The sequence below is a fragment of the Ammospiza caudacuta genome, chromosome 8 (genome assembly GCF_027887145.1).
Source record: "Ammospiza caudacuta isolate bAmmCau1 chromosome 8, bAmmCau1.pri, whole genome shotgun sequence".
Lineage (NCBI taxonomy): Eukaryota > Metazoa > Chordata > Aves > Passeriformes > Passerellidae > Ammospiza > Ammospiza caudacuta.
In genome coordinates this window covers 19,588,444-19,843,974 of record NC_080600.1, presented here as the reverse complement: position 1 = coordinate 19,843,974, position 255,531 = coordinate 19,588,444, and the positions used below count along the sequence as shown (strand labels likewise).

General features: G+C 40.6%; 4 protein-coding genes across 18 annotated transcripts in view; 3 read left to right on the top strand and 1 right to left on the bottom strand.

Annotated features, from left to right (window-relative positions):
* The first annotated feature begins 12,336 nt into the window (after positions 1 to 12,336).
* ABI2 (abl interactor 2) lies at positions 12,337 to 77,406 on the top strand. Of its 15 annotated transcripts, none has more exons than XM_058809610.1 (12): positions 12,337 to 12,525; positions 38,241 to 38,408; positions 46,240 to 46,416; positions 50,074 to 50,091; positions 56,977 to 57,074; positions 57,809 to 57,955; positions 58,962 to 59,083; positions 59,990 to 60,175; positions 62,663 to 62,821; positions 67,219 to 67,305; positions 67,631 to 67,804; positions 71,382 to 77,406. In XM_058809610.1, the coding sequence occupies exons 1-12, from the start codon at positions 12,409 to 12,411 to the stop codon at positions 71,555 to 71,557; spliced, it is 1,629 nt and encodes a 542-aa protein (XP_058665593.1). In that variant the 5' UTR covers positions 12,337 to 12,408; the 3' UTR covers positions 71,558 to 77,406. The 15 variants fall into 15 exon arrangements, with proteins under 15 accessions (XP_058665593.1, XP_058665592.1, XP_058665594.1 ...); XM_058809609.1 differs by having other exon boundaries at positions 58,959 to 59,083; XM_058809611.1 differs by lacking the exon at positions 50,074 to 50,091 and having other exon boundaries at positions 58,959 to 59,083.
* A 672-nt stretch (positions 77,407 to 78,078) lies between these two features.
* RAPH1 (Ras association (RalGDS/AF-6) and pleckstrin homology domains 1) lies at positions 78,079 to 157,000 on the bottom strand. The gene is made up of 14 exons (XM_058809634.1): positions 156,759 to 157,000; positions 123,582 to 123,701; positions 121,872 to 121,977; positions 120,547 to 121,058; positions 103,061 to 103,138; positions 101,588 to 101,747; positions 100,414 to 100,535; positions 98,736 to 98,801; positions 97,123 to 97,266; positions 95,814 to 95,924; positions 92,993 to 93,091; positions 92,254 to 92,374; positions 90,555 to 90,697; positions 78,079 to 86,074 (listed from the first exon to the last, which is right to left on the bottom strand). The coding sequence occupies exons 2-14, from the start codon at positions 123,699 to 123,701 to the stop codon at positions 84,104 to 84,106; spliced, it is 3,753 nt and encodes a 1,250-aa protein (XP_058665617.1). The 5' UTR covers positions 156,759 to 157,000; the 3' UTR covers positions 78,079 to 84,103.
* A 55,834-nt stretch (positions 157,001 to 212,834) lies between these two features.
* CD28 (CD28 molecule) lies at positions 212,835 to 222,664 on the top strand. The gene is made up of 4 exons (XM_058809894.1): positions 212,835 to 212,899; positions 219,030 to 219,383; positions 219,637 to 219,755; positions 222,448 to 222,664. The coding sequence occupies exons 1-4, from the start codon at positions 212,845 to 212,847 to the stop codon at positions 222,583 to 222,585; spliced, it is 666 nt and encodes a 221-aa protein (XP_058665877.1). The 5' UTR covers positions 212,835 to 212,844; the 3' UTR covers positions 222,586 to 222,664.
* A 32,577-nt stretch (positions 222,665 to 255,241) lies between these two features.
* Positions 255,242 to 255,531, top strand: part of CTLA4 (cytotoxic T-lymphocyte associated protein 4) — a 3,303-nt gene continuing 3,013 nt past the window's right edge. Inside the window, exon 1 of the mRNA XM_058809893.1 lies at positions 255,242 to 255,299. Coding sequence (XP_058665876.1) covers positions 255,242 to 255,299 — 58 coding nt within the window. The remainder of the gene's footprint in view (positions 255,300 to 255,531) is intronic.

The following is a 255,531-nucleotide window of genomic DNA, read 5'->3' as shown; positions in this document are numbered from 1 at the left end:
ACTGCAAGAAAGCTCTTGCTAATCTGACCTTCACTTCACTAAAGCTTGGTCATATCCCCACATGGCAATTCATGTTAGGCTTTGCTTCACTGCTTATGCAAAAAGGCCCATTTTTCTTGAAGGTTGCAGATGTTTCCTAAACCTTCTGGAGAAATCAGCATGGTAAAGAATTTTCATTTTAAAACATCCCTGGATGTGCAGAGGAGGCAAAATGGAGGTTAAGTTATTGCCTTCTTTAGAAAATAGGGTAGGATAGCACTGTCCCTGCTAGAAACTGAACAAGGAATATAACTGGGTGATGAAGATCTGCTTTAGGAGTGAAGCTTTCAAACTTCCCAAGTGTAATTTCTCTGCCTTCCTAGAGCTGATCAAACTGCCTTGCAACAGCCCCTTCCCCAGTTACAGGAATCAAAAATAGGAGTGATTCCATGTAATTTGTTACGAATTTTCCATTAGCCTGCACCCATAGGCTGTACTCAGTCCAGGCCAGTGATCAAGCCTGCTTCAGGAGTCCATGACTGATATGGGAGAGGAATGTGGCTCATTGGGCTGGAGAGAGCCAGTGATAGTTTGTGTTTGCTCAAAACTGCTGTCAAAAAAACCACCCTGACTCATCAGTTAAGGAAATGTGTTGAGCTTGGAGGGAAAGGAGGGTGAGGCACTCTGAGGCATTTGTAATGCACTGCTGGGAGTGACACTGAGGTCACAGCCACAATGTTTGCTGAAGTCTGTAGGTTTCCATTCCTTGCTCTGTGTGTGTCTGTCACTTCAGACAGCCCAGCTATGGCAATTTAGTGCAACACTCATCAGCCCAGCTGTGGATCCTTGTGCAGCAAACTCCTTTTTTAGTATGGGGATGTTCATGGAATAGAGCTTTCTTAGGAAGTTTTAATCTATTTTGATTTGAAGATGGAAATTAAGTTTTCTCCCATTTCTGTCCTCTCCCCTTGTCTGGTATGCACTGTCACTGGTTCTTGTTTGGCTGGTTTCCTAAGGAAGACTTGTGTTCATAGGGTGTGCACCTCTCCCATTTACTTTTGGCCATTTTTCCCTTTCTCTTACAAGAACTGACTTCTGAGCCCTTGGGCCAAATCAGCTGCATTTGACAGGGATTTGAATTCTCTGCACTCTTGTGTTCCTGCAGATTTTGTGAGGAGCAGATGACAAAGACAGGGAGTGTGTGCTGGCCGTGCCCAAGGTCACAGTCACAGCCGCAGCCCTGTCCCTGCCAGCCCGGGGGGAGCTGAGCCAGCGCCTGCCCTGTGCAGGTCACCAGTCTCAGGGGCTTGTCAGTGCTGCTCAACCCACACACTGAGGACATGCATAAAGTCCAGAGATGCCTTCTGCCTCTTACATGGGGATATGGGCAAGCGTTGCAACCTGTGGAAAAAAATCTCTTAGTCTAGGAAGAAAGCCAAGAGGGGGAGGTTACTATAATATGGGGAATTGTTGCTTTTTATGCTTCATATTCCTGCTCTGCACCAGCAAGCTGCTTTACAAATTTGACAGGATGGTTTTGAAAAGCACACAGAAAAGCTGTCATTTCATTCCTTATGCTCTTACTGTAGGACAAGTTTCTACTGGGAGCTGCAACCTCAGGAAAGGTAAGAGGCCAGGTGTATCTCTGTGCCTATGCAACCTGCTGCCCTCAGGAGCAGGCAGCCAGCACAGGTGGTGGGAGCAGCCAGGCCATTGCTAATGCTCTTCTCTTGATGGCTGTCAAAGCCTTTTACTTTTGCCCCTTGTCCTGGTGGCAACTGGTGAGGCAGTTGTTAACAGCTTAGAGCAGAGGAGACAGTTTACTGATCTAGCCTCCCATTACCTCCAAAACATCCATGAATGCTGGTATCTCTCCATTTTAATTAATATGAGCTACATACAGAAGCACTATTGCACATTAATATCCTATTAATAATAGTAATATCCTTCTGTTCCCAGCAGTTAAGGACTCACTGGCAGTGGCTGTGGCATGCACCACAGAGTTTAGAGCTGCATGTTTTATTTTCAGTTGTAACATGGAAAGGATGGTCTTGGCAATTTCTGTCCTACTTGCTGCAAAATTAAATGTTGGTTATTGTGCAGGGTGGATGTTTACTGATTAGAAGTCCCTTGGGCAGCTGTTGTGCCAGCTCCCCCAATAGCTGTGCAGTTACATGAATTTGGGCTTGTTGGCAGTCCAATTTAGGAAAACTCTCTCCCCTGCAAAGTCAATTATTGACTTCCTTTTTGTGCCCAGATCCTCTTCTGGCTTTGGGGCTAAAGGAATGGGGTAGAGCAGTACTTTCAGGAAAGCATAAAGGAAAATCTTCATCACTTGTGGGTTATGCTGCCAGGAAGTGAAACTGTTTTAATGTCCATGGCAGCTCCTGTTGCTTCTTTACACTTGTCCAAAGCAAGAACTGCTAGAATATATTCCAGGCATTTTTTTGGAGCCTCAGAGTATGAACCCATCTTGACACCTCTTTGTAGTTCAGCTCAGGAGTGGGTTTTAGCAATGACTTTTCAATTAAACAAAAGGCCTGTTTGACATCTCTTAGAATTCAATGCCAGGGTTTTGGTGGTAGCAGACAGAGAAGAGGAACTACCACATGCAGGAAAAAAAAGATGAAGAAAATGTTCTTCACATATGGAGGGTGGGGAAGGAGACACGGTAAAGGTTTCCATGGCAACATTCCTTGAGGAGAAGTATTTTTAAATCTGTGAATTTTAGCATCAAAAACACAGTTGTGTTTCCCACAAAAAGATTTGGGGGAGGGCTAGAGTGGAAAGAATTTTTCCCCCTACTTTTCAGGTCATTCCAGTTTCTTTTAGAGAGGAGCCTGCTCCCAAGATAAATGAAGTATGTGTGAGTTCTATGATCTTAATGCTCCTGTAAAGAAAACCTTGCTTCCAAGAGGCAGGAAGCATCAGTCATAGTTCTATATCTGCTCCAACATCTTTGGCACAAGGACTTGATCATCTCTTTAATGGAAAAAGTAGTTCAAATAAATCAATGCTAGACCAGTTAAAAGTCACAAGGACAAATCTTGCAGGATTTTACATTAAAACTAGTGTAACTTGGCACAAAAATCTTAATTTTAATTGATGTACAATTAAGTGATAGTAGTAGTGATGAGGTAGCTGAGGCCTTTTGCCTTGACCAAAGAGGAGAGGATGCAGAACCGAAAGGGCAGAAAACCAGGTAAAAGATGTCCCTGGTGAGTGTCTTGGTTACTTTGATGACAGTGAAACATCCCTGAAGGTAGACAAGTGATGCTCCAGTGACACTTACACAGAAAATATTTGCTCTTGATATGGGGTATCAGTGTTGGCACCACCTCTGACCCTCTCTGAAGCTTCCTTGCTCCAGTCTCTGCAGTGCAGAGCCACTCATGGGCACTGGCAGGCTCTGCTCCCACCTCCCTGCTGGCATCCAGGCAGGTCAGCTCTGTCACGAGCCTGGCACAGCCAGTGCTGTGCCTGCTTGGCTGCCAACTTTGAAGTCTCACCAAAAAAGGCTTTTTTTTTTTTTTCAGTTGCTTCCAATTCAGTGGTGACTCAGATACTGCAGCAAGGATAAAGTGATCATCTTCCCCTTCAGAGCTTTACAGCACAAGGCCCTGAGTATCCTCTCTAAAAGAGAGCTTGGTAAGCCCAGCCATCAACTGGATTCAGTTCTTTAATTTAACTGATGGAAAAAGAGAGTCCAGCAGTGCTGTGTCCCTGCTAGCTCAGGGCCTGTGTTTCAGCAATAGACTAAATGATTCCTAAAGTACTTTGTATCCAGAAAGCCTGGGGAGGGGAGGCTGGGAGGGAATAGTCAGGCAGAAAACAAAGGGTCGATTCACCCATTAAAGCTTTTTTCCTGACCAAACTTCCCTTGGCCATGAATCCAGGAAAGGAACAAAAATCTCTTGCAATAATAAGAGAAAAAGGTGAGTCATATTTGGCCATTTATCTTTTTTGGGGAGGGATAGGGTGTTTAAGAAAGCAAAATTCATACTTCAAACATAATATGAATTCATAACTCATACATGTCAAAAGTGTGGAAATTGGCACTTGGCAGTCATTGTTTCACATTGGCCAAGACCTGATACAGAATAAGCAGGGCTCAGGTCTAAGAGACTAAGAGGGCTTGTCAACTTCCCTTCATCTTCACTGATAAAACCTACCAGCAGTAGGTGCTTTGGGAGGAGGGGAGTGAGCCATGTGAGTCAACAGGAGCTGACAGGGATGCCTGCTAGAATACACCACTGCATATCATGGGAAACCAATGGTTGCAGCCATCCCACATTCATTGGTAAGCAAGATATTTGGGAGCAGAGAGAGCACTTTGTTCTGCTGCTGTGCAGAATTCATACTGAATTTGACAGACCCTGCACCTGGATTTGATGTACCGTTCTAAAGGAAGGAGCAGATTGATTGCTTGTTAACAGAATGTTTTAAATTAACCTCAGCCATGGGCCTGGTCCTGCAGTCCTTTGCATGAGTATTATTTATGCTGTACAATTGCATTGAATACCATTGAGCATCCAGTATATTGGTCTGGCACAGCTGCACTGAAATTCTAGTTGTGGCTTTCACTTGTTGGAACCCAGATTTTTGGATCTGCTCAGATGTTTGGATTTTGAATACTCCCAAACAGTCAAGCACCTACTTGACTATTTAAACACCTAGATGGCTTTTAAGTCCAGTATTGCCATAATGCAAAGGATAAGGAAATTACATGGAAGTTGCCTGGCCTCTGGTTTCATATTGCAGCAGTGCTAAGTAGGTAGAGCCTGATGCTGTATATACCCAGTAGTTCACAGAGAATGTCTTTTCTGCTTGAGGAAGCTTGAGGGTGATTCTTACATAGTAAAGATGAAAATACTGCAAACATACATCATGCATTAGCCTTTATACATTTTATAGCTGTACTGTTCCAGTGTGGCAAACTCAGCTGAGCAATCACATTTTCACAATTACCTTCAAGAACTGGAAATCCTTATCACCTCTGTGTTTCTTTCTCCCATTACTGCTGCACTGGTCTTGAAATTGTCACCAGAGCTAAAAATCCTCATTCTGTAAATGAAACTGTGATTTCAAAACATTTTACAGTACAGTCTCCTCATAAAACTCCACAAGTCTTGCTGATGTGACTCACTCAATTACTCATGTGGGCAGACGTTCAGATAATAAAAGTGGTTAATGGAAAGCTGTGAGAAAAACTGCTGGTTCCTGAGGAGGCAGCCAGGGGGAATGTACTGTGGGTATTTTATCCTAAGAGCTGCTGAATTCACTGAGCTCCCAGGCACTTTTTTAAGATAAGGATTTCTCCATTCTACTTTTTCCTTTGTATAAAAACAGCTTGAAATATCAGATTGGCAACAGAGAAGCAAAAAAGCACACCAGCTGTATCTGTTTGCTCTTCTGCTCCTCTTCCTACATATTAGAGATGATAGCAAGTCTGTGCCCTGAAATAATCCCTTTATCCTTGTGATGTACATACCTAAACAACAGCATTCTAGTGAGCTCTGGGTTTCTGAATCAAGGAGCACAACTAACAAGTGGCTAAACAATCTCTTTCACTGGAAGTGTCACATACACTGACAAGGATCAGATTTTTCTGGAATTAATAAAATTAAGAGATTTGGCCTTGAGATTTGGTTTGCCATAGGTCAGGAAATAACATCTAGAAAACAGGTTTCAATGACATTTCAGTGAATGCACAGTAGAGGAATATGGCACCTTTTGAAGTTCATGAGGCAGAAAAGTGTGGAAGAGTAGTAAGGTACCACTTGGATGTGAGAACTGCACTATCTAATGAAGTTATACATGTGTGGTGGCTTCAAAGAGACTTAGAATTAAGCCAAAACTGAACTAGTGTAAGTGGATGAACTGATTAGAGCTAAGGGCTAGCTGGCATTTGCAGAAATTAACTCTTGGTTGTGTGGCTCTGAGGCTGGTAGATTTTTGGGGGGATGTGCTACTGCAGTTGTTGTGTGAGCCCATTCCAACAACAGTGCTGGATATAGAAAGAGAGAGGATGTGAAGATATGCTCGTTTTTGATACAAGATGAGCTGGGACGGAGACTATGGTTTGACTTGTAAAATAGAGCTTCTGGCACAGAGAAGCAGTGCATGCATGTTGAGGCTCTGGACCAGAGAAAGTAAGCTGTCAGGTTATATTTAGCCACTACATGCTGCAGGAAAGCACAGAGAGAGAAGGAGGGGAATGATTGCATAGCTGAGCCCCATGGGTGGTGAGCACACAGAGCAGGGAATGAGGCTGTTAGGAGAGGATGAATTGCCTTGGTGTTCCTGATTGAAATAAATCTATGTGAGCCCAGGCATCTGCACAGACTTGTATGCTTACTTTGATTACCAGAGCTCAGCTTTATTTATCCATCAACAATACCTTAGACTCCCATTAGGTGAAGAGTGACCAACCTGTGGCCTTCCAGCCATTCCCCTCTGCTCTCACCCTAGGGATGTCTCCTGCAGCAATCCCATTCCCAGCTGGGGAAGCACTAGTCTGAGAGGGGCTGTTAAACCAATGTCCTAAGCTGCTGTACAGCCCAGCTGCACACCCAGCTCAGTCCTAACCCACTGGAATCTTGTTAGCTGAGGCTGGCATCTGCAAAATAGGTTAGGCTACCCTGCTGCATTTGAATTCAGGAGTGTGAATCCTCCATTGTGTTTTCTGGAAAGCTCAATCCTAAATAGATGAAGATGGAAAAAAAATTCCTTATACCTGTATGAGGCAGATCAAACCTTGCATGCTGATGTTTGGCAGTCAGTCATTTGGGTTCTATCATATACTCAGGGGTGCAGAGATTGTAACTTTGACTAGTTTACAGCAGGATGGGTACAGCTTAGGTTCTTAACTCTTTCCTGCTAAAAGCTCACTTGTATGATTCAGAGATGCTTTTGCCTTTGCAATAAATAAGGCCTTTCAGCTCCCTCTCCGAGGAGACGTGTGGAGAGGCCTGGCTGCCTTCTGTGCATTAATATTTCTGTCAAACTGGATTCAGACTCAGGTGGGTGAAACAACTGTGCCCATGGGGAGCCATCAGCCTCCACCTCCTGCATCACTGAGATTTGTCTTGTTGCCATACTGTCAAAATTAGCTGTGGGTGAGAGAAAGGGCTGAAATGCTCCTGTATGTTCACCAGGCAGGACAACAGAGCAGTTGGGGGAAGGAGGGAGCTGCAGACTGTAATAGTGAAGAGAAGCTGTGCAAGGAGAAGCTGCCTTCACAGCCTTGAGAAAGGGGTTACTTGTCCAGATGTGTGATAGAAGGAGGAAAGATGACTTCAAAGGTGTGATTAATTATTCCCTTCCTATGCAAGGAAGTTATGCTAGTTACAGAAACATCACACATTGGGTTTGGTGGCTCCAGAGAATATGCAAGATCATAAAATATTTTTTTAAATGGTTTATGTGGTAAAAGCAGGATTACAAACAGAACAGGATTAGAAATGCTCCAAGGGACGACTTCCTGGAGTTATGCAAGTACCTAAAAATCTGAACTTTAATTTCAGGAAGAAACAAAGACCTCAAAGAATGGTTCTGACTGCTGCAGCTGCTGCAGACCAAATTTGAAAATGTGAAAAAAGCATCAGTAAGTCAGTAATAGTGAGCCAGAATCAATAGTTCAGAGAGGATGAATTTTTGTATGTGCTGTATTGGAGCATTAACTACCCTTCAGTGGCTCAGTGACCATATCAGACCTTACCTGGGGGATGCCACAGGGTCAGGACAGAGTGGAAAAGGACTGGCAGTTGGTCTGGGTTAGTGTCTTAGAGAAGGAATACCAGCAGGATAAACAAATTAGAGCTGTTCTTTTCTCCCCTGTTCTCTGAATGCTTGTCGTTTGATCTCTTGGAAGGAAACTGATGAGCAGCTATACTTTGTGCTGGCCTCTCTTTGAGACCATTTGTTGCTTGTTTTCTTTTAATGTCTGAAATGTTAGATAATTTTTCCTGTTTGGCCTGACCTCTTCCTTCCTGGGAGCGTACCTCCCCTTGTACTGGCTCTGTCCTCACACAGTGCTCTGCTGAAAGAAAGTTCAGCAGAAAACTAGAAAAAAGCTTGGGATTTGGAATAAGACGTGCCCTCAAACAGATGGTCTGAATCTCTGCAGCATGTCCTGCTCCTGTCTGGAGGTGCTGTGAGGTATGAGATGTCAGCTGTGCACTAGGTGGTTCTGGAATAGCAATTTTGGGCCAACACTTCCATGAGATGGAAGCTACTCTCCTACCTTTGTGCAGCTGGCCTTTTACCCAGCAGCAGTTTCTCATAAACAGAGAGGTTATCTGTGGTTATAATCTTGATTGCCCAGCAAATTGCTGAATGCCTGAGGAAGCAGGAGGAGAATGTGCAGCTTCAGGGTGTGTGGGTTTTTCAGTCTGGTTTACAGTGAGCACTGGAGGTTGAGTGTTTAAGATGCCTTGAGATCCTGACATCATTTGTTGCAGAATTAGACGGCTGCATTCTGTGCTGGGAGGCCACCCCAGCACTCTGGAATAGCCATGGGAGTTCAATAAACTGCTGTTTGCTTCAGAAGCTTTGGATTATGAGGCTGGCAAAGAGTGGCTATCCAGGCAGAGGCAGACCCAAACACCACGTGAAGCAAGCATGAAGACTGTGTGTCTGCTGGGGCAGTGAAGGTGCTTACTTCAGTTACAGACTATTTGCTTCAATTGCCCAATTCTCCTTCCCTCCCTCACCCCTCCAGTAAATGCTACCTTCCCCCTAAAGCCATGGGCCTATATATATCATCGGTACACATGACCAAAACTTTGGTACCAGAGTCCTTTGTCCTTTATCCAGCTGCAGATCTGCTCAGCTCCATGTGACGCAGCAGCACAGGGATTTTCAGCTTTTGTTCTGCTGTTTACAAAGAGTGAAAAGATAAAAGGAAAAATGTTCATAAAACTAGAGCACAGTTGTATAAAGAAGTGAACTGAAAACCTGCAGCAGGATCTGTCCAAGATCTGACCTGGTCATCTGTCCAAAGAAGATCTTTGGACTTGCACCCCTTATGTGATGTGTGTTCAGTTCTCTGTAAAGGAACAAAAATGGAAGAGACTTTGATTGTGATTTCTTAGTATGTGCAAAACATAGGTGGCCTTTGAGGTACCCCATTATTACTTTTCTCCAACAAGGAATTGATGATTCAAACTGTACGTGTGGGACACCCATGCAGAGTGCTCAGCTGCAGCATTGCATGTGACCAAGGGGTTGTAAATTTTTGTGAGGAGGGGACTCCCTTGGGTGATTGGCTGGGCTAAAACCCTGACATGTGAGAGAAGTTGGAAGAATAGTGGTTTCCCTGTGCCTTTGGATCTTGGATCTCCAATTTAAAGTCTCTAGACTGCTTGCCTTTCTATTTTTTGGTGACTGTTTGAACAGCACCTTTAGGTGAAAAATATGTTTGCTCCTCAGTCTTGAAGATATTGATATAAGGGAAAATCTTGCACAATAGGATTGAAAAAAAATGGAGAAGTTACAGTGTGTAATAAATTAGGGCTGAGGGAATGTAAAAACTTAAAATTAGTTTAGCACATCACTTGACAGATGGGAAGTAATTTATGTAAATTTAGGGAAGTGGTAGTTGGATTCAGTTGATCTAATTTAAACACTATTTCTAATTATTTTTTGTATGTATACAGAGGATTATAGAATGGTCATTATTCTGACAGAAGGGCTCTTCATGTTTAAATTTAAATCCATAAATGAGTACCCTATTAAAATGTAAACATGCTGTGATAACAAGCACCTGATTATGCAGGCAGGTTAGTCCAGCTACTCTGGTGAACAGCTGTGTGCATGTATTTCAGACAAGGCTTTTTCTTACACCCTAAGAACCACAGGCAGAGCCCTTGAGAGGTCAAGTGGTGCCTGACCCACAGGTGGGAGCTGATGTTGAGTGCAGATCTGAGAGCAGATGGGCTCTCACAGGTTTCCACTGAAAGCAGGCCCTGGTGGCACCCAAGGTCACAGAGGGAAGATGACACAATTAAACAATTCCCCCTCCCTGCACTCTGGTGCTGCTAATCCAAGTTTAAACTCCTAACAGCATCTTTGGAGAACTTTCTCCTTTACATTTTGACAGCTTTCTCTTTTTGCCAAGAGAAAGATCATGTAGGTTTACTGGGGAGCTGCCAAATGACAGCTTGACTTCACACCTGAGAAGCAAATGAATGAGGAGAGAAGGAAAGCCTCAGCCTGCCTCCAGCCTGGCACAAACACAAAGAGTCTTGGAAGCATGGAACCCCTGGAGCTGCAGCAGCAGCAGCAGATGTGACACGAGCAGAATCCAGACTGAAGCTGCAGTGGAGGAGGGAACGTGGGGCCTGTTACCAAACTGCAAAAGCATTATTCATCAGCTGCACACCCTGGGGGAGGTGGAGGCCTGGCCATGGATGATTCTTGGAGGTGTGGGATATGGCTTGGAGCTCCACACTGTGCAGCATCCTTCTTGAGTTGATTTGGCTGGCTTGAGCCATTGCAGAAGAGCAATGGCTTTTCTGGAGGTGTGGGATAAGGCTTGGAGCTCCATCCACACTGTACAGCAGCCTTCTTGAGTTGATTTGGCTGGCTTTCCTTCCTTGAGCCATTGCAGATAAGATTGCTCTCAAGACATGCATTAACAATCAGCAGGGCAGCTGACAGCCATGATTCATTCTTTAACTACCCCAAACCCAGTATTTTTGGATGTGTAACTCGTGGTTTATAAACTCTGTGGGTAGAGGGCACTAAGAGACACCTCTTGGCTCCTTGTGGGTTTAGGGCAGAATGCCAGACTGTTGTGGAGAACTGCAGGCAGCCTGACTCCACGGGTGTTCAGGCACCCCATGGGTGTTCAGTGACAGCACAGGTGCTCATGAGCAGTCAGTCACCTCTCTCCTCCCACAAGCATCATGGTGAGGTGTCTCTGGCAGGGTATTCTGTGGTTCATAAGCCTTTTTGTGAGAGTAAGTCTATTACAGCTACAAATTGCCCTTGGCTCTCTAACTGCTTGTAGAAAAGTAGTAGAAGTTGTGAATTTCAGACCACATTTTAAAATGGGAGAAAAATTATTTGCATATCAGAGTTTTTTCACCAGTATGATGAACACTGTGCCTGACTCATCCTTCATATGGGAGAATTAAGCAAGCTAAGAAGAAATGACCTTCAGGGCAGGGATTTCTTTCTTACTTTTCTTTTAAGGCAAGAAATTTCCAAGGATTGGCCCCAAAGACTACTAGTTTGTTGCCTGACCCCGCCAGGTGTTTGCAATTCTAGAAGTCAGGCGTATCTAGCTGGATGCCTTTGCAACAGCAAGCAAAGGCAGAGAACAGCGGTTCCTGTAGGAGCAGGCTGCTGCCAGGTCTGCAGCGCGGGATGTTCTCTGCCCAGCTACCTGGAGTCCGTAACCTGAGCGCTGGGGAGCGCCAGCCTGGGCTGCACCGCACGGGCAGCGGGAGCTCTGTGCAGCCCCGCGGGAACAGCAGCGAGTGATCACAGCTGCAGCGCGTTCCAAAGGGACACATGAGCCCCCTGCAGAAAGCTGGGACACTTCTGCCCAGAGGGCTGGTTGGTTGGGGTGTTTCTGTGGGAGAAGGGCTACTTCTAGGTTCAGGTGGAGGAATTGAGTGGGAAAACCTTGCACGCTCCTCGAAGGGTGGGCATTTTCATCACAATCCTGGAGGGACTTCCCTGGGACATAAAGGAAATCAGTGTTGAAGCCGGGAACTGACCGATCAGGCCTGACTAATGGCCCCAGTGCAGCCTCGGCCATGAGGCTGTCCATCCTGTTTCTGCTGACCCTTCATTATGCGCTTTTTTGGCACGGCTGGGAGTTCACCATTCCTCACGCCCCTGTAGAACAGCGGCTTTTCAGAGAGGATCCCCACAGAGGACACGTTTTGCTCTTCCTGCGGCGATCCCAGGAGCCGCTCAGCGGCCGCCCAGGAGCAGGAGGGTCACACAGCGCTCGGAGCCCCCAGGGCTATTGGGGAGAGGCGGCCGCAGCCCCGTGCTCTGCAGGGCGAGTGAATGAAGGCAGAACGATTTCGAAGGAAACCAAGCCTGGCCGAAAGGCGCACTCCCGTAGTTATTTGTTGTTTCCCGGACAGCGGCACCGGGGCCGCCCGCGGGCCGCGCGCCCTGCCCCCGCTCCCGCCGGAAACGCCCCCCGCGCGCGGCCGGCGCGGAAGTGGGCGCGCGGGGGGCCGCGCGGAGCGGCGCATGCGCAGGAGGCGGCGCGCGGCCGCGCCCCGCCCCCGCCGCGGTGGGGGTCTGGCGCGCGCTCCGTGCGCGCGGCGCGAGGCCGGGCCCGGGCGGCGGGCGCGGAGCCCGGGGGGGCGGGGGGAGCGCGCGGAGCGGGCGGGGGTGAGGGACGCACGGTCGGTCTGTCTGTCCGTCGGTGAGTCGGTCGGTCGGTGAGAGGATGTGAAGATGGCGGAGCTGCAGATGCTGCTGGAGGAGGAGATCCCGGGGGGGCGCCGGGCCCTGTTCGACAGCTACACGAACCTGGAGCGGGTGGCCGAGTACTGCGAGACCAACTACATCCAGGTGCGCCGGGGCGGGCAGGGCGCGCCCTCACGGCCGGGCCCGCGGGGCTGCCCCGCTCGCCGGGCCCGCGGCGGCGGCGGGCAGCGCCGGCTGCTGCAGCCCGGGCTGGGGGGGGAAGGCTGCTTCACCTCCAGCGTGAGCTACCCCGGCGTGACGAGGCGCTTAAATGTGGAATTGATTCCTAAATTGAATTCCTTCCACTTTGTGAGTGAATGTTTATTCCGATCGTGTCCCTGTTCCCCCTTTTCGTCCCCTCCGCAGATTCTGATCTGCTTTGCTGCCGAGGTGATGTGATAAACCGAGGGCACGGCTGACTCCTGCAAATACAGTGTTGGTGCCTGTTAATTTAGAGCAGAATGACACAGGCTTCAGTAGAGTTATGTCTGCCCGTTTGTATTTCCCTGCTCGAGCAGGACTGTGGAATTCCATAGGAAGGGCAGCACCAAGGGGTAGGTGCAGGATGGAAGCGTGATGTAGTAGAGCTGGTACAGAATTAGGGAGATGAAGTGCAAGTGCTACCGCATAGTGTGGTTTTTGCGGTGGTTGCTCTAAAGCCAGGCTGGTGTTAGGGCTCTGCTTTTTTCATTTCTCTTTCTAGTGGAAAGAAGGGCAAAATATTCTCAGTTTAGTTTGATAGTGATAATAGGGCCAAATGAAAACTTTGCCCTCAAACACAAGAAGATACCCTACGACATGTCCGAGTATGCGGGAGAGAAAGGTAGGGGGGATGATGTGGATCTGTGGTGTCAGTATTGCGAGAATTCCAAAGTGTCCCAGAATTGTTTTTGAATTCAGTCCCCGAAGGGCAGAGTGCTTGTGTGCTTCCAGAGGGCAGCTAGCGATGAGATCTGTGCTGAGACTGTTCTGTCAGTGAAAATGGGAGAGACTATTTAACCAGAGGCAGAGAATACTTAGAATGTCCCTGTAAAAAAGCTCTCACTGTTTCTTTTGAATTGCTGAATGACCAGCTGTCCTTTAGAGAGAAGACTTTGCATATTTTGGGTCATTTACAAAACAGGTCAATTACAGTAAAATGATATAGATGTATTTTATTATGTAATGACACTTCTGATGTCGAATTAGCATGACTTGGGGTTTTTAAGAGACGTGTTGAAATCTTACAGTTATGACCTGACATGTGTGTGTTTAAATTTCTGCTTTTTTGAGAAGTGATTTTTCTGGAATATGGGAGAGGAGTACTGGAAAGCAGAACTAGATAGGAAGAACTGCATGTAGTTGTTTTTTTTTCTTTGACTTTTTTTTTTATTCCTTGTATAAATCAAAGTTTGCAAATCTCTACAGAGCAGATCCACTTTTAGTGTCTTAATGAAAACTGCAGAAGGGGACTCCCTGCTGTTTTGTGCAAATAGAGAACGAAAAAAAGATGGTTATTGCCCCAGACAGCAGAGAGTCCATAAGGACAGTCTGGGATCACAGGAGATGGATACAGACAGATGGTGAATGCAGGAAAAGAATGAGGCACTCTTGGTCAGCCTGATGGATTCTGACCACCACACAGCAATATCCAGACTGGCAATTTATCCAGGCATCATGGCAGCACAGAGCTTTAGGGGGGAGGTGAGAATGAAAGAACGAAGTTGTGTTGTGAGCATTGACTGTGAGGTGCAGTATGGGTCACACCATCAACATGCTTAAATTTTTAAGGAAGTGGGGAATGGAGACATCAGCCAGGCAGAAGGCTCTGGTTTGTGGAATGCTCTGAGACGGGACAGGGTGGCTTTGCTGTGGAGAAGAGGTTCAGGGTGAGGGCATTCTGGGTTTGGTGGTGTGAGTGTCCTGGTAACAAATCTGTCAGCCAGATCGCCCCGCCCTCACCGTGCCACAGCCATGTAAACTGCTGCACCAGATCTCTGTAAAGAGCTGACTTTTTCTGCTCTGCAGGAAGGGAATAGATTAATGGGAGCAACTGTTGGTTAATTGGATATTTGTGGTTTTGCTTCTAATAATATTTATTATTCCAAAGTCGTTATGTCTGAATGAAGTCCAAATTACTTTCAAAATAGTAGCCTTGAATTTTTGGGGGAAGATGGGTTTGTAAATGCTATGAAGAGTAAGGAAGAGTAATCATCCAGAAAGTCATGTAATGAAGATGAACTAATTCTACTGTAATCCTGTAGTATTTCACTGCTGACAGAAGATTTGTTGTGGATAATCTTGAGATCTAGGGGAGGCTCAGAATGTGGCTGAGACCTGAAGTTTATCTGCAGGATGGTAGGTGCTGTGGTGATGGGACATTGAAGGCCCTTCGTTGGCCTGTCTTATCTATTTCAGTAGCCAGGCCACTCCCTTTCTGTGCCAGTTGCTGCTTTGAAGTTTGATTGTCCAGTGCAAAAACTGTTGCAAAAGGCAGTGAAGCACAGGCCAGTGTATCGGAATTTGAAATGCAGCGCTAAAGCAAATGGGTTTTTTCTCTTCCCCCTCACCCAGCAACATAATTGCAGCTTCAAAATAATTAAAATGTAATCTCATACATGAGGAAATTGCTAGTTCATAGTAGTAGAGCTGTGGCAATTGCAACTCATTTGACTTCTGCTTATGAAATGAAAAATCTATTCTTAAAAATTTTGTCAGTGTTTATCCAAATTATGATTGATATGTAGCTCGATGACTTTAGCAACAGGGAATGTTACATAAAATGTTATCCTTCCCTTGAGTCTGTGATATGGTAGTGTATCAGAAAACATCAGCTTTAAATTTTGTGAAAATTATAGGAAATACAGCAAATACATAGTAAGTGGGCCTGCAGCAGTGAAAGAAAAGTGCTTTTGGGGGGAAAAAAGTTTCTTTGTGTCAAAAACATCTTATTCTTCTAATGACTTGGAGAAATCATACAGGTTTTTTATGTCATGCTGCTTCTTAAAGAGAAGGGGAAGAAAAGCTTTTTGTTTAGGAGGGTGTTTGTGTGGTATCTGACACAATGTCAATCACAGGTTAAATTTTATATGGACTGTTCAATGCTTTGTGTACTAGTGCTGTGTCCCCTGTTGCAGTCTAAGCATGCAACAGAGTAATTCTATAAAATTTGGTTTTTGATGGACTTGGTATTTGCAGTCTACAGTGATTTATCTGTTTCTGTAAAATCAGATAATATTTATATTGGGCAGTGTTGTGTTTACAAAGTTTTCCTATTCCTGCTTAATTTTGTTCAGGAGTATCATAAAGAAAATTTCTACTTATGGTAGTACAAGTAACAAGACCATACAGTTATGTGACTTGCACATCTTGTTACTGACATAAATTCCAACACTGGCTTGCCCTGTTAAGTTTCTTTGAGCTTGTCCTGTATAAGTCTATTCTGAAATAATATTTTGTTTGTTTCTCATTATCACTGATCTTTTCAAAAATCAGCTTTTTGTTTTGTGCAGTGCATGGAGCTTCCTAGAGTAACTGAATGCTTGTGTCTGTAACTCTTTGTTGAAAGGGTCAGAAAAAATTCCCAGGTGGAGACATTTCAACCTCTAAGTGTCCGGTGTGCAGGGATTTGAGGTGGGGGGAGGTGCCTCCACCACAGCATGCAGAACTGAGTGAAAAGCCAAGCCTGTCCTCTGCCCAGCCTTCAGAAGGAACCTCTGATTTCTCTGATCCAGCTGTGTTGGCTGGGTTCTTCTAAAAGGCTCAGTATTTTTTAGTTATTCAATATTATTATGCTTTACTTGTCAGCTCTAGAGACTGAAAAGGAAGAGGGAGCTTCTGATTTTCCTCCCTTTCATAGTCTTCATGTTGCCATCACTGTTGACATTTTATATACAGTCTTCTGGTGTATGTGAGGGGTAGTGTAGAAAGAATATTTTTATTCTTGTTCTTAGTAATCAATCCATCCTGCTGATTACTAGAAATAACCTGCTTTCATTCCTGCAGAAAGCTTTATTTAATTAGACATAAAGGTGAAAACTACTTGTTTCTTGGTAATTTTACTACAGTCCATAGATCAGTGAATTTCATAGGTGCTTTCCACATTTCTGTTGTTTTTACTTAGATCTCATAAGCAAACCCAAGTGGCTGTAGATTTGGAAGCATCTTCAGTAGGCTGGACAAGAGAATGAGGCATCTCTTATCATATTAGTTTTTAATGACAGGAATGGTGGTCCTTACAAACAGCCACTTAATGGTTACAGCTTTAGTAATGGCAGATTTCCATGGAGTTGCTTTTAATGGCTGGTACCAGTATATAACTTGTGTAATTGTACAGGGAATTGCAGGAAATATGGTTTGTAAACAAGTTCAAGAATGATCACTCTTCAATTTAATGAAGATGTTTATCACCTTAACAGAGGTGACTGAGTTAGATTTGTAAAATCTATTTAGTTTTCAGAAGTGTGAGTGTCAGAGGAAAGTTGGTTTTGCTCTTTCTGTTCCCTAAGCTTGTTTATTCTATAATCCAGCTTCAGTGAAGGGGTGATTAATCTTAGGTCTGATGGAACACTTGTTCTGCAGGCATGAAAGTGGATATTGATTAGCTCCAGTGAGTATTAGTCCAGAAGTTCAGGAAGATGATAACAAGTTGAAACTCTACAAAACCTGTGAAAGAGTAGTAATGGCTACGTGGGCAATGTGCTGTAATGTCTCACTCCTAAGTTCAGTGAATATTGCATGGGTATATCCATGGCTGTATCTTGTCCATCAGCCTATGGTAGGACTTCATGAAAACCATGGGATTTTAAATTTGAATGTGCACTGGTGGATTAAGCTTGAAAGTCAGCCAGGTGCCCACCAAGCTGTTCTCTTACTCTCAGTCCTCAGCTGAGCAACAGGAGAAAGTAAGGAAAAAAAATAATTCCCAGTTCATGGGTTGAGTTAAGGACAGGGGGGTCACTGACAAATTACTGTCATGGGCAAACCACTCTCAGCTCGGGGAGTATTAATTTAATTTACTGCCAATTAAAAATAGAGTAGGACAGTGAGAAATAGAGTCAAAACTAAACCCACCTTCCCCCAGCCCTCCCTTCCCAGGTTCAATTTTACTCCTTTTCTAACTCTCGCACTTCCTCCTTCTCCAGCGATGCAGGGGAACAGGGAATGGGGGATGCTTTAGTTCATTCCTATCACTTGTCTCTGCTGCTCTTTCCTCCTCACAGTCTTCCTCCTGCTCCAACATGGCCATCCTCCAGTGGGGTACAGTCCTTCACAAAGTGCTCCAAAACACTTTGGAACACAAATCCCACGTCCTTCCCATGGACTGCAGTTCTTCATGCATTGCTCCAGCGTGGGTTCTTCCCAAGAGCATCCGGTCCTGCAGACACAGACTGCTCCTGTGGGTGCCCACAGGCACTGTTCTGCCCAAAGCCTGCTCCTGCATGGACTTCTCTCCATAGGCTGTGGCTCCTGCCAGAAGCTGCTTCTGAGGGCTCTGCACAGGCTGCAGCTTCTTTCAGAGCATATCCACCTGCCCTGCCATGGGCTGCAGGCAATCTCCAGTGCCTGGAAACCTCCCCTTCCTCCTTCTCTGACCTTGCTGTGTGCAGGGCTGTCTTTCACACGTTTCTCTCTCCTCTCCCAGCTGCCTCACAGTGGTCTTTACCCCTTGGTAGATGCCTTGGCACAGAGGTGCCCCCAGCATGGCTGACTGGCTTTTGCCAGTGCTGGGGCCCTCTTGGAGCTGCCTCTGGTGATGTGGGGGCAGCTCCTGATCTCCTCTCCCAGAGGCTGCTCCTGCAGCCACCTGGCTACCACTGAAGGGGCTCCTTAGCTTTGGGAACTTCAGTGAGGATTAACTAGAACATGTTTCCTCTAAGTGAGTCAGTGAAGCTGGCAAAGCTGTTGAATTCATCACTCAACCAATCTACTTTCCTTTTTCATCACCTGTGCTGTGTTTTGCCAGGAAAGCTAATTTAATGCATTTATTAGTGCCACAAGTTCAACCTGGAGGTCAGGAAGTGCTGGATTGATCCTCTGTTGAGTGGATATGAAAACAGCATGAGCCATTTTATTAGTGGTAATTGGAGTTGCTGGTGGTAATACTGTATGTGTAGGTATGAAAATAAAATTTGTAAATATGCAAGTTGCTAATATAAATGTTGTAACACTAAATGTTGGTTACAAATGGTATTCTAGTTGTTCCCTTCTATAGTTTATTTTCAGACTGTGGTTATTGAATTATATTGATCAAGAATTCTAATTCAGAGTAGAAAGCTTCTGCATCCTACAGTTAATCAGCTCTCTGAAATTTATTGTCCATTGCTTGTGTTTTACTTGAGTTTGTAGTTATTAATCTTTGTGGCTAAGTGCTGAGGCAGGAAGTGGTGCCTATGTAAGGCAAGAGCGTCTCCAGTCAGTGCTTTAAGCCAGTAAAATGTTACCCTATAGTGTTCAGCAGAATATTTTCTTGATGAAAAACATTGATTTAAATACCATATTTGCAGCAGATTTATTCAGTAGAGTCTATGTCTAGAGGCTGCTGGCCTTTTTTCTTTTAAAAAATTTTGTTTCAAATGCTGTTTTCACACTTAATTGCACACCTGAAATTGACCTCTTGCTTACTAATCTAAATTTTGTAAATTTTGTTGGATGTCCCTGTCAGGAACTTCAGTCATTGGGCTGCTTCATGAAGCAGAACTCCATGTCAATAGATGAAACCTCATCACAGCCCACTGAATTTAGGAACATTTCCTCTTCTCAGGGCTCTCACTAGTTAGGTTGGCAATTCTTTCTTGAATTGAATGAGCTAATATGTTTTTGCAAGTGAGTTGTGTATATTTCAGTGAGAAATCTTAATTTTCTGTTTCTCAGGTGCAACAACTAAGTTGCTCTGTCAAATTTAAATTTATGTGCTCTGAAGTGTAGACTCTATATGTGCTACTCCATTTTCCTGTAGCTTATTTCCCAGTAGATGCCATTGTAATATGTATTCTTAATGGTGTTTCAGTTTGAAGTACAATAAGCACTTGCCTTATTATTATTGGTGTAGTGTTGCCTTGATGAAGTTGTTTTATGCTCAGTGAAATGCAGGGTGAGGAACAAATATTACTTGGTCTGGGGTTTTAGTAGCCTGTCTGTGTTGGTTATAACACACAGCCAAAGCTAGCTTTGTGCCAACTCATAAATTTACTATTTTTTTTTTCTTAAAAGCTCTTCTAAGTAAATGCAAATGTTTTTATTAGGATATTCTGTAACTTCGTTGTGAATTTCCTGCTGACAAGAGCAGTGCCATTGCTTTGCTCAGGGATGGGGCGAGTGTCAAGTGAGGGAGGAGGAGGAGGGAATGACTGAGGCAGTGAGCTGTTAGATGGACAGGTTAAGGTGAGAAGTTCATCAAGATCCCAGCTATCAATTGTGGTTATTTTCAATTTGTGCAGCAGCAGTGTTGTGGTGCAAACGTGAGGTGTTGTTGTGTGGCCCCCAGTGAAAGCTGTGAGCAGTGGGGCTGACACCTGTTCAACACCGAGGGTTGGTGCACAACCTGTGGGTGATGTGGGGCCTTCAAAAGCACAATCAGTGCTTGGTTTGCTGCAGTCTGTCTCATGCAACAAAGTCTCTTCTTGACACTGCTGCTTTTGCCAGACAGCAATATACCAGCTTAGCTGAAACAGTATTTCTCATCTCTGTTCAAACACAAACTTTTAGTGTGTCTAACAAACAAAATGTACAAAGCCATTTATTACTGAGTTGTGTATGAATTCAAAGCATACTGATTTGTCTTGATTCACTTTAATAATAATCATTAAATAGTATGTGTTCATTCAATATACAGTGCAGATTCTCAATTATCTTGAAGTGTGTCCTATACTGTAAGTTTGAGCAGTGCTGGCCATTGCAGATTTGTACTTCACTCCAATTTTTTTGACTAGACAGCGACTTTGTAAATTGTTTTGAGAAGTGGAGCTTGTTCACAGCTGTCTATGTAAGGCAGAGTGTTTGCTGCAGGTTGTAGAAGTTTATTGTCTACCTGCTTTTAATTGGGTAAAAACCACAGGTCTGCTGCAGCTTGTGAAAATTGTAAAAATGTTAAATATCCCAAATTAAATGGCTATTTTTGAATCAACTAACATACATTTATCTGTATGGAGGGTCTGTGGACGGACAACTCAAAAATATTTAGCCACAAGGAGATGAGAAATAGTAAAAACAAAAGTCAACCTCTTATCCCCCACATTGCTAACAGAAAAAGAACAGGCTGAGTGGATGACAGGCTTCAGAGATGCTGAAAAATGCCAATATGAGCAGATGCTCAAAAAAGGAGTGGTTAGTTTTGACAGAAAAGTAATGAATTATAGGATTATTCAAATAATATTTTGAAAAGTCTGAACTATGTACACTGGTTTCCCATTTTTCTTGGGTAAAGTACAGGGATACTAAATTAAGTTAGAGAGGTAATGCTACTTAATCTATGAAATTATTGCTATGAGGTAAGGTTTAGGATTTAATAGTATTCTAGAAAGGGTAGACATTTTAAATAAATAATGAGAATATAAGCAGTTCTGTCTTTTCCTTTCATATTCTTTGCCTTGCATTTATTCCATGATGGAGTTTTATGTCTCTTGTATGAAGTATTTTGCACTGTCCACTGTAATTCATTTCACTGGATTATTGGGGATATTGCTTCTATTTAATATTGTAGTTTCTGTATCCTGAATATGATATATCCTGGATCCTTTGAAATGCTTTTTGCACAAATTGGTGTTGGATTTGCCTTTCAAGGAGAGAGAATTAATATGTTGAGTTACTCATGTCAATTTAATAAGATCTAGATAAATTTCATTTGTGGGAAAGAGAGCTAAAGGTTTTTATGTGATGGACTATAGATGTGTGTGCTGAAATGGTGGTAGTAAAATTAATGGGCTTTTTCCACCATGACTAATAACTAGTGAACTGGGAGTGAAAGGAGTTGTAGAGAAGAATGAAACTGTGACAGTGCATTTATTTGTTATTTATGATAAATCAGTCTGCAGTGTTTTCTGATGTACTCAGTTTTCTCACTTTATTCCTCTGTTAGTGATCTCAGGAATTAGCCTCAAAGATTTAGGCCTATTGATGTTTGTGTCCTTAGAGGTGTGCTGTCCATGAAGTGACTCTGTGTCAGAAGGGGCAGAGTGATGACTGAGCGTGCAGAATCTCTGCATCAAAGAGTAGTGTGTAATCAGCCTAAATTAGTGAGGGTGTTGCTTTTGAAGCATTTCTCTCACATTCTGAGTGCACTGTCACAAGAGCAGTCCATTCCTGAAAGAAAGAGGTCATTCTTTGATTATATATGCATCTGTACAAATGAATCAGTTTACATAATAGAAGGTAGATAGTTATCAGTAGACTCTGAATCGCTATTGCATTTGTCTGGTGGTGATAATTAATTCAAATCATCTCCAAACTGAGGACACTTCTATAACCACTTGATGGAATGAGTTAGTAGAACTATTGTAAATCATTCTCATTTTATTATTTGCTTAAAATGTACATCTTGTATTTTCTAAATATATATGCAGTCTTTACATTTATTGGAGTCAGTAATTCAATATGTGCTACAAATACATGCAGTTTTGATGACTGGAGCAAGAGGGAGGGGTAAGCCTCTACTTTTTGTTGTTCTCATTTGTATACTCATCTGTCCACCAAATGCAGGTCCTTGGAAACCGAGCTTGTTAGTGTGATGAGCTTCTTATAGATGTTTGTACCATTTTGAGACCCTTCATTAAAGTATGGTTTATAAGTTGTACTCCTTATGCAAGACAGGCTCTTATGAATTGTCTCATTCAATCACCAGTTGGATAATTAATGCAGAGTTATAGCTCATTTAACCACTTATGCACATATGAAAGAATTTTTTCATTAAAGAACAAGTGGGGAATACATTGCCAATAATCCACTTGTGTCTGTAAAGGCTGTGCTTAAAAGTTCTCCAAAGAGAAGGGGATTTTCCCTTGTTTTCTTATGATGAGCTGAGGTTAATATTTTCCATGTGTTTTACTTTCCCTGAAATTTTATTATATTTTTTTTTACTTGTAGCTTTTGTTGAGGACACAGAAGAATTAGATTTATTTGCTGGTAAAGTCTCAGAGTATTGGATTCTATTACATTTAGCTTCTTTTTTAGCTTGTTTTTCTTTATGTGTGCTAAACAGGTAAGTGCCTCTGCACAGACCAGATCCCACCTTGAGCAGGCAGCTTCTTATACCTAATTCTGTTGGTTTTAAGTAGCACAGCTCTTATGTGATGTCATATCTAGGTCTTGTACTTCACAAATCAGGGTAAGTACAGCTTTTGTGTGCAAACAGTGGAAGGAATTTATTTTGGTCTGGATTCCATATGCCCTTAAGGCTCTGAACACAGTCTTTCAAGAATTGCTTGCATGGTTTTCTGTGACTAATTGTAGGGGGAATATGAGTGGTTTTTCCTGACTTTTAGGGACAAATTGTTCAGTAAAATGGCTGGAAGATGATGAGTGATACAAAAAAAAATCAACTCTTGTGTCTAGGAAGGTGGAGGATTTGAGGTTATGCAGTTGGTAGATCCTTCTTGAAGGAGGAGAGGATTGCTTGTCTGAAAAGCAGCTTGAAAATTTGTGCTTTCTCTGTGCCTCTTTGTCTTAAAACCTAGGATTCATGTTGTGAAACTCTTCAGGATAGTTTTATTTATTGCCATAGCTGGATGGAAGGGTAGAGAGATGATGTTATTTAGGCATGTCTTGTTAAATGAACAGGTCATTCATGCAACACTTTTAATTCATGAAGGTGTAGAGACAGCCCTTCCTTCAGATGGTAGTAGAACTTGCCGAATATATAGTTGTAACAATCTGTTGAGACAACTTGAAAATGAGTTCACATTAAAAAGAAAGATGCAAGGCAAGAGAATCTTTTATGACATGGAAAAAGCATTCGGCAGTTGAAATGTTCTTATTTTTGTCATTTCACTTCTTTGACGTTTCTATTTTTGTGACAACAAATTGCTCAGAGTTGTCAGAAGAATAACATTAAAATTTGGTGAATAAGTGAAGATTGAGACTCAGCCTGTGTCATAATTATGGTGAAAGTAAACACAGTCATGGGGATTCTTCCTATCCTCTATTGGAGCATAAAACTGTATGAGAGGAGTCTGATGTTGTTTCACCAGTCTGCAGTGTCACTTACACCTCCATGCTGGAAGTTCTCATTGCTGCAGTGTGGTGTGCCCAGGTGATGCTGTGTGCCCTGTGTGCTGTGGCAGCTGCTCCAGTGCAGTGCAGTGCAGTGCAGGGGGTGTGTGCTGGCCCTGCAGCGCTGCCTGCAGCACTGCAGCCCTCGGGGGGAGAGCTCTGGCCACTGCGAGAGCTCCAGCGCCCGGAACTCTTGGGGCTGCTCCTGCTCTGGTTAGAGACGATGGAATTGGCCTATGCGGGGAACAGCATGAGAATTCTTAACTGTGGGATTAAAATGACTCCTTCCTGAAATATTTGTCACTGAATTTAGATTGTATAGCAGGAAGGGTTTCCCCTATTTGAGACAACCATAGTCTGTATGTGACTTTTCTTTAAAAATTGTTTGAAAAAAATGACTTTTTAAACTGTTTCATTTTGAAAAAAATCATTATTAGTTATTTTGTTAGCTGACGAGGATAGTGTATTAATTTACTTAATGAAAATCCTCGTCTTAAGTTTTACTGGGCTAGTCTGGATATGTCTCTTGTAGGGTAAAAATTGCAGTACATTTTTATCTTCTGCTGAGATGTCTGTGACTGATGGTGTCTTCTCTGTCCAACATGAATGCTTACCAATCTATACATATTGAAAATAGTCAAAATTCTATAAATATGGGGGAAAAAGGGTGTTTAATTGCTCTTAAAGAAATTCACCCTGTCTGATACAGGATTGTCTAAGGGATCTTTATGAAGATCTTGGGCAGAACAGCACCAGTAAGTGCTGAAATCAGTATATGAACAAACCTTAAAGGGCCTGCTGAAAATCTAGCTCACATTAGATAAACACAGAAAAGAAGAAAAAAATTTCACCTGTTTTGGTAAAATAAGATAGTACCTGCAGATTTTTTTTTTTTTTTTTTTTGTTATTGAAGTGCTTTAGAGGAAGCTGAGGTATGGAACATCATTAATATGTGTGCAGAGGTGGGCAGCTGTGAATTTTGGAGCATTGCAGATGCTCTACTACTCTGAGAGTGTTTGTCTGATTCATTCCTCTGTCCTTTTCTGAAGCTCTTATGGTAACTACCTTTTTCAGGACAGACTTTGTAGAACTTCTTGTACCATTGTATGTGGTGCTTATTTTTCATTTTAGAATTGCTTCCAGGTTTACAGAGCTGTCTTCTGTTGGATCCCAAGTAACTTGATTGATTTTTTGAAGGTGTTCTGATAGAACTACGTCCATAGCTGCTGCCTCTACAACATCCTGCATGGAGATTTTCTCCTGGATGTTCACTGGGATATTGCTGAAGTTTTGTTTTTCAGAATGTCCTCATGTGTAATTTTGTGTGTTTTTCACATGAGCTATAGTTTGTTTTCTTCAGCTGACATCAAAATGTTAGAACAAAGGAACTCAAACATTTTAGAAATAGAAGCTCTTGTTTGGTACTGCAGTCATTCTCATGGGGTTTGTTGTAGTCATTTAAGTTTATTAAATGCTTTCAATTCAAAGAATGTATTTGGTCCATCATCTACTTTCTTTGTGTGGAGGCATAAAAACGACCTACAGAATTTACAGAGCTTCTGCCAGGGGGTCCATGGGCTATTAGGTAGTGCTAGAGCTTTGTTTTAAGACAGCAGATTTAAGCATTTACTGTATGAAAGTCTGACATTGTTCTGAAGGAATTTTCAAAAAAATATGGTCTCTTTAAGCTCATCCTGTTGATGTTCTGAATGATGGGCCATTATAGTTAAGCAAGAAAACCCTTATTCCTGGTTGTTTGTGTTTCAAGTCCTATCCTTTCTTTACCAGACAGAAAACTCTCCATATTGTTAAAGAGAAATTCTGAAATGGCTCAGTGACCTGCATTGCTTTGTTTCAAGTCTGGGGAATCTTAGAAATATTGTATGTGGAGAAAAACTTTGCCAAAGTTGGATTTGGTTATCAAGCATATTGCTCTTGATAACTCAGTGTCATACTTGTTAATTCTTAAAAAAGTAACTTGGTAATTTGCAGAAAGAAGTATTTAAATTGGATGGAGGTTACTGTGTTACAGTTGCAGTATAGTTAACATGGAAAATCAAATGCACATTCCTTTATACATGTAAAATGGCTGTATATTGTTTTTAGAAACTAAGTTACCACTTGCATGAAACAGTCTCTCTTTGGGTCAGAAGTATTGCTCTTGATGGGAATGTAGGTCATGCTTAGAAAATGAGTGTGTAAAATAGAGATCTTGCTGGAAATAATTACAGAACATTTGATGCTGTGCTGTTAAGTTACATACTGCAGGTTGAATATAGCAACTTGGCTTGCTGTTCTTGAGCTACATAGCAATTGACGGAAGGTTTACTTATAATTTTGCAGTAAATGGACCAAAACTGCTTGTTAAGCTAGGAAAGAGAATAATTGCTACTTACAGTGCTTGCAGAAAAGGATTTTCTTCTGCTTATTTTCTGAGATTCTTAAATTGTAACAGCATAGCAAAGCTTGAGTCTAGTCGAAATTAAAAACCTCCCGTAACCTTAAGATTTTTTTATTTGTTGACAACTCTTACAAGCATGAAGAAGAAGTGCTCTGGAAAATTTTGATTTCTAGCAGTTTACCCTTGGGAATCAGATTGGGACTCCTCAGTTGAGGAGGTGACTTTTATATTTCTGAAAAGTTTTCTAGTAAGTGCAGAACGGAGATCTGGGCTTGGCTAACTGTCTCTGCATAAGAAGTCAGAATCCCATTCTCACTCTGCCAATATTGTATTTTGTCCAGTGCTATGGTAACAGGAGCAAAAGGTTGTCAAAACATTCTTTGCCAGAAAAATGAGCAGATGCTTCTCTCAGGACATGTGGGGAACAAATCTACTTAATAAGAAGGCACTGGTTTTGATTTTCAGATTTCAGAGTGAACTTTCACTAACTTTCTTTCACTTCATCGTGGTGGTTTGTTCAGTTAATCTCTATCCTGGGTCAGTTATGACTGGGTATCATTGAGTGTTGCCACCACCTTCAGCAGGTGGGTTGTACGACAGGCCAGCTTTCAGAAGGATGAACATGGATATCAAGAACAAACCAGCCTCTTGGTGCTTGCTTCTGCTCTCCTTCTGGCAGGCATTTACAGTGGCAGCATGGATCTGAAGATAGTTCCATTCTTTCATTATGTCTGAATTGGTGGCAGCTTTTAAAATTGCCAAGTAAGAATAATTTCAAATTTAAGGTTAACTGATCATTGTGAAGCGATCTGTGTAACCCAAATGTCTTTATTTCCTAGAAAATGAAGAGTGACTGTGCAAATTCCTGCCCCCCTTTAGTTTTAACCCTCTATGTGCTGTCTTTGGAAGGCATACTCAGGTTGCCTGATAGCTATGCTTCTTTACTTCTCTTCAAGCTTTTTTAAGCCATAGTTACCAAAGGTAGTCAAAGTATTCCTTCCAGTGTGGTAAAATTTTGGGGCTTGCTCGTGTGAGGAGGTAGAGAAAAGTGAATAGCCACTGAAAGACTTGTATTAGTTAGGGCAGTGATGTGGGAAGAATTCTGAGGATAACAGGGCTGCCTTTGCTGTGGACAGGAGGGAAGGCTTTCCAGCAGCGTGCATTCCTTGAGCTCCTCAGTGTTTTTGAGTGCCTGAGGGAGTGGGACGGTGCCGGAGCTCCGTGTTGCTGTGGTAACTGCTGTGGGTGTGATCTGCACACCTGGCAGCCTCCCTCGGGAGCTGCTGGCCCAACGGGGTGTGCATCTTCCCGCCTGTGCTGCACTTACCCCCTGCCAATTCCAGGTGTCCTGCAGCTCCCTGGCTGCTTGGAGGGGAGCGTTAGGGTGTGAGCTGTGATGGAGGAGGATGTGGCTGTGTGTCCTACTTAGCTTTCCTTGCTAGGAGCTTGTGATGTCTGGCAGTGGACACTTGGAAGCAGAATCTGCTTCTGCTGCCACAGATCACTCTGTTTGTGATTTCTAAATCAAAGCCATTAGTTGACCTCAATCACTGCTATGTAATGAATTGAATTGAGAATTTATAGTGGAAGAAAGAAACTGGCAGGATTGGGAAATAACTCAGTTGTTACATAAACCCCTCTGACTGGATAATATTTTGTAAAGCTGAAATAGATACCCTTTCTAAGAAATGATAGATGTTGTCAGATTTCAAGAGACGGAGATAAAAGTCTGTTAATCTAATATTGATAGTGGAGAAAACAATTTGTGCAAAAGCATTTTTTGTACAGCAGAATGTAATTACTATATGACTGTAGTTTTTACTTGTGGAAGCCGCTTTGCATATGAAGTAATTTTTGCAAATGCTACCACTTGATTTATTTTTATTAAGTAACTGTAAAATTAAATTTGAGTTTATCAATGATTTTGACTCCTAAATTCAGTGAAACCTCTGCATACTAAAGCGTCCTTGGTGAATGAAGAATTGTAGAACAGTAGGTGTATGAGATAATAGAATTAAGCCTGTGGGTCTTTGCTGTTTCTGAGGTTCTTAATTCAGTGCATTTGTATTGGCCTAGCCTCTTATGGCCACAAATGTGTTGATACTGTGTTGCTATTAAAGCCAAAATTGGCCTTGGCTCTGGAACTCCAACAATAATTATGTTGTTGCAGAAGCTGGAAAACGAGCCACTTCTCTCAGCTGTGTTATTGCAGAAGCGCTACCAGAGGGGGCTGAAACCTCCTCTGGTGTCCCAGAATGAGCAGGGGAGTGGGTTCCCCCACTGCTGCCTTCTCTGGAGCAAGAGCAAAGTCTAATGCTGTGCAGCAGTGATGAGTGGCCAGTAACACAGCTACGTATTAACTGTATTTTAGATGTAAATGCCTTGGGATGCTAGCATGCTGTTCTTGTGATACAATTTGGGATGCATCATTTTAAACTGTGGTATTGCTGCCTTGGAAAAGTTTTTTATAACCTTGTCTAGTAGGTTTGTGTGAATACATCATGCCCTGTTATTTTTGCATAAACATGACTTTGGTTCTGTTCTCAAGGAACAGGAACGTGTGAGGTCTGATGAGAGCAGGACATTTGTGTGTGAAAACTGATCTGCTGTGCTTGTGAATGTATGGAAATAAATACAAAGTTTGATTCTGGTGATGGCTAAGGGAAACAGATGAGAGATTTGTTGCAGTGATGCAGGCAGTATGGAAACAGTGGTGCAGGTGATTAGATGTCAGGGAAGCTGTGCTTGTCCACAGCTCCCGTTTGCTGTGTTTTTCTCTTGGGTAGAGTAGACTGATACTGCTGTCATAGATCTCAAACCAGTGAGCTGCTTTTACCCTCACTGGCGGCCTTGATTGCAGTACGTATTTTAGAAGGCTACTTTTCATTTTAGGAGGTTAGGTTCTGTGTGTATTTCTTTGAAAGGTAGCTTTCCTAGCTGTTAATCAAACCTACATTTTGAGGCTCAGCACAGAACTGAAAACATCAAATAAATTTACGGCAGTGAAAACAAAAGACTGCAATTTAATGCAAATGACCTTGTAGAGACTGCAGCAGATTATTGATACTGGGTTTAAGATAGCTTAAAAGTTAGGCAGTTGCACTTGTAATTAAGAAGTTCTAGTGACATTTAGTGAATCATTACAGTTTTTTAATAGTTTGGAAAGCAGAATAACTTGATGTCAGAGGCTTTACTGGAGTATGAATGGTAAGAGTATATTCTTTAGGTAGCATACTTGTTATTAGTATGCAGATAAAGATAAATTATAATTATAAATAATGTGTTAAAAATGGGAATAACTTTATTTATATGATATTAATATTAGTGTAATAAGATGAATGCAAGTAACCTTGTGTTTGGAAAATGCTTTTTTAAATACCACATTTATTACTTGCTCTATGAATGTTGTTTGAATTATAAAATCGAGTGATGGTTTTGATTCATTCTTAATTCTGAACCTGGTATATTCTGTAATGATTGTGTTTGGCCTAAATGCCAGTGTTCCTTACACAGCTTTAGGTTTGTGTGTAATTTTTGTGTAATTTTAATTTTTTTTTGTGTGTAATCAACAGCTTTGTTGGTTACTGTGTGATCTCTGATCAAAAGATGATGTGTTTTACTAAATGTAGGACATACAGAATTCACAGTGCTATGAGAATAGTCCTAATCCCATTATCATCTGTAAAGAGAAGAGTTTACTTCAGTATGTTCACACTTAAAGGTGTTTAAATTTTAAATGCACTTTGTGTGAGCAGTAAGTTAATTGCTTTCATGTAGATGTTGAGCAGAGCCTTTGGATACAGTTGTGGAGAATGGTACTTACCTTTCAGTTTGACAGATACTGATAAAATGGGATGGTTTGGGTGCCTGACTATCCTGTCTTTGCCTGGATGGTCCACCCACAACCAAAGTTCCATTTAGTGCTGATTCTTAGACTGTGTCTTTTCACTTCTGAGAGCAGTTCATTAATAAAAAAAGAGTTGTGTCACTAGGAGACTTGACATGCTCTGCTCCTTTCTTCACGGATGTGACAAAGAGTTTTCAAGCAGATTACTTTAATTATAGTTAATGTTCAGGTAAGGTCATGCTAAAATTATTGTGAAAAAAGATATTCCATCTCCAAACTCTAGAGCTACCATTGGTACTAATTTGTAGACCACATTACCTGTCTCAATGATCTTTTTGCTTCCTGTGCTCATGGTCTCAGTGTGCTTTGCTGCTCATGTTTTCTTTTGAATGCAGAACAACAGAAAGCTGTCAGAATTTACAAGTGGGTTTGTGGCAGGGTATGTGGGGAGAAGTATTTCCCATTTGTGTCCAAAATGTTGTTTGCTTATGTTACCTAACATTTGATTAATTCATAACATTTAGTGTGCAGAGTATGTGTAAATGGGCAGTGACCATGAGCCCTTCTTAATTTTAAAAGGAAAGTGTATACATTTGAGTAGGGTAAACAAGCGATGAAGCCAGCCTTTTGTCTTTCTAAAATAACAACAGAAATAATTATATATGTATATTCATTATATAATCATGAATAAGCAATTACATAGAGACAGATCTTTGCACATGGAGATGAATAGTAGAGAGATGATGCTATAAAAATTGACAGGAACAGAAAAATTCTACTCCCAGCTCCAGGTACTGTGCAATTTTGGTTATGTTAAAGAACAGGTAGACTGAGTTTTCCTGTGTGCTAATAGAACACATGGATTGTTCTGCATCCAGAAGGGAAATCTGAGGTTTTTCTGGTGCCACAGAAATTAGTGCCTTAGAGATCTATGGCCCTTAGTTTTTTCTGAAACTCAGGGAGAGCTCATTTCCTCCTGTTCTAGCATGTCAGTGATTGCATCTGCTTCTTTGTGCCTGTTTCTCCTGTGTGTTAGAGACCAGCTCCATAGGAATTGGTGGGCGCATGTTTTCTGTCCTGGGAATGAGCAGTTCCGGCAGTGAAAGAGGAGTCAGGGATATTCTTTAGCAAGTATTTAATGAGCCAGTTTGTTAAAACAGAAAACTACTGTATTTTTCACTGACAGTTATGTAAGTTTTTGGCATGATTTTGACTTAATTATGGGATTAATGATGCTCAGTTTTCTTCTCAATAATTTTTTGTAGTTCACGGAAGGACCTCAGAAAGCACTTGGATGGGCTGAGCAAATGCCATCTGTGCAGTTGAATAAAAGTGTGCAAAATAGTTAATTATGTATGAGGCTTTCAGTAACTTCAAGGAATTCAGCAACAATTAAAAGGATGATATAAGAGTTCAATCTATTTTTCACAGGAAAACTGAAGTGTGCTTTGTCAGTATCACAGTTGGGCACATTTTGTACTGAATAATGGAAGCTTGTTGAACTCTAGCATGCAGCTTTTGTTCTTGAGTCTTCTTGAAGCTGATGCAACCTCAGCAGAAACCTGAGGGGTTTTGCTGGCTGGTCGTAAGACAAATGCCAGCTTGGGTTTGTCTCAACAGTAATCAAAAGAAATAACTGTTACATCAATTAAATGAAACAAATCTTCTGTCTTCTTTTTAAAATTTTACCATTACTTTTTCATCACATATGTGACTGTGTTTCACTAAATGCTACTGTTTTGAACAATAGCAAGAGATACTCTATATATTGGGGAACCAGTTAGTGTACTCTGGATATATTTTTTGTGTAGTTAGTCTGTTCAACCTCACTTCCTCTCACTTCAACCTCACTCTTCAACCACACTCTTCAACCTCAGCTTCCACCTTTATGCCTAAATATTACTGCATAAATCCTGTGCACAAATCCCTTGAAGAATTAATTTGAGTATGAATTGAGATTTTTTTTTCTATTCAGAACTCTGTTTGCTAAAAGATGTGAATGACAGTAGCCTCAGGAATGAAAAGCTATTTTTTCACCCCCTTTCAATTCAACATTAATTATTAATCTTGGAAGATTTTTTTGTTGTAGTCATATTGATATTAAAGTCAACCACTTGTGTCAGTGTTCTGTAATAAGAATCACAGTTTTTGGCTCATCCAGTAGAATTTGTATAAGTCTTGTTAGCCCAGCTGCAGAATTGTGAACTTCCAAGTTGATCATGACTACTGGATAAAGAACAATTTTTTTTTTTATTGTAGCAGGAAAGAAACCTAGCTACAATAGCCAACTAAAATGTCAGTAGCTTTTAATGTTTCCTTTCATGCACCACTTTCAGACCTGTCTTTATGAGCTCTTTCCAGTTCATAGGATATGTATTTTTCCTAATGTGTTGCTATTTTGAAATCTTTCCTTCTAATTTGGTAGCATTTTGAGCATTTGGTAGCATTTTTTCTTTTATCTAGTTTTACCTAGTTGGATTGATGTTTTGTAAATCTTACTGTAGAGTTCACGTTGCCTCCCATAATTTTTTTTCTTTGTAGAATTTTTCCATCAGTAGCTGTTTTTCTGTACAGAGCTGTTGCAGAATGAGCTATTTGTTGGGGATGAGCTATTTTTCGGGTGCAGGGAAAACTCGGGGCTCAATTTGAGTCATCAGCAAGTTCCGCTTATTGAAGAGAGCATCAGACACTTATACAGCAAGTAATAAGCTCATGAATATTCTGCAGTTTACACTGTCCATTGGCAACACCACAACACCAGCTCTTCTCCATTCTTCAGGGGTTACATCTCCCTTTTCTCATGTCTCTTTCACTATTTGTTATCATACTCCAGCTAGGCCCAAGGACACGCTATCTTGCAGGTGCAGGACTCGGAATTAGCCACGGCCTTGTACTTTTTCAATCTCTAGTCAGCTAAAATCCCAACACAAAATTATTCAGGTTCTTCTTAACAGGGACATAACAGACCTTATCACTAGGATTTGGCTGATCACTCTTCGGGTGGGAGAATGCCTTAAATTCTTTGTTTCTTTCTAGCCCTGCATTATATGCTCTATATACATGTAAGAATTCCTTTTGCCAATCATACAGCCAAATAGTTTTCTCATTTTGGATACCTTACTGCATGTTTTATTTTCTCATCTGCCCCACTCAGTATTTGTTTCTTCTTTGTCATCTGTTTTCTATTGTATAAAATTTGGTGTTTTCTTAGGCAAGAGAATAAACATTGAGACATTTAATTCCTAAAGTAAAAGGATATTTTATAGAGTCAGCAGTCCAGGCTATTTCTTATTCAAATCTGGTAGTGTAATTGTGCAGATAGTGTATATGGAACTTCCAGACTGGGAAGAAGTAGTAATGCCTGGGCTCTGCATCCTGACATGAAAGGTAGTCATATTTACATTTACTGCAGGTTGAATTCCATGCAATTTCTAATGCTGGCAATTTGGTTTATACAATCTAATAAAAAATGAGCAGTATTTTTGAGCAGAACATTTATGATCGTTCCTGAGCTGTTAGATTTAGTGTCCATTGTTGGACTGGCATGTGGAAGTGGAAACTGTTAATAATTCTCCAGTGTCTGAAAGCAAGCTCACACTGTTGCCTTGTGTATGTAAGACATGGCTTTTCTGACTGCCTGTGAAGTCTGTGCATTTGTAGCTGACTTGAGTGACTTTGATCTCCTGCTATCTAAAAGCCCCAGTTTGTACAGTCACTGTAGTGTGTGCTGTAGCTCTCAGGCTGCATTCATCCTGTGAAGCATTTCCGTGTAGCTGATGCTTGTTTTGTTTTCTGGTGGAGACAAAATAACTGTTTCAGTACCGGGTGCCTCCCACAAATGGAAAACGCTCCAGGGGAGAGCTGGGCAGAGCCATGGCTGCTGCTGTGTCCGGGTGCAAGGGGAAACACTTCCTGCTGCAGCTGGGGGAGCAGCTCCCTGTAGGAGCTGACCCTGTCCCCAGTCCATGTGTGGCTGGCAGGAGCATCAGATGAGCTCTGTCGTGAGTCAAAATGGGGCTCTTGCTGCTGAGAGCAGGAGAAAAGGATGCTGCCTTGTGACTCACATGAACACCTGATGTGTGCATTGTGTGGAGAAAAATGATAAGCAGAATAAATGCCAAGCTCTTGCCTGGAAATTCCATAACATGGGCACAGAACACATGATCTAAATATTTCTGTTTAAGGCTGTGAAGATGATCCAGCTGTGAAACTCAAGTATTTTAACATTGTGTGAGAAGTCAAAGCTACAAGTGTGAGGTAGAGACACAGTTCGGGTGAAGAAAAACTATAGGCAGTGGAGGACTGGAAAGACTGCAGTGATGTTCCAGCACTTGTTCCTTTTCTAGCAAGCTCAGCAACTCTGGATAGTTCTTCCCTCCTTATTCTTGATTGTGTCTTTCCTTGCGTTTCTCTGGCTATGCAGTGGTTTGGATGAGTCAAAACTTATAATTTGGTTTATGGATCAGATGATTTTCATTGGGCATGTGCCTCCTGGTCTAATTCACTACAGCAGATGGAGTGTGCACTCGGTGTTGGGGACATTTCCTGTGACAGGTACTGCTGATGGAAGTGGATCCCGAGTCTCCATAGTACCATGACAGTTGCTCAGCCCATAATTCACTGAGTTGCTTTGCTTTTTCTTTGTGGCAACTACATAGTTGTATTACAGGTAGTATTTGCAATTTTGCATGTCAGGGAAGATAATGCAAGTGGCTGGAGTTTAAAACAAGCATTTGTTTCTAAAGTTAGTTAGAACTAGGTCAGGTACGTAGTCTGCCATGTGGCCCTGCATAGACAATGGAATGGGTATGTTAGGTCTAGGAATGAGAGGGTCCCTATGCTGGCAGTGTTTCAGAAGACTTGTCTGTCAAACAATAGCTTTGATTTCTTAACTTAATTATCCATTTAAAAAATACAGATCAAACTGATCTAATGGCTGGAAGGATTGCTTTTCTAAGAATTGTGTGTGGATAGATGTTATGAGCCTGTATTTTTTCATAGGCATGCATAATTTTGTGTGTGAATGCTAAAGATACTTAAAAACCGAAATGGAGAGATACTCAAAGGTCTGCTTCATGCCATTTCATTTAGGTCAGGGCACTGAAAACACTTGCTATCAGTGCTTGATCGTGCTGAACACAATGTTTCTGAGAACTGAAGGGCTTTGAGGAGTCTGGTTAATATACTTAAGTATCCACAGGAAAAAGGTTTTTTGTTATAAAGAACATAGAACATGTTTCTCTTGTTTTTGATATTCCTCACAGAAACAGTATTCCATAGGTTACTGAAATTACTGTAGAGTCTTATCAGTTTGATATTTTTTTTTTTCTCTAGAGAATTTTGATAGGTATGGATGTTGATACAACTTTTTGTGTGCCTTACAGTCTCATGTGAAGCATACTGACTGGTATTTTTGTGTTAGGAAGATCAGGAGTATCAGAACTTAGACTGCTGAGGATTATGTTTGAATTTTGTTTACTGATAACTTGAAACCATTATCTTATTAGCAGAAATCCCTTTATTTACATAGTTACACACTCAGTGAGCATGGCAGCATTTGCAAGCAATGTAATTTGGTGTCCATGTGGAGTTTAAATAGGGATCTTGTTACATAGGAGCATGTGATAAGATACCATCTCTGGAAATCTACTTACCAAATTAAAAGATGGATTTCATACTAAACACTACTTATCATTTCAAGTTACAATTCAACTGACATTTATTGTTATATTTCCACAGGGGAACTTAAGATTTTTCTGTAAGTATTCTAGAGTTTTTACTATTGCTGTGAGTCATTGAAGTTGCCAGCGCTGGAAAGTTTTCAGGGTAAACATGATTTTTTAAAAATGCTGTCACTAATTATTTTTCTTCTTTTGAAATGGATTGACAGTAGTAGGTTCAAATAGTCATTTTAATTTGAACAGATTCTTCACAGGAAGAAAATTCAAACTTTAGTTTTGCTGTGCCAAATGCGAGTGGAGTTTGCCTCAGAGATTTTCAGGTTCTGCAAAAACCAGTTGTGATCAGTTAAATACATGAATTAGACACACCAATCAAATGGGTTTTGGTGCTAATAACAGTTCCAAAGTAGTTTAGAGTATCATTTTGTGAGATCTTTAAAGTGTTTTGCGTTTGAGAAGTCAGTTCCTTGTTGGTTGGAACTGGGGGTGACTTGAATTTAGCTAGTAGGTTACATCCCTGGAAGGACTAGATCTGAACATGGATTCATATTTGTGCTTCTTCATTCTGCATAAGCAGAAAAACCATAGCAGAGGCTCATGATATTTAAAGTTACAGGTAGTTTTCCTTTTGTTCTCAAACACGTAGCCTATTAATGAAAAAGCACCGTGTTTGCTGGATTATGCTCAGCTCCTCTGGATATACAGTGTACTAATGGAAATCAGCATTTTCTGCTTCTATAAATAGATTGGCAGCAGCTGCAGAGCCAAACAGGCCAGCTTCTGGTCATTTTTATTATTGCCATTGAGAAGTGGTTTGAATGGCTGTGGAGTGTGGCTGCTGCAGGGGAGTGTGCAGACTGAGCTGGGGGTGTGAGCAGGGAGAGGGGAGGAAGGTGTATTTACACGGCAGCAATGTGAGAATAGAGGTGAAGAGCTTGGTGTATCTTCATTTGGGAGTCCTTAAGCTGAGTTCAAGCTCTTTTGTGTACAAGACATACTACTCAGCTGGTTAAAAGTCATGAGTTCTTACATGAGATCTGGGGATCTAACTTCTTTATTGTTGAATATAAGGCAGCAGCATTTACAATTATGCTCTGTTGGACAATATCCTCATACTGTGCCCTTAGAAGCTCCTAAAATTTTCAGTTCCTTCTTCTGTTGGTCTTGTTTTGTCTTCTGCATGGGAGAGAAGCAGGGTGAGAAGGCCCAGTCCTGCAGCACTCCTCCTTCCTGCCCCGTTGGGGCAGCTCCTGGATGAACAGCAGCTCTGCTCTGCTCTGCTCCCTCCTAGCAGATGAGGAACTGGTTCTAGTGCAGCCTGCTAACTGGCCAGCTAAGATACCAGTGTTGTTTATGGAACACAGGAAGTTGGCTGGAAATAAAGAAAATATTGGGTGTCTTTCATCTAAACATTCAATTGAAGTCTGTGTCTGTGTTTACATGTGTGGGATTTTTTTCCCCATGAAAGCTAGCAATCTTCTTTTAAGAATCTTACTACAAGGTCTTGGGAAACACAGTGAGCTGTAGGAATTGTTTTCCTGAGATACAGGTATGCTTACATTCTGTCCTTCTCAAAGTCCATATAATGCTATGGATGCTAGGTTCAGCTAGTGCTGAAAGATGTGAAATGACTTTATATTCCCTCTTTAATAACAGCAAATTTCTTGGATCTTGATACCCAGCCTATGTGGATAGTATAAAAAGCCGAGGAAATAATGAAATGCAATACAATAATGACAGGTGGGAGTAGAGAACATTTATCAACCATTGCTTTAGAAACAGCACCATCAGCCTGTGAGATGGCTAAAGATCACCTGAAAGTGAAGTTCACTTTATGCTGAAGCCTTGAAAACTGGAGAGTTTCGTAGCATCTTAGGTGTATATTTTACCAGTGCTTTAATCTGTATTCTTTGTACTGGATCACATCTCAGTGGTATTAACTGTTTTTCAAGGAGAAACACAGAGCTCCAGAAATGAGAATTCTTAGCTTATTGTTTTAATGCTGTTTGAGATGTATGTATGTTTTTAAATTTCTAATGGATATCTTGTCTGTTGATAGCCTAAATACTTTTAGGTACTCTACTACTAGAAAAATGGATCATATTAATTTTTCATAGAAGAAAGTATTCAGAATGTGAAAAAGTACAAAACATGTTCAAGAAGAAAACATGGACTTACTCTTAGTAAAAGGATTCCTCTCACATTGTATTCAGCTACCATCTTACAGGAATAATTATAGTTCATTCTCTGTGAATGACTATTTGTAACAACAATGATTAGGAGACTGAGGATTAAGTGATTAGGAGAGATGAGGAATATGGTATTTGGCAGCTCCTTGTAGGCTGTTAGGAGTTATAAATTAAGTACCAAGTTTAGAAAAATGAAACAGTTCTAAACTGTAGAAAATCTAGGATAGGTGTCTCAGAGTGCTTTTCAATTAAATTGCTAAAATATTGAATGAGAAGTTGAACTTTTTCCAAGAAAAATCCAAGTATATTTCAAGAAGAAAAGGAGCTTAATTCTTCTTAGCAAGTGTAGAAATGCTTTAAATACCAAGGTATCTTCTGTGGAAAAATAGTAACTTTTATTTAGAATTAGTTTGACTTGTATAATTCGTTGTATGTAAAGAGAGGCAAAAAGAGTTCATTCCAAAAATCTTTGTGTGAAAGACTTCATACTAAATAAGGCTTTGCTTTGTGTTTTTCAGTCAGCAGATAAGCAGCGAGCCCTGGAAGAAACCAAAGCCTACACAACGCAGTCCTTAGCAAGCGTAGCCTATCTGATCAACACCTTGGCCAACAATGTTCTCCAAATGCTGGATATCCAGGCATCCCAGCTCCGGCGCATGGAATCTTCCATCAACCACATCTCACAAGTGAGACTTCCTTCTTTTGCCTTTGGTATTTCATAGCAGGTAAAACTCTGAGCTGACATCTTGTGAGCGAGAAGAATTTAAAACAGAAGGATGCATTTCTTCTCACACTCATTCTGGGATTGGGTCTCATCATGTGATTCTATACCAGTGTTAGTATGAGCATTTTACATACCAGAGCAGTTAAATGCATTCTCAGCCAGATTATTGTTTGGAGAGGAGGTCATAAGAAAAAAGCACAGAAAAATAGCTATTGGTAAAATGAGAATATTATGCTAAGAAATATGAAATGGATGATGGAAAACAGTACTCATCATTTTTTTACTTTTTCTGTGGCTGTAATACTGGCATCTAATGACAACAGCATAGATGACAAAAATAGTTTGCTCCTGGCTTTTCTTAATCAAATGTACTTTGCAGTGACATGAACAAGTGCCAAAATTCATGTTTCAATTTGTGTATGGCTGCAGAACTCCTGCCATTGTTTGCAGTTTTTCTGAGCAGCAGTAAACTAAGTTACTATAATCAGGAACCCAGTTTCAATCACCACATTGATGAGAGAATGTTACTGCCAGAATGGGCTGAGAATGAATGATATATAAAAATGGAGATTTCCCAGCTACTGATGGATTAAAAGAGAAATTAAAAGCAATGATACATCTGGTTCTGGTTTTTGTGTCTGTTTACTGAATATTTTGTGTCTTAGTTGACCAGTACATTTTGGCTACTAGGGTTTCTTGATCTCCATGCAAGAATATAAATTAAAATAAAGAATACTGTATTATCTAGAAAAACTTTTGAAAGTAGGGGCTATGTAAGGTAGGAAATAAATGGATGGATTGGATCTATTTGAACCAGCAAAATAAGTGAATAATTTTATGCTGTCTTAGTGGGCTGAATTGCCTCTGATTGGGTCAAGGAATCCCAGGGCAAGTACAAAGAAAGAAGTGGGGAGGATTTTCTTTTGATAGGGCTGTGCTATTAGATTGCTTCAGTTGTCTCATGGATCTGCCTCAAAAGTAAACTGCAAGTTTGATTTCTTCTGCTAGATGCTCCATGTTAATCATTATGTGGACAAGTAAATTAATTTTTTTCCCCCAGAAAATGTTCTGAATTATCCTGTGTATGCCTGTGTGCTGTATCTGTATGCTCTGTGTGTGTATGTGCTTCCTCACAGGCTAGTGCCAGCTCACATGTGTTCAGCTGTTTGAGAGCCTGATGCCAAAGACAGTGTATTTTGCATTTCGTGAATGTGGAAAATTCATTTTGTCAGACAGCTTCTGTGAAGCAGCTTTTGTGGAAAGAGTCATAGCATTTTAAATTTTTTCCTCCTGAGAAGGTGACATTTATGCAGATTGAGAGCTAGGTCAGATTGTCTTTGACCTTTATGCAATACAGCTAGTTATTTAAAATACAGCACTAAATTAGCAGTGCACCAACACTTAATGAAGATATATATGCAAAATTTCATAGATTGAGCTTGAACAACTAAAAAAAAAAATCTGTGTTTTTTTTTTCTTTAAATACTGCTGTAAAATTGAAGATCTAGTTTGTTTGGGGGTATTTTTTATGTGGTTTGTTTCAGGTTTTTTGAGCCTGCATCTGTATGTAGGATGCTCCTCAAATCTTTATGGAAGAAATAGTATCAGAGGGGCAGACAGTATTTAAATTTTAGATATTTCATACATGAAGTGTACTGAGCCAAGGAACTTTACTAAGTTAAGTTAATGTGTCTGGAAATGGCTTTCCCCCTTAATACCAATGTTGTAGATTAGTGTGTTATCTGTTTTAATTTCCAGGGTTATTTTTATTTTAAAAATATTTTACACAGTTTCTCTAGAAAGAAATAATTTATTTTCAAGAAATTTGGTGATACTTCTCCTAAAATTAGCCTAATCTGCAGAAGGTTTCCTTGGAGTTTATGTTGGATGTAAAGTTTGGTGAGCTTTTTCTAACAGGACTGAAAATGTGTTGTGGTGTAATACCTCACTGCCAAATTAGGATTTCAGTCAGACTGACTTGAAATGAAGTCAGTAACATAGAACAGAAAACAAGTTGGTAATTATAGATGGTAAATTAATTTTTGCATTAATGCTTTAGTCAGTAGGTCTTGGTTTTTAAGTTTAGAAAACAGATATGCAAATTGTGGTATCTTGATGGAATCCCACTTTTAATTCTTACTTGGGATTCCACATATGCTCCAAAGAAGGGAGCAGAACCATTTGGTGCTTGGTATGAAAATTTTTCCCAAAGTGCTTGTTTTGTACAAGTAGCTCAGACTGGGAGAGGTGTGATTAACTTTGTAAGATAAAATACTGTGATTCTCTGTTCATTGGTGGAACGCCAATTTAAATCCCTTTTTGTGTTTCCTTCTAAATGCCAGCCTAATCAAAGAGCTGAAAAGGGAGCTGATAATAATTTGTGCTTTTTCAAGTTGTGTATAGATTGTGAATAAGGAAATTGTTACTATTGAAACTATTTTTATGGAAGTGATTAAATCCTATTGGTTTAAAAATTAGAATTACTTTGGTTTGGTCTGAAAGCTGATGAGTCTATTCTTACTTGCCTTCTTGAACCTTGTCCAGAACTAGATGATACACAGTGTTTCATATTTGACTACAAATTTAAATCTTAAATGCAGATCATATGTACAAATATTTATACTTGTTCAAAAAATTATCTTGCAGCTTTCAAGTTAGCAGTCACTGTGAAATGGTACTAATGTCCAAATTCTTTAAATTAATCTGGCAGATTTTCAGGTTTTAATACTTGTATGACAAGAAATGTTTTTTCATGTTTAGCAAGGTCATTTATAAAACTCTGCTACTGACTGTATAAACAAGCATGTTATCACCAAGATGAGCAGCAGTGCTGAGTTTCCTGCAGTGGCACTGTGTTGTGGGGAGCTGTGCTGCATCCTCCCCTCCCAGAGCTGCGTGCCACGCTCTGGGCTGGGAGAGCAGGCACGGGATAGCCTGCAGCCTTGGTTCTCTGCAGGCACAGCTGCTGCTTAGCTGGGCTCCAGCAGCATCTGTGAGCTGCTCAGTCTGCAGGGCAGTCACTTGGGCTTCGCACTGAAAAGTCAGTAAAGGTTTGTGACCTTTCTCACTTGTCTTATTGCTTGCAAGGCACAAGAATAGCAAAACACTTTAAAAATGGTGATGCAAGGCCAGTTTTGCACAGGGCATGTTACCTGTTTATGTAACAAGTAGTTTTTCAGCATTTTTATAGTATTATGATCTCTTTTTTTTGTGTATAAATTGCATACAACTTGACACAATTAATGTCACATTTCCAACATGTCAATATTAGGCAGTTGCTAATTTTAAAGTAATAATCCAGTTTTCAAGGTAATTTACAATTAGTTTGAATTGCGTCCAATTAATAAGTTTAATCAAAAATAAAAGTCCAGCAATACTATATTTAAGCAACATTTTCTTCTAAGATTTCTGAAATGGAATTTTAAAAGCCTAGACTACCAGATTGACAGTTAATTTATAAACTTAAATTAGAATGGTTTGAGAAGAGGAACAAATTAAGGCTTCTGGAGATTTTGTCTCTGAAATTTCACTGTAATTCAGACTTTCAGCATGCTTGTGGTTGTGGTTTAACCTCAGCTGGCAGCTAAACACCACATGGCTGCTCACTCGCTTGCCCCTACCAGGCTATGGGTAGAAAATCAAAAGGGTAAAAGTGAGAAAACTTGTGGGTTGAGATATGTACATATCTCTTTAATGATGATGGTGATAATAACAATATAGAAAATTAATATTTAAGAGAGGAATCAAACCCAAGGAGAAAGGCTGCAGATGAAAGCAATTGCTCAGCAGCAGCAGCTGAGTGCTGCCCAGGCAGTCCCAGGCAGCAGTGCCCAGCCAGGCTCCCCCAGCCCGGGGCTGCAGGCCACCAGGCCGTGTGGAGCATTGTCCCCTGGTCAGCAGGGCCAGTGTCCCAGCTGTGTCCCTGCCCCCCTTCCTGTGCACCCCAGGCTCCCCAGGGTGGGTGGGATGGGGAGCAGAGAAGGCCTGGACTCCGTGCAGTCTCTGCTCAGCAGTGACTAAAACATCCTGGAGTTATCAGCTCTGTTCTCAGCACAAATCCAAAATACTGCCCCATACTGCAAAGAAAATGAATCCTGTCCCAGCCAAAACTAACTTAAGTTAGTTAAATGCTAACTTCATACTTTGAGAAAATTTGTTTATGGGTAGAAGAGAATATTTCTCAAAACTGATGAATTCAGTGGCTTTTAAGTGAACTTATAAGTAGTGCTAACTTTCCCAGAAGTTATTTCATGGAGTTTTTTTGTTTTAATATTTGCAGAGCTTGAAACTGGCTTTTTTGAATTCAGTATGAAAACCTGATGTTTCAAAATGGCCAGAAAATTCCTAACAGAAAAAAAATGTGGTGGTTCATACTTATTTTTCCCCTTAAGCTCTCCCTTGGCTATTGCAGGGATCTTGGAAAACACATGAAAAGATGATAGTAATGAGCCTAACCTCTAATAGTTGCATAAAAGCTTTTGAAAAAGCTAATGAAGATATGTGAAACAATTTTTAAAAGCATAATAATGCTGTCAGGCATCCAAAATTTCTTGTTAGAAGACAGGGGTTTAAGTTGTAGAAGGGCACAGTGTATCCCATCTGCTTTTCCTAGCAGAGTTTTCAAGCCAGGTGTTTTGTTAGTCCAGCTCTAACCCCAAAAACTTTTCATTGTACTTTCTAATGAATAAACATTTTGGTGCATTCTCCTGTCTTGATAAGGGATTTATGTTAGTACTGGAGGTAATAATTACCTGTGTGTTGGGGATAAATGTTTTCATTTTCTTTAGTAGCAGGTTAATCTTTGTTACCTCCTCTACTAATGGAATACTGTAGTGTTCCTTTGTGCTGTTTTATGGGTGTATTATGATCTCATGACTTCCATAGTCTACTAAACAAGAAAATGAAGTGTTTGGAAAACTGCCAACTAATGCTTTTCAATACCATTTTAGGTGTGTGGACCAGAATTAGGTGCAGTTTATATACATTTAGTCATTCTGTAACTATTCAAGTTAAAAGAGATGGTCTGAATCATAGTGCAAGGGAAATCCCGCCAGATGAGCTTCAGGTTTTAATTAGGTTTTATGCACTTCATTGTTTGTTTCTGTAGTCATGTCTCATGATCACAATAGTCCTTAAGGAAGCTGGTTGTACCCGTAGCTCCTATTGAAAACCCACTCTTCATTCATGGAAACAGCTTTGCACAGCACCAAGTTACCATTGCTGCAGTAACATGAGCATTAAATATCTGTACTTGCATTATATTAGTAGATAATTACATCAGAAAGTACTAAAAGAACACATTCAAAGTTGCAGAGTTCTAGCACTTGAAATAGAAAGTGAGAAATCATCTTGCCAACCCTGCACTAATAACTTTCTGTTTGATTTCTGCATTGAAATTAAGGCTCTGAGTGCAATATCCAAGGCATAAAATGGTTTTGAAGGACCAGATTCAGACCCATAAGATTTTGATGTTCCGGTACATCCTGAAGTGCAGCTCTATTGCAGCTGAAGTTTTCTAACATTCTAGCAAATGTTATCAGGGGCCTGTGAGACAAAGAACATACAAAAGTCATGTCTCTGCAGTTCTCCAGTGACATGGCCAGACCACAGATAAAGTCTGCAGTAGAGATTGAACGCATCAGTGGTGCATCAATCATGAGACCGTCCTTCCAGGTTGCTGCCATCACATATATTCAGCTTCCTAGGGCAGTATGTGCCTCTGACTGCTGAGGTGAGGAGTCTGTGGACCATCTTTTCCAGAATGTGTGCTCCTATTCCCTCTGCTGCAAAAGCAAAGGTCTAGCACAGAGAAGGAATAAAAGCCTGAGATGGAAGATGAAATCTGACAACTTACCCTGATGCAGAATGATGTACTTTAGGTACTCTGGCCTGGAAAATGTTGTTGTGCTCTGTTTGCGTTTGTGCTTGTACCACAAATATAGCCCTGTAAGAGCTCAGCTGCACTGCTCTATTGGGGGTTGGTGTATAGTCCTGGTCATCTTGGGGAGCTTCAGAAAGACCTTAGCAAATTCATTGGAGAGTGGTTTAGTTGCTAAGTAGCTGCAGAAATAGATGTGTTTCTGTAACACTTGTTTTGAATTCCTGCAAATTGTGAATTGGCCAAATCTGGGTGGGTTTTTGTGCAGGTGTCTCAGGCAGTTTAACTATCCCTATTAAATTCATTGTGCAACAAACTCGAGCTTTCCAAAGAGAGATTTGCCAATACATTTTCACCTTAAAATCTATTTTTCTGTAGCTTTATTTTAAGAAATAGCTATGCACCTTTAGTGGAAACCTTACATTTCTAGGCAGGTGGAACTAGAGTGGCAGAATGGACATGGCAAAGCTGTAGTCAGTGCCTAATTTTAGCAAAGTTACAAAATTTTGAAAATATGTTGCTGGGAAATACTAGGCAATCTTGATGATAGCATTGTAAGCTCACGTCTAATGTCCCATGTATTTGTGGAAATCCTTCCATGGAAATAATGCAAAGAAACAACTTCTTGGAAGTAGTTGGGGGTTGGTTGGGGTTTCTAAATTTTTTTTTTTTTGTCATTTTAAAGGTTATGATGGTTGTTCAAGGTAGCACAGGTTCCATTAGCTTGTTTTGGTATCAGTAGCACAAACTGCAGGGTAAAAGAGTCTAGCTAACCCCACTGCCCCAGTGCTTACCCACAGAAAAATAAAATAGACAAAAATGTGTGTTATGAAAATGAGTTCTCGTTTGTTCCTGTTCCCCAGTTACTACCAAGTCTGGTTCAAAACTGTGAAAAGTGTTTCTGGTGCCTTTCAAGATCACTGAAGTGGTAACAAGAAATCTCTGACTGTTTGGTGGTGATTCTGGCTGTTTTTACTTTTGTTTTTTATCCTGTAGCTAAAACTTTTGTTCACAGTTTAGCATATTTCCTATAGTGAAAGCTGTTTTGTGAACAAGCAATTATTTTTGGTTTAAATAAGGCAAGGAACTCCATGGCCCATGATTTAAGAGATTATAATTTCCTGGAAGAGATAAGTGGACTTTTTGGTAGCATTTTCTTACTCTTGTTACCTAACAAGAGTCACATACATGTTTTTAGGCAATGAATTTTCCGCAGAGCTTTGTCTTACACCAAAGATTCCCCTGGGGTACTGATTTTAGTATATAAAGTTGGCCCTGAGTGTCCAAAGGGAAGGCAATGGGCTTAACTTCTGGCTTTATTGTGGATACATTAGTATGGAATGTATTTTAAAATTTAATCGTTGCTTTGTGATGAGTGAGTTGTAATGACCAAAATACTTTCTTGATTTGTCTAAGTGAAAGTTTATTCTATCATAGGATTTACCAGTCCTAATTTAGCAAATTTTTGCAGTGCAACAAAACCTGCTCATGATTTGTTTTACAGGTCTTAAAATTAAGGTTTGGGAAGGCATCCTTACACGTCATCTAGTTGAAGCCTATGCCAAAGACAAGCTTAGAGAGCAGTTGTAAAATAAAAAAGAATAAATGAAGGAATCTTACAAAACAGTGTCAGTAAATTGATGCAAACCACTGAGAATGGAAAGGAGATCAATTTTTTGAAACTGAAAGAGCAAGGGTAACAGAAAACCCAAAGAACCCCCAGCTGTTAGCGTGGCTTTAGAGGTGGTAAATTCAGCAGTAAGGTGAGGAAAGATGTTGTAATCAAGTATATGTAGTGATATGTTTAGTACAGTATAGAGATTTTCAAAACATTAGAACTGATTGAATTTTTTTTGATACTGACTCTGTATTCCAATGCATACCACTGTTAGTAAATACACTGCGTCTTTTGTAGACGGTGGACATTCACAAAGAGAAAGTTGCTAGAAGAGAAATTGGTATCTTGACTACAAACAAAAACACCTCAAGAACTCACAAAATCATTGCACCAGCTAACTTGGAGCGACCAGTTCGCTACATCAGGAAACCTATTGATTATACAATTCTAGATGATATTGGACATGGAGTGAAGGTAGGTGATATTGTTAAAACAGCCAAACTGCAAATTCATTGTCTTTGTATATTTTCAAAATAACCTGATGCTTTTCATGGTGATACACCAGTTTCTCCTTGCCTGGACAATGTGTCTATAAGCATGAGAGGAGTCCTGTCCAATTTCCATTGTCCCTTCCCCTTCTCTTGTCCCACTGTTTCTAAATGTTGCAAACTCCCTGAATCTGATTTCTGATTGGGACTGTGAGTCTCACCCTCAGAAATGCTTCTGAATATCAACTTGTGTGATGCTGCTGTTATTGTTTGGGTCAGTTGCCAGGGATATACATGGGGACTGAAGGGCTATTGACCATCACTTTTCTGCTGAATTAGCACCACAGAGTGTGATCCAGCTGTAATTGCCACTGGTTTACTTTGACGCTTGCCTAAAGGAAGGGTTTGCATGAGAAATGTTATGGCCTCCCTTTTCTTCTTTCTGCCAGGGTCAGTTATACACAAACCCTCCGATGTGCTTTGTTAAAGGGAGTGCTCTACAACTTTTGTGCCATGTGGGGTTTTGAGATGGGAGTGTTACTGCCAAGTTTAAAGCCAGCTAGTTTTCCTTTTCAAGATAAGGAAAAAAGAAGGAATTTCAGGGCAGAGGTCAGACTGAGACACAACTTGTGGCTGTTAGATCAATGTACACAGCAGCAGTAATATCGTGTGTGAGGTTAGATATATGTTTTTAAAAGCACATCCTGAATATAAGCACAGTCTTAGCAAGTGTGAGCTCATTGTTAACTTTTGCTGCCAGGAAAACAAGTACGGAAATGACAACACTGACAGTATTAAAGTTCCAGAAAGTGAAAGGTAAATAGCACAAAATGACATCATTTTTACAAGGCAAACTAACAAATCTGTAAACTTGCTAAGTAGCAGTAAGGTAAGATGCTTCTTCCAGTCAAAGTACACCAGAATTTCTTTTGCTTGACTTGTAACTGAGTATCTCTGTTGTCCTGTTTTCTTTGTCTGCTTGAATGGCCATTTGAATAGCAATAGTTTGTTTAACCTAACTTTTAAAATTCAAATTTTGAGCTGTTTGATTTAAGTATCTTTCCCAAGCAATTTTACTTAAGATCTCTTGAACATCCTGTTTGTTAATTGGAAATTCTCCTTCCCTCATTTCTTACCCAAAGAATCAACCTCTGAATAGATTTTTAAAAAGACAAATAAAAAAACATACCTAACTTTAATAACTACAGGTTTGACCAAGAAATTATTACCAGTTGTGCGTTAAAATCTGCTACCAATTTTGAATTTATGCAGGTCAGCAGGTCTCCTTGTGGATATGGATGGAGCATATTAACCTGTAGGATTACTGTTGCTAATATTTTAATCATCACTTTTTGTTTTGGGGAGATCATTTTAGAACTCATTAAAGAATAGTTTTTAATTGCTCTACAGCACAATCTTATTTAGCACTGGCTCTAAATCATTATAATTGGTATCCCACTTACCTCAATGTAGCAGTCATACTAAGATGCAGTGAATTATGTTCTTCTAAAAGAACATAGTTCATCAAATGGATGATGACTTGAATGTGTTTTACATCCATTTGCTATGCTTGTGATAGACTTAAATTTTATTTACCATGTACCATGTTGGTCTAGAAAATGAAGAAATATTGTGTACTTGTGAAACAATAATCAGAGAACTTGAAGTCATGCTATCCTTAAGATTGTAAATATGTTCCAATTAGGTTAATCCTGTGTTTAGGACAGAAGAAGGAACAGCTTTCTTGCTGAAGGGGGAAAAGGTGGCCAGTTGTGCTTATGAACCTCTTTTTGTTCTGCTTGAGTAACTCTAGTGTATTAGATCTCTGGGTTTAGAACAGAGACAAAAAAATTAAGTATGTAGAAGCTTTAAGTTTGTGTATATATAGCTCATTACTCTTTGAGCTGTGATGCTTTTCCCTTCAAGTGAATGTTCAGGAGTTGTTGCATAAACAGTGTTGAAGTTCCAGTTAGCATCAGGGTTCCTCAGTCTGCATTCTTTGTCCTTTTTCTGCTGAAGGGCTTCTGCTCCAGTACTTGGACCTGGAATTATGTATTTTCAGGCCAGGCAAAATGCTGATGCAGCAGACATTCATTGCAACCCCTGAGAAAGATGGCAAGCTGGACAGAATAATGCAGGCATGAAAAGGAGGATTCTTGGCTGAGAAATTCAGTATGCTGTGCAGAGAGAAGTGGTACAGGCCCTTAAGCATCTTTTTCCATTCAGAAATTTGAAGCATAGTGGAGACAATGTTCAGGAGGGGTTGCTCTATAGTATGCTTTCTAAATAGATGTGAGAGAAGTTAAGTGCCTCTCTTATCATCCCAGCAGTCCCTCCTCATCTTCCCTCCCTGAAGCTGCAATGCTGCAAAAATCTAAAGAATCTTGTGTGAAAGAGACTTGCTTACAATTTTTTCAAATGTTTCCCAAGTTACAAAGTCTTCCAACCTATTGTTCCCACGAAAGAGTTCTTTAGTCAAGAGAATGGAAAAAAAACAAATGCTCCCTTCAGAGAGGTGTGTATTTAGGCATTGCAGTTATCAGGCAGTGGTGCTGAGGTCTCTGCAGAGAGACCTTCCAGTGTGACTGACCTCTGTGCCAGAGCAGGGGACCTGGTTTTCCACTATAGCTGGACAAGGCAGAGACCATAGTGGTTAATTGATCCACAGAACTTTAAGACAGGAGATTTTTCTAGTAAATAAGATTACATTTCTTTTTAGTAGAGCAGAGTCTCTCCTAAATTGATGGAACAAATCAGTTACTCTGCATGCTCTACTATTTATCCAAATATTTAAATAATTATTTATTTGAATATTTGCTGTTCAATGCTGCAGAAAGTGTAACAAATTTAATGATACATTTAGATGAATTGAACTAAAACCAGATCATTCAAAGAGAAAGACAAATAATTTTAAAAGAAATTACTTTGGAGAAAGATGAATGATATTGTGCCAGTAAGATGCAGAACTTTGTGTCAAAAAGCTAGCACTTAGGCTTTAAAGTAAGATTTTAATCTGTTGATTAATGTCTTAATTTATACTTTGGGAAATATGGATATGTGATACAGTATCCATAAAAAGTGCTGTACTTCTTACAAGACTGAATGATTTGCTCTTGATCTTTGTTCAAGAGACATCTCATGGCATCAAGTTAACTAACAGCATTCTCTATAAAAGAGCATGCATTAGCTTAATATGTTAGAAGCTTCCATTTCAGCTACTTGTAAATGTGCTAATGCATGTAAACAATTTAAATGAGCTCAGACTCATTGATAAGGCTCAAATAAGGCTTTGACAGCTCAAATAAATTAACCTCTGAAGTTAATCCATCTAGATCTCATGATACGTTTTGAAAGAAGTTGCCTGTTTGTTAGCACTGTAAGAACTTGAGTAAACAGTGTACAAACATTTGAATGCTAATTTTAAAGTGGTCAATGTATATTAAAAGTTTCAGCTTGAAGATCTTTTTTTCATGACATTCTGCTTTAACCACTCTTTCTATGATCTACTGATACATTATTTTGTTAATGCTGAATGCTTAACTTTTTTCTTTCTTTTTCCTTTCTCTTCATATCCTGAAGTTCCAACTAACCTTTCAATGCTTTTTTTCCTTACCTCTTTTATTTGCTCCATTTATGCATTAAGTGGTTGCTTAGATTTAAGGTAAGAAACCCCAGGGCTGGATTTCCATTCCTCTTCTGAGATTATTACACACGGGGAGATGATTGACATCAATGCTACAGATTATTTAAAACAACACCCGCTCTGCCTTCTGTGTCACAGAACTTCTGTTGGGTAGCTCGTTGTGGATAAGCATTTTGTGATATAAATTGCTGTGTATATGAATGGAAGTTAACACAGTTAATTTTAAAAGCTTTGTGGTAAAGTATTAGCTGCCCTCAGCATATCTAGCAGATCATTTATGAGGGAGGGATGTTGTGCTAGCCTTGAGTAGACAAAAATATACACAGACTAGATAGCAGCTGAATATGAGCCTCCCCCTGTGTAATATTCTTTTTATCCTATATACGGTGTAAGCTACAGTTTGATTGGGATTCATGTTTCAGTGTGAGATTGCTCAGATAATGGGCTCCAAAGGTGTGTAACAAATTCAAATCTGTATATTATTTTTTAAAGTTGCAGTATTCTTATTTTTTTTTCAGAAACTGATACTCAGAGGTACTCATCTATAGAAACTTCCAGAAATGTAATAATTTTGTAAAATATGTAATAACTGTTAAACAGCAAGATAAGTGATTTATTTAGTTGAATATTAAATGAATAGTGCATCAAAGAACTCAGGCTGAAGTATGTCAAAGTCTTTAAATGTTAGTAGTCTTAGTGGCTGCAGAAGCAGCAATAAAAAGCATCAAATCGATTAGACAAGCAGTTAAATCAGGTTACATGATATTATGGTGGAGTTCATAGTACATTAATTAGTAGATAGGTTATAGCCTTTATTGAATATGATGATATCCTCCTCCTCCTGAAATGCAGCTGGTTTGGGGGAAGAGGGACTGGAAGATTTTTAGTAGCAGGTGCCATCATTGTAATGAGGGAAGTGTATTTTAGAGCATAGAATGCCAATATGTAGAATGAGTATATTAATTAAAGGAAGTTCCAGGTTGATGTGAAATATTTTAAAGTATTTTCTATGCTTGGAAAAAGCTAAAAGAAAATCCTGCAAATTCCTGACATTGTCTATAAAACCAAGTATTTCTGTAGATATCTCCATGATGTCCCTGTGAAAGAGGGTACTTTTAGTCAGGTATTTAAGTATATGTAGCATCTCTAATAACAATGGAAAACTTGTAATTTATGAGAGAATTCCCACGTGTCATTTGAAATTTATTTTTACAAAGGTGTGTGAGATGTACTGTACTCAGTGTTTACATACTTTTAATTTGAGAATGGCAAAATATGTCTCCTCCCTATTTTTTTACTGCCTGTTTACATAACATGGGTACTTTTGATGCTGAATATGTCTTATTCTGGACACACTTAATATTGGATGATGGTTTTCTCAGTGTTCTTAAAAACCAATTTTCAAACTCAATTTTCTTTGTTGCTCTCTGCAGTTGCAGTTTATAACAAGTAATGATGATCCTAAGAAAAGTTTGAACATTGTGTAATTATAGATTGTACGTGAACTGACATATCTGTGCATTATCTGCAGTGGCAATAAGAGTTTTGTACAGCTTTTCAGAGTAAATATTTTTTTCTGTTTATAGGTTTGGAATGAAAACATTTTTTGTTACAACACCATTTCTTTATTTACTAAAGTGAACCCAGTCAGAAATTTGATTTGAGGAATCAAACATGTCAGTCAGCTTCTCATTGGCAAAACATGAGAGTTTAAAAGAGAAAACAAAAAAAGGCAAAAAGCTGTGCATCATCTCTCAGGAGACCTGAATTATTCTTTGTCTCACTGTAGTCTCTCTGCATCAAGCTGAAAGAAGATTGAAAAGCAGTTAGTAACCCCAGTTCTGTGGGAATGGTTATTTTACTTCACTTAAAAGTGATTGGATATGAAATGTTTGGCCTGCATTTCTTTTTTGTGATTGCAAAAAACCCTTAGCCTTACCTAACACCTATAGTTTTAAACTGACTGACTGTAGCATTGGATTTGTGTCTGAGTAACTTAAGTTTTAAACAGATTTTGAAGAAAATTTCAGTTACAAGGCAGAGGAAAATCAGTTGAAAATGACATTGTTTAAGCCTTTTTGTATTCACCAGACTTGGTTCTTCAATTACTTTGCATGGGTGGATGTGGTAACAACAAGTAAGCTCACTTGCTCAAAGCTTCTACTTGTGGTCATTTGCCAAAACAGGGCTGAAATTTATACATTTCACTTCCCTATAAACTGGTTAATGAGCTGACAAGCAAATGGTTTGATTAGACATGCACAGTAAGTATTTGAGTGGCTGAGCACAGCCTGAAAATAAATTTACTTTGAGGTGGCAGATGATGGGCCAGAAATCTATTCATCATCTCTGCAGCGTTAACAAGATGAAGCAAGGCATGGAAGGGAGTTTTCATTCAGGCTTAGGGTATTTTTTCCCATAATTGGATACCAAATTGCTCAAGAAGGTTGAGGAAATTGCCTGAAGGTTCTGAGTATAGTCCATGAAACATCACTGATGGGACACTTTTTCCTACTAGGTTTTGGTCAAAAAATTCTTCGTTTGACATCCTGAAAGTTCTAGAAAATACAGTTTGAATTTAAAGCACCACTTAAAAGTTTGTGACTTCGTCCAGCTTTAGAAGTAGCTCCTCCTGAGGTTTGATTGTGTTGAATAGCTGGTATTCAGGATTTTGGGGGGAAAAACAACCAACCAACCAAAAATAAACCAACCCCCCAAAAAGCCCAGCTTGCTTGCTTCCTTGCAGGTAAGTGTCTCACATCTGTATAGATACAGGACATTAATGCAAATATTTTTGCAGTCTCTTGACCAGCTTCCATATCTCACCAGCTATAAATTTCTGTACTTCCGGTTTCATTTTTTGTTTTTTTTGCTTGTGAAAATATTCCCAAGAATTAAACTGAATGGACAGCATAATTTATCAGCTTTAGCTGATTTATTTATTTCAGAACAAATTCTTTATACAGTGGAGTGCTAAAGAAATTCAGTATGTTAAATGCTGATAAAAATGTAAGTATGAAGGAAACTCAGTCATATGTAGGACCATAAGATGGTGTTTTGATCATTGCAATCTATGAAGAACTAGATTGGCCAGAAATAGAAATTGGCCAATTAAGTCTTAATTATTTAAAAAATTAAACTTCAGAGGGTAGCTTTTCTGAGTGCTGTAGTCAGTGCCATATTGTGTCTTGAAGTCATCAGATGGTGCCCTTCTAAAACTGTAGCTCAGTAATAGAAAATACTGGATGAAGTATTATTGCACCCTTGTGAAACAGAATGGTCCATAGGGATCCATTTTTACAGTTCATTGTATAGCTGTTACTGTGGGGCTGGATCCCAGAGCATTTTCTAGGGTGTCTTACTCATCAAGGATCTACTTTTTAGGTAGTTTGTGTAGTTTCTTTCTCAGCAAAACTTCCAATTCCAGCTCCAGTGCTGACAAAGTTACAGCTTTGGTAGAAGATATTTTTCTGTGGTGCATGTGCTTGTTAATTCAGCTATAAAAAGCTTCTGCAAGGTATCCAGTTTAAAAAAAAAAAAACAATCAAGATATCTTGGTGTTCCACAACTTCTGTTGGTTATTTTGGTGGGGTTTTTTTTCAGTGAGAGAGGAAAAAGAATCATTTGAAAAATCCCTGCATGCATTTAGGCACTATTGTCTGTTTACAGGGTTGTCTTCCTGCTTTTACATCAGTCATCTATGGTTTTATCCTGAGCTTTGTGCCCAATTCATTACTGCCTCTCTTATTTTTTTTTCCTGTTCTAAACACAGTGATTGGCTGGTTAACTGTGCAGTTGTGAGCAAAGGCACAGACAGATACTCCTTTATCTTTCTGGTTGCAGGCTCTCTTTTGCTATGCATTTTCTTAAATTGATTTCCAAGACTTAAACTAGAAATCAGCCCCAGCCTGTGGGGCTGAAACAAACCACTATCAGACAGATGCATTCCTCTGCTTTCACCCTCTCATTAAATCAGCTGCATCTGGGTAGTTCCAGCTGTGCAGGACCAGGGGAAATGATATCTGAAACAGTGCAAGTTCTGTCAAGTACCAGCTTACTCCAGAAAAACAGTTTTTTAAACTTGACAGCAAATGCAAATATGACCTTGAGTTCTGGTTGTTGCTTCAGATTTTACATGTTTGTAAGAGGGATGTGTGTGGGTGAGAATTTGTGTATGGAAACTGTATTTACAACCATATGTGCAAAATAGAAAAGGCAATACAATAAAGTTTGGAAGAGAGGGGGCATTAATGGCCTTCCTTCCCCCCAGTAGAAATTATTATGGAAGGAGACAGCTGTATATATTGCAGTGCTTTAATCTCAGTTGCAGTTGGTGCAGTTTTAGATTTTTTTTAGCATCTTGCATGCTTTTATTTCCAAGTATCTGTCCATTTTGATCAGAAGTGTTGAAAAAACTGTATCTTTTTAATTTCTCTTCTGTGATTATTTGGCAGTAAGTCAAAGGGGAAGTTGCACAGGGTTGTTTAACTTAGAGTAGCTGATCTTAAAGTCACCAGTCCTGTCAGATTTGAAGACAACCTTGTAAATTCTAATTACTTGCTCTCTGAACAGTTCAATTTCAATGTTCAAAAGTAATTTCCAATACCCTTAAACTAAACCTACTGTCAGGAAATCTCCTTATCTTTTAGGTTGGGTTTTTTTAAGGATGGTTTCTTTTTACTAAGGCTAAAAACGGGTCATTTTTTGTTTGGCCACATTTTCTAAAGCTTTTGTCCCATCCTTTTCAAGGATGTGTATTTGCAGTGTTAATGGAAATATCAAGCACTGGAGCTCTGTGTGGCAAGGCGAGTGTTAGCTCCACTTCTGGCTGCGCCCAGTGTGATGTTCCAGCATCCTCTGCCTCAGCCATCCTGTCTTTTCATGTAGCCATAGCCCTGGGATGCCTAGAAGTTCATTTTTGTTCTTGCAATCATTGTATATAAGCATTGTAAATAACAGTATTTGTATGAAATATATGTAATTTTATGTTAACTGTAAAGTGATAGCCAGTGGTTACATCAGCTCGTCAGAAACAATAGTGTAGCCAGTTAAATCCCCTAAATGGAGTATTCAGGGGCACACAGATTGGTCTGTCATCTAAAGACATCCAAAAGCAGAGGCTGAGTGGCCTCTTTGAAATACAGCAAGTGACAATTCAGTGAGCATTTAATTAAAGTGGATTTTGTTTGTTTGTGGGTTTTTTTTTTTTTGAAAACTCAAATAGGTAGGTGGGTGAAACAGGCATGTTTAATGAAAGAGGAAATACAGGGGGTGCTGCAACTTTAAAAAAAAATTCAGATTTTGCTATTTCTTAAATGTTCCGTGTATAGAATAAAATAAATTTCATTTTACACTTTCCCTTTTCCCTTTAAGTAGTTGTAGTTCAGTGCTTACCTCATCCCTCACTTGAATTAACTTTAGATTTCTTGTTGCTTAGAGTTGGCTTAAAGGACTTTATAATGCTGTGTAACATAATTTTGTCTTAAATTGACATTACAGAGTACTCTTGCACAACTAAATCCAAATATCTGTTTTTGAATCTGACAAAATACCTCTTCCAACACTTGGGTTTTCTTTTCCTCCCTGCAGATTGAAAATGTGGTAGCCCTGGGATTATTTAGAGACAGGGAATCAAGTTTCAGTGGATTAGAATACTGAACGTATTACTCTTTACTCTGTTGTCAATATTTATCAATTCACAAATCTAAACAGTGCCAGGTTTTTAAGTGAGTTGTTAGAGTCCAATTTTGAAGGAGTAATCTGCCTTCAATGATGTTTGCAAACACTCTTGAGTGCCTTGATCACGGTTTCATTTTTCTGTGGGAGATGGGGCAGTAGCCAGGACTCACATTTTAGAAAGAAGAAATGCTGTGAGATGGAGCATGACAGGAAGAGCAGAGAGAGGGATGTAAGCACACTTGTTTAGGTTTGCTGAGTATCTCTGTGCCTAAGCAATGGCTCAGGCAGTCATAAATCCGAGCTGTTTTGTAAGCAGACCATGTACTGATTCCTGTAAGGATGTGTGCATTGAGGGGATTTTGCTTGGCTGACAGAATACAGGGAAGCAAAATGCACATTGCTAACAATTGTTTACAGTTCCTAGATTAATCAATCAGTCAGGAATGCAAATGGGTTTTTGAAAGAAGTTAGAGTAAATTATTTAATGTAAAATTTACTTCATTAGTATTTTAACCTGACAGAGGGGAAGTGGACAACCGCAGTTATATCACATCACTGCTAAATATTTTTCTCCCTTATGCATTTATTTATAAACTCTGAGATTAAATTGCTACAGATTTAATGGGGGGAAAAATACACCTTTGTATTTTTCTCAAAATAGCTTTCTCTGTATGTTTATATGTATGTAACTAATATTTAAAGTAAATATCTTTAAAAGTTCTTATAATCTGTGAAAACATTAAAACATTAATGGATGATATTTATAGATTACTTTGACTTCTCCATATCTGTATAAATCACATGAGATTGTGGCCTATTAGATAAGCCTTAGTATTTTTAAACAGTATTCAAAAATATTTGTGCAAATTTACTATTCAGTAGTGCCATGTGAAATAACTGCCTTTTTCTCAAAAGATGACTGGGAGGTTCAGCCAAGTTCAGGTGCAGTGTCTGTATTCTCAGAGAGTTAACCTTTATGTGATAGCCTGAAGGCAAATTCACTTTTTTGTACAATTTCTAAAAACTATGTAATAAAGAGTCCTTTGAGCACAACTCTTGACTTCTAGCAGAGTGGAAATTGCATATAAAACGCATGGCCTCTCAAGTTTTTTTGTTTGTTGAAACCTTCCCTTCCTTAGAGTTAATTGCTAAAGGCATCTCCGTGTCTCTCCCCTCGACCCTGAGCTCAGTGAAGGCCGTTTTTGTCCCCGTTCTTTCATGCAGGTCAGCACCCAGAACATGAAGATGGGTGGGCTGCCTCGCACAACACCACCCACCCAGAAGCCACCAAGTCCACCCATGTCAGGAAAAGGAACTATTGGGTAAGTGCAGTTACTGAGGGGGTGAACAGAAGGGAAAAGAGGGAAGATTCTTTCTTTTTCTGTAGTGGGAGAGATTTCATGGTTTTATTTTAAGCGTTCACAAAGGTCAAGAGGTGTTATATCCGCATCCTCTCTTACTGCTCATGTCTTTGTATGTTAGTGTGCTGCTGCCAGAAGATAGTGGGCATCATCAGCCTTTCCCAACAGGAGCCTTCTTCTCAGTGCAGAACACTTAAAATTACATACTGTAGAGTAAAATGTCCTTAGCTGTGGTTTTCACAGGTGGTGCTAAACAACTGAAAATGAGTGCATGGCACTGCTCGTTATTTGTGTTGTGCTTGATGAAAGTAATTTCGTGCGAAGTTTATGAACCTGATTTTATAAACCTGAAGTTTATAACCTGATGTGTTATAATGAATATATAATATATAATGAATGCTGTTTGCTGGTGTGTTTTAATGTATATACATACAGAACATGATGCTGCTTTATTTTAATGCAAGAAAATGGCTTACCTTCAAAACAAGAATGGGATGTGGAACACAGAGTTTACCGATAGGAAGACTGAAGTACCCGAAGAACATCCTTAATTGCAAAATAAGTACTGCAAAGTTATAGATGAGGCCCATTTTTAGGCTCACGTTCCCGATCAGTGTGTAGCTGTGTTTCAGAGTGAGAAGTGTGTGTCGTGTGTGTTCCCCTAACGGGCTTGTGGCTGTGCTTGTGCCGTGCAGGCGGCACTCCCCGTACCGCACGCTGGAGCCGGTGCGGCCCCCGGTGGTGCCCAACGATTACGTGCCGAGCCCGACGCGCACCATGGCCCCGGCCCAGCAGAGCCCCGTCAGAACGGCCTCGGTCAACCAGCGCAACCGCACCTACAGGTACCGGCCCGGCCTCCTCCTGCTCGGGGGCACAGCTGCTGTGCCCAGCCGCGAACCCACGTGCGCCTCCCTCGTTCACCCTGTGCACCGGCAGCCTCCGTGGCGTGATGAGAATGAGCGCTAATCAAACTGGAACAGAGAATCGTGTTACGATTATTCACTTAATCCCCTGTTCACCTCCGTTTTAGTACTTAATGAATCGCTAAGATTGTGAAGTCCTTCAAGGAGGTAGATCATGACGCTACTTTACCAAATGATTACTAAACAGGCGGAAGACTTTGTACACAGCTTGCCCTCTACATGTTGAAGGGCTGCTTAGATGCTTATACTTGACATTTGGGAACAGTCTTCGATGTTTATAGATTGAATAGCTGAAATAGTGTTTTGGGGATATTGGCATAGTGTTTTGGGGATATTGATGACTTCAAACATAGAATAAAGCTAAACTGCATTACCAGGGGCTCTGCAGAAGACTAGGTTTTTTCTAGGATAATTAGTTTCATGATGTGATTAGAGCTAAATACTTTCCTTGAAATATTTACTTTTTAAACATTATAAGTTCTTGAGGATGGTTAAACAAGTCGACTTAAAAAGATAACAAATCTGAATTTTACTATCTTACAACCTTTAGGCTTTAGTAGTCTCATATGAAAGCATACGAATCACAGTCTAAGCACTCATAAGTTTTAAAGTTATAGGAAAAAGGTCTTTAATTCCTCTGTAGGGGCTTAACAATCCTGGCATGATGTGCTTTGAACAAGTTTCTGGAAGTGTTTCATTTTTGGCCAAGTTCACTAAGGCTAACTTACTGAAAAAAATCCCTCTTGTGCTGTAGTCAAAGTGGAGAGTTACAGGAATGCCCAGCTTTGTAGAGATTTATATTATCCTTGTTGCTTTTCTCTTGTTCCCTGTTCCCTGATTTGGTAAGATACTCTGTGAGGGATCTTATGTTTCAGCAAGAGCAGCACCATATTCATTCCCTGGTTCCTTTGGCTTCTTACAGCAGCAGCGGCAGTAGTGGGGGAAGCCACCCAAGCAGTCGGAGCAGCAGTCGAGAGAACAGTGGGAGTGGAAGTGTAGGTGTTCCCATTGCTGTTCCCACACCATCTCCTCCTAGTGTCTATCCAGGTAAATGGGAACTTCTTGTTCCTCTTTCTGTCTCATTGTTTACCTTGAGTATTTGCAGTTTCCTAAACTTGAAGGGAAGCCCAGAGTTCATTGCTATTGATAATAGGAGTTTGAATCAAGTAGTGTCTTCTCTGAGAGTGTCTGATGTGCTGTAATGTTCCTTTTATGTATTAATTTGTTTATCAGAATTTTTTGCCTGGCTGCCTGCATGTGACAAGGTAGGACACAGCACCTTTTTTAGTGGGCTGAGGGACACTTCTCCCTTGTCCTTTTAAGCAAATAAATGTCTTTTCATTGGCTGTTTATGCAGACACATAGAAGCATGTTTTTAGAAAATTAGATTGAATGAGAGGCAGGCACAGAGTAAATATTGAGTACATCAATGCAAGCCTGAATTGTCACAAAGAGATACTTGCTCAATGTAATGGCCCCAGACTTTCCAGAAGCAGGAGGTGTTATTAGTACTTCTTTTTCCTTTGCTCAGCCTTTTCAGTGAAGAGGAGCCTGTAGTTGTCTTGCAGAGAAGTACATGATGCTTCTGAAACAAAGAGCTGAAAATTTTTTTGGTTTCTCTTTATATTCTGATTTATGGCTAAAGACAGCCATGCTAGAGATTGGAGCATAAATAACAAAATGCAAAGACATCTTTCAAAAGTAATACTTTTCACTGAAAAGTTTTGGGTTGTGTTCCCTTCAGACCTGGAAAGAAGTCTTTTTGCTTGACCCTCATTTACCATCTACACAGGAATGAGCCTTTCTTTAACAGCTCCATTGTTTTCTCATCTGCTGCATTCTGAAATACTGTGCAGCTAATAAATAGCTAACAATGAATAGTCAGAGGCTTTCTCTAATCCTTGCTAACATACCTCCTTATTAACTCCACCTCTTCCTCCTCTCTTCACTCAGCCCCTGCTGGCTCAGCTGGCACTTCTCCCCTTCCTGCTACCTCTGCTCCTGCCCCCACTGCTCCTGCTCCTCCTGCCCCTTCCTCCGCTGCCCCAGATGCTGCTGCTGCTGCTGCAGGAGCTCAGCCCCTTGCTGATGGCTTCACCTCTCCAACTCCCCCTGCTGTTTCTTCCACACCCTCTGCAGGTGAGTGTCTGCTCCAGCTGCTGGGCAGATGAACCCAGATGTGATCGTGATCCAAGGCTTTGCAAAGTTACTTCAGCAGCAGTGATTCATAATTTTAAAAAAGTTCAATTATAACTAGAAAATATCTGCTAATACCCAGCTATAAGGTCATGGTTACAGTGGACAGTTCAAGGTGTTCTGATTTTTTTAACAGCAATAATTTTATAATTTTATTATTTTTACATTTATGTAATTCACTAAATCATAATTTTATTTCTGTTTGGATTCTGAGAACCTCATAGAATAATTATGTTTCGCAGGAACCAGTACTGATAGTTCTGGGTCTTATTATTCTCTTTCATAAATGCAATTTTTAAAAAGTGCATCTAGCAAAGTGTAATTTATGTAACTGGTTTCTTCAATGTTGTCAAATGACAAGTCTCCCTTTAATGAACTGATGAAAAGGGCAGGGTTTCTGTGTCCAGTATTAGTAAAATACAATTTTTTATTATACAGACTACTACTAAAGCATTTTGTTTTCATATGTGGTACTTAGGGTGTATGTTGCAACTTCCTTTTTTAGTGCTACACTTTTCATTTTCTCATGTGCTGAAGTTGCAGAGTGTAGCACTTACCAACCATAATACTGTCTTGTATCGCCTTTTGATGAGGAGATTGCAGTGTGAAGATCTCCTTCAGACAGCCAAATTCATGTGTAGCTACCTGCATGCTTTGCTGCTTTACATTATGGTGGAGGCTGCTTACAGGGGAGGGAGTTGGTATGTGGGTTTATTAGTGGTCATCTCTTGGTAAAAATTGTACCAGCTTCCAGAAGCACTCCTGAAATTGCATGTAGTTTAAAGGGCTGGTGCTCATATAAAGTTAGAAGATATTTCCACTAGAATCCTTAACTGTGACCAGAAGTTTCTAAAGGGTGATGAATTTTGATCTGAGATGATCATGATGTCTAAACTACTTTCATGAAGATGAGCTGTGACATATGGAGCCCAAATCAATTTTCCATTTTGATGCACTCTTAGTATCCCAGTTCTTAAGCCATGTTGCTCCTATATTTTTAACAAGTCAAAATCAAGCAAAGATTAATATTTTAATGACTGTAAATTCAGAATTTAATAAGAGAAATTTCACCTTAGTTACTATTTCTAAGATCTTTTGTTTCCCTGTTTTATTAGTGAGGTTTGTCTGAAATAAAGTATTTTAAGAGTGATAGGTCACCACTTATGAAGTCATAGCTTTTGGTCCTTAAAAACCTCTTAGCCCTCTCCCTCTCTTCTCTCCAATCACCACCAATTTCTGCAAGTACATTAAGTAACAGAGAGAGAGAGAGACACACACAGTGAAAAGACACATCAGGAAAAATGAGAAAAAGCCTTTATAGAATAGATTCTTTCTTAGCTGTAAAAAGGGCATTTTTTAATATGGTACACCACATTATTGGTACAAAGCAGAGGGAGTGTGACACTGTAGTTCATGCATTTGCTCTTACAAGCAAGTAACAGAGCAAGCAACTTGTATATTTATTTACTGACTTAGTAAGAAGTTGTGTAAAGCAAGCAAAATATAATGAAGAACAGCACAAGTGTTTAAAAATTGTACCTTCTTTTGTTCTGTTTCGCTGTTTACTTCTCAACCACAGTGACCATCCCTTCTTCCCTTGTTTTCTTGCAAACTCTCAAATTTGCTTCTAGGACAAATGGTAGAGGCAGAATAGTTTGTGGGGTGTAATACTGCATATAGGAATAACAAATCCAGCTCACTGTTGTATGCAGTATAAAATCCAGAGAATTTTATGTGAGCACAGAAGATACTTTGCTTCATTTATTGCTTGCTGGGAGTATGATCAGTGTCTTGAATACAGAAAGTAAAGAAAATGCAGAGTAAGTTTCTGAGGAGTTGTTTTAATTGACAGCTCCCTTGAAGAGGGTCTTCTAGTTTGACTTCATTTATTCCATCCTTCAAGCAGTTTCTAACATTCTCATCTCCCCAGATGTTTCTCTGAATATCTTCTAAGTGGCACTAAGATAGGTAGTACTGTGTTTTTCAGTTGCAGAGGGTTAAGAGCTTTGGATCCTGGAAATGGCCTGCAGTTATTATTTACACGTATGTTCCTTAATTGTGGAACTGCAGCATTTTGTGGAGTTTTTTGCAGGTTCAGAAATAACTAAATTCACAAGAAGTTATTGTAATATATTATTTAACATAAATAACCAGATATTATTTTCTTTCCTTTTGAGGATTCATAGCTTAAACACCTTTGTATTTTCCCACTGGCTTTTGTAGGCAGTGCTGAGTGCAGGCAGTTGGGAGAGTTATGTTTTGCATTGCTCTTGAGACATTTGGTGTCCTGCCAGTCTGACAGCTGAAGTGGCTGACTGCCTTAGAATAAAGCAGCAGAAACCTTTTCAAACCTTTGAGATGGACTGCAGGTGGAGAGAAGGCAGGCAGGCACGGTTCTCCTCTTTGCTAACGCAGGTCTGTGTGCCGCAGGTCACCCGGTTCAGTTCTACAGCATGAACAGGCCTGCGGCCCGGCACACGCCCCCCACCATCGGGGGCTCTCTGCCCTACCGGCGCCCGCCTTCCATCACATCACAGAGCAGCCTTCAGAGCCAGATCAACGGGGGCCCCTTCTACAGCCAGAACCCAGGTAAGGACCTTGGGCTGCTCCACTGAACTCTGCCGTCCTGAACACCGTGACCTGCAGCTCCCTGGAGTTTTATGTTCTGTCTCCATTGCAGATCTTGCACTTTCAGTTGCTGGTAGTTGTGCCCAAGCAGCAGTGCAAGTGCACAGTGTTCAGCTTTTATTATGGCAAGCATCTTAAAAAATGCTGGCTTTGTTGCCAAATAATTTACCTTTGATGTCACAGTCCCTATCAGACAAGCTTTAGTCCTTGACTACACCATGTGCCATGGACCTGCTTTGGTGTGGGATGGGTGTTTGATTTTGCACCAGAATGCTGATTCTTCATTAATCAGTCTTTATCTTGTGTGCCTTTTCCTTCTGGGTAATGTACAGTTCAAGCAAGCAGTTGTACTTGTTACACCGGGGTAGGCATTAGATACCGTGGAGACACCAGTGTGTTTGGGTGCTGTGTCATCTGCTGAGGCTACAGGTGATATTATTTTATGGGTGATCTGCCCTACAAAGCAAGGGGAGACCTTACCAGGGAGTGAGTGTCCTGTGTGTCAGCACAGCACAGTAGCCTTTTACCTAAGGAGTCCTTCTTCCTGTGCTTCTGATGGGACCAGGAGGGTTTTATACCAGATCAGGGGACAGTTTCTCTTTTGACAAAGCTACAGAAAGATGCAGGAGACACACTGAAGGTTTCTTGTCAGGAAATGCCCTATTACTAGCAAAACTGAATGTTGACTTGAAAGTACCACAGTATGTTGGTGTTTTGTGGTGGTGGAATTTGAAGGGAGTGTGTGTTGCTTGGTTGGTTGCTTTTGGTTTTTTGGGGGTTTTTTCTTTCATTTTTGTGGGGGTTTTTTGTTTTGTGTTTTGGTTTGGTTTTTGTTTTGGTTGGTTGGTTGGTTTTTGGTTGGTTTGGTTGTTTTTTTTAAATTGAGCATTGAACTTGGAATTAGGTCAAATGCTGCAATCTGCATTTAAGGGGTTTGATCAGGTTTGGCTGTTAGTGTTTGTGAGCTACCCTGCAGGGTGAGCTGAGCTTGAGATGCAAATGAATGGTCCTGCTGGGCACAGGGAAGTGGAGGAAGTTGTGAGGCTAAATTGTAGCCCAGTTGCCTGAAATAGGTCATATTTTCTAAGCACATTATGTGCACATTGAAGGCTGAAGGGGGGAATAGACAAGAGAGAAAGAAAGGGTAATAGCAACAAAAGAAACCTTTCAGGATTACAATGAAGCAATTTTTGCAATAAAGACGATTTTCAGTATATCCAGAGAGTTTTTGACGACTGCTGTGCATTTTTTTGCTTTAGCAAAAGGATAATTCTCTGCAAGTTGCCATTACATTGTTAATAGGTAATCGTAGAAGATGCCAAATAGACTTAAAATAAATTGCATAACCACAGTTGTCTCTGTATCCAGAAAGAAGGTAATGATTATGGTGATTAGTAATTTGAAATGCAAATCACAAACAAAATACTTCAGTTATACTGGCACATCTGAGACAATATAAATAAGCAGTTGTAGTAGGAGACTTTTTTTTTAATATACCAGCAGAATACAGAATTTATTGGCTTTGCAGTTACACTAAACCAAGGTTTTATTGGAGTTCACCTTGAAAGGAGAGGATGCTCAAGCATGCATAATTGATGAGCCCTAAGAACAGAGGCACTGTTGTGTCTGGAAGGAGCAAGTTCAGTAGTGACAGGACAGAGGCCACAATTTTTTCTCAGCATTCCTGAAGAGAAGTGGAAAACAAGAGGGGAAAGAAAGACCTTACAAGAGGCAGAGGAGGGTGCCAGCTATGGCTTTTTTGTTGTTTGTAGGCTGTTTGGCAATAACCCAGTACTGTTATTTCCATTGCCATTTTTTAAAATGGTGGCCTAGTCATGTTTGTTTATTCACTTGACAGGAGCATGAAAGGTACTTGCATTGCCCTGTTAAAAGCTATTTCACGATAATAAAATTTTTCTGCTTTGTGATGAGACCTTTTTAGCAACTGAAAAGAAAATATTAAGAAATGCAGACTGGGGATGATCTCAGCATATGTCTGTCCCAAAGTCACTCTTGCCAGCCAAGCCACTGAACAAGTGCTTTAACATTTCAATTTGGATATCATTATCTAAGCACTATGGAGCTCAGCACAGGCTAAAAACCAGGTGGGACAATCTGGGCAGGTATTGAGATGGTGGTTGCACCCCACCCCATCTGTACAGCTGAGTTCTGACCAGTCTGAAGCAGCCTGGTGGAAGGTGCTCTTGAGCATTTCTCAATTAATTTACAGCAACTGTGTATTAAATCTATTAGTGGTCAGTATGGAAGGAAGATGGGAAAGAACATTTAAGATTATGTTTATACAGCAGAGGTAAAGGTCTTCTGATGCATTTAATTAACAAAAAAAAAGTAATAAAATACTTATTGTATTGCCTCTTAGAGGTCAGAACTAGAGTCATTATATAGCATGTAGAGACAATATTATGATAGCCCCTGCACAGTGCAAGGACTGAAGCACAAATGGAGGGGTTAAGATACTCAGGGAACGATGTCAGCTAGTGTTAGCAGCACCATTGGGATTAAACTACACAACCCAAACTGAACCTGGGAATTTTTTTGGATTTGCTTGGCATGCTTGTCTAGAGTGATTTATTTTTCTCCATGGAAAGCCTTGTTACTTCTTTCAAAGAAATATATATAGCTCATGAACAAAGTACACTGAAGAGACCAAGGAAACTGGAGCTACTCTCCTATGATAGCTATGGATTGTATGAATCCATATGATGTTGAATGGAGGAATCATTTTGAAATGAAACACTTTTCTACTGTATATAATTGAAAAAGGATGCTGAATTGATGAATATTACTGCTTTTCAGTAGGATTTTAAATTTGAGTTCCCTTTTTCTGCTTTGAAAAAGTGCAAGACCAAATCTTTTCACAGCAATCATGGTTACACTTGAAGGAATAAATACTCTGAGATAACATCATTTGAGTCAAAGAAACTGTAATCAGAAATACGTTTCTGTTTTTTCTCAAGAGATATCAGTTAAGTGGTGAGATAATGGAACTTACTTTATATGGAAGTACTTTTGCAACAAAAAGGATGGCTGCTGTTAGTCTTTTCATTCATGCTGTGTGGTTCTGAAAGAAATGTGAATGTGAGTGATAGAAGAAATTTAAAGCACTTAAGATGTTACTGGAATGAGCAAACAGAAGAAATTTTGAGGCACAAGTTGTTAATGCTGGAGAACTCTTTTCTCTTGCTATGATTATGTGAATTAATTCTGAAAAATGCTACATCATGCCCTATCAGTTTTCTTACTACCTCTGGAATTAGCCTGAAATTTCTTTTGTTCTGTCTGGTAGCTAAATAAATGGTACTGGTACATGAGGTATAGACTTCTGTTCCCCTTAATCCCTTTGGACATGATTAAATGTTTTTTGTATGCCACGTACTAACAAGAAATGTATTATTTGTGCTTCTCCTAAGGTGTGCTGTCTGAAAAATCATCTTGCAACTTGCCTAAAGAATTGTGCTGCATTATTCAAAGTGATACTAAAGTCTCGTAAAACTAGTTAGCTGATGTTTTAACTAGATAACTGAAACTAGCATTCCAGGCTTCAACCACAGTTCAGCATTACAGCATTTGCAACTGGCTGAAAGCATCTTCTTTAACTGGGAATTCACATATATTGTACAAAGCAGCTCTTATTGCACAAAGAGAGCCCTTCTGGTACCAGTGAAAGGGCTGTTCAGAGTTCAGTGCAGAGAAGTCAGGTGGGGAGGAAATCAGGCAGCACATCTGGAATAGGCTCTGTGGTTTGGCAGCAGCACAGTGTGCTCTGTTCTGTCAATAAGATCAGAAGTGTTGCATCTTTCAGATGTGCACAGTTCTCAAAAGGCATCTTTTTCTGTTTTGTCTGAAATAGCTGCCTCATTCAATAGGGCTTTTGGCCTACATCTTGGAAAAAAAAGAGGTATATCCATTTTTATTACTAGGGATTCATGGATGCCGTTAGTCACCTCTATAAATATCCATTAGATTTGAGGAGGATTATAGGCAGAGAGTCCTCTTGATACATTTTTTAGGTCTGCCCATAAAGTGCTATATTCTGTAGTAAGAAACTTCATCTTAAGGGAATCTCATAGTCAAATCAGAAAAATGCTTCAGCATGGATTGTTAATGTTATGAAAAAGAGCTGGATTGGAAATTTTAAAAATAGAGAAATATTTTTGAAGAAAGGATTAGGAATATGCTTAAACCACCTGAACCATTTTTCTTTAAATGTCAGTCTTTTTAACTCAGCTTCTTAGTAGCCTGCTGCACTGTCTGAGTGGTGGTGATGTCTACTTTCCTGTTTGCTGCTTTGTTGTGTTTCTAACTGGATGCCTCTCTCTTTTTAATTTCTGTGGCAGCATCCCTTGCTCCTCCTCCCCCCTCCATCCTACAGGTAACTCCACAGTTACCTCTAATGGGATTTGTGGCCAGAGTTCAAGAAAACAGTAAGTTTGCTGCTTCCTTGTGCAATGTTTTATTACTGGATGTGGCTTTTGGATTGAGTTGATGAAAGATTTATCTGTATATAACCAGAATTCTGCATTCTCTATTGCCTCTGCAAGTTTGTCTAAAATTGTAAAGGGTGGGAAAAAGAAATAATCTTATTGGAGGTACCTGGCCATTCCTTCTCTGAATTTTCCTGTCTCTAGTGTATCTTCACAAGTTACAATTGTTGGTCCCCCTTCCATTAATTGGGCTAGAGGGTATTACTTGAAGCAGCTGCCATGGCTGTAGAGACATTTTCATGTTTGTGCTGTTCTTTCTGCTCAGTTTCAGATACTCCTCCCCCGCCACCGCCTGTGGACGAGGCGGTGTTTGATGAGTCTCCACCTCCACCCCCACCTCCCGAGGATTATGAGGAGGAGGAAGCAGCTGTGGTGGAGTACAGCGATCCCTATGCTGAGGAGGACCCTCCCTGGGCACCCAGGACATACTTAGAAAAGGGTAGGTTTGGAGCTGGAAGAGACAGTAGGGTTGTATTTGTAACAACTTTTTGTGTGTGTTCCTGCCCTCCTGCTTTTGCACATGGAGTCTGCCCACACTCCTTCATGCCAGACTTTGGTATTGACAGCATTTTAGTCAATAGCAAAAGCGAAAGAAGAGGCCCTGATGTGTGTTTATAGTGTCTCTCATAGTAATGCAAGGTGGAGTGTGCACATGCCTTGAGAAACACCTTTCTATTTGAGGAAATAATGATGTTTGAATGATAGTTCTGTTCTGCTTTCCCGTGGGAGCTTGGGAACTTAAAATGGTTTATGTAGGGGCATATAGATATGTATCTGTTCCATCTCACATGGGATAGCAAAACTGTAAATGAGAGTCTTTAAAGATAAGCTGGACTAAATTGGCTTTTAGTCAAAAAATGTTTCCTGTGGAGAACAAAAGTATAAGAAGCCAAACATTGTCTCTATTGATGTAGAGACACATGCAAAAACATAATTTTGGTCTGTATTTTTAAAACTAGATGACCAAAACATTGAAAAGGTTGGTGTGTTTTTAGAAGCACTTTTAAAAGTAGTAGAAAATACAATTGCTTTCAGCGTATGAAGAACTATTAAATAGTATTTTTAGGATACCAGATATTGACATAGATGTGGATTCTGTTGTAGTTACATGAATGTCTCTACTTAGCCCATGTCTTGAGATTTGACTGCTTTGCTGGAATTGGGAGAGAAGTGCTTGGCTGTGAGTTTTTTCTAGCAAGCTTTGAAGCTTTAAAATTAATGAGAAACCTTATACTAAAAGAGGACTTTAATACTCAAAAAAATTGTATACTTATACTGCTGGGAATTAAAATGCTTTATTCAGCAAAATAATTTATCCTGTGGCAACTCCTTAAGTTCCTATAAATAGTATTCTGCTGCACATGATTCAAAGTGGACAAAATAGATGAAAGTGTAGCTCTTCCAACACATTTACCCCCAGTAAGTAGAATTCCCAATTCTTAGGATTTGTACTTTTACTTTTGATATGACCATTCTCCTATTTAGGTTCATAAGAGAGCACTTTTACAGGGTTAGGGTAGATGACCTTTGCAACAGAAGCTGGGACACCAAAGAGGTGTCAAATACACCAAAGAGAGTTGCTGTATACTGGAATGGGATTCAATATGACCCCATTCTGTAGAGGGTCAAGCACTGTGGGAGGTTTAACATTTAACCTTTAACATGAAGAGCTGAGGATGGAGCCTGCAGCTGAGCATGGAAGTGAGTAGCAGATGCATTTGGAACAGATGGAGAAATTGTTCAGTAGGCTGTAGTTCCTGGGGATGCTGAACTTGAGAACACTGCCACGTGACTGTAATAGCAACAGCCAACCTGCAGTGTCCATTGAGCTCCATGTCTTGATCTGTGGCAGGAAAAAATAAGAAAATGATCTGGCTCTGCAAATCAGATGAATGGAAATGGGTATCCAGAAGGAAAAATTGCACTTTCACCACTTAGAGAAAGTGTGTGTTCACAGATTCCAGTTGGATAATCAGCCTAGCCTACATTTGTGGTCAGTTGGATGTAACAGAGTTCAGCCAAACTCTGTGATTGTTGAAGAACCAAAGATCACTCATTGGAAGAATATCAACCTAAATGAGTAATTCTGTTTTTTATGACTGCATTGAAACACATTCAGACAGAAACTAAAAGAAGCCCTGGCTTAGGCTGACAGGGCAGGATGCCACCTCCTGAGTCACTGTTGCTGCTTCCTGTCTCATCTGGAGCCTTTCTTGCAATGCTGGCCTGGCCTTCTCATAACTCAGGGCATGTGACAAGCTCACAGCTTGAACTGATGGGACTACAGACTGAGGAATTAAACAGCCTTTTAGAGAGAGGACTGTTGCCAGTACACAAATAACATACTGGAGGAAGCAGTGGTGATGTAAAAGCAAAACCAGGCTTCAGGTAAATTTTATGAGGCTTAACAAGAAGCAAGTTTTCTTCACAAATTTAAGGAAGAGTTTCCTTCTTGAGATTATGAAATATTGAATCAGTATTTCATATTGAATCAAATATTGAATCAGTATTTCAATTCAGTATCCAAAGGAACTAGAGTACACTCAAAAGTTAGAAAGAAAGGAATTGGAAGTTACCATGGTCCTTGAATTATAATGATGATTATTATTGTCAAGAGAATGAAGAAAAATAGCACAGTGACTTGAGGAAGAAATTTCAAAACCCTTAGGAATTTTGAAGGACTTAAATTGAATGGATCAGATGTTCATACACTTGTTTTTCAAGCTAAAATCATACTTGTTTCTCCATTGGTGTTTTGTTTGCTTAAAATGATATGTCTAAAACTGCACAGAATAAGTTATTTAACAACTGCTGGCACAATAGTAGAGCTAACAATATGTGTTTTCAAAGTATGCTCTAGTCACAGGATAAAAAAAATTCTTCGCATACTCTGATTTTCCACAGGGATTGATCTGTCTATTTTATAATCTCTTCTGGATCCAGGTTTCCCTAGTGTTGGTTTGTGTTGATTCCTTTGCTCCCTCAAAAAGGAAATGACCTCTTTTCTTTTGGAAAGAATGATGAGTTTAGTAGGACTCTTGGACAGTGGTTTTATGAACACATGCTGTTAATTTTTAATCCTTGCTTTAGTTTAGAGTATCTTTCCACCTATCCCCAGCACAATATTTTAGGATCCCTATCCAACATACTTTTTTTTTCCTTAGTGGCAGCACTGCATGTGTCATTGCCAAGTTCTCAAAGCAGTGATTGATGCTATTTGGTAAAGTACTCAGAGTCTGGCATAGTTGACTTTCTCTATGAAACACATAATGATAGCACTGAGATGGGAAAAATGTTATCAATTTTATGTCTATTTTCTGGTATTTCAGGACTGTTCTATTTAATATTTCCAAGTGCTTTGTCCAATTTGTTTGCCTTTCCTAACAACTTTTGTGCCGTCACTAAAATATTCTGCAGCTGTAAGAAAAATGTCCTGATACACTATGTGTATATTTCCACCTTCCTTCTTCGTGGCTTCTAACAGGGATTTGCCCACCTTGGTGCTGTGTCCCTGGGAGTGGCTGCTGCATATTGAGATGCACCGTGATGTTTAGAGATTTAAATGTGGAAGTGGCTAAGGTAGATGGAGGTTTGGGATGTCAGCCTTGGCTCACTCATACTGTGACCTGAAGAGAGCTCTTGATGCACTCCCTCTTCCATGTTTTCCTGCTTTCCTGTGCTGACATCTGGTTTAGCACACGTAGCAATAGTTCTGAGTGGTCATAGCCATGGGGATTCACAACCACCTTGCTGTATCGTTCCACACCAAAAGTTTATCATACAGTTGGACACTTCCTCTGGTGGGTCTGGAAATAGTAAGAATAGAGGAGTTAAAGGAGTCCTGGCTCATGTGCTCAACAGCATGAGCTTGTACAAAAGGGGGTGGAAGAAACTGTTTGTCTCAGCAGGTCATTCGGCACACACACAGGTGAGGCAGTGCCTGCCTGAGGGAGGGTGACTGCATTTTCCTCCTCCTCCCCTAGCTCTCCTAACACTCACATTCTGTTCTTTCCTAGTGGTGGCAATCTATGACTACACCAAGGACAAGGAAGATGAGCTCTCATTTCAGGAAGGTGCCATCATTTACGTCATCAAGAAAAATGATGATGGCTGGTATGAGGGGGTCATGAATGGAGTGACGGGGCTGTTCCCAGGGAACTATGTGGAGTCGATCATGCATTACTCAGAGTGAAGACCAGAGGACAGGACACTGCATCTCCTGCTGCAGGAGCTGTCAGGGCTTCCCAGATCTCCACCAGCCTCTGGGGCCCCATCCAGTATAACTGAATGAAGGATAATTGTAACAACCACTCTTTTGGGTTTGGTTTGGTTTTTTTTTTCTTTTTCCCCCTCATGATAAGACAATAGTGATTTGAGTTGTTTGAACAAATGGCTCTTCAGCTGCCAGCAGAGGCTATCCTGAGCTATCTGACTTTGAATTAAGCTGACCCATTCAGATGTAACAAACTTGTTGATTAGCTCATACTTCACTCCAATTCTGACTTCTGACAGGCCTTGGGATTTGTCTCAGGAGTTCTGCGTGCCCTCATGGTACTATACCGTTGGAAGCAGTGCCTGGCACTGGGGATGTCCTGGATGCTTGTGGTGAAGGTTACTGGCCAGTGGACATCCCCTGTTTCTACACTACACTCCTGTGCAGCTGGAAGAACAGTCGTGTGCTAGCAAACACTGGGATTTCTACACAGAGACATTCCTGTAACTGCCTTCCAGATAGCTGGATGCTTCCTTAGCATACACACTTCTGCAGCTGCTCTGCACACGCAGGCTGACCCAGGGCACACAGAGCCGGCTTTCATTCACTCATTCACTCACCTTTCAGTTTAGACAATTCAGATGGCTGCAGCCCAGAGGATCCCCACCCCCATCTCTCATCTTCTGAATGCCACATATTTGTTTTGTGTTCTGCACTGATGTAACTGTGCTCCTCTCCACAGTGAGCTCCTTGCCACGGTTGCTGCCGGTTCAAACAGAACTCACAGATGCCGTTGATGGTAAAGGCAAAACAAAGTTTACAGGTCCTCCTGGGGTCTGAGGATTAACTCCAGGGGGTGTGATCTAAGGTTCAAATCTACTCATGCCTGCTTGCACTAGAGAAACTTGCCCCCAACTTTAGTTTTATGCACAATATAATCTTAAAAATCCAATCAGGTATTGTAAATTGGCTATTTTGTACTTGACAACTAGATTTGCATATGTACTGTGAGAGCCCTGTGCAGAGGCAGGACAAACGGCAATTGTCGTCTTCATGTCTGTTGCCAAAATTTCTTCAGTGGAAGCAAAAAGGGCTGTTGTGTGTACTGGTTTCCCATGGAAATCCAAGCAGTAACTAGTAGTAGTCCTAGCTCTTCCCCTAGCCCTCTCCATTGTTTATTATAATAGGTATTTTGAGCTGTACTGGTGGCTTGGGGGTGGAGTAATACCAGGTGAATGCTCTGTAGCCCCTTGTGATGATACTTGGCTTTCTAATCTAGTCTCAGTTAACAATTCTGCTCAGTGATTGTACACAGCAGATCACTGTAAGTGATGGTTATACTCATCTGCCCTTAGGAACATCTAAATGTTATCTGTGGGTAAATATCATGCATTAACTAATTAAATTTCCTTTTAAGTCTTGTTAGCCTGCAAATTGAGAGCCTCCTGGGCAAGGGCATCTTTAGACTGTCACCTGGCCAAGTTCTGGTGCCAAGCTGGTACCAAGAGTAGCTTGTCCAAGGTGAGACAGTACTGCAGCTGGAGAGGCTGATGTTAAAAAAGAGCAGTGCACAGGAGAGCAGGGCTGGATGTGTGATGGCACTGACACCAGTACCGGTAACTGACCCAGCCCCTTGCTTGGTACTTAGTGCAGTATCAGCATGGAGGTGCAGATTCGGTGCCAGCCTGAGCAGGGGTAGCTGCTCAGAGGGCAAGAGGAACAAACAGGTGTGTTTGTAGGCCATGGAGGAATGTGATGACTTGCTGTGAGCTTGTGGAACTCCTGTGACAGTGCACAAGAAACTGGCTTGGTTAAAGTCTGCAGGAAGGATGACATTGAAGAAACTTGTGTGCAGATAGAAGTCACTTTTTCCCTTGCAAATCCACATGTTGTCTTCTTTCTGGAAGCTGGGAAAGCTTTTCGTTGTTTGGGATGAGTGCCAGAACAGATACCCTTCAAGCCTTTTACTCTGAAAAGTTTTCTTGCAGCAAGAGAAGCAGCCATGTTCAGTTCCATCAGCCCATCATTTCCGTGGAAGCAAGTCCAGAACTGGTTGTGCAGTCACTGGAATAACTAGTGTCATTGGGCAGGTCTGAGCTTTTGGCACAGGGGGTGGTGCTTCTAGCAAAGGTCATTGAACAGCAGCATTCACCAGCCTTTGGCGCTTACAGGGCAGATGTGTTTTCCAGGAGTATCAGAGGTTTCATGGCTTCTCTTGCCTTGGATATGTTTGTGGCAAAAACTGAGCCCACAGTGCTCAACTGAATTGTTAGGGCAGTTTAATGATTTTTTAAGTGAGAGCTGAACCTCTGCCTGTGCACCCAAGCTGCAGCTGGCAGGTCACACTTTAGGGAAACATGTCTTAACCCAGTCTGAGCAAGAGCTGGTGCTTGAACACTTCTGGCAGGTGGGTGGGGTAGTGTGTACTCCCACTGTGTGTGATACTTTCTCTTCAGTCAGCTGGTTTTTCCTCTTGCAAGCTCTCTGTGTTGTGAGAGCAGAGCAGTGTGAGATGAATGCTTGCAGAGCACAGAAGATGAGGCTACAAAACCCTTAGTGATTCCACTTTCAGGCCAGCTGTGTGACAGCTCCTGAAGAACTGGCTTTGGTCTGATGGGCCAGGGGTTAGTTTGGTCCCTGCTAATAGAACATGGAATTGTTTATCCTGCAAGAACTGCTGTGGATGGAATTTCTGGGTCACCTCCTGCTGGTTTTATGCTTTATTATACAGTACTAATGTAAAGAAATTTGTTGAGTTTTATGCATATTTTTATTTTGTACAGATTTTAATTCTGTTGCTTGTTTGGGGATGATGTGATGTAATGGTCATAGACCAAGCCAAGGTAAACAGGCTTTGTATAATTAATGTTACATAGATTGCATGCTAGTAAAGTCAGTGAGGGTTGTGTTTCCAGTTTTGTCCCTTGTACTTCTCCTTGTCCAAAACCTTCTCGTCCCCACCCCTTTTTAATTTACAGGTTTACTTTAAAAGGGGGTGGCAAGTGGGGGGCTGGGGGAGAAACACCTCAGTATTTTAAATAAGGTGCACAACATCTCTTCACTGCTGAGTTTTGCTGCCACAGCTCATGGTGTTCTGCATCACAGGCTGTCGAAGTGGGAGTGTGTACACGTGAGAGGTGGGGGAAGGAGACACTCCAGCATAGCCCAAAGAGTGCTGAATGGCCAAAATGTAGATGTTTCTCCCTTTGTGAGAACTGCCTTAGTCCAGCCAGCTGTTTTCATTGTGCACAGAAATTGTTCAGCATCCTCTAGCGGTGTGTTTTGCCTTGGTTTGCTGTGTATCAAAGGTTTCTTCCTTCCTCTTGGCACCAGGGACAAAGCTATTAACTACAGCTGCCTCTCTGTCATGTGCCTGATGAGAGGAGGTCTGACTGAGTCTGTCCACATCTAGTGCTGAAGCAGGTTCATTTGGTGCCTTCATTCCAGCCAAAGAGAGAGAGCTGAGGTTGCATGTGTCTGACCAGTTCTTTCCTCTCCTTTTCCCCTTCCCCTCAGCTGTTGCAGCAGAGGGCTGAGAGGGGCAGGGGGGGTGACCAGCAAATTCTGTGCCTGAGTGTCCTGAGGGCGTGTCCACGTGCAGTGGCTGGAGTAGGCACCAGAGAGCTGCAGTAATGCTGGATCACTTGATGGTCTGACTGGTTAGACACAGACACACAGGCAGTGAAGAGCCACAGCTCTCACTGGAGGGCAGAGGTGTGGCTTGGCGCTGAGGTGGATGACAGCTTGGTGCGTGTTACCAGGAGGTTGACCATGTTCCTGGAATTCAGCTTATCCTTGCAGATAGTTGAGTTGGATGTCACAAGAGTGTCTGGAGATATCTGCTAGTGTGAACCACAGGTCCTGTGGTGTGTGGCTGGGTGGCTTACCTGTGGGTGCCAGAAAGGCTTAGACCCAGCTAGTTCTTGCTAGAGCAGTTTGTTCTCCTTTCACAGCTGCTGGGCATTTTCTTTTCTTGCTGCTGAGGGTTCTTGGTGACAGCCAAAGTTGACAGTGGCAGTAATGCAGCTTCTGAAAAGTGCCACTTTTACCTGGGGTGTTTCAGTTGATTATGAAAAGAAAGCGAGGAAGCGGCAGGACTGAGGGGCCTTTTCCAACAGAGGGTGTGTGGGCTGCCTGCCTGCTGTGGATGTGCACATTGTTGACTAGAGGTGGAAGAGGACTCTGCACTGATGGTGACTGAATACTGTCCTCTTCCTAGCAACTTCCACCACTTCCTAACAGATGCTGTGAATGCACCTCTCTGCTGGAAACAAGCCTGCTTTTTTATTAGTTATGTCTGTGGGCTCCAGGCATAGAGCAAAATTTCCATGTTTTCTTTTCTGGAAAGGATGGAACTTTATGTGGTTTAGTAAACTGGGAGCTTTTGCAGAGCTTCTCCTCCCAGAGGTGCAATAGGACTTTTTGTAAAACAGGTGACATCTGTATTCTCTGCAGGTCCTTTTTGGAAGCTGCTTAGAGGATGCTGTGGCTTTACTAGGAGCAGTAGTTACATTCAGAGTATGGAGAGCACTGCAGCATTTCAGGCAGTATTACAAACCCCATGCAGAGATTTCAGCACCTGTGTTGGCAACCGTGGCAGTAGAAAAGGTACAACACTGTTGCATTCACTAAGGCAAGTATTTACAACACTAACCTCTAGGGAAGGTGGTGGTGGAAACCGAGAACCAGCAGGATCCTGGGCCACAGCTTTTGGGGTGCCAGTTACAAGAATTTACTGTGCGTACAGGTGTATTCACCTTCCCCAGTTTCTGGCATCTCCCAGTATTTGGCACGGCTGCAGTTTGTGGATAAAATGGTTATTACACAGAGGTCAGAACAGTACAAGAAGGGAACAATGTGTGGTTTGTGTTGGGGATTTTCCCCCACAGTAGCTGAAGTCAATGTGCAGTAACAGTCCTATTTACCTACTTCTGAAGTTAAAACTTCAAGCATAGTGAGACCCCCACCTCACATCCATGGGGACATGCTGAAAGCTTGATGCAGCCACAGTTTCAAAACTGCTGTTAAAAAGAATAATTCACAGATCATGGTGTTCTGCTACTTTGGAAAAAACCCCACGCATGTGTTTTGTGTAATCTTCAGCCAGTGGAGGAAGAGGTTTGGGGTTTTTTTTGGTACTCTAAATGTACTAACTTTATTAGCACCTGTGCTTATTACAAGACATATTACAAGACAGTGATGGCAGCAGGGGCCTGCTGTCCAGAGGTAAGCCTACACCCAGGACCCTCCTGAACAGAGACATGGGGACCCTGCTGAATGAAATGGGTGCAGTTAAGTTTATTCTAGTTTCTCCTTACACCTCTGAAGAATCCTCCCACTACTGACTAATAGGAAGAGCTATGTACAAATTTATTTCCATTACAGCGCCTCAGTAAGTGCTGACATGTCCAAGATTTTTTTGTAAAGAACAAGTGCTTCTTTTCACATTTGAAAAAGTGTCTTTTGCAACTTGCATGGACAAGTAGTTTCTATGAATTCTCTGGAGATGTCAGTGTCTAACATGGATTTTATCCATGCACTTTTTTTCTGAAAGCAGATACCCCCCCCCCCCCCCCCTTTGGTTTGCAGTTGGAGCAGCACACGCTGCTTTTGCTTTTGGCACTGCTGCTGCAGTGGATGGATGCAGAGCCCACTGTAAACGACCAAGCCCACAGGACTCTGGGGAGCTGTATGCCGCCAGTAACGTTTAGTGTGTGTGCCATTTGAACCACCTTCCAGTGAGTGCAAAACCCAATTTTTAAATTTTTTTAATTGTACTTGGAATTAATTGTTGCTGTGTACTAAACCCTCTTGTTATGAGCCCTAAATAAAAAGAACAAAGCACACCTCATGTGTTCTGTGAGCGTGCCACAGCGTTGTCACATTTCTTGTCTTTGGCTCCACACTTCAAAGCACCAGGGCCAGGGATGGTGGGATGGTGGCTTGTGCGTGCAGGAGCCTGTCCCCGAGGCTCTCTGAGCACAGCACTGCCCACAGCAAAGGTACAGCCTTGGCATCTGCTGCCTTCAGCAGCTCCTTGCCCTCTGTGGGACTGCCCCTTGCCTGCACTCACTACTCTACTGCTGAGGGCTGCAGGCTGAGGCTGAGAGCATTTCCCAGGCAGGTTCCCACAGCCCCCAGAGTGGAGCCAGCAGCTGTTCCCTGTGAGCTGAGCTGGCCAGCACTCTGCAAGGCCAAGCAAGGAGCAGATGGGAAAGGGGAGCCTTCCCACGGGGTCCAGTTCAGCCCTGTAACTGGTGTGCAGTGCCTGGCTGCTCCAGCCAGCTCTGAGCCAGCAGAAAGAACCGTGCAAAGAACAGCAGCAGTTTCCTTGGGAGTGAGCACAGGAACGGCACATGGCTGTAGGCCATTACCTACCTGACTCACACCAAGAGGAACCACTGATGACCTGGAAACACAGTGTGGCTCTGAGCTCATGAAAAAGGAAAATTGCAAAACAGAGGATTAAAACAGAGTATTAAATTTAACTACATCTTTATTGAATTGTGCATATTCCATTGTATAATGCTCTATATTGGGTACTCTATAATGTAGTATTTTTGTCTTCTCTCATGCTTAAAAAAGTATATTTATACATATATTTATATATATATTTATAATATGGCAAAGCTCCCCCCAACCTGACACTATCAGTCTAAAAGAGCTTTGATTTTTTTTTTTTTTCTGTTTGGAAAGGGAAGAAGAGGGGAGGCAATCCCATTGAAAGATAAAATGTGCAATCTTCTTTTTAAAGCAGTAAACATGAATGTATTTACAGCACTCAGCACAAGTTTGCTGCACAGACAAATCATCATTGCAATGACACTTCTTACACTTGCATCTCCAGTATTATACAGAATATTCCCAGTGACTGGTAACAATTAGTGTAAGCTATAAACCAAACTGCTGCTCCAGTTCATTTCTGGTCCACTGCAGTCCACTAGGAGGCCTAAGATTTCCAATTAAAACCTATGACAAAACATTTAGTTTTTCTTTTAGAAGTACAAACATTATTGTGCTGCACCAAATCAGCCAGCAGGGTGCCATGGGCACAGCTTTGTTTGCCAAACTGTCCCTTGCAAGTGTGTACCCAGTTCCCAGTGTTGGTTAAAGGCAAGGGACACAACATCTAAGAGTGGCCCCCTGTTGTCTCACCAGACATGTGCTAGAGATCAGCAGTATGAGACCCCTGGCAACAAGAGACTGGTATACACACATCTGCATACCTGGAATTTAGCTCAGAATGCATCTTTGGCATCTTGGGAAAGCTGGAAGGAAACTATTTTCCACTGTAACAACTGGTAGAGTTTCAAAATCTCCTAAAAGACAAGCTGCCTTCAAGCATCTAAATAAGGGGGTGTAGTGTCCACAATCTGTTACTGAAGGTCCTTCTCATTCATTTCTACAGCACTAATTCCTGTTCCTTCAAGTCTTCTACCTTCTCTACCTCCCCTATACCCAAGATCCATCTGCTGAGCAGAGAGCTCACTGAGTCCTTGCCCCACCAACTGCCTCAGAGCACCCAATGATCATCACCCAAGTCACTGTTTTCCCCGGGGTTGGTTAGGAGTAATTAGAGTAATTAGCCTGTGTTCTTAGTGTCTTAAACTTCTCACAATTAGACCAAGCCTGTGTCACAGTATTAGTGAGTGCTGCCCCTGCAACAACAAAACCCTGTTGGTTTTTTTTTTTTTTTTTGCCCCTTCATGGGCATATTTTAATTAATTGAAGGAAAGAAAGTTCAGAAAGGAAAATTACTCTGCTTACACAAACTCAGAATTCCAAAATAATGCTTAAAACCCCATCAGCATATGGCAAAAAAAAAATAAAATCCAAGAGAAACTATCCCTTGTAGTGTTAAAATCCTCTCTGGTCTGGAGTCTGTCCCAGTGGTGCAAGGGAATAAATGCAGAGCTCGACACCAGGTGCCACAAATGGTCCCCAAAGCAGTAAGACTCACCTGCAGCTGAGCAGCACTGTGTGACTGAGTAGGTAATCTACACCTTAGTAATGCTATAAGGAAAAAAAACCCAGCAACCAACCAAACTCCCATGTTCTGGCTTCATCCTCACTACCTTCTGCCAGGAATTCATACTGCTTTTCTGGAGTGCAACTGATTTTAACATGACACTAGTTTAAATAATACTCATATTAGGACCCACTTATAATCTTATTTTGAATAAGAAACAAATTTACCTGCGATAGTACCACTGTAGCAAAACAATTTGGTTCTATGCTGTTTTCTGTAAAAAGCAGAAAATTTCTTTTTGCCCTTCTGCTGTTGAAATGGCACTTTTGGTTCCTTAAACTGTGGAAAAAAAATTTAAGTGAGAGGAAGACTGGCCACACTTTATCTCTGAGCTGATATGATTTATCTGGTTGCCTAAGGACACAGGAAGAAGGAATTAGAAAACCTATAAATGTGCAAGCCCAGAACAGTAAATGTTAAAATGCACTTGTTGAAAAAACTGCTTCCTCTCCCCTCAGACCCGAAACCAAAGAATCCAGGTACCAGCACTTTGTTTCCTTGACGTGTCCCTCACTGTTGCCCTGCAGACAAGTGCAGAGTAAGCTCAGGAGAGGAGCTCTTTGGCTTTGAGGTCATCACCAAGTCAGAGCAGTCAGGGGTGGTTTGCCACAGGAGAAAACCACTGTGCAGGGTGAAGCAGGAAACGTCCTCTTCCACAGAAAATAAGAGAATGATTCAGACACTTGTGCCTAACTTCCTATCCCAGCTTCAGATGTTAAAAGAATAACGGCCCCAAGCATGGCCACCTGAAACATGTTACCTATGGTTTGTTTAGATCCTGTGGTTTCTTTTAGTTTTAAAAGTAATTTCTCATGGAAGCTTAGTGCTGCTAGAAGAGCCTAATTTTCCCTTTCAAAGCAACTCCCCAGCACCTGAATGGTGATGTAAGCATCTGAGAATAGCTCCCTGCTTTCTACACCTGGGCTGTGGGCACAGACACCTGGCTGAGCTGGGCTTTGCTACTCAGAGGTGGATGCTACCTACGCTGCAGAGCAGAGGGGAAATGAAGACTGAACAAGGAAAAGAGTAACGAATACAGCTGAGCCCTCACAGGTGCCCTTGCAGCAGCAGGGTCCCCTGACAGCCACCTTAACAAGTGGCCACCCTGTGCTCTGCCTCATGAAATACAACTCCAGCTGTACACTCTGTGTATTTTGAGATCAAAGCACTTTTGTGTCTGGAGTATGAACACTCAGCCTTCACATGCCCATTTTAAAACTGCCAAAAGTATTACTGCCCATATTTGTAGCAGGAAGCCTCTTCCTGGGTGTCTGAAATCCAGCCCCTTAATTTTCTGATTTAATAAATATTATGGTGCAATTATGAGATGACTGCACATGGGGGAAAACAACTTACTTGCAAAATAAGGTGTAAATATTCACTGTCACAAAATCAGTAAATACACTGGAAAAGCAAGTTACAATGCAGGGTATGTCATAACCTGAAAAGGCAATCGGGTTGTCTGAAGCACACTGTAGGCAAATTTCCATGCTCAGCTCAGAGAAAACAAGCAGCACCACTCACTGGATCACCACTGCCTCAGGAAGGAAACCCTAACTAGAAGCAATACAGGGTGCCACCTTAGCAGACATTCATTCTTTTTGCTGCAGACTTCAGAGTTGCACAACTGTCTCCCAGCACCTGTAGGCAGCCCGCAGCCTGCAAGGATTAATTGTCTAGGGAGAGATACCAGGGAAATAAATGTGGTCACCGGAAAAAGAGAACAAAGCTGAAATGCCTCTGAAGAAACTGCACTCAGAACATTGATGTGCCGAGTCCAAAGCCCAGAGGTACCTGCACTGAATGAGCTACAGTAAAAGGGCTGGAACTGACACACACCAGTGAGGCTGTCTTGGGAAAAGAAAAGCAGATGGGGCAAGTCGAATTCTCTGACTGCTCTCACCTGGGAGCACATGTTGCCAGGAGCAGGAGAATGTGCCCACCTCCCCATCATGGCTATGGGCACAGCAGTTACAGCTGCAGCGAGCACCTTTTGCCTTCTGGTGTGTCTGAGCCCCAGGAGCTGCACACAGGACACAGCAGCAGGAGGAGCAATGTGAAAATTACAGCACCCATGAACTGCAGTATAGCTTAACAACCCTCCTGTGAAGTTAGTCACCAGCTACACTGAGCATGCTTAAAATAACAATGCAAATGCTTTTAAGGACACTTTGTAAGCACAAAAATAGTAGAAACAAAACGTGGTGAACAATTTGAAAGATACAAAAAAGTGCCTTTCCATAGCAGTGCTTTAAAAATGCACATAATGGTATATACTCTTATTGCTCAAAAAATCTAGTCTGAAATATTAAAACAATTTCCAGAGGTGCTGAAACAGATTTTAAAAAAATCATATGAAACAGTTCAGCAGAGACAGCACCACTAATTTTTCTCTTCTCATGATGCACCTATTTAAAACTATATAGTTATAGATGTGTAATTTTCCAGCTCAAATTAGCAAAACTTCTTTTCCTATTCATAAAATATTCACAAAGACAATTATTTCATTATTTGGACTTTAGAAAAAAAAGTCAATAAAAAAAATGGAATGGGGGACACTGTCACAATATTTCTTAAATGTATCATCCTGAATTACTTTAATGAAAGGTTAGTTTATATTGGTTTTACACATGTGAAGATACTGCCAGGTCAAGCTGCTGTCTTTGTTTCATTCTTTGGGAAAAAGAAAGCATTTGAAGTTTGGTTTTGGAGAAAAAGTAGGCAAACAGTGAAATTATTTGCCCTATGAGCCTGTTGATACTACGTATCGACAATATCCCCATGCTGACAAGGGAAGCTGTAAGAGCTGAAGATGGGGGTAGTTACAGTCCAAGTATTTTAGTTGTTTTACAAAGGCTATGTCCCACCACCCGGCAAGGAATGTGCAATGATACATAGGACGACTTACACTGCCTTATCACAAGGTCTGAACATGTGGCTAAGACTGTACAATCAAGCTACTGAAGTAGCTACTGAAGAAAAAGGACTGTCATTCATGCTTGATGTGGTGACCGACTGTGAATCGGTGACTAACAAAAACCAAGCAAACCAACAGTCTACTGTCTAATCATACGGGCCCTTAGATGAAATTCAAATGTTATTGCCTCTTTAAGGTTGTTTTTTTTTCCAGTCTTCTTCCTCGACTGCTAGAAGTGCAACTTTGTAACACAGGTTAATGCACTGGTCACAGTCTCTGGCAGGCCAAAGAAAAGAGAGAGAATTCTTACTCTCCTTGTCCTGAAATTGCTGCTCCCTTCTCTCTTTCCAGAAGGGAAATTTTCCCAACAATTTCCAATCAATGACAACACTTTCTTCACACATTTCCAGACACTTGTTTTTGTGAAGACACTACATCTTACCAGGCCCAGAGCAGGTGAGACTGGACGCTGTGCATGCCTGTGTGAGCACACAGCACATTCTACAGAAACCTACCTGTTCATTCAGGGTAAGAGTTACACGGACAGCTCACGGATCCGCGTGGGTCAGCCTTGGGGGTTGGCAGGATTTTCAACTGCAGGAGTCCTGGCAGCTTTCAGAAGGGGTTAACACAAATATATTCATCTTGAGCCATAGAAACAAATGATGGAGCCTATTATCAGTTAGAATGCATAATGGTTTGGAATAATATATATTTATCCTATTTAACTGCATGGACAAGTAAGTTTGAAATAATTTCTATCAGTGTATATTTTTAAACTATTTGAAAGGAGGGGGAGGCTCTTTATAGTATAAATATATTTCACTCCAGCCCACTATATATAAAATCTATTTCTTTCCTCTGAACATACTCATTTTCAGTAGTATTATGACCAGAATGTTTTGGTATGTTGCATCTGTACTTTTCAATCAATGGACAACATACAGTTACCAGCCGAACACCTCAGCTTTGCAGAATTTACCCACCACAAACTGCTGAGAAGTTTGTGGGTTTGGGTTTTTATTTCCTTTCTTTAAAGTGCCCCCTACATCTCCATCTTTATGGTAAGATTTGACCAGTTAGAGTCCGATTCCAGATAATATACTGACTGAAACAATAAATACGGTTCTACAAAAACATTCTGGTTATCTTCTATAATTGCGACGAATTATATCACAATATATTATATACCTACACTTATTATACATGCACAAACATGTCTCACGTGGACAGACACTACAAAAAAATTATCTCCCTCCCCCTCCCCTAAATGCAGAAAAAGTAAGAAAACGGGGGTTTGGTCCAATCTATAAGAAGGGTAAAAGAAACTGAAAGAATGAAGCCAACACCTCTCTACCCACTTTTCCCAGTAAAGTATCAACACCCCTAAGCCCCCATCTTTCTTATTCTAGCCATGAAAGGGGAATGTCTTTACATTTAGCCACAGCTGCAGTTTGAGATCACCTCTTTTAATGGGGCTATCATCCACATCCCCACATCCTCTCCACATGCACGGGATCATGGGCTGGCCAATCAGAGCAGCCCACAAGTCACGCAGAGCACTGGATCTGGGGACTGACTACCAGTCCCGTGACAGCTTGGTGTTCTGATCCCTTTTGGGGGGCGCGGGGGGCGGCCCCCTCCGTAACGTTGCATAGCCAGATATATGACTGCCCCCAAAGCTGCTGGTCTTCTGCTGGTCAGCCAGCAGCTCTGGCGGGGGCGGAGGCAGGGCCATGTCGTCCATGGTGGCCGTGGGCTCCGTTCTGGACATGCGGGCGGAGGAGAGCGAGCCGTGCCGGGTGATGGATTTCCGCTGCAGCGTCCGGTTGAGGTCTGCCAGGAATCCCGGCTGAACGCTAAGGCTGGACTTGGGTGAGGTGGGCACTTGTGGGCCAGCTGACCCCGGGGGCTCCGCAACCTCCGCCTGTGTCAGTCGGGTGCTGTCGTTCCGCTTGGGCCGTGTGGGTGGTGGCGCTTTTTTCACAGATGGTTTTGACCACGCCTGCGGCTGGGGATTGACAACAGCGACTTTTGGGGAGGTGCTGCCTGAAAACACAGACGGAATTTCTACTGGAGGGGGAGGCAGATCTATTTCAGGGGGTGGTGGTGGGAAGTCTGAATCGGATGGTGGTGAAGGGAATTCAACCACAGGTTCCTTTCCAGACACACTCGGAGCAGAAGCCTTGGCTGGCATTCCCCCTTGTGGAAGGACAATGGGCAGGCTCACACCAGAAAGGTTGAGCTTTCCTGGCTTCGGAGGGGCTGGAGGAGGTGATGACTCCTTGGAAGGAGATCCTGACGGCTCTGGGGAGTGTGCAAATTTGCTGACAAGGCGGTCCACTGAAGGCCTCTTGGACTCATGGTACTCAGCGGAGCTTGTGGACTTGATGCTGGAGTTGCGTTGAGGTGTTGGAGGTGGTTTCTTCCCTCCGGGGCTTGATGTCTTGCCGGCCTTTTTTACTGGAGACCCTGATTTGTCAGGCGGGGGAGAACCTGCAGAGGAAGCTGGGGAAGGAGGTGGAGGAGGAAACACTAAACTGCTCTCTGGTGGAGGAGGGGGGAAATCTGGTGAAGGAGCAGCAGCAGGCTGCCATTTGGGCTTTGCCTTCACTGCTGGAGGCGACTGTGGAGCCACACTCAGCGGAAGGGGTTTCAGAGGCTGGGGCTCAGTGGCAGGTGGCGTGGGAGGAGGGGGGAACTGGCTGACTATCTGCTTCACCACCGATGGCACTGGGGACTGAGGGGACGGAGGAGGCTTTACTGAGAAACTTTGCTGCTTTGGGAATGTTGCAGGGGGAGTGGGGCCAGGAGGGGCCGGGGGCAGAGGAGGCACCTGGGGAGAAGTGATACTTGGTTGTTTCTTTATTGCAAGGGGCAAGGCTGCAGTCACAGGGGGAGTGACATGTGTGACCCCTGGTGATGCTGCCTTCCCGCTAGGCTGAGGGGGCAGAGCTGCCATGACAGGCTTTGGGGGTGCCTGGGGTGGTGGTGGGGCAGGCACAGGAGGAGGCGGCGGTGGCAACGAGGAGGCAACAGCGGCCTGGCTTATATTTGGTTGGACCTGATGTATCTTGGGGGGCGGCGGTGGTGGAGTGAACTGCGGCACGGAGGGGGTACAAGGTGCCGGCTTCAGCTGTGCCATGGCCGAGCCCGGTGTGGGGGGCGGCGGCGGGGGCGGGGGGGGCGGCATGACCCCGTTGGGGGGCACCAGGATCTGAGGCTTTGCCGAGGGCGGGGGCGGCGGCGGAGGCTGCTGTGCAGCAGGGGCTTTGGAAAAAGGGCCGCCGTGCTGGGCCGCGTTCTGCAGCCGCGTGATGGTGCTGTACTTGACGAACATGGTGGCGGGCGAGCCCGCGGATGGGGCGGCCTGGCTGGGCAGGGGCGGGGGCGGTGGGGGCGGCGGCGGCGGGGGCGGAGGGGGCGGCGGCGGGGGCGGTGGCAGCGGCGGGGACGGCTGCGATGCTGTGTAGGGCGTCACCGCTTTCATCTGCGGGGACACGGGGGCTGCGACAGACACGAAGGGCCGGCCTGCAGGCTCCACTCGGGCCTATGGGGAAGGGATTTTTAGTGAAAGTGGAAAGGGAGAAAAAGAAGAGAGAGGGAAGGAGGGAGAGAGAGAAAGAGACAAAGAGATTATAAAGTGAAGGTCTAAATGTGCCCAACATTAAAAATTAAGTGGCAGATTACAGCATGCAAGAATTATTAGCAAAACACTGGAGCAAGAGACAATTCCATACACTGACAAGCCGGGACCATGCAAGGGGATGGGCAGGCCGGGAGGAGAGCCGGCAAAAATCAGCGGAGCCAGTTTTGCTCCAAGCAAAGCTGCTGTCAGAGGGAAAATACACCAGCAGCCTTGTTACTGCCCTGGGGCAGGCAGTGGGACCCAGTGAGAATTACCGGCCTGCTTTGGGCAAGCGTAATGACCCAAACATAGCCCCCCAGAACAGCCCAGGCCGTGACAGAGGCAGAGCCAGAGGCTCTGTAGACATCTCAGCGCAGTATGACTGGAATCAAACCACACACAGTCTCCCAGAGCATGTCAAATCCTTACATCTGTTAGGTCAGGCCTTACACTGTTCAGTGTTACAAACTGCAGAAATCCTGAACTGCTCTAAAACACATTGAGAGCAAGCTCTGCAGGAATAGTACTGAGATTATTTTTCCTTCACATGCTCTACTATCCATGACTGGCAGGGAAAAAATAAGGAAGAAGAAGAACCAAGTTTTCCTAGAAAATTTCCCCAGAAGGAAATGTTTAGACATCTGCAAAACAAAGTAAACTTGGGAAAGTTACACATGCAACTCATACGTTAAACAGAAAAAATAAGGAAAAACAGGGAAAAGCTGACTAATGGAAGGATCAATGGGAAAGCAGCAGGCAGTGTTTTAGTCTACTCGTGTTGTGCTCAAGTTAAGTTGTTTCTCAAAAACTGTAAGCCTACATTCCTCTTAAAAATTAAAACAACAATTGCATTACTCAAATTTATAAACATCCTCCTAATACAAAGTGTTTTGGCTACAAGCCAAGTTGTGAATTTCACAGTGCACAGCAAAGAAACATGCATTAGAAATATACCACCACCATAGTGACTGACCACACTGGGTACCTATACCTTATTAGTAGATACTTTGCAATAAGTAAGCCCAATTATGCTCATCTGCACGGGAAGAGCACATTTGCATATTGCTTTGTTCTAAGCACAGGTGTGCAGTGTCTGCATGTGCAGAACTCCATCAGAAGGATTAGAGTCAGAAGCAATAAACAGTGATTTTACAACAAACATGGGGTGTGCCTCTGCCTGTCACATTAGGTCTGGAACTAAATCAGGGTGTTCACATTACAAAACAGAAATCTTGATCTCTTGCAAGTGTTAGTCTGTAAATTATCATTCTCCCAATCACCCAGGTTAATGAATTTTCAATTAGCACCACCTGACCTTAATTGTGCCCTGTATAAGGCACCATGGGTGTGCTGCCCTTAGTTGTGCTGAGCTTCACTTTTGACACCTGAGACAGCAAAAGGCAACAGGAAAAATAAAGGCGGCATAAAACAGAGAGAGAGGGAGCTGAAGGCATAACAGAATAGCTATTCCTGAATGGCAAGACCTTGGGGAATCTTGAATTTGTCCCTTAAAGCAGACACAGCAGGCATGCATTTGGGTACTTGTAGCATAACATTTGAAATAAGGTGTTCAAAATCTAACAAGCAAATGAGACTCAATGAGCTCTTCACTGCCCAACTGGGAACAAATGAAATAAAGTATTCTTTGGGCAAAGAGGAATCTTTCAAAATATGAAGCAGATGGATTATCTGCATTTTGGGAAAAGTTTTTCTTAATCTTACATATATTTGAAAGACAGTGGTGTATATTTTATACCCATTGAAGACAGTCATCTTCACAGTGAACAAATTAAACACTCCGGACAGAGAAAAGACTATTGGGCATCTCAGGAGGGGGAGCCCCTCCCATCTCCACAGAATCAAATTAATTTCAACATCCAGAAACATAGTCTGTGATACTTTCTTTACAGAAGAACCTTGAGAGAGATTCATTTGTCCTTTTTTTTGTCCTTATAATTATGTGATGTCCTTCTGTGTATCTTGACAAATTACTTGTTGCACACTGGCAATTCCTATTTGTGACATGCATCTTCATGACTATTTGGAACTCTTAAAAAATGCTATAAAAACAGCTCTTTTTATATAAGCTGTGCTTTTTTTAGCTATTTTTTCCTGAGAAAACAAACTTTTGCAATTGAACTGTTTGCCATCTCTTTTCCCATGCTTTTGGCCTGGTTACCAAAATTAGCTCAAATATGACAGATCTCTAGCAATTTCAGTATGTTTTCGACTTAAAGAAATTATTGGGAAGTTACGGGTAAATGAGGGCAAAGTGGGCAGAACTCACCCGTGATTAATTTGCTGAGGCACCAGTACAACACCCTGGCTGGAAAGCACACCAATGCTATCTGCCTGCTGAGACACAGCAGGCTCTGTGTTCTGCCCTGCCTGCCCAGGGGAAGGAGCCAAGGCTGCCAAGGTGGGAGAGAGCTGTTGCACAAGGGGAAGGGACATGCAGGCAAGTTCTGCCACTTGGCAGCAACCTGCCCACATGGACTTCTTAAGCCAGCTTTGACACCAAAGCACTGTAGCAAAGCTGCCTCTGAGGTAAATGGAGACTAAACTGACTAAAAGCACATCTCAGTATCACTGGTAACACCTTCCCATGTAAATTACAATTCTTGAACACTGCTGTTGCCTTTCTTGCCACACAGTTTAACATTTTTCACTGCCAGTCTGATTTCCTGGTTATTCAAGTTCTCTGGGCCAGATTTACACTGTAGTTTCACTGAAATTCCCTCAATTGTTTAAACACAGCTTCTGTAAGTTTACACAGTTCATTTCATTTGGATTCTTTGGAAGTTTTAGGGCAACCCATTTACCTGTGTTATGCATAAGGTGAAGAAATATACCTTTTCTTGGATTTGCAGAAAGGAATTCAAATTGATGAAATATTGATACATGTATAGCTTCCTCAATGCAGGATGCATTCTGAATATTTTATTTTTACCATGGCTTTAACCATGTAGCTTAAAAATTTTTGGGGTTTAAATAAGCAATTGCCAGCAGCACTACACACTTGAAAAAGAACAATAGTAACCCCAAGATAGTGAACTTCAAACCTTTGCTTAAAATCTCACAGCAAGTATATGTAGCAGCAGGATTTACACTGAACCCAAAACTTGAGGAAACAGTAACATTATCATTCTTACAGCAGTACTTTTTCACCACTGTTGAATACCTGCTAGCAAATGCCCCATCTCGTGCAGCTCACTCCTGCAGAAATGATGCATCCTATACCCACACAGAAGCCATCTGCTGATGGACATGCACCATGTGTTGCACTCATGCAGTAGGAAAACTTGGACCACAACTTAGCAAGCTACATCCCTGGACTGAGTACCACATTACTATTAGAATCAGACAACTTCCAAGCCAGCAGGCATTGAACAACAGTTACGAATCCCAAAGGATGCAGCCATGTCAGCTTTCACACCGTCATATGTTTTCTCATTTGAAAAGGAGATGTGTTATCTTATTTTTAGTTATTTATCTGAAGCACCAGTGCCAGGTATATTGGCCTGTGGCTTTGGTTTTAAAAAGCTTCCTTCTCTAGCTTGGAACCTGAGGTCTGGGGAAGATTCAGAACTGACAGAAGTAATGACAGCTTCTCATAGTGCACTTCCACATGTAGCTGCTACAGTTAATGACATCAAGGTTGTTCAGGAACCTGGAGATTCCTTCAAACCTGACAACAAACAGCTTCAGCAGAATTTCTCCCGTGCATGCAAATTTTCCCCAGGAACTACAACAGTTAACCACAGAAAGAACAGAAAACTAACCAACACACAGAAAACTAACCACAACAGACCTGAGCCCCAGCCTCAGTGGGTTAAAGTCTTCTGTAACTCTCTACCAGAAACAGGAGATACTTCATCTGCCTTAATCCACAACTGCTGACAATGTCAGTACTTTTGATTTGACCATATCTGAGGTTACTGGTTCCAGTCCCACCTAACACAACACTTTTGAGTAAAAACTACTGAAGTATTTCAAAACATATATACTTGCTTTCAGGCCCCAGTTATTCACATCTTTACAAAGGAAAGATGTGGCTACTTAACTGGAGAAAGATCTTAGTGAAAGAATTTCATTCAACTTGTTAACAGCTTATCTTTTTATTTTGTCTTCATTCAACATTAGTAAATAGGACTCTGTGAGAGGGGCTGTATAATGCCTTCAAAGAACAAAAAGCTTCTATGCACACAAATAAAAGAAAGAACAGAAAGTTGCAGGGCTTAATTACCTGAAAAAGTGAATCCTAAAAAACAATTATATAGCAGTGTAAATTAACCATGTAAAACAGAGAAGAAATGCCACTCAAGACAGAGGTGGAAGAGGTACAGCACTGTCTCATACATTTTGTTGGGCGCTGGTTCTCAAATTAAAGTCTTCTTGTTACCTTGCTGGATTCCTCCAGTTGAGTGCCTCGTTTCCAGGCCTCAGAGAACATGGAGCTGACAATGCTTTGGGAACGGACATGGCCAGCTGTCTGGGTGTCAGAAACTCCACTATCAGACTGATTAGAATGATTTGATTGAGATTCTGTTCAGAAAAAAAGTTAAGGAACAGTTAGCATATGTTTTTGAATGTAAAAGTAATGTCAATACAATTCAACTTTGTTAAACATGTCCCCAGAGGCCACTGCTCCCAGTAAAAACTGTGTAAGCTCTAGCTCACATCCAGGCCATTACAACAGATGCCTGGTATCAACCAAACCTGAAGCTGCACAAGGATAAGAGTATGTCAGATATTTCAAAGTAAAATCACTGCAGCTGTGTGGGTTCTGAACCATGCCACATCCCTGCACTTTGGGAAAAGCCCCATTTCATGCAGTGCATGCAGCCTGCTCTCTTCAGCACTCCCTCCCAGCACAACCTTAAAATTGTACCCTGGGCACAGGCCGTGGACAGACAAACTGCACCAGCCAAGGCAGAACACTGCTTCCAATGACCCATTCCTCAACACAAGAGAAGGGCTGTGTGTGCATCCTGCAAGTAGCCAACATAAATGATGCTCTGGGTCTACAGGGCGACAAGATAGCAGCAGGCACAGTCAGACCAATTTATTCAGCCTGCCACCTGCTTTCTGTGTAATCCCAAAGTGTCCTGGCGCAGGCTGGAATCCAACTTTGGCAGAACATGCTTGGCTAGTGAGCTGTGGCTCAGCTCCCTACAAGAATTTACACTTTATCAGAAAAATACCCATCTTGGAGATCGAGAAATTATAAGTGACCAAGAATTTACTGCTTTGCCACATAGTTGAAACAACAAGGTACCTTCCCAGTTAGGCTGCATTTGCTTAGCTCATTCTTACAGGCTACTTTCTGAACCTGTCCAATTCAGTAGCATTACTTCCCAATCTGTATCTCTGGCAGACAATACACCTTCACACAACAGCACACTTTCAATGAAGAACATAGCCCCTCTAGGTTCTGAATAATCCACCAAAGCATCAGTTAGCTCTGAACAATGAAATTACACTGTATAAAATATTTATCAATTTTTAAACTGTTACATGCAACAAGAAACCAGCCCCAGTTCTGCAGAGAGATAAATGGGAGCACATGAATGCAGGCATGCACAATTTGACATGGGAACAAACAGTATTTTCAAAGTTTTCTCTAAAGAGATTGGATCTTTGCCTTTGGGCAGGGGATGGTTCTCATTTTCCAATTTCAAATATTTCAGTCCACAAAGCAGTTTAAGAACTACATATATATGTTCTATGCATCATTATGATATAAATCTGATTTTTCAAATAGGTGAACATAGAGGCATCAGGAATTTGAAAAGATGTTTCCTCCTCTCAGTATAAGAAAATCATTAGTTTTTGGAGGTGAACAAGAAACTGGTGCATATTTCAAACACAGACATCACTGCAAGTAATACAGCAAAATGTGTTTTTACCTGTATGCATATATATATAGATATACATATACAGAATGTTATAGATAAAGTCTGTGTTTTAGACTAAACATAGCATAAAAGACTTTGGAGAAACAGTCCATTTCCTGCAACAGTCTCTCTTGAGGCATCCAGACAGCAGATGATAACAAAGGCAATTGATTCTTTGTATTATGAGATAGATCACATTGTTACCTGGCAAACTAGATGAGCTGGAGCCTGACTTGATACTGGAGCTAGACAAGGAGGTCCAGTCATATGCTGACTCTGTTCTCTTCAATGCTTCCTGATAGTTCATGTATAGTTGCTTCCCGTACTAAGCAAAACCACAAACAAGTTTAACAACTCTATACAGGCTGTACACTCTTTTCAGACCGTTGAGCTCCACCTCTGGCTTCTCTATTATGCCGTTCCTCCTGCCAGTCCCCCCAAAGCAACACAGGCTCTATGTTAAGGAATATTAATGCTATTAGTGAATTGCTGAAAGAAAAACAATTTATTTGTGCTAGAAGAGACAGTGTCAAGCAAGAAATGGCCCAATGAATAAACTAAGACAAGCTGAGGATCTTGAAAATTAACTCTATGTTCTAAATTCTCTTTTCCCATAAGCCTTCTTTTCTGAAATCTGAACGGAGCTGGCTAAAATCTATCTATGATTTTCTATATTTCTGACATCTATGATGTCAGAACTGTGTCATGTGACAGGGATGCAGCAGAAACAAGAAGAAAAGGCCCAATTACTGAATTACTATAACAGAGCCTATAATAATTTTGCTGAGGAAAGAAAAATGTCAGAAGATTTTACAGTTCATGTTCAGAATTGTAAACAGAGGGAAGTTAGATTTACCCTGTATTTTGCTAAGTAACTGTAAATGGTTTTAAGCAGATGATGACAACTACTCATGACAGCAGTGTAAGAGTGCCCAGGGGTTACCTTAGCAATGCGGATGCCATTGATCCACTGGTGTAGAGTTCTTACATCATCACAGCAGAGATATTTGATATACTGGGACTTCTTCTGGATCTGAGGATGCTGCAAAAAATTGTGCATTCTCATCAATGTTTTCATAGCTAGGAATGCAAGGAAAGCATTTATTTGTCGATGTCTATACAGATAAACCTAATGCTGGAAGCTCTTCAATAGTAGTGTGTATTTAACTCCACTTAAAAATGTTCCAGAATATTTCAGGAGGTGAATTTCAATGGCGATTGCTTGACACACATTTGAAAGTGTGTCCAGCACAAACTAATTTCAACTGATTTCAAACACTAAGAAAGGGCTAGTCTTTCACTATTCTAGGGCTGTAGTACTTTCTACCCACCAGGAGTCTTCTATACCTACGAACTGACTCACCACTTGTCAGAGACAACTGATATTTCACCTTTCTCTCACATAAAATCCCCCAAACTAGAGGAAAACAAACACACTGGTCTTCTCTGCCTTTGCAGGCTTAAGTGAGACATTCCCCAAGTGACATGCTGTTAAGCGCAATTCTATTTTCACCTTGTAGAAGGCTTCAAGGTTCCCACCTTACTGATACAGGGTTATCATCTAAAAAAATACTTGCTGCTCCCACATATATGTATAAAAAACGTAAAGGCACTGTATTTATCAATTCAGCAGTCAAGAAAGAAACATGTTTTTCAAAAATCAGACACTGGAAATCATTCTGGATGTGCTATCCAGTTGTTTCCTGACCATGCTATAGAAATTACAGGTTTCTCAGCTGTTGGGGTAACTGAACAGCCCAGTTCTTATCATTTCCTCTGTTAGCTTACAGCTCAGTGACACAACAGAGTTTTGCTAGAGGATTGTAGATATTTAAGTTTTACTGAAGACTGTCTGAAACATATATCAAAGAACTTCTAAGCTTTTTCAGAATATTCTATTCTGTTGCCTTCCAACACAATTATTTTAAAATGAACATAAGACGCCTATGTCCATAAAGAGAATATATACAGTGTATTTCCTTATGATAGTAGATAGTTATTTTCATTTTTCACTACCAGCCTCCTACACATACATGTTGTATAACAAAGAAGAGTCTATAGAAGCAAATACAATTACTTTGCTAACAAGCCAGCTTCTTTCTGGACTTGTTCAAAACTTTGCTTATACAGAAATAAAAGAATTTCTCAGTGTATTTAGGACCAAGGAGTTAACTTTATAAATTAGCACACAAATGTTACACTTAACAATAGCACAGCACCTGATGTGAGCACACTAAGTTTTGATATAAAACAAAGGAGTGAAGATAAAGACAAATCCAGTCTGGACATCAGTAGAGAACTGGGCCTTCAGTCTGTACTTGCCATTTACCTGTCCCAAAGGAGATACTTCCTAGCTTTCTTAGTGAGCCTTTGTGGCACAAAACTCTGTTTTTAAAACTGTGTGGTTTCCACACATTAGTACTAATTGAAAATATTGATGTAACATTATAAGAACTGATGAAGGCAGAACTGAATCCTGCTTAATATAATAATTTGGTGATTCATCAGTTCCACATAGAAAACACAGCTTCACTTGGTGTAAGCTACCCAACTAAAGCTACCCCATTAATTTACTTAGGGACAATTTCTACACATTTTTGTGTCTTCAGTAATGTTACCATTAAATCTGATTCTCAGAATGGCAATAATTAAAAAAAAAAATAAATCTACTTTGTGTGGTCAAAAAGTCTGAAAATGAAATTTGCTATAACCTGTCCAAATGATATAGACAAAAGTGACATGTAAGAAGAAAAATCAATTTACTTCAAGGAATTTATATATACCTACAAATACTGACATTTTCGTTTGCATTCAATGACTTATAAGAATATAGAAAATACTTCCAGTTTTAGCCATGAACTTTCTTAACTAATATCCTGTCCCATATTTAATATTACTTGTCTCCTCAGTGGGCTCAAAGACATGTTGCCCTGTCCACTGGAAAATGAAATCCTTTTTCAGGCAGTGGACAGGCAGGCACACACTCCAGGCACAGTAAACAGTCTAATGTACAACACCACATGAGATCTAGAGCAGGGAGGGGAAAAGTGCAACTAAAAACATCTCTTGTTACTGGCACAATTTCAAATCCATGAAGACATGTTATTTGCCTGAACACAGAGTGAAAGCTTGCTTTAAAATAGCTTGGCGCCCAGCTATCTTGCAGGAACTGACACCATTCTGAACACTATGTGGGAGTCAATAGAAACTAGGAGATGTGTTGATTCAATTAAAATAACTTTATGAACTCAAGTCATTAGATGTGTTTAAGATCAGGTCACTGGTTTTATAACAGTTTTTGCTACTGTTCTTTCTACCTGTCATTTATACTCAGAAGATGCCTCCTTTACAACACCCCTTTTCCCTCAGGTTGGTGCATAAAGGGTAGACTTGAATCTTTAATATTTATTTCTCCACTACTCTGGACCTATACTGAGAAGATAACTCCCTGCAATTACCATTTCAAGGGGTATTATCTCTTTGAACCTAAACAGTTGTAAGGTATAGAGCTGCCAAATGGAAAAGCAGACTTCAGTGTATGTTTTAGAGTGTAGTAAACAATTAAATAGACTGGCACTCATAAGTCTGGAAATAAAACAATTCAGGGCAATATGAAAATGTTTATGAAGTCATGACCAGCTCAGAGAACAGGCAACAACTGTTCACACTGTATACAAGAACTAGAGGAAAATTAGATTAAAAGCAGCTGATGGCTGAGAACAAGTAAAGTGTACTCAAGGTATAGCCAAGTGCTGCAGTGTTACCTTTAGCACTAAACAATAGTCTGTGGGTGCCTTGTATTTGTTCCGATAGTCCTGTCCATAGTAAACACTGACATGGTCGAGCTGGAGAAAGCACACGAGTTCCCGTGAGACCTAGTAAATACAAAACCAGTCATGTACAAAGTATCTTCACAAAAATCCACACACATTGGCACAATCAGCCTAATGCTAAGATCCAATACTAATATAAGGTCTAGTTAAGGTCAAATATTAGTTTCAATCTGATTCAAAGACTACCAACACAAGAAGGGGATACAGCTACGCATAAAGTCTTTCATCACACCTGCATTTTAAACCAGATTCAGTCTGGTTTTTGGGTTTTGTCTGCATTTTGTCTTTTGACAACATTTTACACTGGACTACTACTGTTTACTCAGAGCAGGTATCAAGAGAAAGCAAGTATGACTGGTTGATCAGGAAGTTATCAGCTGTTAGTTATATTTCACCTTGGTAATAATCAAGGTGTCCAAATTCCAGTGTGACTGTAAGTAGAATTCTAAAAATGTTTGGCATTGAGTGTAGGGCAAAGAATTTCAACAGGCTACTTGCATACAGATTGTTTTAATGAAGCAAAAGATTGTGGAAAGAACATCTGACATGCATTCAGCTCTAAAGGGAGCTGTTGTGTTGATAGAGATTTCCTCTTCATTCCCAGATGTGTGGGAGGTGGACTTGCTGTACTGGGAATCATCTGATGCTGTCAAGACTGATGGATTCATGGATGACTTAAACTCACAGTAGTTCAGCCTTGAACTACTGCATTTGTAGTGTCTTTCTACTTATTTTGCATTACTGATAGAGAGAACAGCAGTAAGTGATCCTGTAGAAATGGAATTACCTATACCTGTTTTCAAAAAATGTAGCACCAATTGGTCCAAAAAAAAAAATCCAGTTTATATGAACTAACTAAACATAATGAAATTATGCAGACATTGTGGAGTTGGTCTGATACTTCATGATTGACATCTGCAGAGCAATTTGGTCCTCCATCCAAATTCTGCTTCAGCAAAGATCAGCTTCTTAGCTCCACCAAAAGCTTTTTCTCAAGTATTTCTGAACAACTAACCCAAGAAGCAGTTCCCTGTATTCTTGTGTTTTTACACTGGGGTTACACCCTTCACATCAAGTGCTGCCACAAAAATTCATATAGTATTTCCATGATAAAGCCAGCATTTTAATTAAGGTATATGGCACTTGGAAAGGCACAGCTAAGCCAAAACTTAAAGCCAACTCTTGTGTGCACTGTTTACCAGCACTGAACAATTCAGAGCAATTGCTTTAAGTAGCATACCTTGGCCTTCCCTTTAGGGACATAGTAGATTCCAGAAGCCCGGAGAAGGAAGTAACGTTTCTTCCAAGATTTCTTACCATCCTCTTTCAGCCACAAAACTCCCTCAATCTCTGGCACAGTTACAGAACTTCCACAGAAGCATTCCTGCCAATAAACAGAGCAGTTTGGGAAACAGACAGAACAGAGAGCATGCAGTGGTTTGTTTTGAATGACTGAAATTCTTTATCCAAAGAATGCACTTGTAGCAGGAACAGATCTTTTTCACATGAGATATGAACTACAGATAAATTACAGAAGCAATGAGGCAATTCAGACAAGCATGATAGGGTGTCTCAACATTTCCTCAGTGCAACAATGACAGAAAAATCATTAGCAGCTACTGTAAAGATTTTCTGACCATTGTTTCTCAGTAATAGATCCCCCATGGCTTTACTGGCTTTCAGGTCACAAGGTCACCTTATATAGCCTCATATGTATAAGCACACACAAACCTAACTGTGCATCCATCCAACACAGCTGCAATTCATTCCAGGAGTACTTCACTGCTACTAACTGTCCACAACACTGCAACTTTTGCTAACGTTCTATTTATAAAGAACTAGCAGAGAAAAACAAATGCTTTAAACACACACTTTAATATGCAGCAAAGACTTAGGAATAATCTTAGAAGACAGAAAGAGTTAAGCAGAATTACAATTCCCTGCATGTTGTGGCTTCAAACAATTTTTTCATCCACACATACATCCACTTATATATGTATGTATACATACATACACTTATTGAAACCCATATTAATAATACATTACTAATATGCATAGGCTACTTTTAAGACAAACTGTGTTAGGTTTAACTCAAAATTAAATACCCCAAATATTTACCTTTGGGTAACTATGTAAATCATAGTCATTATTCTGGAAATCAAGTGGAACCTATGGCACTTCAGCCATGCCACAGAAGGATTTAGCTTTCAGCTTATGAAGGCTACATTTACTGTGTGCTTTACTTGTTCCACACTTTTATGCCCTTATTTCTGTAAACTGGTTAATGCGTTTGAGAATAATTCCTGTCATGCATTTCTTAAAATTCAACAATTTGGGTTTTTATTTTTTAATTTTAAAACGTAATTGAAAAAAATTTTATTTAAAATTTTACTTAAAATTTGCTTTGCTTATTATCAAAATTTGAAATATTAATTTAAACCAGTCTCCAGACCCAGGCTCTAGAATTTTGTAGAAATGAAAGTTTGGAAAGTGCTAGTAAAAATTCTCTAGCACCACAGGTCAAAAAAAAATGGTCACAAAAGACAGGTCACAGGTCTGCTAATCTCAACTTGAAATTAATGGTTTTAGCCATAGCTAGAGGCAATCTCAATTTGATTATCACTGTGTATGGTATTTCAGATACTAAACTAAGTGCAGAGACTTTTTTAACTGATCACATCTGAAGCAGTGTTACATTAAAACAGCCATTTATCTCAAAGAGAACACATTCCATTCACAGAGTTCCAGAATTCCATTCTGCTCTGTCCATCAATTTCAATCACCACAACCTTTAGCGGTTTGTCTTCATGCTCCAAAATGACTACTTTGTCATTTCCGGTTTGACATTCTTACCTCTAGTAGCACCTCTTTATTTCTGTCTGCCATCTCAGAAGTTTCTTTCTTCCCCAGAAGATAGTTCTGTAACAAAATACAGTTTAATATTTCTTTAGGCATTCTGAAATCAAGCCAAATGGCATTTCTTGTTTACTTTTCTGTAGCAGTAAGAACAAAACTTTGTAGACTAATTGAAACTGTCAGACTGCTAAATAATACACTGAAGTAACTTATAATCACCTTTACCAGAAATATCAATCAGTCCATACTCCTACCTAACAACCTCATAACAACATCATTCTGCTTTTCTAAGGATCAAATGGCTGTTTGTTACAATGCATCCAGATATAAAAACACTATGAACTTGTAAATACCACAATAAAAATATAAAAAACCTCCTGAGATCTGTTACATACTGTCATTATTTCTGCATTCAAAGAAGCACACATTGAAGCCATTAAATAAATAATAATACATTCTAAATAAATTGTCAGCTTCTTAAAAGGAACTTAATTATGCACAGGCACCATATCTTATTTAATAAGTTTTTTACTCTTATTCAGTTTGGAAAAGACTGGGACAATGAAAAACATCTTCCTAACCCCTAGGCTAATACTGGAAAAAACCCAAATATTCATTTGGGTTTTGCCAAAGTTTTGCCAGTTCAATATTTTAAAACAAGGAGAAATATTTGGTTTATGCTGGTACCTCGCTCCTGTGACAGTGCCTACTATAAGTACTGAGAGTAAACCTATAATTTACAAACTTTTAAAAAGAATGTAGAGTTTTGCTGCTTCAGTGCAAAGCACTTGCGTAAGACTGGGTTTCAGATCTTGCGTAAAAAGAAATAAAATCAAGTAAACTGATGTCCCATAGGATGAACATGCAAAAGTGATACCCAGTTGAAATCCAATAAATTAAAATATAGATGCCATACAGGTATAAAAATAATTTATAAACTCAAAATGGAATACATTAGGTAAGAGTTAAAACAGAGATCAAGTGATATTACAGACAAGAGATCAAGTGAATTTTCAATGCAAATTCTTCCAAGAGCCACCTTCTGTTTTTCTGTTTCTTTTCCTCCACTCCCCTACAATACTGCAGTGCTGGCAGATACCAGGTCTGTAGCTACCATTTGAGAGAAGAGAGGTCTCTGAGGCCAATTGAGAGGAAGAGAAGCCTTTGTTTTCCCAGCCAGGAGCAGGAAACACAAGTGAATATAGGCAGGTCCCAACTTGCAGAGAAGGAGCACATGCTGTCTTCTCTACTCTTGTCATTTGACCATGGAGTGGCTGTTCTCTTAAGATTTTGTCTTCCCCTTCTTGCCAGCAATGCAAGAATGCACAGTGGAGAGACATTACTATTAGCAATATCTGTCAACACCTTTCTTGCATGTTTACATAATTGAGCAGCATTAAGCATGGGTGTAAATCTCTGGAAACTGCCTGCCTTCATGTGCATTAAAACTACTCACAAACCCATTAGCAAACAGATTGCTTCGGCTCATGGTTGCCTCTTAAGGATTGACTCTGCGCCAACAACACTGTGGATGTACATAGTGCTGAAGTGTAAAGTTGCCTGGCATTTTAGCACATACACAAGTACCAAAATGAAAGTATGGAAATAAATGCTATCAAAAAAGTAAGAAACTGCCATCAGCCACACACACATTTAGCACAAATCTCAGGCTTACCTGTGGATTCTTGAAAAGTGCATATTTCTCTATACGTTCCACGAACATTAGTTTGTTTTGACTGTCTCTTGTCCAGTTCAAGAGATTTTCAACTAAATTTTCATGATCTTCAAAGATCCGTTCTGGAACAATAACATGTGAGCAAATACATTGGAATCTGTTGCATTTTGTGATAGAAACAAATCTGTAGTCATTTCTAAGAGACAAGGCATATATGCAGAGAAAATAGAGTTCAAGATCTACTACAGTGGAGAAGAAGTTTACGCTAAGAGACTAAAAGAGCTTAGTCCACTTCCAGACATGCCTGGAAGCGGCATTTTTTTACATCCAGTCACTCAGCATAGACTTCTATCTTCAAGTTTATAGTTCCATCAACATATGAAATGTTTTAATTTTTTTTTTTATCTGAGAAGGCCTACCATCCTGCAGGAACACTGCAGACTCAAATGATAACATTTCCAAGTTTATGAGCACAAATAAGGTTATCACATTTATGTGTTCTCTGGTCTACATAATTCCCAGAGGAATGGATCAGGCACCTTTTTTGGCACAATACTTCGTTCTACATCCCCAATGATTATCTCACTCATAAAGTATCAAAAAGTAGTGGGCAATGATCAGAAGGAAAAGAAAATGCTTATGAAATGCAGAATATCCATAGCTAGTATTGTAAAGAAGTCTAAAAACTGACACTTCTACTTCCTATGATCTCTGTCACTCAATAAATGACGTGTCAACAAGACCTCTGAGAACTCTGGTTCTCAGTCAAACCTCTGAGCTTTGACTCTCAAAGCTCTGAGCTTTCAAAAAGTTACCACTAGTGCTAGAACTTCAGAATACTGAAAATAGACAAAAGAGAACAGCATAAAGAAAAAGAGGAAAATTTACTGAAATGGTAGAAAATAGCTGAAAATCCTCATTGCAAAATAAAGAAGCAGAAATCTTTGGGAAACCACTGGACCAACTTTCTCATTCTTTTAAACACCCTGAAGCAGAATTTTCAGATCATTCTGAAACAAGTTCAATCATGAGCTTTATTACATGAATTAGCATTTACTACATTAATGAACACGATGATGAACATTATGAAGACAAGTATTTAAATCATTCTGAGAATGCAGACTACTGCTGCATCTATGAATAAGAATTAGAAATGCTTATAATTATTACTTACCCATTTGCAATTCAGAGATGGTTTCCACTAATGACCAATCTAAACTGTAGCCACAATGTGATTTATCCATCAGATTGTCTAATACTTGTCTCACTGTTTGCCTCTCATCCACCATCATTGTTTTTGAGCTGTCATCAGACATATGGACTCTGATCACCAACTGTTAAGCAGAAAAATAAGAAAACAAAAAGAAGATTAATCTGTCACATTTCAAATAAAAATAAGGTTTCTAAGATCTTGTTTATTCCTCTAAGATTTTCTTACAGTAGCATAAAATTCAATCAAAACACTCCCTGAAAATGTAAGATGTCATAAATGATGGGTAGATATTTTTACCACAGACACTTACCAAGATACTGTTCTCCTACAGCTCAAGTAAATAAATATAAAGGTCTTTCCAACACAATGAGAAAGTCCTTCAGTTGTGTGTTAAGAAAGAAAAAATCCTTCCTGCTGAAGTGTCCTGATAATAGTGTCTTTCAGACAATATCTAGGTGGAACAAACATAGATATAGGGCTCTGCACAAGCTTACAAACAATCAGAATTTTTCAGATCTGCAGTTTAAGCTTTCTGCCTGCTTCCTACACTGTTTTCTAAAAATGGTTATTATGTAAACAATACAGCAATACTAAACCTTACTTTTCTGGGGAATATGAAGCAGTAGTGTGAAAAAAAACTGGTTTTAAAACACAACGGTTTTTCATAGGCAGCTGTTTTTTTAAACCAATCAAAAGACTTAAGACAACAGATTCTTCTTGCCAATCATTATTTTTTCCATTTTTACATCTTGCTCAGCTGGAAAAGATAAACCCTCTAGCTGCAATACATTGGTACAACTGACTTGTTAATTTCCATCTTCCAGCAAAGAGAGTTTTTCAGCTTTTGATCCAGAAACAATCAATGAAAAAGGCATTTTATGCTACTGAAAAACTCCTGTCATAAAACAAAAATGCTAAATTTGCAGGGCATTCTGTATTCTTTGAGAGTACATCAAGTAAGGGCAGCAGGCTTTCTCCATTTGGTAATTTCTGTCTTTAATCTGGAATACTTCTCTTCCATTTAGCACTGGCAAATCCTGCTATGCATAATGAGAAAAGGCTTGTGAAGAAAAGGCTATGAAGAAAACAGGTACAAATTTTAAACATGTGACTGCAGAACATACAAGAACAATCTCAGGAGGCTGGACCTTCATTTCAGTTCTGGGTGGAAGTTGGTAAAATCTTCCCAATGAGCACTAGCTGAAAAACAAGCTATTCCTTAAGAAAAACATCATGTTATTCCATATCCTAGGCTTCTCCTGATTAGGTCCAGTCTAGATGGGAAAGCACATTACCACTAAAGATTAGAACACTATAGTGTTCTGATTTTATAAAGGGCAACTTAAGGCTAATAGATACAAATGAAGTTTGCCTGCATTTTCCAGGTGAAAAAAAATAAAATAAGGGTCTTATAAATGGGTATAACTAACTCACCTTTTTCACTTGTGCTTCTTTAATCTTCTCTAATGCAACCCTAATTTTCTCAGCTTTCAGTTTAGCAGCCTGTTCCTCCTATGGGGACACAACACACAATTCCAGTTAACACAAACTTCAGTCAGGTTTCAGTAGCTTTGAGGCTACTGATTTGCTCATCTATAAATGTCCAACCATTTCCTAGTGATGATGAAAACTATTACTTTTTAAGACAGAAAGTGTTCCTATATTTAGAGATACAACTGCCATTAACTCCAAAGGAACATAGTGGAGGTATATATTTTGTATAGACATTTCTCTGTTCTCCTGTACTGTAAATACCCTTATGCTACTAAATACTTTGGCATATTATATATTTACAGTCATAGCTTGGGATGATACATATTCAGTAAGAGTATACAATGGAGTACAGCCAAGAGAGTTTTGGTTGATCAACATAAAACACAAACAGCATGCCAAAAAGTACCCGAATTTAACAGCACACAGAAAGAAGGGAAACAAATCCTATAACTAGGATTCCATACTACATGCATTAGTTTGAAAGATTTTAAACTGTTAAATCCATTTGCAGAAAGAGGTTTGAATTTACTAAATCCAAGTTGTATTTCTCCTTGTTTTAAGTATTTTAAGACACAGGGTGAATAAGCACCTTTTGCTCTTCTATGTAATAGATTTTTATTACAACCGGAAAAGCATTAAAAATTCAGGTAGCTTAAATCTATTTGCTGATGCTAAAGAAAACTGTGTCTTTCTAAGACTAGCAATAAAGTTTCTTAAATTCTGGAGATTATAGATATTTCTGTTGAAATTGCATTTGAAACATGCAGCTAAAAAGCAACCATTGTTTCAAAAATGACATATGCAATTTTCAGACTTTCAAAATCCTAAACTGTGTATCTTCATGGTAATTAATATCTAAAACCATAATTAAAATCTCTAGCACAAACAAGTCTACTAAAAACCACACAAATCCCTTCCAAAATATCAGTACCCTTAAAAAAGAAAAATTAATATTTTCTCCAGGGCCAAAGTACCACATCTCACCATAACATTCAGCATACTATAAACATTTAGTTCTCTATTGCTTTCTTCTATGGATGTAATTCATAGTTTCTTTACCATGTGTTTAGATAGTTGCTTTTATTGTAAAAGATTCAGCTATTCTGAAATCCAGAGAGCTTAAGTTGGCTTCTCAATAAATTATTAATATTCATATCAACTGCTAAAGGACATTCCCTTGTTATTTACTGCACTCTTAGTAGCTTCTGGTCCTTCACATCTGTGACCATCCTGTGCACCATAAAAAAACATCAGCTGGACAGACCAGTATGCTGCCTTGAAATATAATTCTTTGCAATAAAATGAAGCAGTAAGTTGACATGAGCAGAAATAATGTGAGCCTGAAACCTTATCTGGGCACTGAATTACACTGGAACATTGCGTTTATGAGACTACAGGGAACTTTGGCTTTTTATTCACAATAGCAATGCTGTCCTATAGCTTAGAAAGGCCAAATCACATTAGCATTCTATGAAAAACAAACCATGCCACAATAACAAGAATCTTTTATTCTTCCTATTTCTTACCATTAACAATTTCAATCTGTAGAAATAAATTGTTACTAAAAAGTGAGGCCTGACATCATCAAGCCTGACAGAGCTCTCGAGAAGCACTTGGACAATGCTCTCGGGCACATGGGGGGACTCTTGGGGTTGTCCTATGCAGGGCCAGCAGTTGGACTCAATGACCCTTGGGGGTCCCTTCCAACTGAGTGATTCTATAAAAGACTTTCCAGTTTCTAAAAGTGATGCTATGCACCTGTTCATCATGAAACAAGCAAAAGCAAAAGACTCATTTTATCATGTATTTGGAGAAACTCTAATTCATGGTTTTGAGAAGCTGCTCATTAACCCAATCAGCACAATTTTCCAGCCCATTTCACTGTACACCAGTGCAAAGCACCAGGAGCACCTGCTCGCCACATGCACAGGCAGCAACACCAGGGCAAGCAAAAAGCAGCTGTGACCTCTCATATACCTGTGCCAATACAGCTAAAATATCTTTGGTGACCTTAAAGTTTATAATCCATCATTACCTAAAATGCTTTGGAAAATAGATAAATATGTAGATGAAAGAAGATTTTAAGGACTTACTATTTTAATATGTACCAATTACTTTTAATTTCCTACTGAATTTAATGTGGGTCCAGAGATTATGATTCCTTATACTTTATTAGTTCAACATAATCAGTTTAAATTAAAAAACCCCAAAACAAAACAGAATTACAACTATCAAAATAATAACTGGTTCCAATGAGCAAAAAATTATAAAAAGAAGTCTGAATTCACTAACTGGAAAGCACAGCAAGGAAAAGAAAGCAGAATTCAGAATGTCTGAAAGCATACAGTAGTCAAAGATTTCAAACTATTTTGAGCAGTAATAAACTAAGCTCAAGCCACTGCTGCATCACTGCTGATGTGGCAAACAATGTTTCATGGGAGAAGGATGAAGAACTATGCATTTTGATTCCTTAATAAAATAATTCAATAACTCCCCCAAACTGACAACCAGGCACTCTGCTTCTCTCCTAATGGCCCAAGAAAACAGCCCCCTGCCCATCAAAGTCACCTGAGAACAGCACTTAGACACATACACAGGTCTCTCCTCCCCCCGTACATGAGAACAACACTGCTTCTATCCAGGAGGAAGCACATGTCATCCTTTAGCTTGTACTAATAAGCTAACAACTCTTTTCACTGCACAGGGAGACAGGTGACAGATGGCAAAAACACCTGACTGCAACTGCAAACTATTTAAACTGTTCAGTGCCACCAACCAACAAGGCCAGCACATGCAGTCCAACCACATCTACCTTAGCATTTATTTCCCCTTTGCTAGCAAATGCTGCCAACAGTGATGGAGCTGCTGAAGGATCCCAAAGAGGCAGGTAAAGGGCAGGATGCTGTGCTGTCACAGCCTCACAGGCGGTACAGCCATCAGTCCCTGCCATGGCCACACGCCTGTGTCCCCTGCACTCAGCGCTGCTGGCACACGGCTCTGTCACAGACTGACCTGGAGAACTGGCACAGCAGCCAAGGTTCAGCAGAACCCACTCCCTGCTTGGACTGCCTTACAGGCACAGGCAAGCCTTGGAAACACACCAAGGAGATGCACACACACATTTTGTAAAAACACAAAACATAATGGAGAGTCATTTCCACCTCTGGCAGGAAAAGGATATTCTCTTATACTAGCAATATGCAACATTGTCAAATGGTAACAAATTCCTCACTTAACAGGACCATTCTGGGACTATTGTTACACTTCTATTTTAAAGCTTTCAGCTAAGATTACTTTTGGTTATGGAAAACATTGCACCCGATTTAAGGAATACTTGGCAACATACTGATGTATAGAATCTGTTAATCCAAAATATTCAAACTTATTGGGAACCAAAATGGAAAATGCATATGCCTGCAGTGCAATGGTCTTAAATTAATGATCTTCTTTGCATTTATATACCAGAACCAAGTCTTGTATAATTTTAGCCTACATTGAAATATCAGAACGAAAAACACAAAAAAATATGAAGTTAAGATTTCTGTAATATAATGAAAAACACTGCTTCTTCCCCCAGTTTCCAACTAAATATGCAGTTTTGCTCTGATATTCCAGCTGTGTTTTAATAATAAAGACGCACAAGATGCATTCAATGGCAGAGCTGACCTTGCTCAAAAATTTTTTTCCCTCGAATTTCTAGGTTGAGGTTTTATTTTTTCTTTCATTTTACCTTTTTTTAAGTGTTATTAACTAATCTCTTTTACAGAGATAACAAATGGAATGGAAACAAAATGGGAGGGGGGCATCACTTAACAAAGCTACTTAGAAAAGCCAGTAATTAAATGTAAGAGGTAAGTAACTATGTCCACATTTCATTTAAGTCAGCAAGGTAGACACACCACCTACAAAATGCATAAAATTACGACATTTCTTCTCTGTTTAGTATTTGCTTTTTTTCTCTGAATTTTTTCTTTGGTTGCAGATAAGAAGATAATAAATACACAAGTAGCATTGACTTCTGAAGGACTAAGATCAGGTATCTACTGTTTATTTTCCCAACTACAGTCTAGCCTTGGGTAGAAAGGCAATCATGTCTTGCAAGGAATCTCCTCCTTGCAGAGCTTGTACTGAAACAGAGGTTCCTGCTACCAGAGAACACCATATTAACATCTCCATTTGCACCAAATCACCCAAAACTTCAAGACAGTGTGTGTGCATGGCTGTGATGCAGAAGGGATCTAGTCCATGGCTAGAATTTTTAGAATTAGTTATATTAGCAGAGGACAAAAATGGTTCTAGTCTCAATATAAGATGCAGACACACCAGAGAGGGGGAAGAAACAGAAACAGGTGAAGACAGTAAGAAACAGGTAACACACCAGGGACACCAGCACAGACCTGCAATATGATCCTACAGTCGAATGATCTAACACCTTGGTACAAGAAAATGCCCCATTTCTTGGGATTGCTTCACTCATAGAGAGCCTTATCCAATGTTACAACAAGCTGAAGAGATCTAAGCAGTAATGGGGACTTCCACTTCATCATTTTGCTAAAGGTATTTCTGCTTGCAGGAGGTCAGAAGAGAACCAGTAAGTGCCATGCCAGCCTGTGTGCTCAGGAGCCAGAAGAGGAAGGCACAGCTGTACGGAAACAGTCACAAGCTGACCAACATTACCCTCAGGAAATCAGAAGGCTCACCAAAAGCACCTGAATCAAAGAGCTGTGAAGCCTAATTAGCCAACACAAGGATTTATAAATTCATTTAACTGTGGAGTGTACCAGAATACCTGAGAGGAGCTACTCCATGGTCATATGACACAAAGGGATAATTTAATGTACTTTTTAAAATTACGTTCCTCTATGGTAACTAACACTCATCCCACATATAGACAACCAGAAGGGAGGATCTGCAGACACATGGAGATGAAAGAAAATTGTGGTTTCTTTGTGCCACAGCTGTTGTTAATCTATTTGCAATGAAGCCAATTGCTGTTTTGGTGGCTGTTTGCGTTGTTGGGCAGTGCAGGGGGGCAAGAGCTATTGGGGTCAAGGCAGAGGTATGGACTCAAAATTTAAGCAAAACAATCATGAGAGCAGAAGATTACTTGCTTTTGGCTGTTTGTACTCCTCTGGAAGACAGCCTGAAAATCTCCTGTCAAGATACATGCTGAGCATCTTGAGAAGAATATTAAGATATTTTTTAAAAAGCAGTAAACCAGTACTAAACTTTTATTGCTAAATACAGACTACTTATGCCCAGTGAACATTATCCTCATTGTTTTGAGATCACCAAATTGCATTTTGTTACTTCAGGCTTCCCTGAGGTCTCTCCAATAGAATGTCTGTGAATTAAAAAAAACCCAGACAGATATGGTTTTGGAGTATGTATTAGCATCAGCAACATCTGACACCACAGCTACATGAAACTGTCAGCCCTTCATCCCAGCCTGTATTTTCACCAGAGATTTATAGCTTGCTCCATCCCTTGTCCTCTAGTTTCAAAAGGAAATACATATAAAGGATACAATTTTTAGCAAATTGAATGACAATTTGTGATCACTTAGTACATTAGTGATCTCCTTGCTGTGAAGAAGATTAATTTATAATCAAGATTTGTACATACCTGGCTCATTAGACCGCTGTCTTACTACAATATTCTCCCCACATTATATTCAGTCAACATTCAAAATGTTAAAAAAATATCCCATTCTTACTAGTTCGTCTTCAATACAGCAAGAGAACTTATTTTAAGGCTACTAATGGCTTTTAAAACTACTAAACACTCCCACATTTTTTACTAGGATGTTTTTTTAAACTAGTGAATGGCAATAGGAACAAAAGAACTTTGAGCTCAGTACATTTCCTTTTTAATTAAGGCATTTTACCTGCTAATATGGCTATTAAGTATTTAAGAACTTGAACACTTCGATAAATCTGCAGAAACAAAAAATACAATTCAATCTTTTAAAAGCACCTGGATAATCAGGAAAATCATGTAAGTAAATGCAGAAGTTGCTGGAAAGGGCAGGAGTGGAGAAGCATAGCACACACCAAAAGCATTCCTTCTACACAGCAACAGTCACATACAGTAGAAAGAAGCATCATCACCTTGGTCAGCAAATGAGAAGGCTTTCCTGCAATGTTTCTCAGAAGAAGGGAGGTTTCCCTGTCCAAATAGGAGTGCTTGTGCAGAAAGAAAGAGAACATAAGTCAAAGGAAGTCAGTATAGTAATTTTATGGTGTCTTGATTACAGAAGATAAAGCAGAGTTTAAAAGAAAAAACCCTACATCATCACTTTTTTCCCCTCCCATAAAAACATGAACATTCCCAAATACTGAGCCTGAATCACTGATGTAAAAGCATTTATGCTTTTACACAAGACACTAATAAAAGACACTATTTTAATCTTCTTCTGTACAAAATGTCACACAATAGAATTAAGAGAACTTTTGCTTACCTGCCACTGGTTTCCTTTCTGCAAGAGAAAACTTATTTGTAAAGACATTTAGAACTATGAAAGCAAGAAAACACACTCTTACAATGCTTTTCAAAATCCTGTCCAGTCTTCTAAAACTAAACATTCCACTTTCACTACACAAACATAGAGCCACTATAAATTGGTCATCTTGGAGACATCCTAGTTTTATGCTTTCTATGTGGGTTGCTGTATCATTCTTAAAGAAGAAAGATATTACCACAACAATAAACCAACCTAACTTAAAATTCATGCCCTTTTTTTTTAAATGACTTAAGTCTCTGGTATAGTCCAAATTATAAAATTACAAATCCCCGTGCTTCCCTTGAAATTAACAGAAAATATATTTTCATCTGTTTTCAAAATGGGAAGCAAAATCAGTAAAGGGGAAGCAGCAAGTAGAGAAAGACAGAAATCAGTTAATGACAGATCCCAGTGATTATCTTCTCCAGCACCTGCTACAGGCAACAAAACCATCATCATGCAGTGATTTGCAGAACCACACAGTCCAGTCTGCTAAGGAAATTAGACTAGTACTGTGGCACTTAACAAGAGCATTTAAACAACTTAAAAGAGCATAAAGTAAACCTGTCTACCACCACCATCCTGCAAGTTTTGTCTCATGTGGTTACAATTGTCTCAGCCCTATTTGTTTCAACACTATACAGAACAAGGCATGACAACTATCATGCCTACTATACTCTTGTTTAGTAATTAGCAATACAGAATCTCACCTCTTCTTCAGTGCCACAATAAGGTATAGTATGAAAAAAATGAAGAGCCCATGTCCAAAACTTCCTGCAAGGCAATATCAAATACTTTGGAGAATACAATTCTTGCAGGGAGAGTTTACTTATGTGACTGCCACATGCTGGGATGAGCAATTAGGATCTCAAGGAGGCTTTAAAAGTTACACCTCAGGGAAGACTCTACACAGCATGTGAAATTAAACCCAGGCTCCAGCCAAAGCTCCACCTGGGTGCTTAGCTACTAATATAGACACAGGTTATGTTACAGAGTAAATTATTTTTCTGCTTGCATATTAAGTACTGTCTGTATTTATATCATATATTTTAGACACACAGCAGTGCTGCCTAGCTCAAACCACACTGAGGGTTTGTAGTACCTGGTATAATTATTCTCAGTCATGCTGAATTGTATCCTTTCTTATACAGAGGCTCTAACTTCCCACAGAGTCAGTTTAGGATGGTCTCCTTACAACATACTGATACACGACTTGCAGAATAAAATGGGCTGTCTCAGTCCAAACCCCAAAAGTATACATAAAAACCCAGTGACAAGTTCAAGGAAATTTTTTTAAGAGTTTCTTCATAGAGTTCTTGTCAGTCATCATGAACTGATTAATATGGATCACTTTCTTGGTGAATGGAGCACTGCAGTAGAAGGAATACGACAATGTACACTTGCAGCCTCTTCTTAAAGAATTTAGTAACTTCTGTCTTAGCCTGTAAGTCAACAATAGTGTCAATAAATACAGGATATTGAATCTCTCCTTAAAGGAAATACTATTTGCTGGAGAGTATTTCTCCAACAGGGAAGGTCAAGGTAGACCAATTAACCTTCTTGGTCATCTTGGCTGCTGCTATCTTGTATTTAACAACATTATCTCCACCAAGGAAATTCTACCCAAAAATGGGAATGTCATATCCTTCTTACCACACAATAGCCACTTGACACTTTGATAATGATATTTTACGGGAATAGGGGTTGGCCAGTAAAATGTGGAACACCAGTGTGATGACAACTGCCTACGTGAATTGGAGCTGCAGATCTCACATGCCTAGAAACAGGAAGGCAACAGCTCATTTCCAGACATTTTTTGTGCATGGCTTCTTCCTACCCTATAACAAATTCTGCAGTACTGCACATACCCAAAAGTTAGAATAAGCAGAAGCAGCAAAGCAACAGGAAAGCCCAAGTTCTAGAAATTATAGCCCAGCTAAACAGTAACTACGCACACATAAAAATGTTTAAATATTTGGCATGCACAAACTAGCAGATAAATTAAATTTCATTTTAGAACATCACAATCCAATTTTAAAGCATTTACTCTATTTCAAAGAAAGACTTCAGCTCAAACATCAAGCTTTGAGGCAAACAGATGTTGCTCCTAGAATATTCCATTCTTTGGGGGAAGATAAATATTTTATTATTTTGTTCTAGATGGTACAATCACGATGGTTCACACAGTGGATCCAAATAGCCCACTCTTCCTCTCTATGTAAGGACTTGAAATATGTATTAAACCCCTGACAATATAAATGCCTGATCTTGCCAAACAAATTAACCTACTTCTCTGCCCCAGGTACTTCACTAGACTAAAAAGAACAGCAATCAAATCCGGGAAAACCAAAACATTAATTACTCCTAGGGAGACATTTCTAGTCTTCCACCACGAAAAGCATCTGTTCTTCCACCTGCCTCTGCCACAACAAGAACTCAAGCTCTAACAACAAAGTTGTCTCTACCCCAGTGCCTCACCTAATATTCACCTAGGATATAAAACCAATTCCAGTTCCATAAACTAAACTATCACTGGATTATAGAGCATATTAGATTTATTTTTTTACAGAAAAGAGCTGATGGCTGGATTTTAAGAAACAGCTTTAAGAAGAGGTGATGAGCTAAGCTGCCTAGCTAAGATCTGAAGCGTCAATGCCATGTAGCCCATCCTGCCATGGCAGGAGCCCACTGGTTGACAAGTAAGATGCTGTATATGCATGGCCTCCTTTCTTCAATTCCACTTGCATATTTTTGCAAAATCTGAACACTGATCTATTTTCTTGTAATGTTTGATGATCACTTAGTACAGAAAAGTGGGATCAATTTAGAAAGATTAAATCTCATCGCTAAGAGGCTGAGTTGCATCTAATTCCTCTGATTTTATGGTAAGGGCTGAGAAAATAGGCATCCAGAATTTAAGAACAGTACAATACAGTCTCAAAGGTGTCACATACGTTCTTTATACTGACAGTTTACAAATAATGATCAGCAACTGGGGTGGGAATTATAAGAAAGATGACCTAGTGATCTTCTGAAGTATTTTATCTTCCTGTTCACATGCCTTAAACATGTTAAATAGAAAACTTCCTTTCTTGTTAAACACTATCTTACATTCAAAGACATAATTCACTCAAAGTTTGTACAGCAGAATAACTTACCTTAGTACCAAAAAAAAGGCAATAAGAGCACACTGAGGACTTGTGCATGTAATTATCTTGCTATGTTTCTTACAAAACTCTAAGTTCAATAAATACACGTGTTTAATTAAACCAGCTGGTGGCACTCTTGTGCCACTATTTTGGATTTAATGTCACAGTTGAGAAACAATACAAAATCCTTTTTAAAATGTATTCTCTGTCCCTAAAAAACAAACTAAAAAGCAGGGAAACTGAAGTATACAGTGTTCAATTGAAAGCTATATGCTTGCAAAACTTTGTTGAAAAGGTTACTATAGCTTGCAAGCTTGCATTTCAACTACATCCCTACAGTGAATTCTACTGACTCCAGCTTCAAGAATTAGAATCCACTGTTTCCAAAAGAGAACTAAATAATTAAAGATTTAAAATTATTTTTGTAATTTTGATCCAAGGATGGAGAAGGAGCACTGAAAATGTTTTTCCAATCTCTTTATGATTATGTATTCATCTGGAACTTACTCATATGGACACAATATGATAAGCATCTAGCTAAACATATCCATTTTCTGCTTTCCTTTGCAAAGGGGGTTGTTTAACCTAGCAGAAAAGAGGCTCAGGGGACACCTTATCACTCTCTACAACCACCTAAAAGGAGGTGTGGACAGGTGGGTGACAGTCTCTTCTTGCAAGTAACAAGAGATGAGACAAGATAAAAGGCCTCAAGTAGCACCAGAGCTGGTTTAGATTAGATATTAGAAAAAAACTGTTGCCAAAGGGGTTACAGTTTATTCTTATTAAAACCTCAGAGCAGGAAAATAGGCGCTGAGAAACTGAAGCAGCAGGAAGATAATTCAGGAAAACAACAAATTCTTTCCTCCTGTTAAGAGTTTAATGTTCCATAACTGGTGGCTGTTTTCTTAATTTTTGTCATCTGTCCTAAATTTCTTTTTGGCCATCTGAAACAATGACAAACAAGTAATCTGTTTCTAACTTCCTACAGCTTTATTATTTCAGATCTCTAATCCAATCAAACGTTGCAGAAACAGAATGGTGTATCCACAAGGAAACTGGCTGTTTTAAAAGCTCCATAATTAACCATCACTAGTAGAGTGATACCTTTACTGCAAACTGCAATCAATGCATTCAACTCCCCTGCAGCACACTTTCAGCAAAGTTTGGTAACATCATAAAGCAAGACTTCTGATTTCTCAACCCAAGTCTAGTGGGTATTTCCAAGAGTGTGCTGCCTAGATTTATTTCATCATTCATCTATGGTATTTTTCCTCTTGCAGACAAATCTGGTAAGAGAAAGAACCTCTGAACAACCACTTTCTTGGCTTGTCTGTATTAATGGTACAGTTTTTTCCTCAAAAAAACATCTCATAAACACAAGTATTTTTCTGAAGTGCTATGGAATAGGCCTAAAAACAAAGAGATTCATTTTTAATTGTGTTTATTTACCCAGCATTTGGTATAGTAGAATGAGTCATTCAGTTGCTTGTCCACAGAAGACTCCAACCTCACAGAAAATCCCAAAGAAACAGTGCATTTAGGTGCATTCAGAGCCAATGCCTTTGGTGTTCACATTCACACTAGCAAAGTACACCCTAACTGTAATTTCTGAGTGAACACCAGCTTTGCCAACCAGTGGTGTCAAAGAAGACTCAAGCATACATTACACTGTCTATTTTCCTGTTCCTTCCCAGGAGAGAACTTTAAAGCTTTTTCATCAGTGTGAGGCAAAGCTGACTGAAGAGAAATTATTCTTACATGTTTTGTGGTTTCTGCTACACCTCAGTTAGTTATTTCCTATGTGGAAAAGTTGAAGGATAAATTTTGGGTCCATAGCTATAAAATAAGTCAGATACACTGAGTGGAGAATTAAGATTTACCAATGCAAGGATAATGTTTAAATTCTTGTTTCCCTTTCATGTATTTTAAATCTATTTATCCCAATTTTTGAAACTTACCATTCTACAATGTGCAGTAAACAAAACTTTTAGAATGCTTCCTTTGGATCTCAACTGAAAATACTTAAAAAAAAATTAAAATTATCCCTTCCCATCATTTGCTTTGCAGATTCCATAAGTGTAACATGAAAAAACGTTTATGTGCTGGTTTGCAGGCATTGCAAAGAGTGTATTAGCAATCCTTGAGTTCTAGTGCAATATATGGTGATTATGCATAGCCAAGCACATTTGATTATTTACTTGAAATACATAAATATTGTTTATATTTTATAAAATCATATGTTTATCTCAGAGAATGCTTTGAAAGCTTCCAAAAATCTGGCAAATGAGGAGTCATTTTACATGTATTTCAAAAACATTTGAAAAATGGATGGTTCACACTTCTTATGCCAACAAAACTGGAAGCCAAAGTAATGTTTCAGGACGACAGATAAGCACAATTTTCCCTTGCTTTTGACTTATAAAAGAACACTTTGTGACTAATAATTGGAAAAAAAAGAAAGAGGAAGAAACGGTCTAATTGTGTTTCAAATTAAGTCTTTCCATTGACTATTTTCAGCTTAGGAAAAGCAGAACTGGAAAAGCTCCAGAACAGACTTTGTTTCTAAACTAAGGACATAACACTACTGGCAGAAAATGAATTTTTTTTTTAAGTCTTTAGAAGAAATACAAACCAAACCTCTGCCATGCGTTGTTTGTTGCTTATCTGTGACTACTCTCACAAGTTGGAGTCTAACATCCTTCACATCTGCTAACCACACAACACGTGGGCCACAAGGAAAAGTACTCAAGCTTCAAGCTCCCAAAATACAAAAGCCAATAATGCTCTATTCCTGCAAGAGCTAAAACAGACCACAACTCTTCTTTCAACCATCTACAAATAACAGATGAGATTCAGCAGTCCAACTCTATTTTAAGACACCATTGCCTAACAAAGACCACGTATATCATCAGTTTATTTGTCTGCATACATTAACAGTTAACTGCCTTTTCATACATAGCAACATTTAGCAATCCCACATAAAACAGGACCCTCGATAATTTTAAATGGGTAGCAAAGCTTCTGTGTTAGACTGCTGCACGGGCAAATGAAATGCTAGCATGTCCATGTAAGAACAATAACAAAATTGCTATGAAACACAGACTTTATTATTCCCTTATGTCCATTTCAACTTTTTCATTTTATCCCACAGGATCTTTTAGCCAGTACAGATTTATTTACATGTGCTGAGCTTACATGACAATTGCTACTAACTGTCATGCCTCCAAAGCTCCCTTTTTTACCCTGAAAGAAATATTAATGTTTACTCTACACTGCCTTCTCTGTCAAGTGAAGCAAAAACCACGTGGGGCTTTATTGCACTGGTCGCTCTCTTCACGACTTTTACCCCTCATGCATCAAGTATAAATCTACAATGAGTTTAAGTAAAAGCTAAAAAATAAAATGCAATTAAATCATGTAGTGTTACCAGCTAAATTTTGCATTATCTTTGTATGAGCAGAATCTCTCAGCTGTGCAAACTGGGTTACAGACATAAAGAGGGGTGGGGGTGATGCTGAACTGTGCCAGACCAGATGGCAGACTTCAAACTTATCTGCAACCTCTTCACTGAGTGTGTGCAGGACAGTAACAATGACTGCCCATGAATGGAGCCTTTCACTCTCCAGACACACACAGCTACATAAGCATCATCAACACAGTTCTCTATTCTCTCCCCTCTGCTTTCCTCTCCTTCTATTCCAGCACAGCTCACTGAAAACAGAGACAACTTATTGCTGGCAGAAGGACCAAAGGAAGAAGAAAAAGGTAAAATGGGTGGAGGCAACAAGTTAGTCACAGAGACATCATTTCCCCTACCTTCAACTGATGCATGCTATTCACTAATTTAGTCTACATACAAGCAAAGTAACCCCCCACAGAAGCAACATTTTAAGGTGCATGCCACTCATTACACAAGTAAAAGCAAAGAAAACAAAATGCAATATACCAATTTCAGAAAGAATACTGTTCAAGCAAGGATCTGTGAAGTCATTGTGTCAAAGACAAACTTCAATTTAGCAAAAAATTATGGAGTTAGGGTGGGGTGGAAACAATTTTTTATTCAACAATACTTAAGGGGAGACTGAAGACAAGAACGAAGTGCAGTCAGAAAACACTTAGTACCACCAAGACAGGGTCTTAAGACTACAAAGTGATAGTCTTTGAAAACATCAACACTCACAATGTCTAAAGAGATAGTGCTAAGAAAGGAAAGGAGGAAATGAAGAAAATAAACCATGATGACAAGTAATAAACCCACCACTTCAGACAACTGAGGGAACTCCAGTCAACTCCCCTGAAAGTGATCTAAAGACAAATTCAGAATGAGTACAAGGATGGTCCTGGCCAATATGACCACTGAGAGTTATCATCTGTCATCATGCTGATCTATCTGCATATAGGAGATATATCTGCCCAGGAGTTGCCTAGAACACAGGCTGCTAGGAGGAAGACGAAGACAAGACACTAAGATGTCTGTCCAAATACTCAGGCAAGAAGTTCTGAGTAATCAATTACCACCACCAAGTGAGTTCCTGCTCTCCCTTCCAGCCTCCAGTCCCTGGCTATAACACCTCCCTCATGTGCATCACTCCTCTGAGCCTCTGCAGTTCACCTAAATAACACAGAGTGAGATGCAGAATAGAAGCACAAAGTTTTGGGGTACTAATTACCAGTTAAGTGCCACAGCTGGGACAAGGGAGGAGATGAGAGTGTAAGCAAAGAACTGTGAGGAAGGAAGGATGAGAGGAAAGTGAAGTCATATCCTCCCATTTCTGGCGGCTGTGGAATTGCAGCCTTTTCCTATAATATTGGTCCCTGTTACCAGCCAGAGTATATGAGACTACACACACCTTCAGTGGGCCAGTACATGACTGCTCTTCTACAGGATTTTCCTGCACTGCCAAGTCAGAGAGCTCTTAAATTACACAGCAGAAGTATATTTTAAGATAGAATACTGAAGTTTAATAAGTGCAAAGCCTAATTTCTTTTTTCAGACAAGCATTTCCTCCCATCAGAACTGTCTTCCATTTTACTTAGAGCATAACATGAAGTAGCAGCAGAAAGGATGACTTTTTAAAGTACCTATACTGCCTGGAGAAGACAAAGTATCGGTCAAAAGGGCAGAGCTGCCAAGACACTGACCTCTTTCAGAAGAGCCACAGCAGTAAAGAAAAATTTTAAAGGTCAGCTCACCTACAGGCAGTCTCAAGGAAGACAGGCAAAAGAAAAGAGCTAACTTGAAGCACTACATCAGAATAACAAACCTCAAAACAGATATGCTGTGACCATGAATAAATTGCCTCTCCCACTTTCTGCATAAAAACTGTTGCGGTTTTCCCTATATGGACATTAGGACTTCTTCAAAGGCTATTTTCTCAAAGGGATGTTTTCTATTAGAAACAGCACCATTGAGTCAACTGTGGGGGTGGGAGAGTACAATTCAGCCCTACTAGTAAAGGGTGTTTTGGTTCACAACCTAGCCAAGAGGATTAATAAACCCTTAAACTAGTTTTTGGGCACTAAATGAATGACATAGGAAATAAACAGCTTTGTTGATACCCAATGATTCTTCCAAAGAATCCATTTAAAAGCTAAATTCATTTTAAAAACGCAACCACAAAATCTGTCACAAATGCAAAAAAAAAAGTGATTTCCCTTTCCTTGTTCACCAATGACAAGAAAAGAAACTTCTCTGTAAGAAGTCCCACCCCAACATACAACAAATACTGGATAGCTGAATATCAATTCTGTAAACCTAGGGACAGTTTCTCAGAATTGAACCTTCCTCAGGCTACTGAAATGAAAAAGAAAGGAGCCAAAGCAAACAGCATGGTCAATGAGTGCAGAGGTTTCTGCTCTTGAGAGGAGAGCACAATCTGGATCTCAAATTACTGACACTTTCTGGTTACCTCCTTCAAAGGAATCAATCATTCTTATCAACTTATCTGGGCAGAGAAACAATAGTCACATTCTTATATGAGAAGCAATCACTGCGTTTGTACAAAGGCAGCCCTCACATGTCTGAGAAAAGCTTTTGGGGATGATTTTGAGCCTTGCAGTCAGTGGCCAAGCAGTCAGAAAGCAACTGAGACAGCAACTGCAACACTTGCAGCAATACAGATTAGCTTCCTGCGAAGACAAAGCAACTTCTTGCCCTCTATCCCTTGATTCACCAGTATCAAGGTAATTTAGGGCAGAAGGTGGTTTGTTGATGACTCATGCCACAAAGGATTGAAAAAACTTGGGAGACAAGAAGGGCAATTTTACTGATGCCTCAAGCATATAACTCCCAAAGTAAAAGAGAATTTAGAGGGAGACCTGCAAGATCAACTACAGAAAACATCTTGCATTAAAGAATCAAAAAATGCAATATTCATGCTTCTCTTATGCTATGCAAGCTAGAGCAACTGATTGATAAAAGTCATATTTTCAGCCTGAGAAGAGACAAAAATGCAAGATTACCTAACTTTCTACATTAAACACAGACATATAATTATGAGTAACAGCTGGAGATGCAAAAAAAAAAAACCAAAAAAAAAAAAAAACCCAAAAAACCAAAAAACCTCCACCCAAAAGCAACAATGCAAATATAAGCCTTATCATGCCATAAAAAGAAAATGATTCTCAAACAAACAACAATATAATCAATGACTGTCATAGGCTGGGATTGAACACTCAAGGCCTACAGCAATAATGCAAAGGTTTGCACTTTAACTTTCCAAAGAGCAAAGGGCACATTTCTATCTCTTTTTCTTCACTCAACAGGAAGAAAGTAGACCTAAACTGTCATTAATGTCTCACTATTTAAAATGAAGATTTAAATCAAAGTGTGACCTCAATGAGTTGATCATAAGACTGACAAGCCTGCATCGTACACTTTACATCAGATGAACTTCTGTTGCAGATGTGTAGAACCATGCTTTCAGTACAAGCCCATTCAGAGTAGTTTTAATTATTGATTAGAATAAACTCAGTTTGTTCCAGTTTTCTCTCATGAAAGAGAACATGCATATTAGTACAACTGACATGTTAACAGGTCAAATTTCTGTTTCAGAGAGCATTTCTACGAGAGAACTTCTAAGTTTAAGTTCTCAAAACTGACTGGAACATTTTCCACATTTTCTTTCAAGTCACCAGCACTTGCAATGTTCACCAAACTGGCTGTTCTTACTGAAGTTTCCTCTCTAATTAATCAATCTCAAAGCATCAAAATCTCAAATTAATATCTGCTAATGCCGTATTGCAGCCCAGTTATTTTTCTGCATTGTGTATTGCTTCAAAGAGCTCCTCCTGTCATACATTAAACAAGAGTATTAAACAGCAAATTACGGGTATAGTATAGCTTCAGATAGACACCTGTAGATCGCTCCATGTGTTTCAGGTATTAACTGTACTGTAAGAAGAATAGAATTTTGTCAATTGTGCTTTCTTTTTTCCACAGCTGTGCACTCCTCAGATTTAAATTAAAGGCAATATATGGTATTTACTTGGAATAAAAATATTAACTACAAAAACATTAAAATGCATGATTGGCTTGAGAGGAGGAAGAGATGGGGAAAGCTCCTAAAAATCCCAAAACCTAGACACATTCTTTACAAGAAGTTTCCTTGCAGACAGAACCAAAACCAGAGAAAGAAGTAAATACAACATGGGCAGTTCAACCAACCCCACTGCACTGCAGATGTTTAGCTCTGAGTGTCAGCATGGGGAATGATGTGTGAGTTTGAAGAGAAAGAACCAAAACAAACAAAAATGTTGAATTAGTGACATCCTACCTCGGTGATTGGTTGCCCTTGTGATGTCAAGTCCAGCTCCTGAGGTCTCGTCACCTTATCGATATCCAGGGAGTCCATGCTGGAAGCTGCCGAGGTCACGCTGGAACGGGAGGAGTTACTGATGGAGCGCACCTCAGCATCGCTCACTGTGCCAGCAGATGCTGTCCTCCTGTGCTGGGCAGTAACCACTGGCTTGGTGTCTTCTGCAACAGACTGCTGGGCTGCTTCGTCCATGCTCAAAGAGGCCTTCTCTAACTGTGCAGTGATGTCATCCAGAGACACGTTGGCATGTGATGGTTTAGTCACCTTAGCAGAGGACAATCCTTTCACGCTGCTGTGCTTAGTGGAAGGTCGACTAGCAGGTGGTTTCTGAGTTTTGGGCTCCGTGGCAAGGCGTTTCACTGCAGCATTGTTTGCTGAATGAGAGCCGATGCTGCTGAGCTCCTGCTCTATGGAACAGAGATCAGCCATGAGGGCATCCAGATCCACAGTCTCCCCCTGATTCAGGGCTTCTGCAACAAACAAGAGTAGTCAGTATGTGCAGAGTTATTTGATTTGCAATGTCTCACTTTGTGTTATCAAATCTAATAGCTAAGAGAGCAAAGGAAGCAGCATTTTCTTTTCCTATCTGTAGTGCAAAATATCTGTGCACTGCCGAAACGAATTCATTTGCACTACCCTTGACCACTGCAACTTTCACACTATTTAGGTTAAACTCATTTGTCAGCAAAAAAATTCTATGAATGTTCAGATTACATCTGAAAAGTTTAAACTGCTTTCCTGTGAATGGAATGCAAAAATGCACTTGCGTAATATCATGCCTCGCTTTTTGAAAAACTGTAGATGTTTTGCTAAGCATTTTTTGCCAAAGTATTGCAACAGATTTAAAAAAACAAAATCAAAACAAAAATACTACATACATACTCAAACCTTTAAATTAAGGTTTCCTTCTGTTTATCCTGAAAGCATTCTGTAGCTATATTCCTGCATTCTGTTCCGTAAAGCAAGATGCTCTTTCTTCCTGGTTAACAGATACACATTAAGTCATTCTTTCATGAGATCAGATCCCAGAACAAGTTTTTTATACAAGTACTATGCTAAAGTTCTCAAATACTAAGTGTTGTAAAAGATAATGCTTTAGGAGACTCAAATACTTGGAAAAAAAGGACACCAAAAAGCAATGCCTTCAGCAAACATGTTCTCACCTCAGCTATAAGTGTATTTAAATGTTCTTATATTTTACAATATTTTAATTTATAGTTGGAATAGTTTTTTTCTTAAACTAGTATTTTTTTAAACTATATGCGGTAAATAATTCAACAGACCATTCAAATTGTACATGGAGAAGCGATATGAAAAGTTGGCAAGATTGGTCTCCTGGCGGAGAGGTGACCTCTTCACTGGTGCCACAGGCTTGTCTGCATCCAAACTCTGAAAAAGATCAAAAAAAGGGCAAATATAATTTGACAAAGATTTGCTTGTCCAGTTCCTTAAGATGAATGAGAATTAATTTTCTCTAAGAGAAAATTTTCAGAAGTTACTGGTATATATGAAAGCACCCCTGTTTTTCAGGCTTTAGACTGAAAACAAACATCGTCATACTACAGAGATTTAACTTCAGATATGCAGTAAAAAAAAGTTGTTAAACGCATTCTGCTTTTTTTCAGAATCAAAAGGATAGAAGCATTTTCCAAATGCTTTTTAGAATGGTGTTAGACACTAGCTCATTTTAAAACAGACAGCTGACTTAGCTGTAACTACCCCTCTGCATGAAACTGCGTCACATTCAAACTGGGATAAGAGTCTGAAATACTGTCTAAAATATCCATCATTAGCTCATGAGCATAATCATGGCATAAGTGCTTAAAAACATTCAATGAAGAATTGTATTTTATTAACAGGGATTTAAATTCACTAAATTCAGAATTTTTTTCAATAGTCTTTCCTGTGAATAACATTAAGTTATGAAAACCGACCCTAGCCAGTTTATGTAGGGCACATTTTTATGAAAAACTAGCATAGGTTAAAAAAAGAAACTCTTTCTAACCAATACACTGAGTTGTTATGTTATGATGGCTAATATGGGTATAGTACTGTAATAAATACCAGGATTTTGTAAGTAGCAAGCAGTAGGGCACTGTGATGCAGCTGCTGACCCAAGAAGTACAGGGTCAGGAGCTGCTGGCCCTGGACTGGAATGTGTTACATAGGGAATCCAGCTCTTGCTGTCACTGAAACTCAACAGGCCTGCAGAACATCTGAAATTAGGCAAGGCTTGTACTGATAAAAAGTTCCTGAAGGTATGCTTCAACGGAAAAAAGTTTGTCACCTAAACTTTTTATGTTCATTTTCTACATCTTTACTCAAGCCTTTGTTAAAAAGATCAAATGCGCTACTTTTTCCCTAATGTTTATTCTTCCTGAGCTCCCTTCTCTCCTCAGCTGGCCTGAACAAAAAAAAAAAAAAAAAAAAAAAAAAAACAAACAAAAAAAAAAAAACTATAACCCTAGAGACCATCAGGGAAACTGGAGACAGAAGAGGCAAGTTAGGCCCCATTCCTTCAGACTGAATCCACAGACTGCTACAAAACATGTCCTGTGAAGCAAATATATTCTGGTTAAAAGCACCCCAACCATGCTTTGCGCTGGCTTTATTCAAGTTATTGCAGATCATTGGACACACATGTGATATGCCCTCACCATTATCTGAGCACATTCTCCATAACTGCTAACCCAGCAGTTTGGAGAACTGCTAAAAACTACAACAGCACCAAAATCTTAATTCTAAATAATCATGAGAAGCATGGTAAAATTTTTTCTCATTTAACTTGCATCATATAGAATAACTTAAGCAGAATAAATGTTAAGACACCAGATATTCACAGAGAAAGCCAATTTATAAACCTTTAAATATTACTGAACTGGTCACAGGCTACTGTCTGACTTGCTGCAAGTGTCAAGCAGTTGGTATTCAACTGAAAAGAAATGTAATAACAACAAAAAATTATTCTGTGAGATGACTGAAGCCTCCCTCACCTGTGTGAGTTTGTCCAGTTCACCCAGCCAGGCCCCAAACATCTTGTCGAGATCCTGATCTTCCTTATCACTATCTTCTTCTGCACCATGGTCAAGCTCTTCATCTGACAATTGCTCCATCTGGAAAAAAAAAACAAGAAAAGAAGTTTTGATACTCAAACTTTCTTGTCACTGTCTAAGAAAAATGGTGTCAGCTACCATGTTTCTGAAACTGTTCATAAATCAAAGCAAATGTCCATCCATAAACTCCATAAAAACTCCTGCTTACTAGTAAAGACTTAGTATGGAAGTTGTGATAGATAATTGCAAAGCCATTTTTGCAGCTCACTTTTGTCAGATGATGCAGAAAATGATTAAGAACAAAGTTCACAATATGTAATATACCATCAGAAATTCATGCTAGTCTTGCATGTGCCTTCATTGCCAGCTACTGTTGGCAAAATCTATTGACATTGCATTAGAAAAATTCAACTCCCGTTCCAAGGAATTCAGCTGGCCACAGTTAAGCAACACCATTCAACCACAGGAAGCGCAGCCTCACTGCACTGCAAATAGATCACTACAGATCTGTAAACAGAAATGCCTAAACAGGCCATAGAGAATGTCAGCAATACATCCCCTGAGACAGTTCAAATCTTGGACACTGACCAGATCACTTCAGTGGTACTGCACAAATTTTATTCAACAAAGGAACTTCTCTCTGGAAGTAAAGAGTCACCATAGCATCTCTCAAGATCCTCCTTCATTCAACAAATTTGTGACCAAGATAAAGACAATGTTCTCCAAACTTTATCTGTTATTATCTCAGTGAAAAATAACCTTTTTTAAAAATTTCTTTTCCAAACATATCCTCCAGCCTCTTTTATGGAGCTAAGACACACATGCCTTTCTATGTACACTCATACTGGCAAAGACAGGATCCAGCTCAGGAAGAGAATTCACATACTTGCGGGGACAAAAATCTAGGTAATAATTTGAAAGGAATCAGGCAGTAGTACAGAAGCTAAATTTCAGAGATGTGTCACAGAATGTCCAGAAACACATGAGAACAGATCCCCAACAAGAGCTTCACAAAAAAATCAATGGTGAATTGAACAGCTGGATTTAGGCAAGTCATGGGCTACATAGTTACTTGCTGCATAGCTTTCAGAAATCACCAGTTTACATTTTGTAGATTTAAAAATTAACTAAGTGCTTCTCTTCAGGAAAAGACAAATCTTGGTCTGAAAGACATCAGTGTCCAACATTGCACAGTCAAACTCATAAGGGATGTTAAGAAAAATGACTAAGGTGATCTCAGAGAAAAAAACTGCTCAATCCATTTTTTCTTTTCTATGACAATTTTCATGCAAAAAACCCCTCCAAGATTAAAAAATAGTCTTTTCTTATTACTATATATTGCTTTTATTTAATTTTAACTTGATAAAATAGGTCAGAGGAGACTTCAGAGGTGATCTGTAATTCTGAGGTCAGCAGGAGCCAATGTCTCCCATGGATGCAAGACACTGCCATCCAGTTGCTGTAGGCAAAGCTGCTTCAGTCTACTACCTGAACTTCTACTTTGGTAGGAGAGCAGAATGCATGTGCCTACCTTAAAAGAAGCAGTAACATTAAAGCCAACTTTAATGTCATGGCACACTGCACTGCAAAAACACTGAACACATTAAATTCATCATCTGAATCTCCTTTCTTCCTCCACTTGCTTTGAGTCCTGCACTCTAAGAAATGAAAGGAAGCACTTCCTAAAATCGAAGGGTCACGATGAAATTAAAACAAACCAATATGCTTATGTAATACTGCTGCATCCTTCCACCAAGACTGCAGCAGTTTTTAGAGTCTGTAAGCCAGGCATGCCTTCCCCAGCAAGATTCCTCTCCATGATACCTCCTGAGGCATCATGAAGTCCTCCCACATACAAAACTGGAGACAGCATGGTAGCAGCAACTCATATTCTGCCTGAACTTCTGCAAAGCCAACCTAAGCTGTGTTCCACTTTTATCCCCCTTCAAAGCTTTGTCTTACTATTTCTTAGGCTCTAATATGGACCAGAAATACTGTAAGCTCAAGAGAAAACACATTATACTTAAGGTGACATGGTCAAACTGCTGTAGAAGTGCTCACACAGCATTTCTCAATGTCTAGATACATTTGAAGAAAACAATTTTTCTTTGAAATCTAAAGGAAGCTATTAAAGGGTGCCTTATGAAATATGACTATGAACTAGCAAATCAAATAAATTGAAACTATGATATAAATCCCTCAGAGCACAGTATTTACAGAGACTTCACAATGCTAGCTTTTCCCTCTTGGAGTTGTTTCTAACACTCACTCTAGCTAGATGGACTTGTTTTGCATGCATTCATTATACTCACACTGTTCATAACTCACCCTTTCATTAAGAGAGAAACTTGCTCTTTTTACTAATATTTCTGAAGATCTAAGACGTGGAAAGCATTCTCAATTTCCTATAAAGTGTTACTTTAGCTATTTTAACTTGGCATCAGAGACACTGCTTTGGTTCCAGTTACTCTGAAGACAGAATTAGCAGCCTAAAGAAAACTTTTACAAGTGAAGTACTGTTGTGTCAGCATGTCTGGCACTGAACCCTGGAGTACTTGCCAGCTCCTTGTAGTCCCCACCCAAGCTTCCTAACGTCAGCTGCATTTCCTATGAGCCTGTCAACATTAACTTGCAAAAGGCACACAGAGGTTAGTGTCTTGCTTCAGAAACAGCTAATATTAAGTCACAAGTTCTGTAAAAGGAAAGCTTAGTACAAGTTCCACAACTGGAAGACATCCCAAAGGACACTAATTAAAGAATTAATTCAATAAATGAGGGCAGAGACAAAATGCTCAGAAAGCAGTATATGAACTTATTGGCATAAGAACTCAAAACCTTAGCCATTTCAAAAAAGAGTGCACATTCCAATTATAAACTTCAAATTTTACTTTTTATAGCCATTTTCTTTCTCACTGTTGTTGATCACAGCAAACATGCACTGCACTTTGGCACATTATGATCTAAGTGGGAGTTATCACACCTTTCTAAGGATATAATCTCTTTATTTATAACAAGAAATAAAACCAGCATAAGGGGCGAGGGTTTGTGTGTTTTGTTTAGTTGGGTTGGAGTTTTTTTTTCTTAAAGGAGTCATTTAGAATTGAGTTAGATGTAAAAAATGGGGAAAGGATAATGGGTCTGATGTGATGCCATAAAGTAAGCTGCTTACATTCCTAAAACATTTACAGGGGAACAGATTTTAAATAGCTTTTATTTCTGCCTAGCTCGAACCAGATGATATACCAAAGTAACTTCAGGATTCAAGTTGTTTTTCAACACCTCACCTTCTATTCTCTTAGAGCATATGTCAAAGTGGAACATAAAGAAAAGGAGCAGCATCGTTCTGGGATACCTGGATAAAATCAGTATCAACACAGTGTAGTCTTCTGGACGTGAGGCTTCCTGCACTAAATAGTGGTGTATGTATCATTTCATTATCCACTATGGACTGTGACAGTCTCTTCTGTCTGTCTGAAATGCTGTTCAAACACTGCACACTCATAATCACTGTAAGCCAACAATCTAGTTTCCAAAACAGTTGATGAGATTTTACCTTTAAATGCATGGAGCACAGTATTCTAGTATAAGGTTATGAAAAATTATTAAGGCTTTCATTAGAAGTTACCAGTTGTACCATGTAATCATAACCTACTATCTTAAATTACAGTGTAAAGAAACGAAACTCACCAATACTTTAGGGGAATAAACCAGAAAGATTTACTCTTTCAAGATGATTTTATTTTCTTAGTATGCCAGGAAAAGCGTGAGATATTAAAACACATGAGGAAAGATGGAAAGCCCAAGAGAAATGCTTCAGATATACCATTTCAACATTTTCAAGAAAAGACACCACCACAGAATTCTGAAATGAAGAAACAGTTTTCTTTATATCAACAGCTTTGGGACAGAGTTATCAAAAGTGTAGCTTAAGTATCTTTTACTGAGACCCTGGCATGAAGGAAGTGTCTTTCACTGAGACCCTATCCTGCACACTTAACATGTTCAGACAGTAGTTCCTACCTTAAATTAACCAAGGTGATTGAGACAAATGAATTTTTTATTATATGGTTAATATAATAAAGAAAGAGTCTTTCCTTATAAAGAAAAGACTGCACTGAAAAAAAAAAGCAGTTGTAAAATAATTAAGTTGCAGGTTTTCTCCATAACACAATTCACTGATGATGCAAAGACTAAGAGAAAGAAAAACAGAATTCTGAGTTCAACTGGAAACACTAATGTGCATAAAGGGTTAGCAACAAGAATGTGTTTATTCTCTATAATTTCAGAAGCAGTATAGTAAGGATTTTGAACTATAGATGCTTAAGTATGTTCAAAACCAACTGACAGCATAAAACCCCAAAATGAAAACATACCATCTATCAGCCAACTGATGTTTCTACCTCCAAGCTTTCTTATTATTTAAATACAAGCTTGCACAAGGTTCTGCTTGGTCCTGAAAACAATAATTTGCCTTCTGAAAACAACTACTGAATTTGTTACAAAGCTATTTTAGGGATGCACTAGACAAGACACAAATGTTTCAAACACTATCTCAAGAAATAACTTTTTCTGCATTTTAACATCTAGCCTCAAGAACTACATAGCATGCCCTGGTTTGGGAAACACACTCTCTCTAGACCTCATCTGGACGTGTAAGTTCCTTCATTAGTGATAATTCCTGTGCTATTATGCCAATACCCATTTCTGTTAAAAAGCTGTATATGATATAACACTACACTAATATACCATATGAACACATAAGTGTAGAGTGCACACATAAATATAAGATTCTAGCAGGTTTTCATCTCTAATATTTATTCACCTGACTGCTTAAAGAAACAAGGCTACTTGAACAGAAAAAAAAACCCTAAAATGCTTTCACAAAACCGACAGGCAAAGCCCACATCCCTGTTCCATGTTTCTAGACATTTCCATAATTAAAGTCATGGAAACAATGATAGGTACTTTGAGCACATATATTCATTTGTACAACATTAATACTCCGTCCATGTGACAGGGACCAGTCAGACCTGGCACACTTTTCAGTCACAGATTCTTATGCCATAACTGACACTGACACTCTTCCCTTAAATTTAATACTGCAGCACACTAAGCCAGTGACAGTGCAGATCACTTGCTTTAGTACTTCTGTGTTACTTCTTAATAAGCATAAAGTATTCTGAAAATAATTACTCTTGAAAAAAATATTTGGAGGGGGATTAGAAAGTTATAGGAAGCCCTTTGTGCATTATCCAATGTTCTATAACCCAGTTTATGTTAAAAGTAATCAAAATGAAAACCTGAACAAAAGAACATTTGTTTTCTTTAAGCTTCAAATAGCATACTAATAGCTGAATACCTCCCAAGGCTTCTGCACCACAGACATTCCAATGCCTCTCAAATTCAAAAAGTAAGATACAAATCTGTCAGCCAAAAAATTCAAATTCAGAATATTCCAAATGAAAAAATCTTATTTCAAGTGAAAGTCTGTTTCAATGTGCTATTTTTAGCCAACTTCGAGTTTCATTTTTCTTTTTTTTAAACCATGCTTCAGGCAATAGTTTTCCAGACTTGGCACTAACAAAACAAGGTGAAAACATGCTGAATGTCTGATAAAAGACAAATCTTCAGACACTTCATTAAAAGCAAAGAGACCTTTCACAACCAATACTCTGAAATACTGTGGGTGACCTCTTGAAATCTGTCCAATCTTGGACATCAATACACGTTTCACAAAAAAGCAGTCATATGTCAAGATACTGTAGATATGATTTAGGCATACAAAGCATTCATTATTACTGTGACAACCTTGGATTTAAGTCTACCATCTATTTCATGTCTTTCTTCCCTTACTCTCCAGCTGATGAAGGTGTTTTTCTTCACATCAACACATTATCTGCCACAAATCAACTTATCTGTCCTTTCCAACTCAACTACATTCCAATTATTAAGGAAGAAAGGGACTCAGCATTGCTCTGGAAAATTGTTTTTATTTAATTCCACATTTATTTTTTAAAACAAACTAATTAGTAGCAATTTGGAAATAGCATTGGCAAAAGAGAGAAATGTTAACACATGGGGGTTCTTTAAGCTGTTCTTCAAAATTAAAATAGGTCATTGTACTTCAGCAAAAACTACTATTCTTCAAACAGAGGAAGTCAAGAGCAGAATATGCAACATACAAGATTTATTCAGAGCAACTAGGAGAACAAAGACAATTCCAGAATACACTGAAAGAGTTTAAAAGTGATGTACAGTTTGAGTATATTTCTTTTCAAGTCTTTTACTTTTTCTCAGGCAGTTGGTCTAGACTGCAGAACTCCCTCAAGTCTGAAAACCAGGCATACTCACCTTATGGTCTTATTTTCAGGTTTAACTGAGAGATGCAAAACAGGACAGCCCACAATATTCCCTCCTTTGCCACTGATCCGTGCAACATGCAAGAATGTACCTTGGAAACCACAGAAAAGAAATCTGCTGTCTGAAAATGCACGTTTTGAACTGCACAGGCTACAGTTTTAATAAAAGATCAACTAAGGCTGCTGAAAGTAACAGTTATTCAAACATTCACAGCGTGATTTCTAATGCTCTTCTTAAAATCAGGCACATGCCCGTGCAAGAACTTGCCTTTGCCGCTAGCTGTTTGTATTTCAAGCCCAGTCAAACAACAACCTTTTTCACTAAGCTCATAAAATATTTTTCTTTACATTATTTATGAGTTTGTTATATAAATATTTATAGCACACAAGTGAACACATAACTTACATTTTAACAACTGCTAATGAAACAATTGTTTGAAAAAGCAACTGGAAAAAGAAAAAAATCTTCATCAGATACCAGATCATAACATCAAAGCAAGTTGTCTCACTGCTTCTGGAATCCCCAAAACACATCAATGCTGTATACAGCAAACACAGGTTTTCTGAAACTTGGTGCAGTTCATGACAGCACTCTTATCCCTCTCACATTCTAACAGACTGTTTAACAACCGCCCCCAGAAATTCTAACCAGGAAAGTCACACATATCACAGTTGCTCCCTGGTCTTCCACAGATTTAATACCTAATCTTTAGGAAAAAGCAGACACAGATATGACAACTCAGTATTCTTCACAGACAATATGAAAGAATCGAGCTCTTTTTGGCTAGCAGCATGAAGAAACAGAAAAACAATTTTCATATTCGCATCCTTTGCAGCTCTCTTTGTATTTAAGCAGAATTTGTACACTCACGCTCTAAGTTTAGTTCGCACTAGCACATACAGTTTCCTGAAATAAACACACTGAAGATACCAGAATGTTTACTTCATCATCTTGATTTGGGAAATCATTCTGATGTGCCACAGCAAAACCACCCACACAATACCCACCCATCCACCCCTTCTTTGCCTGAAAGCTTTGAGAGGTAAAATGGAAAGTGCATCAAACAGAACAGTCATAGGATTGGTTTCTGGTTTTAAGCTGCCTTTGCATTATTATTACTTTATATTGACTCTACCTTTCCATAACTGCAACCTGAAATTTTAATTTAGTCTCCAAAGTGTGCCTCCTCGTATACTGGAATACATTTATACGGTCTTCTTTCCTGTAGAAAGGAAGCACCAAATTACAGAAATGCCACTACAAGAATCTAACTGCATTTGAAATTAGCGCTGTTGGGAAGGCACACAGTAAAACCTTTATTCCCTCCAATACATTTCAGTGCCTGACTCACATCTAGCCAAACAGATGCTGCCTTGAAAAAAAGGGGCTTTATCAATAATTGCATCCTATTTCCTGAACCAAGATTCCAGCCAGAGTACCCAAGTGGACATTAAATTAATGTCCATAAAAAGAGCATCCTAGATTACATCATGTCTCACTGAATAATCTTTATGAAGACAACCTGAAGACGACTATAAAAAAAATATTTAGATCATACAAACATAACTTGCCTTAGCTAAAGTATTTTTCAAGTAGAGAGAAAAATAACCCTGCAAAATAACACTCATTAGTTGCAGAAGCCAACATCTTAGATTCACCAGCTGAGACCAGAGAATTTTCAGTGTTTAGCCTGTCTTCAGTAGGCAGATAAATACTTAGAAACTACATTAGTGCCAATTTTCCAGAATCTTCATCATGTGGTTATTGTAATGCAAATACTGCTGCAGCATCTCTTTGTATTCAGTTTTATCTCTGGAATGATGCATAAAAAACAATAATAAATATGAACAAGCAGACTAAGAATAGGTATGAATTTTTTTGTAATATTTAGCCTTATACACAGATCTCAGGGAATACCCAAATATTGCTGTAGCTGTGGCCCAGTAATAACAATCACCAGGCTAACAGCAGCACTTTCAGGATCACCCCGCAGTTGAGAATAAGCATTAGCCAACCAATCACTCAAAATATTCACATCCTTTTACAGACTGGTCTGTTGTGTCTGCAAAGGGTCTCTTTCTACCAGGAATAAATATTGAAAGAAACTAATTTTTACACATACACTAAGCTGTCTTTCAACGATAAGAGAGCAAAATACAGCAAGCAACTGTCCACTACCCATAAAATTGAACATCTCAACAGTGCTTACTGTTATAAATGGTACAAATCAATGATTAAACCAACCAGAAGGGAAACGTAAGAAAATCACTTAGGTCATAGGTCAAATTACAATGCAGGTGAGAGTACTTCCTCCTAAGGCTGAGCTACTCTATGCTTTAGTACAGTTAAAAACTAATTTTTGTTCAAAGGACCCTCTCAAAGGTTGAAAATAAGCATCATGCCAATGCTCACTTAAGATACCATAGCAGACACTGGAAATCTGTATGATGTGGGTACTATCTAGACTCAGAAGTAGTTGCCAAATCCCTTTCCACAAGGACCTAGTGACAGTCTATGAACCATGGCTCAAAAAACAGATGAGTAATGCTTTAGCTATGATAAATAAACAACATTCTTCACAGGTCGCTTTTATGACAGGGTATATATTTTTTATGCTAACCTCAGCTGGAACAGGCTGGAAGACAACTTAGGTTTCCTGGTAAGAATTAAGACTACATTGTGAAGAGATGCATTTCATTATAGCCAGAACTACCGTCTCCAGAAAAAAAGGTGAAAAAAATCCAAACCACAATTGCCTATTTTTCAGAAAACCCACAAATGAATGTTTGATGCCTCCAAAGAACATAGTTATTTCACTGTTAGCATTTATGAATCACCACATTTTGTTGTTTACAGCTAGCCATGACAAAACAGCATGACACTAAGAGACACCACGTAGAAAAATATTTAGAGGATGAACAGGGGAATAATCTTTTGGCTGAAACATTACTTTAAGAAGGAGTAAGTATATTCAATTTATAAGACATGTGATTCACATTAAACCCACCTCTAACAAACTGAGCAGAAGAACACTGCCATAAACCAAAAATAAACACATCTAAACAGGTTACCCCTGCCCAACTAGTTTTATATTTTATGCCACTAATAAGACCAGCTTTAAGTACTGCAATTGGCAGTCAACTTTCATCCTCCAACTTCATAGCAAACTGTAAGGAGAGACATAAAACCTCCCCTCTATCCCCATCACTCTTTTGCATCACCAACCTCTGCACAGGACGTGTTTATTAAAGTGTGAGGTAGATGACAGGGGAAAAAAAAGAGGAAGTACATGCTGTACCATGAAGTTACCATGAGAAATGGAATTACAATGTAAGGAGAGGTTTTTTCCATGCAAGAGCTGCGTTCTTGTGGGAGGCTTGGAAGAACTGCATTGAGGGAGCAGAGGTGAGAGAGAAGGGCTCAAGAGAGCCTTGTACATCTAGAAGAAAGAGTGATGTGGGGCTCTGGACAGAGATGAGTCGCAGCAGTCAAAACTGGAAGAAAAGGCTGGAAGTCAGCAGGAACAGGGCAGCTTTCTGAGAAAGGACAGGGGAGGGGATCACTTGGCAGGAAATCAGCACTGCTCACTAGGCAGAGATGTGAGGCACATAGGCTGAAAGGGTCCCTGCTACACAATGAGACTTGGCAGCAACTATGCGGCATGAAAAGGAGAAACTACAGACACATTCTTCATTATATGGATATAGGTGAAAAAATATGTTTGTGAATGTCAAAACTGAAGCAGAATCACTGCTTCAACAGAGTATTTTATCAGCATCTTCCCTTGAGTCTTGCAGGTGATTAAGCAAAATTTCAGATACTCATAAGACTCATATGCAATAGTAAAGAAATAGAAAGCCAACATCCTGCTGCATGAACATCAATTCACCATTTTCCTTGGTGATATTTCAAGAATCCAAGTTGTATTTTGAGAATTCCACCAGCTGAGAGAAAAAAAAAACAACACCTGAAGGAAGTCCTACACTTGCTCAATTCTTCTTGTTTTTCTCCTCAAAAAGTAAAAGAGAAGCCATTCCAGAAGTGAAGCCAATCCACAAAGCAGTTTTTGAGCGACATCTGGTTGAGCAAGATGCCAAAGCTGGATGCCACCACCACCACCTTTCTCCAGTAAAGCCTGAACAAATTCCTGAAGAGGAGAGTCTTGAGCATATTTAGAAAGACATTCTCATCACTGATAAAAGCTGAACATACAACTTAATTCTTATTTGTCATTTTATCAGATTGTCACTGAAGAAAGAACTCTCTCCAGAGCTTCTGACCGCTCCCCCCAAAACCAAGCCCAGGAGAAGAAAACAAAATAAACAACACTCCACCCTCAAAAATTAAACCAAACAAAAAACCCAGAGAAAATTGACAATAGTTCTCCTGACAGTTTTTTCTTTTTTGTAGTTTCTTCTCTTGCGATTTTTCTTCTACTGTTAATTCAACATCCTTTCTCTCAAGGGTGGTTTAATGATCTTAAATAGCTCACACAATAGCTCAAACCAATAGCTCACACAATAGCTCAAACCAATACTAGTAATTGGAGGTACAGAGCTATGAAATTTGTCACACACTGCCAACAGGAATCTAAACATTGCCTATTAAGCACTGACCTTAATCTCTATCATATAAGCCTTCTGAAACTAATGAAAATTGTTTTAAAATTAATTTTGTCTACTTAAGATATTCTCTAAAGATATATGTTCATACTGAAAGGCTGCATTACTTCAGTTTCTAAATAAATCTTGGCACCAGAAAGTGAGGGAGGGAAGCAGGGAGAAACACTACAGCTGGGTACCACTCCCTGGAAAAAAAATATTTAAAGCAAGAAAGCAGCCTCAACATAAAGGCTATGTCAAAGGTTAGAAAAGTCTAAAAGCCAGTTAACACCAACTGATGCATTGCAAAAGACTTTATCTAGAATTTAATTGCCTCAAGATTAAGACCAAATGTAAATATTTAACACAGAATCAATATTTTAAAGTGCACATTACTGAAAAAGTAAGGAAATTACCTTCCATAAGAAAAAGGAAAAAAATACAGTGTAAGTTCTGCCACTGAGGAAGCAAACATGAAATTTTTATACAGTGAACAAATCATGAAGATGGGGCTGACAGCTGGGTTTTGTTAAAGGAGGACTTTAAACAGAAGTATTTAAACTCATGGGATTAGGCCAGCATTCCTAAGAAATGCAGTTCAGCTCTTAAGCTGCAGAGACCTTGTCTAAGCAGCTCAGCAAATGAGTCACATAAACAACTACTGTAAACTCTGCTGCTACCACACTCGGTAGCTTTGTGAATGAAGCTTTTCTCGCATATGAAAACTAAAGAGAGAGTGTTTTGCTACTGGAACGGGGGGCAGGGGGGAGGAGGAGGAAATAATCAAGTAAATCAGCAGACTCCATACTGCCACTTAAAATCCTAAATTTCAAATTTTCTTCCCAAAAAATTATCTTTCCTCAATCACTTAAACTAATGAGGCACTTAGCATTTGATTATTCATATCTCCTACCCAAGTCTGATGCTGTGGGAAAGATAGGGCAGATTTAGATGAAAAGTAAAACAACAGCATAGGCTGACTAAAATAATCTTAAAGTTTATAAAAAACATTTTTAAAAGTAGCACTTCTTAGATCAGATTGATACAAAGCCATCTTAAAGTAACCACATGAACTTGTTTTATGTGTAACTTTCTTTTTTTTAAATACAACAAAAATGAATGAGCTTTTTTCAACATCTTCTAAGGAAGGTTGAAAAATATTATATATTATTATATACACTGAAAAATATTATATATTATTCTCATTTCCACGCTGAGAGACACAAATTCAGAGGGACAGGAATGAGATACTTCAGTTATCAGTTTGGGGACAGACCCCCTCCTCTCACTGCTGAACCATGAAGCTCAAGGGTCTGCAGCTTCCAAGCATTTAAGGATGGTACTCTGCAGGACAGCTCATGGCCTTCAGCACAGAGCAGCCTCCCACAGAGTGCTCAGCAGCACAAGGCAGGATTATTTCTTTCAATAGCTGCTACTCTGACTGCCATCCTGGCAGCCAGAGAGGCTCTCCTACACCATGCTGGATTTGGAACATGCTACTCATTGAGAAGCCACAGGTGAAGACAACTTACCTATTTCTCAAGACAGACAGGGCAGTAACTTTCAAAATAATTTCCACAGCGCACATTCGTGTTTCCCATAAAAAGCAAAGCTGGGAGCAGGCTCTGTGACATGCAAAGGTAGCAGATCATTTGTGCTTGCCCCTCGAGAAACAAATTCACCTGGAAACACACTCTGGGTTGTGCATACCCAAGAGTTTCAGTCACATAGGAAAGGAGGGGCTGCAGCACATCTTCCTCCTTTTTCCTTCCTGTCCTCCCCTTGGATAAATATACCATCTGTTCAGATGAAGAAGCCGAGCACCAAAATGTTAGAGCACTCCCAGTAGCAAATCCTTGCATTTGCCCTGTTCTCAGAAACGTGCCAATGGCAAAGGGGCAGCCTACCTCCTACCTGCATTGCTCTGCAGGATCAATGCATTCATCAAATATACCCCAAACTATTATCAGCTGACTAAATCTATACATACCTTAGCAAAGCATTTGTGAAATTCAGTCAGTTTCTTATTAGTATCAGCATTTAAGTGCTGCAAAATAGTTTAAAAAAAACCAAACAAAAAAACCCCCACAACACATTTTGGATTGAGGTTTTCTTTGTACTTAGAAAACCCTGACACAACTGGCTCAGAAGCAGTGAAATTGTGAAGTTATCTTTCTCTCTATTCCAGGGTACACTTTCTACACTAGTTTTCAAATGAGTTTTTGGAAAAATGTCTCTACAAACTTTCCTGATATCTTATTCTGTTTTAAGCTCCCACTCCTCCAGTTTAAAACAACAACTTACACATTAAAACTTGAGCCAGGCTAACCTCTCCTTGCTGTTGTGAAAAGGAAGGAATCTCTTTCCATCCATTATCATGTTGCTCCAGAAGATCACTGAGCCTGCTATACCTTCTAAACTATCAGAAAACCCACTCAACACTCCAAACACCCAAAGAGTCTTTCTGCTGAAGTCACAAACAGCAACAGATTGCCCTGTGACTGGACAAATTATTAGAGTCAATACTTTGTTTTAGGTTATACCAGACAGCTGGGAGAAGGGACAGGGAAACAAGTGGGACTTCCCCTTCTGGAAGCAGCAAGTTCACCTGTTATCAGGCTCACTTGTAACCTGCAGCTCCACTTGTAGCTCAGAGTGCACTGTAAGATTCAAGCCTTTGTTTTATGTTCTTAAGCTCATAAGAAACAGAAAAGCCTACCTTTGCCATTAATACAGAGACATTTTCAAATGCTACCTGCTGTACAGCACATGCAATCACATATATATGACACTGAAAAACCAGTATAGTTTTGCAAAATCTGCATTTATGTTAAATTTGGATCAGTTTTACCAAAGGAGTAAAATTACAAGTCTTAATGAATTACTTTCTCTACAGACATGTTTAAAGCTCGTACTTTTTATTACAAGCACTTAATGTTTCAGTACTTTTCAGATATCAAGTTAATCCCCAGAGAAGACCACATTTAAATAGAAGCAGGAACAAGGAAAAAAACCCACAAAGCATTACCATCCATAAATACATTTATAATTCTGAACTCAGGAAACTTCCAGTTTAAACTCTGTAGCACAGAAGCACAAGAAAACACAGAATGCCCATGCCATTAGCTTTCAAATTAGTGGCTAAACACAAAAACAGCATCTTACCCTTTGCACTTTTTCATTTAATGCTTACACAGGTCAGACAGACATTTCTGCAAACTAAAAAATTATCTCACAAGCACAGAACCTTGCTTGTATCTGTGGAATTGTCTCAGAACCAACACAAAGGCAACATGTCTGCTTGAAAATATGTCTGTATAGATACATGTAATTTAAATATATATATTATTTATATAATAAAAGTCCTGTCAATGTAAGCTAATCACTAGGGTAGTCTTTAGGTATTTATAACATCTGAATGTTTGTGCATGAGCAAAGGCATAGCTCTGTTAAAAAGCATCACATTACTGATGACAGGAAGGTACAATTGAATAGCTGCTGCAACACAAATTCCACTAAATAGTACAGTTGGAAGGGGCTTAGTTTACCAGGCCTGTCTTTGTAGCACTGTTTTCCCAAGTTAGCAGAAACAAACAAGGCATCCTTCCCTTGGATGCAAACATTCCTTTGCCACATGAAAAGGTATGAAGTGGCATGAAGCTGCACCAGGGGAAGTTCAGATTAAACATGAGGAAAAGATTCTTCACTGAAAGAGTGGTTGGGCACTGGACCAGGCTCCCCAGGGGCATGGTCACAGCACCAAGCCTGCCAGAGTTCAAGGAGCATCTGGATGATACTCTAAGTCATGTCATATGGTTTTGGTTTAGGTAGTCCTGTGAGGAACAGAGAGTTGGATTTGATCATCCTTACTGGGTCCCTTCCAACTTGAGATAAACTGTGATTCTATGAATATCTACTTTGGATGCAGCTACAACTGTGCAGTTTACTACTAAGTGCATGAAGTTAAAGCCACTTCAATTCCTTGCAGTCTGAACCATACACATTAACCAGCTGACAGAGGCTGCTTCTCCTAGCAGTGTAAGAAATATTCTGCAGCCTTCATACAAAAATGATTACATCGTGATACCTGAGTGCACATTTGTATTAATGTCTGTATGTGGCTTCACTGAGATGAGCATCCCCAATCAGCTGGCAGCACCAGCACCCAGCTGAGCGCCTCTGAGTGCAGTAAGCAATGAGAAACGAGGCGAGCAGCCTCAGGCAGAAGCAGCACAGCACCCATTCTCCTACAGTTCCTCACAGCCCTCCAGACTGCAACAGGTGCTTCTGAACCCCCTACATGCCAGTAAAACTCATCTAGTTTGGGGGGGGAGTGGGGAAGCAGTGGGGGAGAGCATGAAAAGTTAATGCTATACTGTAGTATTTTCAAAAATAGCTAAATTCTAATACTTTCATAAGAATACTAGGATCACTCATAATCCCAGGCAAGGAATAGTAAGGGCTCACAAAATTCTGTGAAATGACCAGAAATTAAAAGTGCCAAACTAAGCCTGGAGTAACTCACACAAAGTAATTTTTTTTTTATTTTTCTCACCACATTGCCAGAGGCAAGACTGCAAAATTCCTTCGGAATGACATTTTCAAAGTATCTTCTGCTACACCTTTACTTGGTGTAAAAAGTACACACAAGAACTCTGCTACTCTGCTGTACTCCCCCTAATACCTTAATTCTAAGTTTTTTAAGAGAACTCTAATTGCAACTACACAAAAGTTTTGTTTTTCAATGTTTGCAATTATTTTTCTCTTACAGAAAGATGAAAAAACAGCCTTATATTCTGCTTTCTGAAAGAGGGAGAATGACTACTTTCCATTGTCCTTTTCCAGCAGAGACATATTCTTCTAGGACACTCTTAAAGTTTTTCTAATGCATAAGGTATCTTAGAAATTTTTGGTTTCAAGAGGTATACAGAGCTCAGTAATCAAAAGTACTCTTGGCTATGGCTGGAGTTCCTTATGATACTCTGCACAGACGTTGCTGTTGAAATCATCTGGCTCTAAATAGCATTGCAAGATATGTATAACAGAATAATAATAAATACAGTATATATGTAAGTCAGAATCCAACACAAATTTCAGAAATTTTCAAGTAAGCAACAGCTTGTCAAGAAAGAAATATTCCTGCTTTTTTTTGCCATTACATCTTAATATCAGATGTCACTGAGGCTGAATCTTTCCTGAACTCAATGGGAAAATGGGAAGTTTGCAGGAAGTCTACATAGATGACTTTTTAACTGGCCAGACATTTTATTCATTTTTCCCTGATAGAAATGTAATAATATTACTAAGATATGGCTTAAACAAAAAAAATTAACAAAACATAATACCTTTTACAGACACTGATACTACAAGACTGTTCAAAAGCCTCAACATTTTTGTAGATGTGTTATATTATTACTAACACAATTTCATTTTTTTCTATAGAACATAAAAATTCATGTCTTCATAGGAATACAATTTCAAGTGTTACAATTGAGTTAGAAAACCAGGGCTAAAAATGAGCTTAATACCGTATTGCATACTGAGTTTGCATCATGCTCCAAGAGCCATGCCCCTTCCTAAAGCAAATACAGCCTCAGTTAACATCATTGGTGCAGCCAGGCTCAGTTCCTTTCCAGAATACTTAAGCCTGTGTCCACAAGGCTGATGGCCAGTGTTGTCATTTCCTTCAGTGTATGCAGCAGGAAACGTGGCTCACAACAAAGGCAGGAATACCGGACACACACAACCGAAACAGAACCTGCCATCCACTCTGAGCCTGTCTGGGACCAAACCTGCAAGTTAACCTCAGTGAACACCTCTCAGGATTAAGGGTATTCTGGTCATGAATTCTCACAGTTGAAGAGTTTTCTGCTATATAAAACCAGGATGAACTCTTATCTAGACATACATTCTTTTGGCAGGACTATGGGAGGAGGTTATATCTAGCTCACAGAAAATTAGGTCACCCATTTTATAAGCAAATATAAACTGCATGTTGAAGTCTGTAAACATTTCATAGATACTCTCACTCAACAGAAATTTGGAAGAGATTTATCACAAATTCTGCATAGAGCTAGAATAATTATAAATGCAGGAGGAAGGAAGTTCATATTTACAATCTTAGTCAAACAAGAAAAACATTATATCATCTTAGCAGCTGTGTAAGAATTTGGCAAGCTTCTGAGTAAAGTTTTTTTCCGAACATCCCAAAAGAACAATTATTTTTGTTTCCTGGAACATATCTTCTTTGGTATAAAGACCTCTCTAAGGATTGAGCCAGATGAATAAACTACAGAATACAACACTGAAAGTGGAATGTGTACCACAATGACTATTTTTACTGCTAAAGCAACTGAGTTGACCACACTGTATAAGGAATGTAATTTGTGACACTAGAAATGCTAATTATTTGGACCACATTCACGTCTTCATAAGGACAAGGGTTGGCAAGAAAGAACTGATCTGGCATTAATTTGATGTAGTCCAAATGAGGCACAAAGCAGCAAGAGTAGCTATTTAAAATGTAGGTGACAGTGATTAGTTAAAAAGCCATGTAACAATTAATCTCTTAATTCAGTACCACCTCAATATTTAAAATGAAAATAATTTCCTAGTTGTGTTTGTCTACCGCTCTATGAAAAAGTTCATGCAGATGCAGAAGTTTGTCGCATATCCCATTAGCCCCCAGTCTCATTTCCTCAATTGCTAACAGTACAGTGTGAAGTGCCTGGAAGATTTTTATAGTTTCATTTCTTGCAGAAAAAATTTTTATGCTTGAATCTGAGATGTCTATCTTGCACTGAATCAAATCAAAGCAGCAGCACCATGAAAGAATTTACAATGAAGCTTAAAAAAGAAGAATTATTTCATGGCTTTTATAATTTTTCTATCTTCCTTCAGACCTTTAAATGCCCATTCAGGTCTAAGTCTTGCTGAGACTTTCTTCCTAATACCTTTCCAAAGGATTTATAAAGTTTTGCTGATAGCAGCTACAGCCTAGCATACTCTGAAGGCCAACTTGTTACAAATCCGAACAGGTTTAAAAGCCAAAAAAGAAAATAAAAAATAATTTTTGTAGAGTTATAAATTTCATTCCACAGGGAGTTCTCTGCATATCCTCCCTTCAACCCAACACATCTATGCAGTAAAAGTAGCTTATGACTCAAACATATAGCTGAATTCTTGTGTATACTTATTTATGAGAAACTTATGCCAGGGTCCAGGTCCAGACTGTAAAGGAATTTTGCATTTGACAGTGCCACACATCTGCTTCCACCAGTGGAAGAGGAACATTGGAAAATACTGGTGAGGGCCTTCATCCATCTTCACCCTTCAGAACTGGAGACAGTACTCCATCACAAAAATGAGGTGTTACTGCTCTTCCTATTAAATCATCACCACCTTCTTCCTGCCTTTCCTGCACAAGAAGCATGCTGAAGTGCATTCATACAGGTCAGAGTATCTTGTGTTGTTCATTTACACCACAGCAAGCAGTTTCCTTACTAACTCTAGAACACAGAAGAGGGATGGGTAGAAAGCATGGTCCAGCTGCCAGAAATGAAGCTCTTTTGCCATATTTGTCATGACATCAATCTCCCCTCTCCTTCTATTCAGTAGCAGAAACAGAATTAAAACTAACAAAATCTTTTGGCTCCCAACTGTAAGAACAAACAAGGATCTTTTAAAAAAGCTGGAAAATTAGGACAAGGTAGAAAGATCTTCAACTGGTATGACACATCAGAGTAAAGCTAACAAACAATGAAATCTAATTTTAAAATGAGTATTATAACTTCAGTAAAACATGATCAGTGCTTCTGATTCTACGTCTGGCATCCAAGAACACTTTCTTCAATGCTTTCCAGGGAGACTTCTAGTAATGTGACAGGAATTGTGCCACATTAGACTTCAGATGTAAATCTTTAATGAGAAAAGATTTTTTTTCAGACCACAGCCTGACAGAAGACAAGTTAGCTGTGTCTAGCATAAAGGAGGGAAGTATGTTTGGGCCTTTAAAGTAATAGATGACCACAAGAGACACCAGAAACAGACAAGACATTTGAATTTCATAGCACATAGGTGTGTTAGGAAACAAGACTAAATCATGTTATTTGTGACTCAGTGGCTAAAATGATTTTACATAAATCAAAGCAACAGCTTTTAAAACAGTTGACATGCTCACAAGCCATTTTATGAAACACAAAAACATCCACATCATCTGAGTTAGGTATCTAGGATCAAAAGCAGAGTGCATGTAGACTCTATATACATTTGTGCAGAATGGAAGATCAAGAAGTTAATTGCCAAATTGATTTTGAAGGCTGCAGTGGGACAAAAATCAGGCTTAAAATCAGATCAAGGACAACCCAAACATTTAATAAAGTACAAAGGGAAAGGTAGGTTTTACGTAGGAAAAAACTCTAAGCTTTTTGATATGACTATGCAAAATATTTCAGATGCTGTATCCAAAAATCCTCAGGGTACAGATAATGAAAACAACAAAACAAAAAATAATTAACAATGTAATGAATAACACAGAAATCATCCAGAAGTTCAGTTCACAGGTCATGCTGTAAAAAAGTAAGATGGAAGATACTAATAAAACAGTTTAAAAATTACTAATTCCAATCCCTTCATTATGGTACTGGAGATTTCTTGATGCAAAGCTCCCACATAAGTATGAATACATCATCACTCCTCTCTCATAATCTAGTACTGAGTGAAGCAGGAAGACCTCTCCTTCCCTGTATAAGAAAAAGGGTAAAACTAAACTACCTGTAGGGCACAGCAGACAACTCAAGCAACTTGTCTATACAAAGTCAGAAAGTCCAAGTTTCTCTACATAGATCTTCTGATTAACTTCAAGTAAGGTCTTTTTCTTTGCAAGAGGGAGTGATAGCAGAAAGAAGAAAGACAGCGTTACAAAGTCAAGAAAGATTAGTGTACTTGGGACTGGACAATGGTACACATACCAAAGACAGCAGATACCATTTAAATAATAATTTTACAAGTCACAGACTGGAAGGAATACCTCAAAGCTTTGTCTTAAAAAAGCCAAGAGGCCACAAACAAACACCAAAAAAAACCCCAACCACGAGACTCTCCACCCCTTTGCAAATAAAGGAAAGCAAATGAGTTAAGTCCACTTTCTTAGGAAAAAGAAATGCTGTCCAAAAATCAGTGGAAGAAAGTTGGGAATGATTTCTACACAGTGCTGCTGTTGCAATGCTAAACACTGCTATACACTGGAGCATGGACCAAGAATGCATTCCCAGTACTCACTGCTATCATTTTCTAGCTGCAAATGTATTAAAAAGTTCAGAAAGTCAGAAAAGAAAAAATCCTTTTATTTACACCAATATACTTTTTGCACACTTGCTCATAAACAGCACTAGTAAAGAGGCACATATTCCATTGCTAGACTTCTCAGATATTTAAGTCCCACTAAAGTCTTTAAGACACAGTTAGATTTTAGGGTTGGTTTGGGCTTTTTTTTACTGAACTATTTATACACAAGGTAGATATTATTGTGCAGGTAAAGCTGAAACGAGTTCTGTTTTCATACAGCTGGATTTGACACCCAACTGAAAATGCTCTTCTGCATTTAACAGAAATCATGCAACACACTTTGAAGGATGATACACAGAAATAGAATAGATAAGGAAGCAACTACCTGGGCAATTTCCCCATAATATTGAAGGAAATCTTAAAAATAATTATGTTTTACTAAACTTACAGAAAGTCAAAGGGATGGATTATGCTGTTTTGTTGTCTTTTTATTGTTTAACAGAATCCTAGAATCTTAACCTCTGACACAGCAGTAGAGCAAAAGCCTGACATAACTGTGACCAGTGACAAGTTAGTGCAATAACCACTCTTTGAAAGCCCGGCCATGAACAAACACGCACTTGGCAAATTTAGTCAAGCAAGTAGCCAAAACTCGTTATTTAATGGGCAGCAGCTAGAACAATCAGCAGCGAATGACTCACCAACGAGGTGCTACTATGCTACAAGTAGCATTTGCTCTGTCAGAGCTGCCAGTGGACTCTCATGCTTATTTAGGAAACTGCCTGGCTGTGGTCCCACGGCAATGCCACTGAGAATGCCTACCAGGAATCCATGCCTGACTGCCCGCATGTTTCAATGGCACCATCTCTTTCTATTCAGTGCAACCACTTACGAGTTCTGGAAATGAAACAGCTCAACCACAAGCCAGAGCACCCCACAACATCACTCAAGAAGCAATACCTGTAAAAACCAAATGGGATGCATCCTAAGACCTTGCTTGTTCCTGGTCTCAACTTGCCATCTGATGTCACAACACTCTCTCAGAAGGAAAGCAGTAAAAGAGCAATACATCTGTGGAATCATTCACAGCCTTTGTGATAAAGCAGTAAGGTCAATTCTAGCAGCACCTCTTTCCAGCTCTATCATTCCTAACAGTTAAAAAACTCTATTTTAAAAAATTCAATCAAGTCACAGAAACCAAGTTCTCAGCCCCTTTTTCAATTCCTCTGCATAATCTAAGAACTCATCCCAGTTGAGGAGAATATGCACAAAGCACAGGACTAACACAGTTCATAAATCCTATCCAACCTCCCACCGTGTGCATTTTGAGGTGGGGAATACCAACAAAAATATCCTGTCCAGTTCTCAGTGGACAAGAGTATCTCCTGTGTGACAGTTCTAGCCAACAACATCTAAGTGCATGCATACAAACATAAGTGCAGGAAGCAATTGGGCAGAGAAAAAAGTTTTTTTCTACCTATCCAGTTTCAAATCAAGAAGTACTTCAGAATGAAACATTCCAAGATCAATTCCAAAAAGAGGACAAGAGAGCTACAGAGAATTTTCAAAACTACTCATTGCTTGCAACTCCACTAAAGAACTGGAAGACTGTATGAAGGGAAAAAAAGATGAATGTAACAAGAGAGCAGAAAATGTGTTTCAAAGATGACAAGGACAGCATTTAATCCATAATATAATGCTTCCTCTGTGGCAGACCTAACTTCCTCTCCTAAAATAATGTCCTGCTCCTCAAGACACTATAAATGCTCAGCAATATAGAGAGGGCACAAATCAATTTTTTACAGAATGCAAAGTCATGGATATTATTTCAGTGATTATTTTGATCACCTTTAAAAAGTGATATATCAGTTATTTACAAACATACTTTCTAAATACAATCTTTAACATATATTGGCAGTACCGTGGCAATAAAAATATGAAAACTCCATAGTTATCTATCTGCATGCCATTCAATATCAGAGTTCTGCATGCGCATCTAATGACAGAAAGATCATCCCTATTTGCTACTGTTGAAATACAAGCCTCAAACTAGTTCCACATAGCTACACAGATGATTCTTGATGTACACAGAACCAGACTGCTGCTACTCTCCCCAGGGAAATGTCACCCATCGCATTATGGATGCAAGCAGAACTTCAGAAATTATGGCAGAAATCTTAAGGAAACTAAGAGTGTCTTTTACTGGACCTTCAATTACCTCACAGAGCAGTGCTCTTCAGTTTAATAGACAATTCCATCACAGTATTACATCTCTCCATAATGAGTCATGTCAGGCAAAATTTTAAGTTTTCTTTTCAAAAAGTGAACTAATTATGTAATATTTTAAATAGTTAACCATCCACATATTCCAAATTCTACTAAAAAACCAAAACAACTTCATATTCTACTTACTACCATTTCAAACAATGGCTATGACTATACTCCAAAAAGTTTGATACTTCACTATGAGTGTCTTGAAATAAACAGACATAATACAAGGCAATGATTTATGATGCACAGTATCCAAATATTTAGTCATACTGCAAAAATAAGAAAGGCCCTACTTTTGTATATATGTTAGTTCAATATTCCTGTCAATAATACTGCCTGAATCATGCTAAAATACCAAGTGTTCACTGCAATCCAGCAGAAGTAATTTTAGGAATGAAGCAGCAGCTGCTGAATCTATCAGTAACTGGCTCTGCCTTCTCAACTCCTACTGGTACTTTGTAATATAGCGAAGGCATGCGCAGTTGTAAACTCAAATATTTAACTCCACGCTGCAAGGCAAAAAGAATGCAGACAACATAAGGCCAGCTGCAATTTTTACACTTTCCTAAGAGAACAACTGATCTTTTATCTTGTTTTTCAACTCACTCTAAAATAGAAAAAAAAAGTGTTTAGGCAGCTTTAACTAGAATAATGTACTACACAAGACACATCTATATCTTGTAGCATTTTATCAGTTTCATCAGATCATGTGTATAGAAATGTTGTTCTCAAATGCTCAAGAGTTGTATAATACAACATGCCAGATTAACCTTATCTCAGAAAGTTAATAATGAGCATTACCATACACCAAAAAAAAAAAAAATAAAAAATTGGTCTCCTAGTTTCTGGTGATACACATTCTAAACAAAAGGAAGACTATGTATCTTCAGGATTAGAAAAATAATGTTGGTAGAATTCAACGTCAGAAGGGGTTACATTAACCTATACAAAAAAAAGACACTAGATAAAGTGTTGGGAAGACATTGCTTTAAAGCACATTCTCCTGTTTTACAAATACAGTTCTGTTTTACTACTGGTTAATGCATCTTTTACACTGAAGTGTAAAAGATGCAAGGCTAGCCCATGGTCACATTATACAAGACAAAATTTACATTGTCATCTTCAAAATTAGAAAGTATACACTTCACAATAATTACTGGAAAACATGACTCATCAGAAGTACTAAATAATGAGGAATAATTTTAAAAGTGAAGAATAACACCATAACTTGCCTTATGTAGTACACTCAGATCAGTCTTTAGACCACAAAGCAAGCAACAATAGGCTCAATTTAAACTCTTTTCCGACAAGGATAGCAAAACAGCACATACATTAAATCAAAGTCATTTGCATCAAGTGAATGTTTTTTTCCATACACTATGTGTATTTTAAATCTAAAGGCCACACAAGGCTAACATACTTTTAAATTATCTGGAAAAATAATAAACACATAAAATCACTTCCTAAGCTTTCAGGCCTCACAGTCTATCAAAGCTAACTTAAATTTATTAACTACCTGATCCTTCAGGAGAATGAAGATTGACACCTCTTTGCAAAAAGAGAGGCATCCAATCATTAAGGTTCAAAAATGAAACACCATTGACGTTGAAAGTGCATAGTTTGAAAATACTTTGTTTACTCTGTGCTGGACTTTCAACTTCAGAATAAGGGCCAGTCATTCCAGAAATATTCCATTCCAGCTGATACAAGTTAATTTAAGATTCGTTATACTGTAGTAATAACTAATCTCAAGGATTTTTTTTAACTTGTTGGTTTTGAGAACTTTCTGAAGTTTTTGTGCACATTCAAGCTGAACAGATATAAACGGTATCAAAATACAAAGTTTCATTCTAATGACACCAATTACAAGGACAGTGCTTTTGGAGGTTTGCTTTCTCTTTTATTTTCAACTAGAACATCTCTGATTTTCACTTACTGGGATAGGAAGCACAAAAGGTTAAGCTGAATGCTGCACTATCAACTGAATAGCTGTTGACAAGAGCATTCTTCATAAAGACAGTATGTGTTTCACTTTAACAACTGTGATTTGGCTAGGTGGTTCCTCTTGAAAATTTCACTCATTTCCCTATTTCTATTTTATGCTCTGCAAGCTGCCAGAAAGGAAAAAACACTCTCACTTTTCTGTGGGACCCTTCTCCTTCCATGCAATTGCTGAAAATGAGACTTCTCAATTTTGCTGTGTTTCTTAGAAAGTATCTCAGGTCTCTAATCCAGAACTGAACATTTATTCATGAAAATAATTCTTTCCTTCTACAATACGCTATAATTTATTTGTGGCAGTCACATCAATCTAACAGCCTTTCAGTTCCAGAGAACGGATCATGCCACTAAGTTACTTATTAATAGACACAACAGGGTAGAGGTGAAAGAAAAAGTGATCTCCTCTTACCCAGCTTCAGTAGAACTGTTCTCCTGACCTGTGACATACTCAGAGATGGATAAATTTTCAGCCAGTATTATTGCTTTGCAAGGTTACTAGTGACTGAAAACTACTGACTTCCCTCCTCCACCCCTAAATGAAATGTCTCCATTTAATAGATAGAAGAACTCTCTATTAGAAGGCACAAATACTACTGACTGAACTCCAGAGTACCAGAAAGGTGCACTGATACACACAACCTGCAGAATGCTTCACCAGGAACACAGCGTGCAACCACCCATGTTTCCGTCACAGCCACTCAGATCTACATGTTCAAGTAAAAGGTCAAGCTCTTGAGTCATGCATTAAAGATCTAAGTGACAACTTCCTTTGAGAACAGAGATTTGTATGGCATTTTTATTTAAAGGCTTAGAACAACCTAATGAGATTTTTCACGATGGGGAGATTTTTTAAAATGCACTATAAACCACATTTGTGCTAAGTCTTTAGTCACCTCTGAAGGAGAATGATTACTGACACCTTGGAAATCCAAACTTGCATTGGTGTATTGAAACAAATTCTAACAATGATTAACTCGATTTTAAGTGGTGAAACAAGTTCACAGTGATCCTTCCAGCAAGGAGCAGAGCAAGAAGCAAAATCAGTAAGGTAAGGACAAGTAGGTGTTTGGCATGTTTGGGGATTTTGTGTGTGTTTTTCTTACATCTAGTCTCCAGTGATCTTTACATACACAAAATCAACTCAAGCACAGTTTAGTGGTGGACTTGGCAGTACTAAGTTATTGGCTGGACTCGATCTTAAAGGTCTTTTCCAACCTAAACGATTCTATAAATAAAGACAGCTTGGAATGCCTGGCTTCTGGCATAGAATCAAAAATCCTATGCAAGATGCCTCATCACTACACAGGCATGAACCAGGCAAGTCAGGATGAAATCAAGAGCCATACACGAGTGAGAAACGAGTGAGGAACAGCCAACAGTGCAATACCAAAGACTGAGGCTTTAAGTCCAGACACAATCCACAAGTATTGTACCTCCCACAAAACAACTGGGAGAAATCTCCCTGGGCAGCAAACACTGTCCTTGCTTCTGCAGGAATCCAGAGTAGATACTGCATTTATTACAATGTTCTTGTAGACACAGATTCTCAAAGTTAACACAGTTTAAGAACTTCAGATCTTATCTTTATGTACTCTCTGGCAACAATATGAGAAAACCTGAGGGAACACTGTCATAGTCATAATGAAATGGTTTCACATTTGTTAGAATACATCTCTTCTTACCTAATTCAATACTTCTTGTTCTAAATTATAAAAGAGTAGCAAGCAATGAGCTCAGACAAAAGTAGAAAAAAATCCCATGGGATTAAAATTAAGACAATTAGTATGCAAGCAGAGTATTTCTGCAAAGCTAATAAGCTTCCCATGCCAATTTCACCTCTGGAAGATCATCATTAGTCTGCAAAAATCAGTCTTGTTCCTAAGATGCTTGAAAGCATGCTGAAAACTTGCTATTTTCAATACTGAGCTAGAACTCATCCCAGTTTTGTAGAGCAGCTCATCTTAGTAAGTATAGATAACATTAGTCATCTAGATATGAAAATGAAACTATTTACAAAATCATGGGGCAAAGTATTTCCTACAACAAATTCTGAAACCCTTGACAGATGCCTTTTCATATCTGTAAGATGCAAAGAGCAACCTGGAAAGGTGTTTCTCCTTATTTTTAAAAAATGACTTTACATCCCAGAAGTAAAATAATAAAATAACCTAGAATTCTGCAAAACAATATATAATCAGGATCTAGGAAGATGTATAGAAGGGTGTAGCTTCTCTTCCTTTAGCAGCTCCCAACACATCACCTCTTCAATTTTATCGTTTTGGCATGCTGTGGATCATGCTGTTAACTGGATCACACAATTTACATGGATTTAATATTGTCCGTCTCTGGTTTTTTTTATGAGTATTTTTAATGCACAATCGGTTAGTGATCTCTAAAGCTACCAAAGGATAATTCTGTCAAGAAAAGTGTAAGGAGGGAAAAAGTTCTCTGGGCTCCACTGCTCTTCTCCTCTTACTAATACCATCTCTTTAAGGGACCTACAAGAAAGGAAAAAAAAAGCCCACTGAGTGAAAGATACAGCTCTTGAGTCTGGGTCAGCTCTGCCAGAGATGCAAACAGGGACTATTCCAGGCTCCGCAAATGCATCTGTACAGAGATTAATGACCTGAACAAGTATATACACAGCACATGGGGAACTTTATTTCTTTCAAAGAATCTGCACAACTGTTTGGCTAATGCTAGCTTCTACAGCAACTCCAAGCCTGTAACGACATCACATCTTTTCAATACTGCTGTACCACAAGATTAATTCAGCAACTTCACAGATAAACATAAGAATACCTCTCCAAATCTATAGGACTTTTGACAAAGAGAAAAATCTGTCAAACATAGTTTCAATATACTTTCCCAGTGATTAAACCAATCAAATCAGCATTTTAGAGATTATTTTACCCTAACAATCAATGGAACTATTTAAAAGAAATCCACAGACATCAAAAAAGCACTAGGCTTTTTTCATCACTGATTGAAACAATACAGTTGAGCAAAACCATCTTAGCATAATGTCTAAATTGCAAGAAGAATAAAATTCCACATAGACAAAAAAAGCCATATTATGAATTTCATGTTATAAAGTTAGCATTTTTCACATTATGCAATGGCTTATTCAACATTTACTGTTGCACTTCACAGGCAATTTAATTACATATATTGAAAGGATTTAACTATAAAGAGGATATAATAGTAAGAATTCAACCATTTGAGATGGGACTATATTATCATCAACGCTTGATACTCATTATTTGCACTTCTAACACTATTCAATGATACAGCCTTTAAAATACAATTTTACAAGCAGGTAATGGACATTTGCCAATTACAGTTTAAGTAAGGTTCGCAATTTAGTCTTTTGGACACTTCCAAAAACATTTTTCCTTTTACCATGACCAACTGGATTTCAGAAAATGAAGTGTAAGTTTGTGCAAAGTAATCCTTGACAAGTTTACAGTACTTCCTCAAATAATCAGCAGAATTTTTCACACATCACTGATACACAACTGCTCAATAGCAGAAGACACTACTAGCTCAACAACAGCTTTAAATGGGGGAGCAATTTTACCAGGCATCTATAACCAAGTTCACACACTAAGACCATGATAAGACAGAATAAACTACCTTTTCTGCACTACAGATGGCTGTTCTTAAAGCAGAAAAGCGGGAACATCGAGATGAAATCGACCCCATGTATCGAGCAACAAGCTCTACTTGGAGCTTTGGGAGTAAACTGTTCCTTCCTATTGGAAGAGCCAAGAAGGCAATGATTAAAGTAACTACAAGAAGTAACTTACTGCACATGCTGACTGTAAGCACAGCACAGTTTCACCCTTTGAAAATTTACTTTAACCAGGACAAAAAGACACCAGGAATACCACAAGTCCTACCAACTCAGCAAACTGCTGCTAAGTCTCTGGGAAAAGGGAAGGACAATGAGACAATCACAGCACTGGCAGCAGCCAAGGACCCTGTGCCAGCAGCAGGCAGTGGACTTCAGCTCCCACTATCATATGAACAAAGGTTTCTGCCAGGCCACTACAACTGCTCCTGAAACTTTCTGAAAGGTGAAGTTTTCAGAGAGGCTGAAGGATGCCAATGAGCTTCCCTCCAGCCTTTTTCCATATGTGTGTTTTAGACAGCATATTTTTCAAATCAGATCTACATTTGAGAACAATGATCAGGAGGTTCTGTACTTCTCCAAGACTTTTCTACATGAAAGTCCAATACTGACACAAGTAATAAAACTCAGTAGTCACAAAACTGGAAAGTGATGTCACTTCTTGCTCCTGTTTCTTTCTAATCCTGATCTGCCAGAAATCAGCTATTCTGTTGTAATAAACAGTGGAAAAGAGTGGAGTGTTTGTATATGAACACAACTTGGCATTCTAAACACTTGACAGTACCCTCACACCGTACATGACCATTTCAGCAGATGTCAAATACAATAATTAGAAGAACACAATGTTAACATTGCAATAAGGGATGATAATTCAGATAATTTTCACAGAAGGTAAGAACAATCTACATGCAGTTTACCATTTATGCTATGCAAGATCAGTGCAATTTTACCAGCAACCCAAGTTCTTGAACACTATAATATTTGCTTAAGTAGATAAAACAGTTTTACTACTGTGGTCAGTAATTGCCTCATCACACTCCCTAGAATATTTCCATGTAAGAACTTTCACCTTACACACTGGTGTCTTGAAAAGACCGGAGGCAAGGAAGATTCAACCACCTTTTTAATAACATTTGTTAAAATTATTTTGATGGATTTTTGAGACTAGAAATTCAGTAATGGGTAAAAATTATGTTCTGTGACTATTTTTGTACCATCCCTTGAAATCCTTCCCCACCTGCAGGCCTCCCTCCCCCAACACCCCCTAAAATCCAACTAATTAAGATATAGGATGGCAACAGATTATTTTCCTAATATTTAACATCAGGACAATTTCAAATCCTTATGTACACCATCTTCCTCCGTACAACAAAAGTACAGAGGTAGCTTGCAGACCAAGACATTTCAAGAGCTCTTCACTAATAGATGGATTTTAAAACACAAGTTCAACAATCAATCTATTTAACATCTTACACGAAACACTTCTGCTAAAGCTGGACATAGAAAATAACTATAACTCCTACTTGGAACAAAACAGAGAAGTGACTTTAATTCACTAAAATGTCAGAAAATATCAGTCAATATATCTGGATCAAGTTGCATACAAATATTCTACAGATACTTTTCTTAGTCTTTATACAATTTTTCTATATGAAGGACTAGAAGGAACCTCTATCATTACTGAATTTCAGTTCTTTCTCAGAGGGACTCATTTGATAAATTAGGTAATTATTTCTAATTTCTAGTATTAACATATAAAAACTAATATGCCATTTTCAATGGACAACTTTCTTTCAATGGACACTTGGGAGATCAACAAGAGAAATTTAAATCCCTTGCTAATCTGAAGAACAGCTATAAAGGGCAATTACAGTGCAAGTTTCCTTATTGGCATTACCTAACCTAGACATTCCTAAAGGTAGAAAACATTCTGTGTGTGTGCTCACTCAAAATCTGTGACTGCCAATTATCAAAGGTATTTTTTGAATTCTTAAGAGGACTTACACAATATGTCAACTTTTGTTTCACAATTTACATTTTTTGAAACAAAATTAACACTCCACATAGAAACCGGTAAAACCTGATTACTCAGCAGTCTGGGGTCATTTCAATGTATTATTAACTCTTAGCAATAAAACAGATCTGGATTGCATCTTTTTATAAGGCTTGTTTATCTGACATTGCCTGATTCCACTGTAAACCAACACATTTTCTTCCAGCAACTGCAGAGAAAGAGTGCGAAATGTGGCAAAATGGCTTATTGTCAGGGCCAGAAACAGAAATTGGACATTTCTGGCTTTGGTAAGTGTTTTAGCAAGTTCTGGATTTAATCAGCAGGATCCTCAGTGTGAACAGATGTTAATGGGAAGTTATGAAGTACATTATTTCAGTTCTACCTGAAAATTCCATAATAAAACTATTGTTTAACCTAATAGAAAAGGCAGAGTGTGATTATTTTGCAACCTTTGGCTTCATTTGAAACACAAGTGATTTGGAGTCTTCTTCTATTAAGAAGGTGATGTAAATTACTTAATGGCTGAAATCTTCAGTACCACTCTTCCTAGTGTTTAGCTAACCGGCTTAGTCACTCAGATTTAACTCTGTCCCAGTTTGATAGGTTTTTACTTCCCTCTCCAGTGGCTGAAAAACATTTGAAGAATGAAGGCAAGTATGACCAGTAAAGATGAGACTAACACAGGATAAAGAGCTACAATTTAAAGCACAAAGAATTAACTGTTTCTAGCTAGAAAAGCCAGTTGATTCTATTGAAAAACTTAATGCTGAAGGAATAGACAGAGGAACAAATTCAAATAAAAAAGTAACTGCTAAAGAAGACTCGTGGTGTAAGGTAAACAAGGCAATACCCATATTCTGAAAGCCGGAACTCTGAGACATCCTTTTGAAAAACAATGCCTCTTAAAACCCACCCGAGAGAACCATTACCTACACAGGGCATCGCAGCAGTTCCACACAATACTTGAAACCAACAGGTGCTCTCTGCACCCAGGCTTACTGCACTAGGACAGGAACAGACTCCAACACACAGAAAGATGCAGTTTATGTCAATACACTACTCCGCTGTGAAAAAACTACTTTAAATTCAAACCTGAAGGCAATAGTCTCAAGATACTGTGCAAGGAAGGCAGATTGAAGATTTTATAAAATTTGTCAGTGTTCTCTTTCACATTTTTTTATACCCTTTCAAGAAATTAATAGCCTGAACACTGCACTGCTTTCCTTAACTGTGGTTTATCTCTTACTAATACTTTTCTCACTGCCACCACATGCTGAGTCAGAGAATCAGTGGTAGAAGAATGCCTCATTGCATATCATCAGACCATAAAAATGAAGCCATTTTAAGGAAATAAATATCTGAAAATGAAAACTGTACGAGGACAATAAATAAATTCCTTGGTGCCACTTACCTTTCTGTTGTATGAAAGCAAAAATCTTCCGTAACACAGATTTCTGTACAGTAATTTGAGTATCATCCAGTGATACGAAAAATCACATATCAACTTAGGTGCAGAAAACCAGTTCTGTGTTCCACTATCCACCACTACCACCAAGCATGATATCAGTGTATTAAATATGGACATGTTTAGATCTTTATAGATCTTAGATGGAAAGTATTCCCTAGATTATGACCAAGACTTTTGTTCTTCAAGATGATTTATCAAGTAATTTTACCATTTCTCTGTTTCAACAGGATACTTCTCAGCAGAGAAAAGCTGATTAAAGACAATAAAACTGGAAGATTTGTTGGTTTAGACATAATGTTTTGATAAACATCCAGAATTAATCAATTAATTCTTCTTCTCTAAGGTATTTAACAAGCTAATGTATCCATGTCTGAAGGGCACTAGGCGGAACAGACAAAAAGAGACAATTTGTTCAAAATGGAGTGGGTGTGATTCTACAGTCTCACAAAACATCCACCCTCACATGAATGGTAATGTAAAGATACTAGCCATATGAAATAGTTTACATTTGCCAAATGGAGTGTACCTGTAATCCACCAGTAAAAAATAAATTGTACTACACAGACCGCTGTTCATCACCTCCTAAACACCTCCAGCCCAGTAAAATACAAAATACTAGTAAAAATTATAAAATCCAGAGACAGCGTTCAAACACGCAGGTGATTATTTTCTGCCCTACAAGATAACAAATCCAAAAGAAACAAAATCTTCCAAAATGAACAGGTAAGTCAGTGGCTTCTTAAGAAAAACAAGTATAGCCATATGAATTTTACAAGGTCATGTGACACTCGTGTATACAGACACTCCTCCTTTCCCTTCCACCATCAATGATTTTCCCCATGCAGAAAAAATAATATACCACACTCCCAGTTTCATTAAAACCAACGCAGGCATCAAGCTTGCTTGGGAGGCTCTTTGCAAACCAGTCTGCCTTCAGTAGGTCGTACGGCTAAAAAGCTTAACAGATCTCAGGTTTGGCGTTGGGTTTTTAACCCACCGTTCCTTCTTGCAGCAGGAACGAGGATTTGAGCGTTTTGTTCCGCGGGTGGCAGCACGCTCCTCAGCGATGCCTGCGCCGGGGACCCGGCTGCCTGCGGCTGCACAGGGTGGAGACTCACCCAAGCTGACATTGTCTGCATGCCACACACTACATCCCTCGCGCATCCCCGGCTGACTGCCCAGCCTCTCCCGAGGCATGCCTCATTCGGGGAAAACCCGGGGGGCACACACATACCAGAATCCTTCACCAGTCACCACAGCCTCTCCAGACAAACACACCCGATGGTGCCTGGGGCGTGGAGGGGCGCAGGGCAGACGCGCGGGCCGGTAAACGCGCGCCCCTCCCGCACCCTGCGCTCCGCGGCTCCCGCCCAGCGCCGGCGGTGGCTCGGGGGCCGAGGGGACGCGGCAGGAAACGCCGCCCGTCGGCTCTGCCACCGCCGCCCCCAGAAAGGAGCGAAACGAAGGCGTCTCCGCCACTCACCTCGCCCCGGCTCCGGGGGAGCCCCGGCGGGCAGCGGCGACGCCCCACAGAACAGAGGGGCGAGGCGCCGGGTTCGCTTCTGCTCGCTGCCGGCGGCGGCACCCGGGTCCGCTCCGCCTGCAGACCCCCTCGGCGGCGGCGGCGGCTGCTGCTCCTCCTGCCTCCACTAATGGTGGCCGCCGATACCGGTTCCTTTCGCCGCTCCCTTCCTTTCCCGTTCCTTGTTTCCGCCGAGCGCGGAACTGCCTCCGCCCGGCAGCCGAGGCGCGTCCCTGCCCAGCAGCGGAGACGCCGCTCCCCACACACCGCTGCCGCCCCAGCACCGCCACCGCTCCGGGCTCCCCCCGCCGCTCACTTCCGGCGCGCGGGCCGCGCCTCGCCCCGCCCTGCCGGGACCGGCGCCAGCCACGGGGGGCGGCGACGGACCCGCAGCGCCGGAGCTGCTGTTGGGCGCGCGAGCGGCCGTTGGGCACGCAGGGGACGGTTGGGCGCGCGAGCGGCCGTTGGGCACGCGGGGGACGGTTGGGCGCGCGGGGGGCCGTTGGGCACGCGGGGGACGGTTGGGCGCGTGGGGGGGCCGTTGGGCGCGCGAGGGGCGGCCGACGCCCGCGGAGCCGATCCCCACGGAGCCGATCGATCCTCGCGGTGCCGATCCCCACGGAGCCCATCGATCCCCGCGGTGCCGATCCCTACGGAGCCCATCGATCCCCGCGGTACCGATCGATCCCTGCGGTGCCATTGCCCGCTGAACGGGTCCGCCCGCGCCGGGCTGTGGCCGGCGCGCTCTCGGCGGGCGCTGCCCGCGCTCCAGGCGGTTTGGGGCTGCGGTTCCGTCCGCCGGTAAAGGAGCTGCGGGACGTTCCCTGTTCCGATCACCGAAGGTGTCTGTTGTCAGCAAATTACCAAATCCTACCGAAATCCTCGCTCGTGTGTTCCGCTGACCATGGGCCAGCCGCGGACCGCGCCGCCTTGGCTACGCTCTGGCCCGGCGGAGAGTTTGCCCCCGTTTCTCATCCTACCACAGCTTCACCATGATTAAAATCACAATTTTTAAAGTTATTTACAAAATGGTATAAACACATTGCTTGCAACTGCAGGTAGTGCTGTAGGAGGCGAGATTCGCTTAAATACAGTTCATTGCCTTGGGGCTCCGGGCTACAGCGCAGGAGAGGTTGCATGCACGCTGCCTTCCGCCGGGAACGCGCTTCTCCCCTGTGCTACCGCCGCTGTCTATTGTGACAGAGCACAGGCGTGTTTTACATCAGCCTTTATCCGTCAGTATTTGACAGGCACAAACTTCAGTCAGTGAAAGTACAGTATTTTCCATAAATGTGAACACTTATGCAAAATGACGCTTGTTCTACTGCTGTAAGTACTAATTTAACAATGAGATTACAAGCTAGGTCAACAGCAACATGAAGATCTGTTTAAAATACAAGCTAGTACATGGAGAAAATTATTTTAATGTGTACATACAATTAAGCAGTTTGAAAAAACAAAGTTCACCCATTTAATTCTAAGATCTAAAATCTTTTGCTATCTAAATTTACCTTAACATGTAATCACTTAAAAATTCTGGACAACATAATAAAATGTTGCAAATTAACAACATCCCAGACAAGTTAAGATCAAAGTTATGGATGCGGAGATATATAAATTATCAATATGGAATAAAATACATGCATTCATCACCAAGAGACTACAGTAGTCTTCTGGAGTTGCAAATAAAATATTTTTAATCCAACTGTTCCAAATTCTAGACTGCTACTGATACATTGCTTCATGGTTTGTGAAGTTCCACAATTAAGAGGTGTCTGGGATCACATTATTTAATGAAAGTGATAAGTTTTCAGTGTTGTTCTGCACTTGCTGCATATCAGCAGTGAGAGTGAGCTGGCAGAGCCTATGAATCTGATGTTATCAGCAGGTTAAACTTTGTCTGGAGGTTGTATTAATCCCACCACGCTTTCCTACTGATCCTTCGTGACCCTGAAGGCATTACAATGACAACACCTCCTCCAGAAGCAGGCTTGAGTTGGCCAGAGGAAGCACGGGGAGTGCACGGGCAATGCAAGGAGCAGCTTGGGCGTGCCATGGCCAGGTTCCTTATGGCAGCTGACCCAGAACAGAAGCGCTGCCAAGTCTCACGTTCTGCACCACTGCAGCTCAGGAACTGCACGGCCATGGAGTGTGCAAAGATTCATACCCTCAGCTATGAAATGCTCTCAAAAGGAAAAGGAGGCTGCATCTGACTCTGCTTTTGGCATGTGGAAATATTGTTCCCTTATATCAAACTTGCTAAGTTGTCCCTGAACCCGAGCAGACAATAGACAGCAGAGTTGATTTAATGCAGGGTAGAGATCAGAGCTAGACCATTTGAAGCTTGAGGACCAGACTGGACCTGTGTGCATCCTACAGAACCACTATCCAACTACAGACCTAAGTTACTAATGTAAAATCATCCCCCAGGCCAAGGAAAGAATGCATACCTGCAGCAGATGTTGGGTAGGGTTTTCAAAGTAGTACAGGAAATTTAGTCATACATCTGCCAATGAAATTAACAGGTAATGAATTAAAAAATAAGTGAAAACTTTTGAGAAGGTTAAAAGGTTGATTTAAATGTATACCTGCATTGAAATAAATAAAGGATAAAAATGGATCATTTTTTTAATTAGGGCAATAATTCCATGGCTATTGACTCTTTCTTCTCCCAAGTGCTGCCTATTGATCTCAATTTTACTTACAGCTAAGAACTGTTGGCAGCTGAGCTTAATTTTGAATCCTTCAAAAGTTTCATTTTCTGTATTTAAATAATCCTGAATAAGAAAACATAAATAAGCAAAGGTTACATAGGCTTCTGGATCATTAGACAGTTGGGAGAATTTCCACAAAGGACACACCAAGCAAGAGCTAGAAATATGAGAGTTCAAAATTAACAAAAACCTCTCATCTTGATTGCTTGGTTGGACCTAAGAAAACTCAATGACTTGTGCAGTAGAAATTTTGTATTTTGGTGAAGACCTTCCGGATCCGACCTAGACAAAACTATATGTGTGCATGTGTAGGTCCATGCAACTATACCATCATGGAACCTCAGGCACCTATGGTGCCTGCCAGCTCTAGCAAGGAGAAGAGCAGTCTGACTCTTTTCACCTGCTTCTTTTGAATTTCTTTTGCCAGCTACAGGGCTCAAGGCACAAAATCCTTAAATAGCCTTTCCTGTTCATCAATAGCTTGCTCAATCTATACTGTATCTATTGCTGCTCCCCTAGCTTTAATGGCATTTCCAAATGGGAATTCTGACAAAGTAGTACAGTATTTCTTAGTAACAGCATAGCACCCATAGCCATTAACATCAATAATTCAGTTCATCCAGACTTCCCTTAAAAATGTCTTCTCTCAGATCTTATCTACTGTTCATAAACAAGGATGTCTTGAAGGGTATGATGACAGCACTAGCCTGTCATAGGAATGCAGACTTGGGCAGGAGCTTCTGGGGTTGCAAGCCAGCCAGCATGATACATAATCCATTGTAGAAACTCCTCATGTTCTAGGTAAAGGCCACTAAGCTTCCTCAGGGCTACTGTTTGGTGGGAAGGCTGCTGCTATTTGCAGGGGGAAAAGGTTCAGAGGAGCACCAGCACAAACACTGGAATGAAAATACCATTTTCTGGACTCATTTAATCAGTGTAAATGAGAAAAAATCTTGGCTATTTCCAGCTGAAGTACTCCTGAATTACAGAGGGATGACAGCTCTGAATCCAAAGCATAGAATGTTTGTGGATGAAAATATAACCACTCTTTTCTTTATGCACTTTCCCTTCATTCCACCTCTAAGAACTAGAGAAGCAGTCATTGTCTTTCTCAGGTGATGAGAGGATAAGCTACTTCCTTAGAGCCAGAAAGAAAGCCTTGTTCATAGCCAAGGTCTGAATCCTGCTCGCATCAATGCCAAATCAGTCCCTTACTTGGGAGGAGACTTCAGGCTTACTATTGATACTCTTTTAATGGAAATGTCAGCATTGCAGACTAGCAAGTAATCTATCTTTAGCATTCATTATCATTATCAGTCCTTTTAATGAAGACTCAAACCACCCCATCACACATTTCAATAAATCAGCATGGCTAACACATGCCAAAAAATCATTTCTTCTCGACCCTCAAAGCAATCAGCTTATGCTGCTGAAGCAGGAAGCTTGTTTGTCCCCTGCATTGTTGTAATCTGGTGCATACAGCTGCAAATGTTGTCTTTGCTCACAAAGCTTCTTAAATCCCTTTTTTAATTCTACTAAACTCTTTGCCTTGATGACTGCCCACAACAATTGGATTCCGTAGACAGAAAATATACTGTGTGAAATCATATTGAAAACGTGTTCTGGAAGGTTTTGCTCTATGAATTGGGGCATAGAGGCTACAATTAGCTGACTTCAGTACACACTTGATGAAATTTCATTTTATGTGAAGCTCCTCTTGCCTCCATGATCTCTGCTACCCTCCATTACTCTTTATTCTGCACAGTTAATTTTCTGGTTCCTTTTCAAGTCCTCTGAGGCAAACCCTGCCCCTCGTGAATGTATCAGAGGACCTGTGCAGCCATGCACATAAAAATAGGGAAGGAACAACACACACACAGATTAGCATCTTCCAACATACAGGGCACCACAGGGACTCTCTGGACTCTCCTCCCGGGCTGAAGTCAGTAATTGATTTTAATGGGAGCAGGGCTGAGCTAATGCTGGCACTTTGGAAAATCCCACCCAAGGGATTCAGTGATATTGAAAGTGCTTGAGGCAGGTTAACTGCAGGCATTTCCACTAATGGGGAATGGCACAGTTGTCTTTATTAATTTTTCTTCTCCAAAGTGCAATTAGAATGTATATATTTTTATATCCTTAGGAACAAAATAATGTAAAATGCTTCTATTTCCAGACACTCTTACTGAAAGGCAAGAAAATGAGTGATTTTCTGCAGCACAGTTACAGGCCTTAATATCTATCACACTCCACAAGGATCTATTAATACTCTCTTGATGCCCTTCTTTTTCCTTCAGCTCACTCAATATGATTACAAGGGAAAATAAAGTCAACATGGGTCCCAGTCACAGCAGATGCACTGGCAATTTGTAAAGCAAGGTTTTTCATCGTCTTCCTGGAGACAGGAGAACCAATACTTTTCTATCTGACTGTGCCTTCAAAACCAAGAGGAAGAAATTTCACTGGTGAGGATGAATTGGAAAATGGCCATTAAAGGGGGAAGAAAAGGTGGCATGAACTGGAACGAGGTGTAAACAACAGGAAGAGGGATGATGCAAACAAATACTAGTGGACATTGTTATGGTCAGTTTTTGGAAAAGTCACTGCAGGGAAAGTGTGGACTAAAAAAAGGAACCAAAGCTATGGCAACCATTTTGCAAACAACTGTACAAATAAATACAGTCTTAACTGTCTCTGAAAACTATGAGGTTACTCATTCATAAAAATGCTGAGGTTCTGGCACATTATTCACTTAAAATACAAATAGGGGTTATTTATTCAAACGATACTAGAATTTTAAGCACAGTGGCAAATATTACCACTTCAAAAGATCCCATTGCTATAGTGTAATGACAGAAGCTTGGTCTTTAACATCACAGTGAAATGACAGCAGAGTATGAAAAGTTTTGCAGTCTTGAGAACAGCTGCTTTACATAAAAGAATCAAGACCACAATATGTTTAAAATACTGAGGGAGGTGAGTGACAGAGTGAGGTGGGAAAAGAAACTCGGTTTGTTTCCTTTTGCTACTTGTCCTTGTTGATTCAGATTTTTCCTGAAAAGTTCTCTTCTTGCAATGACCTTCTCGATATGACTATACTGACTCTTCAGGTATAAAGGCTGTGCTTGATACCGAGCAGGAAGAGCCCCAGGATGACCCAGGGGGCTGCATCAGGCATTTCTCTGGGTCAGGCTGGAAAGTACTTCTCAGATCTTTGGAGCTCATGTTATCTACTTTACAGAGTGAGGCATAAAAAAGCAACAAGTAGTCACTTACCTTTCAGATTATTTTTAACCTATATTTACTTCCTCCATGACAACATTTCTCATTTTACACTGAAAATTCAGCTCATTTCAGAAGTGACATCTTTTGCTTACTGAGACAGAAAAGGGGCATTTTAATGTAAATATTGAAAATGTTGAAATGTCCTTTCACACCTAATACTTTATATGCAGCTAATGCTCATTACAGAATAATTACCTGCTAGATCTGATTTAATAATTCTTAAAGCGTAAATGTTTTCATCAATGTGCAATAAAATAGAATTATTGTTGCCTGAGAGAAAACTGAATTTTGGATCTTCAAAAATGATCACTGTGAAAATCCAAAAGACTACATTTAGTTTCCTTTCTTTACAGAGGGAAATTCAGTCAAACCCATTTGTGCACTGGCCATAATTGCAGGGGGGAGCTTTGTGTGGATGCACTGCACCAACATGACACAGTTTCTGGAGCTGCAGAGATAGAGTGACACATCTCTGTTATACTCACTACTGGCAGTGGTTTGTTTTTCCAGTCACTATTAGCTGTTCTTTCCCAAATATCTTCAGCCACATCTTGTCCTAAGATCTCATCCTGGAAAGTGACTTGCTCAAATAGACTTTTCATTTCAGGAGACCCCTGGCACTAATTTATTTGCAAGACCAGGTAGAAGGTACAGCTTACTCCAGAAGTTCTGTTCTTTATCTGCAGCAAATGTTTACAGAGCAGAACTATTTTTTCCTGTCATTTATGCATATATGAAATATTTGACATATATATTTTAAATTATACATTAAGATTTGCTGGAATTTCTGTCTTGACCGCTTAAGTGATATTGGCTGGACTGTCAACATTTTTTAAAAGAAGTAGTTTAAATTGGTGCAGTTGTTCTTTGAGTGAGTGACTGAAAATAGTTGTGGTAAGTTTCAGATTCTTTTCTTTGAACAGCTGTAGATAACTGGACAGTAGATTTTTGAAGAGTAAATTTCAGCATTTTTATCATTGTACTTTGAAGCATCTGCAATTTATTTTAAAATTCCCATTGTGAATGGAAAAGTGGAAAATAAATATTTTGGCACATTTAATGTGGTTTGCATGACATTTCTGGGCTTATCAGAGAGAGCTCTCATGATTTTTTGAATAATTTTAGTGATGAGGTAGGAAAAATTAAATGATTTAAGAATAACTGAAGATTTGTATTCAAGATTTGATGAGCAAAAATCCAAGTAATTCTCATTAGTAATTCCTTCAGAGAAAATTTCTTTCTTGAATCTTAATGTGTACTTTTGAGATGGAAGACTTGGGAGCATCTGTATAGGAAAATTCAACTGCCTTAGCTATCAGTGGGATTTCTCTTAGTCCAAGACACATGTGCAGTTATATACAGATCACCCATCCATACACAAAATGTATGTTTGCATGTAATTTGTTCTCAAGTACTCAGGGATTACCTTTAACTAAATGAAGAGTGGGATTAAGTGAACATATGGTGTTAAGAAAGCTGAAAATAAAATCCCCCTCCATCGAGCTCTACCACACTTATATTGCTCATTAGGGGATTACTTCTAAGTCTGTGTGGACAAGCTTTCTGAGGAAGCAACTGAAAGGCATAAAGTTTCAAGGATTATGAGACGAATCCTGCAAAATTATACTGCCTAAGTGAAAGGTACCTTGTCTTTTATTCAAATCTTGAAACTCATTTTTCACTTGTACTGTATCAATTTGTTCATATAGAGAAAGAGAAGACCCAGTGGATTCTTTTGACTCATGTTATCTCAGGCAGGTTTTCTCTAAGTCACACTACAATCAGAACTGGATGCTGCCTTCTTGTTAAATATCTTTTTATAAATGCAACTGGAAAGCTCATAAGCCTACACTGAAGTGACAGATTTTCAATCAGAAAAATCTATGCATTTATTTTAAAAAGTTATTTGTGAAATTAGATTCAAACCCCATGATTTTCCAGATTATTTACCTCACAACTAAGCTTAAAACAGATATGAAAAAACTTGCAACATCTATTGTATAAGCCAACTAGTAACAAACTGGATAACACAGTGTGAAAATAACATCAAAGGACAGAGTCCATGGTCCCCCAGCAACTCCATGGTTTTGTATTTAACTAGTGTAGCCCAGTTCCTGCTTACCAACCTCAGTGAGTCCTTCCCCTCACCTTGGAAGCACCTTACTGGCACTTCTTTCTTGAGCTGTGTGTATGTTTGTATGCTAGGTGATTCTGCTAGTCTGTTACTCCCTCCAGAACCTCCAGATCCTCCCAAAGGTCCATTCATGTTAACCAATTTGCCCAGCCCAGGACACCCTCATCACATGAGCTTCAAATTCTTGTAAAACTCATCAAAATCTAACTATCTCTTCCACTTCTACTGATTAGTTGCCCTCCTATAACTGCAAGCTATCTTCTTTGAAGAAGGAATAATAAGTTCTCAAATAAACTCTCTGAAGCAACCTATGAGGCCACTGCTCAGTCCCTTACAAACCTCTCCCATGTGCACTCCATTTGGACATGTGTAAAGTAGACAGCATCACCAAAGCAGCCAGTAGGAATACAAACGTCTTAGAGTAGCAATCTGCCAATGCTTACAGTGCACAAAATCTATGTGTGCAACTGCCTGTTTCTATTTTTGCTATTCTTGTCCTTCCTTTCCCATTTCCTCCACAGGATATTTTTCCACTTTTTTCATTGTGTCAAAACTCATTTCAGCTCTTTAGTTAAACATATGTCCCCTGTCAAATATGTGTGAGTATCTGGCATAAACAAGCACTGGGAGCAGAGGCAGGACCTGGGTTACCACACCCCTACTGCTGCTTGTGCTGTCAATTCTGACTCAGGCAGCAGGCAGCAAATCCCACAGATCCAGGCTGCATCAGCTGTGTGTGAGCAGTACACCTGGTGGGCAGCTGGGCTGGCTGAAGTGGCCAGCCTGGAGACCCTCAGCTACTGAGCTACCTGGCCAGAGTGACAGCCCCTGCAGGGCTGCTTCAGCAGCTCCAAATAGCTCCATCCATCTTACTCCATCAGGACAAATTTTTTGCACAGGATCCTGAGTTCTGTTTCAGTACAATAATAAATGGAACAGAATAATAAAAGAAACCTTTTAGGGGCTTACCCCTGCTGATTTACAAATGCATTGGGGAACATTCAAGGTGACAGGCTGTGCTCAGGTGTCACCAGAAATGGGATGTTGCCTGCAGCTGCAGGCCCATCCCCAGGGCACATTATGTTGTGGTAGCAGTGGGGGTCACAGCTCTGTAAGCTGGGCTGCATGTCTGCTGTAGCATGGCTGCATGTCTCCTCTGCTGGGACTCTGGAGCAGGGGATTGGGGGCAGTGCCAGGCCCCTCAGTCTGCAGGAGGATGTGGAGGGCTCTTAATGCACTGGATGTGGCAAGGTTCTTAATGCTCTGCCTGCTTCCTGGGAAACTCTCCTCTATCACAGCCAAAACCCAGTGGTAATTAGGGTCTGTGCAGCTGGGCCAGGCTGGGGAAGTGAAGATTCAAACTGCATCTGTGTCTCCTTTAAATAGTTTATGAGTGGTGCTCACTTTGGGTTTTGTTTTACAACCAAGCAGAAACCAACCCCAGCAGCACCCCATATGTTCCTTGTCTTTTGTTTGCTTGGGCATGTTTGTTGTACAGGTTTACTTAGGATCTAGATGTGACTATGTCATGGGTATGTTGTGTACATTGTCCAAGACATGAGACTGAGCCCAACACCTGTGTTTAAAACATTATGGCTGTCTGAAAAGTCAGAAAAATGGGCGTTCTGAGCTATTCTTACACCACTGTAAACAATTTTAGCTAGCTAAACAGAAATCCTGCCACTAAATACAGGTGTCAGATTGCAACCAGATTCTCAGCATGCCAAGCCCACATCACTGTTGTTCTAGACTTCCCTTTCACCAAGTAACCGGGCAATGCCTTGTGTTAGGCAGCTGATGGCAGAACTGCTGTTATTTACTCACTGCTCACCTGTCTGCTCCTGTGCAGTTCCACCTTTCAGAGTGTGACAGTGGACTCACAAATTTTCAGTATGCCTGGGGCATACTGAAGGAAGAGGCATAACTTCTCTTCCAGATGAGAATGCACCCAGAGTCTGAATTACTGCTGCTCAGAAAGTTGTCTGCAGAGCAGTGAATGTATTGAAGCTCAGACTTATCTCTTGGAAACAAATGTCCTCCTTTCAAAAAAGATAATTCTCCTTCTACCACATCCCTTGGTACAACATCCCTAACCCCACCTCTCTGTCCCCATCTTACCCTTGCCCTCTGTAAGCTATGTCTAATCAATTTGCTGTTTCTGTTGACCCATTTTTGGACAGGTTAATTACACATCATTCAATCCACTGTGAAGGTTCAGCCTACTTACAACCTTCTATAGGTGCTTCCCACTTTAGGGTTTCAAGATCCAAATGGCTCCCTAAGTGTTGATGTATTTTCTGCTCCTTTGAACCTAAAGAATCCACAGGTGGACACGAGATTTATGCAAGCAACACGTGCTGCTAATTCTCTAGTCTAGTGGAAAGTCTAAGGCTAGTTCCACTGAAAGCCTGTGCCATTATATGAGTATCAGTCAGAGAAAGGAAATTTTAACAGCCTTTATAACTCTAACATATAAGTGAGTGTCCTTGGAGGAAAGTATTTTGGTCACTGTGGCTGTGCTGAGCTAGTGTAAGTGACACGGGTTAAGCATATTTATTTTCCTTTGCATTAGTTGTCCCTGCGGTAGGACTGTGTTTGAACAGTTGGTAGATTCAGTCTAGCACAAATCTGGCACATAGTTTCCTGCTACATCCATTCCTGCTCCTTTTTGGTCAGTGTCATGTGGGATTAGCACAATAAATCTAGACTACAGCAGAGAAACAGTGTTCATTTTAAATTTTCTAGAATTATTATTTTGTGATGCAGACCACATATAGCTGGAACCCAGTGTTTGTATTCAACTTGACTATGTATTTAACTTTGCCTTTCCCACTGCAATATGTAATCTGTACTAAAAAGAATACTTCTACAGCACAAATTCCTTTCTGTCTCAGTATTAATTGCTGTATAAAAATAAGGTCACTCAAGTAGTATTTTAAATTTAGGTGGTGTTGTTGTTTGCTTCTGCAAAATCAGTCTTGGGTGAATACTCACCACTTACCACAGCATTGAAGACAGGACTGGAAGGGGGTAAGCCAAGGGTGCTTAAGGTTTCACTTCATGAAACTGAGTTTCTGCTGAAGCTGAAGCGGAACCGCATAAAGCTAGAAAAGATTTCAAACCTGGCTGCTTAAAGTTAGGAATCTATGTATCAATGACTAAATGCAATGGCCTGGTTTTCTAAAATGGCTTACATTCTCATTGAAATCAATAGGCATTGCATATGCTTAACACCCTGGAAAACCAGGCCGCTTATATTTAGAGATTTAAATATTTGGAGCTTAAATTTCAACTACTAGAATTAAAAGTCAGAGTATCTAAAGCCTATTTTTAAGTAGGATGTCTGATCTAGTGCTAGAGGTTCCAGTTAACTAAGATAAATGGTTCCTTTGCTGACCCCTCACTGCCTCCAAAAACATTACCCTTATACCGAGATACCTTAGCTGTAGCCTAGGCCGCTAACCAAGAAATTTGGTTTGAGAACTCTTCTTGGAAACCCTTGCTACAACAATGTTTGTCATGGATATTAGCCCCAACAGTCAGCATTTCCATTCAATTTGAATGCAATTGTTATCAAAGTGCTATTTGGTCTGTTTGGTTTAAAAGAAAGAATCAAGAAAAAGTGGCTGCACAGTTTCCATCCTGGGCAGAGGTGCCATTGTTCTCTGCAAAGAGCTGGGTGCCTGGAGCCTCAGCGCTCCAAAGCTCTGCTGTCTGGACTTCCAAATGGGAGAAGGCTGAGGGTATGGGGAAAATGACCCAGAACAGCTGCTGACAGGCAGGACTGAACTGGCATAGTCATTCAATCATATTGCCCAAGCCCTTTGCCAGTAAAGGCCTAGCCAAAAGCAAACACAGATAAAGGAGTTTCCCTGCTTCTAATCCATGAAATAGAAACCTTATTTGCTTCTCACTGCTTGGCCTGGGAGGCTAAACAGGTGATCTGCTTTTTTGGTTAACCATTACTATAGCAATTGACTCCTCTTGAGGGTATGGAGGCACTGGTTCATATTTCCCACTCAGCTCTGAAAAAAGGCCAAGGACTGCTTTGCTTCAGTCATTGGGTTTTTTGTGCCTGCATTTGCACCAGGAAAAATCATTATAGCACAGGGTAGAACTTGGCTTCATCTTTCTGTTTGTCACATGGGGCATTAGAAGACAGTGCTACTTTGCAGTCACCGCCACAGAGTCCATTCTCTCACCAATAAGGAAGAATATTGGGTTATTGCTTCAAACATTCATCAAAGCATCACACACAGCTCTGCTCATAACTACCAGTTTTATGGGTGCAGAAACCAATCTTAGCTTGATACTTTGGCCTGCTTTTAACAATGTAGAGTAGGTACCAGCAGTGTAGGACCCAGGCAAGTCTCTGCAGTGCTGTGTAGCTGGCCCACGACCCAGCAGAAGCAGAAGCACAGCCCCAGGGATGCGGAGATTGTCATTGGGTGCTAGTTAAAATCACAGTCACAGTGTTTCTGGAGTCTCAGTGATACTCCTGCATCTGCACAACTATCTTTAGTATGAACTTCCAGAATGTAGCCCATTATTTTGCATGCTAGAATAGGAAAGGTCCCTTAAACAAATACAAGTTCTTTCAAATAATTTACTTCATCGCCAATCATTATTTTGAAATGTTCTTGTAAGCATGGGATTCCTACACAACAACATTTTCTGTTTCTGTTTATTTCTGCCCCAACATCCAGACCTGGTGATCACAGCCTGCTCTCCCTGATTTGTCTTGTGGAAGGAATCTGAAGAAAATCACTACAATGCAGGGTCTATTTCTGCAGGGTTTGAAAAATTATTTAAATAGCAAGTACTGCCAAGAGATTGCAGGAGTCTGAAACCCTATTTTTAAAATATCATTTGGACAGTGCCTATGGTATGGTCCTTTATGTTCTAGAGGCCAAGACTTCCCCAGTTGTGTAACTCAGAAAGTAGTTGTGTGTTAGGTCATCACTGTACTATTCAGAAGTGGGGAAGCCTGGTGCTCCTGCATCCTGCAAAGCTCTGACTCCATCCCACCTAACACAGGAAAGACTCTTTCTGTTTTTAATGGGTTTTGGATCAGATCTTACCCATGGGTAGTAATGAATGTTGGTGTGACCCAGATCCAAGAATGAGGTCTGCTGGGTACTGAGTAAATTCTGAGCACTAGTGGGGACCATGATAACAATGCAGGCTCCCTAGAGCAAGCTCAGAGCACTCTGCATGACTGAATCTGCCTCGAGCCATGACCTGCATCTTCAGAAATCTTTCTGACATTGGGTAATTTATTCTTTCAATACATCTGCAGAGAAAACTCTATGACTAGGTTATAGGAAAAGAAGTAGCAAGAGAAGCAGGTGTGCATTTGTGCCAAAGAGCTGGAACTTTTGATGAGTGTGAAAAAAGCTGAGGATGCACCTTCTCTGTCAAAAAATTACACAAAAGCAAAACCAGGCCTCTATTTTCTTTTATCCACAAAGAGATTTTGTCTGAAAGCCAGAATTAAAAGTCAGAAGTTCCTGGCTTAGACCAAAACCCTGCTGTGGGATAGTGTTTCATTATAGAAGTGACTTATCTACCAAAACTATTTAAAGACAGGAAGTGTTATCTGTGGTTAGGACTAATCTTCTCTGTCACAAAGCCTGTCTCCCAAATGAGAGATTAATGCAGAGTATAGCTTCCTGACAGGCAAGAAGCATCGTATGGATTTTGTTAATTTCTGTGGGAAGAAGCAAAGCCAAGTAAATTGCGCCATGCATTGCACGTTGGAACGCTGTCAGCTAAAAATACCTCAGCTCAAGACTGCTCATTGTGCCAGACCTGATAGAAATGCAAAGAAACCTCTATCACACCCCAGTGTCCATGTCTACCTTGCCAAAAAGGGAGAGTGACCAAAATACTGGACATACAGCAGAAAGTAGGCAGCTTCCACATGTCCTGACAAACTTCAGAAACTTCAGTGCTCCTTCAAGGAAAAATGAGACTGCAAGAAAAGCAGGGCTCAACAGAGAGGTGGAGCAAACACATGGAATGTCAACATGGAATAGCAACATCAGAGATTCTGGTTGAGGAGCAGAGAGAATAGAAGAAAATGTGACGGCTTTAACTGGCACCTGCTGCTTTGTGTCCTCAGTCAGCCATTGGCACCTTGACCACACACACACAGAAGGCACACAGATAGGGCACAGTGAGACCTGACTGCAAAACATCCTCTCTGGGCTCTTGTCATGCTGCCAAGTTGCAGATATAGTGCACTGCCCTTTGTGCACATTCACAGAGGAGAGGAACTTGCGACAATAACCCAGGATAAGATTTTACTTGTTGAACTTGAAGGAAGGAGGTCATCACATACATCTTTTTTCTTTCCAGATGGGGCTGCCTTGTCTGCTTTTCTATTTGTATAGCCGTCTACACAGCTGAAATATTTGCTTTTTTCCCTGTGCCCTGCAGCCAGTGCAACACTATTTGAGCTGGTAAAATGCCAGACTCTTACTCAGTAGTAAGACTGAGCTGGTGATCTAGTCAGCTTTGTTATGTTATTGTCGGCCACAGCAGCAAGATAGCAGACATCACCACCAAGATCATCAAAGAGAGCATTCACTCTTAAGGGAAAAAACAAAACAAAACTGGATCATAAATTACAGCATAAATCTATTTCTAGCCTAAAATAATATCTACTATTATCAAAACATGTACCCTAGAAAAAGGTCAGGGCTTGACATGCTTGTTTTGGATGATATGATGTGCTGCTGTTGGTAATGATATGATTGGAGCCATATGGGATCTCCAGAAAATTGTGTGCTAATTATGCATTAATGTGATCAGTTCATGTGTACCTAATGCCTGACTTTCCAGTGCTGATGTACAGTTTATTCCTCAGCAGATCAACTACGTGTGAGAACTTCAGGGATAAATACAGGAAGTCATTACTTGAAGACAAAGGAATCTGTGGTGTGACTCCTTTTCTATTCACCTTAAAATGATGATGGGATTGTAAATTTCAAATTAGAATCATTCCTGTTTTAGTGTAGGAGATGGTTTTTGAAGTATAAGACAATAGAATAGTGTCTTGTGTGCTACAGCCTGAGTGTAACACAACAGGATCAGCCTAGTGCAAACATCCCCTGTTTATCTTAGCAGGACAGGCAAAGATTATTTTTAATCCTTTGAGTGCTTTGTACCTTTAAGATGGTATTTCTGAAACCATGAAAGGATCATTGTGACATTAAGTATTGATTACTTACAACACAGCTCACAAAATGTTTTTGTGCTATACTACTGAACTAATACAGTTTGTATTTTCACTCTTCTTTAAAGATCTCAAGTTTCAATGATCTGAGGGGCAGCTTAGAGCTCTGACACACTTCTTGTCCTCAGTTATCCTCACATGCAGCTTGGAAAGGCTGGGCAGTGGCCAACGTCCCTTCCAGTCCCCAGTGACACAGGCTCAGACATGAGAGCTGCATCAGAGCTGCCCATGAAACCACAGGGTAATCACACGGTACACTGTGAATGGCTGCACCATTCAAGTAGAACTGTTTCGTGCATTCATTACATGTTGTGTTTGGAGAGTGCACTCAGGATCTAAAGGCACTGCCTGGCAGCTCAGCTTCACTTCAGAATGAAAATAAGGTGTATCTTCTATACTGCAGCAGACATGACAACTGAAACCATGCCTCAAGACACAGCTGACCTTCTTTGTGTTACTTTTTTCCTCTGTGCTGCTTTAGTCTTTTCAGACTGCTCCTTATGGGCAGCAGGCTGGGGTATGTGTTTCTCTGCAGATAGCACTGTTCCCTGCCTTTGAAGAGCCCTCATGTTGTGGTTTGCTCTTTTCTTTATTCCTTCCCATGTAAATAGAGGGGCGAGTGCTTTATAGATAAGGGCTGGGAAATGGCTGAATGTGTGTCTATGAAACATAATCAAACAAAATGAAAGCTGGGGCTGACCCTTGAAATTTCACTGCAAACATTTTCATGCATACAAGTGGCTTAGTTGACTTCAGATGCTAGTTTCATAAAGGCTATCTGTGTGGAAGAGAAAGCAAGATGGACACTTTGTTTATTGATATGATAATGCAGCTAGCTTGAGGCTGCTACGCTGAGACTGTGATAAAGGAAAGATAGCAAGTTCATAAAGTGTTTCATTTTAAAGATTGTAGAGTATTATTAGCAGAGCAGCTGTAGCTTTTTATATCATTTCGTAATGCATGTGATTTGGCATTTTGAAATTAAAACCCTTTTTATGGCTGTCTTTTGTCCCGTACATCGTGGCCAAGAGCTCTCCTTTTCCAGGGCATTCTCTAACCCAGTGTGCACTAAGACTCAGACATCTTTGAAGGGTAAGGACCTTTAAAGCACAAAACCATTTTCCCAGAAGAAAATTAAGTGACTTTAGCAGATTGAACTAACTAGCACTAAGGAAGAGGCAGCCTCTGTTTTTGCATCCCTGCAGTGGAAAAGCTGAGACATTCCAAGGCGTGGCCCTGGCAAAGTCCAGTGCCCACGTATTTCTGGAATGAAGGCCAGCTGCCTCCACCTCTTCTCACTCACACATTGAAACACTGTACAGTCCGAGCCATCAGGACTTGCAGAGAGCCCTGCAAATAATCTCAGGGGAAAGTAATCTAGGACCTTTTGCTCCTAAAAAAAGAGACCCCAGAAACTGGACTTGCATTACTAGAGGATAAGAGAGCCTTTTGAATGAAGAACAGAACATGAAAATTCTTTATGCTTTCACTCCTGAAGGACCTCCTGGGCATTTCACCTCAGCCATTAGTTCTTCCAAACAAAATCAATGCACATTTAGAACTCATCCTGATTGCTTTAAACAAAAGGATGGGCTCATGGAAGTACCTAACTGTAATATAATTCCTAGGTCACAGAAAGGGTAAAGGTCTCCTGCCACTAGATTCAGCCACAAAACCTGCCATCTTCCACCAGAGATATGAAGTAGGTTCCAGATCATTCTGTGAACTTGCAAAAATCACTGAATCATTTCTTGGTTCAGTTTTCTCATCTCTGAATAAGGAAATCTTTTTGCAGAGAGAGATTTAGGTTAGAGAAACACGGAAAGCTCTTTCTAGTCTGAAGGAAAATATGACAAGTATATGACAACGTTGTGGCATGCACAAAAAAAAGCAGCACTCAACCCAGCTTCCCTGTAACAGTCTTGTAAACAATCAGCACCTTCCAGTGGATATGCTAAAATCAATGACATCTTCACATATACAGGTCCTTTCGAGGCTCAGCTGCCAAACATGACCTTGTAAAAACATTACATTCCTATGAAAAACAAGTCTGGACGCTGATAAGCAATACTGGAAAATTACACTTGATCTGGTAGATGGAGAAGCATTAGATTGTTAATCTCTTATCCCTTCAAAGATCTTGTCCACTTAGAAATAAAAACCCATTGTTACCTTCTCACTGGATTAACTGTTGACTACCTAATGTCTTTCATTCATATACCAAAGCCTGTGCTGCATTGTGCCTTCTCTTCTCCCACCTAAATTACTGCTGAAGATAAAGAGAGCAACTGCTCCCTGTAAGCTTCTACTGCCTGCAGGCCATCCTCTCTGAGCCACCTGTGAAACCAGTCATTTTGCTTTCTCTTCCTGCAGCAGAAGGCAGGTTCATACAGGCTCCCCCAGTCTGTCCCTGCATATCTCTCTCTCCCCCTCCAACTGCTGTAACACCTTTGCCTGCTGTGTTGGTTTGGGGGGGCTACAAACCAGCACAACCCTGCCCAGGATGGCATCACCAGGTGCAGGCATCACCCTGCATCGGTGCCTATTCTGCTGCTTGCCTGTGTAGTTCAGGGACACCATCTGTCCCTTCCCTCACCTTCCCAGGCTCATTCCAATCCCCACCCACCTGCACCCTAATCTAGTATCTGGCATTTAGGTTTAACTGACTTTCAAAGTATAAATGGGTCAGGTCATTTCGCATAGGCTGATAGGTTGTGATTGCAGCTCTTCGTGTGCTGAGTCACCCTGGCAGCAGATGTCATCTGCTTCTCGTTTGAGGGAGAGGCACACAGTAAATTAAAAATGCAATATGCACTGCTAAAATCTTATACAGCTGTATTCAGTAGAGATGAGTGGGAGTTCAAGACAGTAAAATTACAGGGGGTTCTACTACGAGGGCAAAAATTCAGGGGAAAAGCTTTTGTATAAGCACTTAGTTCAGTTACCCACGTGTGCTTCAGTAACTGGCTAAATATAGAACACCCAAACTATTGGAAAAGCAAAGAAAATGGAGACCTAGGAAAAATAAGCCACTGATGGTGATGCAGGAAATACTTCTGAATTAAACCATTCTGCTGCAGCCTTTGTAATAGTCTCAGAAGACCACAGTTGTAAAAAATGAGTCATTCCTGGGCTCGAGTGTAACATCAGCTTGACATTATTGACGAGGGATTGCAAAGGATCTGTGTGGTAGTAGGGTAAACTGTGTTTGTTTTACAGACATGTATAAAAATACACATCACTAGAAAATCAAAGCAACAACCACAACATACCAAAGAGTTTCCATAGGAGACAGAGAGCCTAATTCTCTGAGAGCTGGTGACCCCAGCTGCTCTCAGAGCTGAGAACGTCACTCGCTGTCAAGACCTGACCCAGAAGAAAGGAAATCAGGGCTGCATTTCATTATTTTGGCACAACAGACTTCAACAGCTGCAACTAAGGTTAACGAACTGCAAGTCAACTTCCAGAGGCACAAACCACATCAGCCTTCCCTCAGAATCAGACACACTTGTTTCCCTGAAAATCTATCAAAATCATTGCAAAAACAAAGTCCTTTGTATGTGGCTCAAGCTGCTGGAGTGGAAAAGACACCCTGAGTAAGCATAGGTCAAATGGGGTTAAGCTTGCTTTCTTCCAGGAGTTATCTGGAAAGGATTAGAATCCAGCAGCACCACTGGCCACCAAATGTGCTCAGACATCTCAGCTGAACTCTTGGTATCTTCCAGCAAAAAGATTGTTTTTTGTTCCTCTATTTGTTCTCATATATGTTTACAGTACTTACTGGCAGTTAACATTGGAAAAAAACTCCATACTTCTAGATTTGTATTTGTTAGAAAAAGGGAAGTTTTTGCCGAAATAATTGCCTCTTTTTCATAGGAAAGAAATCAGTAGTTTTTTACTGGACTGTGCAGCTTGTTGGCTGACTAGCTGGGTTCATGGTTACAGCCCTGTTGCACTCCCACACCGCAAATTCTCAAAGCAGTTTTTAACCTTTAAACAGTCATGATTGTAACTGTAAATGTCCTGTCTTCTTCCTCTCCCTTTAAATCACCTTCAGCCTGGTATCTCACTCCAAATGCAACAGGATTTCAGGAGAGAGCAGCTGAGCACTGTTCGGTCTTTTACAGCCTTTAAGACAAAGATTTTAGAAGTTTTTACAAGATTAAGGATTTGTTGGGCTAAGTAGTGGATTTGAAATACCTAGTTCCAATGAACAAGATTCAAGGCAGTAATTTCCCAAAAGGTGGCTTAGAAATGCCCTCCATGTGACAAAGAATCCCCTCCATCCCCTCCAAAAACCTGGGACACTCACATGGCTGAGGTTTGTCAAGCTTCCTACAGCTTCACCTCACCCCAGTCCACCTCTACACTGCCCCTGCGGGAATCAAGCTTGCAGAACTTCCCACGTGGTGTTGGGAGGCAAATTTCACATGGTGGAACTGGAAAACATTTCAGATCCTACCATGAGATTTGGATTATTTTAATTTTGTAGGGCTTTTTTTTTTCTACTGAGATCTATTAATTAGCACATTTGACTAGACTGGAGGAAAAAAAAAATATTAAAAAAATAGACTCCAGGGAGCCATCTCAAATTAGAGCTCATGGATGACTTCTGTCTTCTTTTCCAATGATATTTGCTCTTTGAAGGCTTGGCACTCTCTTTCAAATTTACCAAAGTGAAAGCTATTATATTACTGAAATCAAAGTCCTTGTAAGTAATTTAAGAAGCTGAGCAATAGTTTTCTTCAAATGGTCATGGATTGCATGGTCTTGTCTGTGCAATTTCTCTGGAGAGAATGTCATGTCCTGCAAACTTGCCCTAAATTTCCACCATTTTATTCTGCCAAGGACAAGATTGGCCACAGGGCCCTCCTCCTGCTGCAGTTGCTGTCACCCCCACAGCCTGGACAGAGCCCTGGAATAGAGTCCTTTGTTCCAAAGTGGTCCTAAATCAAGCTTTGTACAGCAGACAGGAAGTATTCACATCCAGCATTTTGGTTTGAGGCCTATCCTGAAATCAAAGATTTTTCTTTAAAATACAGTATTTGAATTTAGTAGTGAACAGAACACGTTGAAAATGACCATGCCAGTTTGCCATACCCTCCCTGTACTGTATTGTCAGGGAGGAAGTGCCCAGGAAACAAAAACCTGAGCTATACTGAATCCTGGTGTTAGCTCTTGCATCCATTTTATCTCATTATTTATTTTGCAGCCCAGAGTACAAGCCTAATCAGAGCTCCCTATCCTCACTGCTTACATAACAACTTTCTCTGCTCCCCCTCTCCTTCTGTAAGCTTTACTCTGAAAAAAAAAAGAAAATTAGAGGATACAAATATTCTCCTAAAAATGCAAGTTGCTTGATCCTTGCTACCTTTTAAAGGATCTGGGTCTGTGGGAGACCATGCTTCTAGCAGTCAGGGCAAGTAAACAGGAGTTTAGGGCATGCAATTCTGTCTGATGGCACTAAGTCTGTCTTTTGGCTTAGTTAAATCAACATGAAATGTGTTTGGCACAGTATTTGTTGTGATTTTCTCTCCTCTTCCTTGCTATTTAGACTCGGTGCCTCTATGTATCTGACTGTTTTTAAAGAGCCAATGGGTGAGTTTTCCACATTTTTTCAGCTCTCAAAGTTAGATCACTGAAGCTATTTTCCTTGGATGAGTTTCATGAATACAGGCTGTTAACTACCTTCTTGATCTGGTCTTCTGCCAGTGTGAATATTTTTGTCCAGGGATCTCACTTCTGTTGTAGTGCAGGCATTGCAGGTGGGTGCTGGGAGGTGTCCAGTTGTCTTTTGTGAAGTAACCAGAGGTGTCAAAAAAGAGAAATTCAGGCTATTCTGGAAACAGCTTGCACTCTCAGTAGCAAATGTGAGAAAAATAAAAGGTCAAGGCTTTCTTGTGAAAGGTCTTAATAAGAACATAGAAATTCAGTTAGTGAAGAGTTGCGAGAGCCCCTGGTGTCAGCAAACTGGGGAGGCTTATACAATGTGGCTCAGTCATTCTTGATCTCTCATGTTAGAGATAGAGAGCTTACAGTTTTGCAAGAGTCCTAGGAGATTATGTAGTTCTCAACAAATTAAAACATCCAGTAAATTAGCCCTAACTATTGCTTTCAGAGACAGCTTCCTTCTCCTCCCTCTTGTCTCCTTCTGACAAAATCAACATGGTCCAATTTATGATTTGTAGCTGGAGGCCCTATTTTAAATTTAGAGCCATAGGAAGCCATTTAAACCTTTAGCACAAGAAAAACTGGCTGACAGTCATGGGTTTATAGGGCAGCACCAGAGCTAGCTCACAAAGTATCCAGCATTTCAAACAGCTCATTCACAAAAATCTGTGTACTGCTTTCTGGAGGGAGTCAAATCCTATTTGCCTTTTGGGAGTTGTCACACTGAAGCCAATTGGATTACTCATTTGTTTGAGGCACGCAGGATTTAACCCTCCAAGAAACAAAATGGATTTGCTAAATGAAAGGGATTAGTTTCTTCAATGTAATACTGCGATAACAAAATAAAAAACAATAAAAAGAAAACAAAAGGCATCTCTCCTCATTCTTTTTTTTTGGCCCAATATGAAGCAAGGACTCATCTGTGCCCTATGCATCTTAATTTTAGTTAATCGACATCTTGATTTCATTTAAATCAGCATGCAAGTGCCAGAGTATGCTTTTCAGTATGTAGGTCATAACAAGCTAAATTGGTTTAGGAGGGTGGAGCTCCTGTCTTGTGTTTGGGACAGGGTATACAGTTTGGTCTTAGGCCCAGAGTAATCTGTAGTGGATTTAAAGTTGGACATAGTTTCTGATCTGTCAGTACTAGAGGCTGGCAAACCAACTGCCAGTACTTGCCATTCTTGGGATGTGCTGATGCTGGAAAATAGGCTGCCTATGATGATGGCTTACAACATAACAGATCCAGTCTTTGACCCTTTCTGGAAAGTGAAATAAAGTTTACATTCAAGGTATTAGTCTGAGTTAGCACTGCATATGGATTCATTCAGCACAGGAGGAAAAGGTAAAAAAATAGGCAACAGGTCCTTTTGTACTGGAGGAAATTTCATCTCCTGAATCAGCACACGTGAGAGAGGAATGGTGCTGTTCTATAAATGAACAGCCTCTGCATGGCTGGAGTTAAAGAATTTGCAGCCACACTGCACTACAACTCTCACCTTTTGTCATCCTTCCCCAACACCCAAGACTGAAGTCACTGAGCATTCCTAGACTCCCATGGTGTTCCTGGAAGATGCATATGCTTCCCGATGCATCCTGTATCATGGTCAGTGCATACTGGGCATCCTCTCGTGAGCTCTGCTGCAGTGCCAGCGGCCCCACATTTGATAAGCTGGGCTCTGACAGGTGGTGGGAGACAGATCCAGACCTTCCCCTCTCTGCTTTTACAGAAGCAGGGAGTGGCAGTCTCTACAGCAAGCCTCGTGGGCAGGGTGAAACCATCCATGCTGAAAGGAACCACCAGATTCAGCCTGTGGTCTGCCTGGTAGTCTCTGCATTTATACCCTCATGTGGCTCAATGATTCCCTTTTTTTGCTGGATCTGTGTTCTATCATGAAGCTTTTTCTCTTAGCGCTTAGGGTCTGTTCTGAAATCTTGAAACCCCAAGTAAAAATGTGGAGCAGCACCTGTATCACATGTAATGAAAATTATTTACAGGATTGGAATAAACCTTTACAGCAAATTGAAATTTATGCTTCTTCTCAAGACAAGGGGCAATATTCAAATGAGTGAGATGGGAACCTGGCAGAATTATAAGGACCTCCGCTTGGAAGATCCCATACAGATTAAAAGTTCTTATCCTCCATCAATTTATGTAACAGCATTTAGGCAGAGAGAGAACAGTCTGCAGCCTTTCAAGATGAAAGTTTCTTAATCTGATCAGTATGAATCTATTACTGATTACAATGCTATCTTTAAATTAGTTTTTATTCCTCCCCCAATTGAGGGAGACCCAAAAGAGGAGCTGCTTCACAGTGGGCAGTGGCTTCCATCAATGCTCAAAAGTTCTGTAGTATCAGTTCATACCAAGTCCAAGATTCAACACAGGAGAAGGCAGTATATATGGGGAAAAGATTTATATGTACATTAGTTCTCTACATAAATCTGTCTCCCTCCTGAAAAACAGCTGTGAGTTGCACAGACTCAGAGTAACTGTATGACACAGAGGATGGAAGATTTATTATTTCTTTTAAAACTTTAGCGATGATGATATTCATCTGCCAAATGACAGATCTCTTGGTGGCAAGGATTTCATGTTCAACCAGACTGCTATTTGAAGTAGCCTGAAAAGTTTGCAGTCTGCTATGCAAATAAGAGAAGGAGAGAAAATTTTGCTCAGGAGCAGCTGTAACCCGTGAAAAGCTCTGGCAAGGGGCTGCCCCTCTAAGTCCAGCTACTACAATCTGCACAGCAGACTAGGGACCTCTGTTTTCCCCTCCAGAAGGCTTCTGTTTTACTCCTGCTGGTACAAAGGAGGAGCAGAAGGCATTAACTGAGGAGCACGTGAGGTCAAAGGTGGGTGTTTCCCATCAGTTGAATGATCAAACTGTGCTGCAAGCTAAATTCAGGCTGGTGTAATAGATCCCTCAAACTACCTCACTTTTCCTGTTGCTGCTCAGGAAACCAAACCCTAAGGCCTCTGTTGCTGAGGAACAGACAATGCAGGATTGCTTATATCTCTGCTGTACTAATTATTTTTCCCCAGCTGCTGCAGAAAACATCTGCCCAGCGATGATAGTCCAGGTTGTTGCATCATCAGACAAGGCATCAGGAAAAGGCAGCTCTCTCCCCATCTCTAACACCTCAGAAAGATATAAAGAAGTTCAGCCAGGAGAAGAGCTCCTGTCTTGCAAAGGCTAGTGTTACAATGTTGGCTTATGGATTTCCCACCATTACTGGGAGGAGGAGGAAAAGCTTGTCCTTGCCTCAGAGGAACAAGGAAAGCACTGTGTGTGAGGGGATGCAGCAGCTGGTGGGAAGCAAGAACAGGGGCTCAATAAAACATGAGAGATGCTTTGCTGTGCTGGGTGCTGTACCCAGTCCTCAGTCTGTTACATGAGGAGAGAGCTTTGCCCACCCACAGCCAGCATTGAGTGTTCTTGCCCAGCTGAGCACTGACCCTCAGGCATTTACCCCTGTGGTCTTTCCCTTCTCTGCTCTGTTGCCCTGAGGCACAGAGGCACCAGCCACTGTACAAGCATAGCCTTCTTCAAGGTTGGTCTCACTGATATTTTAAGTCAGACGTGGGTGATGGTGCCTGGGTACTGCATTAAAACCGCTTATTTTTTCTTCTATCAGAAGACTTTGCTAAGGTATCTTCAAACGCAGCAGAAATGCCTGTTATTCTTGGGCTTTCCTGGTGTCCTTAGCTCCTATAAATTACAGGAAGGGTGACCAACACAGATTGTGCATTATCTTCTAAAGGAGGCTTTTTGTTATTACAGTGCCAAGCAAGGAGAGGGCATGAAAAGAGCAAGGCAGGCAGTGACTATTTCAGTTGTTGTGCTCTTCAAGGCTTGAAAAGGGTTTCTCTGAGCTGTTGTCAAATAACCCTTGCTTTTGGTGCAGCTGAGTGGCTACTCCCCAGTACAGGGCTGGTGGGCTGAATCCAGCCCTAAGGCTTTGAGAGCAGGGCTGCTGCAAAGAGTGACACACAGCTTTTTCCTACATGGGAATATCAAGAAAGGAGTAGCGTTAAATAAACCAGGTCAGAATATTTCTATTTAAAGTACTTATCAAGAAATAAAAAGGTGCAGCTTGGTTTTTCTGCTTTGCATTTCAACATTTGTGAGGACTGTGATTGTGCCAGAGCTGAACCGGCAGCCTCAAGTCCAGGACACCTTTGATGGGGTGAGGCTGCCCAAGGCCACCCTGTGATACCACCTGCAGCCCAGCCACTTGCAGGCTCCTGTGCCTGGGGAGTAACAGGACACACAGGAAAATGTTTGCAATAGGTAAAAAATGCCTTTACAGTCCTGGCTTTGTTGGGGCTAAATATCTGCCAGGCTGATCTGGAATAAAATAAAGCACAGTATCAGATGAAATGCACTAATAGCAAAATCCTATTAACTGTACATTTTCTCACATACAAAGGCTAGTCATGGGGTCCTCTGTAACAGTGGTCTCATTCTGCACAGCAGATCTTATTTTACATTCTTGGGGCCAGACACTCAGTTGATGTAAGTAACTATATCTGCAAGCTGTAGCCACCCAGAATTACGCCAGCTACAATGTTGACCCACAGTTAACTGCACACATTACAATTCTCTGGAATTTCTCTTGCCACAGACTGCAGTAAAAAAGCATTTTCTGGTGGTGAAAGGTCAGTAAACATATCTGAGATGAAACAATCTCTTTGTGATTATGGTTATGCTTTAAGAATGATTTCGTCCTTCCACAAACATAACATATGTGGTCTGTCTAGAAGTTCTGAGCAAAAATGTTTGTGTACAATGACTACAAATAAAACAACAAATAATTTCCACTTATAAACACAATTGCTGTTCCTGAGTTGAAACCTATTTGCATGTGATTCATCCTCTTAGGATTTGCTGATGATTGCTTGCCTGTTTCCTTTACTTATGGGTTGTAAGACCACCCCCAGGGCAATGCCTGTTAATTTCTAATTTAGCCTGGTTTAACTAGCCCTGTTATTCAGCAACCCTTAGACAGACAGAACTAGATTTCTGAACTTGCTTTCCCTCAAGTCAGCTGCAATCAGGCTGAAGGTGAAGAGGCTGTAATCACTTAACTGCAGTATCAATTTAAAGGCCTGGGCCTGTCCTCCCTTCAGCTGGATGCTTTGGCAGGAAGATCAATCCCTGGTGGCAGGGCAGGGGCTAAAAGCCACTACAGCTTGTATGGAAGAGCTCACCTCCCTAGCCCGAACTGCTCTGGTTTTTCATGAAGTCATTGTTCCAACCTCATCTGCTGTTCTTGGGAGAAATGCTGAAGCAGCAGTCTAGGGAGCAGGGACTTGTGTCTCCCCACAAGGGGCAGGAGCAGGACAAGAACCCTTGGTCCACCTGGCCTGGCTGATTTGTCCTGCAGCCAGACAGTGTGGGTCACCCTCCAGACTGTTTTCTGTGAAGAGCTTCACAGCGGCCTGTGGCAGTGCACTTGAGCTGTTCTGAGCCATTAGGATACTCTGTGCCTTTGGTGTCTCCTCTTTGCCTGCCAGGAAGGCCCCTTCCAGTTATGTCCTGTTGCCCCAGAACAGGCAGGAAAGGCTCAGACACAGACCCTGTGATTGACAGACACCATCCCATCTAACCCTTCATCTGTCCAGCCAAGTAAACATTATGAAGCTATTAATATCCTGTGTTCCTTCCACCCTTCATGCCCACCCTGTTAAAGCACCAGTGCCTTTTTATACAGCTCAGAGACCACCCCAGACGTGTGGAAGCCATGCATAAAAGCGCCTGTCAGGCAGTGTGCTGTGCAATGATCTCAGGCTTTGGAGCAGGGGCTGTCATTCTGCTTGACATGAGGCTGTTTCCCTTACTCTAACCTTACTAGTGAGCACATTCAGTAATCAGCAAAAATCTCCTGCATCACCTCCAAGAGAGTGGCAGAGGCATAAGGCACACACACACAGACATTCATTAGTCCTCATATAGAAAAGAGAGCTAAAATCAGCAGTAGACTTTACTGCTTAATATTTCCTCCTTGGATTTCTAACTTAATGGTATGTAATGAAAAGTGACTTTGTAAAAGAGAAGGAAAATAATTAGATCCCTTCAGTTTTTGCATCTAAATTGATGCAGACATTATAAACAAGTATTAGTCTAAGAGCTCCATAGGCATCTTCAATTTCAGAGACACTTTATATTTTACAAATCACAGAATTGAGTCTAGATTTTCATCAGAAGTATTAGCAATGATTTCTTACTAACCCTCAATCTAGTTGCAAAACAGAATAAATTTAATATTCTCTTTCCCTGGTTTGGATTTTAGCCCTTCCATCATGCTCCAAGGAGGTATGATTTATTTGTCCTTGTAAGAACCCATAATTAAAGTACACATTGATTACACAATGTCTGACATAGCTACAGACTCTGTGCACTGCAAGTGGGTTTTGAATCTAGCAAATGTGACACAGCTGAGACTGCATATGGTTTGTTGTTACATGGGAGGAATGTATGGCAGATACTTGGAAGCAGAAATCAGATTAAAGGAGAGAATTATCATTTTTTACTCTCCTAAATATGAACATAAATAAGGTTGTACACAGATTTTCCGCATTAGTCAAGGAAAAGGATTATGAACGCTTCCTCTAAGGGATGGCATTATTAAATGCTCATTTGACATGTGAGAAGCTTTATTCTGTGGTTTTAAAAACAATGACATAGTTATTAGGCCAAACAGACCTGTATTACTTGACATGTTAGAGTACCCGTGAATTTAGATCATTCATTGACAGACAAATTCCTTCTTTGAATGAAGTTTCAAAAATACCAAAGAATGTAATCAATTTAATACCAGGAATAACCCATCAACAAAGCAGATATAGTATTCACTCAGACACTGTAAACACTTTGAATATGGAAATGTATTTCAGCCTCAGACTTCCATTAATTCCTTATATAGGATGGGGAGAAAATGGCTGTAAAATGCCAGCTATCTTGATGGTCTTTCTATTAGGTGATGAATAACTTGAATCTGTTTTTCATTTAGATCTGGATTTACCTGTGTCATAAGAAATGATGGGAAGCCTTTGCTGTGAGTTATTAAAAATGTAGAGGCTGAATTCAGTCCCTTCCCTGTCCAGCACTTGCTGAGCCTTTGTTAGGCAGCATTGTTCACATCTGCTTACAGGGAGCACACCGAGGAGCATGTGATCCAGCTGTTGCTATGGTATCTAGAGGGATTTTAAGAAAATAACAGAAGAAAATGTGTCAAGAAAAGAACCCCTCCAACTGACACCTGAGTTAAAGGGACATTGCCAAAAAATGATGAGTTGAACATACTTAACCTTTATTTGTTATGGGGTTTTTTTGGTGTTTTGTTTTTTTTTTTTTTTTTTCCTGAAGAAATTGAGTATTTAGCACTCCAGTGAGAATTAAGAGCACCTGGAGCCTCTGGGGGCTAAGGGTGTCGATATCAATACTAATAATGTGATTTATTTTTAAATGTCACATTAATTTAGCAGAACATCTGCTTTGAACTGAGCTCTTAAAACATCAAGTAAGCTCAGCTTATCATCAGTGCAAGAGAACAGACACCAGTTTCTAACAGAAATCAATGTGTGGATGAGGATACAACAGCCAGCACCTTGAACCAACCTTTCCCTGCCTCCTGTTCGTTCCTGCCAGATTACAGACAATATAAAGACATCACAACATTGTTCCCCAGATATTTTCCAAAGCAATATCTCTCACACTGATGTCCTGCTGCTGCATTACACCTACAGCCCATCAGAAAAACTGACATACAGAATGAGGTACTGGTTTTCCATTTTCTTCTTCAGAAAAAGGTTTTCCAAGAGTTGACCAATGAGCAGGGAAATTCCAAGGGGCGTTTGGCTGAGTTCAGTACTCAGCCTTTTGTGAGACAGACAACAATTTGGAGCCTGCAAAGCCTAAGGAGAGTGGGCTTTCCCCTCGTTTCTGCTGGTACTTCCCTGAAGTGTGTTGGTCAGAAATACTGGGATTACTGTTCTGGCTTTCTTGCATGCTTGTGGACAGCCAGGCTCAGCCTATGATAATCAGTTTTGTAAAAGCAAGGTACTACAGATGGAGTATCGTTTGCTCCAGGCCCTGGAAAACATCCATGGATAGGAGAATACCTATTTGAGATGACATTATATTTGGTCATAAAGTGGTTGTGAAACAGCTGTCCTTGCCCCTGGAGATGTTTACTCTTTCTGTCATCCCATCCTTAAAGTCTCAACACCTGGGCATTAACTTACAGTCACCCAGCATGCTCCAAGGTGGAGGGACTCTGAGGCAAAAGCCCAAGGGAGATCAGAGCAATGAGCACTGAGGAAGTGGCTCACAAGAACTCGCCAGTTCCTGTAAGCCACTGTACTGGGGGGTGCCAGCACCCTCCCATCTGGGAAGAGCTGAAGTTTGGGGTCTCACCTAGTTGTGCGTGAAGGTTCAAGTGAGGTTGATTTTCTCCTGATGCTTCCTCCATTTCTAGCATTAGCCTAATGATGAAAACCTCCCAGGGCCATCACCATGGCTTCTGTGTAGCTGCAGAACCACTGTGTGTTCCTTGCAAAGACAGAGGACCAGACATGGTGCTAATGATAGAACAATGCACACTGTCTTGAATGAAAATTATCAAATAATCTGCTTTCCTGACTTGAACACAGATAGTTTGCTATGCCAAAGCTAGGAGAGGGCTTAAAATCTAATTTCTGCTCCCTAGTTCCTTTTGATTATAGCCTTCATGAATTAATCAGGAGAATACTTGGTGTAGTAGGTGGAGATATGAGAGGCTGTTTATGTTCAGCAGGAACACAAAATGCTTTGTAGAACTAATCTATAAAACAAAGACTTGGAAGAATTGTATGTAGTTTAATAGCTCACTTATACAACTTGATGATAAAATATGCATAATCCAATATTATATGGCTTTTTTTTTTTCCCTGACAGGATATGAATAATTGAAGAATTTTTTTCAACCATAAACCTCTTGTCAAAACCCAGTCAAAGTTTATCATCTTAGAATGTTTTACCCTGCAAACCAAAGTATAAGACATTGCACTCTGCATGAGTGGTCCTGCTATGCACACATGACAGAGCAGCAAGGCTGGGACAAGAAGTGACTCTCAGGTGCTTCCAAGATATTCCTTATAATGGGCTTTGAAAGTTCGTATGCTAATTCCACAGCAAAGAAAGGCTGTAACTTTTCTTAACACAGAAAGAGGCACTTCACGGAAACACTCAGTTCAGGAGTACCAACAAGCTGCCTTATCAAAATGCTGATAAAGAAGCAACGGCAAAGAAGTTTGGGAAGTTCTGCCAAGGGGTTGTTCAGAGCAGTGCTGGGCACAGGGAGCAGCAGGCAGGAAGCTGCAGTTTGGGAGACTGCTGCCTGCACTGTGTCTGCCCCTTGCTCTCCCCCTAACTACTCAATCCCTCTCCCACCAAGCCTGGCACTCAGCTCTTGTTTGCAAGCTTCTTCCTGTGGATTCCAAATCAATAATACTGATGCCTGATTTTCCTTGTTTTGATTAATTTTTGTCATCTAGGGCAAAATCATGGCCTTTCTTCAGAAAAGAACTTTGAGAGGGACACCACTGGATATGGGAATTTGTGCCTGATATCCACATATCTTTCTTTTTTATATGGAAGCTATTCAGTCCCACTGTCTACTGGCATCACAAATTACTATTTCCAGTCCAATTCCTTCTTTTTCAATGTATTTTTGCATCTTTGCCTTGGCTTTCTTAACTTTCAACCAGCAGAAATGCTTTTCAATAAAAAAGACTATTTAAGCCAAAAGAACATTCCCTGCCTTATACTTCTTATATCCTATGGACTTCTCTCCTCTTCCCACATCCTCTGCACCTTTGATTTACCTTTCTGAGCTTCTATTGCTCAGCCTGTGTACTCGTGTGATCTCACCTCTGCTACAGCTCTTACTCATTTCCTCCTGCCCCTTGAAATCCCATTTCCCTTCATTCCCTAGCTGCCAGCTCTCTACTTCCCTGCATATGCAGTAGACTCCTATTGCTATTTCCACATATACAGTGGGAGTTCTCAAATACATATATATTGATTCAATCAGCCCTTGAGTGGCTGCTCAGCTGCAGAGATCTCAGTACCTCTATATTCCAATGGGCATGTGGAATAGAAACCCACTGACATGGGACAATATGAAGGCACAGATTGGCCTGAGTTATACTAGTTACAGGTGACACTGTGCATGCCCTGTGTATCCCCAAACATATTCTTGTCTATTTTAAAGTCCAGCTCATTTGGAGACCCAGCATATTACTCCTAAGAAACAATTTGCTTGGAAAATATATTTTGTATTCTTGGTGGTTTAGTGAATATTGCTCAGTTATCTAAAATTATTTCCTATGTTACATTTTTATTAAGATGGTCAGTGTCTTAAATATGAAGTAGGATCCCAGGAATTAAAGATTAACACCACCACCATTTCTCTGGAGATTTCAGAACATGAAAGGGCAAATTGCTGGTGTACAGAAGGCAAACTCCTGTTGTGGCAATGTGTTCACAGCTGTTATGAAGGGAGGCAAAGCCTTGCAAAGTGAGGTCAATAAACCAGACAGTAAATCAAGTTTACTCTCAAGTCATGGCCAGTGGGACTACATTAAAATGTTATCTGTAAAATGTATGTCAGCCAAAGATGAAATAACTTTTGTCTCAGGAAGGCAGGTGGGAACAGATCAATTCAATCTGTTGAGAAGCAAGGAAGAAACACTGAATATTGATACTTTGGGAACTATGGAATAAGTGACAGGGAGAATCTGAGGTACAACAAAGTGTAGTGGCAACACACAGAAGGTTGTGTTTAAAATTCAAATGCAACAAATGGAAATGAAGTTTTGCAAATAGAAGTTCTTCTGGAGAATCCCAATCTCTTTTGTTTCCCCTGTGTTTTACACTTTGTAGGGCTCATTATTATTTTGTTTGCCAAATGTACCTATCTGCTGCCCAATGAAGAAGCAATATTTTTTTTGACAATACAGAGGGCAGGTGATAAGAAATGATCCTAAGCATGATTGCAGGGAAGTTAACTTTGTTGGATCTTTGTATGAATTTTACATATGGTTTTCAGAATTATCTCTACTGAACATGAACTTTTGTTAAGAACTTAAACTTCAATTAGTACAATTTACATTAATGCTTAAATAGACAAATTGTAAAGTTAGTAAATCCAGTTATTTTCTTTATAAATACTTTAAACAGGCCTGAAATCTGGTAACTGACTGCAGTGATTTACTTGAAAAGTAAGTGGGCAGCTGGCTGGTGTATGGGAAGCAAATGTGCCTTCCCAGTAATTGCTGACTTCTCTGAAAAGCTGTAACTGTTGCTGTTTCACAGGGAGATACTCTGGATACAAAGAAGAAAGTGTAAAATGGCTTTGTTCCAAGCACGCCTGGTAGTGGCTTTATTATGACCTAACTATACTTTCTGTGAGACAGTGTTTGTAAGGAGCAGTAAGAACATTAATTAGACCAATATAATTGGAAAATCAGGCAAGTTTTCTTGAAGTCTAGAATAAAAGGTGCTGCCCTTAACACTAAACACAGTTTGAGAACAATTGCTGTGATTTTAATTTCTAAATCCCTGTAAGATTCTTTCTTTGAAGTTCCCTTAAGATTCACAGCTCCCAAAGAGAGAACTAATTTAAACTTCAAATTTGGGTGTTTGCCTGATTTTCTGCATGCAGTAGTTTTACTTCCTGGCAGCTGTTTTAATCTGCAGGCATTAACAGTACACATGATATGCTGTTTTATAAAGAACACTTATTGTACAGCACTTAAGGTATAAACTCCACTGACAAAGCAGTGCTGTGGTTTCAACCCCAAAGAACTCAGGCACCTTTAAAACTTACAGCCTATGGCTATGAGCAAACTGTGTGCTGGGTTCGGGCTTGTTCCCCACACTGCATGCTATGGGAAGCTACAGGCATCCACAGAAACAAGACCAAACTGGAAGAAGCACAAATTAGAAAAGGAGAGATGTGCCAGGGAGCTCTCTAACCTGTTTCTTCCCCAGAGGGGGCTTGAAATGCACTACCATGGAGAGTTCACTACTCTGTAAATACTGAAATTTCAAAGATGTGTTGCCCTTGGTTAGTGGAAACTCCTTCTAAAGCAAAGAAGTCATCTATCCTAAAAGCATTAACACTGGCAGATCCAAGTTCTTTGATCAAATAGTGACAGCCCAAAATATTACTCTGAGTGGCACCATTTCTATCCTGTCCTTCAAGGGAATAGCAAAACACCATTATTAGAATTACATATTTAGTCCTCAGGCTGCACTACATCCTTAGAAAAGGCACTCAAACTTCATATCTCTTGATATGAAGTGGATGATAAAAAGAGAAACATGAAGGAAAGGGAAAAGAAAATAGCTCTACCAAATGAGAAAAGACATATTAGACTTTGTTTCTCCTGAGAATGCTGTCTGCCAGGTTGGTCTAAGTGCTAGTGTTCAAACACAGATTTGCTCATTTAGAGTTCAGGCTGTAGGAGAGCACTTAGCCAGCAGATGTTTCTGAATGTAAAAGGACACTATTGTCTGTAGGACTTGCATGCTTCAATGGTATCTAGCCATTAAAATCAAATTATAGCTTCAGGGAGAACCAAACCTCATGTAGTAACATCTGTTGGATCCAGAAGTGAGGCAAGAGCCATTTATAATCACCCTGCTTGTCCTAAGAGCTGTATCATATTACACCAAGATTTTCTGTAGATGCTTCAAGCACAAGGAAACAATGAGAACAAAAGAGAAATGTGTTCAGCAACGCCTGCTCTTTTAGAGTCAGTATTACATACACAGGCTCACTTGTCTTCTTGTCTCTCTGGAGTCAAAGACTAAAGCAGATTCAGCCAGAAGGTGGCCTAATTAGATTGCTTTTATATTTAAGGTGGCACCACCTGGAGTCATTAAAACTCAAAATTATAGTAGTTCTCTCATGACAGAGCACTACAGTACTTGGTAAATAGGAGGAGACAGATGAGTGGCTTTAGAAATCAAGAGAGAAGAAATCAGAAGAACATGGGAGACTTCTGGGGCTCCATTGTAGTGGGTTTTATGAAACACCATTATGTATTGAGAATTACAGGGTGGTTTAGACAACAGAAAACATCTACATGAACAGTGTTTCTGATTTATGTACTCATGAAGTTTTAAGCTCTAAATGTGTCATAACAGAGGGGGGGAAAGAAGGCAAAGGTTTATCAGGTAGATAGTATTTTTAATACAAACAACACTGTTATTATGGATATCTTATCAAAATACCTGGGCCACATGTAATTTCTGCCTCCTCATTTTTCTGAGACAGTTCCAGTAGATACATGAGCAGGTCAGCAACAGTTTTGCCCATTATTGCTGCTCTTCAGAGGCATGAGAGGGCTAGGACATTACACAGAAGGTCCCTCAGCAGGGACTGGGGATACAGCATAGCTAACTTGAAACACTTTTGTGTGGTCTACTTTATAAAGACCTTGGCATTTAATATCATGTGAAAATAAGGCCTTGTTCTGCTGCCTCTCCAGGTGCACCCACAAGTCAAACCACTATTCAAATACATCCCTGTTAAGAGCTTTATTCACAAACAGCTCGTGCTACCTGTAACTGTCAAAAGTCTGACATCTGGCAGGTGTGCAGGTTAGCCTGCATATATGAACCAGACATAAACTAGAAAATTGAGGAAGATACAAAACAGCATCAGGAAGAAAAAGGAAGGTACAAATGTAGGAGTGTGTCTGAGAATGGACTGGAAAAAATCCTTGCCAAATTACTTTAAGTGGTATTTTACTATTAGAATCCCAACAGAGCAATAGACCACAGAAATTCCATACACAGGATATTATTTGCATATCTGAATTTCCAAATGATGGAAGTATGGGATCTTTTTTGAGATTCACAAGAACTGTGTGACCCTGCCACACCTTCCGTGGTGTGGCAGATCCATCATCTTAGGCAGGAACAGACTTCTGGTTTTTTGCAGTGTGGGAGCATTTGAGTTGGATGCCTATGAAAAAAAAATATATAATGCTTGGGAAGCACTTTCAACAGGAACTTAACTTTCCTTCACAGAACAGGAATGGTCATAGAGATGACACTGAAGGCCAGATTCTGCAGCCTGTCTGTATCAGCACACAATGGAGAGAGAAGAACAGGCACAGAAGTGGGTTTTGAGAAAGAATTAGTAATTTTTAACATGACCAAGCTTTCCATACAGTAAATGATGTGGTCATTTTTAAAATTACTTTCAAAGGCAATGGTGTGAATTAGCCCTTTGGGTATTTTGGTTTTTCCTTCCATTTCCCTTTGTGTCTTCACTGCTAAACATTACATAGTTTGAAATAAATAATAGTCAGTTCCACTGTGTTAGCCAAAGGTATTACAAAGCATAAAGGGGTTGTCATGGAGACAGAAATTCATAAGTGAAGCAATTGAATCACTAAAATATTTAAGCAACACTTACTCTGCAGTACAAACATGAAGCAGAATATTTGTGACAAGAAGCTAGTTTGGAATTTCTTATGTTGGAATTGAAAAATGAAATAAACCTAAACCCATCCTGAAAAATAAAACCAAGTGGCTGCTAGATATGTTTAAATGAGAAAAAGAAATGTTTACAGCCACCTACGTGTCTATACAGGGACAAGTAACTTATCACAAAAATAGAAATAAGCATAGCTACATCTCTGACTTTCACCAGCTTCCTGGCTCAAGTGCTGCAGTAAGTCTCTTCTCATGAGGAAAAGTTTCTCTAGTGGTTCAAATCATCCATAAGAATTAATTATATTTTCATTTTGCCTGCCATTTCTTTTTGAGTGGCTGTTTAACCTGCTGAGTGGATGCAGTGAGTACAAAAGCATAGGCACCCTCTGAGAGGACACTTAAAAGGCAGCTCAGAGTTACAGAAATCCAGTCCTTCCCTAGTGTTGCTTTAGGATCAAACCTTCCCAGACCTGAAATAATGCAAGGGGCAGCTGCCCATTCAACAGATGGCCTTTTTCATCACATTTAATTAAACTAATTTTGACCTGGTAATTACATCTACAAGGCAAGAGGATGTGCTTAGTGAGACAAGAATTGGATAGCCAAACTCAAAGTGTATACACCAAACCAGCTGTGTCCAGCATTGCTGAGAGGTATTAGGAAATTAATTTTTCCCAGGTTCCAGTCTTTCCCATTATTCTGAACCCTTTCTGTTCCTTTCTGACAGGTTTCTTTGTCTCTTTACTTGGTATCACCTAGACATTTCTTCTCCTCACTTTGCACTAAGCAACAAAAAGTCAAAGGAAAGGAGCAAAACATTTGCTGAAAAGAAGAAATAGAAATCTGAACAGATGTCTCAAGCAAAACTCCCATGGCCCTTCACTGGGATATCTGCCTAAGAGAGCATGGGGAGGGCAGGAAACAGCCTAGAGAGATCTTTAAAATATTGCAGAGCTCATAGTTAATTCAGAACAAGTGTTCCTGAGGAGAGTTTGTGGTAATGAGAAGAATGTACTGAAGGTGTAGGAGGGGCACACGGTTTTTGCAATATCATTGCTTTCCCAGGTTCTCCCAAGTCTGTCACTTTGAGAGCTGTATGTTTTAATCCTCAGGAGAAAACTGAGTGGAATTTGTTGTGAGACAATTTATGGCAGGCCAAATACCATAAATATATCCATTTAACCTTTTAATAATTTTCCCACTGATCAATGCAACTTCCTAAAGTTACTGCTAAAGGAGCCCCGTGTTCCCTGACAACATTGCAGGGGTTTGAGTGCTGCAGCTCTGACAGCTGATATCCACAGCATGCATCAAGCAACTCCCTCAACATCTCCCCTTCCTAACTGACAGAGCAAAGGAGAAATGGGCAGAAAGCAAAGGTTCCTCATCTGAGAACCAGCCTACCCACACATAAAGCATTGATAGCTGGTGATACTTGGCACCCAATGCATGGGAATATGGGACCTTGAGCTTGAAACACCCAGACACCTCACAGTGTGTGCCCTCTCTTAATCCTGGCTTCCTGCTGGGTCTGCCTCCTGCTTCCTCTCCCTTTTGCAGCAAGCTCCAACTTCCTTTCCTTGTTTTCATGGCTGTCAATATTTCAAATCTTGCTCCTCTGTTTTTATTTTCTTATTTCTGATGAGGGCTTCTTCACGTCTTCCAAATATCAAGTACTTTTTAGCACCAGCAGTTATACCTCCTGGTAGCAACTTGTCTTCCTTTCTTCTTTACATGCCAAATTTTATGACACACTTTTTTTTTATGCTTATTCTACTTGTAGTATCTCTCTGACAGTATCTCTCTGTATCTCTCTGACAAAGCATTTACAACAACGATGCTCCCCCAAAATACACTGAGTGTCTCAGTGTATTTTGTTATATTTCTCAGTCATTCTGTTATATGCAGAAGGATCCTACAGACTTGAAAATCAGTGGTTATCTCACACAGCTCAGTGAACTGACCTCTGTATATGTGCAGATTAAATGCAAGGATTCCCTTCCTGAGCAGAGCACAATGGGGCTTTCAGGAGAGCAAGTGAGCAGCTATGTAGTGATTTCAGCAGTGCATCCCTGCTGTGTGTCCTCTGGGCTACTCAATTAGTCCAGAGCAATCAGGGTGCAAAGGCCTTCCTCTCAGTCCTGGTGCTGGTTTTGCACCCTGGGGACCAGCAGGATCACCCTGATCACCACCATCCTTTACTCCATAAGGTCAGCCTGAGCAGGCGTGTCAGGCTGCCCTGCCCCTGCCTCTGGGATATCCAGCATGCTTAGAATCAGGGCCTGGATCTTACAACTCACATCAGTATCTGCAGTCCTTGCACAGCCTTAAAACGGCCACACTTGGCTGAGCCAGCACAAAGATGACACTAATTAAACACTTATGCCAATAAAAAAAAGCTGCTGATTAGTTTATCAGGCCTAGACAACATACCCAGCTCCCACCAAGCACTCCTCTCCTCATGCAAACACTGTAAATTTTGTATTATGCTGTTTCAGGAACAGATCATTCAGTAACCAGTCATTAACTGAAACATGCATGTCCAAGAGCATTGTAGTATCTCATCTCTGCATGTTCAGAAACTCTCAAGAGATGATTAAAAAGCCTCAAGTCCACAGAAACGTCTGGGAATCCCTTTGTTTTAAATGAAACTAAAGACCAATCATTTCCCTGAAATGCCCAACTTGTTCCAATGTCTGTTTAAATCAAATACAGATATGCTCTATTCCTTCTGCAGAGCTGTTTGCCTGCTCAGAGACAGAGAAGAGTTGCAATGTAAGTGAACAGACACCTCATGTAAAACAAACCCCACACCCGAGCTGGTGATCAGCTGGGTGCCCCAGAGGATGAGGAGGTATCTTAAAAATGCTTCAGCTTGTTGGAAGAGACAGAAGGGAAGTGGAAAAGGCATGGAGGTGCAGAAAAAGGAGAACAGATTTTTCATTTTAAGGATGACATTTACAAATACCATTCCCTTTGGGTGAGGTTACATTCAAGAGACAGCTCAAGGAATAATTAATCTGAGATGAGGTTCTACTTCTATTTGCTTCTGAAGAAACCTGAAATTCTTTCAGAGGAACATGAATTAAGTCTCACAGCAGCAGCATGTATGAAGCCATGACTATTCCCCATTTAGTAGACAGGAATAAAAATGGGTATAAAAATGCAAAGGGACCATGTAACTGGTAGAAAGGCGTACAGGAAACCTTGGAACAGCACAGAAATAGAATCCAGACCTCTTGACTCCTACACTTGTGTTTAACCACCAAGTCATTCTTTCCTTAAATATTCAAGAAGTTGAAATCTACACAGCAACAACAAGTCAAAGATCTGAGCAATGCTTGCCTTAGGTTTTGTTAGTATATATCTAAAATAGTATATGCATAGACAGGAAGAGATAATTATCTCAGGTATCACATAGAAAGTGTAGCATAAATGGCAAGTTTGGTTCTTTTTTCTTGGTGTGCTGATGGAGCAGGACTCTGTAAGTTCATTCTCATTCCCAACTGGGAAAGGATTTCAGGAAACGGAGTAGGGAGCAGACAGTTAGTGCAATCTTGTTGACCTTGGGCCTTTCTAAGGACAATCAATCAGATATTTACAAATAAATATATAAATAAATACACAAGTGTTTTGCTTTGATAAAGACAATGCTACAAGGAGGAGGAAGGACCAAAGATGAACTTTTTATCTCTAGTAAAAGCTTCTGCAGGGTTTAAAATATATAATAAATTATAAAAAAATGAAACAACAAATAGAACTGTAAAGATTGCTGCTTATTATTGTGTTTGAATGGAGGTATGGCAGCAAAGGTCATCTACTTCTGAATGATAGGTGAATTATTAACATATTATTAACAGTATTAAATAAGAAAGACTACTCTCAAAAAAGATTTCTAGAACTAAGAGTTGCTTGTGTTTTGACTGGTTAACGTTTAAAATCTCTCTTCTGGGTTCAATTCACTGAGTTAAAGCATCATACAAAGAAGGCAATTTTAACAAGTCTAACCTTCCATGACTAAGGAAAACATCTAGTTATGTTTTCCAGCATTTAATCACTATGCAGGTTTTTGTGACACTGGCTATTTACTTTTGGTCTGAAACAAGGCCCTTCACAGAGGGTGGTATATGCTCTTTACTGAGATATCTTTGAATTCCAAGACAGCTGTATATCCAGTACTGCTAACTTAGTTTGAAGGCGTCAGTCTCAGAAGCAAGGAGAGACAGAAAACATTTGCCTCCCCTAAGTGGTTAGCCTAGAGTGACCCGAAATAAAGATGAAGAGAAGGAGAGGCCACTTCTTTTTCGTTTCAGTTTTGTTTCCTAGCTCTGGCATTAAACGTCTATTAGCCTGAATGCATGTGTGTTCTGTGTCCTGATTTCTAGCCTCACTATTTTTCAGTGCTGTTTTGAAAACACATAACAAATTCCTTTCAATTGCTGAGCTCACTTAGTGAGCAGCCTATTGCACCCAGTAATTGAAACACCAAATTAAACAAGACACCAATGCTTCAAAAGCAATGTTCCAGCTCAGAGATATGCAGAAAAAAGCTAATTTCTTCATACAGGGATAAAGACACACCTGGTTTTTGCCTTGTTCCAAAGGAAAGGAGACCTTAGGCCAGGCTGGCATGGGAGCTCTAGACCAAGCATAGCATCTGGATGTTGGCCTTCGTCCCCACACTGGAGCAGCTCCTGACTTTGTCTAAACAACAAGATAGGGATGAACAAACATGTAGGGAAGGGAACTGGCACAAGATCAAGCTACCAGAGCAGCCACATCCATTACATATCTCCCCGGAGCAGAATTGCCACTCCTCATTAAGCTGCAGTCATTATATGTTATTACTGAGTTTATATTGCTTCATTGGGGTTTTCAGGAACAGAGTTTCTGGGAATTGGCTGTGGGATGGTTTAGATTCATTTTCAGATCAGAACTAAACTGTGCCATGGTGACAGACAGCTGAGGATAATTTATATTAAAGAGAAAATGCACACTCAAAAATTCAGGTAGTGGCCCAAAAAAAATTTTGTTTATCACTGACTTCTGAAAATTTGACATTTTCCACAGCCCCATCCTGAGACTACACTGTGATTTGAGGGCTGTACCCTAGTTATGATTATCCTGTGGGACACAGGTTAGAAAATGGTGCCTTTTTTCTGCTAAAAATCATTCCTACATTCAAGATTGATACTCATTACAGCAGGTGAAGCAGGTGAACCTCTAAGCTAGGATCCCTCGTAGTCTAATAGCAACATGAATTACTGGATTTACTAATGAGATACTCCAGGAAATTGATAGCAGTAATTTTTCCAGAGAAGTAATCTGCCCAGATAAAAAAAAATGAAGTGGAACCTTTATACAAAACTCATTGCAAACCTGAAACAAGCTTTGTCATATGTTATTTGTTTTTAATTAGGAAGAGTACAGGGCAGATTTTCTAAACAGCTGTATTTGTCTCTGTCTCATAGATAAAATTCAGTGTCTTCAAAATGCACTACAATGAAACAAACCTGAAGTGACAATAATGAAGAGACTAAAGGCATAGTAAGAATGGTCTGTGTTCACAGCTTTAGAGGGTATGTCCGTGCATGTTGTGGTGCTGTGACTCAAACCACTACAGTGTTAAAAAACCAAAGGGACTCTTCTGATTCATGGGTCTGCATTTGCACCAAGAGAATGATTATATTGTAGCAGAACACATCAGTATTTTCAACTCAGAGGTAACATTGAGTAGTGAGCAAAGGTCAAGCTGTATCTGATTCAAAACTAGAAGAAAACAGTACCTTGAAGATCTCCGCTGCACTCCGACAAGCATTCATTCCTCAGGTAAAATTACTGTTGTTCTTTGGTGCAGCACCAAAAATACACAAAGAACAGGGATGATTTCCTGGGGGATTTTAGTTTTTCACCTTAGTAGCACAATCCTATTTTAAAAGGCATTTGATTAATTAACTTTGCAGATAAAAACCAGTGAATAGTATTTTATTTAAGCCTTGCAGATTTAACAATCATTGGTCACCCAGAAAAAGCTTCCTCTACTTTCCCATTGGGCAATATTGTTTCCCTGTACCTTCCAGAAGTTGTAGAATTGCTATGATACATCTGCTACCTACCTTCATGTTGACATGTCCTATTACTTGTATTGCAATCATGTGTAGTTGACCTGAACAGAATGTGTTTGTCTGGGCTGGCCAGTTCTTGACACAGAAACATCCTTACTCAAAGGGTTATGAGAAATGGACAAAACAAAAGAGAAGACCACTGAGACTGTCAGACTCAGCTCCTCAGACTGTTCATTACCATGAAATGACACAGCAGTGTTTTCTACTGTTACCATGGCATTTTGCAAACAACTCCAGCACACTGGCTAGAAACTAAATGGGCAAACCTCAAGGATTTTGGCAGCTTGAATAAATGTCTGCAAAGATCTGGCTGGACTTGGGGACAGACTGTCCTTTGCAAAAGAAACCACAGAAACTGGTAGAGATGCACCCATTTTCTAAGGACCTCTACAAAGTCTAGAGGAAAGGGTATGAGGCAAAAAACAAACATCCACAAAGCAAGCAAGGCAGGGCAGTGACTGGAAAAAAGTGTCCTGTGGTGTGCAGTCCTGTACAGTGAAGAAAAGCAAAAGGGAATAAGGAAGGAAACAAAGAGGTGAATGGAGGAGACTGGAGAGAGAGATGCTCCCTGTGCATGAAGAAGAACAGGATGCAGATGAGAGCTGCACTGCCTTGTGTATCATGTGATCACAGTCATGGGCATATTCCCAGAGAACCTCTCAGAAGGTTTCCAGGCCCATGATTTTGGAGAAGGGCAGGTCCTCCTGAGAGATAGGACCAGCTGCAAGAGAAGCAGGGACCACAGAGCTGTAAATTGAAGATTATAATTCTGTAGAGTGGGCAAAGTTTAGTGGTTTCATTTAGGAAACCACTGGGGCCAGAAAGAAGCAGAGTCAACCCTGCTAGGTCACTAAATCCTAAATAGCTGGAGTTGTCTGGCTCTTTTTTCTTTTCTCAAAGCTTCCTATCACAGGTTATGTGAGAGTTTAAGACTGTCTCTTGGGTTGGGATGAGTATTTTCTGTTCTGAATAAACACTACTTATAGTAAGACTTATTGCTTCAAGTAGTGCCACCCTTTCCAGGAAAAGAGTTCAGTACATAAGGAACACCCTGTGATGACACAGGGACAGTGAGGCCACTGGCCAGCCGCTTCTCTGGGGTGACTCGGCTGAATGTGGCAGTGTCAGATGCCTCGCATCTGTGTGCTCCTATTCTTGTGCTATTATGTACACATCTCAGTCTCAGCTGAGGCTGCAAGCAGGAATAACAGAAAAATACCACAACAACAGCTGTTTTGCTAGATTTTATGGAATGGAAGCCCAGGAGTACTGGAAATCTTCAAATAAATCTTTTTCCCATAAAAGAAACTTCCAGATCCATGAGCCATGAGTGCTTGTGAACAAGCAATGTTTGGCTAGTGAGTTTGCTCTTTTGATGTCTACAGCTTGCCATTAGATCTATAATCAATATGTAGTAACTTGCCACCATCTACCTGACTGCCTATATTTCTTCCCTAGAAAGACTGTTCTTTAATGAAAAATTCCAAAACTGAGAGCAGTTCTTACAAAATGTAATGGGTTCAACAAGCTAGTGAACAACTACATAATGCTCAAAACTACATGTGAGGTGTACTGTTTTAATTTTAAGAGTCAATCAAGGAACCTCTTTTTATGTGAAGTATTTCAAAGAAAACCAGGTCATTTGTTCCATGTGTGGCAGGATGCTGTGTGCAAATATTCTCCCTACATTTAAGATCTTGTAGTAAAATGAACAGACTTAACCCACAAAAGATTCATGAAGCTTTACAACGGCTATATCGGCTCACTGTGATGTGTTGCATACTTTTCAATGTCAATAGAAAAAGGTGCATAAGGGGATTGTGATCCAAAACAGGATTTGTTCAACATCTAAATCACTCTGGAGGGATGACTAACTGGTTAAAAGACTCCAGCACCAGAGATGGAAACCTGTGGTCACTCTGCTGCTATGCTGGGGTACACTTGCCCCTTAGAGTTTCTCCTAATGCTGAAATCTGGCTTGCTGCAGTGCAATCCCATCAGTTCTTGCCTTGCCTATGACAGACATGGAGGACACACAATTTCCTTCCTCTTTGCAGCAGTCTTTAGTGCATTCAGTGACTGTTATTCTCCCCTCAGACCCCTCTTCAGTGAGTGAACACACTCCTCAATCCTTTCCAGACATCTGACTGATCTTACTGCACCTCTCTCATCTCCTTCCAGCTGGGCACAGCTTTCTGTCTGCACATTGCCCCAGCCACCACTTGTTGCTCTAGCTAAAGGCATGGCTGATTCAGATCCTCACAGACCATTTTTTCCCACCACAGAGCTGTTACCTCACCTATTGCTCCTCACTATGTACTTGTGCTGCAGACTGCTCCTGCATCGCTGGTGAACCTTGCACTTTACTGGTTTGGTGCAAGACCAGTTTCTGCAGTTTGTCCAGTTTTTACCATTTGAATCCTATCCCCCAATATGCCTGCAGTTCCCTCCCACCCAGTGCTATGTGTGCAGATTTGAAAAGCAGATTCTATTCATCATCTAAGTTATTAATGAAAGTAATGAACAGTGCCAGGCCAGACAGACTCCCATGGACCTAAGAACCAAGGAGCTCAGTTTACCCCTCTATTTTTACAGCAAACTGCCTGTAACTACTGAGCCTTGATTCCAATCAGTTTGATACTTTCATCTGACCATGTTTCTCTTTCTTGCTTACAAAAAGCTCTGCCAGAAGCCTATGAAAATCAAGATATATGGCATTTACTGCTTGTCCCTGTCAGCATGGTAAGGATTACCTCATCCAATGATGAAATCAGACATTTTGACGCAGTTTGTTCTTCAGAGAGCCACAATTTTTCCTTTCAGTACTTATGAATAATGGCTTGACTAATTTTTCCAGTGTTTTTTCAGGAACTGAAATAAGCTGAGCTCTGTCTAATGCTCTGACTTTTCTTTAAAAAGAGAGAAAAACAAGTATTATGTTTGCCCTCTTTTCTTCTTGATACCTCAGCTTTCTTGAGAGAACTATAAATGGTTTTGAAATTACATCAGGTAATTCTCAAAGTGTTCTAAGCTGTAATTCATTTAGACCAGTTCATTTGAATATATTTGGCTTCTTTATGCCCTTTCCAACCACTTCTTTCCTTACTCTAGGTGCAGACTATACTGCTTTGCTGTGGTGTCTGTTGTGCTGATTATCTGCCTGCAGCAGGGTCGTGAAGCCCCTGAGTCGAAAACAGCACATGGTTTTCTCAGTAACATTTCCCCTTTCTGTTCAGTAATGACCCAGCTCCCTGGGATTTACTTTACTGTATATTTCTTTTGTGTACCTGCAGAAGTGTTTCTTCTTAGTCTTTACATAATTTACTCATGTTACTTCATTTTGTGCTCTTGCAGTTATGTTTCATCCTATATGCTAGTGCCACACTGATATACTCATGTTCAGCAATCCTCTAGTTTCTTAACACCCGTCTTTTCTTTCTTAGCAGACTTTCCCTTACATCTGTCCAGAGCAGGAGCTTCCCAACCAAATCTCTGAACATTTTAAAATGTGCATTCTGGAGGTCTACACTCCTTTGTTCTCTTCCTTCTCTTTCAATTTCCAAAAGAAGGTCATGGAAGCTGGAAGCACTTACCTCCTCCACAATCCTCCTGATTGTGTTTTTATTATTCTGATCACAAGGCCAGTATTTTAACTGAATAGCAAGAAGAGCTCTAGGCCTTCTGTTTCTTCAGCATGTAGAGATTTTTTCTGCCAGACAGCACTAAAGTGTGGATGCCTCTCATGCATTCTTATCTGTGCATGGTATCTGATGCAAGGTGCAGAGAGTGTTTTGTGAAAGTTTTAAAAAATGGCAGCATCTCCAGCTGCAAAAGTATCTTGTGCTTCTAGTCCCCATCACAGAAAACAGCCTCATATCATCAGAGTTTTCACAAGGGCTACAGGGACAGCTGACTATGTCAACTCTTAGAGACATTTGGTCTTGCTGAGAGAAATACAATTGTCTCTGTGGGTTTTTAGCTATATCCATTAAAGTGCATTTGCCTAAGTATATAAATCATCAATGTCAACTGCCCACAAGGTAGCACAACTGTATCTTCCTGAAATTGTATTTAATCCAAACACATCTGCTACCTGATAGCAACAATGGCTTTGAAAATTTAGATGACAAGCTAGACAAGACTTGTGCATTTGCTCTGTGGTGAGAGAGCACATTTAGAAGGCATTAGACCTTATGGTTTCAAGAGCCAAACTGCATATTTTTCAAATTCTGATCTGCTTGGATTAGAACCTGATCTCAATCCTTTCAGCTGGTGCCTATATCTATGCCATGTAAGATGATATGTCTGAAGGCATCAAAATTCAGCCCATATATGTCTTACTCGAACAATGAAATGCTGACGGAACAACCAAAGCCGAGTAACAAATCAACATGCTAATCTACATCCTTCCAGCACACTTCCTAAAGAGTGATGTAACCACACAATAATACCACAGCCTACAGTTAACATGTCTCACACAAAATCTGAGTACTTGCAAACATTAGGGAGGGCAGACCTAAAGTAAAAAGTTGCATCTTTACATTAACTGAAGAACACCTACACCTCTTCTTGTTTCATGCCCTGTCCTAGAACTGAAATAGAATCAGGATTAGCTAGTTATTACCAAGTGGGGGAGAGGGTGGGAAAGCATAAAAGCTTTAGAACATTTCTGACTATGATGGAATATTCCAGAAAACAGATTATAAAAATGTAGGAAGACAGTCTTCTCACAGGGTCTGCACTCTAGGCTTACCAGTTTAACAGAGTTCAATAGGCCAAATGATAAGTGGGTAAGAAATCTTGACCCAATTAAATCCATGTCAAAAATCCTATTGATTTTTCTGGGACCAGGATTTCAGTCTGGTCACATTGTGTTCAAATGCTGACCTTTTTTAAAAAGCAGCAAATATCATACAGTGTTTTAGACATTTACACAGTCATATTCATACAAACCAGAATGATTTTTGGGCAAGGAAATATACATAGGTGACTTTGCTGTGTGGTTAAAAAGGGCTGCTGTTCCAGTATACACACTGTAGATGAAAGCATGGACAAAGAAACACACTGCAGTGCAGGCAGATGGTGGCCAAGGAGGGTGCTCTTTAGAGCTATGGTTTTTGTTATGAAAGCCCATAAGTCCCTAGATCCATGTGAGTTATATTATTCTCAGCAAAATGCAATGAACTCAAATGCTACTCAGGAACAGAAAAGGTCTCTCTGTTGAACAGATTAAAAGAGGCCAATGCTGTTTGCAAGAGCTGAGTGGGGTGTTCTGGAACTCCCAACACACTGGCACCCAGACCCCAAATAATTAGCCCTCCCCCAGCTGCTTAGTACAAGATCACTGCTCTTCTTCAACAGGCAGGACCATTACAAACAGGCATTCCTAGCAAGGGGGCAACCCGGGTCATGGCTGTGCATTTGTTCCTTCTGCTTTGAAAGCTACCCTGCAGTCTCAAACAATGCTTCCCCACCTCAGCTGGCTACAGCTGCAGCACAGTGCACTCCATCTGCCTGCAGGCTGCCTGTCCATGCCTGCCACGGGCACGTCCTGTGCTCTGAGCGCTTCCTGCCGCTGTTTACAGCCAGGCTGCAGAGACAATTCAAGAGCTCCTGTGCTGGCTCTGGCTCCCCACACCTTTGTAGGCTTCTGCCTGTCCAGAACCAATGGTGGCTCTAGGACTCTCATATTAGCTTAAACTCAATGCATTACTCTAGGCTAATGAACAAAGGAAAACTAGTACAACCTACTCCCAGGGATGAAAGGAAAAGTCAAGAGCCAAGAATATCAAAGCAATGATGTCAGTGCAGCCTCTTTACAAAACAGTCAAGTGGAAAGACTGAAAAGGAAGGCTGCTCTTTTACTCTAATACAGGTCAAATAAAGAACTAAACACTCTTTCTCCCTCCCATTGTTACAGTAGTACTAGAGATTAGGCTCTTTCAAAAAGTTTCCCTGCTACATTCAAAGATATTTACTTTCTTTATACAGGTATGTCCTCACACAGTTAATCCCCTCTAGGCATTCAGAAAGAGAGATAACTATTTCTACTAGCTGTATTATTTCCCAGACTCAGAGCTGGATGAATTGTTTATGGTAATAAGTGATTCGTTTAATTTAGCACATTTTTCCTACTTGTGACTTGACCATCACATTATCCTGACTCCTGTGTTTGTAGGACTAATCATAAATATTCACCAAACAGATTATACAAATACATTTCAATTGATGAGTTGTTTGCAGACCAATGTCTCTGAAAATACCCAAATTACTTTTTAAGTCCCCAAGGGTATGTGACTGTTTGCATAATTCACATGCCATCATTTCTCACAGAGGATGTGGAACCTTTAAAATAGGAGAATAATGATGAAAGCATATCAGTTCCTGAACAGATAATTATTAATACTAATCTGTATTAAAAATCATTTTTAAAATGTTTAGGACACTCAAATGCATTTAACAATGCATTTAACTAACAGTTTAAGCAAACACGACCCTTGGAAACCAAGAGGGAGATGGGATTATGAGAAGAGTTATGAATTACTTTCTTCTATTTCCAAAAGCTCTGCTACTTCTAATTTGTCTATTATCAGACAGTGCTGCTCTGCAAAGACCTCCAAGGATACTACATATAATACAAAACCCACATGCAACTAGTCATGGAAATTTAAGTAATACTAAGTAAGAGAAATTTGGCTGAACAGGCAAAATGTTATATGGAATAATTTGTTTTGTAAAAAGCATTTACAAAATTACTTCCAATTATGAAAGAGGACTGAATTAATTATTGCCTTTTTATGAACCACATGGACACTGTGGAGACTTTCAGAATAATTTTTAAAAAAGCATGTGCAAATAGAATTCAGAATTAGGGTTAATAGGGTCATCAATAATAATCTGCTGAAGCCATAGAAAAATGACAGCAGAAAACTTCAGGTTTCCAAGGCATAAAACTAAAAGCTCAGAAATTTAATCATGAACTCCAATTTTATCATAAAACCTTAATAGATCTGGCTACAAAAATGTACTTCAATTCTTATAAACTCTCAGACTGTCCTAAAATCAGCAAAACCAGAGGTTTTACATTGCTTTTAATAACTTCCAAAGCTTAGTGAGATATTACAATTTGATTGTATTTTAATATCATCTGAAAGATTATCCAACAGCTGCAATAAGCAATACATAGCAGGACCTCTTCAGGGTCAAACTTTGTGTATAGGAAGAGATGAGATTATTCTGCTTTTATTAAAGTGGAATTCATATGCATACAGGGCAGCAGCAAGGCGAAGCAGAAGCTTTCCAATCCTAATAGCTGCCTACGGGCTCAGATTCCCCAGGGTGTTCTGGCACATGGTGCTTGGTTGTCAGGCAGTTTGGGATGATCTCTGGTGGGAGGTTTAGCTTGTAAGAGCAAGTTGTGCTGTCTGGTGGCCATGCCAAGGACAGTGGGTGGCACTTTGCATTACGGGGCTGTGTGTGCGCCTGTCACTCTGTGCTGAGGGATGTTTCACTGCCACATCCGGGGGACCAACACCTCTTGGGCTCAAGAGATATCAGGGGAGACATCTAAACATTCAGGTGGCTACCTACAGGACCCTATCATTGCACCAGTAGACAGACTGGACACCTTTGAAATAAAGGATGGATATTTTCTCTGCTTCTTGTGTGGATGTGACTTCTAATAAACCACCATATGATTTTTTTCTCCTCCTCTTTAAGCCAGCAAGGATTCCTACCCTCTGAACCCAGTAAGGTCTTAGTAAACAGCAAAGCAATTGTTTTCAATTTCCTGTTTAAAGGAATAGTTTAAGGGAATGCTGGCATGCTGAAAAAAATGCAGGCTTTATTTCCTAAGAAAAAAATTCCATTATAAAATTAATAAGCACTTATCAGAACTCACATGCATCTCCAAATGAGTAAGCAGATGCTTCCTACTGTGATTTGAAAATTATCTCTGTCTGTTTTCAGTACTTTTCAGTTAAGAATCAGGAATATTGGTCTTTAGTTCCTATATGGAAATATTTAAAACTCTTTCTAATGTGTTTGTGATGTTTTCCTATGCAGCCCTGCACAAACATTTCCAGTGTGCTATGACTCAGTACTTTTTTGAAGCAGCAGAAATACAATGAAAAGTCTGTTTCTCATAGTATTTTGGCAGAAAACATCTCTGTGGGTTCGTGTTGGCAACACCACAGTCTAAGAATAGGGCACTTCTCAGGCAGAAAGTTGTTGAATTTGGACATCAGCTAGGTTTGCCTAGGCGTAAAGAAGCCACTGTCTTCAGGGAAAAGACTAATTTGGAAGTGCTTATCCAACAAGTTAGTGTGCTAGTGTCTACCAAAATAATTATTTCCTGTGAGAAATATTCAGAATGAAGTAATCTCAAAGAATACATTCCACTGGATGAGTGAGGTTGCTGGGCAGCCCTTTGACACTTCCTCAAAGGGGCTCTCATTGTGTGGAGTGCTCTATTCCAGTTTCAATTGTTCATAAATATGAGTAATGCTTCCTTCCAAGTTTGTGTAAATGGGAAGAACTGTAAAAGTACAGTGCTTCACCATGCATGCACTCTGCTGATAGCACTACCACCAATCATTGTGAAATTCAGGGCAAGACAAAAAGTAACACAACAATGAGGATGTGAAAGAGTGAAAGCTTTTAAAATGAGCTTTAACATGACAGTCTTAAAGCCTAATATACTGAGCTGAGCTGGTTCTGATGAAGCCAGAGGAGATGAAAATGCTTTCTCTGGCTAAGGCTTTATCCATAAACACAGGCTATACAGATTGCTCTCTACAAATAAAGGCAATTCCTTGGAAGCCTCAGCTACAGCATTCCCTCACTATGGGTAACATTTGCCAAGTGACTCAAGTGTCTACACCACCAGTTTGATTTCATTCTTACTTTGCCCCAGGGCTCTGGATTCCTGATTTTCCATACCATTCATGCCCTGCTTTTGGCAGCAAAAATTTTGGTCTATTATTTCCCTCCAAAAGGAAATGCTGGCACAAATGGCAGAGAAGCCAAGTCTAGTCAGATCATATTGGATGTGTAACTCCTAGGCTTGGGCTCCTGTTCCATGGGACTGCTATTCAGCACAGCCCCAGAAAGCCTTCTTCCCTCAGCAGCCCTTTACAAATCCTCAGACAGGACCTCCCATGACACTCCACCTTGCCCTCGGATATGAAAACGCAGTCCCAGCAGACAAATCTTTGTACTGGCATTTAGAGATCTATGTAACTTCTGAAGAATATATAGACAGTCAGGTCTGGAAGCTGTCTTTTCGCACAATGATGAATTTTGAATTTGCCTGCTCAAGATTTCTAGGTCTTAAGCTCTTCGGAAGATGTTTCTTATTTAAAATTGCTTTAATATATCTGCAGTGCTTATTATCTCTTTTGTCTTCAGTGGGACAAAGGAGAAGGAAGTAAATTACCTCCCTTTGAAAGAAAGGGACATGCCAAACTCCTTCCTATACTGGACAACTGCTTTGTTGCTGTGTCTTCCATGGTAATATGTAGGGTTCTTCACCTTCTCTACCCAAGAGGAAAAAGCACCAAGCAGTTCAGTCAACAAAAATCCTTCCTCCAGCCCTAATCTCTAAGTGCTTTTATTACACAAGATTTAGCATACATATGTACTCACCTGTGGATCTTATTTCAGGTGTTCCTACCTAAACACTGGCCTCTAATGAAGCAGCAGCCATATGTCAGATTACAGGCAGGTGACAGAAAGAGTTAATCATGCAGCTGTGAGCCATTCTTCTGCTACTCATTAATCAACCTCCTTTAAGACTTGTTCTAACAGTTCAAACCAAGAACACCAACAGCCAGAAGAAATGGTTACAACTTTGAAACTTGGATGAGATTTTTAACCTGATAAGAGCCAGAAATGTTCATGTGTGAACCCCTGTTCCTTGCCCAGCAAGCACTAATGAACAGCTTCATCTAGTAGCATTAAAATATTCAGTCTGTCAAGCAAATGTTTCTTTTCTCAAATAGGGAAGGCTTCTCTTAAGCTCTTTCAGGTTTATATGTGTTTGATGGCAGTACTTTGTCCTATGCTAGTGACACACTAGGACTATATATGAAGAGCTTCAGGTAACAAATGCAACATAGCTCCTTGGGCTAACTTACTGGACATAGTAGACACAGATGGAAGAGAAGCCAAGTCTACTTAAACTATTGTAGGTTAATAACATACTTTTTTTGGTCTTCCTAGTTAAGAATAACACGCCAGCATGTTACACTCTTTCTGTCACCCTACCTCTACAAAAGCTAGTTGTTGCCATCCTATTACAGGGATTCCATACTCTTGCCTCCTTATCACAAAAGTTCCATACCTTCTTGGTGTTTTCTCATGGACAGCTCCTCAGAGCACTGACTCTTTCTTCTTCACAAAGCAGCCAGTTCCCTTCTCCCTGACTCCAGTTCCCTTCTCAGCCAGCCACCCCACTCTTTCACAGCGCTCTTCTTCTCATGCTTACAGCTGTGGCCTGTTAAAGTCAGGCCTGTTCCTAAAGTTTGATAATGGGCCCAGCTGCAACTCCTTAGGGGTAAGATTACTTTCTACACTATCTTTATTTTCTTATATTCTATCCCCCTACAGCTAGTTAAAGCACACTTGCTTATAAGCAAGATGTGAAAGAATCAACCTTCCATCTGTACCAAGGGTACATAGCACTGTTCAAATTAAATCATTACTTGGAGCAGCAATGGAAGAATCAAGATGTTTTAAGAGTTGCAGTTGTAAGAAAGAAAGCATTTACTTTAGCAGCTGACAATGTACAAGTATGCAGAACAAGCAAAAGAATGCTACCTAGATTTATTCACTCAAGGCCCGTGTCGTGATTCTTTATGGTAGGGAAGCAAGAGGAACATTGTCTTAGAAAACTGTTAAATTTAATCTTACTATGTAGCTGCAGGACAGTATAGGGATATTAAAGTTATTTGTCTATAGTAGTTAAAAGGGAATTTTAGAGACCTACTGTCTCCCATCAGACTGGACTTTTCAGAAATAAGTGAATGATAGTATATTAGTGCAATTATTCTTGTAGTCTGCATATACATTTTTATTTGCTGGAGAACAAGAGTATGTGCTGGGAACAATTATGGTACTATGCAACTTCCAGTGCCTGAAGGAAGGCTTAATTTATTTTAAAATTGCCTTCTAAACTATCCATTTGTTTAATCATAACAAATCTGGAATGTCCTTCTTCAACAGCTGAACACTTGGCTGAGGATATGTGGGTCATTACCTCCTCATTCTCTAATGTAAAGGCAAACTGGCAGCCTGCTTGGGATTTCCTGGTACTCTTAAAGATATCCAGAAATATCATTCAAAAACCTTTCAGAAGGATATTTTCCTTCAGAAACCATACTAGATCCTGTTGGATTTTTCTGAAACTCAGGTCATAGCTCATGTCAGTGCTTAGTTTTTAACAGTAGGCATGAAAAACTATGCTCAAATACCTAGACTGTTGTTTTATTTACATACAGTAATGAGTAAAAAGCCCAAACTCATACTCTAGATTCTTGTGTACCCTGGAAAACTATTTACAAACCTTTAATTTACTTCTCTTGGACTGCAATTTAAGCCATTTTGTGATGGGATGGAAACTTTTTTTTCCCCAAACACGGCCAAATGGCATTTTTAGCTCTTTCAGTGCTCTCACAGCTCTCATTCTACTGAAATTACAGTGTTAGTCTGGATTTCCATTGCTGTGACAGCAAGCAGATCCTGTCTGCCAGTGTACAGACAGACTCAACAGACTGAAATATGAATGAAAAATGGGGCAAGAATAGAAGTCAATACTGCCTGAATTAATTTTACTGCAGAACACCCTTGGGTAATGCTCAGGATATAGAAGGAGAGATACTTTGAGAGGTGGAAGAATAATGAAAAGTTAAAAGTGAGGGCATACTGACAGAGATTTTCACATTCTTTTTTCCTAGATAAACTTTTATGTGGTTTGCCCTAAGTACAAGACGGTTTGCTGAAAGCTAAAATATCTTCTTCCCCTGCCCTCAGGATAATTTTGGCAAAAGAAATAGATCACACATGCAAAGTGGTGAAGCCAAGTATCTAAGTGATTGGAAACTAACTGTTTAAATTAGAGGAAGAGATGCAATTTTGAGAAGGAAAGGAGCCATACCCTCGGAAACACAAGGGTTTCAAAGTCCTAGAAAATCAAGAAGAGCAGATGAGCCAAAAGCTATTTGGGGGAAGAAAAGCACCTTTCCTTACTCCAGAGATCAAAGAAGAGATGATTAGGCAAAACTAAAATCACATCTAAAAAAAGATTCTCTGAAAAGGGCAATACTATTACCCCTATTCATCAACACAGAGAGAAATGATCCATCACAGCTTGGTCTCCAGAGCCACAGTGGATAATTGCCCAGTGGCCCCTCTTTCCTCTCCTCCATTCCACCAGTCCAGTTCCTGTTTGCACTCAGTGCCATGGTGTGTCCTCACAATGGGAGAGGCACATGATGAGCAAAAAGGGATGAAAAGGAATAAATGGACCTCACCTAGAGAGTGCACACTGTTCCCTCAGGTTTTTGTTAATGGTACTCTTAGAGCAGGATCTCTTCCTGCACAGCTGTTTCCATAATCTGGTTTCCACCTGAATGGTGTCCCTTTGCCAATGACAGGGAAATGAATGGCACTATCTCTCTCTCTGCAATATATTCTGCTAATTCTGTAATGAGGGTAAAAGGCACTCCTTGTGTATTTCCAGTCCATATCCCAAATACAGAAAGGATCTGACAGCCAAGATGCAGATTATGTAGATTGAGTTACCAGAGCCAGAAGATGCTACCAGAGCCAGCAGTGGGTTTTCATCTCTGTGACACAATTCAGCAAAAAGGTACTGAATTTTGTAACTTTTTTGAGGGATTCTCACTACAAGTTAAGCAGAGACTATTTCATTGATAACTGAAGGTACACTCATATGACTAAAAAAAATGTGTCAGAACATTTATCTAGATACAACAAAAGTGGGCTAAGAAAGAGAGAATCTTATTTTTTTTCTCTTTTATATTTTTAAAATAATTTGAGGAAATTCCAAAACTTTGAGTATTGCAGGCAACTAACACTGATTATGAAACAAAAGAATATTGTTTAAATTTCTAGACTGCAGATAAATATGCCAGCTGAGGCTGTTCATAAATTGCGTTTGCAATTTCTGATAAAACATGGCCTAAAGGCTTCAGATACTAAGGGATATGAAAGAATAGTACATGGTTCTTCACTTCTCTCTATAACTGCCCAATTTTCTTGAAAGTCTTCCTGCTAAATGCCTTCCCTTTCCTCTCAAATAAATCAAAGATAGGGACAGGCATTGATACAGTTGAATATTTCTACTTTGGCAAGTAGAACTACTACTATACTACTTTGTATAACTACAAAATAAACAGTTAATAACCAGAGCGCCTCACAGTTATAAATGCCATCACCTGGCTCTCACAACATGCTCTTGCAAGGGAGGAGGTGACATTGAGCTTGCAGAGCAAAGGAAGAGAGAATGTTTACCTGATGAGCTCAAGAAAAACCTTTACATAAGGCAGCCTCCATGAAAGCACTGACTGAGCAATGTGCTTGCTGCATGCTGCCTTTACTCTAGATGTTAACTGGATTACAGTTGCACTCATCATAAACTGGGATGTTTTTCAAAATGTGAAGGTATTCCAAATCACTATTTCCTGCACTTTTGGCTCTGCATTCAAGGCAACAAGCAGATGCAGAGAAATTACTATGAACAAAAACTGCCCAAAAATGTCAGTGTTCCCAGGGGCTGGGAAAACAGGCAGAAGCAACATGGCAGGCCAAGAGAGGAAGATTTTTGCTCCTACGAGTGAGGAAAGGTGAAGGTTCCTGAGCACACAACTTCCTGAGGGGCCAGATCTGGCCACCAGGAACTTAGAAACTGGTGTTTGCATCTCCCATCATGATGGAACCAGTATACATGTGTATGTACTCTTGGTAAATAAAGAGCACTGCATCTCTGGGGAATTCCATTCCTCCCTCACAGGAGCAGCCTTGCAGAGCCCCAAACATAACCACTCTTTGCAATACACGGCTGGCAGTCCCTTCTTGAGATGAAGGTTCCAGCACTTTTAAAGCATTACTGAGCTTCGCAGAGGTAACTTCCTAAGACTAAAATCATCAAACAATTAAACTTCCTGTTCAAGCATTGCCGTTACAGTTTTACTTAGCAGTGTACCACGTGCTGCAGAGAGAGGAGGAGAGAGGTTGTGTGAGCACCTGAGGGTGCAGCTCGGCCACACAGGGAAGGAAGGCTGGTGCTGCGGGGCCCTGGGAGTCGCGGCAGTGCCTGCAGGGGGTGGAGACAAGGCAGCGGGCCCACCATTAACACCATGCTTCTGGGGATCCTCGTGGTGCTCTTCTTCATCCCCACTGCTGATGTAACAGGTAACAAAAACCCCCCACATTTCAGTCCTTTCCCCTATTTTTTTCTCACTTTGAAGGTCTGGGAAAGGGGAGAGGCAGCATGCTGCAATTGGATCAATTTGATATAACCAAGAGGCCAATTTTTCTCCTGCCAGAAGTATCCCTCCAAGATGAGACCCAAGAGCTTTCTTTTAATTTGACTTCTCTCTAGATCCATTTGGAAATTGCATGCATGGGTAGAGGGGTGTTTATTTCACCTACACCCTGGGTTTAGCAAGTTCTGCTCACGAGTGCCTTTTCTTGGGGGCAGCAGGTCTGAGCAGACCTGGTGCCAGCGCCTGTCTTGGGGCAGACTCTCCACATCCCCAAATCTACTTCTACAGCTTTAGGTTTCCCCATGGCCTGGCTTGGTGTCATGGGCTCCAGTGCTGAGTGCAACAACATCCTCACAGGTTCAGCAAATAAATGCTCTAAAGGAGAGTTGCTTACTGAGCTCAAAGGTGGAAGGATGGGACTTGCCAAGTTTCTGATTTTTGCATTGTTTAGCGGTTTACCAATACTAACTAGACATCTAGTTTCTTTCTGAAGATCTTCCGGAAAAAAAAAAAAAAACTTTTTGAGATTTTGAAATCCTGAATCTTAATGAATCTTCCTGTTGTGCTGAGGGTATTTATCTTGGTGTTGGCTTGCTGATGTAGTGTTCCTGTGTTCAGACCTAACACGTCTTTCCAATGGGTACATTGAAGGCAAAGCAAAGCAAGAGATGCTGGCTTTTGCTAGGATAATCTTGAGACAGACAATTTTTCAGACTGCTGGCTGTGAACTTCTCCAAATATCAGTGTTTTGTATTTTCCAGGGAAGTTACAAATAGGAATAAAAATCTGGTTTCCAGTACAAAATTTATAACATAGAGAACATCTTAAAACTTCACTTTTTCTAGTATGAGAGATGCAACTGAATATATTTTTTCTTATTTCTATATTATTCTTTCGTAATTCTTTTCCTTAGTGAAGGCATTGTTGTTTGCATGACACTGTGATATACATTTTTTAAGAAATCATAGGGGTATTTTCCTTGTCCTTTCCCATGTTTATAATTCTATGTTTGCAATATCATAATTATTTCCAGAGCAGGCCCCTGGATTGTCAAAGAAGACACTAATTCCAGGAGTGGATAAGTATCAGCAGTAGGTTAACAGTCCTGAACACATTTCCATGAGGTGTGAACAGCTTTTAAGCAGTGCTTTTGAATTGCAACAAAATAAATCACAGTGTGAGGTTCTCAGACACAGGTGTTATGCCACGGCTTTATAGACACACATACACTTGCTTTGCATGAAGACCTTGTGTTTCTCCAACAGATTCACCAAGATTGTACAACTTCTGAAAGAGAAGCACATGAGGTCATATGCTTCTCAGGGCTCTCATTCTTTCCCCATCTATTTTCTTCACTCTTCATTTTCAAGATAAGTGGTCCTTAGTACATGGAAAACATTGAGGCAGGTCAAAACCCTGCAGGACTTCCTCAAGCCATGAAGTGCGCTATAAGCCTCAGGTATTTTGGTTTGGGAAAATCCACAGAATTCATCCTGTTCTTAGACTATACCAGTGGCTGCTGCAGGTTGAGTTTAAATCATAAAAAAGGACTTGAAATACTAGTTCAGTCATTTCCCTTTTGCAGAAACACTAACGTTTGCAAAGTTGGTCCTCCTCCCCTTTTTGTTGGCTAAATAATTACCTTGCTGTGGACTGTCAGAGAGGCAGCTAGATCAAAGATCAAGTGTCTGGTATTTTGTGAAATAAGGAATATAAGGAGGTTCCCACTGCAGTGTACCATAACTGACCTCATCTTTTTACTTTCCACATAACCTTCTGGCTTATGGTCTCTGGGGGTTAAAATCAACTTCTAACCTACCCAGATTACCAGAATGCAAAAGATGGATGGATATGAGGCAAGGTTAGCCGAGAGTAGGATGACATCAACTAATTCCTGTTTTAAAAAAAACAAATCACAAACTGCCAAGAAAAACCCCTGTGCTCACACTGGGTTTGATTAAAGCAAGAGTGTCACCTGAGCTTTCTGGAGTACTCCTGCAGTACTTACAGCAAAGCAGGAAAGAGCCAGAAGGAGAGGTTCCCCCCAGCTGCCCATCACACAGCTGGGTGGCCTCGAACCAAAGTACAAGAGAAGGAACCTTGTATCTGGGAAAGAAGAGTAAGCATAATTGAACAACAAACCAGCAACAGCAAAAACAAAATAGCTTTGTTTATAACATACCTGTGTGCCTTTCTGCCTGTGGCTTAAACAAATTCCTTTCAGTTTTTTCATTTAGGTTTTTCCCTATCCCCCCAGGGAGTTAGGTGGGCCATTTTTTTTTCCTGTGCTTACAGAAATGCCAACTTATTTTGGATACTTTGCTCTGGAAAATAGCTTCTTGAAGTCAGCTGCAATAAAAAGGAAGGAGAGCACTAAATATTTTAGCAGAATATTTTTTTCCAATAGCTGATGATGATTCATGAAGAGTTCTGGTGAAAAAAAAAAAAGCAACACCTCAAAATAGTTATTTTCCATACTTTGTCAACTCTATTTCACTTTCTTGGTGAATAGAAAAAAAAAAGCTTCAATGAAGTTTTGCTTGCATTTGGTTCAATGATCAGAGAGTCAGTATTTTACAGATATTATAGATGGATGGCATTTTGTTTCATGATCCAAAACTCCTTCACGTGTGATTACAAGAAATATTCAACACTACAAATTATCTATAAAAAGCTTAACAAGCATTCAGAGATCTTACACACCATTGCATATAAATCCTAAGATCCTGAGCAGGCTTGCAGCCTGTGTACATTGACTGAAATGATTTTACATTTTTAAAGTCACTGCTTTTTGAAACTGTAAACAATTATTTTTCATAACTGGTATTTTCTTGGCTGGGTAAGGCCAAGATACAGACATTTATTACTACACAGCATGGCTGAACAGAGCTCTGAAGTGGCAATCATAACCCTACTTAGGGGAATGGAAACACCAACTAAATGTTTCAGAGTTTCACCATTTAACAAACCCAAAGTGACACTTATTAGGAAAAACTGTCTCTGTGAAGGCAAAAGCAGCCTCAGCCCATGTTTGCTTGGAATGGGCTAGATCCTACTAAGAATGTAGTCAAATCCTATTCAGATCATCCGGGAAGTGAGGGATGTTAGGCATTACTGTCATCCCCATGAAAGTAACACACATTTTAGTATGACTGACTTTCTTCAATTTAAAACAAGCTCCAAGTCCAGAGCAGGAGGATGACAGCAAAGCTTCTCCAGCATGCCAGTGGGGTAAGCTTGCCTTGCCCCTGTTGGCATTGCAGCCCAACCAATTCATGTGGTGCTAATGAGTTCTTCCTATAAATGAAAACAAAAATATCTCCTTTAATTTAGATTTGAACTGATTTGTGAAAGTAGATTTGGGTGCTTAGCTTCAATCATGTAGGAGCTGTCTTCATTTAATGACCCACAAATGAGCATTTCCCACTGCTCAGCCAGTCTCCATCCCAGCATCAGCAGCACAGAGCTGGGTTTTCAAACCTAGCCTGCAACACAAGGCAAGCAGAGTGGATTATAAATACAAGAGGTGAAAATAAATTGGAGAAATTTATCATTTTAGGTAAGTGTATCAAAAGAGACTAGTTGCCAATTAGCACTGTGTCATGGCAGGGACATAAATAGTCCAGAGCTGTAGTTAAACAGTGGAGTTCAAGGCATGAACTTGCAGGTCTAAACATCAGGAATACAGGTTAGCTGATGACACCAAAAGAGAGGGGCATAAGTCATTGAGATCTGCAGAAGAGTCTAAACATCTGAAGGCAGTCCCTCAGGGATGGGATTTTCAGTGTTCTCTGACTTTCCTCTGGCCACAGAGAAAATATAATGAGGCTGAGCAATAAATATCCATTTGTTTTCTGTTAGTACTAGCAATGAAAACAGGCAAGCATTTTTAAAGTGTAATGCTTCTGTCTGTTCTGGGCCCCTATTTTGGCTGTCAACTCTGAGACAGAAAAGGTCTCCCCTGAAGGTGTATTCAGTCCCTGTGACAATCAGGGTTGTAGTAGTGCACAAATACTGCAAAGCAGTAGAATAACTCTGTCTCAAGTGAGATGTGTAGAATTAAGCTCTGCTAAAGGTGGGAAAATTCTACTGCAGACTTGCAAACTGCCACACAGGCCGAAGATCAATTTTCTCGCCAACAAAAATATGATCAAATACCTTGTCTAAAGCAGTGGAATCCAAACCTCGCCCCTTACTAGAATGCCTTATAAGCCTATGTGAGAGCTTTTGTCGGAAAATGCTGATTCAAGGAAACCAAATTGTTTTGCTGAAATGTCTTCATTTTGATGAAAACTCACCACAGGCACCACCTTGAGTAAAGACTTGCTTTCTTACTCTCTTACTTAGCCACTCTGTCCTAGGATTCAAAGATCCTTGTCTCTTTCTATTGGAAAGCCTGGAAAGGTTATCCTTCAATCAAAGTTTCACAGTGTTTTGGTTGCCTGGACGTGGAATTTCAGAGCTGTTATGAGCTCTCCTCCACTCCCTCACTAACAGTGCTGAGCAAAGAGATGCAAGGAGGATAGGCTACAGTCTTTCTTTGCTAAAGATAGCAAGTAAAGCATTCCGTGTCTCACATCTCCTTCTCTTATTTGTAGCAAGGGCTGGTAAATGAGACTTTCAATAAGAGAGTTAACAACTTCAGCAGTTTCACAAGTTCTGCTGATAACAGGAGAACCTGCTAGCCAAAGGTTGTTTTTACTACCCACACCTTAGCACTAGTCCTTGCTGTCTCATGCATCTCTTGTGTTTACTTTCACATTCATCCCAAAGGAGTATCCTGCTTAAGAGGCTGGGATACTTCATCATTTTGTGCAGGCATGACTACAGTAAGCCTAATTTGGTCCTAAATATTGTTAAAAACAGTTTTAAATAGTAATTTTCTGGTTATTCTGGTTCTGGCCTCCTTCCCACTTCACTTCCCTTACTAGCCTTTTTGAAGTCTCACCACATGGATTAAGTAGAAAGAATCTATGTTTATACCACATTTTGAGGACAAGAGGCACAATTGTCATTCTAACAGCCATGGTGATTCTCAGGGATCTGTAAAAGACCATCCAGACTTCATATGAACTGAGCTTGCATGAAGACTTAAGCAGTCATATAAAAGCTTTGGCAAGTCTCTAGATTGAGAGCCACAACTCTCTTCCTCTTACTTAGGTGTCATCATTTGGAAAGAAGGGCCTCATTTGTGCATGATGGCTTTTCTTGGAAGAAGTTGTTGTTCTGCATAGTCCTTGCTATGTTTCATTGTTTGGCAGATGATTGCACAGAGGTCTACATGTCAGAAAACATTTCCTGTTTATGTATCAGTCTGGTCAATTAAAATTCAATTATACATTCATGTGACATGCTTTTTTCAGGCTTTTTTCAAGTGCTAAGTGCCAATGCAGTGTCAGATTAATCAGCTCCTGTGTCCCTTGAGAGATTAAGAATCTACTACAGCTGCTGGCTAGAGAAATTACTTATTTTACATTAAAATGATAGCAGTTCATGCTTTTAGTGTTCATTGCCCAAGGTCTGAACCCTTGAAATGGTTCAGCAGATCCACCTGCAAACTCTTCAGGAGTCCTTGAATTAAAAAGAAAATGTATAAATAATATTCTCTTATCTGACTGCAGTGGCAATTCATAGTATTTTCACTCCATAATGTTCCTCAGGAAACTACTGGCTAAGTAAAGGATAGACTAAGAAGGCCTTAGGTGTACACACAAGCACACAGGTGCAGACTAGGCTTCTGAGCTCTGATGTTACATCCTAATCACAGGCCACTGTCTCTGCTAGTGTTCTGACTGAAGAAAAACACTCTTGATCTCAGTCTCCCCTAAAGACTGTAATATTATTTACATGCAGGTGGATTGCTGCAACAGTAGTTGCAGTGAGAAACTCTGTGAGAAACTGCTTCTGCAGATGGGTGGTTTTGTACTCCCTGGCAGGGAGTGTCAGCAGGGGAGAGGAGATATGGAGAAGAGTTGCATGGGAGGATGTGGGGTTCTGAAATCTCATACTATATTTTATAAACAAGTGCTCTTCTCATTTTCTCCCCTCCCTTCCAGAAAACAAGATTTTAGTGGCTCAGCATCCTTTGCTCATTGTAACTAACCAAACTGCAACTCTAGTTTGCAACTACACATACAATGGGACAGGGAAGGAATTTCGAGCTTCGCTACACAAAGGAACGGACAGTTCAGTTGAAGTTTGCTTTATTTCATGGAACGTAACCAAAATTAGGAGCAATTCGACTAAAGAATTCAACTGCCAGGGGGATCATGATAAAGACAAAGTCATCTTCAATCTTTGGAACATGAATGCCAACCAAACTGACATCTACTTCTGCAAAATTGAGGTCATGTATCCACCCCCATACGTCTACAATGAGAAGAGCAATGGGACTGTCATTCATGTGAAAGGTAAGCTGAGAAACCTCTGTAGGCCAATATCCTCCCTATACACACTCCCTACATAATGACTGGAGGAAGTTTGTTTCCTTAAAAAAAAAAGTTGGATTGCCTGGTAAAACTACATTCCTGCTCTGGACTTCCTGAAGAAGAGATCTTAAAATGATGATTAATAAAAATGACACATTGGAACAAGGAATAAATAAGCAGAGATTGATGGTTTTAATTTCATGTACCTAAAGTTTTCTTTGCTCTTTCCTTAAAGAGACACCCATCCAAATACAAGAGCCTCAGTCTACAATTCCTTTGTGGATTCTGGCAACAGTGACTGGAATTCTTGCACTCTACAGTATGCTAATAACAGCAGGTTTTTTTAACTATTGGGTAAGAAACTTGTATTTTCCTTTTCTCTGTATGTTCTAGTAGTTCATTTCTCAGGCTATACTTGCCATGTTTACCACTAACTCACCGATACCCCTTCAGTACAGGACAACAGTGTTTCTTCATCCCAGCTATGTATGCACACCCATGGTGTACCCCAACAGAGCTGAAACACCAGATGCTCTCCAGGTGGATTGTCAGGCTTCTGCAGTAGAGTCCTACAGCAGATTGTGATGCCACAGTGTTGGCAGTGCCCTGCACACCCGCAGTTCTGGGACACCTCTGCCAGCCGAACCCGTCAGGGAAATCTAGAACTACAAGCATTTCTGGCAAAACCCTATGAGACTATACTGACAGGAGCTCACCTACAATAAAACAATCTATAGGGAGCCCTCAGCCCAGGACCATCTGCACTGGTGTCTTGTGCCTATCCAGCAATTCCCTTGAGCAACCACTATTTCTGGCAGCTTGACTACAAGGGAGTAGGAGCACCTGGATCTCAGTAGCTCCTTGTCTGTACATCAACAGTAAGAAAGCTGAGACAGCCTTATGGCTCATAATTTTTACTCTTTGGAGAGTTGACTGGCCCAAGTTGCATCCAGTTCTCCTCCTGGCATGATACAGGGGCAGCAGAAGGACGTTTTTCTTGACAAGTCTTAGGACTTGATCTCCAGAGCCAATTTACACTACTTACTCCATGTGAGAAAGACTTGAACATAGAGAACTCAATTCCTTCCACTCTTTCCCCTCTATTTTTGTTGTTAAATAGCAATTTTCAACACAACGATTATTAGGTAGCCTGTATAAAGGGTGCAGTCTCTGCCAGGTTAAATGTTGCATGTATACAGAAAGCCACTCAATGTCACGGCTAGCTGAAGCTTAAGATCTGCTAAGTGTTTCACAAAAGGCCACTTTCTCAATCTGTGGCTATTTCTAATGGAAAACAATCAAAGGGGGCACTGCTGCAGGAAAATGGAAAGGCCAGTTAAGTGGTTCTTCTTTGTGCCCTGTTGTAGAGGCTGACTGAGAGAGCTGAGAGGATTACTAGAGCAGCTGCTGGTGTTACAGTGCTGTGCTGCAGATGAGATGCTATGGCTTCAAATCCATCATTTACAATCTGAACCATTTTCTCTGTGCTATATTCATTTGCTACCTAATGACTTCACACTTTGCCACTAACACATCTGCCCCCAGCAAGGGTGACAAGGCTGCATTGCCATGTGTGCTGTTTGCTGCATCATTTTTTACCTGCTGTTATTACTGCTAGTAGTATTTTTCAGATAATATGTATTCTAATTATGGATGTATTTAGAGTGTTGTTGAATGTAAAAACAGCTGCCTAGAAGAACTGTGAATTGTAAAAAAAGGTCCTAATTGTGGTACTCGACAGACATGGCAAGCCTGATCAGTTCCTGAAAGCAGCTAAAGATTTGTCTCTTTTCATATAGTTCTGCCTTCCCTGAAGGAAAACTGCTTTCTATTGCAAAAGTAGCAGTCTTTCATCCTGTAACAGCCCAACAATCACTCATGCTAGCAAAATGTCTTTCTCCCATGCAAAAATACCTTCTAGGTGAATCAGAAATCCTGTATTATGGAGATGAACACAGAGATAAAGCTTTGTATCTAATGCTCTACATGCACTGACTGCATTACATGGCTTAAGCAGTATGTAACTCACATTCAACCCTTTGCATATACAGAATATTAATGTTAAAAAGCTTAAAATATTTCATAGTAACTGCCCCACTCTGCGCATACAACATAATTCAGCCATCAGATTTTCTAATGCAAACCTCCTCCAATTCCACAGCGTCATATGCATGTATACTGCAGCATATGCAACTATTTCTGTCCGTGGGAAGGGAATTTCAGTAAAAAGGAGATCACAAAAGAGGGTATGATCACTATTAAGGAAAAAGCATGGAAGCACTTTACTTACCCCTGATCAATAAAGCCTTAAGCTATGTAAAAAACACCAACCTTTTGCACAGCCTGCAGCAGTCAGAGGCTGAAATGCTGCTGTAGCCACATATTTCCTCTGTGATTTTAGGCAAATTATTTCACCTGTCTTCTGCTACTCTTATTTCTAAAAGAGTTGATTCTTCCCTTGTCTCACAGGGGCATTATAAGCAGGAATCCAACAGTAGAAATCAGATTTTTGAGGCCTAGAGTAGGAGACATAAAAGATTAACATCAGCTCTGATTCTTTCACTTCTTGAAGGAAGGTTCAGAACAACATATGCATTGTGTATTACTGCTGTAAATAGTAGGAAAATCATAGTCTGGGCTGATTTTTCATGCTCTTATTCTGTTTGAGTTAAGCTAATTTCTCTTTACTTCCTAATAAATGAGGACAGCCTTCACAGCTCAAACTCTGTTTCTGCTGAATCATTCCACAGATGAGAGAGGCAAGATGATGGTAAGAGGCATCAGTTTGTATCCTTGGTGTGTAGCATTCCTTTACCTGAAGAACTAACACTGTTAATCTCCCACCAGATAAGCTGGAGACTTACTTTTAGGTTGAGTAAATTCCACAGATTACTTGATGAGAACACGTGTTCTAATTCTTTTGTAAATTTATTTAAACTGAAGCTGCCTTACAAATATGCCCGCTTCCCTGAACAGGGACCTAGGGCCAGAACTGTCAGCAGCTAACATGAGAGTTTTCACAGTTGTCTTCCCCCTCCTCCCACAGCAGAAATCCAAGAAGCGTCTGTACCACCAGAGTGACTACATGAACATGACTCCCCGGCACCCTCCGTACAAGAACAAGGGTTACCCGTCCTATGCACCAACGCGGGACTACACCGCCTATCGGTCCTGGCAGCCCTGATCCCACAGGAGCCTCGTGTGCTTCTGGGCAGACATGTGCTCTGGGGCGTGGAAGGAAGGACAGCCTCTCACCTTCTCATCCTCTTTGTTGCTATTGATTACAGACACCTACATCTAGCAAGTGTTAACTAAACTTTGATCATTAAAAGAAAATCCAGACCAACAAGCCAATATAAAAAGGGGGGGCGGAAAGGGGGAAGTAAAAAAAAGAATTTTTCTCCATGATGGCTGAAAATGAGGCCCAGCTTGTGTTGAGGGTTGTCAGTGGATAAGATGGAAAGATGGCATCAGACCTCAGAGCTGGTTTCTTCCTAACAGTTGTGGTTTTGGTTAACTGTTGGAAGAAGCAGAACTTCTGATCTTTTCCAATTACTACTACCTTAGATTTAATCCTTAATTTCCTTCCCTGTATTGTTACTGTTAAACCTAGCAAAATGTAAAAAATAATATTTTTTTCTCTGTAACACGAAGATACAGTTTGAAGTTCAAAACACATGCTTAAAAGAAAGAGAAAAAGGTCAGTCAGAAGGCATCCAAGCTATTACGCTATGGAGCAAATGATCTGCCAGGACAAATCAAGCTAATAGAAAACTAGTAAACCTTCAACATGTGAGTGCTTAGGCTGGACACCTTGTAAATGTTCATAAGGCCATCTGCAGTCATGACCAAGCAACTCCACAGACCAAAAGAGCAAGCAACCTGAAGACAAAATCAAGACAAGTGGGAGAGGAAGAAAGATGTCTTAATCATGAACAACCCCATTTCTTTTTTGTTTGCCTTCTGCATCAAGGGAATGCAAAGTCATATATGAAGCATTAGAAACAGAGAGCTCAGATTTTGAGAAGATTTTTACTTTATTTTTTTAATTTGAGATTTTAGAAGGTATTCCTCTGAGTCCTCCTGAAAATTCATGCACGTCTTCTGGCACCTAGGTTGTACCAGAGCTCTTCCAAAAATCTGGGACAAGTTATGAGTAACTAAAGACCACTTAAATTTTTTTCCTGTAACTATCTGGTTTTTGGGGTGTGAGAGGACTCTTCATTCTCAGCATTGTAAATTGGACATGCAAGTTCTCAGACATCTTCAGGATCTGCTCTGGGCACTTTGAGGAACTTTGTGTTACCTGGAAGTTGCTTTTCTCCCTAAAGATGTTCTTCAGGGCTGCTCCATGCCAGAGCAGGACAAAGTCATTAGCAAAACATGATCCATTCTTTCAATCTAGTATATTTACAATAACAGGACATCCTAACTTGTAAATGGGGTTGCCTTGGCATAAAATCCCTTTTCATACTGAGGAGACAATGTTTATTTTATAAAGACTGCTGAATAAACAATTTAAAAAAAACACATTCCCATCTTGAAATAAAATTTGGATTGTACAATATTTAATTTTCTTCAAGCTAGGATAAGAATATTCTTTCTCTCTTTGAGGAGGCAGGGTGAAAGTAGAGATGTGGAATCATGACAACAATCTACTTTGATGTCTTAAGCCAAGAAAATAACTTTGGCACTTCCAAATTGGAAGGTTTTTTTTGAATTTGCTGACTGGGCCTCAGATCTTCCACTCTGAGTCTTATATCACCATGAACCATGTTCCTGGAGGGCGCTGTGCCACCTCTGAGCAGCAGTGAGGTGCCCCTTGCCCCAGCCAGGGACAGCAGCATCCCGATGGCAGTGGCAAACAAAGCCAAGAGGCAGTGCTGGGTCTTCAGCATGAGAATCCAGTCATGAACCTGGGAGGCCCTGAGAGCCTTCGTCTGGTTCAGTTCAGCAAACTCAAAAGCTTATGATTGAACCAAAGAACTTCAAAACAAAGTCTGATTTATTTCTTCTCCTTTCCCCTCACCACATTGACAAACACTCCAAGGCTGACATTTTTCCACATACAATTTTTTCACTGCACCTTTGTAGTGCAGCTGAGGCAGCTAGGAGCATGTGCACAGAGCAGAGGGGAGGGAGCCAGGCACATTGGCATCGCTGCATGGTCCCAGCCTGGCCCTCCTTGCTGGCACTGACAGAGGGATGCTAATGCCTTGCCACCTCCCTCCTTACTTGGAGGGGAGGTATGAGTGATCCTGTGCTGGGGCACCCAGCCACTTCCAGCAGAGAGCAGCAGGCTGAGCACAGCTCTCTGTCAGGGTATGGCACCATCTTGCCAATTTCCGGGCTGTCAGTGTGTGGCACAATGACACAATGACATGCATGATCATATAGAAAACCACAACTTCTAGTACAAGTATAAGACGAGATGGCAAATGTGTATCAAACCCACAAAACAGAATGGATGTTCTTTGCATAAACTGCATATATACATATTTAGGTATAAATGCATCTATTTATTTCACTGCATATATATTCCCTAGAGTTTTATTATACTTTTGGCAATCTCCTTTTAAAATTATTAAATAGATACAGTAAATTAAATCTTGAATGAATGTATTAGGCCTGAGGCTAGTCAGAGGAAACTATTGCTTTCTAAAACAAATATTGGTATGATTTGCTTTCCTTCCCCTAACACTTTTGTACTTTCCATATTTAAAAAATACTGGTAGCTCCCAGGACATGATACTGGAAAGTAAGACCTGGAACATCTGCAACAAATATTAATTCATTCAACTGACCAAAAAGGAAGGGAGATACAGGGAAATATCCTAACATGAAAAAATGAGGAGAATCAGGACATGAGAAATCCCAGCACTGTGTTAAAATGGACATTGCTCTTACATCAAAGCTCTATAGGGACATGAATTGCAGACTATTGGAGATGAGATACCAGAAAATTGCTTTTATCCACCAGTGTAAAGGACGAAAATAAAGTGTTTGCAGAGAAGCAAGCCAGTTAAGCCTGGAGTCTGCATATGTGGATCAGCATAGTCAACAAGCAGCAATCCTAATTTATTCCATCTGGTTTTAGGCAATGCATAACATGCCAGGACAGTCCTGTCCCTCCCTGGCCCTGCCTTTGGGGTCTTTATGCTTTTTATGGGATGATGTAAAAAGAAACCTCCCTCTGCTGCAGCTCTGAACTTGGAAACTGTGCCTCATGGAGGGCAGAGGTAAATCAATAGGGTTTTCTGCCTTACACATAGGTTTAAATTCAAATGCAAATATAATCCTGCCAAAGAGTGATTTAATTTTTCATCCTCCTTTCCCCCACTTTTGGATGTCAGTGTCAAATGAACATCTGATCTGCAGTCATCACATCTGAACAGCAATCAACATATGTTGCAAGGGGTGAACCAAGGGTTGTGCAGCTCCAGCCCCCTGCATGCTGATTCCTGTTCTGCACGTCTCAAGCACAGCACAGTACAACAGCCTGCCTCTTCTTTGCTTCCAGGAACCAAAGCCCTGGAAGACTAAGGCCAAGGAGGTAGCTTGTGTTATCTCTGCAGTCTTGAACCTTCCCCATTGGGGTGGTCAGGCTTACTAAAGCCAAAAGTCTTGGATGTTCCTTCTAGTCTGAATATTCCAAATTCCAGTATCATTCCCCTGTATAACATTTTTCCCAAATGCCTCTTATTTCTTCTGTAGCTATAAATGTGAATCCTGCATCTCTGCCAAACAATATCATATCTTCCTTCTTTGTGCATCATCTTTTCCCTTTCGTTGCTATTCCAGACTCAGCAATTCAGGAATCCATCCTATTTGTTAATCTCTAACACCACTGAGCCTTCCACATGCACTCCTTCCTGACTGGTTACTTTCTTCACAAAGACTGTCTTGTGTGCCACATTCCTCCTCAGCTTGGGGTAGGGAGTTGCCATAGGAGATTGAAGCCATGTGGTGATTGGATAGGTACATGTTTTCTGTTTGAAGGATTTGGAGGGTCTTTCATCCCCTTGATTTTTCCCATCATCTTCAGATTTTCAGTTGTGCCAAACATCCACGTGGGAATCCCACACACCACATGCTTCCCACGGTGCATTTAATTTCTGTACATTTTATTTCCTGTGCATAGCAGGCTCTTGGCTATGGCCAAGTTCATTATGCCTGCAGACATGCTCTGACAGCAGAAGCAACTTTGACTACTGATGGTTTGTTTGACTAATAAAAACATGGTACAAAAAGCTTGAGTTTTAAGAGGACACAGGCAAAGGCTTCAGTGGTAAAGATCAAATCTTTCCACTCTCAGCAAGGCTTTTGCTGTGTGACTGGAAAATGTGTTATGCAAGATGAATCACAGGCCAAGACATAATTTTGTTAGTCACTCATACTAACCAGAAAACAGGTTAGGGTGTTGAGAACAGGATCAGCTTTGTTAAGGTTCAGTAAAGACTGGGAAAGGCTGAAAACAGCATTAAGCAGTAATTTGTAGCCGAAGTCAGTATCTTTAAGTGGCTGTGAGAGGGAAACAAGCTGCCTATCTTGATGCAAATGGGTTGTTCTTCCCAATTAGGTGCTTTTGTTAGAGCATCACATTACAGTACGCTACTATTCCAGCCTCGAGGGCATGCAGATAGTATGATGTGGGTAATTTGGATGACAGAGTATTAGGAGGCTGCCAATTTCATATTAACCCATTTGCAAAGAAACAAAAAGTTGAATGATCTCAAATTCATGATGGGTTTTTTGTTTGTTTGCTTTTTTCTTTTTCTTACCAGATCTTCAGAATCAAGGCACTGGTTCTTCTTCCTGCTCCTGCTGCTGCTGTTGTTCTTTTATTAAAAATAAAATATAACTTTAGGTCACATCAACTTACCAGGAACACTTCAGTTTAATTCATCTGACTATTGAGATTATGAGGAATTTTCAAATGTCACAGTTTTCATAGCCATTGTATCATTATGTGGCTACATCATTCCTTTTCCTTATTGTCTTCTTTTTCCTTCAAGGGAACTTTTCTGGATTGGTTGAAAGGTTCTCATGGGTTGCAACAAATCTAGTTTTTCAGACAGGAAAGATTACTACCTAACCAGCAAAATCAAAGATGCAAGCAAGCAATTAGTAAGAGTTCTGTGGAAATTAACGTAGTGGTTTCAATCTGGTAGGAGGATCAAATAGCCAAAATTTTTATAATATCCTTTTCCTCTAAAATAAAGAAGCTTAATAAATTATATACTAAAGTACCTTAAAAGACAAGAGATCAGGTTGCGAAATTAAGAAATCAAAGACAGGAAATGCCCGAAGGAAGCTTTCCTATCCAGCCTCCCTTCTGCCCCCTCGTGTGACCGGAGCGGCTCTTTACGCTCGCTGCATTTCCCCGCTCAGCCGAGCCCACGCCGAGCGGGGCCGGCCCCGCTGCCTCGCAGCGCTGCAGGGAGGCTCCGGGCAGGGCCGGAGCAGCCGCCCAGCGGCGACAGATTCGACAGCAGCTCGAGCCCTTCGCATGGAGGCTGCAGCAGGGCACAGCTGGCAATCAGGCTAGCTTAGACAGTAGCTAAATTAGTGCCCGACAGCCTCCTCAGTGCCCCACTAAATTAGATCGCTCTGTCGTGAGTCAGAATGAACTAATTTTCTTGCTATGCTTGCTGCCTGTGACAGCCCTTGGGCTACTTTAATCTTCAAACACCAGTGGTCAAGATGAGAGCTGATTTATTTTTTTTTCCTCGTGAAAATGATAAAGCAGATTGCTCACATTTCTTTCTGGGCTTCTCAATCTTCCCCAGACAAATCAAAACTGGCTGCAGAATGGAAATTGTTTATCAGTTTGTGTAGCTCATCAGCTCCTGATACTTAGGGACAGAGGCTGAAGTCCAGGCTGGAATGACGCCTTTGGGAGCATTATCCTGTCTTTGTAGCTTTTTCTCTCATTAGCTGATTGTTGAAGTAATGCCAGTGTTTTATCTTAACAACAACAAAAAAGTGTAAGACTATGAAGTTACAGAATTGGACAGCAGGGGAATAACCTCTCTCCCTCCTACAGACACGCAGTTGACATTATTTTCAAGTCCAGCCCTGTAAGGGAGAAGTTCACCAGTAAGGATGGGAGAAGCAAAAGGGGTTAAAGGAGAAATCACTCTGAAACCTCTTAGTGAAATTCTGGAAAAGTCCCTCAAGGAATGGAAATGAACAAACCAGCTGCAGGATGTACTGCACACCTCAGATTTTTGCCTCTCCCTAGCCATACACTAGAAAGAACTCCTAAAACTCCCTAGTCCTTCTTGCCTCAAGAAGTACTTTTTACTGTTTGGCTGCTCTGCATCATTGAGACATAAGCTGCATTGATGGTGAAAGCCAGGTTAGGTCCTGTGTGTGGACTTGGGTGCACAGTCGACTCCCAAGAAACTCTTGAGTTGAAAGCACAAATTGTGTCCAAAGGGCAATGGACGAGCAAACTGTCTGGAAAGGTAGGATGGATGAATGGCTGTCTGCAGGAAAAGGGAAGTTAAGCAACTCCAGAACTTTCCTCCAGCAACTCAAGAAATGCATTAGTTTGAACTGCAGCTGTAGTGGATTTCCTCCAGTAAAAGCAGCTCTTGGAAGATGAAGTGATTATTTCAAGACCTTTAAGTCAAAATAACCATATATGTGCAAAAAGAGATTTTAAAATACCCTTAATTTTGCCTTTTCTCTTTTTTTTACTAAATGATTACTTACTTACAAATCCTACATTTAACCTGAAGTATGAGGTTTTTAAAATCAGTGTTCCTTTGATGCCCCTTTTAAATTTTTTTTTTTAATTTTTATTAAGGCATTTGTGTTGTAGTTCTGCAATCTGATTTCAAACTACTGAGCAGAGGCAAAATGAGGACTGGAGTATAGGCAGAGTATATTGACTGCAGCTCAGTCCAGTCACTGCATAGCAGTACCCACATGCTGTAAAAAGACTGCAGGTACAAAGTGGAGTTCAAAGAGTCCACAGGTTACATGAGCAACCTGGTGAAGAAATGTCAGTTAGAAATGAGCAGCAGAAACCAGCTCTATTTTCCTACTGCTGTGGCTTTGCTTGGTGACGATGACATACAAAGATTAAGCCTAACTGCACGAGCTCCAGTTGTTTATCACCTTTTTTATCATTGCCAGTAGGTGGAGGAGATGTGTGGGTGTCACCTGCAAAAAAAAGAGGTTGCATTTCTGAGAGAAAAATATCTGCAGATCCAAAAAGGCAAATGGTCTTGTTTAATTCATGCATATCCAGTTTCCTTCCTGTCACTAATCTGCAGCACTGAATTTAGTCTCCTGGATTTCCTTAGGTTTATTATGCTGAGAGAGAGTGCAAGAGAGAGGGAGACAGTGAGACTTGAGCAATATTAAGTGCCCAGAATGACTTCAATCACTGGGGTCATTTGTAAATCACTAAGATAGCCTGGCTCCCAGGGCATGGAGTTTGAATTTCCCTCCCCCCTCCTCCAATCTGCTGAGCTATGGAGATTTGCAACAAGAAAAGCTATCTGCTGTGCAATCAGTTTACAGAGTAACATTTTTTTGGTCTGCTATTGATGGATGCTAGCAGGAACTCTGGGTTCATGACACAAGTGAGGGTCCATGGAGAAGTTGTGGTTTTTCTGTCCTTGCATGTTTATGCCTGTGACAGAATGAACCTCTGCACACAGTTAAACACTGTTTGCTGCATACATTACACAGAAATCACTAGTTAAGAGATTTAAAGGAAAGGCATCTCCTACATTGGATACTGAGGGATACTTCACATATGGACATGTAAACAACTGTACAGACGCAAGCTTTGGTCTTTCCTCTCCATTATTATGTATGTATGTAACTATGAAATAAAAAACTCCAAACAAGTGAGCATATGTCTTGAATTGCACATTGAGCACAGTATGCTCATTGCATCTAAGGTATCTCTAGATTAATAATGTTTGACTTGGCTGTGTGCTGACTTGTCTGGGTCAACTAACCAGCCACTGAGATATAAGGAGTATCAAAAAAATTATAAATCCAGACTATCTGTATTTAGAAGTAAGGTTTTTTTACACCTCCAAATTTGTGTAATTTGCTCTACCCCTGGACTTGAGATATATAGTCATAAGACTTTTATCACTAAGCCCAGTGACAACACTGATAACCATCCCTTTTGACTGCAGAGCAGAAAGTGGGTTCCCTGTGGCGCTGCTACAGCTATTCTAATCATCAAAAGTGGATGTTGCACTCTTCTTGTGCCCCAGCTACAGCCCAGGAAAACCAAGGTTTTGAATAACCCTTCTTGCCCCAAGTGCAAAATGTGACATTCACCTTCCCCACTAAACAGACCTCTTTATAAAAATTAAACTCACTTGTTCTCCATAGCTGCCATAATGAATGCTTGGTCAATATAGATTAACTCCTTGCTCTTGTGAACCACAAGTTCTTGTGTTCGTTTACTGAGAGAAGGAATCCAGTTGATGTAGCATTAGTTGTGTGAGGAAGTTGCACATCTGTGCAACTTGGTGTGGGAGTGTCTTCTTCCCTAATGTAAATGCTGGGTTGCAATCTGGGTCAACAAACTAAAGTTTAGCACTTTTGACTACAGAAGAGTAGATGAAAAATATCAGAACCAAAAATCTGTGAAATTTGAGGGACTGATCAATTCAGTGCTGCCTCTGTTGAATGACATGAGCAGAAGCAGCTGAGTAGCACTCTCAGATGCTTTAGGATTGAGTTCATGCTGTAATCTCTCCAAGTTTAGCATCTCATACACATATGGATTGCAAAGACACAGTAAAATTCTAAAGGATCCAAGACAGAGGGAAAATAAAGAGAAACAAAGGGTTTTACTTGCTAAAGGCAAACAGGTTTTGTGCTGGCAACAGGAAACCAAGAGACAGTGCAAAGGATGTTGTGGCTGTTGGAAGGGCCACCACTGTATTGCTGTGCATACCTGGGTGACTCATCATCCCTGTGATGCTGGCTTGTACTCTGATGTCCCTCCTCTCCCAGCTGAAACTGGCTGGCTCATCCTGCCTGGCCCCTCCGTGTTTCATCTCTGCTAGGGTATCATCTGGAAAGCACTTGGGCTGGCACTAGGATGGACTAGAGGCTGGAGTTGTGACATATATAGAATATACATGTGACACACGCGGGAGTGATGTGCCAGCCCTTGCTTGAGGAGATGAGAAATGGAAAAAGGAAGTGAAGGGGCAAGCAGAGGTATGGTGCTTATGCACACGTATGAAGCTCAGCAATTGTGAGGACAGAAAGCACAACTGCAACATTCTTCACACTGCTTGTAAACTCCACCCACTGCACCCACCATGTGTACAAGTGCATCTTGTGGGGGACTCCGTGCTCCACAGCAGCTAGAGGGGATAATAATTTCATCACTTGTAAAGCTTTGGGATTGGGATTTTTTTGTAATGAATTTTTCTCTGGTGACACAGTTGAACATCTCTCACAGGCTTTCCTAAGTGGAATTGTCCCCTAGCACTATGGACAGAGGATGACAACCTTTGGCTATCAGATGACAGGATTGGGAAACATGATTCCATGGAAAAAGGAATGTCAGCTGCTGTGGGAGTAAAGTAGTAAAGCAGCATGGCTGTACACTGTCATAATAGAGTATGGCAAATTGAAGGCAGCAGAAAGTCAAAGATGTGTGTCAGAATTTGTCTGTGCCACCTGGTTGGATGCTTGTGAAGGTCATCTGTTCCACTGCTTTTCAGGAAAGATTGGGAATACATCACATTACACAGCAAGAAGGCAAGTGAAGGTAATGAGTCTGATTTGGGAGCAGGAGCTTCAGACTGACTCACATTTTTTATTCCTCAAGAAGATTGCCAGGGTATTGAGAAGCATCCTTGGCATACATTCCCTCTTCAAACTGCGGAACTTGCTTTGCATGCAAAGGATAAATTAGTCTGCAATTTATTCTTGCACAGATTGCAAGCAAATCCATGTACAGCAAGAATAATGACTGATGACCACCCAGTACAGGTGATCTTGGTCAGCAAGTTTTGAATTGTAGGGACAGCAGGTACCCAGAGGTACAGGGCGGTCATCAGAAAGTCTTGGCAGAAGCAAGATGATGTAAAGATGACACAGGGAAGCAGATAGGTGAGCTTTGTTGTAAGCACTGCCTCTGAGCTTTCATTGGCACTTTCTATGTATTCTCCTTATTGTGACTGCAAGCTCTTTGTACAATGCCTGGGACTCCAAGTCTTGGTCAAGGTCCTCATTTTGTAGTGCAAATGACAGGGATAACTTCAGAAGATGTTTTGTCAGCTCCTCATTCCCTTCTTCAGTAAATGTCAGCACTAAGAGCAGCAGAGGGGAAAGTATAAAACCAAACCTGCAAAGTTGCAGGGGCTTGGACAGAAACACCTAAATATTCTCATTTTCTTTCTTCCACACATTTCACTTCCTTTCTGACATATCTCTTATTTACCACTTAGAACACATCTGGCCATCAGAGCTGTGGTTTTTCCAAAGCTTATTATTCACTTTATCACTTATTTATATGGCTGCACATGTCAACATCAAACGGAAACCAAAAAAATAATATCAACAGAGAGCTCTGTTGCATAACCTCTCACTGCACAACCCAGAAACCACAGGTGATCCCCTCACACTGAATTCAAGCACAGTGCTGCTCTGAAATAGTTCCACGAGAGAGAGAGATTTGCTGATGCTTGACTCGCAACAAATTTGCAACATCATGGTACTGGGGGAAAAACAAGGAGGAAGAACCGAGTTTAGATCAAGCACAGGTACACAACCCAGAAGACAAATGAGTGCTTTTCAAAGGGCAGAAGGAAGCTTTAGACCCACACCCCTTCTGCCCCTCACCCCCACTATTAGAACATACTGAAAATGCTTTATCCTATGGGAAATATCTGTACATGGTTGAGAGGGGGTAAACATTTACACATATAATCAGTTCTGTGAGAATTTAATGTTTCTTTTAGAGTTCTGCCAGCATGGTTTCCTATTTCCCCGGCGTTGCGTGGTGTAAGGTCTCCTTGCACAAACCATCCACCTGCTCAGGGACTGCTGCCTGCCTTGCTCTCTGGTTGGCAAAGTGTGTCCCTTTCTAATGGAAAAAAACATGCCTAAAGAAATTTTCTTTCTGAATGCATCAGTCACTCCTCTTGCAAACTAGATCATAGGAACTCTCTTGCCTCATCCTGGGGGACCCAGAACTCATGAGGCTTTTTGCAACAGAAAGAAACACACAGACCTGTGCTCCATCTGGCAGTGGTGTCTGGTTTCCAGCAAACCTAGCTGCTCCAGTGGAAGATATTAGGCCTTTATGATGGCCTAACTTGCCCTAAAATAAATGTGTTTCTATCATCAGCTAGCAATCATCTCAGGGCCTTTAACAGGAGCTTTGAGAAATAACATTTATGATTTTCATTTTATGCAATTGCAATCACTGTGATCACAAATACACATTTATATGACAGTAATAATCAAAGATCAACTTTTTTCCATGCTGTACAAACTGAAAAGAGAAATTCCATGCCCTCAAGAGTTTAGAGGGTAAAGACAAAACAGATGACAGCTGATTGACTGGGAAATAGAATACAAGAAAATGTAAGGAATTGTAATGTGATTGGCATATGTAGCTGCTTGCTTTTAAATTGGGTGTACAACCAGTGAGAAAGGAATGAAAAGAGAATATATATTGTTACTACCTGTTGGGGTTAGCTGGCTTTGTTTTCAGTCAAACACCAGTTTAATGCTTGAGAAGAGGAACACAATCTACATCTCTCCGCTACACAACAGTGAACAGTCAGCAGTGACTGTTTGGGATTTACACTGGTGCAAGAGCATGAAATTTGGAACTGGAAACATTTTTTTGTTTCATAACACCACATATAAACTGCCTGCTGCAGCCAGCAATCTGCAGAGGAGTGTCTCCAGTTTCTGGCTAATTGGTTGAATGGTCTTTTTCTTCCTCTGAGCCTTCATTAACTTCCTCTCTGCTCCCAGCTATCATTCCTGGAGAGTTTTAGTAGGATGCTGTCAAATACATGTGAGGGAGAGATTTCTTTTCAGGACGAGCTGATCCCATTTTCCTTTCCTGACAAACTACGGTGCTTTCTCCTGCCAGTATGTGACTGGCAGAAGTAGGCTCTGCATTTTATGCCTCACCCAGATCTTGGCTGCAGCATTGTATCCACTTCATTCATTAATTGCAACAGTTCTCTTTACTGCAAGCTGTAAAAGCAGAGCAATAAACCTAATGGCATTATGTATGTGGACTCCAGCTCATGTTGTTATTCTCTCAAAGCAAGGACACCTCAGGAGAAGTATGGCGGCCTAATTAACCTCTTTCTGTACTGAGGAAGCCTTGGCAATTCAGTCATTTTAATTTAGATTTCAACACCAATTACTTTGATTTCAAAAACCCTCCCTTCCTTGGATCAAAACAAATTTGTCATCTCCAGCCCATTGGCCTCCAGGTTCCAGCTGCACTCACAAATATCAACTGACAGAATAGGGAAATTGCTTACAGTGATGCTGAACGAAACCACAAGTACTATGCCCTCTTTGCAATGTCAGCATGTGCTGGTATTTCTTTAATAAATATGGAATCTCACTGCTGACATGGAGGAAGAGATATCTCCACATTATAGCAGGAGTCCCATCCCCAAGGGAAATAGTATGGCAACATGGAAGTTTCTTTGAAGAACTAATACAAAAATACACAGAGGCTGTGTAAGGGTTCTTTTGCCCCTAATCAGAGATCTTTGCAACTGAAACAGAGCCCTCTTGATATGGCTTGGCAAGTTCTGTGCACAGAGGGGACAACCATGGGAGGAAGCATTCCTTCAAAACCTCAGAAGAAATTTAGCCATCCACTGGGCAACAGCCTGTATCATGAGAAGGTGAAGTCTCGAAGTCTCGCTGTGAAGAGTGAGACAAAGAACAGTGGCACATCAGAACAAACTTCTGTTCTTACAAGAAAAAAGGACAAACAGAAGCTCTTCAAGAGATCTGGTACTCTGAAGGAACAAAATCAATGTGAGATCTCTATTCTCCAGAGTCAAGTACCTGAAAGCAGCTTAAATAAATCAGGAACTCCTGAGCCATCAGATGTACAGAGACCATTGTAGGCACTACAAGGCTGAACTATGCATGCCACCTAAATAATCCATTAAGTTTTTAGGACATGGGTTCTTTTAAAAGCCTTTGACTTCTCCATATACTTGGAAGGAGTCAAAATGTGAGGTCATCTTATCTTTTCCTAGATAAATAAAGCAAATAATTTTGCAAAAACTTTTCAGATGCTCTTACTGGAAAAGAATTTCAGGAGATAGCTTGAAGCTTGAGTCTCTAATGTAAATGAAGAGACTGACAGTCAACTTTTTATGACTTTCAAACAAGGAGAATGGAGAGAAAGTGGAAATGACTCCATTATCTCAAAAACAACATGGCAAGCCTCACATATGTAAAACCTGTTTCCTTTTCTATTGAAATGTTTTAGGTTTTGAAGGGTTAAGTCACCAGAACAGAGCAACTCCAACGCTGCAGAAAAAAAACCTGTGAGACCTTTTTAGTGCTGTATATGTCTCTGCAGAGTGATGTGTCGGCAAACCATACTGAATTATCTGATTAGAAAGTGCGAAAAAACAAAGGCAGCCTGCAGTGAGAAAATGAGACTGTGCAGAATCCATCTGCCAGCAAAGCAATTAAAAAGATGGACTTAGAACAGCATTGATTGTCATTTGTGTGTGACACTCAGTGGGCTCTGATTCCCACAGATACACTCATGCATTGCAGCACCTGAAGACCATGTGATGATCACTATATGGCTCACTATATTTTCAGTAGCTAGCACTACTTTAATCCCTAACTAAGCCATTTAACAGGTGTGAGACTAAACAATCTCTTCACACAGAGAGTGGTGCAGAAAGACTTGCTTGTTGTTTTGTATTTCTTCTAAATTTATTTCTCAGAAGGTTTGTGGATATGTATCTCCCTCCTCTGGTGCACAATAAAGTAACACCCTGGTGGAAGATTTGGAAAATTAGATGTGGGAAAAAAGGAAAAGAGGGAAAGGGTCCTCAGTGAAGGAGCACTTCATAAAATTCATGGGAGATAGTGTATTTATTTGTTTCTAAATTTCATTATACTAATTTCATCACGTAATATAAATGTAATAGCTGTCTTCTACACCTGGGCACTTTGTATTCATTAATAGTTTGCCTTAGAAATAGTTCAGCCCTGATTTGATGCCAAATCTCCATGAATGTCAAAGAAAGTGCACACTGGCCCCTGGCAAACTGGTAACAATGGAAGAGGAGAAGGCTGAGCTACTCAAAAACTTTTTTTGCCTCAGTGTCCACTGGAAAGCTCTCTTCCCACATCTCGAGTGGGTGGACTGCATGGCAGGCAGACTGGGGGAGCAAAGTGCCTCCCACTGTAAGAGAAGATCACATTTGTGACCATTTAGGCCACCTGATGAGATGCGTCCCAGAGTCCCAGGGAATTGGCTGATGTAGTTGCCAAGCCATTCTCTGGGATATTTGCAAAGACATGGCAGTCAAATGAAGTCCTAGGTAACTGCAAAAAGGGAAATACTGCACCCATTTTTAAGAAGCATAGAAAGGAGGACCATGGGATCTACTGAGCTGTCAAACTCACCTCAGTGCATGCGAAAATCATGGAACAGATCAACAAAGACAACCTAATGTCCTTCTGTCATGGAGTGACTACATCAGGGTACAGGGGAAAAGCTACAGATGTCATCTATCTGAACTTCTATAAGGCCTTTGACATAGTCTACATTGGAGAGAGATGGATTTGATGGGTGAACTGATCAATGGATGAGGAATTGGTTGGTCAATGGAATCCAGAGGGTAGAGATCAATGGCTCAATACTCAGATGGACATCATGACAAATGGTGTCCCTTGGGTCTGTGCTGGGGCCTGTACTGTTGCACATCTTCCTCAGTTACAATGGACAGTGCAATTGGGTGCACCCTTGGCAAGTTTGCAGACACCACCAAACTGAGTGGTCCTGTTGGCACACCTGATGGATGGGATGGCATCCAGAGGGTCCTGGACAAGCTTGAGAAGTGGGTCCATGGGAATCTCATAAGTTTTAATAAGACCAAGTGCAAGGTGCTGTACCTGGGTCAGGGCAATCCCTGTTATAATCCAGGATGGGGCACAAACAGACTAAAAGCAGCCCTGCTGAGAAGGACTTGGGGTGCTGCTGGATGAGAGGCTGGACATGAGCCATGTGCTCCCAGCCCAGAAAGCCAGTCCTGTCCTGGGCTGCATCCAAAGCAGTGAAGACAGCAGAATGAGGGAGGGGATTCTGCCCCTCTACATTGCTTTTATGGGGTCCCACCTGGAGTACTGTGTCCTTGACACAGGAAAGGGATGGACCTGGTGGAGAACATCCAGAGGAGGGCCACAAAAATGATCAGAAGGATGAACACCTCTCCTATGAGGACAGGCTGAGAGAGCTGGAGTTGTTCGGCCTGGAGAAGTGCAGGCTCCTGGGCCACGCTATTGCAGCCTTAAAGGGGCCCTACCAGAAAAATGGGGACAGATATTTTAGCAGGATCTGATGCAATAGGACAAGAGGCAATTGTTTCAAACTAAATGAAGGCAGATTTAGACTAGATATAAGGAATAAATTTTTGACAATGAGGGTAGTGAAACAGTGGAAGGCTGTCCAGAGAGAGAGGAGATGTCCCAGTTCTGGAAACATCCAAGGTCAGGTGGGACAGGGCTCTGGGCAACCTGTTCTAGTTAAAGATCTCCCTGCTCATTGCACAAGGGTTAGTCTAGAGATCTTTAAATGTCCCTTTCAACCCAAACTACTCTATGATTCTGTGATATCTCTGAACTCAACTCTTTCATTCCTATCAGGGTGATCCTGTTTCGTATCAGGATGATATAAAGACACATTTTCACATTTTCCCATTTTCCTGGTTGTTTTGTTCAATCACAAAAATGGCACAACTGCCAGTTGCCAGACCACATGTTAAAATAACCTGCATTTCACTAATTTTTAGTAATTTATGTAGATCTATACTTGGCACTACAGCGAGTTTATTAATGGTCTATGAGAGAGCCTAAGGAAACCAGGTTCATTTCATCTAACATCTGACATCAGTAAACAGATGATTGCTCTCTGATGATTTGAGGGGGCTCTGGAGAACTGCCTGGAATACAGACATTTGCACTGGCTAGCAGACTGCCTTAGGCAGTTCCCAGGAAAAGACCTTCCCACCTCTTGCTCCACTCTGCCTTCTCTTTGGTTCATCTTCAGTTTGAGCTGGGTACTCCGTCAGAAATCCTAAGTCCAGAAAATCAGCTGGCAAGGGAAAGTGATCTGGGCAGGGAGTAGCAAGCTATGACTGCTGACATCTGTCTGCAGCAGAGCCGGTGTTCCCTCACAGGTGGGTAGAAAACTGCTTGCTGCTTCTCCAAGCAAGACTACTCAAGCTGGTGCAGAGAATTCAGATTAGAAGAGAAATCCTTCATCTGCAGACTTCTTTATTCTTTGACACAGTTAAAGGAATTTAGAAGAAAAACTCTGTGGGGTTGAGTGCTTGCTAAGAGAAAAGGAATTAAAAGGCTTTACAGTATGCAGAGCTCGACAGAAGCAGACAGCTGCCAGAGAGCTACTTAGCTCAAGTGGCCTCACAAAATGTGTCTGTACTATGACTGCTCAGTTAACCATGTCACTGGTACAGCAACTCTTACATGGTCATTTGGGGATGGGGGTACGCTGCTCAGCCAAGCCCAGCAACCCCCTAAGATCTACAAACACCCAAATGGGCCTGAGGTGTTGCCTGAAGTAGTCACAGTGGGCAAGGCACAAGCAACAGCTCTTTGGTGTTTCAGTTTTTACTTGTCTGCATAGAATTTCAGCTTTTCCCCTTGAACACATAGGCATGAGCTAGAAGGAGATAAATAAAAAGTCCCAGAAGGAAATAAATTAATCAGGAATTAAAAGGAGCATCTAATACTAAAAGAGGAAATGAGAAAATACAGAATATGATCCTGAAATGTAATGCACACCTATGCCTTTACTGCCTTCAGAATAAAATGGCAACATTTATAGAAAAAAGAAAATAGATCACTGCGTGCCCAATAATTGGAAACTCAATTGCTTTACTAAGTGCAAGTGATACAAGTGTGCAAGACAGAGTTATTTTAAATTACTGAAATGATATTTGAAAATTCTGTGTACCATTTCTCTGCCTTTAAACTTGTAGCATTTGTACAACACATTACCCCAATTCCTGGGGGAGGGAGGGAAGAAAAAAAAAAGTCATCTTTATTCTTGCACAGGAGCTTTTGGGTCATGGACATTAAATAAACGAATGTGGATTAAGTACGCTGCTATTTGCTGTAGGTCTGCTTGTGGGTGTGCTGATGGAATAGCAGTGGGCTTCAGCAGCATCCACAATTTACAGCAAGCTGCATTCACACTGTCATCTCCTGCTCCCGAGCTGCGGCGGCAGTCAGTGACAAGAGGCTGAGGAATGCACGGCCCAGAGCTCACACACGCCGACCACTCCCCCTCTGGGGGTGCACAGACGCACTCCGAGCCGTGCCGTGCTGTGCCGTGCCGTGCCCGGGCTGGTGCCGTGCCGTGCCGTGCCGAGCCGTGCCGTGCTGTGCCGTGCCGGTGTGTGCCCGGGCTGGTGCCGTGCCGTGCCGTGCCCGGGCTGGTGCCGTGCCGTGCCATGCCGAGCCGTGCCGAGCCGTGCCGGTGCGTGCCCGGGCTGGTGCCGTGCCATGCCGTGCCGTGCCGTGCCGAGCCGTGCCGGTGCGTGCCCGGGCTGGTGCCGTGCCATGCCGTGCCGTGCCGTGCCGAGCCGTGCCGGTGCGTGCCCGGGCTGGTGCCGCTCGGGGCGGGAGCGCGGGCGGGGCCGGGCGGGGCCGCGCTCTCCCTGCCCGCGGCCCTGGCACCGAACGCCAGCGCCCCCCCGCGGCCGCCGCCCGCCGCTGCGGCCGCTCCTCTCGCCCCGGCCCCGCAGGTCCCCGCTGCTCCGGCCACGCCGAGGCCTCTGCAGAAAGCCATGAGCTGCTGTTTTGCACCAAGAGTCTGCAAATCGCACCGTCCCCCTGCGCAGCCGAGAGTTCATTCTGGCTCTCTTCACATTCACACTGATTCACAGCCCTTCTGCCACAAGCTCTTGGGGACAGGAGGGCAGCTACGGAGGGGGCAGTCCTGGTATCTCAAGAAGCAGTGTTTCTCTACCTGCTGATCCACGTAGATCAAAATTCTCCTGCCTTTACAGGCCTACAGGGAGCTAGCTAGCAGCACCCCACAGATTCTGGGATGTGCCTCGCCTCAGCTTTGGTTCATGCATCCAGCTGCACTATGGCAAGCAGAAGAAGGCTAAGTTGGGTAGCTGGAGGTAAAGCTGTGTGTCCCTTTCGGAAAACCACCTACTCTGATGAGCTGTTGCACACAAGGGGCTGCAGTCCTCTGTGCAACACGGGCGCTTTGTGAGCTGAGCTGAGGAAAACTGCATGTGGGAAAAGGAGCTGGGAGGTGCCTCTTCAGCTAAGATCCCATTCAGCCTTTCCCCAGGGTCCAGAGGAATTTGAGGCATTTCCAAAAGTAACAAATGTTCTTGAAAGCAGTGACATCAATGCGGAGTACTAGAAGTCTCCCAGGACTGGCTTGGATAGTTCCCACATAAGAGGATGTGGGGAGGAGAGAAAGAGGTCAGGGGTCTGTTTGCTCATTCTTTATATGAAGGCCAAATGAGGTAACTGGAGGCTTCAGAAGGTTCACTACAGTTCTCACAACTCTGTTCATTCCGTAGTGCTCACTTGTCTCAATTGAAAGAAAAAGCCTGATAATACAAACCCCAGAAATAAGCTTTACTCAATTTAGTCAACTATTCCAGGTCTACACTTCTGCTTCCCAGTTTAAGACTCTGTAAGACAAAGAATGACTCCATCCTAGGACAGCAGGAAATATTCCCTACATTTCCCATGAGCTCCCAAACTACTGATAAACTTTGGGTTTTCACCTCACATTCTTGTGCAGTGTGCCTTCAGCCTCTTAAATTATGGAGACATCAGCTCTGAGCAATGACGAAATGTTCCCTGGCAGAAGAATTGGGCTCTGCACAAAACTGGCCAAGGCACAAAGCCACTATTGTTTTCCTGTGTGGTGCTCCCACCGGAACACGTGCCAGGATGCTCCACTCTCCATGCCTCACCTGCTGACTGGGGAATGGTGTAGTGACCAGTGAGAAATGAACTTGACGTATTGGATTTGTTCGAGCTTTGGGCTGGAGCTCCACGACACTGATAGTACCTTTTCCCTATCCCATGCAGCTCCTGCCATGATATGCCTTGTGGGCTTTGTCTGGGGCTGTGCAAATCTCTGTGACTGGACCCCAGTGCCAATATTCTGTGACCTGCAGAAGGGCACTGAGCTTTCAGCTCTGGTGCCCAGCTCTGTGTCCAGCACAACTGTGAGCAACACTGAGTAAAACAAGCAGAGAGCACATTCCCTTCTGGAGGACACCTGAGAGGGGCATCCAGCCACGTAGCCATTCCAAACTAAAGCAGAAAGCACTGGTGCTGAGGAGGATACGAAAGGAAAGACTCATCTGGCTCACACGCATTTCATAGTTACCCTCGATATTTCATCATTCCTGCCAAGGGCACGGTATTGCTGGTTCTGAGAATGTAGCATGTCAAGTGACATTTGGCTGTGGTAGACCTATTTTACAGTGACGCTTTGTACAAACCCACAGTTCTCAAACTGAAAAGGGGGAGGCTTGCGGGAAATGAATTCTTCAGGAAGGTATGGCAGAGGCTTTTCTAAGAATATACTGCATGATAACACATAACACTCTTGCCAAAGGGGAAAGGCCAAAGATATAGATTGCCCTGTTCATCTATCAAGGAGGCCTGATAAGGACATTATTGCACACTCAACTCATTTTTTTACTTCTAAGTTATTTTTTTCATTACACATTTACACCAGAGTTTTTACCTAATTGGCCATGCTTGAATATTTTGGAGGGATGCTAAATTTAGAGAAATTAGGCTTAGATTCACTGCCCATCTCTTTTTATCTTCTCTTTTCTTTGGGGCTGTCAAGTTATAGTGGTCAGCAGTTGTTTCTTGTTGCACCCCACTTACAAGGACCAGAGAAAAGATTACAAACCCAGTCCTAATGAGAAGATGACAACACCATAGATGTGAAGGATAAATATCATAGAATCATAGAATATCCTGAGCTGGAAGGGACCCACAAGGATCATCAAAGTCCAATTCCTGTCCTGTACTGCACAACCCCACATCATACCATGTGCCTGAGAGGTTGTCCAAATGCTTCTTGAAGGTGTGGGTGTATTTTAGAGGAAAAACTAAAAATGCTTTTAAGATTTGAGGCCCACTCTTTAAGGTAAAAGGTATGTTCTTCCTAGAAGGGGAAAGCCTCGTGAGTTCCTTATAAAGTCTCAGGGTTCCAACCGCCAGAGTTACAGGAACATCGCTCAGAAAGCTTGCATGAAAAGTTCCCTTTGCACCCTTTCCTTGGGGCTAAATCTTGCTCTGTCTCTGTTAGTAAATCAAATGGGCCCAAGGACACTCCTGTGAGAACCTCTCAGCCTCCAAAAGTGGGGGGTTGTATCCAAACTGCTTATCTGGCTGGGGGTGGTACTGGAACATCCTCACTCCACAAGTGTGAGGCCCTTTGGTGAGGGCACTTGATGGCTGCCCTGGGGTAAGGGCTGGCTGTCCCCCTGCCAGAACGTCAGACTGTAACTAACACTTGATCTTTGAGTTTAAATACCTTACAACACTCAGGCATGGCTGATGGAGAATGGTGTGGGGACAGACAGGATATTTCTGGAGCCCAGATCCATTCATTCCAGAAACAAGTATCTTGTGGCAAACAGCCAAAGCAGCATATGCTGTTCACAGAGACGAACATCAGAGTTCCTCACATCTCCATCATTCCTATGGCTATGGCTGATCCAACAGGATTTACCTTATAAACAAAGAACAACTAGAGTGAAATTCTGGGCACCCAGAGCTCCTTTTCCCTGACCTCCCTCTTGAGGTTCCCAACATGCCCAGATTTGGCTTTTTCTTTGGAGAGAGAGGTGAGCCCTGCTTTAACCCCATCACATTCACTTGATATGTCTGTCTGTCTCTGTAGTGAACTGTGTGTTTCTGGAAGACATTTCTCTGTTCACATTAAATAGTTCTGATATTTTTCACAGCCCCTCCTTCAGCCCTTTCTATCAGAGCAAAATTATCATTTTGCCAGAAAACTTTATGATGGCAGTCATTGCCTAGAGGACCTTTGAAGTCAAAGCTGAGTAGATCTCAAGTGCCACACCAGACAATTGTGCAGAAATAATTTCAGTTTCAAAGACTCATTCCATCCATGTATTCCCTGAAGTGACACTGCTCACAAGTGTGTGCCATATCACACTTGTGTGTCAAGCCATTTAATAGACTACATGTTTAGGATTTAATTATCTTCACTGTATATTAGATGTACTATTTACAGTGTGCTGGAGAGTCAAGACTCAGAAAGATTTTAACACAAACAAAATGTATGTGGTTTAGGAGAAAGCCTTGAGGAATTGTCCTGACTGACAGGAGTGTTTTGTGCTAGTTAGTATTTTACAACATGTTTTCATGATCTGCTTTACCTGATCTCAGTCAGCATTATCAAGGAAAGGCAGCACCATCCAGACTGTTTCTCTGGTCTCCAGCTGTACCACCACTCTGTTGTGGTGGCACTGGGACTAATTTGGCAGTGGCATGAACTGGAGCAAAGAAAGGATTTATCTTACGCAGCTGCACAAAGGCTAATGCCACAACAAGGGGGAGAGAGGCACTGGGCTACCTGGCTGGGTATTTGGGAGGGCAGGAAATGATCCTGCCCATTCTGGTACAAGTTGCTCTTCCACGGGATCAGGCTGTCAGTGAAACCACACCACATGACAGGGAGCCTTCCTTCTCTCTGTGATGGGACAGTTCATGCACTATGCAGTGTCTTCTCACTTGGGTCACAATAATTTATATAGTAAAATCCCATGAGTTTAATCAATTAAAAGGTGGTGGTTTGGGCTTGCATGAGGGAAATGAGGTGGGAGTGTGATAGCTACTTTAGCTTAAGAGATAAGAACTGAGATCTGGCAGTAGCACACCTCCAACAGAAGGCCAAGTCTTCCCTTGGAAGGGAAGGCTTAGTGCTGCTTTATGTAAGGTCACTGTCACAAGAGGAATCTTTTAGCAGCTCAAAAGCAGCACCACAGTGCCTGCACTCAATGTGTGCCCACAATGTAACAGCAGAGGTGGCCCTGTTGGTTGGTAAACAGCATTGCTCCCCGAGGAGAATTTCCTCTTGAAGGTTGAGAATTCCCAATGGAAATTGGAGCTGCCTGCAGTTTCAAGAGTACAAGATTTTTGTCATATCTTCATCAGAAATCAAGTCACATGAAACATGACTTACCACTAAGGCATGTCAGTTGTCTGGGCTTCTGAAGTGCAACTCAGAGGATAAGGTGCCATTGGCTAAGCTCTGCTGCTGGTTGATCTGCAAGGACTGGAGGTCTTGGTGGCATTGGAATTGAAGAATCAATCTGGCCTTGACAACAAAATCCCTTATCATTTGCCTTCCCTTTCCTGCTAAATGAATGATAGTTGCTGAAGGCATACACTCCTGTAGAAAACTTCCACCCATCAAGGGGAGAAAATGTCCAACAATGACATGGACAATTATGGTAGACATTTAAACAGCTAGAGTGTACAGGCTAGATATGGCCTTTATGACATTTGTTATTAAACTGGGTGAGGAAAAGCCTTGAAGAAACTGTGGGCACTTATTTTAGTGAATCCAAGTAACAGCAAATGCAGGTTAACTAAAAATGCAGTTAATCCCTGAAAGTGCTGGGCAAATGGATTACCATGTAAAGAGTGTGCAGATGGCTGCTGTCCATTTTAGTGCAAAGGGAAGGACCTGTGCCCAGCTGGGGTACCTGGGATACCACCCCAAAGCCTCACTGGTCCTATGCATGAGTGAGAAGTGCAAGAAAGAGAACATTTCTTGTGCAAATTGCAAGCAGCTATACTAAAGCAAGAAGCAGGGGTGTTCCCATTCAAGGTCAGCTGGAAAGCCTGGCAGCATGAGGGTGAATGAAGCCAGGGTCCCTCAGAGAGGCTGCTGGGGAGGGACTGACAGTGATTCACTTCAGGAGGGTGTTGATTGACAGTGAAGAGGAAGCTGGCAGCCCTTGCTTCCCACCACACTCACTGGCAGCAGCGTTTGCAGTCGCAGGGTACAGAGAAGAGGGAAATTAAGAGATTGGGATGGGTGCAAAAGGAAGGGGAAATCAAAGCTTCTTTGTTTCCCTCCTCTGCCTCTGTCCCTCAGTTTGACCTTGTGTGTCTCAGTTCTGGTTTGTTTCTTGGTGTTTGTTTTCCCGAGGGGTTCACCTGCAAGGACAGGCCTCTGTGAAGAAAATTCCTCCACCTTTTGCCAAAAAGAACTTTTGCCCTGCTAGAGATACTGAGCAACAGGCCAGGCCTGCTCTCCCTGCTATCCCTGCTTTGGTGCTACCTGGGGGTGCCAGGGTACCCCAGGGATGGGTGGCTGCTCCTTGTCCTTTCTGCTGACACCATCTGAGTAGTAACAGGTTTTACAAGGAACTTCATGAACCAAGTCATGTAACCATTTCTGTCTCAGTTGCATTTGCCTCACAGGATGGCAGCATTTGATATCTCAAAAGATAAAGAACAATTTTTGCAAGCAAAAGAAAACGAGAGAAGATTGATGGTGGTATGAAGGAGGATGGCAATGAGCTCAAAACCACAGACAGGGCAAAAGGCTAAATAATCAGGTGAGTGAGGAGGTTATAGTGTGCAAGTGAGAGTCATTGAGTCATATTTCAAGTTTCTACCATAAAATGACCTATAACTATTTCTCAGAAGGTGATTCGTTTGCATGATTCGGAAGTTTTATGAAAGGTGTTCATTGGAACTCAATGAATAATTAGTTTTTGTGTTTCATTGGCAAATTTGGAAAGTCAAGAGGGCTCATTTCAGTAAGACTGAAAGGAAAAAAATGATTTTTTTGTGAATTAGAAAAGTTAAACAAATAATAATTTGGAGGCTTCAAAACAGACATTTAATCCTAAACCAATTAAAACCCGATTTGGATGGTGACTATTTAAATATTGTTGAATATTTAAAAATAGTGGGGTTTTGGATGGAAAATGATGCTTTGAAAGAACAAGAAAATAATTTAATTTGAAAAAAAAATTTGAGAATTATTTAATGTGAAATTCTGACTTTTTTTCCTTGTTATTAAAGAATATGATTATACAGGCCAAGCTCCTGAAGTGTATTACTATCTCCTGTCCTAAACTTTTGGCTGCAGAAGTTTATTTCAAAAACAAAAGCCCCATTCCAAGGACTGACAGTATATCAGGTAAATACAAATTTCTCAAGACTCCAGAGCCTGCAGCTCCATGTGTCTCCAGCTCCTCAGTGGCCCAGGGAGTTTAACAAAACACTAACCAGTCACTGCCAAGTCACAGACAGAAATTATTGCTGCATCCTCTCCAGAGCCTGCATTTGCCAGCTCAGTGCATTATGACTTCCACACAATATACCATTAAATAGCTTGAAAATGAAACTACTCTGTTTCAGGATGCAGTATTAAAAGAGCAGCAAGAAGAGTGCTCTTAGAGAGCGTTTGTAGTTAAACCCCTTCAAGCAGGAACGGGCAATGCTGTGGTTCAGCAGCTGAAGGAATGATAATGAAGGGAGACTGAGTCCTGCTGAACCCCTCCAGCCAAGTCTCTAGTACAGAGACACCGTACATGTACTTTCACTGAATCTTGGCCCCTGGCAATAACCCAGCACAAGCTGATACGTGAAGCACGTAGTACTGCGGGAACAGCAATTGCAAGGCTGTGGCAGCAAATTTGTTGATGTGCTTAGATTAATGAGAACCAGGCAGTTTGCTTTCTTCCACTTTTTCTAAACGGCATCAGTTAATTGCTGACATTTGAAACTCTCAAAAAGTGGGTTAATACAATGGCCATTTAAATGAGCAAACATAGCAAAAAACCTTAGGAAGTGAAACTTTCTCAAGAAAGCTTTGCTTAGCTAGAGTTGCTTTTGCTGAAAAAGGTTCCCTTCACCTTTTCCTCCTTTCATCTATTATTGGTTCTAGACACAAAAAAGAAAAAATATATTTTGCCGATATGTAAGATACTGCTGGGTCTTTTTTTTGCAAAAAAGCTAATGATTTTAAAATGAACTATATTGTGGGGGACTTAAAAAAAGTTTTATGAAAATAGGTACATGCATTTTCTAAAAAAAATATTCCTTTTTCCTTCAACATTTCTTCAAAATTGTAAAATTCAAAATGTCTTCCTATATTGTTTAGAGTTTGATTTTTATTGGTCCCCATCCAACACATTTGTTTTCTTTGTATGTACTGGATATGAGCTCACTGATATCGAAAAGAAGAATTCTCCAAGTGGCGTGTAACCCACAAGCCCATCCTCTCTTACTAATTTTGCAGCCTTTTTTCATAATTTCTTTCCCCTCTAGGAATGCATTTGCAAACTTCTTTGATTGTCCCCTTCATCCCTAGTACACAGGCCAACAGAATGGATCACTATCATACCTTGTAGTGTGTCATCCCTGTTGTCAAATCATAAAGAATTATTTTAGAGGATGGATTTGAATTTTAAAATGTAGGATTTCCTAGCTGGGTTTTCAGGTATGCCAGTGGGAGGAACCAGCTAGAGCTGTGATGAAGCACTTAAGTTGAATGCTCACGGCAGTCATAGGCCTTATAGCAGGCATTACCCAGTACTCAAACAACCAGGAGAGCAAGCTGGCCACACTCACACATTCCAGTTAATATCCTTAAGAGTTGCTATGACGTGACTGCCTAAGAATATGAGAAAGACAAACCTTATAGGAAGCGCTAATACCTGTCAGCAAAGAGGGAGAGTAAGAAGGAGCTTCTGAGGTCCTAAGCTTGTCAGCTATTTCAAACTTCACTTTGGCTAATGAAAGACTTCAGCCTCCCCTTGCACATCTGGCCTTTCAGATATTTCAGGGGTTTGTTTTTGTACTTAGCCCTGGTAGGTGCTTTGGGAAAGGGCAATTGCTAAGTCCTAGAAACACGGTTTCAAATATTTCATAAACTAGGGAAAATAAAGGGAGTTTGAGTTATCACTACTCCAAGAGTAAGGCTTTGTACATGAGATCAGATTCTGTGAGGAAGAGCAGGTTGAACAACAAATCCTGCAGCTGATACATTTTGGAAGGTACAGGACCTGCTTTTAGTTTGCTGATGCCAGCCATAAAGCCACTGTTTGACTATAGTATCCCATTTGCAGAGATGTCTGCCTTATGGAGTGACAATTTTTTTTGCAACTGCTACACTTCAAAATCAGAAAGGTTCTTGCAAAGTCTGGAATTTATTCTACAATCCTCTGCTAGAAAATCTGTATTTTTGTTTTCCAGAGCCCCCAGCCTATGATTAAATAACCATTCTAATGGCAACTCATAATCCTTGCATACATCACTGTAAACTGTCAGTAACATGTGGTGGCATGGAGCAGAGGCAAACAGACTGAACATTAAAGTTCCTTAAATCAGGACATCAACCCTAGAGATCTTAGACATAATTCCCAGGATTACATTCTCATACAAGCCCTGAATAAACAATCTGTGATAAAGCCACTATTCATTCTATGATTTCTGTAAATAAAACTGCAAGGAAAGAGGCAAGGAGAAGGTGTCTGAAACAGGAAAGCAAGGCAAGATTTATAGCAAGGAGGGATTCTGAAATGGTCCCCATCCCTACTACTGAGTTTCTAGTGCTTGTATTGCCTAGCTCTGTCATGCAAAATTTAAAGAGCATTATTGACAGAGATGCAGGTGGTGCATTATCTGGTCTTCACTGAAATGTTTTTTCACTCATAAGAGACTTCGGGGCCGGTTTTATCTTGGACTATACTTCACTCAGCCCAACAGTGACATCTGAAAACAATAAAAAAGCTACATGTACCCTTCACTGATCCAGCCACTCATATTTCTGCCAGAACATCCTTTCCCCCCTGGGTATTCTCATTTCCCTGCCTCCATCTCATTACAAGCCATCTGGGATTTCCACATAGAAGCTGTTCCCCTAAAATGTCCGAGGCTTGTGGCTTGTCTTCCCAAACTCAGTGTGCCCCTGGGAAGAGATGCATACTGTGCTTTATGTCTGAGATCTAGTCCCTGCAAAGGCAAATCAGACAAAAGGTGGACAAGGCTGAATGTGACCAAATATCTACAGAAGCCTTAGCTCATGATTCCTGTTCAGCTCAACTGCTGAAACAATCTCTGCTGGCCTTGACAAATGTTGGCTCACTGCTGTGTATTCCAAATGTTAGTGTGAATCTGCCAGTTTCAACACCTTGTCATTCTCTTTGGGCCTATCCAGTGACTTCTGCCTTCTGCTACATAACTGACTTCTCCCTTAATTTAATTCCATTTACTTTCATTTTATAGCCCATCCCATTCTAACTATCAGCTCACATCCACTCTTCTGAAATGGCCTCCAGACTTTGGCAAATTAAGTTGACCTTCATTACTCGTCATTAATTCAAAGCAGTAATTTAGAATCTGCTCCATGCCCTTCCTTGGACGAACTTCACTCTGTGAACTTATGAAAATGACTTTCTTGGCCAGGTCTCCTTGTCTTTAAAATATTTGGATTCTCCACAAGTCTACTGAGCTGGAGCACTCTCTCCTTTATGTAAAATTCATTGAGTCCTTTGTTTTATAAAGGTTTAATTCTATGTTTTTCAGGAGTCCTGCTTTGATCTTATTAGATTGAAATACCATAATTTTTTTTTTTTTTTACACATCAGGGGCTTAATTAGTCCTGTGTAAACTGGAAGTAGGCCCTTAATTATGCTCCTTATCTGCACCCTTTTAAAATATTTTGTACCCATCTAATTTTTGATTAGAATGTCATTTCTCACATGTTTTCAGCAAAACTTCATGACTTATTCTTGCGTCCCTCATTAAATTCAAACTGCTGCAATGTCAGAGACAGAGACTCAGAAATATGTCTACCTCTTGCTGTTTTTCCTTTTTGCAATGCTTAAAGAAGTAAAGGAAAGTGGAAGTATAAAACACTTCTCCAGTATTTCTCCAGTTGTGGGAAACACTTAAATCTTAATTTTAGACTTGGGGGTTCCTTTGGTTCTTCTCTGCTTATTCATGAAAACAGACTAGCTTTCAGTCTTTGCTTTGAGGTGAAGGTACCTGCTTTATTCCATGCTCAATCCCAAGTGATTAGTCAAGAAACAACAAATATGTGGAGCTCTTCTTCAGAAAATTCCTTGCAGTAAAGGAAAGTTGTTAAACATCTGCCAAGACACTTATGGTTTCTGTTAAAATTTGTCCTAAAATCTTTCCCTTGACACAACCCCCTGCAGGAAACTGGAGAAGATAAGGAAGGCAGTGTGTGAAGACCTTTTGCCTGTGTTTCTCAGTCCTGCATCTCTATTTCCTCTTACTTCTGTTTGTATTTCTTTCCATACATCCCAGATCTTACATTTTGACCATCAACTGCATAGGGATGGGGTGGAGGCAATACATTCATGCAGACCTGGTTGCTACTGGGACATAGATGGCTTAAGACAAATAGCATGTAGCAAACCCAGCAAGGTAAGGGCTAGAATGCAGACACTCAAGGCTACCTGAGAACTGGCAGCATTAAAAAGTTGGGAAGAAATTTGACCTCTGTGTTAGACAATTATAGATGCTGTGCATATCAGGAAAGCTTGGATATAATTGACTTTATTGTAGGGGAAACAAAGCCTAGCTTCCAGAAAAGAAGAATAAAAACATTTTGCAATGGGAATTCTGACAGGGTATCAGCAGGAAGGTTTGCCCTAATAAGTGTTCAGTGAAGAAAACCAAATCACTAGAATGCAAGTGACTAACCCAAAATGATTGTATCACAAAGAAAAAGGACACTCAGATATTCACCCCCATCTCAAATCTTTTTGGACAATCTACTCATCAGCAGAAGCTCACAAGAGCAGCAACCCCATGTGCCCTAAGAAGTAGTGGAAAGAGAATTCCTCAGCTAATGCTGTTCTCACCTTTTCTGAGGCTGGATTGAAGGAACAGGCTTAGGACTGGAGAGCAGCATTTACAAAACCAGGTTAAAAGCTGAGAAAAAGGCAACAATTATGAGAGACTTAAAAATCAGTAGTTTTGTGATGTGAATTGTGATTCCTTTGGGAACTAAGTCTGATCCACCAAACTTGGTTATATCTAGGCCTTTACTTAAACTAACCAGGTTTTAGTCCTTTAATGGTAATGAAACAGTATTTTTCCAGTCACTCTGTTATTTCCTTTTCTCTTTACCTCTTGTTTTGTGCAAAAAAATTTTTCTTCAGCCATACCACTTAGAGGTCTGGATTTTTTTCAAATGACAGAGCACTTTGAAACCCCAATAGGTTTGTGGCAAACGAACATGGTAAAAACGTGAACTGTTCAACATAGTAAGACATGATCTCACATTTTGAGTTTAGCATAATATCCTGAAACCAGATACTTATGCAAATTATAAGAATTTCTTCTCCCCATTACATCTCAAGCAATTTACCAAGCAAGTTCCTGTCACAGCAAAAAAACATGGGCATCCTGAGACAGGCTTACAAGTGTGAAAATAATTTTGTGAATAAAAACATTTTGCAATGGGAATTCTGACAGGGTATCAGCAGGAAGGTTTGCCCTAATAAGTGTTCAGTGAAGAAAACCAAATCACTAGAATGCAAGTGACTAACCCAAAATGAGAAAGAAACATATGAGAAACCTAGTTATTTAACTACCTAGCAATCTGAGTAATCACAGTAGTGTAGTCCAGTGTAAAACTGCATGTTCCTCCCTCAGCTAAGTTCAAAGAGGTCGTGAAGTCCAAGCCACTCCTAAGATGAACCCCCTTTTTTAAGGCTCTGCAGCTTTGCACTGCAAGGCCCTCAGTCCTCTCCCCTGCTCTGACACTTTGCTGTGGTAGCATATGTAAACTATAAAGGTTTCCTGTGACATGGGAATTAATAACACCCCTAAGAACAAAGAGAACTACAGTATAAGTAAGTGCATTAAAGGGAAGAAGGATATCACATTGGTCTTTTGGAGCACAAAGCACAAGCTTTTAGAAACAGCCTGAGGAATAACTTCACTCTAAAGACCTGAATTTCAAAGTCAAAATTAGGGCTCTTCTTTCAGCCATTCCCTTGTCTGGCCACTAGACCATGTGTAAGGTTCCATTCATGGGAAATGGTGAAAGATGTAGAGTTTCCAAGATAAAAGAGCCAGGACAGGAAGATTCCAGACTACACAGACAAGAAGGTGCAGTAACTAGGTAAGATAGGTCCAGTGGTTTTAGCCCACAAAGCATGGCCTTTTCATATGATATATTCAGGGAAGGAAGGGCAAGCAGAAGTCCAGAGACTCTTGACCAGCTGAAGAGTAGTTAGATAAGGGACACAGAGGACAGAAAAAGTGTCCCCAGTGATTTTTGTGGATTTTATTTTAGTGGAGAACTCCTTCTGTTATCAATACCTTGTTCCATGCTGTAACTGAGCTGGAAAGGATGGGAGCAGTGAAAGTGAGATCTTATTTGGAAAAAGATCTCTTCTACTGCACAATCTACGTGCTGTCTGCATACATTAACTCAAGAGCCAAAGTTTGATTAGGAAGGGTAGAGGGCACCATGGCAAGGCAATCATCCATTGGAAGGGATAACTAAAGGCAGCCTGGGCTCACTTGGGCAGTGAAGACAGAGACGACTTCAAGAGACTCCAAAGGGACACATGTTGTGCTTTACTTAGAAAACTAATTATCATAACACAAGGCTTTTAAGGAGGAACAGGGGTAAAAAGGAAAAAGCTGTGGATATGAAAATACATCCTGAGGACAAAACAGCCAAGAAACACGATGAGTACCACTGGAAACAAAGCTTGCTAGAACAGTCTCAAACAGGAGAGAGAGAGGAGTGCCAGAGTGCTGCCTGTCACTCTAGCAGGGCAAGATCCCATGGGTATGTGTGGCATGAGCACTGAGCTTTACATGGCAATTCTTTGCCAGTGTTTAGTGGCTAATTGCACCATCAATTAGCATTCTCAATCAATTATCAGGAGATGACACCATAGTTGATGAAACTCAAATGCATCATTTATTTAACTGCATGCAAAACCCAAGCCCAAAAGATACAAAGGGCAGATAATTTAGTTACTACTCCGGATATGAAAATGTCAGGCATAAACTGGTAATTTCATGCCATAAATCTCACTGATATTCTGGTACATGATGTTGCAATAGCATTTATTTTACATTTAATATTAAAATTGATTTAAGCTCGTCTAACCAGTAATACAATATGTGCCTGTCTCATTATTAGGGTGCAGTTTTTCATTTTCCCATAGCAGCATTATTAGGGTGCAGTTTTTCATTTTCCCATAGCAGCATTTTTATAATCAGTTCTGTTTTGAATGCTGGTTAAGAATAAAACGACTGTCAACCTGTCATTGCAAACAAATACTGCATAACCTAGGCATGGAAGCAGTAAGCTTATTTACATCATTAACTATTTATGTGATTTGAAGACTAAGTATTTATCCCGGATCTTTGGATTGGGCTGGCTAGTGTTCAATAACTAATGCTGTTAATTTTTCTAGGTCACAGAGCAAAAGCAGGTCTTTGCAATCTACTAGATCTACATATATAAATGATGAAGCACCTTCTAAAAGAACTTCTCAAAGTGTGGGTTAAAAAAAAAGAATGCCGACCTTCAGGATAGCTGAAGTGACCTCTCATTTTTATGGACTTCTTTAGGCAATGATTCAGGGATGTGACAGCTTATAATATAAAAAAGCAGAACAATTTTCAGAGCCTACATGATTTTTAAAAGGTCCATGAGCAAAACCTGTTTCACTGAGGTTTGAAATGATGCAGGTGCTCTAAGCAGAGATAGCAATAATCAAAGCTCCTGCAGTGTTTTTCATCGTTGATGTCAAGGTAGTTAGGCAGTAAAGTCCATAGGTAGCAAAGTTCTGTGTAGATGTGGAAGTCATTAACTATAAACCTAGATAATTTTTTCTTGGAAACAGGAAAGCTTAAAGAGGCTGGGTTATGATTCAAGTCACATTGCTGATACAAAAAGATGAAGTAATTGCAAGTGTAATCAGTTTTTAGAAGGGGTAGCAATTTTTAAACATCAAAAGCACTAATATTAAAGCAAGCAAAGAAATTTGGGGTGGAAACAAGTCCTCCATAAAAAGTCTAGTTTGCAGGGATTCACTGTGCCACATTAGGCAGAAGTACAGTTCTCTGCTTGTTGTCCTGGTCAGAAATACCTGATGATTGCTAAAATATTAAGTGCTATGATTCTGCAAGCTGGCACCTCCAAAGGGATTTGAACTGCTCTAATGATGATTACCTTTCCTCCCACAGTTCTTAAAGCAGAATGGATGGCAGTTTCAGATTGAATATATATTTTCCATGTGCTGAATAGTTGTTTTTGTTCATACTGTTTGAGGTTAACTGTGCACGTACTAATCAAACCCACTGCTTCCTTTCTCGTAAAACCAAAACAAAGCTTCATACTACTTTCAGGTACAGCATCTGGGATCAAAGCTATATATACACACTGGCTCTGTGTGGGTTCAAACATTTCGAAGATTCAGTATCCTGAAAGGTGTCACCTCTTTTCCAGTCCTGAGAGTTCCAGTTTGTCTTAAACTCTAAGGGCATCAGCACCTTCAGCCTGTCCCAGCACAGGAATGCTCTCAATATTGGTCACCGTGGGCTTTCTCTGCACAGCCACTGCCATTGCTGAAGGTGGGTAGATGAAGGAGGCAAGTATCTGGGGTTTTTGACTTGTTTTCAGTTTCATGTCCTTGCAGGAGACAGACTTGGTACAACAGGGTGACACACAGGACTAATGGGAGCGAGGTCTTGGTGCACTGCAAGATGTCTGGAAAACCAGACACAGACTTTAGAGCAGTACTATTTGAGGGACACTGGGCAACATTCAGAGTAGCTCAAGAAGGAAGAAAAGATCTTGAAAAAC

Bases quoted from the DNA above. Each gene is read 5' to 3' on its own strand.
- ABI2 (XM_058809609.1), top strand. From the start codon at position 12,409: ATGGCGGAGCTGCAGATGCTGCTGGAGGAGGAGATCCCGGGGGGGCGC. The intron at 60,176-62,662 runs GTGAGTGTCTGC...TGTGTGCCGCAG, and splicing joins TTCTTCCACACCCTCTGCAG to GTCACCCGGTTCAGTTCTAC. The intron at 67,805-71,381 runs GTAGGTTTGGAG...GTTCTTTCCTAG, and splicing joins CAGGACATACTTAGAAAAGG to TGGTGGCAATCTATGACTAC.
- RAPH1 (XM_058809634.1), bottom strand. From the start codon at position 123,701: ATGGAGCAATTGTCAGATGAAGAGCTTGACCATGGTGCAGAAGAAGAT. The intron at 101,748-103,060 runs GTGAGTTAGTTA...TCTGCTTAACAG, and splicing joins AAGAAGCACAAGTGAAAAAG to TTGGTGATCAGAGTCCATAT. The intron at 100,536-101,587 runs GTAAGTAATAAT...TTATTGTTCCAG, and splicing joins CATCTCTGAATTGCAAATGG to AACGGATCTTTGAAGATCAT.
- CD28 (XM_058809894.1), top strand. From the start codon at position 212,845: ATGCTTCTGGGGATCCTCGTGGTGCTCTTCTTCATCCCCACTGCTGAT. The intron at 212,900-219,029 runs GTAACAAAAACC...CCTCCCTTCCAG, and splicing joins CCCCACTGCTGATGTAACAG to AAAACAAGATTTTAGTGGCT. The intron at 219,756-222,447 runs GTAAGAAACTTG...CTCCTCCCACAG, and splicing joins CAGGTTTTTTTAACTATTGG to CAGAAATCCAAGAAGCGTCT.